General features: G+C 42.3%; 2 protein-coding genes and 1 non-coding gene across 3 annotated transcripts; 1 reads left to right on the forward strand and 2 right to left on the reverse strand.

The window, feature by feature from the left end:
* Window positions 1-57,614: 57,614 nt before the first annotated feature.
* Window positions 57,615-58,671, forward strand: BHLHE22 (basic helix-loop-helix family member e22). Its single transcript, XM_063129852.1, has one exon. It carries the CDS (start codon window positions 57,623-57,625, stop codon window positions 58,553-58,555), a length of 933 nt encoding a protein of 310 aa, XP_062985922.1. The 5' UTR covers window positions 57,615-57,622; the 3' UTR covers window positions 58,556-58,671.
* A 15,231-nt stretch (window positions 58,672-73,902) lies between these two features.
* On the reverse strand, window positions 73,903-187,498 carry LOC134401654 (cytochrome P450 7B1). Its single transcript, XM_063130784.1, has 6 exons — window positions 187,318-187,498; window positions 103,914-104,050; window positions 91,640-92,230; window positions 90,980-91,186; window positions 80,202-80,380; window positions 73,903-75,168 (listed from the first exon to the last, which is right to left on the reverse strand). The coding sequence occupies exons 1-6, from the start codon at window positions 187,413-187,415 to the stop codon at window positions 74,881-74,883; spliced, it is 1,500 nt and encodes a 499-aa protein (XP_062986854.1). The 5' UTR covers window positions 187,416-187,498; the 3' UTR covers window positions 73,903-74,880.
* TRNAT-UGU (transfer RNA threonine (anticodon UGU)) lies at window positions 163,284-163,355 on the reverse strand. The gene has a single exon. It is a non-coding gene; the product is annotated as a tRNA-Thr (tRNA).
* Window positions 187,499-288,358: the final 100,860 nt, after the last annotated feature.

Raw genomic sequence — 288,358 nt, forward strand, 5'->3', positions numbered from 1 at the left:
TCTGGGAGTTGTAAGACTTTTGTCTGTCTAAACATGCATAGGATTGCACCTTAACTGTATTCTCACTGTTCTCCATTTCTGTTCTTAATTCTGTTATCTAGGGTTGTTTTAAAGTTTTGAAATCACTTTAAAGTTTTAACTTCAAGTCTCCTTGGGGGCCCTATCTAGACTGAGGCTGTTTCTACACCTGCCTTTTTTCCGGGGATCGTCCCGGGAACATCCCTGTGCATGTAAATGACACACAGTGGATCCCGGGGGCAAGCAGGGACGATCCCTCCATTTTCCTGGGATAATCCTTAGATGTAGAAAGGGCCTGAGGGTTGACTCATAAATTCATACATAAATATAATAAAGAAAGAAAATGAATGAACTTTTCTTTGGTCTACTAAGAAGTGAAGGCTGCAGTCTTAAGCACACTTTCTAGTGAGTAACTCTCATTAAACTCAGAGGAATTTAGATTAGGCTTGTGCCATAAATCTCTTTAAAGTTCCTGGATTGCAGTGTGGTTATACCTGCTGGAGTGGTTCAAGAAAGCCTTGCTATCGACTAACTGTACTGAGTAAAGCACATATTTCATGCCCTGAAAGCCAACAGCTTATGATGCCAAAAGCAAATGTCTGTGATGATTTGTAACTTTAGTAATCAGTTTTCATGTCTGTTTTCAGAATCAAATCACAGCCTGATCAAGACAAGGTAGTTTTCACCTGCTTTTTTTTAAAGTTCAAAACTACCTCAGGACAAGAAGACAAAAATATATTTTCTAAATTTACATAAAATGAGACTTCCACAGATGGGCAGCACATGGTTCCCATAAGTCCAGTGTGAAAATTGCTCCATCACTTGTCATTGTACACAGTCTTTTCACATTTCTGGCAGCACGCATCTTAAACAAACAGGAATTTAGACAAGTAAAACAGATGGTCTCACCTCCCATCAAATTGAAGTTGGCAAGGGTGGGGGGAGGAGCTGCAGAGATGAATTTCCTAAAATTCTCACTATGGATTGAGAATAGTTACTTCGTACCCGAGATCATTTGTCTTGATCCTGAAGTAGCAGTGGTGATTTAAGAATAGAATGTCTTAGCTGAACTTGCAGAAGTAATGGTCACACTTCAAGGTGTTGATACTTACCTTTAAAGCCCTAAATGGCTTGAGACCCAAATATTCTCTTTCCACACCAGCCTGCACCTTATGATCTTCTACAGAGGCCCTACTCCAAGTGCTTTCCTCAACAGGTGCACTATGTAAAGACAATACAGAGGGCTTTTTCACTGGTGGCACCCTGGCTCTTAGAATAGCTTTTCTAAGGAGGTGTACCTTTTGCCTACCTTATAAGCTTTTGGATGCCAGGATAAAACATTCCTGTTCACCTAGGCCAGCCTTTCCCATCTTGGAGTTTCAGATTACACCTTCCAGCATCCCCAATCATTGCCCATGTGGGATAGGGCTGATGGGAGTCAAATTGCAAATTATCTGGAAGGCACCAACTTGGGGGAGGATGACGTACACATTTTAAAACTTACACAATGCCTTCGTGTTTATTCTTGACGTTTATTTGCAGTTTCTTTTATGATGTTGAAGTTACTGTTGGATTGTCACTACCCAAACATCCATGAACATTAAGCAGCATTCCCAAACTGTGGACCTAATTCCTGAAGAGGAATGCAGCCCCTTCCAAAACCAGATTGCATCTCCATCGCTGGATTGGAGGTCCTATAGAACTTCTAAACCACCCGGAGAGCTTTGGCTATGGGGCAGTATATAAATGAAATAAATAAATAAATAAATAAATAAATAAATAAATAAATAAGAACACTTGTCGTGTCTGGATCGAGCTTCAGTTTGGTCACCCTCATACAGCCCTTCACTGTGTTGGTTTTTAATTTGCAGGGAGTGGTTATTCCAGATTGTGATCATCTCCCTGCCATCTGAAGTGCCATCCATTCTGCCAGTCCAGAACACCACCACAATATCCTGCTTTGCGCGTGGATCAGGCCTCCGGCCAGATCTGCTACTTCCTGCCCTACCATTAAAGCATTTGAGGCAGCCGCCTGAGGCAGCAGGTGCTGGGAAATGTAGGGGCCAGTAACAACAACCCCCTTGGCTGGGGTTCCTCTGATTTCCTTGGGCTGGAGGACAAAGCTGTGTGTGCACCATCCATGCACATACATCCCTAAATTAGCCTGCTTCCCTCAGGTGTGGGGGATGATGCCATTCTGTCACCAGTGTTGAAGTCAGGTTCAACTGCTTCTCCAGTCAGTTTCTCTACTTGGAATGGGAGGACACCATCTTTGATTTCCACCCCAGAGAGCAAAATGTCTTGGGCCAGTCCTGGTCTTCAGTGCAGTCCTTCCTACCTTTGTCCTTGTTCAGTAGATTGAAATAGACCTACCTGTCCTTTGACTGCAGTGGTAGTCTTACCTATTTTGGGCTTGACTTACAACATGCTTGTTTTAAAAGGTTTGGTCAGCACTGCTTTGCAACATGTTCATTGATTTGCATATTTCCTTCATTGATGTATATAGGGCTATGCTAAGTAGTCCACTATTTTATGAATGACGTAACAATTAAGCATGCTCTCAGAAACAAGTAGGGATACCAGTTGACCAGGATTAAAAGACAGGCTTGGGTCAAGTTTTAGGAGCATCTTCAAACAAAGAACATTGTCCTTACAGGAATGTGCAGTTCTATCCAGAACAGGCTAAATACAGTTGTGTCATTTCTCAAAATAAATATTTGTTATGTTATGCTACAGTATAAAGCAGCATTTCCCAACCTGGTGCCTGCAGATATTTTGGACTTGGACTTCCATCAGCCCCAGCCAGCATGGTCAATGTTCAAGAATCCTGGGAGCTGTAGCCTGGAACATCTGGAGTGCATCAAGTTGGGGAAGGCTTTTATAAAGGGAAGAAGAAGAAGAAGAAGAAGAAGAAGAAGAAGAAGAAGAAGAAGAAGAAGAAGAAGAAGAAGAAGCATCTCACAATATTATTTTGTATTGCATAATAATATGTATCCATTTTTACATTTCCATAGTTTGCAACAGCTAATATTATGGCATATTAAAATTAGAGATATTCTGGATCTTTTGGGTTTGAAGGAGACTGCACAAGAGTACAAAACTTTTTATTTGTTTTAAACATTCATACTCTCTGTCTGACAACAAGCCTCCAAGATGACTAACCATAAGTGAACATGCATGCACAATAAACAGAAGTTTCTTACATTAACCTCATCTGTTTATTAAAGCAGTTTTCTAACAATAATGCATCCTGTTATACTTGCAGCCCTACTCAATATTGCCTAGATCTAAAGTGGCCTGTGACAAATCCAGAGATACTATTACTGTAAGAAGAAAGTGTGAAAGTCATTGTTCAACGTGCACCAATACAAATCAGAAGACTATTCAGAGTCTGACATCTAGTGGCAAAGAAATAGATACTGCAGCTTTCATATCCTATTTTGCTCCTAAAATTCAGCACATTTCACACACACACACACACACACACACACACACACACACACACACACTTTGTATAGCTGCAGAGTTTGTCAAGTGTTAAAAATAAATAAATAAATCCTTACTACCAAGCAAGCAAAGTTTAAATATATTGGGTTGTATCCAGTCCTGCATCAGAGGGTTTCACAACTCTTAGGAGTAACTTTTCAAGAAGCACAGATGGCACCGGGGGGGGGGGTGCACTGGTAAAAGGGGTGGGTAAAAAATGTGTGCCCCCACTTATGTGAGTGGAAGTGTTTTCCACTAACTCAAAGCCACCATGGGACACAATTCACTGCTTCTCATGAGCTAAGATCCATGTTTCTGTTATTAACTAAAGGGAAATTGAACTGGAGTGTGTAAGTTACTTCTACTGTATCCTAACTTAGCTTATTTCAACAGCTCTTTCATTTCCAAAGAGAATTCTGCTAGGCCTCTATTACTAGGCTTCTACTGTGATTAGAAATGGTTGTTACTTTTCATATATATGAGAGAGGGGGGGAGGGAGAGAGAGGGGGGAAGGGGGTGTAAAGCAGCACAACAGCAAAGGAGCAAGGAGGGCCTGGATCCACTATGAATGTAGCCAGTCTTAAGGTGAAATATATAAGGATAGAAAAACAAACAACAGAGTATTTTAAAAATGATATTTTCAGCTAAACATTTCAGCTCTTGCCCTCGTCAGTAGCAGCACAGCTATTGACAAGGGTGGAAGCCAAAAGGTTTAGCTTAAAATATTGTTTTTAAAGTATTCTGTTGTTAGTCTTTCCATCTATCTATCTACACAGAGAGAGAGGGGGGGAGAGTCCAGCACAAGCAACAGGCAAAGTGATAATAAAATCCAGCCCCACAGTCATCTCCCTAAAGGACTGGACTGTGTGTGATATATCAGCTAGTGTAATTGGTATGATTAGGAAGCATATTTAGAATGGCACTGAAAGTGCTGTATCAGCACCATCCAACCACTCTGTAACAGAAAACAGCGAAGGTGTCTCAACTAATAAAAAGTGATCCAAGAAAAGTCACTTTACACAATAACAGATAGGGAAACGCTTCAAAGACAGAAACTGTATGCACGCTTCATTGGAAGTAATTCCCTTTTAAACATGGAGGCATTTCCAAGTAAACATAGACATGATTTTGCCTATTTAATCGTGGGTGGCCAACACCTACGTATGATTCCCATCTGGGCTTGGCAAACTGAGTTCCCCTCCCCACTCCCCAAAACTCTGGATAATAATTCTGCTTATTATTACCCAGTTTGGATATTGAGCCCATGATCTGAGTACCCTACAACACACATGTATGACCTGTACCCACCAATGAGCTCCCCTTCCCAGTTATGTAGCTGGAAACAATCATCAGAGTGGTAGAAAGGTGGGAGGCAGCACTCCTTTCTTCCATTTCTTGATGCCTTCTGGAACAGTGTTATGGAAGCATCCAAATACCAGGGCCCTGGAAACATCATTTTCCCCAAAGCACCTGATGGCCATTCAAAGTAGGGGTGTGCTCCGCTCCAATTAGAATCAGAGAATCAGAAGCAAATTGGCCTGCTCCGCCTTGCCCAGAGGTGGAGTAGAAGCGAACCGCAGACACTTAGAAGCAAGGAGAAGAGAAGAGGCCATAGGCGGAGTGCTTCCCTTTTCGTGGAGCAATCCGCCCGCCATTTTGGATCATTTCGCCCATAGGATTGCATTGCGGAAAAGAAGAGGGGATAACTGTGTTGTTTTTTAAGCTATCTTTCTGAAATTTCTTGTGCTTAGAAAGTCGTGGGTGGGGGTCATTTTGAGCCTACTCTCAGCACTCTGCGTGGTGCAGTTCGCTTGCTATAATTTTTTTAAAAATGGGGTAAAAAAAGCAGGACAGGTACCTTTTTGAAGTGCTGAGAGGCAGAGTCAACTCCCAGTCATGATCACATGATCCCAAAGTTGGAGGAGGGGATAGGCAAAACGGGATACTAGTAACTTGGGATACTGGGAAACTTCTCTTTCTTAGTCTGTGAACGGACATTTCCCAGTGTTTTTTATAACAGTAGCCCCACCAAATGCACAAACACAATCTGAAATCATATACTAAGTAAATAAATAACAGATAGGAAACACAGCACTGCTACCCACCCTAACCTTGGTGAACAACTGAATAGATGTGGTGCAAGGGGATGAGGTCCCCTAGGGCATGTGGACTTGCCCAGTGCACACACTCTCCCACCCTTGGAGGGTCATTAGAGCCCTCCAAAGAGTAACCAGTGGAGACGAATGCCTATCATGAGTTGAAGTGGCAGGTCGCTTCTTAACACTGGTACTTACTTTGGGCCAGTCAACAATTGGCATATTATCCCCCTCCCGCTGGGCATGTCCACTTGCCTCTTACTGGTAAAAGACAGACATAGCCTTTTTAAAAAAATTCTTGTTGTTGTTTATTCAGCAACACTGCTGCTTTTAATTCCACCCCTCCTTTGTTTATTTATTTATTTATTCCATTTTATATTTACACCCCATAGCCCAAGCTCCCCTGGCTTTTCCTCTTCAGTGAAGTCAGGCAGGCTTTCATTGTGGTTCAACTCCTTGTTGTTGTTGTTATTATTATTGCTATTAATATTAATTAGTACTGCTATTATTAACGTTACTATTGTTGTTGTTGTTGTTGTTGTTTAATAATGGCTGTGATCACAGTGCAGTCAATCAACTCTGAAGCAAGGATCACAAAGCTTTACTCTTATCCTCCTAGCCTCCTAGTTATGGGATGCAAAAGAAAAGGCATCTTTCTGTGCTGCTCCCACCTCACAGGGATGGTTTGCATTGCTGGCTTTGAAACTATCCTTGGATCACTTCCTTGTGCCCCCAGAAATGTCTGCTCCATGCCTGCCTTCCCTCCCTCCTCCCCTGCCGACCTTGCAGGGATGGTTTGTGTTTGTCTTGCTTTGACTCAGGGGATAAGTCCTTCCTGCGCTCACTTAGACTTTTTGAAGTTCCAAATCAATTTTTCAAGTGTGGAAGAAGAATCATATAGGTTTATCTACTCCCCAATTCATGGCATGTTGGGATTTCCTTTGAAATGCCCCCATTGAGCTGTCTGCAGCTTTAAATCCCTGAGATACTGGGGTGTCCGGTTTTCAAAAATTCCCCAAAAATCAGGGGAGGATTGGATTGGATTGAGTCTTGGCATGCGTGTGTATACGTCCATGAGGTGTCATGGCGCCAAACTTGAGGATTCTAACATGAAAATTGACATTGTTCTAGCATGGGACTTGATTTGGGGTGAGTTAAAAGGTTAAAGCCCCGCCAAAAATCAGGGGATGATGGGATTTGCTTGAAACTTGCCATGATTGTGGATCTAGATGGCATCTGTGAGGGTGCCCACTTCAAAAAATTTTATCTGTCAAAATGTCAGAACAAATCCCATGTCTGAAAATGGGGTGTCCAATTTTCAAAAATTCCCCAAAAATTAGGGGAGGCTTGGATTAGCTTAAGTCTTGGCATGCATGTGTATACATCCATGAGGTGTCATGGTGCCAAACCTGAGGTTTCTAACGTGAAAATTGACGTAGTTCTAGCATGGGACTTGATTTGGGGTGAGTTAAAAGGTTAAAGCCCCGCCAAAAATCAGGGGATTATGGGATTTGCTTGAAACTTGCCATGATTGTGGATCTAGATGGCATCTGTGACGGTGCCCACTTCAAAAAAAAATATCTGTCAAAATGTCAGAGCAAATTCCATGTTTGAAAATGGGGTGTCCGGTTTTCAAAAATTCCCCCAAAATCAGGGGAGGCTTGGATTTGCTTGAGGCTTGGCAAGCATGTGTATACATGGATAAGCTATCATGGTGCTGAATTTGAGGTTTCTAACGTGAAAAATGATGGAGATATCGAAAGGGGTGTGAATTGGGGTTATGGGTGCTGCGTTAGAGGTTAAAGCCCCGCCAAAAATCAGGGGATGATGAGATTGCCATAAATGTGATTGCCATAAACTTGCCATAAATGTGGATCTAGATGGCATCTGTGAGAGTGCCCACTTCAAAAAAAAATTCTGTCAAAATGTCAGAGCAAATCCCATGTTTGAAAATGGGGTGTCCGATTTTCAAAAATTCCTCAAAAATCGGGGAAGGCTTGGATTTGCTTGAGGCTTGGCATGCATGTGTATACGTCCATGAGGTGTCATGGTGCCAAACTTGAGGTTTCTAACATTAACAGAAAAAAGTTGTAGACTTTTTTGGATTTCAATGCAAGCCTATGGGGGGGAAAAGCGGAGCTCCCATCCAGATCCGGAGCTCCGCAGCGAAGCGGAGTGGACATAGGCGGAGCGAGGGTGGAGCGAAGCAGCCCGATACGCAAATTGCGGATCTGGAAGAGAAGCGGATTGGGGGGTCCGTGCACACCCCTAATTCAAAGGACTCAGGCACCCTGGGGGGTGGGGGGTGGGGGGGATTCCCACAGCCATTTGCTACAGCAGTTCACTGCTGTAGCAATAATCGGGTAGACACCAAGAAATAGACCTCTATCTGCTGCCAGAAAGATAAGAGGAAGGTAAAGAACTTTACTCCAATTCATATTATAATCCAAGATGAGGAAGATTTAGAGGGGTATAATCCTCACCTAATTTTGAAGGTGAGAATTACAAATCGCAGACATTCATATTCTGAACAATGAATTACCAATTTTCGTAACATCACTATTCCTTATTACTTACCTAGTCCTACTTCCCAGCCTGCCCATATTTTTCAGTTGCTATCTACATTTATTTATTAGTAGGACTGCCATGGTTAAAACCAGCCTCCCACTACCTTTAATACCAGTTAGATCTGCAAACATGAACTGGTGGTCATGCTTATCTTAACACTGTGAAAAGTTCCAGCTCTACTGCTCAATCTGCTTTAAAGGAAGAGGAAGTAGGCAAAGTTGTTTTGTTTTTCTGGTCAGTTGGTAATCCAGTTTGTTAGGATCTTTTCTTGAAACCTGTTTACCCTCTTTTTGTCCTGATTTCACACACTGGCTCTTTCTACACCTAAGGATTATCCCAGGGAAATGGAGGGATCGTCCCTGCCTGCTCCCGGGATCCTCTGTGTGTCCTTTGCATGCACAGGGATGATCCTGGGATGATCCCTGGAAAAAAAGGCAGGTGTAGAAATGGCCATAATTTGGTCTAGAAAGGTAGCTTATAAATATTTAAAGAAATGATTATTTATTTATTTATTTATTACAATTTTTATACCACCCAATAGCTGAAGCTCTCTGGGTGGTTCACAAAAATTAAAACCATGAAAAGCATAATAAAACAACCAACAGTCTAAAAACACAAATACAAAATACAATATAAAAAGCACAACCAGAATAAAACCACACAGCAGAAATTGATATAGATTAAAATATGGAATTAAAACAGCAAAGTTTAAATTTAAATTAAATTAGGTGTTAAAATACTGAGAAAATAAAAAGGTCTTCAGCTGTAGTTGTACAAACCCATCTAAGCCAGATCTATCATAATCACATTTCCCCCTATTAGGATCCAACTCCTTCATGTTCTTCAATATGAGTTCTGAAGAGGACAGTTATCCTGCCACTAAAATCATTTCTCTGACTAAATCAAGGGACACATTTTTAAAAAATCAGATCTGAAACAACTTTCAAAATAGTCTGACTATTTGCCTCTTGCTCTTGTAACACTTCCATCAAAGTGTGTTCAAAAGCCCTCAGGTGAGCCATTTGGGTTTCTAACTTCAGTTTAATAATCATCTTTGCCAACATAAACCTACAAAGTTTTCAGTAGGCAGAGCACACATCACAAGTCATAGTCTGACTATTATAACTAGAATTCAGACAAACATTGACTTAGATCTGGTCTACACATGCAGAAGAACAAGGTGGAAAGAATCCAGAGGTGGTAAAGTAGACTTTATAATTTAAGACTATTGGTAGGGGCACCACTTTTGGATGCTCCACCATGTAAAATCAATTACCTGGGGATCTATCCCATTATTTTCCAACATGGGCCTAATCTACAACAAATAGGATATTGCACTATGAAAGCGGTATGAAAGAGGCATATAAAAGGCAAGAGCCACACTACTGCTTTGTAGTGGTATTGGGGCCCATTGACACATATCATATACCACTTTCATAGTGCTATATTCTGCTTGGTGTGGCTCCCTCCTTTTATATACCGCTTTCATTCTGCTTTCATAGAGGCCACCAGTGAGGGAGGAAGCAGCAGCCAGGCACCTCTCCATCTTGCCTGGGTCCAGCTCCAGCTGAGAGCCCCCTCCCTCCTGCTACCAACTGTCTCTGCAGAGGCCACCAGTGAAGGAGGAAGCAGCAGCCAGGCACCTCTCCATCATGCCTGGGTCCAGCTCCAGCTGAGAGCCTCCCCCCTCCCTCCTGCTGCCAAGTCAACTGTAACTGCTGAACTTCGCAACTAAGATTGTAGTGCCTGAATTTCCTTTCCTTTCCCCCCTCCTCCTCCCTCCCAATCCCCTTTCCTTTTGTGTCATGTCTTTTAGATTGTAAGCCTGTGGGCAGGGACTGTCATGAAATACTTTTGTAAGCTGCCATGAGAGCCTTTTTGGGCTGAATGGTAGTATAAAAATGCTTAAATAAAATAAATAAAATAGTGCTATGTTTTATGTAGATGAGCCCCTGGTACCCTCCAGATGTTTTGGACTATAACTCTCAGCATTCCTGACTATTGGCTTTGCTTTCTGGGATGGATGGGAGTTGATGTTAAAAACATCTGGTTGACAAAGGTTGAGGAATTCCAAGGGAGGCTGATCTAGCCCAATTCATTCCCTGTTGCTCTGTTCTACCATCAAGGAGTTTTTCAGGTAGGTGAGCACTGGTGAGAACTAAAATGACACAGCCCATTCTGCCCCCTGTGAATTCTACCACTTCATTCTGTTGCATGTGTAGACCAGGGCCAGAACTACACCAAGAAGGATACGACGGTTTGAAAATGGTTTGAAAACAGTCTATGGCTTGTGTCCTGGGCCCCAGCAGTTGTCACTACTGTAATAAACCGTTTAAAAGCAGCAGTGTAGGCCCTGCCCAGGCCTAACCTACGATGAGTATTACTTCAGATTCTAGAACTCTTGAATACTTGCCTCTTCTCTGCTTATTGGAAGTGGGCAGGGGGGGGGGGAAGGACTCGACACCCAGCCTGGCCTCCTCTTCGGCCTTTAACAGCAGTCTGTTGAGCTGGAAAAATCCACTGCTTATGTCTGCACCTTGGCCAGAAGTCAGGAACAACACTTGGCAACTGCTCGACCTCACCATCCATACTGTAATCATGTTTGACCTGGGATCACTCCACAAAGAGTTTTAAAAATACACCATATTTAAGTTCCAAGCTTTAAAATAATGACATTATTTGTAAAACCAACCAAAGGCTGAACTCAAGGCTTGCAAAATCAGGTGAACCATTTCCTCGCGTAAGTTAAAATAAATTAGACTGTTTTGAAACATGTTTTTGACTAGAGCACATATATTTAGAGCAAATTAGATCATGCTAACTTGGGAGTAAGACCAAATGAACTCTGATCAGGTTCTGCTGAGTAATTTCAGAGAAGAGGCAAAGACAAAATGGATGTCTAACAGAACAATACCAACTTTACTGCCAGGACCAGCATAAAATGGTCATAGTTTTGGGCATAATATAACCCTATTTATTTATTTGTTAGATTTATATCCTGCCTTTTTCTCCAAGAAGTCGAAGGTGGCATGACGTGCTTCTCCTCCTCCTCCTCCTCTCTATTTTATCCTCACAACAACCCTGTGAGGTAGGTTAGACTTAAGAGTTAGTGACTGGCCCAAAGTCAACCAGTGAGCTTCATAGCTAAGGGGGACTAGAACTGGAACCTCCCGACTCTCAGTCCAAACTACTAACCACCTCACCACATTCAGTCTATATAGCCAGGATCATTCAGAAAGTCACCATTTAGGCGTAGTGGGATGCAGGACTGAATAGCATTGAAGACTTAACTGTGCAATCCTACATATATCTATAAACCCCACTGAGTTCAATAGTATTTACTCCCATGTAAATGAGTATAGGATTGCAGCTGAAGATGTTACCGATATGGTGTGGTTAGCAATCATGTCTTTTTATGTCATGATTTCATTAAGACTCTGATCTGTGAGGAGGGGAAGATTTAACTATTTCTTTCCCATGACAATGCTGACAAAAATCTCTTCTCCCACACTGCAGTGAGGGTAAAGCTCTTATTGGCCCAGCGCCTGTAATTATTATTATTTTCATTATTTAATCCAAAATATGGTGGTGTCATTTGACTCTATGCAGAGTTAAGCATGGGAAAACCTCATTTGGCACAAGAGCAGGCTTGTAATGGCCTCTTCTATTATTTCAAAATAGAGCTTGGGAGAAGAACACATACATTTAAAAAATGCACACAAAAATGTGCACAGGTTTTCATGCAAAGACAGGGAGAAATACACAGCTCACAATCTGATATGGATTTGTGTCAGAACGAACTCTGAGATAGTATTAGGGCTTAGCTAGACCAACCTTTATCCCTGTGTGTCCAGATGATGCACAGGGGATCCCGGGATTAGGGAGGGATCATCCCTCCCTGGCCCCGGGATACAGCCCTACCCTTTGGCCCCGCTTTTTCCATTGTCTCGGGCTGAGCCTAAGATCGTGGAGCGTGTGGCCCATTTCCATGAGTTTACCTGGCTCCACATGATTACTCTCACGGAGCCAGAAGCCGCGCATGGGGCACAGCACTCCTCAGGAGCGCTGCATCCATCGGGGGTAGGGTGGGAGGAGCGGGGAAAGTAACTAAAATTTTAAAAAATCTTACCTTTGCGCACGAGCGTTCGTGCGCTCCGTCCCCTTTAAGAAAATTTAAAAATGGCGGGCGCGACTCCTCTCTTCCTGAGGTCGTTGCGCCTTACATGTAAACGAGGGCGAGATCTCGCATTAATCACAACGCAAGGTCTCCCCTCCTCTCCCCCCGGAACAAAAGGTAGGTCTAGCTAAGGCCTTAGCAGAACTTCTGCAAGCTCAGGTTCTGCTGATTCACACATCCCTAACCAAGCCTTTACAAAGGGGATGGGCTCCACTTGGAATGGAACCACACCTGTGGCAGAGCTGCTTTTAAACTGAACTCTGGGAAAAAGCCAATAGGAGCCAGGGTGAATCCCATAGAATTGTGCCCTAAAGAACTCAAATATGAAAATACAGATCTTCTAACAAAAATATGTAGCATATCCCTACGAGCAGCCTCTGTACTAGAAAAGTGGAGAATGACCAATGTAGCACCAATTATTAGAATGGATCTGAGGGAATCCAGGAACTCACAGCCCACTTAGGCCGTTGCTAGACAAGGGTTTAGCCCAGTGCGAGGCCCGGGCTGAGCCTGGGGCTGTGTAAGGTCTAGTTAGTTCCGTTGCTTACTCGCAAGTAGCCAGGAGAAGCCGCGCACTGGGCACAGCATGGAACGCTGTGCCCATAGGGCTGGGGGGGTATGATCACAGGGGGGGCCGGAGGGTGCATCGGACATGGCGAGTGGGCGAGCGAGCAGGGGGGTGGACAGGTGAGCGGGGGGGTGGACATGGCAAGCAGGGGGGTGGATGGGTGAGCAAGCAAGCAAGCAAGCAAGCGAGCAAGCAAGCAAGCAAGCGAGCAAGCAAGCGAGGGGGCAAGTGAGGGGGTGAGTTGCGAGGCGAGCGGGCGAGCGGGCAAGGGGGCAAGTGAGCGAGGGTGAGTGGGGGGTGAGCAGATGGACGGGCGAGTGAGGGGGCGAGCAGGGGCATCATACATTGGGGGAAATTGGGGGCAGGGGGAGCGGGGAACCCTTTTTTAAAAAAACAAAACCTTTTCATTGGTGCGCTCCTGCGCACATGGCCCTTTAAGTTTTTTTTAAAATGCAGGATGCGACGGGGCTTTCCTTTCCCCGTCGCGTCTTACGTGTAGAAAAGGCCAACGGCCCACGCTAGCTGCAGCACGGCCTCGCTCCTTCTCCTCTCCGCATTAACTGGTAGGTCTAGCAAGGCCCTTAGATTAATGTCTGTTCTAACTGGTTGAAAGCATTATTAAATGTAAAATTAGTAAGCATATGTCTTGCTAACATTTTTGAGTTTTTGGCGAGTGTCAATAAACATGTGGACAGAGGTTTATTTGGACTTCCAAAAGGCTTTTGACAAAGTCCCTCACCAAAGACTTCTGAGCAAACGTAATAGTCATGGAATAAGAGGAGAAGTCCTCTTATGACTCAGTAATTAGTTAAAGAACCCAAAACAGAATGTAGGAATAAATGGTAAAATCTCCCAAGGGAGGGAAGTAAATGGAGGGAGGTGCCACAAGAATCTGTATTGGGACCAACACTTTTTGTTCATAAATTTGTTCCTATGGATGTCAGACGTGGGAAGGTGACCGACGTTCAACCCAGAGTGCAGCCAAGGGGGAAAAGGCAAATGTTGGGGAATCATTAGGAAAGGAATCAAAAATCATAATGTCTTCATTACAAATCTATGGCATGGCCACATTTGGAATAATGTGTACAGTTCTGGCCATCTGCACCTAAGAAAGGATATTGTAGAGTTGGGTGGGGGGGAGTGCAGAAAAGGGCCACCAAAATGATTAAGGGGCTGAAGCAATTTCCATGCGAAGAAGGTTACGATGTTTAGGGCTTTTTAGCTCAGCTTTTTGATTTGTTCATAAATGATCTGGCATTAGGAGTGAGCAGTGAGATGGCCAGGTTTACTGATACCAAATTATTTTGGGTAGTTAAAATAAAAAAGGGATTGTGAAGAGCTCCGAAATGATCCTCCTTTTCCATGTCCAAACCAGCAGAATATTAGGCATCTGGCAGCATCATGTGCAACTGCCCCTCTGTTCAGAGAAGCAGGTTCTTCTGAGGCAAACTGAAACACATGTAGTCTGAGAGAAACCAGGGGGTCAACTCACCTCACTCTTCCTAAAAGGTGTCCCTGAGCAGGGATGGGTGATGTGTTCTGTACCCAACTGTCTTTGGACCAATTCCTTGTGGAATGTGTCCAGTCGCTTCTGGGTCTTTGGCTTAACATTTTCAAATTTTCCTAGAGCTGATGAGCACAGATTTCCCTGGGCTTAAGCTTCAGAAATGATATTTGCCTGTCTAAAACGTGTGTGTGTGTGTGTGTGTGTGTGTGTGTGTGTGTGTGTGTGTGTGTGTGTGTGTTTAATGGAAGAAGTATTAAGAAGAGAAATGGATGCTTTCAGTGTGGCAGTGCCACTGGAGACTTAAGGTCACTCTTGCATTCTTTAGAAATTTGAACGTAATTACCTTTTCTTTTTCAAAATTGTCAGTTCCTCATCAGCTGTCATGGGTTGAGCTCGGCTGCTGCAGCACAGGGCCCTTGATTGGCAGGCTCCCTGTGGTGCCTATGTCAGAATGGAAGAATATTCTCACCCAAATCTATCTTTCCACATCACAGAGTGGCTACAGCCCTGAGGAGGGTTAAGTATTCTCCACCACTACCACCACTGCCACTGTGCTCCTGAATGATATTAGGCTTGTGTGCAAGTTCATTTAATAACATGCTTATTCAGCCTGGTACTGTGATGGAGTCCAAAATCTGAAACAAAACATTCTGGAATTCCACATCCACAAACTACTGCAGAATACAAGGGAGGGACTGCATGTTTCAGTTCTCCATCTCATTCAACAACAACAGCAGCAGCAGCAGCAACAACTCCTCATCAATGGAAAAATAGAGAAGAATTTTAGCATAGGCTTCTCTCTGATGCATGATTAGCTTTCTAAGGGTAGGACTCCTTTTTACGCATGGGACCATTCAAATGTGCTAGAGGAAGAGTGGTGCCAGAGAAAGAAGCCAGTTGAAGACCCCACAGTCCATCACCTCAGGCCTAGCTGTTCACCCCTTATGTAGCAGGTATAGGTTGATACTGGGGTTGGAGCAATCTGCCAATTTTGGTTGGCCTGAGAAGTCATAACCGTTTTTGTGAATATTTCTCTGAATACATGCATGTTTGCCTAATATAAACATTTGTTGCAAGCAATGTTCCCAGTATAATGCATTTTGGATGTTAATTCCCCTAATATGTTTTTCAAGAAATTTTTAATGGAGAACTCCATTGAAAAATTTGGGGAAGAGAAAATTTTGTCAGATTACTGAGCATAGCGGTAGGGGGATTTGGTGACATCTGTGGGAGTGGAGAAAGTCCATTGGTTTCTGAAGGGCATTAGCACTGCTGAAGTTATGTTGCTCCCCCACCCTTTTAGAGAAACATTTATTTAAAACTTAGAGCTGCTTCCAGCACTGGGGCACTCATCCTTTTGCCCATACAAGGCTCCTGGTGATGGTGCTATATCCCCAGGAACAATCTCAGCCTACTGTTGAAGATGAATTTCTTAGATTCTTGGAGCAGGTCTTCTCTTTAATGTGTGTGTGTGTGTGTGTGTGTGTGTGTGTGTGTGTGTGTGTGAAAATACAGGGTGAGAGAAAAATGCCCTCGTACCACCTTGCAAGAGTATGTGTACTGATTCTCCCTCAACCCCAACCCAGAGGTCAGCATCCCATCTGGACATGCCCTCCCCAAACCTCCAAAATACAGCTGGGCCAAAACGCGTGACTCAGATCTACTTCCAGCAGCACTCAAGAAGGAAACTGTCCAACTCCTCCTGCAGAGACCTATATTGCACCTGGGGGCTGTCTCCATGGCACCAAGTTGGTGCTGTTCCATTGCCAAAACCCCATGATATTGCTGGTGTGGAGTGGCGACAAGTTATACAGATGAAAGGAAGCAGGATGGGTTTTCTGGTGGCCGTTAGGTTAGCCAGGCCCAGCCCCTTCCCCTCCTTCTGGCCACCAAGCAAGGGCAGACAAGAAAGAACTGCACGGACCTCGCTCGGGCAGAAAAAGTCTTGGTAAATCCCTGACTTTTCTACTCTGCATCTTTGGCTCTTTGCCCAGGGCTGGCTCTGGATTGGCAGTTGCATCATATAACCGACACCATGTATCGGAGCCTTGGGGCAAAGACAACATATAGACCACCTGGAGGACTGTGTTAACCATGAAGCAATTCTTGCCAACATATCATTTTAGAGCAAGGTGCCAGAGCAAGTGTTGGCCATGCAATTCCAGATAGCCTTTGACACCTAAATCTTAGGGTTTAGCTCTTTCTGCTGTGAGGACTTGATGCTATGGTATTGTCAAGCCCAATGGGACTGAATACTGCTTGAGCATGGCATTTCCTGCTGTCCTATTTCTGAGGATAGTGTGTTTTCCACAGTACATGCATCACTTAGCATGTAGCTGAGGCTCGTGTGTGTGTGTGTGTGTGTGTGTGTGTGTGTGTGTGTGTGTGTGTGTGACTCTTACTCTACTGTAGGCATACACAGCCCCAAATTGGACTGGGAACACTGTGCTCTCGGAGGTGGGGTTAAAACATCCTCTCCACACAGACACACACCATTTTCCCCTGGAATTCCCTGCCCCCCCCCCCCCCATCCCAAAAGGAAAGGGAAAAAATGTGTCTACATTGATGTCAGTGTCAAGATTCTATAATATAAGCAGTATTGGGGCTTTACAGGGATTGTTTCCTGTGCCTTGTTTTGCCTTGTTCTTATCCAGACAATTGGCATCATGGCAGATTTAAGTCCTGCTACATCTATTTGATGCTCCAGCAAGGATCTATCCCTATCATCCCACAGGAAGAACAATTCATCACATGTTTCTAGCATAAAGATGTTGAACCCAATTCAACACAGTGTTATATATATGCTTAAGTCCATTGAAGTTCAGGGGTGCACAACTTTTTTGGCATTAAGGACTACATTTATTATATTTATAATTTATTATAAATTTATATTGATGTACCACTTTCCAGAGAACTTCCAAAGTGATCGTCATCATCATCATCATCATCATCATCATCATCTAACCATAAAAATACAGGAAAACAATCACTGATCAATGATAAAAATGTATTGGTCAGGTCACTGCTCAGGGAAAGCCTGCATGAAGAGGTCTTAAGCAGAGGTCTAAAGATCAAAACTGAAGATACCTACCTAATGTTAATAGGGAGCACATTCCAGAGGGTAGGTGCTGCAAGCTTAAATGCTCTGTTACAGAATGCAGCACTATCAGAAGTACTGCTTCTGAGGACCACAAGGACCATAAGACCAGTTTGCAACTTAAGGGATGAGGTGCCCCCCAAGGTAACCTTTTCTCAAGTTGTTTAGGGCTCTGTGGCCTCAGCTAGACCAGGGGGTTGGTCTGCGACTATCTGGCAATTTTATGATCACAAGATCGTCACACTGGTCTACACGCGGTGCGTGACATCGCAGCCGCCATTTTGTATAAAGAAGCAGCGGCGGACTAGTGCTCGTGCACAGAAGGTAAGTCTTTTTTAAAAAATAATAATTTCCCCCACTCCGCCCACTCCACCCCCAATGGGCGCAGGGCTCCCGGCTTCTCATGAGTAACCACGAGTTGCTGAGATAAACTGCAACGCCCACACACACTTTCCGTGGTCTCAGGATCAGCCCTAGACAGTGGAAAAAGTGGGCTCAAAGGCGACGGTGAGATCCCAGGGCAAAGGAGGGATCATCCCTCCCTGATCCCAGGATCCCCTGTGCATCATGTGAATGCACAGGGATGATCCCAGGGATATCACGCCATCTAGCTGTGGCCTACCACAAAGTTCAGCATGATTAAGCTCCTTGACTCAAATCAGGAGTGCCCAACCTGCACCCTGGGGGTCACATGTGGTCTCCCAATGCTGTAATTGCAGCCCCTTAGGGGTGCCCTTATAGGTGCCACTGCAGTGTTTTTAGTAGAATTATAATACATTGTTGAAAAGAGGCCTCAGTTAACAGCCTCACAGCTACACTCTGAACTAGCTGTAGCTTCCAGACCAGACCCAAGGGTAGCACCACAGAGAATACATTTCAATAATCCAGTACTGACATTATCAATATCTGAACCACTGTGACCAAGCAATTATGGTCCAGGAATGGCCGTAGCTAGTGAACCAGCTAAAGCTGATAAAGGCACTCCTAGCCATTGAGGCTACCTAGTAAATGGATGTAGGAGCACCCCCAAGCTATGCACCTGTTCTTTCAGAGGGAGTACACCATTCAGAGCAGGTAAGTGACCTATTTCCAGGCACCAACTACCCACAGTGTTTCCATCTTTCCAGGATTCAATTGCCCCTCATCCACCCACCACTGCATCCACAACCTGATCCAGAGCCTGATTCAGATGTTATGCAGAAAAAAAGCCACGGATGTAATACTGGTTCTGCAAATGGGAGTATAGACCATTCTCTGCACCACCCTGTAATCCTGATACAGACGGCTCTTTCCTCACTGTTGGTACCATTGAGGATCCCTGGGAGAAGCAATCTGATGGCAGTGGCAGGGGGAACAGGGCACCCTTGAGCCAAAGAGTTTAAACATGCTTAACTTTGTGGTAGACTGTAACCATTAAAAAAAGAAAGGAAGAGCCTAAGCATGAAGCAGCCTCCCAAACACCTTGGGATCTTCATAATTTCCCCAGAATATGGCTGTGTAACATCATCAGTGCTATACTGTAAAGATATTCAAAATTCATTTAAGTACTTTCTTTGTGTGTCTATGTTCACACTTATGTTCCTGCCTGGTTTAAAAGACAATTTTATCTAACCGAGCTATACATCATTAAGCTGGAAGGGGGGGAAAAAGTTTGCCCATTACTGCTGTTTTAACATCTTGCCCCATCTTGTCTCATTAGCAGGAACTGATTGAGCATGAAGGTGTTCCCTGGCTGTCACTAGATAAAGTAGGTGCTCTTGGCTTTCATCTGTTCTGAGTTCTCCTTGTCTCATTATCTTTACAAGGTCAGTTTCTTTGACTGCTTGCTTAGCACTCCATTCTGGTAATTACTTGCCTGGCAATCTTTACCATAACTAGACTGCAGGTACATCACAGCAATGAAAGTCTCTCTGCATACAGGCTGAAGCAAATTTGACTAGTATTCTATCAAATTCTCTGAAATCCATTTGTTATTATGGATGTCAGAAGTGGGAAGGTGACCAACGTTCAACCCAGAGTGCAGCTGTGGTGAAAAAGGCACATGTTGGGGAATCATTAGGAAAGGAATCAAAAATCAAAATGTCTTCATTACAAATCTATGGCATGACCATATTTGGAATAATGTGTACAGTTCTGGCCATCTGCACCTCTGAAAGGATATTGTAGAGTTGGGGGGGGAGTGCAGAAAAGGGCCACCAAAATTATCAAGGGGCTGAAGCAATTTTCATGCGAAGAAAGGTTACAATGTTTAGGGCTTTTTAGCTCAAAAAAAAAAAAGATGAGTAAAAAGATGGACATGATGGAGGTGAGCAAATTATGCATGATATGTGGAGACCCTCTCTCGTACTTGTAGAACCTACTGCCATCCAGTGAAGCTGAAGGGCAGGCAACTCAGAGCAGATAAAAGGAAGCACATTTTCATACAGTGCATGGTAGAATAATGGAATTCGCTCTCACAGGACACAGTGATGGCCACCAATTTGGATGGCTTTAAAAGGGGGGTTGGACAAATTCATGGAGAAGAAGGCTATTGATGACTACTGGTGCTGATATGCTACCTCCAATGTCAGAGGCGCTATGCCTCTGTATACCACTTGCTGTGGAACATGTTGCACTGGTTGGCCACTCTGAGAATAGGCTGTTGGATTAAATAGGCCCTTGGTTGGATTGGGCAGAGCTCTTCTTATGTTCTGTTGTTTTAATTTTACAGTTTTTCTAGTGAATCTTCACCATCACTTCTGATCATCAACCATCTTTAATTTCTGTTTGCAATAAAACAAAATTACACATATGTAGATTTTTAGCCCAACCATTCTGAAGTGCTAATGATCAGTCACAACTATGTATTGGACGAGGAGGTGCAGGGAACGCTGATCAAATTTGCAGATGACACAAAATTGGGTGGGATAGCTAACACCCTGGAAGACAGAAACAAACTTCAAAGTGATCTTGATAGGCTGGAGTGCTGGGATGAAAACAGCAGAATGAAATTTAATAGGGATAAATGCCAAGTTCTACACCTAGGAAATAGAAACCAAAGGCACAGTTACAAGATGGGGGATACTTGGCTCAGCAATACTACAAACGAGAAGGATCTTGGAGTCGTTGTAGATCACAAGCTGAATATGAGCCAACAGTGCGACATGGCTGCAAAAGCAAATGCTATTTTGGCTGCATTAATAGAAGTATAGCTTCCAAATCACATGAGGTACTGGTTCCTCTCTATTCGGCCCTGGCTAGGCCTCATCTAGAGTATTGAGTCCAGTTCTGGGCTCTACAATTCAAGAAGGATGCAGACAAGCTGGAGCATGTTCAGAGGAGGGCAACCAGGAAGATCAAGGGTCTGGAAACAAAGCCCTATGAAGAGAGACTGAAAGAACTGGGCATGTTTAGCCTGGAGAAGAGAAGATTGAGGAGAGACATGATAGCACTCTTGAAATACTTAAAAGGTTGTCACACAGAGGAGGGCAGGGATCTCTTCTCGATCCTCTCAGAGTGCAGGACACAGAATAACGGGCTCAAGTTACAGGAAGCCAGATTCTGGCTGGACATAAGGAAAAACTTCCTGACGGTTAGAGCAGTACGACAATGCAACCAGTTACCTAGGGAGGTTGTGGGTTCTCCCACACTAGAGGCCTTCAAAGAGGCACCTGGACAACCATCTGTCAGGTATGCTTTAGGGTGGATTCCTGCATTGAGCAGGGGGTTGGACTCGATGGCCTTATAGGCCCCTTCCTACTCTACTATTCTATGATTCTATTAAACACACACACACACACACACACACACACAGAGAGAGAGAGAGAGAGAGAGAGAGAGAGAGAGAGAGAGAGAGAGAGAAAGAGAGAGAGAAAGAGAGAGAGATCAGGATAGTATTTACACTTTTTTATCGTAATTAGTATTTTTAGATAATGGGGTTATATTTATGGATTTCTTTAACTATCTGGATTTAAAAAACATTGTCCTGACTATATACAGTGCTAAACATAGTGGTTTATTGCATACTTTCAAATAAATATATTTAAAACAAATGTTTAACCACTATTTTTTTTAAAAAAAAATCCATAATCAGCAACATAAATAAAGCAATGAAAGAGATAAAAAATACTTTTCTGCCTCTGATAAGTGCAAGATGATCTGAAATTAAAAACTGAACTGTAAAAGTCCTGATATATTTTAATAATAATAATAATAATAATAATAATAATAATAATAATAATAATAATGGTCTTTTGGACTACACAGTGTTGCTGCTGGTATGTCTCTTTGGGCAAAGGGTTTCAGGGCTGTTGCTTCACCATGTACTAATCCCTGTTCCTAGCATCCATACATCAATTTTCCCATTGGAGCAAAAGCGGAGACCTGATTGCTACCATTCTAGGTTAGGGAGGGGACCTCCAAGAGATAATACCAGGAACTCCACAGGAACTATCCTATGTTCTGGATAGGCATCAGACTAAAATAATCATAGATGAAAAATGTCCTAGGAGCTACTCTCTCAGTGCTGTTGCTGCTGCCCTTAAAAAAAAGTTTGTTTGTGTTCCATAAAAATAGCACGCTGCAATCAATAGCATAAAGTCAGTGCTGCCATAAGGGTAGGACTTGGGGTGGATGTCCAGGGCCCCACTCAGCAGAGTGAGCAGGAGGGCCCCAATAGGTAGTGGGGCTGGCTTACCACATTTTGAAGTAGATGAAGTAATAGAGATTACCTTCAGTGGAGGCTGGTGGCTCCGATGTCAGTGGGGTGGTTTCAGTCAGAACCAGCCAGAACTCTAAAGAAGCTGTCACTTTGCACCTTGGGTAGCGCCTTTCAAGTTCTGACTAAAACCCGTAGTGGATTCACTGCTCTACTGACATCGAAGTCATCAGTCTCCACTACACATTACCCCTAAATCAGGGGGAGGGTCATAAGACCATCAAGTGTACAGTCTAAAAATACTGAGCTGCACCACTGCATCAAGCTTGTAAAAATGGGGAAATGATTGATTCTGTTCTAGTATCCAGTGATTGATTTTGTTCTACCCAGCCCAACCAATGACACACTGGAAATACAACATTTCTATTGCCTGCGTTGCTTATGAAACAGTGTTTGACTTTGTGCCTCATTCCTGGCTTCTTCACTCAAATGAGAGAGTTATCACACTGCTCTCTAGCCAAATGCAGAGATGGCATCCCTGTCTGCCTCTCCAAGTGCTGATCAGACAAAATCCAATCTGAATAAAAAAGGGATCTTCCAAGATAACCACTGGAGCTCTTCATGATTTTGTGGCTCATCTTTAATCCTTTCAGCAAGTGTTTGAAATCATCCCAAACCTTTTGGATGCTCCTTGACTAAATCATTAAGACACAATGCATGAACACAACTTCATGCAATGTGAGTATGGAGCCCCATCCACTTTTTCCCACAACCCAATTTTTCAATAAGAAAAGAGGCTTCAGCCATGATTCCAATCAGGGAAAAGGCTTCAGCATGCAGTGGGGAAGAGGCTTCAGCATCTCCCCCACAAGAGATCTCATTCCTCCTGTGTGTGTATGTGTGTGTGTCTGCATATATGTGTGAGTGAATCTATGCATACTCACACAAACATGCAGCCCCAGCACCACCTGAGGCCCTCAGGAGTAAAAGGTTGCCCATCCCTGTGGGATAGCAATGAAATAAACTTTCCCATTATCAGTAAATCAACATTAATCCTGATTATGTTTCAGTAACTTAATAACCATACAAACAAAATGATGGAGAGAGGATGCTCAATGGTATCTTGATCCAAATGGAAGGTGCTGCTGATTCAGAAACAAAACATGCCATGGTCACATGAGGAAACCACATAGACATCACACTAGAAGAAGAAAAGCAAAGAGAAGTATGGTTACTTTTGTATGGTAATGAGAATGTACATGGCTCCCGCCTTTTGTGTACTATAGGATGCTTTGATTTATAGCAGAACAGAACAGATATTCCTTCCAATTTATGTGAGTTAATTATAACTAAAGAAATTGAGTGGATTTCACTACCTCAATTTGAATGTCTGAGCAATTTCTGACTGTCTGATGGGTAAAACGAATTCCTTATGAAATTTCTCAAAATGGTTTATATACTCCCAATAACAAAAACATTGTGTGAATTGTCAGTAATGGTGTTTCTTTCTCTTTTTTCTCCCTGCTCTGCTGTTAGCTTTACATTTCAAGGTTTTTAAGTTTCAAGTAATGGTAGTAATTAGCAGAATGGGTTAATGTGTGTACTGCCATTCCAACCTACAGAGATTACAAATCACTGATAATTACTGATCGCAGTGTGTCAATTAGTGTCAATGTATTTCCATGGAAGTATTCTGTTGCACATTAGCGGGAGCTCCTACATACATTCATTCAATGACTGACAACACACCTGCAAAAGGTATACAAGGGATGCTTTCAGGTTTATTATCTGTATCACCAGTCCACTAGTATCGCTACTAGATGGTAAAGTCTGACCAGTGTAACTGCAGATAATTTTATGAATAAAAAACAGCTCAGAATCAAGGAACTGAGGATTCAGCTAACAGCTCAAAGTTGTTGGCTGAATACTCCATTCCTTAATTTGTATCAATGAATGCAGAGATCATCCACATGATTCTTTTTAGCATGCTGAAAATGGTATGTCCAGATGTGTCCTGATCTTGGACAGCCTGTGGTGTCCTCAGAGAATAATATGAATTGGCCATGTAATGTTTTCCTCCATTATCTTGAATTATGTTTATATAGGGGCAAAGATTTAGTCCAAGCCCATTCAGCAATTCCATTCTTTCATTTTCATCTGTTAAAAAGGACTATTTCTCAAAAAAAAAAAAAAAAAAAAAACCCACAAAGGTATTAATGTCACTAGGATGTCCCCAAATAACACCCAAGCCATAAAAGAACTGCTTTAAGCCTGGAACCATCTCCATCTATTCCATGTGTGATGCTGGGAATTCCATTTGGTTTAAGCTTGTTGAGATTCCACAGCGTTTCGATTCTGATAAGCAGAGGCAGACTGTAATGGGTTTTCCCCGATTCTGGAAATATTTTGTGCATTTTTTAAATTTGTGGATCTTGAAATTTGCACAAACATCACTGTGTTTGTTTGTTTTTTGAAAAAATGTTATTGGTGATCTTGTGGAAGAGCACACTATGGCAAGTTTGCCTATCTGCTCTGAAGCCCCACAATGGCCTATTTTCATCTTGTCAATATTCTTGCCAGTTTCATCCTCTCCACACACTACTTTGTTTAGTCCATCAGAGTCTCATATTCTGTACTTGTCAATGAATTTGTCAATTGCATCCTCTACTTGACAAGTACAATTTCATCCTCCAGATGTTTTGGAATTCAACCTTCATCAGACTCAGACAGCATTGCCAATGGTCAAGAATTGTCATCCCAAACATCTGGAGGGCACCAGGTTGGGGAAGGCTGTTCTAGGCCTTTCATGACCTGGAGCAGCTCTAGCAAAGTCATGAAATCATCCAGTTGGAAAGCAAGGAAGTACAGAGAGGGAGTGGTCAGTGCACCTCTCTGCATTCCAGGGTCTTCTGTGTAAGGAAAAATAGGGAGAGAGGAAAGGAAGGGGAATCTTTGCCACACTCATAGCTCACCAAACTTTAGCAGGCAGTGTCAACAATCAGTAGAGTTGTAAGAAACAAACATGGCTCTTCATTTCAAACAATAGTTTCCTGGTTTCTTTGACACATGTGGGCTGAGGTTGAACCAGTCATGTGGATAGAATAATGCAAACTCTCAATAGTTAGTGTCTGCTAGCTAGAAATATAATGGCCTTGGTGGAGGAAAACTGATTACCTGTCAGGAAAAATGTAAGTTGTTTAGCATTCCATTTTGAAACCTGTATTTTTTCGATCCAAAGGGAGAGGCGGGTAAAAAATGTATTATTATTATTATTATTATTATTATTATTATTATTATTATTATTTCAGCAAAATTCCTTACAAGGAATAATGCACACAATGCTTGCTCTGCAATTGTATAAATTCAATTCAACATCTATTCCCAAAGGGGACAATTTAGAGAAGCTGGAGGCAGTGAATTAGGGGAAGAGTTCAGTATTCAAGTCCACAACAGAGTTGGCACTAAATCCTTCCAGTCTGTGACATGATAATAGGTACAGTATGTATACATTATCACATCAAAGACTATAACAATTTAGGCCAGGGATGGTTAATCTGTGGCCCTCAGCCTAATTTCATGTGGCCCTCAGGCTAATATTCACAGTCCTCTGCATGCAATCAGTTCAGAGCTCTGGCAAGAGTGATCTGTCCCAATCTGAGAAGGAAGAAGAGAGAAAAGTAGTGGGAGAAAAAGAAAAGGATTGCTGGATATGTAGCTCCTGGCATGTTACCTGCAGGAGAATGTGGCCCTCAACATTAAAGGGGGAAAAAATTGCCTATATCTGGTTTAGGCCAACTTTCTTCCTCCTGGGGGCTGTCTATACATGCTCAAAGCCCCAGAGTGGCTGCAAATCTGCACTGTGTCAGTTGCACACTAAAAAAAGTTGGGGACTTATCACAACTTTTTTATTGGGAGCAAGGTCACCCCAGCTCTTCCGCCGTCTGACCTCACTTTGTGGTTGATCTGAGGGGCAGTCCTGGTGGAAGGGGATCAGCAATTGGTTGCTGGAAAACAAGAAGATGGTCGGGTGGTGGTGGCTCCAGTACCTGGATGAGCAGCAGAAACCCCACACTCCCTCCTTGGTATCAGGGTGACCTGACACCACCCCAGGTAAGCAAAACCATGGGGAGGGGGTTGGGAATCATGTTACCAACTTGACACCATGAAGACGGGCCCCTGATCTACCCAGGAGGTGTTTTGGGTCCTTCTCAGAGAAACTGCCAGAGACTTTTTAGGGTGCTGAACCTCTTTCAGCTCAAGGGCTGGATTCAATTTCACAGAAGCTCTTGGGGGTAACCTTCTGGCGGTGGGCGGGGCTGAAGGCAAAACGGGGTGGAGCCAAAAGTAAAGGGGGCAGTACCAAAAATACCAAAAATATTGTAGCTTAAAGCTCTTACTGCCAGCAACTAAGCCTTGGGAGAAGCACTTCAACCTTTTAGAGTGATAGAAAAAGTGCACAAAAACTGAGAAACCATCAAATGACCAAGGATTGGGGGGAAAGGGGCCAGGGGAAGACATCATTGCCTTCTAAGGAACCTCAAAGGGCTGGTTTGTGACCCAGGTGGTCTGGATTTGGCCCACAGGCCTGGAGTTCTCCACCCCTGGGGTAGCCCATCTCAAAGTTGATTCGATGATATCCATGTACAATGCTACTGAAAAGTCCTGATACGCTCAACATCTAAGGTCCTCCTCCGAGTGCCTACTCCGAGGGAAGCTCGGAGGATGGCAACAAGGGAGAGGGCCTTCTCAGTGGTTGCCCCCCGACTGTGGAATGATCTTCCCGATGAGGCTCGCCTGGCGCCAACGTTGTTATCTTTTCGGCTCCAGGTCAAGACCTTTCTCTTCTCCCAGGCATTTTAAGCAGCATTTAATAACGTTAAGTTTGTTTTTAATGGACCCCAGAATTGTTGTTTTAAATGGATACTGTTGTTGTTTTTATACTGTTTTTATGTTTTTTAAAAATTTTGTGTACTTTTAATGTTTACTATTTTTAATTGTTGTAAACCGCCCAGAGAGCTTCGGCTGGGGGGCGGTATATAAATGTAATAAAATAAATAAATAAAATAGGTGTTCCATAAGAGTGGTCTCATATTTGAAAGGTTCTCACACCATGTACTTGGGCCCATCCATGATTAGCACTTGAAACATCAGCTCAGCTGCCACTTGGACAACAAATGCTTGAGTACAATGGTACCCTGTATATGGATGGACCACTTGCAAGATCCATTATATGCAATAATGGCCAGGCGGAGCTTTTGTACTCAGCAAAGCTGTGTTTCTGCTTATGGCTGGCCTATATAAATCAGTCCTCATGCTTTAAAAACCATGGGACTGTACCACAATATGGGCAGTAGGGTAGTGGAACCAGGGCTCACAGGGATGCAGCAGCAGCTCTTTTTTATTAGCAGGGATGCTGATGTCATCTGCCACCCCCTATTCCTTCTGAGCTTACTTGCAATCCCCCCAGAAGTTGGGGTGGGGATGAATTTTCATAGCAACAATATATTGTTCCCTGTTGTAATGCAAAGTATTTTAGGATGGGTTGGTCCTGAATGGGCAATAAAGTTCCATTCACTTTATTATTATTTTTAAAAAAGTATTCCTAGAAGAGATGAAAACTGCCAGAAGTGATTTGTTGATATGAATCAACACAGCTGCCTGCAATATTGGGCTCTCTTTGGGGGCACAGCTATGGGGCTGTCAAAATGACATTTCAAAATGTACCACTGCACCACTAAATATGGACATCTGGACATGACTACTGCAGATTTTCTGGAGAATCCCTGCACAAAAGCAGCTCACTCTATAAACAATTCCCTGCTTTTGGAATATGCTACACTGCTCTACACCCTATCCAGGAAGCTAGCATCTCAAACGGCTGCTGACTTCTCTACTTACAACTGATGGGAAAGAGTCAGAATGCTAAGGTAGCATTCTTTGAAGTAAACAGTACATAGTCCTAAAGGTCAAACAAGTACAAAGTCTCCAGGATAAATGATTAATAAAGATATACAAGATGTCAGAACGTGTTCCAGAGATTTGCTAAAATAGGGATAAATTGGAATCTGACAAAAACAAATTGTGCTTAATAACCCTTAAAGACGTGGTTCCTGAAGCATTCTGCAGCCCTCCACTTTCCCCTTGTCCAACTACTTTCATCTTAATTTATAGGAGACAAAGAGTAGTAAAAATAATGTTAGGACTTTAAGTAATAAGATCAGTTATAAAATCGCTCCCTTTATCACATACCTAATGCATTTTCTCTCTCTTTCCTCCCCCCCACCTAAAACTTTCTGATTATATTATTTAGCAATCACAATTTATCACCAGCTGGGAAAGTACTGCTGTTGAATAGAGAACAGTGCCAGTCCCACTTAGAGGGAAATTGCAATGTAATCTAAAAAGATATTGGGTATGACTGTTTTGAAACTACCCAGAGAAACTCAAATACAGGTTAATGATATTTGAAACCCCCTTTCCCAACATGGAGTTGTTGGGAAAGGGAAATTAGCATTGGACATGCAAATGCTGAATGCATATGTCTACTGAGAAGTAAGCCAACTGAGCTCAACTGGGCTTACTCTCAGGTTTGTAGCCTTACAGTCTGTTTTGTAAAGAGGTTTAGGCCCAAGACTTCTAAAATGATCTTGCTTTAAGTTCAATTCAGAGAATGGGGGATCTCTTTCAACCTGAAGGCTAAAACCAGTTTTGGAGGTCTTGTGGGCTATATTCCAGTGGTGGGCAGGGCCAAAGGCAAAAAGGGTGGAGACAAAGGCAAAATTCCAGCATATTTTAGCATAAATCTCTTACTACCAGTAACTAAGCACTAGGAGAGGAATTTCAATCTTTTAGAATGAGAAAACAACCAGCACAAACCCCAGGAAACTATCAAACGATTGGCAGTTGGGCCAGGGTAAGGGAGTGTGGCCACCTGGGCAATACCAGAGGTTTAGATGATGATGATGATGATGATGATGATGATGATGATGATGATGATGATTTTATCTTATAAGAACATAAGAAGACCAATCTGGATCAGACCAAGGGTCCATCTAGTTCAGCATTCTGTTCACACAGTGGTGAACTAGCTGTTGATCAGGAACTCACAAGCAGGCCACAATGCAACAGCGCCCTCCTACCCATGTTCCCCAACAACTGATATATATCTTACTGCCTCTACTACTGGAGGTAGCACTTAGCTATCAGGACTAGGCTTAATCTTTGTATCTTTAACTGTTCACTGCTCTTGAATCTCTCTAGATGTGGAGTGGTATAGAAATATTGTAAATAGAATAAATAAATAAGATTGGACCTTGTGATGGTTTGGATTCTGCAAATTTACACTAAGGAACAGTTCTTCCCATATGATCAAATGTTTAAAACAGACTTTTTCTTCTTCTTTTTGCAACAACCACCCCTCTGGATTTGCATCAACATATCTGGTAAAAAAAGGAGTATGTTATGTAGAGAAAGTCACTGTCTGCGCTGTGCTGTTCACTTTATTTTAGCATTCTATTTTCTCCTTGACAATATATGGCCATCCCTGCTTTTGAAGAGGAAAGGTTTTAGAGCAAGGCACCTTCTGATGCTAAACTTCAATGTAAATCAAAACAAAGTCAAATTGTAGTCACACGTCAGGCATTTGTATACTTTCATTAGTACAGATAGAATTTACCAACTGAAAGCAAAACAATACATATACAAGCAATCATTCACAGTTTTAGGTATCAACTCCAAATCAAAATAAGCACCATTTGCAATCAGCAACATTTGCATGCCACATGTATGTATGTACAGCTGGTGCAGAATTAAATTTGAACACTTTGCATGGTATGCATGCTGCATATAAAGTAGTTTGTCAACTGTTCGCTTCCCCCAAAAGAGGAACCAAAGGATACAGAAATGAAATATGAAAAAAAAAAATCAAAGAAGTAATGGTATGCAATGAAAAATAAATAAATGCAAAACTGAGGATGCAGATGTGACCTCTCTTTGCATTTGAAACTTTACTCATTTAAGATAGTTAGTTAGTTAGTTAGTTAGTTAGTTAGTTAGCTAAATTGTCACTGAGTAATACATAATAATGCATGGCTATAAAGTTCTTTGCCCTTTGTTTGGTGGATGCATCTTTATAATCTCTTTGTGAGAGATTTTTGTTATCTCCCACAAATTATGTACTTGTATAAAGTAGAAGAATGCTAACCTTGAAAAATGATGTCTTCTGCTTAACCTTGTAATAGGTATAGCATTGCTCGGATACAGAAAAACAACACTGGAAGATTTTATGAGCCCCTGTTCAGATGTCTGAAACCAAATTTAAAAGAATCTAACATTCTAACTACTACTTCTGTTTTGTTTTTGTTTTCTATCCTGCCTATCTGAAGCTTTTAAGGGGCATGTTTCTTGGATCCTTCCTTTAGCAACAAGGGAGCCAGAAATTATTTATTTATTTATTTATTTATTTGTTAAATATGTATGTCATTTTTCCACTTTTAAAAATCATGCTGAAAGAAGCTAAAACACACACCACATACTGATAAACTAACAAAGTTATAATTAAAATATTGAAAAATGAAAACACATCAAATAAAAACACGTTAAAGGGAAAGGAATAACAGCAGCCACCAAATTAAAACCTCCCTTTGCAGCAAGTCAGATTAAATGCCAAAAGCATGCCTGAATAGAAATGCCTGCTGGTGGAAAGACAACAGAAATGGTGTTAGTTTAGCCTCCCTTCTCTGGGAGTCCCAGATCCTTGGAGCAGCCACCAAGAAGGCCCTCTCTGGTTTTCCCACCAAATGTGCCTCTGACAGTGGCAGGATAGAGAGAGGGGTGTCTCCTGGGGATCTTAAAACCCAGGCATCTCATACAAGAAAATGCAATCTTTCAAATAGCTTGGGCACAAGTCATGTAGAGAAACTCCATAGCTGAAACTGAAATGGAGACTGGGGGCTCATCTATACCAAGCAGGATATTCCACTATGAAAGCAGTATATAAGAGGCAGGAGCCACACTACTGCTTTATAGCAGTATTGAAGTGCACTGACAATTGTTGGGGCCCATTGGCACATGCCTTATACCGCTGCCATACCACTTTCAGAGTGCTATATCCCGCTTGGTGTAGATGTGTCATGGGCCCCAATAGTTGTCAGTGTACTTCAGTACCACTATAATGCAGTGGACTTCAATACCACTATAAAGCAGTAGTGTGGCTTCTCCCTTTTATATACCACTTTCATACCACTTTTATACTGGAATATCCTGGTTGGTGTAGATGAGCCCTGGGACCATTTGTAGCCAAAGCAGGCAAGAGATCAGTGAGTAGATATCCAGTGAATTTAAAACCTGGCAAAGCACATCATTTTACCCTTTCTTCCAGTGCCATTCTACCAATGAAAATCAAAAACCCCTCCCAATGTTGATGTTTTCCCCATTACAGAAAACAGACTGTACACAGACTGCACACAGGTTTTCCCTAACAGGGCAAATACCAGCTGTTATTTCATTGCCACAAGGGGGGAAACATGCTCTCCCCCAAAACTGCTTCTTGTCAGAAATTTAAAGAGACAGGGCTGTCTTACCCAGTTTGGCTTTTGGTGAGCTACAATTAACTATGGGTGCTCAGATTCAGAGCTCTCTTGAATGGTAAAAAGGAGTAGCAATGTCCAATTGTCTTATATTAATTCTGAACAGAGATTTATCAGCAAGCTGAATGACCCAGAAGCTGGAGGGGTTGGTGTCCTCAGTAATCTGGGATTGAGAGATCTTCTGCAGAATTGAACCACCCTTATACAAAGGTCATTGTTCATTTGTCAGTAGTCATTGGTCATTGTCATTGGTTTATTGGTCATTGGTCATTTTAAAAGGGATTAAGAGTACAATCCTATGCATGTTTGGACAGAAAATAAGTCCTACAACGCATGCTGGGAGTTGTAAGACTTTTTTCTGTCTAAATGTGGATAAGATTGCATCCTAAGTCCTATTCCTTCACTTAAGCAAAAATAGAACAACATCTCTATAAAATTAATATAACAATATGAAAAGAATATAAATGAATCACACAGTAAATCCCAATGTCCTTTGCTTTCTATTTTAGGTCCCACTGGCTCAAAATGTAGGGACAAGCAATTCCTTCCAGGCAGGGAGGCACACAAAAGTTAGATAGCCCAAATCCCTCTGTCCTCTGCTTCCTCCTTGTTCTTTTTTTTTTTTATCAAACTCTACACCATTCAGCCTCTTCTGGAATGTGGTTTTACATTGTCTCTGCATTCCGAGACTCTCAGCCAGCAATTAACAAACCAAGAAGTCTGTGCCATCTTCAGTCTCTCTCCAGCATTGCAAGCACGTTTTAAGAAAAAAGGAGAAAGGACAAATGGGCAAATGCAATTCTTTCACTTGCATGTAAGCTAACATCTGCTTGTATGAACATGATTATTTATCAGCCAAACTAAGTAAGAATTGATGTGGAACATGACACAATTGGCAGACAGTGACCTTGTTCAGATGACATGCTAAGCCACGGTGGTTAAGGATTTTGAGCTAAACATTATGGCTTAGCATGTTGTGTGAACCATGAGTTAGCATGTCATGTAAACCATTCCTAACAATGGTGTCTATATAACCATGGCTTAAACACGCTCACTAACCATTTGCTGCAAAAGGTTTAGTGGCCTAACCATGGCTTAGCATGTCATCTGAACAGGCACAGTATGAAAGCCTGGTATGAACACTCGGAGCCTGTGAATGTGTGTGTGTGTGTGTGTGTGTGTGTGTGTGTGTATGTGTGTGTGTGTGTGTATTTGGGGGATGTTTGGGGTTTGGGGGGGATGGTTGTTGTTGTTGTTTTGCTTTTCCCTGCTCAAGAGAGGTATCTTTCAATAGGTGCTCATTTGATTATTTTCTGCCACAATGGCTTAAGTTACATGCTCCAAAATACAGTGACTTAAATAAGCCACTGTGATTTGCAGCATGTACAGGGCACCTGTGGGCTCCATTCTGACTCCAGAAAGAACACCTCATCTGGTTTTCCTGTGTACATCCTCAGGTGGCATCAGTCGATGCAAGTGAATTTTCAAATGGCACTGGCTGCCCCCAGCAGCAGTGAACAAGTCAGGGCTAACATGAAGGCTAGGCATGGCCGGGCACTTACCCATGGCCCAAATCCCTAGAGGGGCCCACTGACAAGAGCCCTTTGGAGTTGGAAGAGGAGGAGGAGGAATAGTAGCAGCTGGTGACAACGGCAGTGAGAAGGTAGACTCACTTAGGGTGTGGCTTATTGCCCACAGCCCCTCAAAAACCTGGAACTACCACTGGCCCCAAGTGATGCCCCTACCACCACCTCTTCCCCTGCTACTAAGACCAACTCTTTAAAAATCACTATTCAGACACCAATTCCTGCCTTTAGCTCTCACTCCCTCATGGTGCCACCTGAAGCAAGTTGCTTCAGCCTGCTGCATGGCAAGACCTGCCCTGGGAGCCATGTCTGTCTGTCTGGCTAGATCATTTTTCTTCTTATCAAAATGATGGCAAGGAAACCCTCAAGTAGTGGAAGCCCTAGCCCTGCCTGAGATGTAAGCCTCCCATCTGCCTGTTTGTCTGTCTAGAGTGGAAAGATGAAGGGAGGAGCCGTAGCTCAGTGGTAGAGCATCTGCTTTGCATTTAGAAGGTCCCAGGTTCGATTCACAGCATGTCCAGGTAGGGCAGGAAAAACTCCTTCCTGAAACCCTGGGGAGCCACTGCCAGTCAGTGTTGACAATACTGGGCTAGATGGTCCAATGGTATGACTCAGTATAAAGCAGCTTCCTATGTTCCTGTGCTCACAGCAGAACAGCATTGATTGAATAGCCCAGCCAGCAAATACAAACAGAGCAGCTCCCTGTGGACAGATCAGACTGAGGCTTTCCCCCTGTCCCTGAGCATGTTTGAGCCATGGATTCACTGCTTTTCCTTGTTATTAGACCAGTCTCAGTGTTGCCCATGGGTAAACGTACCTCTAGAACAGATCCTTAATTTATCTTTTTTTTTTTTCAAATGCTGAGTATCCGCAGCTTGTCCTATAGTTTAGCTTGCTTTCTTGAGTTATCTGCTTTGCATGTCAGTAATTTCATACATTCTGGTTGTGGCACAGTTTTAGTCTTGACTGTGCTGTCATTTGTAGGGTGTCTGATATCATGTTTGGACAGTATTGCTTGGTGGCCATGAATTCATAAACCAATGCAATGGGTGAACACCTAGGAGGAACAGAGTATTTTCTGTGGGGTCCACTACTTGTTAAATTACAGGCTCCACTGCAGAGCACCATGTACAGGTACCAGGATTTATTTATTTCTAATTTCAGGAACTGACAACACTACCTGCATAGGCGAACACATTCTTCAGATCTAAATTTGGGTATGGCCTGGCTCTGAAATCCGTAGGACTGACATTTTTCATTAGCTGAAATTTTACTAATGTCAAGACAAAGCAATACATGTAGCCCTAGTGCAACATGATTTCAACCTCTTAAAATTTATAATCCACATAACTTCTCTGTGTGGTAGTAACACATGAAAGGAATTAGCTGACACTGGTCAGAACGGAGTTTATGGAGCCCTAGAAAACTAATGGAGAAGCCAATACCCAAGTCTAGTCCTGTCCCCCAGCATCTCCATTCCTCCTGTGTCAGCCTTTGCCAACCTGATTCCTCCATCTGCTAATATTTTGGATCACAACCCCCAGCATTCCTGACCATTGGCTATGCTGGCAGGGGCTGATGGGAGTTGAAGTCCAAAACATCTGGAGGGCCCCAGGCTGGAGAAGGCTTCCTTATGCAATGTGAAGAAATAAGCTTGCTACGCCATTGTGACACTTTACTTTTATATTGACAACATTAACATGGGACATGCATTTAAGCAGCAGCCATTTCCATGGAAATAAAGTAACAAGACAGCCATGCTGGTTTAAAATGAGAGGAACCTAATGATAAATCAGGCCAAGAAAGCTTTTCTCTCTCTCTCTCTCTCTCTCTCTCTCTCTCTCTCTCTCTCTCTCTCTCTCTCTCTCAAGAAGCCATTTTCAGAAACTATTTCAGAATTATGTCCAAGCAAGCAGAAGGACTCACAGATGGATAAGATGACCTAAGAGGTCTTTTCTGTCTCTAATTTCTAAGATTTGAATACACCTTATGGTCCACTGCGTAAATAAGCATTAAGTACGGATGTGTGAAACATGTCCCTTAATTTCCAAAGAGTTTTTCACATTGCCTCACCATGCTCTTAGATATTGTCTTCAGTATCTTTGCTTTTCAAAACAACTTCTGGGTATTTGGGAGGTTTGGGGGGAGATACCCCTGGATAATAATATTTTTTTAAAAAACCAGCTGTGCATTTTGATGCACATTTAAGCAGCAGGTCAGTGCTGTTGATTAATAGTTTTAATTATAGATGGGACTAATGCAATGCTGATAAACATCTGCACTTGGATGTGCATCCTAAATGCTCATTCAGCCTGTGCTTCCTCCTTCTCTATGTACCTTGCACAAAAGTTTGCATATGTAGCCACCTATCTGTTCCCCCCAACAGAAAGTAAATTGGATTCAATAGGACATAAAGTTGGTTCATGATAATGGCTCTCATTAATACAGTATCCATGTCAGAAATCAAACCTGCTGGATTATCATGATATCACTAGCATTAGGGCTTTTTATTTTTATTTAAATCTGTATTATGCCACCTCCCTGATAGTACAATCCTATGAATGTACTGGGAAGTAAGTCCCATGGAATTCAATGGGATTTACTCCCATGTAGCTGTGCATAGGATCACAGCATGAAAGTATCAGCTGTCTAATTTATTAATGCATATCTTAGTTCACCAAGAAATTAAAATAACTTACTAACAAATTGTCCAGATATTCAAAATAAGGGTTTATTGTGAAGTTGGATGCAGCTTCATAGGGCTCCACAAATGGAGATGTGAAGACCAGAAGGGGAAGGGATGTGAAAAATGGGAGGGAATACCAGGAAAAGAAAAGAAAAACCCAGTATTTTTCAAGGATTTCTGGAAATTTAGGGGGTCCACCAAATTTTCTGGGTTTTCCCAATTCCTCTGAGGCTTTACATCTCTATTGTCTTCTAATAGAATCCCAACTTTTTCAAAGGGAAGTGCAATATTATGGCCTCTTGTACCCTCCAAGGCATCTTCTCTAATTATCAGGAAATCTTGAGTTCTCTGAACTTTGGATGGCCATCCACCTGAGTTTGGAAAGCCCAGTTAGGCTGGTCTCCCTTACAGGAGCCTGTGGATCATTCCTGCCTTTGATGTGAAATAAGGCAGGTCAATGTAGGCTGGTGGCTCCAGTGTCACCATCTGCTCGGGGTTTCAGTCAGAACCAGTCAGAATTCTAAAGGAGCTATCCAAAGTGCTGAACCCTATCCCCAAAATGGTTTCAGTGCCTTGGATAGCTCATTTAGAGTTCTGGCCATTTTTGACTGAAATCCAGTGTGGATGCACTGCCCCACTGAAATAGGAGCCACCAGCCTCCACTCAGCTAAGCTGAAAAATCCATATAAGCCACAGAGAAATCTCTGTATGCCAAATCCAAGTAGACCACAAAGAAGCTGATTTACATCATTATTCCACCTGTTGCAGTGGCATAGATTTTTGAATTTTATATACTATTAGTCTTATATGACGCTGTGAGTATTTTTAGTGGAACTGTGTTGGATTTTTATTAACATTAGTAAAATAAGAAAATAAGAACAAATAGAACAGTGAGGTAGGGTGACCATATGAAAAGGAGGACAGGGCTCCTGTATCTTTAACAGTTGCATAGAAAAGGGAATTTCAGCAGGTGTCATTTGTATATATGGAGAACCTGGTGAAATTTCCTCTTCATCACACCAGTTAAAGCTGCAGGAGCCCTGCCCTCTTTTAAATCTGGTCACTCTAGTATAGCTCCTGCAGCTTTAACTGTTGTAATGAAGAGGGAATTTTGCCAGGTTCTCCATATATACAAATGACACCTGCTGAAATTCCCTTTCCTATGCAACTGTTAAAGATACAGGAGCCCTGTCCTCCTTTTCATATGGTCACCCTACCTCACTGTTCTATTTGTTTCTACTGTTCTACCTATTTTCTTTTATTCTCTTGTATAACTCTGTGGACACTTTGAGTTGAACCACATCAGAGAAAGCTTCATGGTGTTACGTTGTCCTCTACAGTTCCCCATCACAACCCTGCTGTGCTTTGTTCTAGCTTCTCTCCCCAACACACACACACACACACCTTTTTTTAAAAAAAGTCCCTCTAGACCTTGACTGGGATACTGATACTAGGCCAAGACTAAAGATGGGTTTGTAATACAAATTTACCTAGTTTGTAATGCTTGGATATATTCCAAATTGAACTCCATTGCCCCAAGTTCTTTTGTAAGTCAGAATTTCAGATACACTTGTGTGATCAGCATCCCACAGACCAGGTGCCCAAAGCCAGCAGTCCTGTAGGGACATGGGGGAATTTTAACCAATTTCTCTTTCTGAAACTGTTGTTGATTGTTCTGAAAATATGTGAACTACAAAACAAGATACCTTGTGGGCAAATGTGTGAAAACTTGTTGTTGTTGTTGTTGTTGTTGTTGTTAAAAACTATTTATTTATTTATTTTTATTAAATATACATATCAAAAAATACATTTGATGCAAGGAATGAAGGGGGTAAAGAATGGATGAAAAAAAGAAGAAGAAGCAGATACACCAAATCAGCCACCAACATTAACCAAATAAACCAAATTAGCCATCAACAGGGATGCAGCCACCAACATTACATGCTGGGACCAAACTCTGTGAAAATAGAATAACTGAATGTACAGTGCAAAAATGCATAATTTCTGAGCCAGTTCCAAATTGAGCCAAGGGATCAACAAATAAGACTGGAATGTGACAAGAATTGTACGAAAACATTTTGCATTCCATAAAACCTACATTGGCTAGAGTGTGGTTCCATATTTTAGCCTCTATTAACATATGGCATAAATACTTGAAGAAAGACTCAAAGATGCTTTTAAGCCTCCTGACTGAAACTGCCCTGTGTTCTGTGAATATTCATTTAAAACATGTTCTATACATTCTGGTAATGTGGTCTAAAATATGGATGAATTTTAGTAATGGGTGAAGAACATAACATTTTTGAATGACCATTGTGCTGTTGACCTTTGTAAGTTCAGGGTAAAATTATTTTCGTTACTGCTCTTGATTTGAATTGTATTATTGCATTTGAGAGTGGTTTTACTGTTTTCAAGTATCTGATTTTAGATCTGGGCAGGATCTACACTACTGCTTATAACGGTTTATAATGGTTATGACAACTGTTCAGGCCCAGGACACATTACATATACCGTTTTCATAATGTTTTTAAAGTGTTATATCCTGCTTGGTGTAGATCGGGCCCTGGAAACGTTGCAAGCTATCTTGATCTTATGGCAAAGCAAGGTGGAAAATCCTGTAATTAATTAATTAAATGTGAAGGGCTGAATCCATCTCACATGGGTACAGATGCATGTGTAAGATGGAATTAGACTCTGGGGAGGATGCTTATCCTGAAATTTAATTTTATTTCAATATAAAGTTGACAATATAAAGCCAATAAAAAGGGGGGAAAGAACATACCTAATATTCAAGATCAGTAAAGAGACAAAGAGATACACTAATTATAATTCTTAGTCCACAGTTGATATGCTTATCAAACATCTACAGTAAAACAGCCTAATCAGGACCCAATGAAAGAGAATTTATACTAGGGGTGTGCACGGACCCCCCGCTCCGCTTCTCTTCCAGATCCACGATTTGTGGATCGGGCCGCTCTGCTCCGGCCCTGCTCCGCCTATGTCCGCTCCGCTCCGCTGCGGAGCTCCGGATCCGGATCGGAGCTCCGTTTTCCCCCCCCATAGGCTTGCATTGAAAGCTAAAAAAGTATACAACTTTTTCTGTTAAAGTTAGAAACCTCAAGTTTGGCACCATGACACCTCATGGACGTATACACATGTACGCTAAGTTTCAAGCCAATCCCATCATCCCCTGATTTTTGGAGAATTTTTTAAAATCGGGCACCCCATTCACACCCCTTTCGATAGCTCCGTCAATTTGCACGTTAGAAACCTCAAACTTGGCACCATGATAGCTTATCCAGGGATACACATGCACGCCAAGACTCAAGGCAATCCCATCATCCCCTGATTTTTGGCAGGGCTCTAACCTCTAACACACCACCCATAACCTCAATTCACACCCCTTTTGATAGCTCTGTCAATTTGCATGTTAGAAACCTTAAAATTGCTACCATGATAGCTTATCCATGTGTCCACATGGACGCCATGTTTCAAGTCAATCCCATCACCCCCTGATTTTTGGAGAATTTTTTAAAATCGGGCACCCCATTCACAGCCCTTTTGATAGCTCCGTCAATTTGCATGTTAGAAACCTCAAACTTGGCACCATGATAGCTTATCCAGGGATACACATGCATGCCAAGATTCAAGGCAATCCCATCATCCCCTGATTTTTGGCGGGGCTCTAACCTTTTAACTCACCCCAAATCAAGTCCCATTTTACAACTGCGTCAATTTGCATGTCAGAAACCTCACCTTCAGTACCATGACAGCTAATCTATGTGTCCACATGGATGCCAAATTTCAAGCCAATCCCATCATCCCCTGATTTTTGGGGAATTTTTGAAAATCGGGCACCCCATTCACACCCCTTTCGATAGCTCCATCAATTTGCATGTTAGAAACCTCAAACTTGGCACCATGATAGATTATCCAGGGATACACATGCACACCAAGATTCAAGGCAATCCCATCATCCCCTGATTTTTGGCGGGGCTCTAACCTTTTAACTCACCCCAAATCAAGTCCCATTTTACAACTATGTCAATTTGCATGTCAGAAACCTCACCTTCAGTCCCATGACAGCTTACCCATGTGTCCACATGGACACCAAGTTTCAAGCCAATCCCATCATCCCTGGATTTTTGGGGAATTTATGAAAGTTGGACACCCCAGTATCTGCAGACAGCTCAATGGGCTCATTTCAAAGGAAATCCCAACATGCCATGAATTGGGGAGTAGAGATAAACCTAAATATGAATCTTCTTCCACACTTGAAAAATTGATTTGGAACTTGAGCACAGGAAGGACTTCTCCCTTGAGTCAAAGCAAGACACACAAAAACCATCCCTGCGAGGTGGGCAGGGGAGGAGGGAGGGAAGGCAGGCAGGCAGCAGACATTTCTGGGGGCACAAGGAAGTGAGCCAAGGATAGTTTCAAAGCCAGTAATGCATATAAAATGGAATAAATAAATAAACAAACAAACAAAGGAGGGGTGGAATTAAAAGCAGCAGTGTTGCTGAATAAACAACAAGAAGAATTTTTTTAAAAAAGGCTTTTACCAGTAAGAGGGGAGTGGACATGCCCAAGAGGAGGGGGAATCATCTGCCAATTTGACTGGTCCTGTCTAGGTACCAGTCTTTAAGAAGCAAACGATCACTTCAACTCATGATAGGCATTCACTCCAGTGATTTACCTTTGGAGGGCTCTGATGGCCCTCCAAGGACAGGAGAGTGCACAGGGCACGTCCATGCCCTAGGGGAGCTCATCCCCTTGCACCACATCTATTCAGTTGTTCCCCAAAGTTAGGGTGGGTAGCAGTGCTGTGCTTTTTCTATCTCTTATTATTAGCTTAGTATATGATTCCAGGTTGTGTTTGTGCATTAGGTGGGGCTACTGTTTTAAAAAACACTGGGAAAAGTCCGTTCAGACTAAGAAAGAGAAGTTCCCAGAATCCCAAGTTACCCATTTTGCCTATCCCCTCCTCCAACTTTGGGATCATGTGATCATGACCGGGAGTTGACTCTGCCCCTCAGCCCTTCGAAAAAGGTATTTTCCCACTGTTTTACCTGGTTTTTCCAAAAATTCTAGCAAGCGAACCGCAGCACGCAGAGAGCTGAGAGTAGGCTCAAAATGACCCCCAGCCTTGACTCTCTAAGCACAAGAAGTTTCAGAAAGATAGCTTAAAAAACAACACAGTTATCCCCTCTTCTTTTCCACAATGCAATCCTATGGGCAAAATTTTTCAAAATGGTGATCGGATCGGTCCGCAAAAAGAGAAGCACTCTGCGTATGGCCGCTTCTCTTCGCCGTGCTTCTACGGGTCCCCGGTCCGCTTCTACTCCGCCTCTGGGCAAGGCAGAGCAGGCCTATTCGCTTCTGATTCTCCGCTTCTAATCGGAGCGGAGCACATCCCTAATTTATACAGCATATAAAAGGAGTGTATGCTATTATGTGTGTAATACTCAGAAAAAATATAGACAACTGTACTTGGTTGGAATGTGATCAAATGCTTGAAGAGCTTCAACGTAAGAAAGAAATGGAAACTATGGTGCCATAATATCTTTCCTAAAGCAAGGATTCCTTGATTGCTGTACTTACTGAGTAAATGTATACATCGTCAGAGACTAGGGATAGATCTAAACTAGTGTTTTTTATCTGTATTGAAATACACTTATAACTGTTGGAGCACATTGTGTATTCTGTATACCTCTTTTCTAGTATTATCTCCAGATTTTTATCCCGTATTATCCAAAATACCGCAACAGATGACATTGTGTTTGCTATGAGGTATAAATGTGCAAGAGGGATATAGCATTCCCATGATGGGATCATATCAATATGTCATGAGATGTAGACCTGGCCTGGGTTCACATGTAGAATTTCCCCATTTGGCTTCCTGTTGCTGCTGCAGACACCATTTCAATATTCAAGCCATAGTTGAATATTGAAATGGCTTATCGTTACATGGGTTGTTGGGGTGCTTGACAAGCCACTCAGAACCCATGGGCTGTTTTATGGTTATGGGTGGCTTGTTGAGAACCCAAACAATCCACCTTTGCTGGGGTGGCACATAATGTGCCCCTGCTATGTCTTGAATATTTAAAATAGTGGCCATAGGAAACCCATCCATTGTCTCCCAAATGTTAGCTGGTTGCTTTGGAGACTTCCAGTTTCATGCTATACATGACTTTGCAGGTGCTTCAGAAGGTCTTTATGCAGGAATCCAGGGTCATTAGATTCCAAAAGATGAAACATACCTTTAGGAGTTACCAGTTGTCCAACATAAAGAAATGTCTGACAATAATCAGCAACCATGTTCCAAAACTCCTACACAGTAAAACATTCCCACCAAAGATGAAAATAGGAAAGTCAAAGTCAGATACTTTGTCTTCTAGAGGGGGGAAATTTGATACCTATGGCAGGGGTGGGCAACCTGGAGATGTCCAGGCAGCCATTTCCAGACCACAGTTCCCACTCCCTGCAAGGGCCTACATTCCTGCTGGCAATGTTACAGCAGCAGCATCCAAAAAAAATGACTGAAACGGGCCACATTTAGGTTGAAAGCAAGTTGCCACTTTTGAATCTTTGTAGTAGTTTGCTGCCAAACTTCAGCAGCAAACAACCATTTGATTTTGATTTTCATACTGCAGCTGCTGCCACCACCACCAAATTTCAGTAGTGGGAGTGACAGTGGGAGTATGGGTGGGCTGCATGGGGTGTGGGGTGGCATGCAGCCTTCAGACTGCATGTTTCCCACTCCTGTCCCAAGGGCTGCGGTTTCACAGGGTATAACAGTAAAAGATAGCCTGTTATCAGTGGAGGAGGTGGCTCTGATGTCAGTGGGGTGGTGAACCTGCTCCAGGTTTCAGTCAAAAGCAGTCAGAACTCTAAAGGAAATGAAATTAGGAAAGGAATGGGTTAACAGGGGAAGCATGCACACGCCCTGTGCTGAAAAGGTAATTGGTGTATCCAAGCTCAGCACCTTAGATAGCTCCTTTAGAGTTTCGACTGTTTATGACTGAAACCTAGAGTGGATTCTCCAAGCCACTAAGATTGGAGCCACCAGCCTCCACTGCCTGAGATTTCTCAGCTTCTGCATACCTGTTTGTTTTTAAGGCACATCATTTCCAGACTTAAAAAACTGGTGATATAAACAGCAAAACCTACTTCTGGGAGAAGAAGTGAGGTGAGGGTGGGGAAGCATCCACTGCAACTGATTACCATAAGCGGGAGCACCCACATTTAAATCAAAAGTCAGTTGAGTTGGAAAAGGTTTAAGTTTTTCAATAAATTATTTTTATAATGACTATAAAAGTTATATAGGACCCAGAGCCTTGCTAGAAGGAAACACTTTACTGTGCCCAAATTGCTGGTAACCCTTCTTGAAATATAAAACTGACAATCAGGTGTCTGAAAAACATGATGTACTAAAAAAAATTCTAATGGGCATTTAGAAAAGTAATCAATGAGGGATTCCGCTATTTTGTCTATGCTATTTAGTAAGATAGTAGGAGGTAATATGAGAGACAACATAAATAAAATTTAATTTTAATTAAATAGTTTAACTACCTCTCCCAAAGTCTATTTGTGCATTAGATATATGGTTTTGTGACTCAGGGAGAACTATATTTCTTGTGTCATATTTTAGATATAATGTTTACAGTAAATTATTAAACATATAAAATTATTTTATAGGGTTCACAAATGCTTCTAACATGGGAGCCTGAAAATCTCAGTCTCAGTCTCATTCTTTCTGGTCATCAACATTATGGTTCTTTCTATTTCCAAAGTTCAGAGGTGAGTGCCAGTCTTTCTATACCTAAAAGGTTCGCAGAAGTACCCAAACAAAACAAAACCCCAAGCCTAGAAAAATACTCTAAAAAAGAATTCTAAGCAGAAGCACCCCCTCCCCCGCAAACCCCCCCCCCACAAAAAAACAGTTCAATGGGAACTGAAACTACTCAGTGACCATAGAACTGTCACGATTGTCCATTCCACATGTAGCAGATATCACAAATCAGCTAGATAGTCTGGTAGATAATGTAGGGGTGGAAACAATGAATATTGGCACTAATGGCTAGGAAAATGTACTGGTGGGGTCCAGAAAGCCAAATTGTCTAGGTAGGACCTTGAAAGTCTGGACCTCCAAGGTAGCTTTCCCTGACTGCTACTTGTTTTACATGCAGCACCAGCTAGAAAGCAAAGCTGAAGGGTCTCAATGCATGGATAAGACAGTGGTGCAAGGAGGAAGGGTTTAGATTTGTTAGGCGCTGGGGAATATTTTGGAACAAGCCAAGCCTGTACAAGAGGGGTACGCTTTACTTGTACTAGAATGTTTACATTCTAGTTGGTTCTTAATGTAAAAATGGTGGCAGAGCAGCTTATAAACTGAACTCTAGAGTAAAGCCACTAACAGGTTGATCTTGAGATGGAGAATGAAATCAAGGAGGCATCCAAATGAGGAAGTGTTCTAGTAATGGGTGGCTTAAATTACCTTCACATTGAGTGGATAAATGCATGTTCTGGTAATAAAAGAGATTACACCTCTTGATTAGGGTGACCATATGGAAAGGAGGACAGGGCTCCTGTATTTTTGAGTTGTACTGAAAACGGGATTTCAGCAGGTGTCATTTGTATGCATGCAGCACCTGGTGAAATTCCCTCTTCATCACAACAGTTAAAGCTGCAGGAGCTATACTAGAGTGACCAGATGTAAAAGCAGGCAGGGCTCCAGCAGCTTTAACTGTTGTGATGAAGAGGGAATTTTGCTAGGTGCTGCATGCATAGAAATGATCCCTACTGAAATTCCCTTTTCAATACAACTGTTAAAAATACAGGATCCCTGTTCTCCTTTTTATATTGTCACCCTAGAGGTGATCCTGGATTTAATCCTAAGTAGAGACACCCAGGACCTAGCACAAGATGAACCAATTAGAAACAGTGACCATAGTGCTATCAAATTTAATTTATATTTAAGAGGGAATTCTCAAGAAAGTCTGACACAGCCACACCTGACTTCAAAGGAGAAAAGTTTTCTAAAATGAAGGAAATGGTAACAAGGAAGTTGAAAGGTGAGAAGAGAGTTAAATATCTCCAACATACTTGAAATACCACAAAGCAAAAGAGGTCACCAACATAGTTAACAAGCTGTATCAAGGAAGCTGTTGGAAAGTTTTGTCTCCCTAATCATTTTAGGGTTCTTTGAGAGTCTCAATAAAACATGTAGATTTCCAAAAGGCTTTTGACAAATTGACTCATGAAAGACTCCTGAATAAACTTATCAGCCTTGACATAAGAGGAAACAGAGAATAGGAATAAATGGTCAGCACTTGCAATGAAGGGATGTAAACAGTGAGATTTCTCAAGGGGACTAATGCTTTTTAACTTGATGATAAATAATCTTGAGTTATGAGTGAACAGTGAAGTAGCCAAGTTTGTTGACAACACCAAATTATTTAGGGTAGATAAAACAAAAGGGGATTGCAAAGAGCTCTAGAAGGATCTCTCCAATATTTGCAGGTTCTGAAAAGGATCTGAAAAATAGTGTTCAGCATAAGCAAAGTGATGCATATTGGAGTGGGGGGAAATCCTAACCATAAACACTGATGATATCTAAGCTGGCAATGATAGAAGAAGAAGGAGAAGGAGAAGGAGAAGGAGAAGGAGAAGGAGAAGGAGAAGGAGAAGGAGAAGAGTTCTTGAGGTTGTAGGGAATAGCTTGATGTGAAAGTCAACCCAGGATGACACTGCTGTGAAGACAAATTCCATGTTGGAGTTCATTAGGAAAGGAACTGGAAATAAAACTACCAGTATCATAACAATCCTTCAACAAATCTATAGTGTGACAACACTTGGAATACTACTGTAGTTCTAATTATTGCACTTCAAAGTGTGTATTGTGAAGCTGGGAAAGGTGTTGAGAAGAACAATTAAAATATGAAGGGCTGGAATAACTACCCTATGAGAAAAGCTTACAGTGTTCTGCGAGTTTTAGCTTAGAAAAAATGCCAGCAAGTGGGGATATGATAAAGGTGTATAACATTATTCATGGTGTGGAGAAAATGGATGGGGAGAACCTTTTCTCCCTCATAATTGTAGAACCCATTGTCATCCAGTAGAGCTGAATGGTAGGCCACTCAGGACAGATAAAAGGAAGTACTAAAGTTACAGGAAGCCAGATTCGGCTGGACATCAGGAAAAATTTCCTGACTGTTAGTGCAGTACAACAATGGAACCAGTTACCTAGGGAGGTTGTGGGCTCTCCCAAACTAGAGGCATTCAAGAGGCAGCTGGACAACCATCTGTCAGGAATGCTTTAAGGTGGATTACTGCATTGAGCAGGATGGCCCTAGACACCTTCCAACTGTACTGTTCTATGATTCTATGATTCTACTTCTTTATACAGAGCACAGTTAAGCTATGAAATTTGCTATCACAAGACAATAGACCTATTAAGACATCACACTAAGCCATGGTTAGGCCACTAATGATTTTGCAGTAAATGGTTAGTGAGCATGTTTATACCATGGTTATGTAGCCACCATGGTTAGGAGTGGTTCACAAAACACGCTAAGTCATGGTTTACATGGCACGCTAAGCCATAATATTCAGCTCAAAATGCTTCACCACTGTGGCTTAGCGTGTCGTCTCAAGAGGGTCATAGTGACCAACTTGGACAGCTTTAAAAGGGAATTAGAAAAAAATCATCACAGATAAGGTTATCAATGGCTACTGGTCCTGATGGCTATATTTTACCACCAGTATCAGAAACCATACGCCTGTGTACACCAGTTGCTGGGGGACATGAGTGGGACAGTGCTATTGCATTCGTATCCTGTTTTGGGCTTCTATAGGGCATCTGGTTGGGTCTGTGCAAACAGGTGGACATGTTAATCCTTTGGTGTGATCCAGCATGACTCTTCTCATGCTGTTATGAATGCTAACTGGCTATTGATAAAAAAAATAAAAAATAAAATGGAAAACCACTGGGGCAGGGGAAAGAAATGGGATATATTGGAGTACACTACAATGTTTTGCCTCTACAATGCCTCCATATGACAATTACAGCAATGGTGACCATTTAAAGAAGCCCTAATCCTGAGAAGGTTAGTCATGCTTAACTTTTCCAGTGTTGTTGTTGTTGTTGTTGTTGTTGTTGTGAACTTTCCTCATTGGCTTCAATTGCATTTAAACACAGCTCTGGATGTGATGGGTTTAAGAACAGGCTTATAATATAGTATCTGAATGGCTTGACATGGTCCATCATGTGTGAAGTAGCCCTGTGCCATAACTGCTAACGTCTAAGACACAGATAAGCTGCTTAAATGCTATTGAAGTTAATGGGAGTTAAGCAGCCTGCCTGCATGCGTGATTAGAGCTTGCTGTTATTACTGTTCCACAGAATTCTGAGGAAGACTGGGGCCATAGCTAGACCTAAGATTTATCCCTGATTGTCCAGGGGTCAAACCTGTTCATCTAGGTTACACACAGGGGATCCAGTGCTCAGGTAGGGGTGAACCCTGGATGATCCCAGGATAAACCTTAGGTCTAGCTGTGGCCTCAGATGAGGATAAGCATCTAGGAAGACTGCTTTTCAAAATGAAGAGGTGCCTATATAAAGGCAAAATTACACATTATGCTCAGTTTTCCTTTGAAATGACATCGTATTGTGTGATTCCTCAGCCCTGCTCCACTGTTGGAGGTTGCGAAATACCAAACATGATTATGCCATGACATAGCTACAGACTGGAAGAGAGCTCAACATAGGACTATCGTTTTTGCTTCAGCCCAGTGCTGAGCATAATGTGTATTTTCCTCTAAGTTTAGCATGTATGTGGTCAAAATTTAAACAATTTAGTGTTTAAATTTATATGTTTATATGATTGTATTATGACACAAGACACCATATGGTGGTTTAGGGCACAATCCTATGTGTGTTTAGATAGAGAGGGGAAAAAGGCTGACAGCTCCCAGTATCTCCTAGCCATTCCATGCTGGTTGTGGAAAGCTGGGAATTGTAGGACTTTTCTCTGTCAAAACATGCATAGGATTGTTCTTTTAGATAAATGATGATGTCTGGTTCTAAGCCTTCTTATTCAAAAATCCCACTGAGTTAAACAGATTTTACTCCTGAGGAGTCTTATTTAGAATTAATTTGCTCAGTTAGAATTGTAGCCTTTAATGGATAAAATAAACTTTGACTTTCCTAGTTCTGCAAGAATCAGCTTGAGGAGCATTTTTGCTATTACTAAAGATGTGTCATTGGATAAATTAGAAGTTTGTTTGCTACTGTTCTAAAACCTTTAAAAGAATTCCATCCAAATTTTCCTACAATCCATATAATAAAAAGATGTATAACACTTTCAGTAATATCAGTGCACTAAAAACCTCCACCTCATGAATGACTGCATCAATAAGATTTTAGAGCGAGACCGTGGTGGGCCATTATTGCAACTCTTTTACTTATTTATTCATGCACAGATACAGATATAGATTTAGAAGATATAAATATAGACATTGATGTAGATTTATAGGATTCTCTGCCAAATACAAAGCACCTGAAGTGGTGTATAGCACATATTGCAAGCAATAAAATAATTGCAACAAAAAACATTCCTCTAGACATATTTTTTTTAAATAATCAAGCTCAATCAACATAAAACACAGCTCAAAAGATTTCACCTGAAGTCCAAACAGAAAGGCACCAGCTCCAGCTCCTGAAACCCAGCAAGTCATGCTTTCTAGAAGAGAAAAGTCTTAACTTTGTGTACAAGGCAAGAAATGATGGAACCAGGCATGCTCCACTTGACATCTTCATCCCACAATGTGGGTACCATCAGAGAAAAGAGGTGGCTCCAAGCCCCGACAGTTCTTGATTCTATAAAGTATTAGATGCAAAGCCCTGCTTCCCACTCAGATCTGAGGGACTGGGCAGGTACATACAGGAACAGGTGCACCATCAGGCATTTAGGGTCCAGATCAAGTAGATCAAGGGTTGGCAACATGTGGCCATCCTGATGATGGAAGGACACATCTTGTCCAGGAGGAGGCAACATGTGCCCTATAAATCCCACCAGCCCAATGGTGAAGGATGATGGCAGCTGTAGGCCAAAACACATTGCATACCCCCATCTTTAAAGATAATCATAACCAGCACTTTGAACCGGGCCCAGAAGCTAATAGGAAGCTAGTGCAACTTCTCCAGGGAAGCAGTAATATGCTCCCAGGAACTTTTTCTCATCATAAGATGAGCTGCAGCATTCTACAATAGTTAGCATTCCTGAACTGTCTTCAAGGGTAGAGCTCTTTGCAGTAATCTATTTGAGATGCTTCCAGAGGAGGGATGACTGAGGTCAATCCTTTGCATGAAGGTGATTCCAAGCACACCAGCCTAACTTGGTGAAAAATATCTCTGGTCACTGTCACGGTCTCAGCAGCAACCCATCCAGACGTTCCCCAGTGCAGCATCCCTCCTGCCCTTTAGGAGAAGGGTCCTGTTCTAAAACAGAGACAATCAAGACATACAAGGCAAGTAGACTTCAGATATGCTGCATTCTTGCCCTTAAGACAAAATGTTAGGCGAGATATTAAAATGTTAGACAAAGCTCAGTTTTATTTGAAATTTACCAACCAATGGCGCTATTCTCCTGTTCTGCCAGGAGATGGAGCTGTGGATTTTAAATCGCTGACTGGTTCATATAAAGAAGAGTCTGTGATTTCTCATCCAGGTTTGTTTTTTAATTGACAAAGAAATTAGGGTGGAGGGAGGGAGTGCCACTACATAACATTAATAACATTTCTACAGGGTGTAAAAATGCAATCAAGTGGGGAGGGGGAGGAAAATAGTCTCTAATGACAAATACGTTATCTCTAAATATTATTAAAACACAATACAATGGCATTTTGTTTGCATGTCTGCTACATCTAGGACCGTTTCAGGTGTGTGTGTGTGTGTGTGTGTGTGTGTGTGTGTGTTCCTCCTATTTCCCAGCTAGTTTTAGGTAACAATTTGCAGAGAACCGGATCAATGTGTTCCTATAATAATCTTCCAAAGTATGCACTACTCACCTTCCTTTGTACGTTTGGAGAAAGAGAAGAAGGGGAGAGGATACGAATTTTGTGATCATCTCACTTACGCAGCCCTTGCCAAAATTAATCATGGTTTTATTTGAATTAACTTCAGAGGATTCTTTTGCATCCCCTGTTGTGAATGTATATGAATGATCTGCAGCCTTTAATCCAAAGTGTGGACATGACTCTCTTGTTGTTGAGCCCTTCCAAAAAGCCGCAAAAGTTGCTGCAGAAGCCAAATGACCTTGGTCTGCTGTTAGAAATCCTGCCTTCCCTCCCGCGCGGCACCCCAACTTTAGTACTCTTCAATAAACCCATCCGTTCTTTCACTCATGGTTTCTATCGTGTCCCCCTTGATCACTTGTTCTGGGGGCGCCACGCTTATAATGGAATCAGCGGGACCTACCTAACCAACATCTTTATCAAACTGAGTTTTGCACGAAAATTTTTAAAAAGCTGAAGTAGGAATTAAATCTGCATTTAGGACTGAGCTGAGAAATTAACTTAAATCCACCTAATCAGGTTTGAGTGCTCGGAGGATCGGGCTGCTCAAGAATACTCTAAATAAATGTTTTCTGGCTTCTAAAAGATGGATTGTTGTTGTTGTTGTTTTGAATCCATCCTGAGCAGGAAATGTTGTTCGCTCTGTCGGCAACCCCTTTTCCCCTCAAAGGACGTGCTTATGAAACTGTTAAATGCACAGCTAATAGGATTGCTTTAATTACGGGATCAGCTCCTGGGGTCGTGTTGATTTAACCCTGTTTGGTTAGGGGCGGATGGAAAGGGAAGCCGTTTCGGAAGAAAGGGTGCAACTCCACTCTCCCACCCGTATTTTTCACCACTGTTAACCCTACTCCACCACCAGCAGCAGCACCTCTCTCTCTCTCTCTCTCTCTCTCTCTCTCTCTCTCTCTCTCTCTCTCTCTCTCTCTCTCTGCGCGTTGCACACCCGCTTGCTCTTTACAACTTTTCATCATTTGAAATCCTTGGGGAGCAAAGGCCGCGGGTGCATCTTGCAAACAAATGGCAACTCCAGAACTCTTTCTGCGTCTCTCGCTGTCTAAGACGTTTTGTTTGCCAATTGCAGAGAAGTCATTGACAAGGATTTCAACGAGGCGAACACAACGAAGCAAACAGGCGAGCGGGGGGAGAAGTTCGGAGGCCATTTGTTTGGAGTTTTCTGATCCAGGCGCTTTCGGTCCTCTTCGTCGCTCTTGCCTTCTCATTCTTCTGCGGGGTCGAGAGATGCCCAATGGCCGCAGAGTGAGAAATGCTTGCGCCTCGCTTTCCCGGAAATATTCACACACACACACACACACACACACACACACACGGCTGCGGAGGAAGTACACAAGGAACCATTTGGGAACTTACTCACAGACCGACCTACCAACAATAATACCGGTAGTATTTGGCCACCGATACGTGCTCCACTGAATCCAGGGAAAGTTGGTGGGATTTGGTCAGGAAAGATCTCGACTAAACAGACAAAACAGCCGGAATGAAGATGCCCCAATCCAGTTAACTGTGGCTGAGTCCTACTGAAAGCCATAGGACTTAATCTAGCCACGGGTCGATGACCTTGGTTCGCTGGTTTCAGTGGGAGGTAGGGCCCGATCCTAAACAGAAGCCCGTCCGACAAAGTGCAGTGAGACTTACTTCCAAGTAAATGTGCGTCGGATTGCAGTAGTAGGTGGGTCGGGCCCAGAATTTGTGACACAGTGATGCGAACCCGAAATTGACTAGTAAATCTAAACAAGGAGGGAGAAGAAAACCCTTTGGGGTGTCTGATTGAAAGCAGAAATGTAATCTCGGCGTTTGACTTCAACCCAGCTCCAGAGAATTTGGATGCTGGTAAGTTCCAGTGGTTTTTAGGACAGGGTATTAAGCACCCTGGGAGGCAGCCCGACTCTAAAGTATGTTTACTCGGAAATAAGACGTGCAAGCGTAGGCATTTGCTTCCTTGCGTGTATGTTTAGGATCGCAGCCTCACTAATTTTGTTGACACACCCAGGGCGCGTCATCCAGGTAAATGTGATTAAACCTGGAACGCCATGTTTCATTTAGCGCTTCCGAGAAAGAATCCGCCTGAGCAGGTGTCGCCTTCTGAAAAGTCCCGATGAGATGAAAGCCGTAGAGGAAAAAATAATAACCCTAAAAAGTGGGATCTACTCCTAACCTTAATATCAACTATTCTCGAGATGACAAATAAACTATTAATATTGCCCAAGCTTGGCAGAGCTTTAGAGGTAGGTATTCGGGTTGCTGTGAAGCAGCCTTTCGTCTTTGTAAAATATGCCTCACTATCAGTAAACTTCTGCCTATGGTTGCACATACACCATGGGGTGGAAGGTTATAGCAAAAAGTAGCGCACCTTTCTGAGCTACCTAGGGATTTCCTCCCCCCCCTTTTTTTTGGGGGGGGGAGATAAGGTTATGCTTCAAAGTAGGGGTAGGATTTGAGTTTGGGGACTGCACACGCAAACTCCAAAATGCTACTTGGGTTATGAGCTTGGGCTGCAATTCTATCCTGAGTCAGCTGGAAATAATAAGTCCCTCTGAAGTTTTAGGAGATATCGCTGGAATGCCACTTCAATCTGAGTAGTATCTTAAGCAGTTCCACTTATTTCAAAGCACAAAGTGAAGGGTGCAATCCTATGTATGTTTAGACATTTAAAAAAATGTCCTACAACTCCCAGCATATACTACATAGCATGGCTGGCTGGGCAATACTAGGCTTTGTAGGACCTTTTTCCCCCAGTCTAAACATGCATAGAATAGCACCCTAAGCTTCTGAACTAATGTATGGGTTACTCTCTTTTAGTGTGAAGTTTTCAAACCACAACCCCTGAGTTTATCTATCAAGATCTATCCCGATTCACACATGCATGGTTCAGTATCTAATCATCACGCTGTTGACTCGCGTGGTGAACGTGTGAACGGCCTCTCTTGAAAACCTGAGGTGACTTGGGCCGATGTTGGAGTTTGAGTTCCTTGATTCGAGGAGGTACTATCTAATGGCACTTTTCGTAAGTGCAAAGCATGATTTGATTTCACAGTCACATACGGAATGGATGCATGTGTGAATTTGCCCTGAGTTGCTGGAACATATACCCAAGTAAATGTGCTGAAATGTGCCAGGGAGATCTGCTTAGTCTGTGGCGGGCGGCATTTGGTGAGTCAGTCCCCAGTTGGATCCTACGGTCTATGGAAAGTGCCTGCAATCCTATCCTTGACTAATAAGATGCCCTTTTAGCGGAAATGCCGTACTGGGTGGGGCCTTTTAATACTGAAGTGATGTTGCTGCTAAGAGGAGTCTGTACGCACACGCACACAGACCGCAGTTGCCTTCCTCCGGCCCTGCGTAAAGTCAGCGCAGACCTCGGCCTGTCTGGGCTGGCGTGGAGATGCTTTGCACACCCTGAATGGCATTTCCTTGGCTTTTGTAATGGGGCATAATTCTCCCAGCCCGGCCTGCTCGCCACAGTTGCAAATTGAAGCACCGCCCCGCAGTCTAGGAAAGTTCACCGGCAGTTTACGTTACTTCGGCATAATGGCCAAGTTGCTTGATTTGTTAGCGCCTTGCGCCGCCTTCCCTCCGCCGCCCTACAGACCCTGGTGGCGGCGGCTCGCAAGCGCCCTAATGGGAGGCTGCTGGGAGCCCCAGCGTGGTCAGTGACAGGGGGCTGCGCTACAATTAAACCAGGTAACGAGACACGGGGCAGATGTGTTTTCATTGCCCCGTAAGATAAATGCAGTGTTAAATGCCTGACAACTTCCCAGAAGCAATCAGCAAAAGTTTACGAGTGCATAAACCACAAAGACCATTCCTCGGGTATTTTTTATCAGCCCCGCATTTAAAGCCTTCTATAAATTCTTCCTCTGCCGGCTTCCAAACTAAGGTTAGTGGCGACTATTAAACCGGCTCCCCTTTTCTCTGGGGAATTCAGGTGAAGAGTTTGCGGGAGAGGGAGGGAGGGAAAGGGAGGGGGAGAGAGAGAGATCTGCTGCGCAAAATAAATACATAAGTACATAAACCACGACTGAGTACTGTATGTGGTCCTCAAGATACGTCTCGGCACAGGGAAAGCTGGAAGCAAGGCGGGAGGTGCCAACGCTGGGGAAACGGGAGAGGCGATGGCTTGGATGGGGAGGCAGGTAATGGACGGGGAGAGGGGAACACGCTCTGGTGGGGGGGATGTAGTGCTGTGTTTAATCAGGAAGTCATTGACCCTCTTTATGAGGAGGAAAGAAGGACCTCGCCGCTAGGGGAAAGTGAAAGACGCGGCGCCTTGAATCTTATTGTTTATGATGTGACCTTCCACAGCCTCCACCTGTTCATTGCGGAGTGGTCCACCTGTCCAAAGGGTGACACGGCATCAATCACTCTGCTAACCAGTCCCTCTTTCTGCATACGATCAAGGCGCTGATTAGGATGATGAAATGCCCTGAACGCATTTCATCCGACAAATTCAGCCTCTCGTTTCCCCCAAACTGCCAACTGTGCAAGGTGAACCACCACCCGAAAAGTTTCCGGGGAGATGGAGAGGGGGAGGGAGGGAGTTAATGAAGCATCCCTAGATCAATGACGACGCAGCCTTCAGTCTTCCAAGCACCAACGCTATGAACAGTGAAAAGCTTCTCCATCTCCAGCAGGTAATAAAGGACAGAAACTCCTGATCTTGGAAGTTTTACAAGTCGATATTAAATAGGGGGGAAATTATCCTGCTGCGGATTTTTAAAGGGTTTTTCACTTTATGGTCCCAGCAAGAAGGAAGTTGCTATCCGGGAAAGAATAGGCAGCGACAGAGACCACCACGTCGTTTGTAAGAAGTTGGTCCATTCGAAAGGTGGGAAGTTTGAGATTCAGCTGGGGTCCTGAAGAGCATGGAGTCAAATGGCACTTTAGAGGGTCTGTTGAAGAGGCGTGATGCGCGTCTTCCTTCAACGAAGAGACACGAGGGGGACTCTATCATACTCGTGTCCTCACTGGATGGAAATCTCCAGTCAATGGCAGGAAGGGGGATGGGATGGTGGGGATGGGGGCGGCGGCGAGGGGGGGGCCGTTGAGGGCAGCTTGGCTTCTTTTCATTCTTTTCCAGGTGAAAAATTCAAAGGGAGTCTGTTGTCGCCTGCTCCTTTTCTTTGCTGAAACAAGACACCCAACTGTTCCGATATTGCCATTCAAAAACAAGGTTCTGTGGCAAACCTCATTTGTGAATCTATTACAGAGATTAATAGATTATTTCTCCTTCTTCAACTAATTCTCAGTGGGGAAATTTAACCATATGGTAAGGAGAGAATTAGAATTTCATCACATTAGAGCAAAATGTAATGAAAAGAGTCCAACACCTGGGGCCAACTGTGAAAGACACAATTAAAAGGTTTTTAATGAAACCAGAGAAACCCAAAATTTCATAGCCTTCAGTTATTCTATCACATAAGAATGATTTAATGGAAGTGTTGCGGAATATTATTCGGCGATGTCATATATATATATATATATATATATATATATATATATATCCCACCACCCCCTGCCATTACATGCCCTGGGCTTTTGGAAACCATATAATAAAAATTAGAATTGTCTGCTTGTGTCCGCCCCTGCCAAAGACCAGGGGATCAGATGGGCACTCCTTAAAGAAGAGCGCTGGCTCCTAGATTTCATTGTTACACACTGGCTGCTAGAAAAGTGTGGAGAGTCGGAGAATGGGCTGAGAGTAACAATAGGAATAAAACGCGGGTCTGAGATCAGGTAAACGTACAGTTTCACAAACAGGCCATGCGGCTGAAGTTCCATGCAGGGTATTTGTCCTGAAGTCCCACCCTTTAGAAGAAGAAAACATCAAGATGGCCACCCACAAACTATAAAGCCTTAGTTCTTTGGTTTGATGTAACGATTGAACAATCTTAAAGCAAGTTTACTGGGAATTCAGTCCAGAGGTTTCAACGGTGGGACCTCCTTCCAAGTGAGGATCTTAGACTAAAATTAGCTTACATCCAAGTTCTTGCTTGTTGAATACTGGCTGCGAGGGGAGTCCCCCTATCAACATCCACCCACCCAAATCAGGTAACTGAAGCCCCCCTCTTGATTTCACAGTTTTCCATTACGCGGGAGAAAATGAGGCTGATGAAGTGTGGAAAAATGGGTTGAGTGAAGGAGGAAAAGGTGGAAGTAAAAAACACCTTGCCAACCCCACCCCAATCCCAACCTGTACCCAAAAGTGAATCGCAATGGCGACAAATGGGGGTGAGCCCAAGTTCGATGGCCAATAAAGAAGCCAGCAGTTCCTCCCCTTCCTTCCCCCATCCTTCTTTCGCAAAGAGCCGCGGAGTTGGACGTCAACAGGGCTGGCGCGGAGGGGCGCCATTCTGGCGTTGGTGCAAAGTTAACAGAAGTCCGCTGGCAGCCGTCCTCGGAGAGAAAGTGCGCAACAGGCCCGCCCCCTCCCTCCCTCCCCCCCCCATGGGCAATTTGCTGAAGGAGGCAAAGAGCATTCTCCGACCTAAGTAGGGCTTTTAAGTGTGCTCATTGAGGAGTGAAAGTCGCCACACATGTCAAGCTTTAAAGGCAGTTGTTGGGCTCCTAATAGGACACAACGCCTTGCAAACATATGCGTTAAGCTGTGCCTACAGATGGCAGGGAGAATAATGGAGCAGGCGCCTTTTATAAAGCGCGAGCTGCCGCCTGTCTTCTTCTCCTCCAGACCGGGCTGTGCGTGCGTGTGTGTGTGCGTGTGTGTGTGTGTGTGCGCGTGTGCGTGAAATGAAAACTCTTCAGACTCCGGGCCAAGCCTAGCGCCTGGGCTCGTTTGTTACCGTTTTAATCCTATTAATTAAAACGTTAACCTGATTGGGTAGAAAGCTCTGTCCCAACAGGCGAGGCTTCTTCATAATAACCTTCTCGGCGAGATAATGAGGTAAAAGACTCCCCCGTCTGTGGTGGCGGCGGCGGCGACGGCGACGGGCGGCGGTGGCAGCAGCAGCAGCAGCAGCAGCAGCAGCAACGGCGAGTGAGCGGCGAGCGCTCGTGCTCCTCTCTCTCTTTTTCCGCCTTGTTTCCCTCCCCTCCCTTGATGGGTCCCGGAAATCTCCTGAAGGTGAATCCAAGCAAGATAAACGGTGCGAGAGGCTGGCTGGCAGCTCACAATGCCTGAGCCCTTCACCGGGGGATAGGAGAGAGGCGCGGAGAGCGAGCGAGACGAAGAGAGCGAGAGCGAGACGCGCACTGAGGGGGAGAAAGAACGCGCGCCAAAGAGGCCGGCCGAGCAGCCTCGCCTCAGGAAGACTCAAACGGCGGGAAGAAGGAGGAGGAGGTGGAGGAGGAGGAGGAGGAGGAGGAGAAGGAGACAGAAGCGGAGCGAGGAGCGGCTCTCGGAGGGAGACCACCTCGGCCCCAGTCAGGGAGTCAGCAGCCCCCCGGCCCGGCGCTTTGGAGGAGCCAGCTGAGCGGCGGAGGGGGGCGAGGGAAGGGGGGGCGGAGGCGGAGGGGGCGGCAGGAGGAGTTGGAGGAGGGGAGCCCGCCGGCTGGGACCATGCAGAGGGCTCTGAGCCTGCCTTCAGATGAGGACTTGTTCCACAAGAGTCTCAGCGCCTCGGCCAAGAGGATGGAGTCTGCCTTCCGCTCGCCCCCGGGGCTCGACCTGGCCGCCCACCAGCCGCAGCGGGGCGAGGCGCGGCAAGCGCCGTCTCCCCTCAGCTGCTACGAGCCGGCCGACTCCGAGGTGCTGCTGAGGGAAGGCGCGGCCGGCGTGCTGGTGGCGGGAGACCCGCTGGGCGGCTCGGTGTGCGTCAAGTACGGGCAGAGCACCACGAGCCGCAGCTCGGTGGCCGAGAGCAGCGGCGGCGAGCAGAGCCCGGACGACGACAGCGACGGACGCTGCGAGCTGCTGCTGCGGGGCCCCGGCGGCGGCGGCGGCGGCTCCGGGGTCGTGGTGGGCGCGGGGGGCGCCCTCCTGAAGGCGCCCGAGGGCGGCGCCTGCTCCAACAGCCACCACGGCGGCGGCGGCGGCGGGGGCAAGAAGTCCAAGGAGCAGAAGGCGCTGCGCCTCAACATCAACGCCCGCGAGCGGCGGCGCATGCACGACCTGAACGACGCGCTGGACGAGCTGCGGGCCGTCATCCCGTACGCGCACAGCCCCTCGGTGCGCAAGCTCTCCAAGATCGCCACGCTGCTCCTGGCCAAGAACTACATCCTCATGCAGGCGCAGGCCCTCGACGAGATGCGCCGCCTCGTCGCCTATCTCAACCAGGGCCAGGCAATCTCGGCCGCCTCGTTGCCCAGCTCGGCGGCGGCGGCGGCAGCGGCGGCGGCAGCCTTGCACCCGGCGCTCGGGGCCTACGAGCAGGCAGCGGCGGGCTACCCTTTCAGCGCCGGGCTGCCGCCCGCCACCTCATGCCCGGAGAAATGTGCCATTTTCAACAGCGTCTCGTCCAGTCTCTGCAAACAGTGCACGGAGAAGCCTTAAAAGAGACCTAACTCCAGCCCGATCCCTCCATCCTTCCTTCCTTCCCTTGGCAGGACTTCTGCTGCAGCCGCCTTTAAGGGGATGATCAGGGGGCAAAAGGGGGACTTAAGTGCAACTAAGACCTCAGCGAAGTTTAAACACACACACACACACACACAATCGCAATCGCAATGTTTGGGGGTGTATGTTTTTGGGTGAGTGTGGACAGAGAGAAATCGTAAGTCGGGAGAAAAATCCTCAGTCCTCCACATGGTTTCTCTAAAACTTCCAAACATTGGGAACGTTTGCTATTTAGGCAACCAAGAACTGGGAGGGGGCGTTGGTTGGGCTTGGGCAAGGGATAGATGTGGTGGAAGCAAGTTGGATTGTAAACTCAGACAAATCAAGAAGGGCACTTAAAAGTTTTTTTTAATGATAATGTTATTTTATTTTATTGCTTCTGAGCCAGGAAACAAGCAAACTTGAAATGCATACTTCTTGAGATTAGACATGTGCAAAAATTGCTCTGAAAATACTTGCATTTTTTTCCTCTGAACTTTTGAGTCTGTGAAAATGCGCAGAGTTTTGGCAGAGAGTGAGCTTAAAAAGAGGTGACTAACTCATGTTTGTGTGGCTGAGGTATTGCAGGTTTATTTTAATATTTTTTTAAAGATGTGCACCTTGATTCTTTTCACTTTGCAATGCTGTGTACAAGAAGAATGATATTTATTTCAGTGGCCCTTTCATGCCAATAATATTCATCCTGTGTTGAGGTCATGGGTCTTATGTGGTTTTTTAAAACAATGCTTCTTAAACTTCCCATTAACTTAAACTTTGTGCCAAGTGTATAAAACGTTGATTTGCCAAGGACATGTGAACCAGAAATCTTGATGTATCCGAGCTGCTGAGGCTTATGAAAGGTCATCTGGATTTTAAGTTACATCATCCCTGTATTTATAAATTGAGCTTTAATAAATTGCTTCAGTCCAAAAAAACAAGAGGAGAGGTGCATTTTTAATTGCTCAATGAACTGGACTGTTGGTGACTACAAACTCTTTGCAGTAGGAAGGGATCTCTGTTTCTAGTTATTTGCTAGGATAAGACACCAGGCAATAATTCCTGTCAAGAATTTGTAAAACAAGTTTTTCCCCAGATGGTAGTGTTTGGTTTCTCAAAGAGAAAGAAGAAGGCTGGTTTGTTTAATTATTATTTTTGTTATTATTTTCACTATTGATTATGAAAGTTATTTTAGCTGAAGATGGTCATCTTAGCTGTTTCACATGCATTTTCCCTGAATAGTGACAGAAGGCGAAGGAGTAAAGGAGAACTTGTTTCCCTCAAAGGTAGATTTCAAAATAAGTTTGTATGGATTTCTTTCTCAACCAGTCCATAATCTATTTAAGACGAAGTACTGGGGTTTTAAACTGATTAACAACTGGCATACAACAACCCAGTTAAATCAAAGTCAGTTCTACCTCAGTCTCCGCCCTAATCCGAACGACATTTACTTGGAAGTAAATCCCAGTGATTCCAGTAGAATTTGATTCCGACTAAGTGTTCTTAGCATTGTAGGTTCAAATAGGATTTAATTAGTTTCAGACAAACAGGGCTGTGGATCGAGCAACTAGTGATTAAAAGCACAACCCTTATATTTACTTGGAAGTAAGTCCCATTGAGTTCAATGGGGATTACTCCCAGGGAGTAAGTGGGTATAGGATTGCAGCCTGACTAGCCTTCCTTCTAAACATACTGGCTCCAAAGAAAATCCCGTTTTATTATTTCTAATGAGAAGTGTGTTTAGGGTCTGGGCCTTAAATGTCAGCATTTACATTTATTTGCTTTCTGGACAGTACTGTCAGTGGGACTTGCATTGTCTTAACTCTTAAGTACTTTGGCAGAGCTGGATCGTGGCTCATGCTGCCAATCAAATGTAGATCCCGAAAATCTTCATCTCTCCCCCACCCTCTCTGCGAGTCTTGGTGTTTTCCACTACTTGCTGATAATCCAAATTCAATCTGTCAGCTTTGGATGGCAAAATGAGTGCCATGATGGATCTGTTGGCAGGTCATGGATGTGTAAAGAGTGATATATATTAAATAGGTCAATCAGATGATGACAGCGATGTACGATGGTTTGTATGTGTATCTATGTCGGAAAGAATCTTTATTAAAATATTTTGAACAAATCTTTATCACGCTGTTCTTTGTAAGAGGCGGGAAAGAAATGCCAAAAAACAAAAACAAAAATCACCCCTTTTCACCCCTCTTCTTCCTATTTCAGAGAGACCAGAATACCCGGCAGTGGGGAGGGGGTGGTGATGTGGGGGCGCTTGTTTAAAGAAGTAAGGCGTTGAGTTGACCTTGCTGTTGTTCACCTATTTTTCGTCGGTGGTTGGAAAGGGGAGGCCAGGCTGCATGTCAGGATACATTCAGGGGTAGACAAAGGCGATGTCAGTTTCTCGCTAGGAGGATGATTGAAGGTTGTCCTCATATGGGATGAAGATTCTGGCCTGGAAAAAAAATCTACCTCTTCTTGCATGATTCCAGGAATGCCCGAGTTCATACAGGGAAAGATCCGGAATCATGTGTAGGTATTTAGGGACACTTGGCAGGACTTAAAAGTGCCACAGGCCGCGGAAGCTTGGCTTGACTCTACCTGTAGTGGTCAGGAAGCTGATAAAAAACAACACCCTCCCCCTTTCCAGAGAGTTGCTAGAGTCAACTTATTCGGGAATTCTGGCCGTGTGGACGTGCCACACGTATTCGCACCCCCTTTTGTGTGGGCCTGCGGATTGTAGATGTGGGATGGTCGCGGGCTCTGCCGCCTGCTCCCTTCGCCTACTCCGGTTTCCACTACCATCTGGTCGGTGTTTGTAGTGTAGCTCTTTTCGGTTTCTCCCGGCGAATCGTTTGAAATGGCGAGAAAGGCTGGGAAACGCGTGTGTGGGGGGAACAACAACCCGTGGTTTAATATTTTCTGCTCCACTTCGCATTGAGAGAGAGAGAGAGAGAGAGAGAGAGAGAGAGAGAGAGAGAGAGAGAGAGAGAGAGAGAGAGAGAGAGATTAATCAGAACCTGTAACTTTTCAAGAATCATAACCGTGCGGTGCAGCGAAGGCAGTCCAGACAGGGTGGGCAGCTCACCCCTAGGCGCCAGGAGAAACTGTCTCTCAGTATTTACTACACAAAGCCTGGGTGCGTCTAATTATGATTATTAAAACAATTTCCATGACGGTGTCTAATATTATGTTAATTTGAAAACAACTGTGTATGAAAACTGTCGACTATAATACCTAAATTCATTTAATGAAACACATCGTTAAGGCAATTAGACCTCCTGGATGTGATTAAGGAACATAATTACGACACTGTTCTGCGCCATAATTGGGTGTCTTTAATCAAGGGGTAAAGTGATCAGCAACACAGCCATTAGTTTGCATTGTTCTGTCTCTGCTGTCCATCATCCTGATTAGGAATTAAGCACAGCCAGAAGCCTGGCTATTTTCTCCTTCCACCCCCTACCCCCACCCCCATCCACGCATACATACAGACACTTCTTTTTTTAGATGTATGCATATTCACAGCGCGGGCCTCCCTTGGCTACTTGATAGGAGCACCGCCTCGGATTTCCCCTTGGAGTAAAGAGGGTGCCCTCCGAGACGCAGCCGCCTTCTCCCTAGGTGAGGTTGCTGCTCAACTCTTGCCAGGAGCAGGAAGAGATGGAGAATATGGGGGAAATTTGGGGTGGGAGGAGGGCCAGAACGCCGTTTAATAAACGCGCGACTTTGCCAGGCGGAAGGGCTCTCCGGGATCATGGAATTCAAAGGCTTCCAAATGCGTCCAGCCACATGGTTAACACATGACTGAAGTCTTCAACACTCTTCATTGACCCCAAAAACGAGTTTGACTGAAACTATTGGGATTTGCTCCCAAGGAAATCGGTCTAGCGGGCGGCAAGGGGTCTCTATTCTCAAAATAGGGATAGATTCCCTTATTAGTTAATGCGAACTTCACCTTGACAGGACTGGATCCTGTTTGCACTACTTGGTAGTAACCGGAAGTCTGGATGACTGCTCTTCTTCCTCTTCTAACAGGGAGAAACTCAGTGGAAGTAGCCTTTGAGAGTTGCTGGGTGTGCGTGTGTCTGCTGTGGATCGCAACCTTTGACAGAGGCAGGGAAGGACTTCTTACCAGACTTGAATATCCTAGGGGTCCCTGTTCTCACTTTGGTCCACGTTCTGCAACAGCAGGAGAGCAAAAGTTCGGGATGCTTCTGGTGGGACTGGACCAGCGCCTCGCTTGGATAAATGAGCATCCAATCCCTTTCTCTCTCTCTCTCTCTCTCTCCTCTCTCTCCCCCACCCCTCTCTCTCTTGTGTGTGTTTTCTCCCAACGAAGTGCTCCACGAACTTATTTGGCATCCCTTTAGCTCTCGCATTTTGACATTTCAAAGAACGCAGTTGTCAGCTGAGATAAGGAAGCGCTTTTCCCTTGCAAATGCCATCGACCAAACTCGGTTTGCCGCCGCCGAATTCCAGGAAGTTTCAGTTCGGAGTGGGATTTGGGGGCGGGGATGGGGGAGAAGAGGAGTCTTTTCCTTTCCCGATCTTCAACTTCCACTTATTCTGGTTAATCCTAGAGAGCAAAATGATTTCTTTAAGAAGGGCGCTTCTCATGAAAGGACTGTTTTGGGATCTTTCTCTAAGGCCAGGCTTGAGGCGATGTTTCTTCTCTTCCCCATTTCTCCCCCACGCCACGCCACGCCATCCCCTCCGGTAATTATGGGTGTTTTATTCCCTGTGTGTGAAATCCGAGGCCGTTACAGAGACTGGGGCGCTTTTTAACACTTCGCTCCTATTACACTGTATAATCAGCAGCGTCGCTGGGAATTGACAGGGAGCGCAAGCTTAGAGCTGCATCGTTCGCCGAACAGGGCTGGAGAATTGCCTGGCGCATCTGATCGCTCCCTTTCCCCCGTGTGTGTCTCTCTGTGTGTGGCTCCTTCCCCCTCCCCTTTCTTGTTTGATGAATCACTTAATCAGAAATGAATATTCCCCTTGAAGAGCTTTTGTTTCAGTTCAAGCCACCCCTCCAAACTAGGACCGTTTAGTCCGTCCAAGCGCACTCCCCCACCCACGCTTTCTTTTCCACCTTGGTTGCCAAGGCAAGACTCTCTCTCTCTCTCTCTCTCTCTCTCTCTCTCTCTCTCTCTCTCCCCCCTCCTTAGCCCCAGTTCTAATCCCGCGATTGTCCCAGCATGAGTGACATTGACTTTCCTAATGTAATGACTTATGAAAGATATAATCATGTGTTAAATTGAATCCTCCGTTTAACTGTTAATGGTGTGCTCTGGGCACATTTACGTATTAGATGCTATGGTAACTAATTACCACTAGAAAAAGGGATAATACACTTTGCAGACTTTGACAAATAATTATGAGTGTTCACATCCCTGCTCGCAGTCAGTTGCAGCGGATCTGCTGGAATGAGTAAGTGAATAAATGAACGGATGGGTAAGTGAACTTGTGTGCGTGGAAGAGATGAGATAATGAATAGCGGTCAAGTGAGTTTTCTTATTAAAACCTTTAATGAAAATGTGATTTAGGTGGGGGGGGCAGGGGGAGAGAAGCAGGCATTCGGAATGCAGCATCTAAATGTAATTAAAAGTGCAATATATACATCAGAACATAAATACATTTGCTTTAATTAAAACAGAAGCAGGCAAAGGGAATTATCCACTTTGGAAACTTTGCAGAAATACGCGTTGACGACTAGCGAGGTGGGGGAACCCCCGGCAAAAGGCAAAGAAGGCGAAATGGGTGGCTTGATGGTTGGCATAACAGCAACGAGTTGCTAGTCCTCCTGTTCTTGTTTTTGTTTTACTTGTTCTGTTCTTTTGCCAAATGAAATTGCTCTTACTGCGTAGATGTCTGAAATGACCTTTTAACCAGGCAGCTTAGAGAGAATCAAGAAACTTTGATAGAAAACCTTGTTCCTCTGGAGTTAAAACTCACGATAATGTTACGTTAGGGATGGGACGATGTGGAAATGGGGAATTATTATTATTATTATTATTATTATTATTATTATTATTATTCTAATTTTTGACTTAACCACCCACTTTTCACAAAGGAATATTTGCCACATCCTCGTGTCGATCGGCAGAGAAGCGTCAAACAGGCCAGCGGGATCCATTTCTCCTGCCCGGGCTTCTTTAGAAGCGATTAGTCTTTGGCCAGGTTTTTCTCCCCCTCCCCCCAGCCCCTATCAGCGGCGTTGCTAATTGCCCTGGGATTCGGAGATCCCCCTGCGGCTCCTCTTTTTCCTCCAATGAGGCAGCTGGAAAGCGCCTCCTTCCCGCCCCGTGGAACGTCCGCCGAGCCACCCTTTCGCTCCCGTCCATTGGCACGTGGTGCGCGCGGACCCCTTTCGGCAGGAGCAAGCGACGCGTCGGGGCGGCTCCTCCCCACCTCTGCCTTAGTCCCGCGCCCCGCCCTCTCCGAGGCTCGTCGAGCGGGGAGGCGCAGCCCAAAGAGCCGAGCTCCTCCGGGCCCGCTCGCGCACTTTCCCCCTTTCAGGCTTCACTTCAGCTCCGCTTGCCCAAGGGTTCCAGCGGAACTCCACCGCTCGCGTGTTTCTGGGCTTGTCTGGGAAGCGATCGACCCCTCGACCCCCTCTCTCCCCGTCTTCTTTTTTCCTTCTCGAGCCCCGGCAGCAGGAATTGGAGAGCTCCCCCATCCTCTCGGACCTTTGAACGCAGGGGGGCGCTTTCCCGTCCCCCGTCCCGCCCCACTGATAGAAAAGGGATACCATCTCCACCTAAAGGATGGATTCGGAGACCTCAACAGCCACGTGGGGCTGACCACCCCGCTTTCAGCCACGCCTTCCTCGACTTCGATGGAGTTAATCATCATCATCATCATCATCATCCTCATCATAATCATGGCTTCTTCTTGCATTATCCCCCCAGATGTGTTGGACTCAGTGGAGCTTTCAGTGGGGCTGTGACTTCGTTCTGGGTTTTAATCATAACTAGCCAGAACTCTAAAGGAGCTCTCCAAGGTGCTGAAAACCAACCAAGCCACAAATCGATTCAGCACCCTCGGTAGCTTCAGTCTGAGTTCAGACTGAAACTCAGAATGGATTCACAGCCCCACTGAAATCAGAGTCACCTGCCTCCACTGGTTGCACTACAAATTTCCACCTGGGGAGTTGTAATTTGACACATCTGGAGGGCACCAGTTTGCGGAAGGAGGATGAATTGCATTATCTGTAAGCCAAAATATTCACTCTATTGACCTCAGTGGAGGCTGGTGGATCTGTGGGGCTGTGATCCACTCTTGAGTTTCTGACAGAACTCTAAAGGAGTTATCCAAGGTTCTGAACCCATTTTGGGGATAGGGTTCAGCACTTTGGATAACCTCTTTAGAATTTTCACTTGTCCTGACTGAAATCCAGAGCGGGTTCACAGCCCCATGGACATCGGAGCCACCAGCCTCCACTAGTTGACCTCGCTGCAACATAGCACCGTCTAGTTATCTGGTTCTGTCTAAAGGGCTGCCACTGAACTGGGCGTCAGGGTAGGGCCTGAGAAAGCTTGTTTGTCGAGCTAGTCGTGAAGTGGAAGCCAGGTCCTGTAGGGTGGATCGCTCTGAAACAGTTCCCAGCAAATTGCTCCATTGCAGTCTGTTAGCCGGGAAAAGCGTTTCCTAATGAGCTTAGCTTGCATTAGAAATGCCCAGAACTGAAATGAGTTAAAGCCTCCGCCCCTAACCCCACCCCAAGCCTGCGGTTGCCCTTGTCGGCTCCACACGATTCCTGAGATATGCCATAAAATAGCAAGCAAATTTACGATGTGTTCTGACCACTTTTATTGCTGCATTTTAAAATTCATACATACATACACACACACACACACACGAACCAAGATGTGTGAATAATCTGAAATTGTAGCAGGTGAACTAGTTTAGCTGAAAGGTAAGAAATGTCTTCCACAATTGTTTAAAATGCATTGGGGCGGGGTGGGGGGGGAGGAAAGAAAGGATCACGCAGCAAAACAGTCCCTGGCTCACTTACTTGGGACTGGAATCGGACCCTTTGAGCTCAGTGGGACTTACTTCTGTAGGAAACCGCATAGAATTGTGCCATACTTGTGCAAATAACCTCAAATGTATCAAATGTAAGAAAGTATTGAACAGCTCTTAAGATTGCAATCCTATACACATTTTCCTGGGAATAAGCCCCACTGAATTCCATGACACTTACTTCTGAGCAGACATAGGATTGCGCTGTAAATCTTTTCTTTTTGAGAGTTTGAAAGCAAGATACTAGACTCAAGTCTTCAGTATGTCCAAACATTTCCTTTTTTTTACTGACTCATCCTCTTCTCATCAATTGGGAGTATTTTTTTTTTTTTTTTTTGTCTAGAAATTCATACATAGCATTCTGGCAGGTGCTCAAACCTGTTGAAGCATCTCTACACTACTGAATAAAAGTGGTAGGTTTAGGAATGGCTGTTGTCTCCATATCTTAATACTACAGTCTCAATATCATTGGCAAAAATGGTAGGATGACTTTAAACTATACCTTACATCATTGAAAAAGTGACAGTGAACTCTACTTTGAGATGCAGGTTCTGACTTATCTAAGAGTATATTACATTCACAAAGATTAATTAATGGAATTTATAAGACTGCTGCATTACAACTGAAGACATTTCCTCTATTAAAAACAAGACAGGAGGTAGCGTACCTGAAATTCTCATACATGTTGATTCAACTTCTGTATATAGTTCACTTTTAGAAATTGAGTGGCAAAATGGATGTTGAATAGGTATTAGGGCAGTTCACAAGGCAAGAAATAACAGGAGTATTGACTTCCTGCCTGCTCAAGATTAACACCATATTTAGAGAACTGATAAGGGCAAGTGCTGAACCATTTATCACCAATGGCATTATATCAGTGTGGTGTAGTCTTGTGTAGTGGCTAAAGTGTTGCACTGGGAGTTGGGAGATCGGGATTCCAGACCCGCTTGGCCATGGAAACCCACTGGGTGACTTTGGGCCAGTCACAGACTCTCAGCCTAGCCTACCTCACAGGGTTGTTGTTATGAGGATAAAATAGAGAGGTGGAGGATTATGTATGCTGCCTTGGGTTCCTTGGAGGAAAAAAGGCAGGATACAGATGATGATGATGATGATGATGATGATGATGATAATAATAATAATAATAATAATAATAATAATAATAATATCGCCCTTACTAATCTGTATTAGACAACTTGGTGGTTGTTGTTTTAATTTTGTTGTATTGAAATGGGGCAGTATCTCCGCCAATTCTAAAAGAGAAAAGAAACTTGCATTCCAAATTGACCCTGTAGTTTCTTTAGCATATGAGGATTTCAAGTTAAGAGTTGGTTTTAATTTTAATGAATTATAAAATCATCAAGGTTTTATCAAGAGGCCACATTAATGTTTAAGCATGAGAGATTTCAGTGGCGAGTGTGATCCATAATAAAATGCTGATAGAATTCTTTTAATATTTATTTATTTATTTATTTATTTATTACATTTACTTTATGCCTTTCGGCCTCTTGCAAGGAACCCAAGGCAACTTATATCATCCTCTCCTAACCATTTTAGCATCACAACAACCCTTTGAGGTAGGTTAAGCTGAAAGTGTAAAATTCTGGCTGAGAATCAACCCAGTGAGCTTCATAGCTGAGTGGGGGATTAGAACTTGGGCCTCCTGAGTACCATTCCAACACTACACAACACTGGCTGTCTACTTACGATCACACTGTATTCTTTAAGTGGAAGGTATTTTGCCTGCTTGCTGTGGTATATTTGATATCTGAATATGTAAAGCCATCCTTTTCTGAGGGGGGGAGGTATCCTGTAATGAGGATATATATATATATATATATATATATTATGGATGCAGGCAAAAAATATAAATATATGTAATGTTTAAAATTATTATGTCCTTTAGTATCAGTGAATGAAAGTTAAACTAAATTTGAAAATTAGCCTACTCTACGTATAGCATGCAATAATATACTAAATTTTGTATTGTTGCTCTCAAGGCAAATATTAGCTACTTATATTATACAGAGAAATTATTATAATGCTGATTTCATTTTTAATTGTATGGATTAATAGCAAACTAAAACAACAACAATCCAGAATTCCATGATTTAAATAATGTCAAGGTGAACAATTAGTGAATTGTTTAGCACTATCTGGTCTTCAAAATATTAGACCATTTACTAAATGTCACAAAGTTATGCAATTTTACCCCTATAAACTCATGTGGCATACATGGATTATATATTTTTAAATAGCTAGATGACATTAAGGCCCATATGACGATGGAAAAGGCTGCTATTATTATTATTATTATTATTATTATTATTATTATTATTATTATTATTATTCCTATAGGACTACAGGCATGGAAGAAGCTATTGAACTGTCCAACAGTGGCTAGATTTGCATTTATCCTACCAGACTACATGGATTTCAGTCATCAGTCCATTAAAGTCAATGGATTAAACAGCTTGGAATCCAAGCACTTCAAACTAGTTTATGGATTCTAAAGTAAGTATATTGTAGGAACCAGATATAAAACCATTATTATTGTTATTATTAATTTCTGAATTATATGGCTAAATATAACCCACATGTCATCATTAGAAAAATGATGCTGAATTATTTTTGCTGAATTCTATGGCTGATTTTGTAAGCCAATGCGGCAGGGTCTTGCTATTTTATTGTTTTACTCTGTACAGCACCATGTACATTGATGGCGCTATATAAATAAATAAATAATAATAATAATAATAATAATAATAATAATAATGAATATAATCCATGTGTCATCATTAGAAAAATTATCCTCATGCAATGGGTACAGAAAGAGCACCAGTGTATTGAACTGAACCCTGTAAGGCACAATGCAGAGATAAGTTTATGACTCCAGTGAGGTCTCTTTTAGTGGAGGGTAGGCTAGGCTTTTAATCCCACAAATATCCCAAGTCCAGTACTTTTTCTCATCAGAATGAACAGCAGTTAAGGTATTTTATACCTCTCTCTAATTATATTCCCAGGATGTTTACAAGAAGAATAAAGCAACATGTACACACGACTGTATAATATATATTAGGGGTGTGCACCAACCACATGATTTGGTTTGGAAGCTGACTTGGAGACCCAGAAAACAAGCTGATTCAGCTCAGACGGATCTGGAGGCTGCCCCCTTTGACTCAAGTCTGAACTGGAATTTTGATTCAGAAATCCAGATCTTCATGCCTCCCATTGACTAACACTGGAAATCAAGAAAAAACTGTAATTTTGTACCTGTTTCTTAAAATTTGATATTTGCAATAATCCGTTATGGGGTGATTATGCTTGCCAAATCTCAGACAAATATGCGCAAAGGTTTTGTGCCATTTGCCTTTAAATGATAACTATTCAACATTTCTTATAAGAATTGAATAGAATATGCAGGTATATTTCCCCTTTTTGAGGAGAGCAAAGCCTGCCAGGGTTCAGATAAATAGGTACAGGGAGCTTTGTGCAAGGGCAGTGTGGTGTAGTGGCTAAAGAGTTGGACTGGGAGTCAGGAGATCCAGGTTCTAGTCCCCACTCGGCCATGGAATCCCACTGGGTGAGTTTGGGCCAGTCACAGACTCTCAGCCCAACCTACCTCACAGGGTTGTTGTTGTGAGGATAAAATGGAGAGGAGGATGCTGCCTTGGGTTCCTTAAGAGGAAGAAAGGTGGGATAAAAATGCAATAATAAATAATAAAAAGGCTGTTTGGTAATTTCCAAGATTGGATGTGTTTATCCCCTTATGCTTTTCGTGGGCAATTGTTATGAAAATAATCATACAACATAGAGGTGGCCATAGTTTAAATAACATGCACACTTTCAGAAGGATAGGTGCAATGTTTTTTGTGGGAGAATTCAAATTTGAGGGGAACACTGATTCACTTCCCTTGTCACATAGTCATAAAGGTGTCCTTAGGCAAGGAATCTGATTTTTCTCCCCCAGAAGGATAGGTATGGAGGCTAGGGAGGTATGATAAAAAAGGTTAAGGTTCCACCCCACCCCACCCCCCAGCTGAATTGGTACCAAAAGTACAGAAAGTGCAATAGTACAAAGGTAGATAATGAATGTGGAGCATGTAATGGCAGAAGGACTTGAGGCTCCGCCTTTTTTTCTTTTCTTTTTTTAATGTATCAGTCCTTTGATAAATTGTTTCAACATCCTTTCCCCAAAGCACTGGGCATGGAGAACCCCGGTAAAACCATTAACTGAGCTGCCACTCACCGAGCTGTACTTCCTCCTCCCCCTCCCTGCTCATGCCACCCTGGTGTTCTCCTTATTTGGGAACAAATAGAGCTAGGGGAGAAATGCATCAGTCTTTGGAGACACTCTTGTCTGTGTTTCTGTGTCCCTCCAAATCTGAATCTTCTGGAGTGTTTAGATTTGGCCCACTTTGGAGGAGTCGGCTTTGATTTGGATCTCTCCCAAATCTGTCCAAATCAGCCCAATTCGTTTCACGACTCAGCTGAATCCACAGCACCCCCTTATATCTATGTAAATCTAAATGCCAGAAAATCAGAAAAGCAGCATAAAACAATCAGCACGTTTAAAATTGCAGTTAAACAGCTTGGGAATTTTTTTAAAAAACCTATCTTTGCTTGGTGTTAAAAGGACAATAAGGCAGGTGCCAGTTGAACCTCTGTGAGGAGAACGTTCCACAATTGACACTGACTTTCAGCACTACCACCTTCACCTGAATTTGACAAAAAGGAGGAAAAGAGTTGGGTGTCATCTGCATATAGATGATGTTTCATCCCAAACGTTTAGATGACCCCATTTAGTAACTTTATGTAGATGTTAAATAATGTGAGGGACAGAATCCTGCAGGATCCCATAGCACAAATGCCAAGGAGTCAAGCAGTAGTCCCACAGAACCACCTTTTGGAATTGGCCTTCCAGGTAGAAATGGAACGACAGCAATACAGCACTTCCATTTCCCACTTTGGACAGCCTATCCAGAAGGATATCACGTTTGATGGTATTGAAAGCTGCTGAGAGGTCTAGAAGAATCAATGGGGCCAGTCTCTTCTCATCTTTCTCCTTGAATAGGTCATTCATCTGTGTGACCAAAGTCATTATACACTTATAGGTAAAAGTAAAAGAATGTAGTTAGGAATGCTGTTATTGTGGTGGAGAATCAAACTTGCCCCTGGTGATCTCAGTGGCACAGGGCCGTTTCTGTCTGTCCATCAACAGTATTGCCTTTTCCATCTACTTTCTTTTCTGTCTCAGAATTCAATGGGAGCCACTGGATACTTCTATCTGGGTAGCTCTGACCTGGATTCCTTTTCTCAGTCATGGCAGAGTACACTAAAAATGCCACCTTGATGGATTTTTAGCAGATAAGGCAGCATATAAATGCTAATACTAAAGAAATACACACATAAATGCATAACCCAGAAACTGGCCATATTTCTCATATCTGTCCATAATATTGAGTATAATTATTATTCTGATGCATTAATATCTAGTAAGCAGTTCTGAAATATAAAATGTACACAATATGTTAGATTTGTAAAACAATGTTTTCAATTTACTTTGAAATGTTACCATACCATTTTGTCATGATACCAATGATGAAAAACAAAATCAATTTGCAACATAGTTTATTAATGTTAGAATAGTTAATAATGAGGCAAAAGTTTCCACCACATTAGATCCTTAATTAGCACAACATTAGCAAATTGGAAAATAGCATGTCAGTATTTCGCTTTATTTAATTTATGAGTATTGACAAACAACTTACAGTTATAGATTGTCAAAGATTTGATACAACCTATGGCAGCCTATAAACTATCCTGCTAAGCATGTCACCCAAAACGCTAGAGCATGATCCAACCAGAATTAAACGCTGGTGGGGCCAACTAATGCCTATGAAACAGAAAGTAAAGCACCTTATTACACATCAGGATCTGTTTAATTTTATGCAATGAAGACTTTTGGGTTGCAATCCAATGTACCCTCATTTGGGTAAGAAGTATGTACTGTTCATCTTGTATAAAGCTATGAAAAGTTTTTGAATCGTAAATTACTCATAGTTCATGAAGGACAATCATTTGCAAGTTTGTTAGCATCTGTGCTAACTGTAAATAATTGTTCTGTATTCACTGGAGTGCTTGATTTTTGAGCCCGCTCAAAAGCATGTGACTTACCATGCATCTCCTTCATTTAGGTTCATTGCCTTCTAAGATTGCCTGAAATGGGTTCCTGTATCCTTAAGATGATACACGTGGCAGGAAGTAGCACAGGTGACCCCCCCCAGTTCCTCCCATCATAAAAAATCCTTCCTTTTACCTGTCATTTCCCGAAGTGAGAGGATAGAATCTTGTCGTGACCTGCCTTGCCATGGTGGAATTCTTCAGAAAACAGAAGCCCTATCCCAGCCTCAGACTTGTTGTGAGAACTTCTACAAACTTAGTAGTTCATGAGCTGGTAAAGTGGTAACAGAAACAACACCCCCCCCCAAAAAAGCTAGATGACTCTGTCATAATCATTTCAGCAAAAATCTATTTTGTGATCCAATGCGTCTCTTCTGTTTCATGGATGGGGCTCAGTCTAGCACTTCTCAGTATGTGTCTATGTGCTGCGAGAGATTGAATGGCAGATGGGCATGGAGCCACCAATTGTTCTCTTCCATAGATTTCATTTGCATGTCTACTATTACTCTGCTATTGGTTCCCAGAGACACTTCAGCTGCAGACCAGCGATTAATCTGATGGATGCTTTGCCTTAATATTTGAGAAAGTGCCATGACATCATATCATTTCATATCGCAACACATGAAATTTAAAATCTGAGATCCCAAAAGCACAGTGTGAATCAAAACAGGGCTCATGTTTAAAGCAAATACCTGCATTCATTTTTCACACTCAATGTTAAAGGGATGCCAAAGGAAAATTTATCTCAACTGTAGTAGGAAACCTTTTACTGCTCGCATGTATGCAAGAATGTTTATATTTAATATTGCAATGACTTCCTTCCGACTCATGAGTCTCATTACTGATTTGGGTTTCAGATAGAATACCCATCTACATAGATTATATATCCAAATAGCATCTTTTGGCTCCATTACTCTAAACGCTGCAGAGAGAAGGGAGGGAATGTGGTTGAATGCCTGACAGGCTCATTCTGTCATCCTGGGGCATGTTTTACCAGGGACTCCAATCACTGTGATTCAGGGGAGGGCAAGGATGGGACGAGGAAATGGCCATTCTTCCAATGCCACCATGTTTCACTATGAAAAAGTTTACAATTGATTAAAAAAAAACCATTGTAACTTCTTAGCCTCTGAACCTGTCCTTCTGAAACTTGGCAGGTTTCTTGCTTAAGGACACCTCTACAAGCTGCGCCGTTTTCATATAAGTTGCCCAAAAAACCACTGGGGAAGGGAAGCGGGAGGGAATCAACCTCCATCCCCAAAATAGAAGAACTGCCCTTCTACATAAATGACTCTACCTATCCTTCTGAAAATTTGCAGGAATGCTTCTCAGTCAGTTTCTCAGGAAAGGAATAAAAATGAAAACTGCCAATATCCGATTGCCCTTGCATAAATCTGTGGTGCGACCATGCTTGGAATACTACGTACAGTTCCGGTTACTGCACCTAAAAATAATATTATGGAGTTGGAAAAGTGGGGGGGAGTTCAACTAAAATGAGGGTCTGGAACAGCTGCCCTATGAGGAAAGGTCTACCTTGGCCTGTGTAGCTTAGAAAAAGAGGTGAGTAATGGAAGACATTATCATGCCCAAAATTTTGCATGGTGTGGAGAAAATGGAGAGGGAGACATTTTTCTTCTATTCTCATAATACTAGAACCTAGGATCATCCCATCAGGACAGATAAAAGGAAGGATGTCTTCACATAGTGCAAAGTTGAATAATGAAATTTCCTACCACAAGATGTAGTGATGGTCATCAATTTGATGACTTTAAAAGATAAATTCATCAAGGATAAATCTGTCAATGGCTACCAGTCATAGGCCTTGGCATCGTAGTGATATATTATCTCCAGTTTCAGTGACACTATGCCTCTGTACACCACTTCTAGGGATCATGGCCCTTCTTTGCAAAAGACAATTCCCACGATACAATTCCAAATAGTTAGCCACAATCAAAATGTGGCAAATTTAATCCATAAATGTAAAGACACCAGATAGATATGAAAGCCGTACCACATTTAATAAAAAGAGACAGAACTAATCTGAGTAGGAGTTTTGTAATGCCAACAACTGAATGACTGTATTAAGACCTTAGCTTGTAACGAAAACTAATGTCAGAATCTGGCAAGATGATGCCGAGGCCTATCCTATTGTTGTCCTGTCCGACTTGTTTGTCTTCTATTATTTCTACATCGAAATAAGCCAACACTAAAACCAAAAAAAGCCGAATTTCATTCATTGCAAAGAACCTGCCGGGACACATACTGTTTCCAGAGCCAAAAGGCAGCAGAAAGTGTTTCAGCTTCTTTCCCTGCTTGTAGAAGGTTGTTTTCTTCTTGCCATTTTCTGTGTAGCGGTCAAATTTGTATTTCTGAAAGAATATGAAAAAGAATATAGTGGTTACAAAGAGGCCAAAATAGATCTAAGAAACAGAAAGAAGTTAATTAGCAGTTACCTTCAAAATACTTTTTTTTAAAATCACACTCAGAAAAATTGTACTATAGCCTATTCACTAGACGAACTCCCCATAGACCTATATCTTAAAGGGCAATGCTAACTTCTGTCCATGAGACCCTATATGAGGGTGGGGGTAGCTAATCCTTTTCCCCTATGACATCCCATAAAAAACTTTATTTGTTATTGCTAGTAAATTACTATAGCTATCTATGTGCGCAATTAGGGGCAGATCAGTCAAGGGGGAGCTCAGCTAAGCCCCTATGGGAAAAATGCGCAAAATGGTGTTATCAGCTATAACTATGGGTGGCCTGACTTCATTCTTTCTCCCCAAATAAGCATCCATCCTTCTAATGAAACTGACAGGATTGACCCTGCTTTATGTCACTAATTAGAATTTGTCTTACATTAAACAATGGAACATCAGACAAGTAATGAAAACAATTCCAACAGCTATGTACCCCTCCCTGCAACCCCATACACAAATTGTTGTTTAAAATTGTGTATTGGGAACCTTAAAACCCTTTCTGTAGGATTTTGAAATAGCTAGGAAAATCCAAAACACCGAGTGCATCCCTCCTGCACATGCCAATTGAGTTCATTTTAAGTTAGAGACATGATTTTAACAAACCAGAAAAGACTCCAATATTAAAAAGGATTAGGGATGGGATAACCTTGTGAGTTTTGCCCAAACTAACAGGTTAGTACCTCTTCAGTGAGGTACTAATGTTCACGCAAAGAAGTCTTGATTCCCTCAGCAACAACTACAATTCTGCTATTGCTTTAAAAATGCAATTTGTCTTCCAGCTTCTTGCTGTTGTTGGGCTTATATTCATGCACACAACACATGCACACTATAACACACACATAGGAACTAATCTAGCTCTTTAGCCCAAAAGACATGAAGAAAAAGAAAATTGAGCACGTCTGACTTTTTAAAAAACTGCTTTTGTAACTCCTGCAGGGAAAGGGGAGGAAAGCTACACACTGCCCCTTAGCAATGTGCGTGCTGTTAAAGGATCTTTTTTGTACTCTGTCTTTGCTGCTGCTTTCTTAGTCCCTTTAACCCCTCAACTACCCCTCCCTCCCTGCCTCAGTTTCACCTCCCTACATGCTGAACTAGACAAATGAAATAAATAAAATGAACAGCTTGGGGCCAGGTTATCTCAAGGAGTCCCTTTCCTCACGTGGAGATTGAGATAATTTTTGACATCCTTCCTCTGTCTATTCCTGCTTTCGGAGGCTAGGCAGGTGGCTAGAGGAGAGAGGGTGCTGTCCAAATGGTGAAACTTGCTCTCTAGACATGTTCACCTGGCACCATCCCTTGTTTTTCAGGTGCCTGCTATCAATGGCATTTAAGATCCTTTCAATGATTTCTAGCTGCTATTTTTATTTGCTGGTTCTGTTTTCATCCTTGTGGTTTTGTTGTCGGTTTGAGATTGCTTACAATATTGTATTTATTGATTGTTGTAAATGGCCTTGAGGCATTCATGTTGAAAGGCAGCATATTAGTCATGTTCAGAATGTTACAATGTGCTCTCTGTAGGGCTACCCCTGAAGAATGTCCAGAAGCTTCAATTGGTGCCAAATGCTAGGCTGCTAACGGGTGCAAGGTATTGGGACCATGTTACACCTGGCCTGAAAGACCTGCACTGCTTGCCAATTGCTTTCTCGGCTCTATTCCAGGTGTTGGCTTTGACCCTTAAATGATGCTAGACTCCTTCAAATGTCTGTGGACAAAGGCTGTGGTTCAGAAAGTTACTTCTGTAGGTCTGTCACCATCATTTTTGTTATTCTTGGAATTAGGAAATGTGAAACCAATTGTTAAACAGAAGTTATGGGACATAGATTACCAGCTGCTCCAGGGAGCTGCGAGGGGACCATGTTCCCCTCTAGCACAGGGTCTTTTAGGCCTACCATGTAAGGTTGAATGTCCTATCTGGGGTGGCTTAATATTCCTAAATACAGAAGGGCATTCTCTTTAGGAAGGTTTATTTATTTATTACATTTTTATACCGCCCAATAGACGAAGCTCTCAATGTCCTCCCCTCTAATTTACTTGTTGGAAGATACCTCAAAATTCCATTGAATGACAGATGTTGCCCTTGCAACACTGCTGAGGTGGAGTCGATTTCACATGTCCTTTTTCAATGTAGCTACTACCAAGGTGCAAGAAAGAATCTTCTTTACCCTGTCTTTTAGTTCTTCTGAGGCTGCTCTACAGAATCTCTTGTAATCACTCTTCTTCAAGGTACCAACAAGCTAATCACAGTGCAGGTGGCCAAATTTTTGAACTTGGCCATCTCTACCAGATCACGTATGATGGCCTGGTCACCCTAAAATGGTATTTTACAGATTCTGACTTATCCCTCAGCTGTGTCTATGTTTCCTCCTATACTTTTATAACCTTTAAAGCCCTAAATGGCTGAGGACCTGGCTCTCTAAGGAACCACCTGTCTCACTTTGAACCTGCCCAGATATTAAGATCTTCAGGAGAGACACTTTTGAAGGCACAATTATCCATGAACTGGATGGGTTTTTTTGTGTTGCCCCCCCACCCCCAACTAAAAAATGTGCTCCTTCAAGAACTATGATTGTCTGCCACTCACTTGGCCCTTAAAAAGGATATGAGGGTGCATATTTTTCCATTTAGCCTTGAAAAATATGTAGTTTTAATGATGTTACTGTTATTAACATTCTTGTTTTTATTGCTTTAAGGTTTAATTGTTTTCAATTGTTGTACACTGCCTTGATGGCTTTTTAGATAAGGTGGCATATAAATGGTAACATCAACAACAACAAAGTCCTATAAATAACATTGTACAAGGAGGCGAAGTAGCAGTATGCAAGCCCCCAGATGTAGACCGACATAGCATGGTAAGAATGGAACAGAAGTTGCAGTGATGAGTCTCATGGCTATTTAAAGGCATTCTGGATGGGATGGGGATCATGACATCAGCCAACTGCAGACCATTACATCTCCTCAGTATATGTATCTACAGTAGCCTTCCCCAACCTGGGGCCCTCCAGATGTGTTGGACTACAACTCATCTGGGCCATGCTGGGAGTTGTAGTCCAAAACATTTGGAAGGCACTAGGTTGGGGAAGGCTACACTACAGCTAGCAAGAAAACTGTCATCAGCACAGCACCACATGGTTGTAGTGGGGACCCAGTGCAGGTTTGTAACATCTAACTCTGCTTGAGGGAACATCTTGGCCCATACTAGACTGCCTGTACATTAAGATCGTCAGCCCGATGCCCTAGTTGAGTTACCACCTCTGTCAGCTGTGAGGTAGCCCTCAAAGAGAGGGAGAGGTGGTGGGGGTTTTTTGTTTGTTTTTTTGGCTGTGGGGGCCCCAAGGGAGGAATGGCCGCCCTACGAACTTTTGCCTGGTGCCAACTTTGTTATCTTGAAGGCATTAGGCTTTTTTTAAAAAAAAAAATCAGTGAAGCATTTTAAACATCCTGACTTTTTAAAAACCAGCTTTAAATTGTGTTTTTATTTGCCTTCTTTTTTTCTTCTTTTTTGTTGTTGTTGCTTGTAGGCTTTATAATTATGCTGTCATTGTATTTTGATGCTGTCAGCTTTGTAAACTGCCTAGAACTCTGCGGATATGTGGCAGTATAGCAATGTATTAAGTGATCCCGAGTGCAGCCAAACGTGGGAAGCAGAGTTGCCTTATCCGTGGTATCATTTTCTAAAAATACAAATATAATGCTATTCCTACTACAGAGAGTTAGATCCAGCATAAGCCTGCCATGGACAGAAGTGTTCCTTCCGTCTGTAGGATGCTTTTGATCCTGCGAAGCATTCCCACTGGCTGAATGGAGAAGAGAGGATCTTTACCAATCCCCCCCACACTAAAATCTGCTCCTGAAAGTTGTGGGATCCTCTGGATCAGAGAGGGAGGCGGCCTTGAGGGATCTAGGAGGAGAGAGAATCAGCAAATATTGTCTGGCCCCAGCCCACTTTCTGCCAATGGAAGCATTCCCAGTGAAATTCCACCCAGGGAATAAATTTTTAGCTCTAACCCGGTATGCCCATGATGTTTTGGAACTGCTTGCAGTTCAAAGTGATCCAAAACGGAGGATGTCTGCTTTATCAAGAAAATGCACACAAAGGTATATATGTACGTATGCAAAGCCAAGTCAGTTGCTTTATGGCTTGCTTTCATAAAAATGTTTCTTCCTTGGGGGTTTCTCCCCCCACCGCCATGAACCAGCAACAAAATATATCACTAAAATCTAAGGAACCGGTCTATGCAATTTGCATGCAGGTGATGAACTTCTGGAGCTGTATTAAGGCTGAGCTAGACTGGATTAATTTCCAGCCTTTGATATTCATTAACTTTTGCTTCAGAAGGGGGTGGGGGTGGGAGAAATACAAGGCGATGACACAATTACCCTCAAAGCTTCACTGCCAAGCAACAGCTTTACAATCTCGAGTTCGCGACGCCATACTAATTGACCACGAAAGGGCCAATCCCTATAAAGGGAGGTGAAAAAGCATAAGGCTCAAGAAGACACCGCTATTAGAGGGGCTTTAGAGAGTCAATGATGCTTTGGGGGCACTTAGCTAAATGACCCACATTATTTGCTCTTTAAGCCACTTTCTATTATTCAGCCTTCTTTGGGCATCCAATGATCCACTTCCAAACAAAGCCCACATTTCGCCTCAAGTTTATGGTAGTCAATGCACAATTGTCAGTTCTTCTCAAAGGAGGTAGCAGTCAGCCTCATCACCATATTTCTCTCTTTAGGCAATGAATTCATAGACCTGCAGGCACCTTGACATGATCTGAAAGTCAGAAGATTTGTTCCACAAGAAGGAACAGCAGTCCCCCACCCCTCACCCTTTTTAAAAAAAATAAAAAGATCTATACATTACAAAGCGACTGGTTGCTGAAATGTGCCTGAAGTAGTATGTGTAATACCAGCTACGTGTTTACCTTAGGATCTTCGTAGACCTCGGGGTCCATGTGCAGAATCGGAGGATAAATTGCCATCCAATCTCCCTTTCGCAAACTGACTTCCTGATTCCCTTCCAGCTTGAGCATAAAATCTTCCTTGGCAATGCGGATGATCATGGAAGACGAGCAAAATCGGAAACTCTCGTTTACAGCACTTTCTGAATTTAAATAAAGAGAAGAGGGGGAAGAAGGGGAAAAAATAAGAGCCCTAAAGCACTGAAAATATCAAAGGTGACTAGAAGTTATAAGCTGCTACAGCTGCCAGAGGGCTACAGGTTTACCAGAGCTAACAAAAGAATCTGGAGTGGGGTGGGGGGTGGGGAAAGAGCTCAAAAGCTGCAATAAACTTTCTCTGAGGGCTAGAAGATGCTCTGATATTCTCAACTTTTAAATATAATTCTTACTGATAGATCAATGAATTTTGTTAAGCTCTAGGCAGTGCTGTATTTTGGGTGGAAAAACCATTATTTAGGCATCATGCTAAAAAAAAAATTGGCACAATCAAATAAGATGAATGCTTTTATGCATTTTACATAGGTCGCTGGGATCATCACAAGCTTGGTCCAGCCTGCTTTTCAAGAGACCCATGCTAGCCTTCATCTGTACATTGCAAAGCCACCTACTCAAATAACTGTGCAGTCAATTGCCAGGTAAAGGTATTGAGAATGAAGCCAGCCTTCGCAATATCATCCCATCAGCAAATTCAAATTACCTGTGTCGCTTTGATGAGTTAATGGGGGGAAACCCATACACTGCGTCGTATTTTGACACAAATCCCAAACCTTTTCCAAAAGCTCACCATAACTTGGAAGGCTCTAGAAGGCAAATGTCCCTGCTCTCCCAGTGGCCTTCACCTCTTGCTCCTAGCACGACAGATTTTATGGCTAATTTCCGGCAATTTATCCTGGCAGTTTGAGGAGGAATTCCTTTGGGAATAATATGCATAATTTGCATAAATCATTCTGATAGCATGCATACCAGCATGTAGCTCCTGTCTGGGGCTGCATCTCTCACTTTGTAATCAAAACTGACTATTTTTCCACCAGCATGGCTGGGCGCCGTAACAGGCGGCACGACTCCTTTGAGTCGTCAGTGTAAAAATTTAGCCTAGAAAAGAAAAAAAGAAATAAAATACCCAAAACCAGAGCACTCTTCCCACAAAAGGCGGTTTTTGGAATATATAGACCCTCTCCAAGCGGGCTATGAGGTTTCTTGACTCTCCCACCGCCCTCCCATCAAACCCAAAGGTTAGCTTACTAGAGCTAGTTGCAACCCCGGCACAGAAACATCTGAACAAGATAATAACAAACGTTCTTTCACTAAAAATTAAATCTGCTGCAGCGCGCATAGCAAATAAAGTGGCCTTGGATGCTTTCTCGCAGGAGTTCTTTCCTTAAGCGTGCATTTGTCTAAAGAGATGAGGCCGCGGTCAGCTCTGTGTGGCCAGGGCCGTGATTCAATGTGACGTACAGTGAGGCTGTGCATATTCTTTTGGACTGCCTTCGTTACTATAATCAGGGAGAGTCAAATCGGCTTGTTGGTGACGGAGCCAGAAAAGAACTCTGGTTCCAGAACATGGCCTCTACTGTGGATAGCCACAAGGCACCTGACACGATAGATTTCAACTGGCAGCATTCTGGCAACAAAAAACTTTACGCGGTACAAAGGAAAGGTCCAGAATCCACTCTTGGAGGCTGTCTCCAGCCCAGGCAAAATGAAGCTGATAACGCACCATTTTAGTCTGCCTTGTGGAAATGGTAGCTGACATATGCAATGCCACCGTACACTGAAGGAACCAAATGGATGTGTGTGTGTGTGTGTGTTGGGTGGGGGCGGGCGGAGAGTGAAGGAAATGCAACAACAGCAAGCAAAATGGTCGGGGAAGCACTGCGGCTGCTGAGATAGCAGGTTTACACTGAACCGCACAAGCCACACAGTCACATCGGATTGGCTGACATTTTCCCAGGCAGCGTGGCAGTCTGTTGCCCACTGTGGTATCGCAAATGACAATTGGGCAAGCATATCTTATGCAGGAGTTAATCACAATAATGGAGCTCAAAGTGTGGCTTAGTGGTCAGGTCATAAATGACAAATCTGTTTTACCTTCCAGTACCAGTTCTGTGGGGGCAGGAGCGAGCTAGGCTCTCGCTCTGAGCGATCATGCTGATAATCCTTAGATGACAAAAGTAATGAGTCACGTTACGATCAGCAAAGGAGGATGGGGCACGTGCGGGTCTGTGGCAGTCTACCATTAAAACAAACAAACAAAAAAGACACTCATTTCCCTCCCCACCCCCTCCCCCCTTCCCAACACTCCCACTACGGATGCCGGAATTTTATGCTGAGGAGAATGACAACTGGATGATAAAACTGCCATCCACACTTGCTGTTGTCATAGTTCAGTAGGCACAAGCCAGTGTTCCTGTCAGACCAGCTGGGTAGCTTGGGAGGCCCTTCCATTCTGCGCCATGAGGTACAGTAAATTATCCAGCACGGTAGAGCAACATCTGTTTCTGTGCTAGTGCCGAACAAACAAGGCAATTTAAAGCATACCAAGGGATAACCAAGCAGCAAATGAACATGACCCTCATTTTTTCCTCCTTCCTACACACACGAGGTGGCTGAAACTTCAACACATAAAGAGGGGTTGTCAGAAAAGTTGACATATTTTCTATGCACACAGAGAGGAGCAAAAGAGAGAGAGAGAGAGAGAGAGAGAGAGAGAGAGAGAGCAGACTTGCCATAGTATTGTTATTTTTAGAATCCTCCCACACCTCTTTTCTCATATACACCCCGCTTTCAATTCACCCCAGATCTTTTTTTAAAAGTCGAAGCCGTTTCAATATACTTATAAATATTCAGTCTTTAAACCTAATTTGCTATACTTAGTTCACATGCCTTCAAGCATTTGTCTTCCAATTTCCACTGAATAAATGCGTACTAATGAGAAATAGAGCAAGCTGCTGAGGCAGAGCTGGGCGACTTGAGCCTGGCCTGCCACCAGCTTGTGATAGGCAGGCAAATTGAGTTAAAATGAAAAGTCTTGTCAGCTGAAATACAACACGGTAGCCAAACAGCAAGCTGTCAATCATCCAGCCAAAACAAGGGACTGCAGGTAATAAAAGGTCATTGTGAATCATTAGTGCATTTGGCTTTCATAAGCAAGTTAATTTTAATTAAACATGATCTTGATCTGTAACTGTTTAATAAAAAACTTAATGCACATAATGGATTGTTAATTTTATACCCAGCGTTTAGCAGGTAATAGGACCCTATAAGAGGATATGGAAGAAAAAAAGTGATTAGGTATGCAAATATTTGGGATACATTTTTGCTCCATCCAGGCTGATCTGGCTACATAAATAATGACCTGGTTTGTATGATCAAAACAGCCTACCGTGGCTTCTTTAAACCACAGTGGGTTATAGCATGTGCTGGACGGCTTTTGAATATTCAAGCCCAGATGGGGCTTGTTGTGTTGTCTGAATCTGGGAAATGTGGGTTATGTGAGGGTTAAACAACTCTAGCATAACCCATGGTCTATTGCTTTGTTATGCAGCCATAATTCAGTACCACAAACATGGTTGAGTCCACAGATATTCAAACGAAGACTTTTAAGAGCTATGTACTCAAAGCAATGAGCCTGAAGAAAGAATCTTTCAGGTTTGTTTTCTTCCACCTTTGATTTTTTTAGTAAGTTATTTCCATTCCCAATATGAAGAAACTTACAAATTGTGGTAAATTGTTATAAAAATAAACTGGTGAAGTAATAGTTTCCTGGCCTTTGCAGTTTCAATTCTGTGGTAATGCTGGCTTCCATCAGTTTTTTACTAACTTGAACAATTCTGCTTCAATAATGTATATTCTCTATCCCAACAGGCAATGTTGCAGCACCAAGACACTCAATGGAACATGGTATTTTACGACTACTGGTCAGCACCACCTATGGGGCAGCTTAGTAATGCATTCACAATACTCCCACAACTCAGTGGAGAGCATTAATCTATCTATATGCCATTAGAGTTAGCTTGAAGACTCCATGATATTAATATGGGCTTATTTTCTTTGGACACAGAAGGACAAAACAGAGATGAAGGAATCCCAAAATGTGTAACAGAAAAATAACTGCATAGTCATTCACAGATCAGAAAACGTATCCCCTTTCCATGTAGTAAGATAGAGAATTTTAAATAAGGAAAGCTTCTTTTTGAATCTTTGGATGAAATCTTTTAAAGCATATACAGAGGGTCCTGCAAAATGGAAACACTGATTTAGCTAGCAATACACCCTTTCTTAACAAGTCTTCCTGCATACAGAGCACACTTGGCCCCACTGCTACGAACAGGACGCTCGCTACTTGCTACAGACGGCAAAGGACCATCCACACAGAAAACGATGTATTGTTATTAAAGAAATACTCACATCTTAGACATAAACCTATACATACATAAGGATATTTGGAGTCTTCATTTCTTAAAAGAGACTCCTCATAGAATCATAGAATTGTGGAGTTGGAAGGGACCACAAGGATCATCTAGTCCAACCCTCTGCAATGCGCAGGAAACCCAATTAAACCATCCATGAGAGGTGTCTGTCCAGACTCTTCTTAAAACCTCTAGAGATGGAGAACCCACAACCTCCATAGGTAGACTCCACTGTTGTACAGATCTTACTGTCAGGAAGTTTTCCCTCATTTTTAATCGGAATCTAGCAGCATGGCTAGATGAAGAGGGTGGAGGGGGGTGATCTCGCCATATGATGATCATGAGGTCATCCCCCTCGTCTACATGCAGCACGCGACGTCCCGTTAGATTAAATGTCACGCCTGCCATTTTTTTTTAAGAAACAGGAGCTGGAGCGCACCAGCACTCCAGCACAAAGGTAAGTGGTTTTTTTTTAAAAAAAGGCCCGACCCCACTCCCTCCCACCCCTGATGAGCATGGAGTGCTTGAAGAGCTATGTGCCCTGTGCCCTGCTCCTCACATTTACTTGCGAGGGGATGGGACTACACCGGGATGGCTGCCCACACGTCCCATGGTCTCGGGATCGTCCCGGGACCGTGGAAAAACCACGAAAAAGGTGTAGGGCCATATCCCAGGGAAATGCAGGGATCATCCCTCCCTGCTCCTGCTAGCATTGAGGGGTGTGTGTGCTAGGCCTACTCATTTCTACTGGCCCTTCATCCTCTGCATAGGGCTAAATGGTTCTGAAATCTGGAGGCTTAAACCAAAATAGTACATTAGATTGGAACATATATTTTTTGTTTTACACTAAGAGGATCAAATATATATTCTTTAAATGAATTGGCACATTTAAATCCACATAATTAGTTTACTTTTATGTCCACTAATCAGTCATAACATGAGCAATAGGGTTGTATGTTCTTTACTGCCAAAATGTCTCAACACAAAGGATCTAATAGCAAGTCAGCAAAGTACCCACAGTCTCCTTCATTCCAAGGGGATCCTACAGATGCAACACCATTTGCATTTACAAGTATCTAGGCATGACAGGTAATAATAAATAGATCAGCTATTGAACTATATGGCAAAGACGACTGCTTGATGTAAGAAATGATAGTTCTTAAGCTATACCTGAGCACTTGAACTAAGCAACTACATTATTATGCCACTTACTTGCCATTCACTGAAAACCATGGGAGGTAACCCAGTTTAAATATTCAGAAAGGACATATGGTACAGTCCTAACAGGGTAACACCACCTCAGAATGATTGGAGGAACTTCTCATTAAAAAGTGAGCCGACATAAAAAATCTCCCAGCACACTGATTGCTTACAAATGATAACATAAGAACATAGAACCAAACAGTGGGGAGGAGGCCCTGAATTTAATTCTAAATGGACCAAGGACCTAGTATGAAATGTGAGTGTTTCGAACCAATTGAAATAGTGACCACAGTGCTATCAGATTTCATATATATTTAAGTGGAAAACCTCCAAGGAAATCCAACACAGTCACATTTGACCAAAAGAGAAAACTTCTCTAAAATGAAGGAAGAGGTAAAAAGGATGTTGAAAGGGGGAATCAAGAGGGTTCAACCCCTTCAAAATGCTTGGAGGTTACTCAAAATCACAATAAAGAAGCTCAGATATAAAGAGTTAACCATAGGTTAGGAAAGGAAGCACTAAGTTCAAATGGCCACCAGAATGATTAATGAGCAGTGCCAAGGAAGCTATTAGAGACAAGAAGGCTTCCTTCGAAAAATGGAAGTCTTGCCCAAAGGAGGAGAACAAAATGAAGCACAAACTTGCGCAAAGGAGATGCAACCAGGCAATAAATTAAGCAAACATACATTTTGAGGAGTATATCATTAACAAAAACAAGGCCAACGATATCAGAAGCAGGTTACCAGTTAGAGAAACAGTAGGAGCATTGGATGACAATGAAGTTGGAGGAGTACTAAACGAGGATATGAAGATTGTGGAGAAACTGAATGAATTCTTTTTCATCTGTCTTCACTGCAGAAGATATAGGCCAGATACTTGTGCCTGAACTGACATTTTCAGGAAGAAAGACTGAGAAACTGGGACAAATAATGGTGACAAATAGGGCTAATCTACACCTGCAGCCCTTTCTCAATGGAGGAGGGATAATTGTGAGGTTTCCCACTTCTGTGATCATTGCTTACGGGGCACACACAAGGGAAGTTTCCTGCATGTAAAGGACAGCCGTTGCAGGAGGATGTGTGCCCCATGATGGCAGTTCCGAATGTGTATCGGGAAAAGTGGGCCGAACTGGACAGACAGGTATGGGGCATGGAATTTTTTTTAATACGTCCTCCAAGATGCACATCAGCGCAGACACACAGCAACACAGAGTGGGATAGGTACTTTGTCGAAGATGCGCTCCTGCACATCGATATGTTTGTGTTAAAAAACAACAACATACTCTCCTTGATCTCTCAGCAGCTTTCGATACCATCGACCATGGTATCCTTCTGGAGTGACTGGCTGAGTTAGGAGTGGGAGGTACTGCACTGCAGTGGTTCCACTCTTACCTGGCTGGTCGGCTCCAGAAGGTGGTGCTTGGGGAACATTGCTCGGCCCCGTGGATTCTCCAGTATGGGGTTCTGCAGGGGTCAGTCTTGTCCCCCATGCTGTTTAACATTTACATGAAACAGCTGGGTGCGGTCATTTGGAGTTTTGGAGTGCGTTGTCATCAGTACGCTGATGACACACAGCTCTACTTCTCCTTTTCATCTTCAACAGGTGAGGCTGTGGATGTGCTGAACCAGTGCCTGACTGCGACAATGGGCTGGATGAGGGCTAATAAACTGAAACTCAATCCAGTCAAGACTGAGATGCTATTAGTGGGTGGTTCTTCTGACCGGATAGTGGGTGTTCAACCTGTTCTGGATGGGGTTGCACTGCCTCTGAAGGAGCAGGTCCATAGTTTGGGGGTTCTCTGTCACTTGAGGCTCAGGTGGTCTCAGTGGCACGGAGTGCCTTCTACGATCTTCGGTTGGTGGCCCAGCTATGCCCCTATCTATACAGGGATAACCTAGCTTCAGTTGTCTATGCTCTGGTAACCTCCAAATTAGATTACTGCAATGCGCTCTATTTGAGGTAGGCTTTAAAGACGGTTTGGAAGTTGCAGCTCGTGTAAAACGCAGTGGCCAAATTGATAATCGGAACCAGAAGGTTCGAACATTAAAGACTGACTCTGGCCCATTTGCATTGGCTGCCTGTACATTTCCGAGCCCAATTCAAGGTGCTGGTTTTAACCTATAAAGCCTTACTTGGCTTGGGAACACAATACCTGATGGAACGCCTCTCCCGACATGAACCTACCTGTACACTACAATCAACACCTAAGGTCCTCCTCTGGGTGATTACTCTGAGGGAAGCTTGGAGAATGGCAACAAGAGAGAGGGCCTTCTCAGTGATGGCCCCTCAATTATGGCATTATCTCCCCGACGATGTTCACCTGGTGCCAACATTTGTTATCTTTTAGGCACCAGGTCAAGACTTTTCTTTTCTCCCAGGCATTTAACAGCATATGCGGAGTTTTTTAACTGACCCCAGAATAGTTGTTTTAAATGGATATTGTCTGTTTTTGTTTGTATTTTATGCTTTTTATGGTTTCAAATTTAATATATTTGTTTTTAATGTTCACTGTTTTTAACTTTTGTAAACCGCCCAGAGAGCTTCGGCTATGGGGCGAAGGTATATAAATGTAAATAATAATAACAATAATGATAATAATAATAATAATATGGTTGGTGCCAAAACACACCAATAACCACTTAAAAAAAGTGTTCCAAAATGGCAGACACCCACACCTCTGAAACCGCAGGACATGCTCCTGTCAGTGGGTTGGCTGTTTGCTGAGCCAGGAGCTCACACTGAACAGCAACAGCTTCAGGAAGGGGGGGCACACCAGGCACGGACTTCGGGATTGTAGTGAGAAAGCTGGAAAAGCCGCTACAAATCCAGTCAGCGATATTCTGGGGAAACTGAGTGGTCGCCCTGAGATCACAGTGAGAGTAGGTGAACGTCATGTGGCCCAGTAGGGACAATTGCAATATTATTCAGGAATAAACAGCTGGTGTAGACATGGCCATAGTTGTGAATTTCTTAACCTTATTAACAAATTGAAACTTAATAAATCATCATGCCTGGATGGTATCCATCCTAGAGTTTTTAAACAACTCAGATGTGAAATTGCTGATATTCTAACAAAAATATGCAATGGGTCACTAGGATCATTGTCTGTACCAGAGCATTGGAGAATGGCCAATGAAACACAATTTTAAAAAAGGGATCGGGGTGAGGGGGTTCAAGGAAATTATAGGCCAGTTAGTGTAACATCTGTTCTGGGTAAATTGGTTTAAAACATTATTAAAGATAAAATTAGTAGGCATAGAAGGACAAGCCCTGCTGAAAAAAAATCAGCATGGCTTCCTCAAAAGTAAGTCCTGTCTCACTAACCTTTTATAGTTATTTGAGAAGGTCAATAAACATGTGGACAGGGGTGATCCCATAGATATGGTTTACTTGGACTTCCAAAAGTTTTTTGACAAGTTTTTGAAAAGTTTTTTTCTTGAGAAAACTTAGCAGTCATGGAATAAGAGGAGAGGTCCTCTTATGGATCAGTAGCTGGTTAAAGAACAGAAAGCAAAGAGTAGGAATACATGGTAAATTCTCCCAATGGAGTGATATAAACAGTGGGGGTCCCACAGGGATTTGTACTGGGCCCAATGCTTTTCAATTTGTTCATAAATGATGTGGAAGTAGGTATGAGTATTTCACACCAAATTATTTGTGGTGGTTAAACAAAAGGATATTGTGAAGTGTAAACTGATGCATGTTGGAGCAAAAAAATCCCAACTTTCAAGTATAAGCTGATGGGATGAAAGATGTCAGTGACTAACCAAGAAAAAGATCTTGGAGTTGTAGTGGACAGAACAATGAAAACGTTGACCTAGCATGCAGCTTCTGTGAAAAAGGCAAAATCCTTGTTAGGCATGATTAGAAAAGGAATTGAAAAGAAAGCTGCTAAGATCATTCTCCCCTTATACAAATCTATGGTGTGACTACACTTAGAATACTATATACAATGCTGGACAAGATGGATCTTTAGTTTGATCCAGCATGGCTCTTCTTATGTTCTTATGAACATAATGCTGGATCAGACTAAGAATCCATCTAGTCCAGGATTCTGTTCAAACAGTGGCCAACCAGCTGCCTGTGGGAATCCACAAGTAGGACTTATATGCAATAGGACCTTCTGCTCATGTCCCCGACAAATGATATACATAGGAATATGATCTCTGATCCAGGAAATAGCATATAGCCATTATGACTAATAGCCAGTGATACTGGAGCTTATCCTTGAAGAATCTGTCTAATCCCCTTTTAAAGTCTTCAAAACTGGTGAGTATCGCATTTTGCACTAGTGAATTTCATAGGTAAACTATGCATTGTGTGAAGTGCTCTGTGTGAAGAATTTCTTGTTTGTATTCTAAGGTGGTACAATTCTTTAAGAAAGCTGTACTACATATCATTGTAGATATTTCAATTGGTTCTTATTTTTAACTAATAAGCTTCATTTTGTTATTTTTTTTTAACAAATCAGGATTATAGACAATCCACTTCTATATAGAAAAGCTACTAAACAAAACAGAACAAAATTCCAAGAAGTGTTTAAAACCTGGGATTCCAGCCAGCTTTGTAACACTTCACATACCCCTAATTTTTGTCAATAACTATTTTGACTTGAAAATATTAGCCTCTCTGTCTGATGAGCCAGTTTGTAGCCAAACTATGGATAAATTAGAACACACACTTTCTTTTATGCCTTCAAAGGCATTTTAAAAAACGATTCTTGTAAATCGTAATTGTATTTGGACGGTAAATTGATTGTTCCAAATACTTCCACTCAATTTGTGAAAAAGGTCTGTCTTTGCAATATAGCACTGAAGTCTTTGGAATGCATTACCACTTCAGCAGATGTTTAGAATCAAACTTAATATGCATAAACTTTTTGGTAAATAACTGCAAAGCTTTGATTCAGTCTTTTCCATACCTTGCCTAGTTAATTACCTAGGCTTTTTATGTTTACATGCAGCGAGTGTATCTCCAGCTATAAACTACATAATTTATAATTGATGTAAATGGTTGTTATTATGTCAATTAAGCAGCTGTGTTCTCCACCTTCTCACTAAATAGAATGAGTGATAAACTGAGTTTACAGGGAGATACCTACTTTTCTTCAGGAGGGATAAAATAAATTACCTAGGTAGACCAGGTTGTCCAATTGTTCTCTGGTGAGGCGGATGCTGAATCCAGGCCCCCTCTCTTGACCTGTTGACTGCAGCAAATGGTCAATTTCGTCACGCACCGTTGCAAGAGCTTCTGGGTGCTGGAGAAGATAATACATGGCCCAGAATGTAGCTGGAATCGTGTTTCCCACAGCGGCCCACATGAAGGCGAAATGATGTGCTGGGAGAAAATAAGTGAAAAGGAAGATTAATAGCGTTTATTACACTGATTAGATTTGCAGTGTGCTAATTAAAAGATGTTAGGACACAGACCCAGCCAAGGATCAGTGAATGCTAATGAGGACCAATAGGCTTCTGAAGTCTAATTTTCTGCTTAATGAGAATAGTTTGAAATGTAATTTCAGGGTGGGGGTGAAATAAAGGGAGGAAATGCAGCTCAGTTATAATCTCTCTCATTATCACCATTAAATATCTTGTTTTACCACCTCAGCCAAAAAAGAGAGAGAGAGAAAATCAATTATCATACAGGGTTGTTTCAGAGTAAAACATTTTATCATTAGCCAATTAGAAAAAACATTAAAAATGTTCAAGGTCGCCATTTTGCCATTTTATTTCAAAGGTCTCTAGTAAATTATCTGATTCTAGACAAGCAATCATTCAAAAAGTTTGCTACCGGCTTTGTCATAATCTCCGAGCTGCTCGTACATCTCAAATATATCTTTTCTCATTTGGACTACTTCGGAAACTCCCAACCATCTTGCCATGCTTTCAGGAAAAAAAACATTGATGAGTTCTTTCCGGATCCTCTTTGTTGCTCCCAACAATCCAATTGGTATGTTCGCAGCCAAATAGGAAAAGTTGGCATCAAACTTGACAAATTTGTCTCCAATTGCATCAACAATATAGCGGTCATCAGGATCTGTTCCATAGAGTGTTCTAAAACTGGCTTCAAACATTAAGGAGAAGCAGAACTTGTTCACTTTGCCTATTTCCCAATCTTTTGCTTGCGCAAACTTCTTCTCAAATATACATTGGAGGTTTTTCATCATGCTGTCCGAGAGAGTATCCAACGGCGTGCCGAGAAGGTACTGATAATTCCTGTGGATGTTTTCATTTAGCTCTGGGAACTTGTCATTGATAATGAGTGGATGGTCAAACACTCGTACTGAAAGTTGATCTGAAAATTCTTGAAATTCCAAATACTTGGCATTCTTGACCACAGTAGACAACTGCAGGGGGTCCATTAGAAATGTAATATATCTGCCTGAAGGAGAAAAAAGAAATTGTTCAAACTTGGCATGACAATTTAAGGTAACTATGCTTTTCTGAGCACTTCATCCCACTTTAGAAGACCAATGTGAGCATTATCTTCTGTGTGTGAGAAGCAAGACCTCTGAGAATATTGAGATACAAGATATAACCAATACAATAAAACTGGAATGGCTCCCTTAAAATACAGATTAATTTGTGATGCAACATCAAACCTGAAATATAGTGAATGAATTCAGCCACTATAGGAAGAAAATAATTGTTCTCTAAGATATTTTTTAAAAAAATACTTTTGAACAATATTTTGATGTCTTAAAAAAACTCATGGAAATCATCAAAAAGAAATTAGTTATGTACATCTATCATTTTTCTGTAAATTTTAAAATGTGAAAAAGGGTAGGTTCACATGTAGTCAGCAGTCAACTTTACATTTATGGACACATTTTCATGATGGGTATTCTTTTGCAATACATAATGATTTTTCCCTAGTCACCAAGAAAGTAAGCCATAGCTGTATCATTACCTTGTTAGGTACTGATAATAATACTTAATTTTCAGGCCATCAATATACTACAAATTTTCCTCTACCATTCTTTCACTACTGATTTTTTATTCCGTTTCTGCAAGTAGCATTCTTGCTCCTGCTAACAAGTTATAAACAATTATTCTAGGTTATTTCTCTAAGCAATTTCTTAAGCCACATAATAAAATAAAAATAATATAATGTATATTTCTGGGATGAATTTTAAAATATCCCCCATGTTTTCTCGACTAATAATGTAACCCTGAGGCCAAAGTCCTTCCTACCATCTTAAATAGGACTTAGTAAGTTTATTTAGGATAGCAGCCATGCAGGGTTTCTCCTAGGCAGCTGGTTGGTCACTGGGTGAACAGAATGCTAGACTAGATGGACCTTTAGTCTGAACCACCATGGCTCTAGTGTTAATCCTATGCATGTTTACCTGTTGTGTCTAATGGGAGTAACCTGGGAGTAACTATGCATAAGATTGTAGCCTACATCAATCATCATCATCATCATGCCTCATGCTCAATACACTGGGAAGCTTATGATCACTGCAGCTGGTGGATGTTCTTAACTGATTCCATTCACAAGCACATCCTTGGAGCCAATCTATACATACAGGTTGAAGAGAAGGGGAAATTGCATGTTTGATTGTTCTCTTTTCTGGTCTTTTCAAAATCGTAAGTATGTGTACAATTAGGGTTCCCACATTTTTGTTTAAAAATTGTCTGACACTGTTCAGACAATACACTAAGCCATTGTGATTAAGCATTTTATGCTAAACATTATGGCTTCGCATGTTGTATGAACCATTCCTAACCATGGTGGTCCCCCGACTGTGGAATGATCTCCCCGATGAGGCTCGCCTGGCGCCAACATTGTTATCTTTTCGGCGCCAGGTCAAGACTTTTCTCTTCTCCCAGGCATTTTTAACAGCATTTTAACAGCATTTAACAACGTTAAGTTTGTTTTTAATGGACCCCACAATTGTTGTTTTTAAATGGATACTGTTGTTTTTATACTGTTTTTATGTGTGTGTGTGTGTGGTTTTTAAATTGTATACTTTTAATGTTTACTATTTTTAAATGTTGTAAACCGCCCAGAGAGCTTCGGCTGTGGGGCGGTATATAAATGTAATTAAATAAATAAATAAATAAATAAATGGTGGCTACATAACAGCGGTTTGAACATGGTCACTAAGTATTTGCTGCAAAAAGGTTCTTGACCTAACCATGATGTAAGGTGTTGTCTGAACAGGCCCTCTATCTTCTTCAATCCTTTAACAGAGGATTGCTATGATGCCACCCTAGGGACATTACTATCAATGATTCTCTGTGGAGAAGGGTAAATGTGTGAGCTGACAGAACCTGTTTCAAGTGTTCCTGCTGCCTAACCACTGAGCACTGTGGAATCTACCGCCACAGGTGGTGCCCTTCCTTATTCATGGCCTACACATGCAACCACTCCACACGTTGAAAAAGCAGCTAGGCTGGTGAAATTATGGTGAAATCACTGTTTTGGCTGAAAGTACTGATGGGTGGAGCACTGTTTGAAGTTTCAAAATGCATTTCAGCTTTTATAACTATTGCAATCATAAAGTTTCAGAGTAAACCCAAATAACAACATTAGGAGATTAGTTCAACTGAGGGAGCCTTCCTTTGACTAAAGTTCTTCCATTGGAGGAAGGGAACCTTTGGATACAATCCAATGTTATTTGTTAGGTTAGGGTGACCATATGAAAATGAGGACAGGGCTCCTGCATCTTTAACAGTTGTGTTGAAGAGGAAATTTCAGCAGGTGTCATTTGTATGCATGGAGCACCTGGTGAAATTCCCTCTTCATCACAACAGTTGAAGCTGCAGGAGCTCTGCCCTCTTGACCAGATCCAAAACAGGACAAGGCTCCTGCAGCTTTAATTGTTGTGATGAAGAGGGAATTTCACCAGGTGCTGCATGCATACAAATGACACCTGCTGAAATTCTCTTTTCTATACAACTATTAAAGATACAGGGGCCCAGTCCTCCTTTCCATATGGTCACCCTAAGTTAGGTGGGTTGAGGAAGGTTGGATGGCTTGCCTGGGTTAGCTTTGCCAAACTACCCCTACTCACCTGTTCAGAATATGAAACACACACATTCCTTCCTAAGATGTGTTGAAAGCTCTATTTAAATACATCCAGGGCATGTGTACATGAAGGTTTTGCCCTGGGGTGGCTTCGCAGTAGTGGCACGTCATCTACATGATGCAGCCGCCATTGCGAAGCCATCCGGGGGCAAACCCTGGAAACTCGGCTAAAAAAAAGTCAAACACATACCCGACTTTTTTGGCAACGGAGACTTGTCACAGTCCATGGCACCCCCTGATTGGTCACCATGGGCTGGACAGGGAAAGGGGCGGCCCGGGCCTCTGTAAAAATAAAATAAAAATGGGGGAGGAGAGGAACGGGGCCATTCCTCCCCCCCTTTTAAAATTCTATTATCTGTATCTGCGCAGCTGTGCAGAAACAGAAAATAAAAATAAAAAATGGGGGGAGGAACCAGCAGCCAGAGGGAGGTAAGAGGGAGGAGAGGTGGTTCACCCAGTGTCCCTCTCCTCGCGTCCTCCTCCGGCTGACTTGTTCCTCCCCCTGTTTTTTTTTAAAAAATATTATGTGTACCTGTGCAGCTGTGATAAAATGAAAAGGGGGAGAGAAATGGCCCCGTTCTTCTCTCCCCACCCCACCCCGGCCATTTTAATTCTTTTTATTTGTATAGAACGGGGACAATTCACACTTTCCGTGCAGATGCCAGGAAGGAACGCAAGTGCGGGAGCCAGGCACCTCGCGGCACCAAAGCGCCTCTGTCAAGATGGGGGCCCATTCAAAACAGCAGTTACATAGAAATTCAGTTTTAAATAACTGTCCCAAAGTTTACTGGGCAGGAGAATATCCTCTTCTGTGTACTATCCTTCTAATACCGCTCTCAATATCTCTGATTAAAAATCAAAGTAAGATATGGTACAATAATGATACAATTCAGATTTGACATGGAGGAAAGGAGAGTGGATAAAGACCAGCCTTTCAAATGTAATCTTGACTTGAGGCATTTTCATGTTTTAGACAAAATGTGTTAATAGTATAAAAACTGAAAGCCCACTAAAAGCACTGGCAGTAAGAACCATTGAACACAATACGATTTACTTCTGAGTAGCAACCTAGAGGTTTGCATTGTCATTCTGTTGTGTAAAATTACTCACATTGCGAGCTGCAGCCTTTCAAATATAAGCTCAGTATATCTGCACACACAAAAATAATAATAATAAATAAGAGCTGTCTACAAAGTTTAGCCCCAAACCGTTTAGAGATTTGATTATTCTCCTCGAACCCCAACCTGGCCACAACCCAATCTTTTGCAATGAAATCATCTTAAGAGTCACTTTTTATTACAGACCTCAAAGTTGAGACGAAAAGACTGAAAATACTATTCTCTGTGCTGTATTTTACAACCTGATTTTGAATGCTATTAACCTGAAGATGTCAGCTAGCTTCCCAACTTTGAGCACTCAGGGTAAACAATTTAAGATTTCTTTAAAAATTAATTAATATTAATTTAAACCATCTGTTCACCATCTGCTATAGTTGAATGAAAAATACGAGCTGCTTTCTTTGTGTTCTCCATTTCAACATTTTTCAAAAACAAACCCCAGTTTTTCTATATTTAAATATCAGTATAATTTCAAGCAAGTCGTCCTTCAAGCATGGGCTACAAGTTTACTATCACTCCTGCTCTAAATATGTTTGTGTGGAACAAGAACCTATATGATTCTAATATAAGGCCAAACTGTCCTCCTTTGGGAATCGGTTGGATTTATTTTCAAGTAAGTCTGTTAAGGGTTGAGCTCTCAGTGTCTTCATACATACTTATTCCACGGAAGCCCATGCAAATGTTGGGCTTTGTGCAATACATTCCAGACAAAGTGAAAGTGTCAGGAGATCAAGACCACTATTTGTCAGATAATGTTTAGTTATTACATGCCAAAAAATGAACCTCCATTTTGCAAAGTCAACACAATGACTGAAATGGAAGAAATAAAAAGGAAAAAAAATGCATTATGTATTAAGTTCTAATACAGAAAAAGCATACCTATGCTGAATCAAATTGTGTTAACTTGCAAAAGGAAAGCACATTAATTGGATATTCCCAGTAAACAACCATTTTTTATTCATTACTTTAAATGATGAAGTGGGGAGTAAACCCCACAAGATGAAGGGCTGTAGAGTATTTGAAAACTTGGGACAATCTCTCTGCACTCTTACTTGGGAGTAAGCACCAGTGAATATGGTGGAACTTCTGAGCAAACATGGATAGGATTAGAAAATATGGTCAACTGATTTCAAAGAAGAGTGCTTCCCTGTACAGGCTTAGATCCGAGTCACCACTGTGCACTCACAGTTGTATTTGCTTTCAGTCTGGCAGCTGCCCCCACCAAAGAATCCAACTTTACAACACCCCTACATGTGAAAACATAAGACATATCAGGGAGAGACCTGTGGGACTGTGCTGCATGTGCCATTCTGTCTTGCACAGTTTCCAAAATTGCAGACAGTGTCTTTGGGACTGGGCCATCAGCCTGTTTAAAATTGTCCTTGGCTCATTGTACGGATCATTCTGCTTTCTATTATAGTAGTCAACACCATTATCTTACTATCTCTTTTACCAACATGGAAAAAGCCTTTGCAGTAGACATCCTTCTCTCACTGTTTGCTATTTGGTAAAACATTTTCTTGTGTATGATCTAAATGCTAATTTATACACTCCCTTCCCATGGTTCATGATGGCTCACATAAAAACAATACTGTAAAATCAACACAACCAATAAAAACCAAACACAACTTTAATTGTGTGGACTGGTACTTGTTGTTGTTATTGTTGTTGTCTGTGAGAGTTTGTTTTATAGCACTGTCTGCCCTCCTAACATCACTACAGAGGCGAAGATCCTGACCAAAACTTTGCTACCATTTCCCCATCCCTTCAAACCTGCCCCAATGCTTTGCCAATCCAGACGCAATTAAAAAAAAAATACCTCAAAGGAGTTTTGCTTCTTTCTTTACAACACTGAAGCCAAGCTATGACCATCACCACTCACAAGCCAAAGCATTCATCTGACCGGTTGCAGGAGCTCATCCCCACATCAGCCAAGGAGTTCAAGGGATCAGATCACAAGTCTTTCTAAAAGCAGCTCTGTTTGACCCATTTATACCAGGTCTATAGTGACAGTTTAATGAAGTTCTTCGTACGAGTCTGGCAACGTCTTCTGATGCTAAACTCTTTTCCCCCCAGTGGAATATGAAGAGACAAGCTTATATGAGAGAGCTATGTGAAAGCTCCTTACTGCTTAATAAGTGGAGTCAGCTCTTCCATATAACAGCATGAAAAGAAGTTTTTTTAAAAAAAGCACCTGAACCCTGAATGGCCATTAGATTTTTATTTTATTGACAACACTGACCATTTGAACATATAAGGACATAGGAAGTGCCCTGATGCTGGATCAGACTAAGGGTCCATCTAGTCCAGCACTCCGTACACACAGTGGCCAATCAGCTGTTGGCCAGGGACCAACAAAACAGGACATGGTGCAACAGCACCCTCCCACCCATGTTCCCAGCAACTGGTGCATAGAGGCTTACTGCCTCAGATACTGGAGGTAGCCCATAGCCATCTGGGCTAGTAACCATGGATAGCTTTCTCCTCCAGGAATTTATCCAACCCCTTACTAAAGCCATCCAAATTGGTGGCCATCACTACATCATCTGGTAGAGAATTCCATAATGTAACTATGCACTGTGTGAAGAAGTCCTTCCTTTTATTTGTCCTGAATCTCCCACCAATCAGCTTCATGGGATGGCCCAAGGTTCTACTATTTTGAGAGAGGGAGAAAAATGTCTCCCTATCCACTTTCTCCACACCATGCATAATTTTGTATACCTCTGTCATGTCTCCCTTTAGCCTCCTTTTCTCCAAGATAAACAATCCCAGCTGTAGTAATCTCAAAGGGGAGATGCTCCAGCCCCTTGATAATTTCAGTTGTCTTTTCCTGGACTTTTCCCAGCTCTACAATATATATATTTAAAGCACAGTGACCAGAACTGTACACAGTATTCTAAGGCCTTAGCTAGACCTAAGGTTTATCCCGGGATCGTCCCGGGGTCATCACTGCCTGCTCTCGGGATATCCTGTGTATCATTTACATGAACAGGGATGACCCGGGGACGATCCCGGGATAAACCTTAGGTCTAGCTAAGGCCTAAGTGTGGTTGCACCACAGACTTGCATAAAGGCAGTAATTGCTTTTCCAATAATGCCTAACATGGAGTTTGTTTGGTATATTACAAAATGGTATTATCCACATGATTGGTGATTTATAGTATTTTTTTTAAAAAAATATGCCCCATTTGAACAGACCAATCCATAAACAAGTCAAGGCAGTGCATTTGGATTCAAGATGGCTCATTTTTGTACAGTTTAATGGAAAAGCTTCTCTGGCATTTGAATTCACCTGGGCTAGTACCAAGAACTAGAACCAGGGCTAGAACTAGGTGGTTTAAAATATTAACGTATTCAGATTCAAGATGGCTGATTATTGAACAACCTAATGGACAAATTCCCTGGCACTAAGTAAATCTCACTAAATTCACTAGGCTTTGCTTTAAAGTTCCTGTTGAGGGCACAGGCGTAAGAGAGATTTACATTTAGATTTACCTCTCAATTGGTTTCCGAATTGTAACCCAACAGCCTGTTGCACCAACAAACATGTTTAGAAGGAAGCACACAGCTTGTAGCAAAGGCGCATTGCTGCAACCACAGTATTGTATTAGGGCCCAGACAGATCTGTGTTCAAGAAGCACGGGTGTTCAAGAAGATGGTGTTGTGGAATTAGTGGCCATTGCTTCTAGCCCAGCAATTGGTTGTAGGGGACAGGGAAGTAGTGGAAGGCCTGGCACTTCTAAAGCACTGCTGGCAGGCAATGTATGTGTGTACATTTTATTTATTTACAGGATTTCTATACTGCTTATTTCTAATAAGATTCTCAATCACTGAACAATAAAATGAAAGAAAACAGACTCATAAGAGAGAATTTCCCTTCCCATTTATTCAAACTAAAGAGAAATTACCTACAACAGCCTGATGCTTGCATAGTTTAGGAACCCAATTCTGGGGCCTTGGATCCCTGCCTGAAATGCTTTATTTTGGTAATATTGTTGTTGGTAGATTTATGTCCATGGATCCTTTTACAGGTGTCTTGGAGACCTTCATGGCTTATATGCCGCCTGGTGGTGGTGGTGGACTTTCACCCCGATCCTACCCCACACCTCCAAATGGATGTCTGAGAGGCCAAGCTGCTTTTCTGTAATGACTTAATAGAAGGCATAGCTTATTGTAAAATATGCAATAGCTTCATCACTAGTATTGTATTTGACAAAATGCTCAGATACATTTGTTAACCTACTCTTTAACTTATTCTTGATTGTTCTGTTATAATAGATTAACATGGTCGTTCCTTTCAAATTCTTCATAGTGTTTCATGGTCTCGTGAGAAACAATGAAAGGAATCTTTAAGGTCTATAATGCTGTTTCACAGCTAGATGATCAAGCAATACAGGTTGAGTTTTTAAGTACTATCATATAGAAAATCTCTTTGTGGGGGGGCGAAGGAGTGATGATCACATTTATGTAATAGTGGTCTTATTAGGAAGATTTTGCTGAACTGCTGACAATGATGTACAGTACTGATTCGTTGGAATGACGTTTGGGGAAAACGATTCTGCTGCACCACCACACAAAACCAATTAGAGAACTATTTTCTGCGACAGGTCAGGAATTTACATTGTTTCTCATGGAAAGATGTGCTTTTTAATTTCTTTATTAAAATGACATCCATGTCCCTTAAGACTTTTTGGGATGACAATCATTTGCTCATCACACAGGAAAGTACAATCAGTGAAATCACGTCACCAGTCCGGGGCAATGCCAGAGAGCCCAAACATCATTCCACGTTTTCCAAATGAACTGTTCCGAGAACTAATAATTGGAGCAATATATATTGGCAGTGTTTTTGACAGGACCTTTAGCAACACACCAAGGGGAGAAAGTAATGAGAGCACATATACAGAAGTACTGCTGTGGATACACTTGATAGTTCTGTATGCATCAATTTTGCCAATTCAGGAAGACATCACGAAATACTGTGTATATTGGTGTCTGAGGTATGGATGCACAGTGGCTCTTATGGCAGTGGATTTATTACTTTTTCTCGTTTATGAGCTTCCAATATTCAGTATTAACACAAAATGAGAAGGTTAAAACAATACGTATCACAAAGTCATAAAAACTTGGTGTTCCAGAGAAAGAATACTACCTAAAAGTCAGCCTATTCTCTCACTATTTCACAGTGGTCATAATGCAATAGGTTAAAGGGTGAAATTTGAGTCATAAATAAGTCCCACTTCTTTTAGCTTGTACATACAGAGATTACCCTAAGAGGCAAATGAAACAAATAAGCTGTCATATGTTTGAAGTGTGCAATGAAATACCTATAGTAAGTTGATAAAGCATTTATTTATTTTCATTTGCTTAAATTCGAAAGGAGATATTATTCTGGATTTGGAGCAGGTTGATTGGAGTCTCTTATACATAACTACGTTGCAACTACATCTGGAAAACTGTGTCCAGTTCTGGTTACTGCACCTAAAAAAATGGCATTGTAGAGCTGGGAAAGGTTACAACGTTTGAGGCTTTTTAGCTTTGAAAAAGAGATAGAGGAGTATAAAATTATGCATGGTGTGGAGAAAGTGGGTAGTGTGATGTTTTTCTCTTCTCATAATTAGAGATGGGGGGAAAATTGTTTGGTTTGCATTTCCATGTCAGCTTACCAAATTACACACTTTCAAAGCAATACTCCTCTGAATTTTGCAATGGAGTTCTCCCATTTTTTTAAAAAAAGGTACAAAATGTGCATATTAGGGTAAAGTTCACATAAAAATTCATATATTCGTGAAAATGACATTCAAAATATATTATATTAGGGACATTGCTTGCAAAATTGTGCGTCCTAGGCAAAATTGCGTACAAAAATTCAAGTATTAGGATAAACGTGCACAAAAACATGTTCTAATTTTCATGCAAACTTTTTTTAATAATAATAATAATAATAATAATAATAATAATAATAATAATTCAACATTTGGGATGAACCAAACCTGAAATTGGAAAAATGAGAAATTGGAAGAAACAAATCAACAGGTTCATCCTTACCTATAGTATCAGAACTTGGGATCAGCCGATGAAGCTGAATGGTGAGAGATTCAGAAAGAACAAAAGGAAGTACTTCTTCACACAGAGCATAGTTAAACTATGGAGTTTGCTACCACAAAACTTAGTGATAACCACCAACATGGACAACTTTAAAATGGGCTTAGACAAATTCGTATCAGGCTATCACAAACTTCACGTAAACAACGATCTAAAACTTTTTTAAACACAATGTGAAAACATCAGAGAAAGGCCAGAGTAAGTAGGTTTTTAGGGCCTTCCTAATAGCCTGCAATGATAGTGCCTGATGGGCCCCCAATGGCGTCCCATTCCAGAGGTATGGGGTTAGGCCCAGGAAATAAAGGAAAAATCTGGGGGGGGGGAGACACTTTCCCCCGTTTTTCCCAGAAGCCTTTCTTTGTTTGTTTGTATTTATTTATTTATTACATTTCTATACCGCCCAACAGCCAGAGCTCTCTGGGCGGATTTTTTTCTGAAAAATGGGGGGGGGGGGAATAAAGAAAAAACAGATTATGGGATGTTTTATTTTAGCATGATGAATAACATGTTTAAGACAAGGTGTTCATATATTTATTTCTCCAAATGATTTCTAAGAACTATGTACAGTATCAGATTATTCAAAAAAAGGAAGGCAGTAGTTGAATGATCTGATATATATAGAGTGCCCAAAGCACACAACTACAAGATATACATTCAAGGATGAACAGTGATAATTATCCTTGTTTATTTACAGATATAACTGATGCATCCACCAGCACAGTCATCAATGGCAAACTACTGGCTGCCTAACAAAACTGTACATGAAAATTACTCCTGATGCAATCATATCACCTGTTTACAATAAATAATTTCTAATGCATAATATACATAAATCAAAACCACAGTCACAGTTTATAGACACAATACAGTGCTGGTAATGACATCAGTATAGTAACCTTGTAAACTAAGTTTATAATATGAGGTTATGTTATGTTTATTGTTTCCTTGTTCTTAGCATTGTAAACTTTATTAACAAGCCTCCGGTTTGTTTGTCCTGTTTGCACAGAGTTTCTTTGGGAAAAAAACGCAACAACGAATCGGCTGAAACCCATAGATTACTGTGGGGTAGACACCTCCAAAATGCAAAACTGCCGGTATGCCTTGAGCTTGGAGAAATGTGAATAGCAGCTGATTAATGTATATCATGCATTAGGAATTATTTATTGTAAAAAGGTGATACGATCGCATCAGGAGTAATTTTCATGTACAGTTTTGTTAGGTAACCAGTAGTTTGCCATTGATGACTGTGCAGGTGGATGTATCAGTTATATCTGTAAATAAACAAGGTTAATTATCACTGTCCATCCCTGAATGTATATCTTGTAGTTATGTTCTTTGGGCACTCTGTATATATCAGTATCAGATTATCACAATTTCTGTGTACCGAGGACAAGCAAGTCCTAGGTTGAAAACCGAGACTACAACTCTCAAATGCAAGAGCAAGATGCATTTCTGCCTCTAGGGGGCACTGCCATTGAAGCAGAGACCGAAACTCATAGTGATAGCTACAGCCCAGAAAATGAGTCTGATTACATTTCATGCATACTTGTTGAATTTTGGTCCTCCCCCTTTTCTCTCTCAATTCTTTTTATGGGAATGGGTGCTTTATGTCTGCTTGACACTTTGGAGGACTAGTGGAAACATAAGTAATTTTCTTTCTACCTAATGTTGATGGTTTCTTCTGTGTTTTTCTTTAAATTGTTTTTTGTCTGCTCCTCATAAGCATATAACAACAACAAGAAAAAGACCATTAGTACTTTTACTTGACTTTTTAAGAAGTCTTATGAAATAAATAACATGCTTCTCACCAGTCATGTATACAGTAAAAACATCTCCATATTTTTGCTTGAAGGACAGCAATAAACTGGAAGGATCCTTTCTAAAATTCAGAGCCTCTCCCAAGAAAGGAATCCAACTGTTTACTAAAGGAGCTTCTCCAGGTCTCCTGTAGAAACAAAATAAGAAAAGAAAGCATTCGTATATGTCTAATATGACAAACATTTCATTGTATTATGCATTAGATGTGGAGGATCGTGTCCAAAACTCTTTGGGTGTTCTGGTGCACACTTGGTGCAAGGGCTTCCCCAGTGATTTCTGAGCAAGAAGCAGCTCTAACAATGCAAGTGAGAAGCATGCATGGGACAACTTCACCTGCCGGGGAATTCCTCATTTCATGTGCTCCAAAGCTGCTAAGAACATCATAAACCCATGAATTAGACCAATTCTCTTTAGAGTAATGTAAATACATTAAAAAAGGAGAGAATTTGGTTCTCTGGGAAACTAGTTCAAGGAAAAATGTAATTATAACTAATTACAGCTCTTTTAAAAAATCTGCCTAGGCTTTTCCAAGTTAATAGTGACGTTACGCAAATTTAAAATTAAGATCATATATTTTGCATAGAAAAGCATACGAGCAAGTTAGATGTTTGTATTTGAATGTATAACTTCCAATAGGTTAAAAAAAAAAACATATCCCACTTGATTTCAATTAAAACAGAATTGCAATACCTAAACACGCAATTGCTAACAATCCTGACCAAATGCAAGTGACAATTGTCTGCTCAGCAACCCTACTTAGCTTCCTAAAACTGATTTCATACGAAGGAGCAGAAGACAAGTCTGTTATAGAAAGGAGATATATATATATATAAAAGCTTCTGATGCTTCAGCCCCATCTGGGAAGGTGACTTACACTACATGCGGAACAACTCATTTTGATTAATCGCAAGATATTTACTAGCTTGAATCTAATCAAAGATCAAGGGATCAGAAGCTTTACTACTATCATACATGGCATGGAAATTTATGTGGCTATATTAACCCTATCATAGCCTCTCATGAAATGTTAGAAAAGATACTTCAATTCAAAAATAACCCATTTGCTGCTTATTATTATTATTAATAATAATAATATTATTATTATTAAAATTAAAAACTGCTGGATTCAATAACATAAGGTGGAACAGAAGATGTTTTTCAGCTTTCATAAAGCAGAGTATTTCATAAAGCCAAAACTGAGATGATTAATTGCCTTACATTCATTAGATTATATCTCTATAAATTTGCATACAGGAATAACTATTTTAAAACTATTGAAACACTGTAGGCTAATATAAAAAATCTTATGAACTATCGATGCACAGTTGATTCAACAGAATTTTCACAAGGAAAGAGGGACTTACAATCCAAATACTAAATGTAGGAAGGCGAGAGGCATGGGTAACAGAGAAGAGGTGAAGGCACAAAGGAAACATGAGTAGATTTTATTACACAGACTTAAGCTGCAACCCTGTATGCACTTACTTGGAAGTAAGCTTCACTGAATTCAATGGGACTTCCTTATGAGTAGAAATATGAACCGCCCAGAGAGCTCCGGCTATTGGGCAGTATAGAAATGTAATAAATAAATAAATAAATAAATAAATAAATAAAATATAAAATAATCCCTCATCCTTGGCCAATGCTGGCCGGAGCATATGAAAGTTGTACTCCAAAATACCCAGAGGGCCCCAGGCTATCCCTGGACTCTATATGTTACCTAATTATGACTTTCCACAAAGAGATGTGTGTCTTCATTGGTCCTAAATGTGCTTTGCTTTTCCATATGTAATTAAAAGAAAACACCATGTTTCAATGAAACTGATTTCATGGAATTTAAACTGCCTAACTATATGTAAAAGCCAATGCAAACTTTTAAATTCTCTTTAAAGTGACCAAAAGGAATCTTAGATGAATTCTATCTGCAGCCATTATACCAGCCCACACACGACCCACAATCAACTTCTCAAAGCGACTAACTTATTTGGATGGTACACCTGTTATTCTTGATTTCTGTGCATGACCAGCTTTCACTTTGGACAATATATTGCTTAAGTAACAATGTGACAGATACATTTAGATAGGCAGTTTGTCATATTCTAATTTAATGCACCTAGTTTCAACCTCCCTGCTCTGTCATTTGGTCAAAAGCTGTATTCTTCACCGGCTTTCCGCGGGGTACGAAAGACGCAGCTCAGAAATCCAGGAGGAAATTAACTTAATGCTCCAAGTCTGCGGGATCACATCAGGGAGACATCTTGCCATCAAAGAGACGCAAGGGTCATCGTTTGCTTCAGACATGTTTAGCTCAGCAAGAACAAACTTAAGACTGTAAAATATGTGGGACTCGCAACAAAATATTACAATGTGGAATGCTCCTTTTCAGTGTTTCTGACAGCCATACCCTCTTACAGAACACTCCTTTCACTTCTCCCCTCTCTCCAGTTTTCTATTTCTCCCTCCAACAGACATTCTGTTGCCATTGAGCATGTTTAAGCCCAATTGGGCTGGGTTTCCTCCCTCCACCCCAACATCCTAAGATTCCCCCCCCCCAAATACTTTTGTGTGTGTGGTACAACTGCAAACCTCAGAGTTTCTCAAAGCACGCTGATCTTTCCCTCTTGTTTCTTAGGGGTTACAACCCTGTTGACACTCACCAGTTGAGTTTGCCATTTAGAAGGATGGATACCATGTCAAGGTTTTGCGTATTTGCAGCTGGGGAGGAGGGGGGGGGGGTCAACACCAGTCCTGCTTATGACCCATAGCAGCCTGATAACAGAAATGCATCTTCATTTCTGTCTTTGCTTAGGAAGATGGAGGTCATTTTAATGACTTGTGGCTCTTGGCCAACTGTGCTGAGATGGCAGATCTATCTATCTATCTATCTATCTATCTATCTATCTATCTATCTATCTATCTATCCCTCCCTCCCTCCCTCCCTCCCTCCCTCTGAGTGTGCATGTGAATAAAAAAAAATACTGCACAATTTAAAAAACTGTATACAACATTCCTTTAGGATTTTTTATACCTCCATATTATTTTAGACTCCTTTAAAATGTAACACAATCAATTTATTTAATACAGAATTTGGGAGCAAAGCTGACATCAACTGCTTGTCCTTGTTTTATTTAAAGCTCTGAAGAGGCTGGTTCTCTAATTGAAAAATGCACTGAAAAACCAGCAGCAAGATGCAACTGGTACAATAATATAAAATGAAAATGGTTTCCAGGAGGCATGAAAAAGTACATTTCAACTATAAACAATGTTATCTTTTAAAACCCACTTTGGAAAGTCCTCATCAGAGCCTATGGCCATGGCTACACCAGGCCTATATCCTGGGATCGTCCCGGGATCATCCCTGTACATCCAAATGACACACAGGGGATCCTGGGAGCAGGCAAGGACGACCCCTCCATTTGCCTGGGATAATCCTTAGGTCTAGCTACTAATGCAGTTCTGGAGTAGTTGTCCCCAACCTCTCTCTCTCATACACACTTCAGTTATAGAAGTCATTACTCAATAGAGCATTAAGAGAGAGCTCCTCCTTAGTGCTAATGCACACTTGTGCAAATCTTTCCCCAATGTAAAAAAAAAAATCTGTTCCACAAGTCTACAGAATCCATGTGACTTGGAAAAAGCCAGACTGTTGCAGAATCCGTAGGTCAGATTCATGAAAACTGAATGCATTTGACTCTGTTGCACATTTCTCTGACAGCCCTCCTCAGCATAATCTAAAATTTCAGAGTCTGTTTTGAGAGGAAGACTGAGAAAATCTGGCAAAATGTACAACTATCCATTCCTAAATCAATAAGCAATTAACTCTATTACTCAAACACACTTCACATTTCATTAAGGGAAAATTAAATTATCCTACTGAAATCATATGGAGGTTAACAGCACAATCCTATTCATGTCCACTTCAGAAGTCAGTCCCATTCATTTCCATGGCTTGCTCTAGTCCCGGGTTTACATGGATATAGGATTACAATGGATAAATGATCACAGCCTGAACTGCTTACTTTTCACTGGATTCTACCTTAAGATTTCTTTGAAATAATTGTATCACAACACTGTGGTATTTTTCATATGGTATACCATCAATGCTTGTCTCCTCTTTTTTGGTTTTTAAAACAGATCATACAAAGGCTAACTCATTAAAATTCCCTTTTAAATGTTTTCCCCTAGCTTTGAGATAAAGACTTTAAAAAATTAATAGAAACATAGCTTAGACACTGACAAAAATAAAGTCATTAAAAAGCAGGCATTAAACAAGCAGGAAATAATATTCACTACAACAAGGATGACAAAGATCCTTGTCCAAAGCCAGTCAGGTGAAAAACCATACAAGGAGCAGCAGTCAAAAAGCCTCTGCAACAGGGAAGATTAGGATTGAGCTTGTTGCTTGGCTGCCAAACCAACCCTAGCGTCCCCTCACAAAGGTGGAGCTGGGGAGGGACATTGGCATGACAACCCCGTCCAGCTCTGCAGTTTCAAAGTTAGGGAAGAAAGTTGTTGCTTGCCAGAAGGTGGTGTCACACTCACTGTGGCAAATGTGAGAAGTGTATTTGTTGAAGCTTGCTCCAGAAGTTCTGATGTAGCGTTGCTCTGGGACAATTTAAAATGGAACCTTCCCAGATCCAACAATCTGGTGTGGGGCGCTGCGTGCGCGCCATGGATGTGATCTGCTACCTCCATTTCCACCAGAACATAGAACAACAAGTTTTTATAAGAACACAATTCTGAGCCAACCATGACTGCACATGAGCCTTTTACATTTCTACAGCGGGTGTTATTGTTATTTTTTTCTTGTTATTTTTTTCTTTTCTCCCCCACCCCCACCCAACTCCCCCAGTTTTCTTCTCGTACTATGGCAGTAGATGTGAGCACTGGGTATAACCTGTAATTCAAGAATTGTTGTTGTTATTATTATTATTATTATTATTATTATTATTATTATTATTAATTTATATAGCACCATCAATGTACATGGTGCTGTACAGAGTAAAACAGTAAATAGCAAGACCCTGCCGCTTAGGCTTACATTCTAATTAAATCATGGTAAAACAATAAGGAGGGGAAGAAAATGCAAACAGGTACAGGGTAGGGTAAGCAGGCACAGGGTAGGGTAAAACTAACAGTATAAAGTCCAAACAACATCAAGTTTTAAAAGCTTTAGGAAAGAGAAAGGTTTTTAGCTGAGCTTTAAAAGCTGCGATTGAACTTGTAGATCTCAAATGTTCTGGAAGAGTGTTCCAGGCGTAAGGGGCAGCAGAAGAAAATGGACGAAGCCGAGCAAGGGAAGTAGAGGCCCTTGGGCAGGCGAGAAACATGGCATCAGAGGAGCGAAGAGCACGAGCGGGGCAATAGCATTGCACTGTTCATTTGCCATAACCAAGTGTAACATTTCAAACTTGACTTAATACCATCATCCAAAGTAAAGTGTGCTCAAGTCTGGTCCACACCCTTTCCTCCTTAGATTCATGAAGAAGAAGGAAAAGGTGCCTCTAAATCACCTCCAATTTAATTCCCAGTGCAGGAATTGAACAGGTGAATTTGTCTCTTGGAATATAATACACCAAAAATGTACAACACCTGTAGTTGCTTTTCATGAACATAAACCTTCTGTTTAATAATGTCTGTTTACAATCAGAAACAGACATATAGTAATCTCTTGTTTGGGATAAACATTAATCCAGATCTGTCTACAATACATGAGTACATGCACGCATACATACACACACACACACACACACACACACACACACACACACACACACGTTCATTACTTATGATAATCTCTATTGTGCCCTGTTCTTAACCTTCATCATCTGCCCGCCTGTCCTAAATCTAGCAAATCCGTGTGTGTGTGTGTGTGTGTGTGTGTGTGTGAGAGAGAGAGAGAGAGAGAGAGAGAGAGAGAGAGAGGATTTGCACCTACTCTTAACATAACTTTTGCAGTGTGAAGAATAATAGAATAATAGTGGGGGGGGGGGGAAGCCCAGCATGAAGATGTCCCTCTGTAGAAGGGAGACAAAGGGGGGCTGAAAAAGAGCTAATAAGATTGCATTTCCATAGAAAAGATCTTTTTCATTTTACAAAGTGTAATTACCAAACAGATCTTAAAAGGAACGGATGGAAAAACACATTCTTGTTTGATTTGCCTTTCAGAAGTCTTTGCAAACTTAAATTGACCAATTCAGAATGTTCTGTTTTCTCTTTTAAAGGAGGGGAAGCAAGCTATAGAAAAAAACACCCTTGAAACTTGGACTGTAATATGTACAATGAATGCAGAGGTTTCATGCCCCAGAAAGGTACTCTGCAGAAACATGGTGTGGAGGTTTTTGTTTGTTGTTTTTACATGATACTTTGGGAGCAAGAACGGAAGACAATGGGATTTAAGTGTTGAAACAGACATTACTTTACATGGATGTGTAGGAGCTATGTAGGTGCAGGGCCCCTGATCCAGACTGTTATAGCCCCTCTACCTCCATCACTAGGGTCCCAAACCAGATTGGGCATCCTGCACCTACTCTAGAATAAAAATAAAAGGAAAAAGAGATGTAGCTACCAGAACTCGTTATTAGTAAAACATAGGTTTCATCAATAAATATGTTTTGATAAGAAATATTTTCTCACCCTATTTCAAACACACAGAAGAAACCATAAACATTAGTAACAAAGAGAATTCTTCATGTCTCCGCTAGTCCTCCACAGTGTCAAGCAGACATAAAGCACCCATTCCCATAAAAAGAACTGAGAAAAAAAGGGGGAACCAAGACTCAATGAATATGCATGAAATTTAATCAGACTCATTTTCTGAGCTATAGCTATCACTATCAGTTTCAGTCTCTGCTTCAGTGGCAGTGCCCCCTAGAGGCAGAAATGCATCTTGCTCTTGCATTTGAGGGTTGTAGTCTCAGTTTACAACCTAGCGCTTGTCCTCGGTGCACAGAAATAGTAATAATCTGATACTGTACATAGTTTTTAGAAATTATTTGGAGAAGTAAATATATAAACACCTTGTCTTAAACATTTTATTCATCATGCTAAAATAAAACTTTCCATAATCCATGTTTTCTTCATTTTTTTCAATTTTTCTAATTTTTCAGAAACAAACAAACAAACAAACAAACAAAAAGGCTTGGGGGGAAATGGGGGAAATGTTTTTCCCCAATTTTTTTGTGGGTTTTTTCCAGGCCTTCACATCTCTAACCAGGATACTTGAAAGACTAACTTCTCCCATATTCTTAAGATCTTCTGCAGAGGACCTTCTTTTGAGACTAGAACCTTCAGAGACACATTTAGTGGGAACCTGAGACAAGGCCTTCTTGGTGGCCGCTCCCAGGCTATGGAGCTACTTTCCAAGGGAGGCTAGCTTTGCTTCCTCTATGATATCTTTCCACCAGCAGGCAAAGACGGATCCATTCAAGAAGGCCTCTGTCCTGTAAATCAGTCTGTGGATTGGGTGCTATTTTTAGTTCTTAACTTTTTTATTAAAAAAATCTTGTAATTGCTATGTTTTTATTGCATTTTATTGAATTGATTTATTTATATATCTAAATCAATTTTAATTGTGTTTTAAGCCATCCTGTGGGTCACTGGAAGAAAGGTAGGGCACAAATCAAATAAATAATTAATAATAGATTTATACAAAAAAAGTAAAAATGGGGGGGGGGGATACTAAAGCCTGACATCAGTGTTTTGTTATATACTAGAGCAAAACTATTAAAGCTATGGCTAGGGATAGATGAATTGGTCAAATCCACTTTCTCCTGCATTTGACATTTTTAAACCTATCATACATGCTTATGCAGGTACTAGAGGTCACTTATGCTAGTTCAGCGTCAATTACGTAAGTGGAGCAGCAGTGTTGAATACTGTCAGGAGTATCAGAAATGATTTTAAGGTGGCCTTAAAGAGTAGAACATGTCACATGTACACATGGGGAACTTGTAATACTAAAAGCAACTCCTTCATTGCCTATTTGGCTTCCTTCTCCACCCAACAGGTTCCACACATGATATAGCTCACGTCCATTTTTAGCTACTCTTCTAGTTGAAGTGAGTAGATTCAGGCAAGATTAGTCTTTTACTCAGCGTTACAGAAACTCTTTCAGCTTGAGGGACAAAATTCCATTTTAGAGAAACTCATGGGGACCACATTCCAAAGGCAAAAGGGGTGAACTCCCAAAATACTAGCACATTTTAACTCAAAGCTCTTACTGTCAGTTACTAAGCCTTAGGAAAAGAATGTCAACATTTCAGAATGGGAGATGGGGGGAACTCAGAAAACCACCAAATGATCTGTTAATGGTGGAAAGGGGACAGGAACAGGGAAGGGGGCGTGGCCATCTGGGAAAACTTGGAGGACCAGATGGCCTTGGAGGACCAGACTCAGCCTGAGGTCCTCCATCTCCTCCTTAAAATGAAGGCAAGGATGTGACGTTAACGGTCTCCATGTGCCACATGTTAAGACCTTTCTCTTCTCCCAGGCGTTTAACAACGTATGCTGAGTTTGTTTGTTTTTAACGGACCCCAGACTAGCTGTTTTTATAAGGATATTGTGTTTATGCTTTTTATGTTTTTAAACTTTGTATATTTGTTTTAATGATTACTGGTTTTAACTTTTGTAAACCTCCCAGAGAGCTTCAGCTATGGGGCAGTATATAAATGCAATAAATAAATAAATAAATAAATAAATAAATAAATAAATCTGGAGGGCCCCACATTCCCCACCTCTGAAGTTTCAGCCACTGGAACATATGTTGCACTGGAGTTATCAACAGAGCAGCAGTCTCAAATGGAGAGCAATTCATCATCAAGAAAAAGTCAAGCTGACTCATAATTACAGACACTTAACTATATGAATGCAAGTTCACCTTTGTTATGCAAGCTCTTAAATAGCAATATTTATTTGCTGTATTCATTAGAAACTCCTATATATGGAAAGCTAGGGCTTGGATCCTAACATTAGCTAACTTAGGCCACAGCTAGACCTAAGGTTTATCCTGGGATCATCCAGGGTTCACCCCTGCCTGAGCACTGGATCCCCTGTGTGTCACCTAGATGAACAGGTTTAACCCCCGAACGATCCAGGGATAAACCATAGGTCTAGCTTTGGCCTAAGTTAAGTTCATTTAAGGAACACTTCCTGTTCTCTTTCTCCCCAGACCTGGGACCTAGCTGCAGCTGCAGCCTCTTCAGAGGTTGGTCCCCTGCTAACAAGGTGGGATGAGTGGAAAGGAAGATGCTGAAGGGAGGAGGGGATGGGAAACTTTCATTCTATGAAATTCTCTAAGGTAACATGTTCCAAGGCTGATTTGGGGTGATTCCTCCTCCTCTCCTGGCAGCCCCCTTACCTCATTGTTCAGGGGAGGGGTCTTCAAACCTGGAAATGAAGCTTTTCGGGCAGCACAAGGGATGGGAGACTCTCTTTCTAGAAATCTCCTTAAATCAGCTCATCTTAGGATCAAAGTTCATAAACGGGTGAGCACAAAACGGAGAGAGGACATGACTTCCTCAATTACCTACTAGAAATACTATCTCCATCCATGGTGTTTCCCTAAGATGTCAAAGACTGAATACAACAGATGAAAATTGAACCTAGGTCATATACTACTATGGATGAAATGTGTAAGGAGCCAGAAAATGCCTATTATGATTTCACTTATTTTTTTCATAGACACATTGTGGCATACTAGAGCAGCTTTGAGACCAAACAAGTGCTACATAATCCATTCTTGCACTATCATTTCAATTTTCTCGCTCTACAACAAGCAACAACAACTTCCATTTTACAGGTAGCGTGTTTCATTCAAATACATGACAATGGGAATAAGTCAATAACAGCTGAATGACTGGTTAGTTGGTATATAGATAAATTCATAGGGCCACATTTGGCTTGCCAAAAACAATGCAAATGAAAAAACTAAAGGTATGTTCTGGATGTATAACAGCCTTTTCCAACTTGGTGCCCTCCAGATGTGTTGGATTGCAACTCACAGCATTCCCACCCAGCCCGGTATTGTCTGGGAATGCTGGGAGGTTGGGGAAGTCTGAAGTATAAGATTACCCCCATTCACCAGCAAACTGGTCTACAGCTGTATCATGTTTCCTTTCAGAGCAATGTAGCTGACGTTTTTGGTTTAGCTTCATGACCCAGGAATGTCTAGATGCTTGTGATGTGCAGCCAGAGTTGCAGTGTGACATTTAAGTGATTATGCCTGAATGAAACTAAATTTGAAAACAGGTGGCCTGGTTGTTCTAGCACCAACTTGATCACACACTTGTTTGTTAATACACACTACATTGAGTTTTATGAACTATAGAACAGAGTTTAATCGAGCTGCCTGACTTGCATCAGGGTAAGGAAATGAATGAGGCTGCAATAGCGTACAGTATGTTCAACGTTTCTCCTGGAGAAGAGAAGATTAAGGGGAGACATGATAGCGGTCTTCATATATCTGAAAGGCCGCCATGCAGCAGATGGAGCAAGTTTTTTCCCACTTGCTCCGGAGGGCAGGACTAGAACCAAGGGGTGCAGGGAAGAAGATTTCAGCTCAACATTAGCAGAAGCTTCCTAACAGTGAGAGCTGTTCAGCAGTGGAACAGATTGCTGTGGGAGGTGGTGGGTTCTCCTTCACTGGAGGCATTTAAGTAGACGCTGGATGTGGCAATCTGTCAGGGATGCGGCAGCTGCACCCTGCAGTGCAGAGCCTATCTTGAGCAGGGGATTGGACTAGATCAGGGGTGGGGAACCTCAGACCAATGGGCCAAATCTGCCCACCTGGAATCCCAGTCTGGCTCTCCATGGTTCCCCAGATGGCCACACCCCTTCCCCTGGCCCCTTGTCCTTTCCCACAATTATCAATTTTGGGGTGGTTTCTTGGATGTTGAGTGTTTTTCCCCCATTCCAAAAGGTTGAAATGGCTCTCTTAAGGCTTAGTTACTGCCAATAAAAGCTTTAAGCTTAAATATACTATTATTTGAGGTGATTTTGGTCCAACCTTCTTTGCCTGTTTTAAATTTTGATTTGGAATTATAACAAAACAAAACCAAAACAGGAGGGAAACAACACACAATGCCAAAAAAAAGCATATCCATTTGCAATAACTATTCACAACACCACTAATTTAAACAGAGGGAGAAAGAAAGATTCAACACTTCTGTTTCATATATTAACATAAGCAGTACATATATCTAAATAAGTATCCAGACAAAATTGACACCTGTAAGATATATATTCAAATGCAACAAGAGTAGTAAAATCTTCACACCATGGAAGAGTGTTTCTTCTTCCAGGCTTGAACTATGAATCTTTTCCCAACTGTTAGGGCTCTCAGAGTCTACATTTGCTGCCCATCTGTTAATCCCCACATCACAGGAATATAACTTAAAAGCTCATGAACATCCACAACTATCAGATTTTTCAAGAACAGAATTTATGCAGGCAGGACATGCCCACATTATATGCCTCAGGAATGCATTGCCTGCATTACAACACCAACATCTAGCAGAGCCAGCCAGCTTCTTCTTCTCAAACCTCTGTGGTGTCCAATAGACACAAAACATCAATTTCTGTTGAATCAGATTTAATTCCAAAACTACAAAAATAAAACATATAGAAGCTAAGGCAACTTTCAACTTATTAGGCTGCATACAGCTTTCCAATTCCCTATGGCATTCCTCTGCAACATATTGAGCATCCGTTTCATTGCATTACAAACACCATTTATAAATATCTATTGTAGTTTTAGCATTCTATAATGATCCAATTAATTTCTCCAACAATATAGGAGGTATCAAAACACTCGTTGCTAATGGAGATGTGTGAATCAGCAAAACCTGAGCTCGCAGAAGTTCTCAGAATTTCATCTTGAAGCTCATTCCGACTCAAGTCCATATCAGATTGTGAACTTAATTTTTTTTCTTTGTGCACGAAAATCTGTGCATTCTTTTTTCCATTGATTAAAGCATATTTTTGCCCTCCCCCCCAAAAGTACACATTTTCCCATGCATATTTTTCAAATGTATGCATGCAGTCAAAAAGGGATTTTGGATTTTTTTGGTCCGCAAATGACGTCACGAACACGGAAATATACAGACCTAAACCACAGGTTGCATCCGGGTCTATATTCGATCCAGAAGGTGCAAACTGGGTAAATCCTGATCAAAAACAAGATGAAACAAATTTCTCATGCAACCCCAGTAGACACCAACAGGTGCTGTAACTGAATATACTGCCGCCCACCACAAGATAAGTGAAATCTACACCTCAATAATCAAAAAGGTAAAAAATCATCTTCTGATCCTATTAATTAATCTACTATCAACCCAGATAACAACAACAACAACATACATTTATTTCTTACCCACCTCTCCCTTTGGATTGAGGAGGGAAACAACATTAGTACAACAAATCAACACATCTTAAAAATTCTTGATTTCACATTCAGTTCCTCCTCTTTGGCTTTAATCCATTTTATCTTCAGTTCCACCCACCACTAGAACCCACCCACAGCAGTTTTAAACTTTCATATTATTTTTTGTCATGTTGTATTTTATGGTTTTCATGTTGTGAACCAGCCAGAGCACTTTGGCTCCTGGGCAGGATAGACATGTAATAAATAAATAAATAAATAAATAAATGGTTTAATCTGCGCCCCCCCCCCCCCCTTTCATCAGATTTCTGTATTCTTTCTGAGCTTAACAGCAATCCTAAGTGTATTTGGGGGTCATTAGATTTTCCCAGCCACAATATTATTATTATTATTATTATTATTATTATTATTTATATCCTGCTTTTTTTCCTCCTTAAGGAACCCAAGGCGGCATGCATAATCCTCCTCCTCTCTATTTTATCCTCACAAAATAGGATAAACATGTGAGGTAGGCTGAGCTGAGAGGCTGTAACTGGCCCAAAGTCAGCCAGTGGGTTTTCATAGCTGAGTGGGGACTAGAACCCGGATCTCCCAACTCCTAGTCCAACACTTTAGCCACTATGCCACACTGGCTCTCTTGCTATAGATCTAGACAGACACAGCTTCCTGCATTTTTTAACTCTCACTGGGGTGTGTGGCGATGGGAACTGTCATGAGGAATGCTTGCGATTCAAAATTTACCACTGATGGTCTCCCACTGCATCTCAGGTTCATGTAACTCAAAATGGGGGAGATGCACAACTTCCCTTTTAAATAATACAACAGTATGCAGTGTTAAACAGATATCCGAGTGTTGTTGTGCATCCACTTTCCACCACAGGTTGGAAGATGTGAATCCATGCCATTCTGAGTGGTGTTTTGCTAAGCCTTGCCCTGTGTGGGCTGCACCCATGCTGATTCACCAATTGCTTAGCAAGCCAGGCAAACTGATAAAGGTGATGCAATTACTATGCAGCCTGCAGAGAGCGGAAGCATTCAATCAGCATATCTGAACTCTGATAAGCACCTAATTACCCATGAGTTACTAATTAATTCATCTCGCTAAGTTATTATTTATTTATTTATTTATTTATTTATATAGCACCATCAATGTACATGGTGCTGTACAGAGTAAAACAGTAAATAGCTAGACCCTGCCGCAAAGGGTTGTGCAAAACCAAGAATATGCTTGGACATTTTGTTCTTATCCTAGTTTTTGTGCAATGTCTATTGTTCTAGGTGCTAGTTCTAGAACTGCTGCTGCTGCTACCAAAAGCAGAGAACCAGAGCCAAACATGTTGGTCACCTGCCTCTCCCCTTGCTAGTTTGGGCACTGTGTAGCTAAGGAAACCTCTGCCTCCCTCAGGAAAGGGAGGCACAACAGTGACTATTAAGCTGTTGCTTATCTATGGAGCTCAATGAATCATGCCCAAGTGGTGGCCAGTGAAGCCCCAGGCCAGACTCCCCTGCTTCAGAAAGCCAGCATGATAGAGGTGCTCCTCAGCCTTCAGGGATTGCCATGTGACTTCCAGGGTGATCCCTGGCCACTTATACAGCTTCAGGTTTTAGAGGAAGGGCCATTACGCTTACCAGGCAATGGCAGCACACTTACCATAGTGAACGAAAGTATGAATACCTAGATTCATGATTTATCTATGTATTAATCTGCCCAACAGCCAGTGTTCTCTGGGAGGATTACAAGCTATTAAAATAATAAAATACATTTTATTCTTTAATATTGAAAAGAATAAGGCACAATACAGAACAGCAAAATGGCACAGGAATATATCAACAGCCATAAAAATTAAAAGAAACAACTTTGGGTGCAATTCTATGCATGCTTAGACAGAGAAAACTACAATTCCCAGCTTGGAGTTATAAGACTTTTTTGTGTGTAAACATGCATAGGATTGCACCTTTAGTCTCTAAAGTCCTTGGGAGAAATGAAAAGTCTTCATCTGGCACCCAAAAGATAATAATGTAGATGCCAGGCCAGCCTCTTTGGGGAGGGCATTCTATGAATGGGGTGCTACAACTGAGAAGCCCTCTCTTTCATAGTCATCTGCCTAATATTCTTTCCTGCAGGGCACCTGGAGGAGGGCCTCCTAAAAATGGTCCAAGAGCCAAGCAGGTGCAAACAGGAGGAGATATTCCAGTCCCAAACCATTTAGGGTTTTAAAGGTCAACACCAACACTTTGAGTTGGGCTCTGAAATGGTCTGGGAGGCAGTGCAGCTGAAGAAGCACTGGTGTCACATGATTATAACAGCCAACCTGCTTGGATGTTGATATTTTTAAGGGAAATAGATGCACAGACAATTGCATATTATACTCTACTACAAACTGTAATGCTCTAGTTCTGTTTGGGAGCAGAAACATACATTTGAAAGACCAGGAACTGTGCCGAGTGGAAAGCAAATGGCTAAGTCCCCACCTACATTTCGAATCCCAAATGGCACGCAATGTCTAGTTTGGCTCTCATTTTCCCATGTAAGTTTTTAAAAATAAATTAAATGACCCATCCCAACTGTGCATGCCCTCCTTAATTTAGATATGTTCTGCATTCTGACTGTACAAAACAACGCATCGGAAAGCCATGGCAAAAAGCACCCATCCACACCCATCCACACACACACACACACACACACATATAAAGGTAGTTTCAGAAGCACCCTTGTACACAAATTAACACTCCAATCTTGACAATATTTAAAATAATTTGCAGCAATAGCAAACACAGTGATATTATAGTTTAATAAACAGATATCGTGATAAAAAATCATGTTTGTTTTCAAAATGGTCGACGCACCCAATATTTTTTTTTCTTAACACATCAAGGATGATAGAAGCTTCTTTTTGCTGTCAAAGTGATCAAAGAGAGATTGAGGAAGAATCTATAAACAGATGCTGCCCAGTGACAAAACTTAACGAACAAGATTGCGGGGCCAGATGTTTGAGTGACCTTCGGACTACAGAACATGTTGGCATGGTGTTGATTTAGATAGCTGTTGGCAGGACCTTTCGATCCAGCAGCTGGGGGGGAAAAATCTAAATTATGGAAATATTTTCTTTTTTCTTTCCTCCCCTAACTATAAAACCTGAAACTACTGGTCAGTGGGGCTGATGGCTGTCAAAGAAGTTGAATCCACCACACAACTCTGCCAGTAGGTATCACATCAAAAAGGAGTTAGCTGAATGAACACGAACATCTCGAGGCTGTGCCATTTTGCACCCCCCCTTCAACTTTCAACAGCTGTTTCTTGAGTGAATACAGATGCAAATTAACTATACAAAAATGTTACACATTTCAGCATTGTGCACCATACAAAGCAATGAACATAACCTAATGGCAAAACACAATAATTAGTGAATGGATCCCAACCAGTAGCAAATGAATACTGAAAACTCTATTATCCTCTTTGGATACATGAAATGATGCATAAATCTAAAGCAGGAAGTCCGGTTTTGAACAAGTCCTGAGCAAGTTCAGAAAAATAACAGAAATTATGACTTCCAGTTAAAAATAACATTCATTACTTCACATATATTTTAACGCATTCATTCTATTTCAGAAAGGGTTTCAGTGTTCACTGAATTAAAAATTAAGTTTCACATTAAATATATGAGCAACCATTCTTCTCCCCAAATTCTGGCACCCTCTCAAGAACAAACTGCTACAAATTGCTCGAATAAATATAGAAAGCAGAAAAGGTTTTGCTTTGTAACATTAAATGTGATTGAAGACCGCACAGCTCTTCTTACACTTTTGGACGTTTTGTCACTTTACCTGGAGAAATATACACTGCTTATTCTGAATTGGTGCTGATGTCCAGCACTTGTCAAAACCACTCTCTGTCAAGCATTTCACAAAGTGTTGCAAAATGACAGATCAGGATGTCTGAATAGATGGAGCCCCGGGTAAAACAGAACAGATAGAAAATTCATGACTCTAAACTACATCAAAGCGACTTCTGTCAACATCATGTCAAAAGAAGAAGAGGAAAAAGCAAACTGTTCATTTTAGACAGTTTTTAAAAATATTATATAAAACACTTTTTCAAGTATGAGCTAAGTGTAAGGAAAAATTAACTTCACATACAGTATGATATCCCATATGTGCCAAAAATACACTTGAAATAATCTAGGAATAACGGAATTCTACAAGTAGATACTGTCTGGCAGTTAAAATCAGTGACATCCAAAAGAAATGTATGAAGTATCTATCAGTTTAAAATAGGAAAAAACCATCTGTCCTTAAAGAAATAGAAATACTCTAGCTGGTTTGTTAGTTGGATTCTCAGAATTCCTTCTACTGGTTTTCTGTCAACTTCCCAAGATTAACTCAATGCTCTATTTAAGGAAACTTAACTGAGCATCCTTTTGATTTAAGCAAGAAACATTACAGATCACTTTAAACAAAAATTCTATCCTTCTCACATTATTTTTCTTTCTTTTTTGTTTGTTTTTGTTGTTTTTTGCTTCCATTTAAATTATAGCATTTTTGCATGATTTCTGTTTCTCCTTTTCACTCCCTTTTTAAATTATAGTTTTCTGTCTTGATTTTTGTTTTATTCATTTATTTTTAACGTAAGCTTCCTAGAGATTTCCTATCTAGGTTCCAGCTTCACACAGACCTATCCAGGTGTGTTTAGTTTGTTCCTTTAGAGAGCAATTTCTTAAAATGTATATTCATTCATATATAACATTTACTAGGGTGACCATATGAAAAGGAGGATGGGGCCCCTGTATCTTTAACAGTTGCATAGAAAAGGGAATTTCAGCAGGTGTCATTTGTATATATGGAGAATCTGGTGAAATTCCCTCTTTATCACCACAGTTAAAGCTGCAGGAGCTATCCTAGAGTGACCAGATTTAAAAGAGGGCAGGGCACCTGCAGCTTTAACTGTTGTAATGAAGAGGAAATTTCACCAGATTCTCCATATATACAAATGACACCTGCTGAAATTCCCTTTTCAATACAACTGTTAAAGATACAGGATCCCTGTCCTCCTTTTCTTATGGTCACCCTACATTTACTATACTGCCTTTCAGTTCAATTGGAACTTTCATGTTAGCTCATAATGTCAAGAAAAAGAACAACAGTAACACAACAGTAAACATGCTAAAAGAGGCAGCTAGCCGGTTTAATAAATAGTAGGATAGATTAAAAGCTCAACGTAATTAAAATTCAAGAGCAAATAAAAATGGTTTGGGCCTAATGACAAATTGATGTCTGTCCCAGGCAAGCCTTCCTCTACAGAGATCAAGGTAGGTTCCACCACTGAGAGGGCCTTCTTTCCAGTCATCAGCTGTCTCATCTCGGAAAGCAGAGGCACCCATCTAAGGACGCTTTTAGTACTTGGCAGGTTCATGTGGTAGTAGGCACTTCTTTAGACTCATCTAAGGAATCCTCTCTGCTCTCTATCAGATTCCATTTAACTATGTCGGGGGTGGGCAACTTGTGGCCCTTCAAATATCGTTGGACTGAAACTCCCAACATCCCTCATATTGATTGTGCTGGCTGAGGCTGATGGGAGTTGCAGTCCAAGAACATTTGGAGAGCCACAAATTGCCCATCCCTGGTATAAATGGATGAGAGCTTCTGGCTCAAAATAGTAAAGGGGTGAAAAGGGAAAGAAAAATGGTAAAGGGGATCAGACACATTCTAATTTCGCCACTTTTTAAACATCTGCAAACTCTGCAACAGCTGCTACAGCAAGAAGAACCCTTTCTAGCAGATACCATTATTTCCCCAGCAGTCCCCTCGGAACACGGCAACATGATGGCATAGCATAATTCTCTTGGGAATTCAAGGGTGGGGTATATATTTTTGCTCACCCTCTTTGAAAAAGTGCAAACATGCTCCCTTCTTTCAGCCACCTGTAGCGAAGTAAAATGGGGGGACCAATTCAGCTCAACCCTAAGATTTGGAACTAAAGCCCAAGTTGCTTTGCCAACGTCTTACATGTATTTTCTACCAACACAAAATTTTGTGTGGTCTTCTCCCTCTCTCCCTCCTTTTAATTCTTCCTCCAGTGAGAACTATGATTAGGATTATGTGTTTACCAAGTTGAATGTGAACCTTAGTCTGATTTAACCCAGCATTGGAAACCACGGTTAGAGAAGAGGGTTTCAAAAACTGAAGCTAACCAGGGTTTCAAACTGGTTTAAACCAGATCAGAATTAGTTAGCACATACTGTTGAAAGGGAGGGGTAGACTTCTATAAACCCACTTGCCACTGTGAACATGGTGCTGACTTCTGCAGAGAGTTATGAGTGGCCAGCAACACAGGCCTGACCCAACCCTCATCACTTTCTCTCCCCAGATCAGGGAAGATTGGATGTTACATCTGGGAGGTGGTCTGGGTATCTCCAAGCCGTGATATCCAACCAGGTGATACTGCTGATCTCCTGCTGATACTTCTCCATTGGGAAAGGAAGCAAATTCAGCCAAAAATGATAGACTCCTTGGAAATTAAGAGGGAAAGTAAGAAATGGAGGAAAGGAGGAGAGTTTGAGCATGAGGGGAGAAGAAGAGTGAAAGAGGAGTGGGTAGAAGTAGGTGGGTTGGGGAAACCATACAAAACTGAGGGAGTTGGGATCCATGAGAACTCCCCTCTATGGTGAACTGCAAATCGCAGCTTCTCAGGACATGGCTAGAAGAAGGGGGTGGAGGGCGATGATGTCGCAATTTTATGATTGCAAGATTGTCGCCCTTGTCTACATGCGGTGCATGACATCGCTGCCACCATTTTGGATTTTTTTTAAAAGGAAAAGGAGTGCACAAGTGCTTGAGCGAAATTGTAAGTTGTTGGGTTTGTTTGTTTTTTTAAAAAAAAACACCTCATGCTTACCCCGCCCTGATGGGCACAGAACTCCTGAGGAGCTCTGTGCCCCATGCCTGGCTCCTTGCATTACTCGTGAGGAGCCGGGGGGATAGCGATGGCAGGCCACATGTTTACGGTCTCCGCCTGAGACTGTGGAAAAATCAAACTCAATGGGTAGGGTGATATCAATGGGAAAGGGAGGCACCATCCCTCCCTGCTCTTGGGATACCCTGTGCATCATGTGCACAGGGGCCGGATCTACACTACTGCTTTAAAGCACTTTATAAAGCGCTTTAAAGCAATAGTGTAGATCCGGCCAGTGATGATCCCGGGATGATCATCCCTGGCCGGATGATCATCCCAGGATATCGCCCCATCTAGCCATGCCCTCAGTTAAGAACTTTCAGGCTCTGGACTGATTCCATCTGCCCAGACTGCCAATTGGATCCTCCTAGACAGGAAGGAGTATAAGAGGGCTTCTTTTTGCAATTGAGACTGGCTTGAGGTGTTCCTGAGCTCTGGCATTTTCCTGCATAGAAGTTTGTTTTTGGCCTTGGTTTCTGGTCTTTCTCCTCAGTCCTGTCTTCTGATTTGTCTTTTTGTCCTGGCTACTAGTTTCAAGACCCAACTCACCTCAGACTGCTGCTCAAGGCCCAGCACTGACAGACTGTTTGGAAATATTACATCCGCAGAGAGCCAATGGCACACATATATGGGTAATTACCATCTGAAAAATAGATCCATTAACTGTTGGCCAGAAAAGTTTCATTGGATTGAAAACATTGTGTATTGCACAGTATTTAATTTTAAAAAACCCTTTAGAGTGCCCCGTTGAATGTGTAGTATGCCCAGGCATTACTATCCATTAATACTGAAGTACAGTCAGAAGGATCACTGTTCTACTGTACACAGAGCTCAATATATCTTGCTTCCTACTTATGAAAAGATGTTTATTACCTGTAAGTGTACAGAGGTGTGTGCTTCACAGCAGCAGAGATTGGTAATAAGCCTCCTTTTCTCATTTACATTGATAGCAAACATTAGTGAAGATATATGCATTTCATTTCACGGTTCAGAAAGAACAAAGTATATGTATATGTGATAGCGGTAGGTGGTTAATGAAATGGTCTGACAAACATAAGCTAATACATAATCATACTAGAATGTGGACAGGAACACCTGTTCCCACTTCTCAGACTTACCGCTCTTCAAGAAAGTTACTGTTTGCAAAAACTAAAATTGTTACTATTTAGATGTCAATATGCTCCAAGGAAATTTTAGTCCCCCCCTTTTCTTTTTTTCTTTTTTTGCAAAACACTAAAGGAATGGAGGGAGGGGAATTTTAATGATATCAAGTCTCTTTTGCTTGTGTCCTAAGAGTAATGAAAACTTCACACATGCATGAAGCTCCAGTAATTATTTTAAACTGCCTTCTGTTGTCCCCCTGAGGAACACGGTGGTATTTGTTTGATGCAGTTTAATTAGTGTCAGGGTAATTAATGCTACGCTATCTACATGAGATCAAAACCCTTCCTTTGTAACATCCTAGTAACTAAGAACCAAGGCAAGGAATAGATTTCAAAAATAGGGAAACTGAGCTAGGAGAGATTCAGAGGAGCCGGCATGTTGGAAGTCTGTCCTCTTGAATCAAACATTAACTATCCACAGAGGGCACAAGCCGCCATGTGCTGCTGTAGTACAAGCACCATTTGGGTCTATGGGCTTTTCACCACGGGATGCGCACTCAAGCCCCACTGCAAATGTATGGTTTGGTTGCTGGCATTCAAAGTCACCACCTTCAAAGCCAGGACTAGAATTCAAATGGATTCAAAATTACACTGTAAAGATACAAAGACATGCAGCTTTCAGCATGAGTCAAGTTCATTTCCTCCTCCTCCTCCTCCTCCTCCTCCTCCTCCTCCTCCTCCTTCTTCTCTGTAATCAAATTAACCAAACCTTCCATGGAACCAGAGCATGTTGTCAATTGTTGAAACCCTTTAATAATACAATTATATACATTTGCACAAGTGGATCCCCACAGTTATCTACAAAAACCCCATGGTGTTCCAGGAGAAAGTAGGTGTGATTCTAAACAAAAGCAGCATTTATGTGAAGGATGTAGAACAACCTCACCTTAAATTTGTTTTTCATGGTGCACGTACATGCACACATAGACACCCCTACCTAAACAATATTGCAATAGAAAAAGGAAATATACAACAAAAAATAATTCCCCCAATACACACACAAACAAAATATGATCTTCATAAATTCTCTTACGCTCCCCTACCCCCACGCCTCCTGGTGACCACCAACTGCAGTATAAATCTCGCAGTGTACAAACTCAGGCTGATTACAGGCTTAAGGAAATAGCTACAGCTATCTTGACTGGATAAATTATATCCTAAAGGTTGTTCCAGCTTTTCTAATAAAGCTCTGGTTTGTGGAGGAGCAGGCAGGGGTGGGAGTGAGGGGGGAGAGGGAAAAGCAAAGGGAGGAATGGAAAATGCTTAAGAATTTCACTCTCTTTTGTAACCATGAAATTACAAGCTTGACATAATGCCTTTGTGATTGCTTTGACGTCAAAAGGAAAAGAAGGGGGGGAACCTTGACATGTTTAAAGGAGAAGAGCCAGTGATCTGGCACAAAAATGATTATCCATGAGAAATAATATACCATCGTTAATACAATAATAATGGCTTCCTACAATATTAATTTGAGTTGTGTAAACCTTATCGATTTTAAAGCCACATAAAAAGGATGATTCCTATAATGGAAATATAGTAGGATGCTAAGAAGGGTCATCCTACACAGATTTAGTGAATATCTTGTTCCGTAGTACAAAATATCAACTCTACAGCTTTTTGAAAATCATATTGGTGCCTACTGCCATGGAATTAAGATTTTATTTTATTCTATTTTTTACAAAGAATTCCACTTAAGCTAGCAGCATATATGCACGCCTACAAAGGAAGGTCTGTACAGAACACCTTTACTTCTGAGTCATTCATTACTAGGTGCCTGGCAGGATCAGCTGACTAGCAAAATATGCTTTTTCACATCTTTAGTTCTGCTTCCTGCAGCCCAGTTGTTTATCAATTAAAGTGATAAATATAAGTGACTTTGATAACACAAGCAACACATTATGGAGTAGAGTAACCCCTGGAAACCCTGCCATAAGAACTGCGTGCAAAGTTCAACAACTGTGAACGAACTATTAAAGAGGACACACAAACAAGTGACCTTGACTGACAAGCGCACTTCATTCCAGCAATAAACAGTGGCGGTGCTGATAAGTGTTCATTGGCGCAGAGAGTAATTACCTATCTGTCAGCATTGCTGGTGTATGCGAAATAGTATAAATGAAACATACATAATGTACAGCAATAATATCAGGCATGCAGAACCTAATGTATTATCATCATTCTCAGGGCCCAGGTTTATGTGGCTGCCACCACTGAGTAAATGCCTTCGAGCCATGATAATTTCATTCTAATCTCTGTTCCATATTATAATTTTCATAGCTAAAAGATACTGAGGAGCAATACGTTTCAATCAAGAGCTAAATAGAACACAACCTGTAACCGGGTATTTTATGCACCTATATATAGACATACACATATATTATTTTTTTAAAAAAAATTCCCCTTTCAAAAAAAGAATTAGTCAATTTATGAACAGGACAGAATAAGCTGTAAATTTATGGATGACAAACAGTGTCTGTAGCAATGTCACCATGTCAGTAGACGGGCTTTGCATATCATACAAGAAGAATGCCAGCTTTCAGATCTTTACCATACAAGTCTATTTTCCACGACATTTCAGCTTCTTTCCCCAATATTAACTCTGACCAAAGTAAGTGTGGTTTTGAGGGTGTGTGTGTGTGTGTGTGTGTGTGTGTGTGTGTGCATGCATGTTTAAAGAGGGATAAAAGTGAGTTGTGTTCCTATGTTAAGTGCAGCAAATTCATTACGTAACAGTAACAGCTGTGACTGCTTTCAACAAATTCCATCTGTGTTTTAGCCAAGCCACTCTAAAAAACAAAGTTACCTTTTTAAAAACCCACCGTTATCTGGGGAATAAACAACAGCTCAGTAGTAGAGCACATGCTTTGCATGCAGACGGTGCCAGGTCCATTCTCTTGTTGCCATGCATCCTCCTTCAAATAGACACACAATGGGCATGGGAGCACAGATAGTGACCAACGTGGATCTAAACGAACCTTTAATCAGAAGTGTGGACTATGCACTCTGCTTTTGCTAAAACGAGAACAGCTACTTCTAAAATAGAGAAAATAGCTCAAATCCCCCAAATCTGTATTATTATTATTTCAGATTTTGTTGTTCTCAAAACAAATTCCTGCACATTCATTACAGAGGAGAACACTGGCCTGGGTAGTATACGTACCTCACTGACATGGGCAAGTATGCCAGTTTTAATAGGCCTAATCTGTGAGATAGAGATAGGTGAAGATGGGGGAAACAAGCAATGGCCACATAAGAAGTGGGAGATGGCGGTAGAGAAATGGTGGAGCAGAGAACTGGAAGAGTACAAGAATGAGAAAGGGTCATATAGCTTTAGATTTAGGAGGGCAAGAAAATAAATGGAGTCAGAGCAGCTATAATTTCCTGATTTCAGAGGAAGGGGAACCCAAAGTATGAAGGTGCTGTGGGCACACACTACCCTCAGCTTTCTCAGTTTTAGCTTCAAGTTAAAAACGGGATCATTTAAAAAAGCGATTCAAGAAGTAAAATGGTAATTACTATAGTTTTCCGATGTCCTCAGAGTTATAATAGATAAACTACGCATTTCAAGGCCCTTATTTGCAATCCATGTGATACAGCTCTCCCCTGTGGGCATCACCAGCCTAAGGCAGGCAGATGTGAGGTCATAGCTAAAAGGAAATCCACTGTGGGTTAACATCATGGGTTGAATCAGGATTTCTGGATGGCATCGCCAACTATTTATTTTATTTATTTATTTATTTATTTATTTATTTATTTATTACATTTTTATACCGCCCAATAGCCGAAGCTCTCTGGGCGGTTCACAAAAATTAAAACCACAGTAAAACACCCAACAGTTTAAAACGCAATTACGAAATACAGTATAAAAAGCGCAACCAGGATAAAACCACACAGCAAAGTTGATATAGGATTAAAATACAGAGTTAAAACAGTAAAATTTAAATTTAAGTTAAAATTAAGTGTTAAAATACTGAGTGAATAAAAAGGTCTTCAGCTGGCGACGAAAGCAGTACAGTGTAGGCGCCAAGCGGACCTCTCTGGGGAGCTCGTTCCACAACCGGGGTGCCACAGCGGAGAAAGCCCTCCTCCTAGTAGCCACCTGCCTCACTTCCTTTGGCAGGGGCTCATGGAGAAGGCCCCCTGTAGATGATCTTAAGGTCCGGGTAGGTACATATGGGAGGAGGCGTTCCTTCAGATAACCTGGCCCCAAACCGTTTAGGGCTTTAAATGTTAATACCAGCACTTTGAATTGGGCCCGGACCTGGACTGGCAGCCAGTGAAGTTGTAAAAGGACTGGCGTAATGTGATCTCGCCGGCCAGTCCCTGTTAATAACCTTGCTGCCCTGTTTTGCACCAGTTGAAGTTTCCGGACCATTTTCAAAGGCAGCCCCACGTATAATCCCCCTATTCCTCACACTGGGGTCCTAATCATGGGGCATCTTCAGTCAGGCGTTTTTTTCATGCAATCATCATGGTTTGGTCACTGGTTTTCCTGTGAGCTTTACATGACGCCATTGCCATGCAGTTGTTTCCCCCCTTCACGTGTTCTATGGTAATTTTGGTGGTCATGCGATGAAACCACTATGGTTTCCCTCATGTAATCCTTCCATCGCCCTATGTCCTGCTTTGTGTGGGCGGGTGTTGGGTGGTGCAGCGTCGACGTCAGTACTGACGAGGATCAATTGGGAGTGTCTTCTCCTGCCCTTCCACCCCTCAGCTCCTGCTCAGCTCCGTATTTCAGGAATGCCTAAGCAGATGGGCAATGGGGATGGGGTGGTGGTTAAAATGGACGTGAGCAGACGCAACCTGTTTCCCTACTCAAATGAGAAAAATGTTACTGTTGGTTTTAGAGCGTTTTCAGACAGGAGGGAAATCACATGGCTGGGAAGCATGGGCATAGCAGCAAAGATGCTCTTCCAGGGACAATACTGATTTGCACGTGGGGTTGGGGGAGGCAGACCCCTGAACGTGCAGACTTCTGAACTTCTGAAGAATCAGCACTTAGCAATGGGATGGGAGCTGCTCTGCACGTGCTACTCGGAAAACTTTTAGCCCTTTTTATTCAAACCATCTGAAGCGCCCCGTCTGAAGACGCCCATGGTGAGATCCTCGACAGCCCACAACAGTTGAAGCTTCTTATGAATGTTCATGGGCAACCTCCACACAAAGCAGTGGGGGAAACTCTGGCTTTCTTGTTAGTGGTGCCTCAACTATGGGATGCTCTCCCTATGCAAGTTCACTTGACACCCACTTTGCAATCTTCCTGGCATCAAGCTAAAATGTATTTGTTCACTCAGGCTTTTTAACTTGTGTATTATTGTTGTTTAAAGAATTAAGGGTTTTAGCTGTTGTTTTACTGTTGCATGTAATGCTGCAATTTAATGGATTTATAATACTCTGAAATTCTAAACAGAAGAATGAGCAACATAAAATATTTTAAAATGAAAGAAGAAAAAAGAAAATATAACACTACAGTCTTCTCACTAGGTAGGAAGCATTCTTGGCCACTGCCATAACCTATACATTTAGGCATAAGTCTAGTTGTAGGGCAAGGGGGTTGGGGGAATCACAGTGGTATTCCATATTCTTTTTGTCTTTGCTTCACCCATTTTTATCATTCCCATTCATTTCCATGGGAGAACCAACTGCTCTTCATGTAACTTTGGCAACTTGAATCAGCATGCCATTTTTAGTTATTCTACTCCCCCTCCCAGAGAGCACACATGCCAAATAGCAGGCAAATAGGTAACAACAGCACCTGTTTTATAGGGAGTTAAAAAGATGGCATATGCCTTTCATAGGGATGAATACAGGAACACCCAAATTTTCCAGCCAAGGCCAAATTCCATTGGTGGTCATCATTCTTATTGCCTCAATGCCTACCAGTTATCAATGATTTAATCTTGGGTAGATTCTGTTTTAATTAGTTCATCCCCCAGTGTAGGTACCAGGGCAATTCTCAGGTCATCCTGTTTTTGCTCCACTTGGAAGCCGGCAGAAGAAGCAGGTGAGTGGAGCAAGACTAAGGGCATAGCTAGATGGGGCAATATCCTGGAGATTGTCCTGGAATCGTCCCTGTGCATCCCCATGATGCACAGGGTATCCTAGGAGCAGGGAGGGATGATCCCTCCATTTTCCCGGGATATCGCCCTACCCTTTTAGCCCACTTTTTCTGCGGTGTCGGGATGTCCCGAAACCACGGAACATGTGGCTGGGTGTCATGAGTTGTCCCGTCTCCTTGCAAGGAAACACGAGGAGCTGGGAGCTGGGCACGTGGCACAGAGCTCCTCAGGGGTTGGGGGGGAGGGGAAATTTATTTTATTTTTTAAAAAACTCACCTTTTGCACACAAGCACTCATGCACTTTGTCTCCTTTAAAAATAAAAAACAAAATGGCGGGTGCGACGTCCTCTTCCTCCTAGGACATTGTGCGCCGTGTGCAGATAGAAGGGGAGATCTCCCTCGATAAACATATTGCAAGATCCTCCTTCCTCCGTTGTGCTAGACCCGGTAGGTCAAGCCATGGCCCAACTCTCCGATACCTCAAGTCTGACTCTACACATGTTGACAGGAAATCCTGGGTTCGGAGATATCCTAAGGACCTAGGCAGACTTTCTTGGGAGTAAAGACCCACTGAATTCAATGGGGCTTACTTCTGAGTAGGCAATCACAGGGTTGTGCTGTAAATCTGCTCATGGTCTTCAAAAGCAGTGCCACTGAAATCACATGGCAGTAGCCTTTTCCCAAGCTTCCACAGGCATGAATTCATCGGATTACAAGAGCCACAGCACAACAGATACACATTTTGTACTTTTAAAGACACGCTCTATATATTTTGTACAGAGAAGTCTTTCTTTTATTATATATTCTTGTTCTAAAACCCGCAGATGTCCTGCCATCTTACAGCGTGCTCTGGGAGTGGACTGGGGCAAATTACACTGAAGCCAAGAATATGCTTGCGCTGGCTATAAACTTAGCATTTTAGGTCAAGGGCAGTCAAAAGAGTAGCTTCAAGCTACAGCAGAGATGTCAAACAACTGCGCTTTGTCAAATATACACAAAACACACGAGCATGTAAATAACTTGAGCTCTCAGTTTCTCCACCACACCCACATCAATACTCAGGGCCAGAAGGTAACTTAAACCCATTTTATAGTTTTACTATGTTTGGAAGGCACACTAATTTTCAACCATTCAAGGAAAATTATTTGAAAAATTTGAAACCTACACCTCATCAGTACTGACCTAGTCTTTAGCATTAACATGGACTCCCTGCTGTTGGGAAATTTTGAACAGGATCCAATTCAGAGCTAAAGGCAACAAAACCAATGCAAAGCAATTTAGGAAGCAATCCTATGCATGTTTAGGCAGAAAAAAGTCCTATGGTTCTCACCATGCTTTGAGTTGTAGGACATTTTTCTGTCTAAACATAGGATGTTGGTCTCAGAATAATGCTATGAAAATATGTGGTCTTGGGTTACCAGCTAGCACATCTATGGCCAAGCAGATTATTGGGACCCAAGTTTCACAGGTACGCATCCAGAGTATATCCAGAGTAGTCTTGGTTCTCAATAAAGTGCATAATCCTCCAATACCTTTAGGATGTTTGAGATTAAGGTGGTTCAAACCTCGCATGCAAATCTGAAGAGTTACATCTACCCAAAAAGATACCTATTTTATATCAAATAGGACGAGTGCTTGACACACTCCCCAGCACTTTTCCTCCTTTGCACAAAGATAGCTGCTCAATTCAACTGATTCAAAAGGCCCAGAAACAGATCCAAACTCCTCTTTGGCAAACAGAATTCTTTTCTTGGATAAAATGGCTGAACAAATACGATGTCCCCTCAACCCACTGCCCCCTGAAGGCAGGTGAGATAAAATAATGGAGAAGCTATGGCGCTGATAATATGAAGGTTCATCAATAGACTTGGGAGTTCAGATAAGAGCAGAAACTTTTTCTGTGGTAATAAACAAAAATAAATGAATGAAGCATCAAAGCACAAAATATCGGTCTAATCCTTCAGCCCCCCTCTCACTGTATGGAGAGACAGACCTTTTAAGCAAACAAATTCTCAAAGGACTGAGGATTTCAAGCTACTCTGTAAAGCCTTCAAATGAGCTATGCAGCCCTTTTCTATTCGGCTAAAGTCTTCAGGGCCTTGTGTGTGTCTGCCAGATTGCAGTTTGCCTCTGGCTAGAAGGCCATTATTCGAAGGGTGGTGCAGGGTGGGGGAGGGGAGGAAAGTGTTTAGAAACAAACTGGAGTTTTGATGCAATTTGCACAGTGTCTCTCTTAAGTCCACTCTTGACCATTATCAAAAGTTAGTAAGCAGGGATGTTATATCCATCATTGTAAGAAAAATTAAGTAGACTCAAACCAAGAAGACTGTGGAGGCTCGTGGCTCCTATGTCAATGGGTTGGAGAATGTGCTCTGGGTTTCAGTCAGCACATTAAAGGAGCTATCCAAGGTGCTGAATGCATTTGGGGCTAGGGTTCAGCACTTTGGATAGCTCCTTTAGAGTTCTGAGTGTTTCTGACTGAACCCAGGGTGGATTCACCACCGCACTGACATCAGAGCCAGCAGCCTCCACTGCAAGAAGGATAATGACAAAGGGTTTAATTGAGGTTCACCAGATGGTGACAACCCCACACTTCCACAATCCCGACAGTGACTTGATCTTTGGGCTTTTGTTTTATGAAAAAAGCAGGTTCTCTAAACATATAGGGCAGTATCCAACCAGTATAAGGGACCTCTAGTACAATTATTTATTTGTTTATTTCATTTATATCCTGCCTTTTTGCCTCCAAGGAGGCGTACATAATCCTCCTCCTCTCTGTGTTATCCTCACAACAACAACCCTGTGAGGTAGGTTGTGCTGAGAGCATGTGACTGGCCCAAAGTCACCCAGTGGGTTTCCATGGCTGAGTGGGGACTAGAACCCAAGTCTCCCAACTCCCAGTCCAACATCTTAGCCACTACATCACAATGCCAATAGTATTAGCTGGGCTTTCCAGATTGTGCCAGTTAATGCTATTAGTGTTACATCAGAGGTCCCCTATGCCAGCACAATGTAATGTACATTAGAGCTAGTGTCCAGTTGGGTACTGCCCACAGAATGGTGTATTTAGTTTTAAGCAATCAAAGCCAGAGTGGGGGGGGGAGGGCTGCAATGTCACACCATACATGCTCTTTTATTAAAGGTTACCAATGAAAGGAAAAAGGAGATACAAGCCCACTATTTCACACATCTCTTAAAATGCCTACGTCTGCTCCCCAGTCATTCTTTCATAGGGTGGCTTTGCCCACTGCAGAAAGTGGCAATGTTAAAACCATTCCTTCACTTCTAGAGAACACGTAAATAGGATTTCATGCATTTCCCCCATGGAGAGATAGAGCCTTTCCACACATTACGGGAAAACAACCTGAGATTTGCAACACTGCTGGTTGCCGGCAGTGGTAATGTAGCACTTCCAGGGGGAAACCTCCAAATGACCCAAAATGTTCATTTCTGGCAGGTGCGACCTGCTCGGAAGCAGTGGTGAGGGCCACCCATCAAAATCCAGTTCACAAGCGATTTCTTAAGTGAAAGGCCTGGAACAGTCTGTTCCAGCCACCCCTGCTGACTCAATCTCCTGCTTTACCTGACTGGTATCTCAGGGCATCTATCCAACAAGGAATTACAGGGAGCACAGTGATAGAAGATGCTATTTTTGACACTGCTTAGGTTTCAATAGAGCAGCTTTACAGTCGGTGTTGCTTCTCCACTCCTTCCTGGTGTGCCATGAGGTCCCTGATCCAGAACACTTAAGGAGAAAGCAACTTCCTTACAAGTGGGGCTTAGGGAGAGTTGTCCATGTGTTGTCAGATGGGCACTGCCCTTCTTGCTCTGGCTTTCCATGGAGATACCTCCTCTGCTGCTGGAGGTGATATTGGTAGGTCTGGAGTGAGGCGATGAGACTAGACAGGCTGTAACAGTCTCCTCCTTGAGCAGTGTGTGGTTTCAGGAGGAGGGTTATTGGGGTAAAATCCAATGTAAGTTCTACTTCAAGTAGACTCAATGAAATGAAAAGGACTTAAGTTAATCATGACTAACTTCATTCATTTCCATGGCTCTACTCTAAGTAGGCCTTTGGCTGGTTTCCACTGACTCACCTGGAACACCAGCAGTAGTGGGAGCAGCAAAAGGGCCTGTCTCTTCCTCTGAGGACTCAGGTAGTTCAGGACTAGTCATGCCAGGAATGTGATGGGACACCTCTGATCTACAGCCTGCCTCACATGTTATTACATGCTAAAAACAGCTAAAGTTTGTCTTATGGGCCCTGGTGGTAATATCATTTACATCACAAAAAATTAAAAGTAATGTTAAGTACCATTATTAGAATTTCTAAAGAAGTTTCAGTAGGTGGTGGTTAAATTCCACAAGCTACTGGTATTTTCCCAGCTCAAAAAACCCATGAGTGAGTTCAATACTCTCTCCGAGTTCAGAGAATCACCTATGGACAAGAAGATACAGATGATATCACTCTGTTAATAATGTGGTTAGAACAACCATTTTCATATGTGTGTGTGTGTGCGTGTTTCCTTTTGCTTCTAAGGAACACAACTTTTTAATGTTAGACAATGCTGTATCCTCAAGAGGGAAAGATGTGCACCAAAAGAGCGGGTGCCACTCTGTGGGATCAAAACCTGGCTGAAAATGGAAAACAAAGGAGTTTAGGGGATCTGGCTGCCAAGACCAGACCACTCTATACATATGTAGCTCCTCACCTGAAACTCTGCCCCTAATAGATTAGTCAGGACTCATTCACCTGCCCCTTACATTCTAGCAATGCTTGTTACCACTTGCCATGCCAATAAAGTATCTTCCATCTGAACTGAAACCGAGTGTGTTGGTGCCAAAAAAGGTTGCCTGCCTGATTCCTATCATTCCAACTGTCACTCCCTGAACTGAAACACTGCTTTGAAGAGGTTACGGCTAAGAGGATATTAATGCTCTTGTTTATTCCTGGGAGATGAATACGTTATTTCTCCTTGTGCTACTTGTGCTTCCCGTTTAGCTTGCACAATAAGCCTCAAAAAACATGATGCAGATTTGCTATCTGAATTGAGAGCAAAGAAGAAAAGCAAGCACTGCTTGGGAAATCTATGCCTTTTCTAACTGATAGATTCAGCTTCAAGAGAGAACTCAAAACAGTTTGAGTTAATTTAAAGCCTGGGGCACAGGAGCCTTGAGCAAGCCTCAAAGGGGCTCTAAAACATACACAAAAGGCCAAAACTATTTTAGGAGAAAAAGGTTGGAAAATGAACAATCAGAAGTTGTCAAAGAATCCTCTAAAAACAAAAACAAAACAAAATATGCAAAATGAGGAAAGGTATCTACGGATAAAAGACTGCTATAGAATAGGTTAAAATACAAATGGATGCACAAACTTTGTTTCAGTCCCAGATACTGTAGTGGGTGTCAAGCAGGTCTCTTTGTTTACTTGATCATAAATAAATTGCTATAAAGTAATGACTGCAAACCCTGGGATTAATGATGGTGGGAAAGCCAGATAGCCAACTTCAGGTCTTGTGTGTTAATGTCACTGCAGGATTGAAACTTAGCTTAAGAGCTGTGGTTCAGAAGAGATGTAAATATCTTGGGCCAATAAACTACCCTTGATCAGGCTAAAACAAGGCCTGTGTCCATATCACCCCTCCTTACTCTTCTCCTTGAGTGCCAGCTTCAGGGTTGGTCTCATGTCCTGCTTTGTAAACTAAGCCATAGTTTCCAAGTTTGGAAGTCCCAATGATGCTGTACAGGGCCAGAAGGGTCCCTGTGAGAGCACCCCACCACCCTAATTTCACCCCATTCCAGCAAACTGTGACTGAGTTATAGCTTCCTACCCGTATTTACACCAAACATTAGAGAAGCTACATAACACAACATCAGAGAAGCTAAACCGCCCAGAGAGCTTCAGCTATGGGGCAGTATATAAATGTAATAAATAAATAAATAACACATCAGAGAAGAAAGTAACACAGCAATAAGAAGCACATAATTGCAGATCTCAATGGAATGAGCTAGAGAAAGGAGTGATGGGGGGAAGGGGCAGTCCCATCCCTTGACCATGTCATGGTCAGGTCACAGATTTAATGTGGAGGAATGGGGACGTACTGCAGAGCAAGTGCATGAGAGCTGCTTTCACTAAAAAGAATGCAATAAAATGACTTTTCATGGCAGAAGCGGCTGGTTGGGTGTGCACTGGCCACTATGTCATGTGTTGCAAAGGACCTCTCAATACACACAAGCCACAGGAAATCCCCTATGAAGACAGCTCCTAAGTCCCACTGAAGTAATAGAAAACATGCTTAGGGTTGCCCTGATACTTTATGGATGGTCCTGTATGTATCCCCTTCTCAAAAATACCCCAGTTGCAAAGGCCAAGTTCATTCGCAGAAAAGCTTAATAGGGCAAAGGTGTTCGCATCATTAGATGGCTGGCTCTGGTACACCTATTTTAAGCATGAGAAGCTTAACATGATTACAAATAATAGGTTACTGAATTACCACAGAACAGCTGTACTATATCTAGCAGACACAGAAAAGGAGAGAATAAATTATGTATCTGACCCTGTTGTTTTAAAGTTGGTGGGTTAAATCAGAGGTGTGTATTTGTCCCTGTTTTGCGGAAACAGAGCCCAAATTAACTTCGTTACATCAGTACTCAAAATTTTACTACCCATCACAGGAACTTTCTGCTAGGAAAATTGGAACTACTTAATGCTACATAGTTAAAATAGAAAGCAAAAAACAAAAAGAAAGAAACCCCCTCCTGCAATTCTGTAGCCTCAAATCATATGAAAGCATAGCCAAATGGTTCTCGACAAATCCATGACTCAAATATATCAAGTATTCCTCATGGGCATAATAATGAATTCATATAAAGAATTAATTCTGCAGCACTGAGTTTCTCCCCCAAATAATCATTAAGCACCTCCTCTCATGGAAATATGGTGACATAAGAAAGCGACGATAGATGGAAAAGGCTAAACCACAAATAGGGGTAAACATGGACAGGCAATCTCCAATTTTACCCCCTTTAAGTCAACAAGGGAGGGCTGTGGCTGACATATGCAGCCTCTGCTTGCCCTTTGTCGTGTATGTGTTTCACCTCAAAAACTGTCAGTGACTTGTCAGAATCAATCAGAAAATCTGATGCTGTTCTGCAGTGATGTACAAGGTTGGACAGCACGACACCAAATTTCTGGTGGTGTGTGTCAAGAACCATATGAAAACAGATGTCCTCATTACCTCCATTGCTCGGGAACAAAAAGAGGACCCATATTTGGCAACAGCAAGACATCAGAGAAAAAGCAAAAGAACACATTCCTTACAATTTAAAAAAACAACAACCAAGGGAGAGGTCACTACGTAAGCGAAGGATGGGTATTGTTTATCTTTCCACAGAGTGATCAGAGCAGAACACCGCGCCACTGTATCAAAAGGTTTCCTAGACAAAATGGTGATTAAGGATGCATTCCTACAGGACTGATGCCCATTAGATGAAAGGATCTGATCTGGGAGCCTTCTGTCTACCATAAATCCTGCCGGCAGAAGCCAGACAGAATGGGTGGAATGGCAGAAACTTTTGCACCCCCAGCGTCCTCTGCCTTTGCAATCTGAACTCACTTGCCTGGGTGGGGGGTGGGGGGGGCAGGGATACCAGCTGATGGCACCCGCCAGATCCACCTCCTCTCTCCTTCCTGCCCACAGTCCCACAGCCAAATTATGCATTTCCTCCCCTCCCAAGGAGTGGAGGTGGGGAATCCGAATGGCTTAGCGTCAGGCCACACTGTGTGCCTCTGAAAAAACTAGGGTGGAGAGGGCTTCATTTCCCATACTAATGCAAAATCAGTAGCCACATGCTTTGGCTGCAAGTCTTTACTTAAAGCTTTTATTGGATCAAAACAAACTACCTAAAGAGGTACGAAGAGGTACCATGGGAGGAAAGTGCTCCACTCTCATGACTCCCTAGAACATTTTGATTGGATGAGGCAGACTCCCCTCCCACTACAGCAGAAGAGTGTCCACACTTCTTCCGAAAAAGCCCGAAAAATTCCGAATTCCGAAAAATTCCTACACACCTGGAGCAACTCAAGGTCCGTCCGCAGAGATGTGAAGGCCCAGAAAAAAACCTTGATTCCCCCACCCCCACCCTGTGGACCATATTTGTGTGTCCGTCCATACCCAATTCGGGAAAATCAAACAGCTTTGGATGACGAAATATTTTCTTTTAGAACTTAAGACAAAGTTTTTACGTGTTTATATATTGTTACCCAGCCTTTACTCCCCCAAAATGATTTCTAAAATCTATGTAATAAGTACACTTTTATAGAAAGACTAGAGGAGTAAAATATCTAAAAATAATGAGGCAATGGAGGAAAATTGTTTTTTTAGTCCTCTCTGTAAGATTCCCAGCATAGTTATTTCTTTCATTCCTTATTAAAATTATTGATCTAAAGTATATTTTACTGATAGATATTTATGCTCGGTTTCCCAACATGCAAGTAGTCACCATAGTGTATTCTTGACAATAAAAGTTATTGACAGTTTCTGATGCTGTAGCTGTCATTTAATGTAGTTCTAACCTATTCAGACAACAATGACAGATTTACTGAGTTTACTTTTAAAAGTTTTAAAATATAAAATATAACTTTCTGAGCATTGTTAAACACGGAAGGACTGTAGTTCAGTGGTAGAGCATCTGCTTTGCATACAGAAGGTCCCAGGTTCGATACCAAATAATAATAATAATAATAATAATAATAATAATAATAATAATAATAATAATTTTATTTCTTACCCGCCTCTCCATCCTGATTGAGGCGGGGATCAACAGTAAGTATAAAATACATAAACTTTCCAGATAGGTCTGGGAAAGATTCCCGTCTTAAACCCTGGAGAGCTGCTGCCAGACAGTGCAGGTAAAATTAAGCCAGACAGACCAATGGCAGCTTCCTATATTCTTAACGTATTATTGAACATTCATCTCTTTATCCTCCCCACCCGACCATCCCAATTTCATTCAGAAAGGGCCTGTCCAGACAACACACTAAGCCACAGTTAGGCCAATAACCCTTTTGCAGCAAATGGTTAGTGACCATGTTTAAACTGTGGTTACGTAGTCAATACGGTTAGGAAAGGTTCACACAACATGCTAAGCCATAATATTTAGCTCAAAATGCTTCACCGCGGTGGCTTAGCATGTCATCTGAACAGGGTCTATGAGAGTTGGAACAGGCTAACACTTCCTTAAATGCCCCTCAGCCAGGGGTATAGAACCTCAGGCCCATGGACCAAATCTGCCCCTTTGCAGTCCCAGTTTGGCCCTCCAGATTTCCCCCTTCCCCTGGTCCCATGATCTTTCTTCTGCCTGCTGATTGTTTAGTGATTTCTGGGCTTTTCCATGTTTTTTCCCAATTCTCAAAGGTTGAAATGCCTTTCCTAAGGCTTAGTACTAGCAGTGCTTGCTGTATGCTAGCATTTTTTTGGTATTCTGGCCAAAGTCTTTGCCATTGTCTCTGACCCATTTTACTTTCAGCCCCGCCCACTCACTAAGAGCTTCTCTAAAAATGGATTCAGCCCTCAGGCTAAAAGAGGTTCAACACCCCTGCCCTAAGCCAATGAGATGTGACTAAAATTCATGATGAAACATCTGTCTTTGAACGGCAAATCCAGGTATACTAGAACAGCATCCAGGACTTTGATGATATCAGAATACATAAGCAGAGGAGCACACTTACATTTAAAATGAACCGATGTACTGGGGTTCTTTTAAACAGCGGGTTCATTGCACATGGATCAAACACACGTTCAACTTGACATCAGCACAGGATCTCTAACTGAGAACTTAACGAAGTAATAATCACAGTTGCTGTTCATTTAAGAAGCTTTTAGTTTCACAAAGAAAAGCAGTGACTTAAAGATTAGCTCAACATATTCTAAGACCATGGTTAGATGGGGCGATATCCTGGGGATTCCCCCGGGATCATCCCTGTGCGTCCACAAGATGCACAGGGGATCCCGAGGGCAGGGAAGGATGAGCCCTCCATTTCCCCGGGACATCGCCCTACACTTCTGTTGTGGTTTTTCCCGCAGTCCCGGGAAGATCCCGAGACCGCTGGACATGTGGCCGGGTGTCACAGTTTGTCCCAGTTCCTCGTAAGTAACTACGAGGAGTTGAGACCTGGGCACGGGGCGTGAAGCTCCTCAGGAGCTCCATGCCCATTGGGGGTGGGGGGAGCGGGTTTGGGTTTTTTTACTCACAGTTTGCGCAGGAGTGCTTTTGCTCTCTTTGTCGAATAAAATTTAAAAAACCCAAATGGCAGGCACAACATTCTCTTCCTTCCTGGACGTCCCGCACTGCATGTAGACTGAGGGGGAGGGACCTCGTGATCATCATATTGCGAGATCCTCCCCCTCCACCCCCTCGTCTAGCCATGCCCTAAGATGCATTCGATACCTTGCCAAACATTTATGATACATGGTAGGACAGCCCTCCACAACTCAGTCCCCTCCAGATGTGTGGAACTGCAACTCCCATCATTCCCAGGCTGCAGCAAAATGTAGAAATGAAACTGTCAGTGGCAAAAATAAAGGCTTGATATAAAATGAAGCTTCCCAAAACATGCATTTGTGTGTTGATTGTCTGGAAAGCAAAGCAGCTAAAAATTAAATCGCATCTCTAATAGATAAGTCAGATTGTATACCAGGAAAGAAATGCCTGTAGCCACCAAGCAATATGAATCAGGCATGTGGTCTACCCCAAGGCCTGGATGTGTCTACTAGAGGTAGGCAAGTGACTCATGGAAGGAAAGAAAAAGACCTGCAGCAATGGAGTTATTTAAATACATCCACCAAGGATTTCTCTCTATTTACAGAACATTTTTGTTATATCCAATATGTAAGCAGGGATGCTAATATTCTTAGCCATACTGCTAAACTGGCTGACACATAGTGCATATTTGCCATACAGTTTTTTATCATTCTCAGACAGTCCAGATAAAAGTAACAATAGCAGGCAAATTGTCTCAGTAAAGTAGGCCATGAGATAGGATGGCTGATGCCTGATCTTAAAACAACGGAACAGCACCTCTCTTTGCATAAACATCTAACCAAGTTTTGGAAAATTTCCTTGGTCCTTGCAAATCAGAGGGAGCTTAATGAGCATAGGATGGAGGCCACTGAAAACTCATTGTGCAATGGGGTAAAGTTAAGTGGTCCTGTATCTCCAGTGGTCCTGTATCTTAGTGTCAAGCTTTTTTTGATAGGCCAGCATATTAGCAGGGTTTAGCCGAAAGGAAAAGGAACAACATAGCTCTCCAAATGTCAATTTCAGCGCTTCTCAGTTTAGCATTTTTCCAATCCTAAATTCTGTTTGTCCTGAACTCTTGACCATTTAAAAAAAAAAAAAAAAAGTCAGCATGAATATTTGTGTAACTTTTTTGGCCTAATATACACATTTTTTGCCAGCAATTTTCCTGATTAATGCATTTTGAACATTATTTTAACTAACGTATTATGCATTGTTCTGTATACATACCCCTAATATCCATATTTCTGTATGCATTTTTGACTGGAGAACCAAATTTGGAGAAGTGTGAATTTCAAAGGATAACTTGAGTTTTGATCCATGCATTGGTTCAAAAGTGCAAAATTAGGTACGATTGCATTACAATGCAACCAAATAAATTTTTCCGGCATCCCTACCCACATCCAATGCTTTGATTGTCCTCAGGCTACAGCATTGTATAGGGGCAATCTACAACAATCTCATAGCATTGGGTTGGCTAGCCTCCAGCAAGTTTTATGGCCAGCCCCTAGTGATGCTTAGGTCTCAGAATACAGATTTGATCCTTTTAATAATGTGCTGCTTTTAATAATGTATTAGTTTTAAATGTTTTAATTATATGTATTTTGTGGCATTTGCGTTTATGTTGTACCCCACCTTAATCCAGAGGGAGAGGCGGGTAACAATTGTTGTTGTTGTTGTTGTTGTTATTTTAGAACCTGCAGAAATCACATCCTGAAAGCAGATGTTCATAGAACTAATGAAAATACTGGAGATTGACAGTCTTATGTGTTGAAGCAAGCGACTGAGAAGCTCTTCAGTAATGACAAGGTAAGCCCTACTCATGGCATTCATAGGAAGACTTGAATACCTGATGCTGCCTTGTGCCAAGCTAGATTATTGGTCCATGTACCTTAATATTATCGACTCTGACTGGCAGCAACTCTCTAGGTTCTTGGGTGGAAAGACCTTTCTCAGCTCTGGTGAGAGATCTTGGGGTCTAAACCTGGAAGTTGTATACATACAAAGCATGTGCTCTACCACTGGGCTATGACCTCTGCCCTTGCTGAAAATCAGAACCTGATGACTGCTCCCATTTAACATTTGCAACCCTGCACAAAAGAAAAATAGAGTAAAACCCCAGGAATGACATTTATTATTCTTTGCAAAATACAGTAACAACCAAAACAAAACAGAAGAGATTGTCATCACCACCTTACACATATTTCATACCGATTTCCTCCAAAGCAGTATTCTCAAAAGAAGTTGATATCCCATGTATAGCTGTTAGAGTTCCTCCTTCTAACTATTGCAGTGTCCTTTCACCAGGCCAGGGAGAAATCTGAGGTGATCTCTCTCTCTCTCTCTCTCTCTCTCTCTCTCCTGGCCTACTATATCAGGCTTGCAGATACCCACTCACCAATTTACTTTCCAATGGTCTTTAACATGCAACTTGTCTCAGATACTGATGCAATTAAAAATGCATTCCCCACTGTCTGAAATATTACTATAAGAAAATGAACATATTTATCGATTTAAGGCATTTTTATCCCACTTTTCAACTTCCCAAAAAAAGGAGTTGGTCAAAGTGGCTTACAAAAATATAAAAACATAAATCAGCTGGAGTCCCCAGGGGTGTTGTGGCTGCCAAATCCCCTGCCCCTCCTGATTTTTATTTTATTTTAAAGATTTTTTAAAATTAATAATAATAATGGGAAACTGCCAACATGCAAAGTGAGGTGCCACCTTCTCTCACCATCTTTATTAGAATTCAAAATAATAATTTTGTGTTTTGCAGCTCAGACCCCACCTCCCCCTTGTACTTAGGCTCTTGGGCAAGTTATGTATCTGTTAGTATCATCCACTTGCCTTCTGGGAAATGAGTGTTTTGTGACTGGCCATGCCAACCATGGCAACCATTTTGTGAGAGTGCCCACAACACTCTCAAAATTCCAAATGTGCCCTCTGACCCAAAAAGGTTGTGGACCTCTAACCTAAAGACAGCAGCAAACAATGAATAAAATTAAGCAGCAGCAGAACTCAAAAGCTTGTTTAAAGAAAAATGTCTTTACTTACTGGCAGAATACATATAAAGCGAAAGATGACCTGACCTCTTGGGGCAGAGAGTTCTACAGACAGCGTTTTATCAATGAAAAAGCCTTCTTATGCACTGTCACAAACTGCGCCTTTGAAAGCAACGGCATGCACAACAGGGGCACGGCATCTGATCTTGAAGCTTGGGCAGGTTCACAAGGGAGAACACAGCCTTTCAAGATGTAAGTAAAAATTAGAGAGCTTAATTTTAGGACACACATCTCTAATTCAAGCGCATCACTTTTTTCAGGTGCTCTTGCGCATGTGAACATAAAGAAGAAAGTCAAAGGGGATTTTGCTGCCTCTCCTTTTATCCATCTCATTTGGGGCAGCCACAGGGGCATTTCTCTATATCGACCAGAGGGCATCAAGAGCGGATGAACAATGCCTTTCCAAGGCTGAACATTTCCCAAGGCAACTATGTGGCACCATGATTGTGGGGCAGAAATACCCTCACCATAAAATTCACTACTATTTCAAAGCATACTACTATTCTTACACAATGATAAAGCATCGCAAATAATACAATTAGAAAAGTTCTACAATAGAGAAGTCTTTCAATTGCATTTATATTTTCCCTCCTGTCCTCCATAATCTTTTCAAACCAACTGACAAGCAAAGCTGACCAGCTCTGCTGCCTCTACAGAATGAACTACATCTGTCATTGAAAAAGTAGGTTAACCTTAGGATTTCTTACTGTAATCAGAGCAAAACCAGTTTCCAAATAGCGCTCTCTCTCTCTCTCTCTCCCCCCCCCCACTTGCTATGTTTATCAGTGCCATCACCAAGGCAGTTTTACTAATTTTGCCCCCCCCCCCGAATACTAGGCAGTCTAGCAATGGCGAAATTGTTCATTTCTGGGTTTACATCATTAAGATCCCATGAAGGACAAAATCATTTTACTTCTGCAAACATCACAGTGTTTCTGGTAAAATCCAGCAGTCCAACAGCCTTGTATTATGAAGTTAATATTCTGTCAAGACATTAACAATGTTGACTCCTGAAGAGAAGTCTAGAATTCTAAAAGACAAAACGGTGTTTATCAGATGGGACAGATTGCTGCTTGTCTGACCGACTTAGTTTGTGTGACAGAGCTATGAGCTGCCGTTGGGTTCACAAGTCCTTCAAAACTAAAGATTCATGCTAATAGAAAGCTTTTCAGTGGAAAGCACCCAACACTCTGAGTTAAAGTTTTATTTATTGGCTTTGACCATCTACTTCTGTTATCAACCATAAGGGCCCACACACTTCATCAACTCTCAACAATAGCCGCAAGCTTGGACAATCTGTCTTGTGTCTTCATTGGGGTAAAACTTCAATGGAGCAGCATCGTTTAAAGAGCAACCCACGCATAAAATGGAAACTCATTAAAATAGACTTTTTCAAAAGAGGAAAACCCTCAGTTCCAATTGAATTGAACTGTTTTTATTTCAGAGATGAAAGGTCCATTACCCAGCTATACATTCATGTGGCCTTGGCTTAAGTGCTTTTTATTTGACTTAAAACTTTGGTTCCTTCCCATGTCTTTTTGAGGCTTTAGAAACATAATAGGAATTCAATCCTTACTGCAGACAGTGTGAACCTTACAACAACAACCCAGGGACCTTTTCTGTTTATCATTTCAATGACGTCTCTTTTATCTGGATGACTGGGGAAAGAACAGGCTGTTTTCACATGAATTTATACAGATTTTTAAAAACTCTTTCAAATTGAATGGATGCCCTCTAAATAATAGAAGCTACACAAAGTACAGGTGTAGCCATCTACATTATAAATGGAAGAATGCATAAGCGGTAGACGTCAAGATAGCTTTTCTAAAATGTTTATATGCAAACTGACTTGCAGCTTACTGCCTGAAAACCTCACCTTGAACTTATTATGAGGGCAATAATAATATAAAAACCACGCTTGGTAACCTGCACTACATGGAAACTTTTGTTTAACACACAGCATGCCTGTAAGTGTGCAATCTACAAAGTATGATCAAAACTAAGTAATAATATTCCAAATGTCTTGAAAGTAGCTGATTTAACACTAAATGAAATGAACTATATTCTCAGTTACATACATATACTGAATGTCAAGGGAAATTTGTTTAACTCTGAGCAGCTCCAAAGAAATAATGGCAGTCTTGGCTACTGAACATCCCAATAGTGTGTATATGAGGGGGGGGGAATGAATCCCAAACCATTATATAAAAAATCATTATATCATGTTCCTATGCCTTCAGAGACCATTTAGTATATACACTCTAAGTCCACATCAAAAGTATAGCACTATTATTTATTTAGCACATTTATATAGGTGGCCTAATAACATTCTTCTTTGAGTGGCTCAGAAAAATAAAATAGTAAATCCACTACTATGGATTGTATTAAAAGGCAATTACATTATTTATTAAAGTCTTCCTTTAAAACTTCCATTAATAAAAAATATACTTAAATTTATTTATTTATTTATTGCATGTATATCCCACTTTTTTTACTCCAAGGAACTAAAGGCAGAGAACATAATCCTCCTCCTCTCCATTTTATCCTCACAACAACAACCCTGTGAGGTACATTGGGCTGAGAGTCTGTGACTGGCCCAAAATCATCCAATGGTTTTCCATAGCTGAGTGGGGACTAGAAATTGGATCTCCCAACTCCCAGTCCAACACTTTAGCCAGTATATACACTCAGTGTGTTAAGTGTGTTTAACTTAACACTATATATTAACCAATGGGATCAATTAACTGCAATACTATAAAATGGCAAAAACAAGAACTCAGAACCAAACCGATTTGCTAACCAGTAGCTGTGTAAGACTGCCATTAACTTTGAAAACAGAAAACCTGACTATTAAGTCATGATGCAATGAATTCAGCTTTGGACAAGTGTAAAGTTCAAGTGTCCAATTCTATTATAATGTAAATCAGCCATATATATATATATATATATATATATATATATATATATATACCCTCCCAAATCTGCTCCAGAGGGAAGTGGGCAGGAAGAACAAGAGGAAAGGGAAATCACATTGCGTGGGCTCAAGAACTCTCCATAACACTAGATGTAGCCCTATGTTACATGGTTTTATGATGAGGTATGCAGTTCTGGGTCCTTTTAATATAAGAGTGGGATGACAATGATAATTCCATATGTTTAATGTTATCTATGGTTTGATCTACAATAAAATGAGACTTTATCTAAACAAATGGAGGTACTTAGCAGATGGTTTGTCTGCCTACCTAAGTGATGTTCAACCTGCTCTGGAGGGGGTTACACTCTCCCTAAAAGATGAGATTCATAGTTTGGGGTGCTCTTGGACCCAGCATTGTCACTAGAGGTGCAGATGGACCCATTGGCATGGGGAACTTTTTTTTATCAGCTTAGGCTGATATACCAGCTACATCCTTATCTGGACAAAGAAAACCTAGCTACAGTTATCTATCCTCTGGTAAGCTGTTGTCTGGATTACAACAATGCATTATATGCGAGATTGCCTTTGAAAACAGTGCAGAAACCTCAGCTGGTCCAAAATAGGGCAAAATAATTAATGATCTAATTATGCCTGTACTTTTCCTTCTGCACGGGCTGCCGGTCCATTACCAGGCCTGATTCAAAATTTTGGTACTAACATACAAAGCCCTAAAAAGCTTGAGGACAGCTTATTTGAAGGATTATCTCCTCCCTGGACTCCAAGACCATCTTCAGTGTCCTTCAAAAGGAAACTTGTGCCCCTTGTTTCAAAAAGCAGACCTACCAGAAATGTCCCTTTCTCTTGAAGTATTGATTAGGGGTCTAAGGGTAATAGAAGAAGATACACATGCCAGAGACATCTCAGGAGGGGCACCACACATAGGTGTTTCCATGCTAATACTAGAAGCTTTTGAGCCAAAGTGGGAGAGTTGGAGTGTCTGGCTTTAGATATAGATATACTGGACATTATAGAAAACTGGTGGAATGGACAAAACCAGTGAGATACGGTAATTTCCGGATACAAAATCTATAGAAAGGACAGGGAAGAGCATACTGAAGGTGGTGTGCCATAGAAGCTATTAGAGACAAGAAATCTTCCTTCAAAAAAATGGAAGTTTTGCCCAACTGAGGACAAAAGGGAACACAAACTTGCACAAACAAAATGCAAACAGACAATAAGAAATGCAAAAAAGCATTTTGAGGAGCATATTGCTAACAATATCAAGACCAAGAATAAAGAATTCTTTAATCTTTAAATATATCAGAAGCAGGAAACCAACTAGGGAGACAGTTGGACTCTTGGATGACAATGTTGTTAAAAGAATACTAAAGAAGGAAAAGGAGATTGTGGAGAAACTGAATGAATTTGTTTCATCTGTCTTCACTGCAAAAGATGTAGAACAAATATCTGCGTCTGAACTAATGTTTTCAGGAAGGGAGTCTAGCGAACTGAGAGATATAGGGATGATAAAACATGAAGTTCTTAACCTTATTGACAAACTGAAATTTAATAAACCACCTGGCCCTGATAGTATCTATCCTAGCATTCTTAAAAAACTCAAATATAAAAATGCTGATTTTCAATAAAATAATAATTAAAAAATTAACATGTCCCTAAGATCAGTCATTGTACCAGAGGAAAAGACAATGGTCAATGTAATGGCAATTTTTAAAAAGGGATCCAGGGGGATCTAAAAATTATAAGCCAGTAAGCTTCATGGCTGTTCTGTGTAAATTGGTTGAAAGCATCATTAAAGATGACCTTTTATAGTTCTTTGAGAATGTCAATAAATATGTGGATAGTGGTGATCTGGTGGTCTTCCAAAAGGCTATTGATAATGTCCCTCACCAAAGACTCCTGAGCAAACTTAGTAGTCATGGAACAAGAGGAGAGGTTCTTTTATGGATTAGTAACAGGTTAATGAACAGAAAGCAAAGAACAGCACACTCCACCCCAATGGAGGGATTTAAACAATGGGGTCCCAGAGGGATCTGTATGGGGACCACTGCTTTTCAACTTGTTTATAAATGGTCTGGAATTCGGAGTAAGCTGTGTGGTGGCCAAGTTTGATGATGACCCCAAATTATTTAGGGTGGTTAAAACAAAAAGGGACTGCAAAGAACCCAAAAGGATCTCTTCAAATGGGAAAGAATGGGCATCAAAAGTCAAATGAGATTCATTGTAAGCAAGGGTAGAGTGATGCTTATTGGAGCAAAAAATTCCAACTCCATATATATGCTGATGAGATCTGACATAATAGTGACTAACTCAAAAAGAGATCTTGGGGTTGTGATGAACAGCTCAATGAAAATATCACCCCCTTGTGCCGCTGCTGTAAAAAGGCAAATTCCATCTTACGCATAATTAGAAAAAGAATCAAAAGTAAAATTGCTAATATCATATTGTGCATATACAAATAATGGTGCAACCACACCTGGAATACTGAACCTCAAAAAGGGTATTGTAGAGTTAGAAAAAGTGGAGAAAAAGCCAACTAAAATGATTAAGGGGATGGAGCAAGTCCCCAATGAGGAAAGGTTACAATTGATTAGCTTAGAGAAAAGGCAAATGGGGGAAGACATAGTAGAGGTGTACAAAATTATGCATGGTGTGGAGAAAGTGGATTGGAAGACATTTTTTCTCCCTCTCTGTTAATAGTAGAACCTGGGGTTATCCTATGAAGCTCATTGGTGGGAGATTCAGGACAGCTAAAAGGAAGTACTTCTTCAGACAGAGCATCACTAAACTATGGAATTCACTACCACAAGAGGTAATAATGGCCACCAATTTGGATGGCTTTAAAAGGGCATTGGACAAATTCCGGGAGAAGACTATCAATGCTTACTAGTTCTGATGGCTATATGCTATCTCCAGTATCGGAAGTAGTATGACCATGTATACAAGTTGCTGGGGAACATGGGTGGGAGGGTGCTGTTATGTCCTGCTTGTGGGTTTCCAGTGGGCAGCTGATTAGCCACCGTGGGAACTGGATAGAGGAATAGGTGGACCCTTGGTCTGATCCAGCACAGCTCTTCTTATGTTCTTAATCTTCTGTGCACACCAAACACTGGTCGTCATTAAGCCCAGTTAATGGCTTCTAACTCCTGGAGGGAAGGGTTGGGATCCTCTATCTTCATTGAACTGTGCTTCGGGAAAGCAACTGTTCCATTGTGAAGCAACACATTATACCCAGTTACACATGTTCATTGGTGGCAGTAGCAATGAAAAAAGCATTTCTACAGACTATTTACAGTATGGGGGGAAAGAAATACTAGCAGTAGCTTAATCAAATTTAAAAACATCAGACACATAGGGTGTTTTTTAATTGTCTCATTTAGTTTTGAAACATAAGGCCCCGTTCACTTCATTTAAGTCTCACAATGAAAGGAAGCCTGATTAATCTGTCTTGTGCCTTCTTAGGGCGAGACTGCAATTGAGTGGAAGCAACAGATGAACAAAGCCCACATTCAAATCTGTAGCTCATTAAAATATGTTAAAAAACAGGGTTAAATCTCAATTGTAAGTGAACAGTGGTTGGCTCCTTTCAACTACATACATTTGATTAATAAACCATACATTCATTAGCTCTGAACCAGTGGTCTTCAGAGTTAAATTTGAATAAATAGCCTGGCGGCTTAGACCTTTTAACTATAGCTTGAAAAAATGTTTAGGGAGAAGGTGTTGGGAACTCTATGCCATACAGATAACAAGATAGAATGCATCAAACTCACAGCAGTTAAACAATTCCACCAGTTAATGTTATAAATGGCTGCCTCTGTGGGTGCACAGCACTGACACTGTTTTTATAATAGCAAATAAAATGCTTTCAGTATCAACAATTCCAATGTTTTCAGAAGACTGTGGGCATGTCTACACCAGCAGAGGGAGCTAGGAGGATCTCACGATATGCTCATTGCAAGATCCTCCCCCTCAGTCCACATGGGCCACATGACATCCTGGGCATCAGGCCCAACACGGCGGCCATTTTTTTTCAAACAAGAAGAGCTTTTTTCAAACAAAAACCCAGTCCCATTCGCCCCTCCCACCCCCAATGGTTCATGGTTCCTCGTGTTTACTCTTGAGGAGCCAGGATGAAACCAGGATGGCTGCTCACACATCCCACGGTCTCGGGGATGTGACCCAAGACTGCGGGGAAAAATGGATGATCTCAAGACTGCGGGGAAAAATGGGGTAAAAGCTGTCCCTGTTATCCTGGGGAAAGGGAGGGATCATCTCTCCCTGCCTCCGGGATCCCCTGTGCATCATGTGGACACACAGGGATGATCCCAGGGTGATCCCCGGGATAAGGCATGGTGTAGACATGCCCTAAGAAGTCATAATGCATGTTAAAGGAAAGAGGGTGAAGGAGAAAGTATTCCGAGGTGAGACAACAGAATTGTGTGTTGCTTGGAGAGATACTTGTAAGTCGATAAGGAAGAGGTAGTGGAGGAAGGATTTCCTGAACTTCTCTCAGAACCAGAAGAAGTATGGAGACAAGGAGAAGAAGGAGCATTAGTGGTAGCCAACACCTGTCCCTCCTTCTAAGGTCTTAGGCAACTGTTTTGGACAGTCAGGAAGGTGGCCTAAATAGAATTTTAAATACAGCTATAATATCTTATATAAGAATACAGTAGTGTAAGGCTTATTACTCAAGATCTACCAGAATGATTTTGCTCATTTTTTAAAAAACTAAAGCTTGAGCAGTGTAAAAATGCAGAAAACTTTGAAACTTCAAAGAAGTTGAAAGCTTGAGCTTTTGGAAGCTCAGAAAGAAAGGGAGAGGGATGAGGCAAAGGGAAGGATAATGTATATGCCCCACACTGTGAATGTAATGTAACATATGACAGTGTGCATGCACGTGTAATAATGCTTACTCTTATAAGATTTTAGAATGGTGGGCCAATGAAAGGACAGGCAGAGAATGTTGGGAAATTTCAAGAAATGGTAAATGATGTTTTTAAAAAGAACACCTTTTTTGTTTTCACCTTTGCCAGTTTATTAGTAATGCATTTATGTTAGAAGTGTAAAGTTGTTCCAGTCACATATTTTTATCCAATTGCTAGCTCCTGTGGCAACACAGAATTTGCAGTAGTAAAAGAAGTTATATGTCTGTCTGACATTACCATAGCTTCAAAATCATAAAACCTAGACACATGAAACTTAGTATGCATACTAAGGGTCCCCAAAGGAAGGGCACGTCAGGGTTATTTAGATGTTAAAATGCATTAATTAATTCTAATTAATTTAAATGCATCCATGTGTTTGAAGCTTGTAGTACCATATTCAATCACTAGGTGGCAGACTTCCCTAACTAGCACATAGTTTTGGGGTTGATACAGTTTGAAATGGTGGGTGTGGAGTAGTATGAGGGACTGAATTATATGGCTGACCCCCTCCATCAAGGAAATGGAGTGGGCAAACTCCTCATTTGGGGGCTATACGAGTGCACCAGAGCAGGGGTTATGCCAAGTGAGGCCAGGGGATGTGGCTTCACGCAGATGAGGTGGGACAATGTGTCCAACTCTGACAGCTCCATAACTTTTCTTGAAGGCTTCACTTCATCAAAGTTAGGGCTATTCCAACATGTGAGAAGCAAGGTACATTCATTAATAAGTGAATAAGACCTCCACATTCTGTGTAGTGTAGGTGTCCGTTCACACATATTTGGGCAAGAGTGAAAGAGAAATACATGAAAAAGAGGAGGAAAGAACAAGGTGCTGAAAACTGTGGGTCAAAGAGGTTCTTTAGAGTGTTGTAGCTCAGAATCCACCTCTGTGTTCTACAGCGTCATTTGGGCAGGTTACTTGTCCTTTATGATAAGCCATGTCTCCTATAGCAGCCATTTTGTGGTGGTGTCGACAACAGTATGTCAAATTGCCAAATATTTTATGCTGCACTTTATGGTTTTAATTTTTGTGAACCACCCAAAGAGCTACAGCTATTGTGCAGCACAGAAATAAATAAATAAATAAATGTATATGATTGCACAAAAGGACATGTATTCCAACATTCCATCTGTTGAAACATCCTGGTGGGCGAAGCCATATCCATCCCGTCTTTCTCACACACCCTTCTCTGTTCCTTTCCCTCTGCCAGCTTAGAGAGTTTCAGGGAGAAGGACAGGTCACTCTTGGCAGAAGTCTGAGATGATTTCTTGCAGAGAGCTTTTGAAATTAGGGAGAGGTCAGATGCAACCCATTGAACTGTAGGTTGCCAACACCTGCTATGGAGAATGACTTTTTACAGTTAGGGTAGTACCATCAGTATACATACACTCATGAGAATGCTTTTATGTTGAATGCTTATATTCAAGGGTTGCTCCCAGGCTGGTGGCAAAGCACCATTCCCCAGTATGTTCCTTAGACATAGAATTAAAATTGTTGCCCTTATTGCCAAAATCAATTTCGTATTTTACAGGATTCCTGTTTCACTGAAATACAGAAAGAGCTCTGAGGCCCTACCAACAACCAACAGAAAGGCAGGATAGAAATCTAATAAATAAATAATATTGTGAACCAAATCAGGCCAGCTGTAAACAGAACTTAGTTCTGCTTTTTTTCCTAGGTGAAGGCCATATTCTTTTAATGTAAATTCAGCCCATTTTGGGTAGCAAGTAACATTAGCAATCAAGAAATCGACCCAATAAATAGCTCTATGCCTGTGAACAAGCAGATAGTAAACATTCTGGCATGAAGAGGAAAATAAATGATGCAGGCAGAGACGCACGCAAGCAACTAAAGCTGGGCAGTTTACATTGTTGGCTATAGAAACCTAGCATTCAACCATTTATTTTCTTCCATCAGTAACTTTTGCTGTTGACGTAATCATCCCTGCTAATTAAAAAGTCCTGCCACTTCAACCCTACGAGCCTTGGGTCCACTACGCCATTGATGGTCATCACTGATGATCTGGTGCTCATATCTGAGGAGCCCCTAGTTAAGGAGATAGACAGTGGAAAGTCTTCTTGAACTGCAAATTAGCAAGCAAACAAGCAAACTTCTCCAGTGCACTCCAAAACTAGTGAAGATTAAATAAAATATCAGTTTTGCCAATTAATGTTTGGTGTAGACGTCCATGCTGATTTAGCCAAGGGGCTTTATTGATTATATAGTTGCAGAACAGCAAGTACAGCTGTGCCTAGTCTGTACCCAGTTTGAATAACTCACTAAACATTATCAAACCAATAAAGGAATGGGATAGGAGCCTAAATAAAACCACCGGTTGGTTTATGTGTGTTATCTTATGTCCTTATGTAGAGGCAATCATAATTACCATGCAACAATTATTGGTGTTTTCTTTATAGAAATTGTTTTTGGAGTAGAGCGTAAGAAAATACATGACAAGGTTTTCTACATGGTAGAGTTCTCCACTATACAGTATGAAGATTCTATGTTTTCTCCATTATGTAGTGGATAAACCATAAAAGAAAGAGAGAGATGCCTAAATATATAGATACTCACGTCAAAGATTAAAGCATCATCAGTGACATTCTCAAAAATCTCCTCAGCGGGTGGGCCTGCTGGTAACAGACGATGCTGGTGGGAAAACGGTGTAGGACCAATGGCAACAGAAACAAGGATAACCCAAACAAATCTACAAATCATCGCAGTCTCCCTACAGAAACTGATATAAACAGGCTAGAAAAGGCAGAAGGCATTTGCAAAACTATTTTAATGCCACGTTGCGAGTCAGTGCAGATGGTCATCAGTTTAGCACATCCCACCTTCCTTATTTTTTGTTACTAATACGAAGTAGTTAGCACTTTAAACTTTATTGCAGCATTTATTTTGTTTAGCTTTCAGTTCTGTAATGTGGCCAGACTACAGCCAATCCAGGCCATGTGGCGTTGTCTTCCGGAAGCATATTCAAACATGACACCCATTTACCTGCATTATTAGTTTCCATCCTAGGAAGGTTTTAGCATGTGTTTTATCCCAGTCTGTAGATTACTCAAGAGAGTAAATGCAAACATACCATCAGAGGACATCTTAGAAAGTTGCTTATTTGTAAAGGATTCCATATCTAAGGCATTATCCTTGACTTTTTAGATGTACACAAATCTGAAATTTTGATGTGTGGGTGCTTTCAAGCTAGTACTTCCCAATATACATGTTTAGGTTGCACAGTCCTCTTAGGTTACACTACAAACCATTATGAATTCTTGGATTGGCTTAAGAAGAAGAGTGCATTCTTTTTAGTCCAGAAAAGATTACTATTTTGGTTGTGTGTTTTAAAATTCCCACCTCTGGCAACTTCCAGGCCCAGCTATTGTTGCATAGACATGACTTTAAGTGTGTGTCTAGTAGGTATGTCTTCTTTTCATATTTACTCTAGAGTAGGTTCAGGGAGTCTAATCTGGATGGTAAACACACACACCCTACCTCCCCACTCTGGTCCTATTCTGGATTGGAATCCTGAATCTACTCTAGAGCAAAATTAAAAAGTTGAAGCTGCTAAGACACATTTTAAAAGTAATATCTGTTGTGTTGCAAGCAGTGTAGTAAGCAGTCTGCTGAAACTGAGTAATCTATTTATTTATTATTTATTTATTGCATTTCTATAACACCCAATAGCCGGAGCTCTCTTTTACACAATAATGCATTATGAACTGCCAAGTGTATTATATAAATTCAATTAAAATGAAAGCTTGTCATACTTCTTTCTGCCTTTGATTTTCTTTCAACATACAAATGAGGATTGCTACTAGATATCTGTGATAAAACAAGTACAAGTGCAATCATTTATGTATCTATTCAGAAGTAAGTCCCATTGGGTTTAACGGGGCTTACTCCCAGTTAAGTGTGTATAGGATTGCAGCTTAAGTAAACATTTAGCATCAGGATATGATTATTTTGATATTTTTGTCTGAAAGACAATTGGGGGATCAATTATGTCAATTTCTACAATTATGGTGTAGTTACCAAGTGATTATTGCCATGTGAATTTGAGCTTAAAATTTGAAATATTCAAAACTAAATAAAAACAAGATGTCCTCGTGTATAGTAATTGGCTGATCATACAAATACTTATTAAATATAAACACATATGCTTTTGTAGATTTGTTAGAAAGATTCGTTAATTGCTTAATGAAAGATGTCTTTCAGATACTAATGTCTTCATTTAGTTCGACAGATTAAATTTTATATGAAGAGATATTAGTATGCATGCAATGAAGTGACAAGGCCAACTGAAAAAGCTTAAATGTTAATGGATGAAGTGCAACTATATTCTAAGCTAAAATCTCTAATCTTCATTGCGCACACAAAAGATGATCTTTCATGGAATTTTTGTTTATGAAAAAAAATATTTAATAGACCAACGCACATCACAATATGTTTTGATTCAGTTGCTCTGTATCCATCATAAATAAATAATGAAATCTTTAAATTGTGCATGAAACTAGAGCGAATGATTGTTAATGAGCAATAAAAATGTCATCTTCCTATCCTACCAAAAGAGAGAGAGAGAGAGAGAAACCCAACACTTTGCTGACATTTAGAAGTCCAAGCAAATATATTTAGTAATTATCCTGCTTATGAACAATTTCAGTTTGCATTCAGCGAAACCAACGCACTTTAATTGATTAATAAGTGGCAACACAGTGGTAAAGTCAACAATTTTTGCAATAGCAAATTACTAGCAATGCCAACAGACCTGCATCTTTGGTTTTGGGGTGGTTTGTTTTTTTTGCTTTAAGCTAGAGCTTAGTTTGGCATGGTCTTTTCTTTTTTCCCCAGTAGGGTGCACGAGCCCTCTAGCTTCCAAGTGTGTGTTTCCTACTGTGGTTACATCTTGGCCAGGATACAGCTGCTCTGAACAAGTCTTTCCGTCGACAATGGGGGTCATCCCACCACCTTCTTTTCAGATCAATATGATCACTACAAACAATAGTTTGATTTTGATTGCTCTATAGCACGCTTGGGTAGAACCTCTGAATGCAGGAGAATTGCTCCGAAACAATAGTCTGGTTCATCATCCAAAGCGTCCCTTTTCAGACAGCTGCCTCTGCCACACTCACCCTGACAAACGTCCAGAAAAACAGATGGTTACAGCATTCATGGGCAGTTTAGTGAAAACCCCAGAGTCAACTATTCAAGACATCGTATCATCAAGCTCATAAAAGGAGCCATTTCTCGTGCTAAAAATTAAAAATACATTTAAAAACCCTGCTCATATGGTGACATCACAGAGTTGCTTCTTTTAAGAAGTCCAAAAAACAACAACCCCTTTATACACAGAATAACACGTTTTGTTGCAACATGACCTTTAAAGCGAGAGAGAGAAAAGGCTCTGTGATGTCATTGTGCATGAATGAGATTTGTAAATGTCTCTTTTTAAAAAAATTCTAGCATCAAAAAATGCTCCCTATTATCAACAATGGATGTGGTGTAGTGGGAACACTGTACACCCACGATGCTCCTGTATAAAACATATAACTGCAATACCCAACTACAAAATTTAATGACGTTAGTAAAGGAGAATATGTATTTGGTTCAGATATCCTACTCGCCTGTTGTTGTCCATTAAACTAGATTGAGCTGACTGCCATCTTCAATAAAACTCCATTTAACAGTCTTGACTGTTGGGGATCTAAGAACGTTCTTGGGAAGGGGTGATTTGACCCAGTGGACAAACCTCCTGCAAACAAGATTTTCCCCATCCCTCTTCAGGGATGGGCGTTGCCTCTTCAATGACAACAAGCAGCACTAGACTCAGAGGTTGCCTATCCTGTTAGCCCAATTTCCCCTCACTCCTCAATCCTCTTAGCAGCAAAGGAGTCACTCCATTTCGCTATCAGTGGCCCAGTTCCAAACCCAACTCCACTTCCCATCCCAATCTTTGCTACTGAAGGACCCAGGGAATGCACAAGCAAGAGGACACTGGGGCGAGCGGCACTGGATCCCACCACCTCTTGGAACATAGGCATGGCTACCCCAAAGTTACTACACAGCACCCACTGCTGCCCAGAAGGAATATTGCCCCAATTAAGAACTGTTTTGGCGTGGCTGAGAGGAGGTTATTCTGGCCCTCTGATATTTTCCTGCAAGGGTTTTGGTCTCTGGTGTGGTTGAAGACCTGCACCCACTATGCAAAACCCTATACTTCTTTGACCACTATGTACAATATGTGTGTAGCTATAATAATAAAAGAGGATGTGTGGTGTGTGTGTGTGTGTGTGTGTCCATCCATCTGTCCATGTCATAGTACCAACAGCATGACACCTGAAACTTGGTATGCATAGTAAAGGGACCCTAGGGATATGCATTTTGGGGTTATTTTGGTTTTCAAATGCATTAATTTTGATTAATTTAAAAGTGTTCATGTGGTTGAAGCCTGCAGTAACATTTTCAGGCACCTAGGGAAGATGTCTCTAACCGGTACATAGGTCCATACAGTAGAAGACAGGGGAGATTAGTAGGCCAAAGGACAGAGTTAGACACCTCCCTCCCCCTGCTGTAGGAGAGCTCTACCTCAGGGGTCCATATGGGTCAACATGGCAGGGGGGATGCCTAGGGGTGCCAGCAGGTATGGCTTCCCTCAGATGGGGCGACCAAATGTGCCCAACTCTGACAGCTCTAAAAGTTTGCTTGAAGGATTCACTGCATCAAACAAAGGGCTAGTCCGACATGTGTGCAGGGTCTGTTCACAAGCAATATAGACAGATGATAGACAGAGACACTGTTCTAATTTAGGGGATCAGAAATGGCACTTCTGATCCTTGAAGTACCAACAGGGAAGGTGACTCAGCTCATACCGATTCCCTCTCAATCTACTGGGATTACAGAGTTCAGCACTGACTATGCAGTATCCGAGTTAACTTTCCAAATACATGGGAACATGATTCTTGAACTTCAAGCAGTGTGTGCTACAGTAGTGACTTCGCATGCCTTAAAAGCTCTTAAGATATATTATTCATACATGGAAAAGTCACTTTTTTCATTGGATTTACTTCCTAGTAAGTGTGCTTAAGTTCTTAACAATATTATTGTTAAGCCACAGCGGGCTTCCTCCGCTGTGGCACCCCGGTTGTGGAATGAGCTCCCCAGAGAGGTCCGCCTGGTGCCTACACTGTACTCCTTTCGTCGCCAGCTGAAGACGTTTTTATTCTCTCAGTATTTTAACACTTAATTTTAACTTAAATTTAAATTTTACTGTTCTAACTCTGTATTTTAATCTTATATCAATTTTGCTGCATGGTTTTATCCTGTTTGTGCTTTTTATACTGTATTTTGTATTTGTGTTTTGAACCTGTTGGTTGTTTTATTATGGTTTTAATTTTTGTGAACCGCCCAGAGAGCGTAACCGGCTATTGGGCGGTATAAAAATGTAATAAATAAATAAATAAATAAATATTAGAACGTAAATTATTTGGAAAGAATGCCCACTGTTTTCTGTAAAACTGTGTTGAGGGGGAGGGAGCATTTATTTAAAAAGAAAACAACCAGAGCCAAATGCATTTTAATTTTTGTTGAAGAAATAACATTACATGCCCTGTTTATGGTGTGAGCCAACCTGAGAACTTATTGTTATAGAGTAACATATTAATCTAATAAATAAATAAATTTATGCCCATCACAGATCCACAGGGAGAGCATGATTGGCTCCATCTCCAGTCCTCTAAGTGTGAGTTGGAAGGCCTGAAAGGAAGCTGGTGTACATACAGCTGAATGCATCTAGGTGCTCCATGTAATTTGCACAGGGTTCCAGGCTATGTGGAGTGCCTATGCACATTTACGCGGAGGCCCCTTGCAGGCATTCTGGCTAACCTGCAGTGGTCTAAGGACAGGGGCAGTGTGATGATGGCATGGAGGTACAGCCATTGGCCACAGGTCTGCCACACCCACCACTCAGTTATGTCCATGTGGAGGCAACTCCTTAAAGGGACAAAGACTTTAGTCATATGTCACCTTACAGCAATGCCAGTCAAGATCCAAATATTTTCCTCTCTTACATAGAAAAAGTTTTGTTCCTAGAATGCACTTTTTGCCAAAATATTACATAGTCAAAATACTTCCCAAGCTGCCAAAATCTAGCTTTTTCTAGCAATTTTAAATTACTGGGGGTGGGGGGTGGGGAATGCAATAAAGATGCACTTTTTAAAAAAAGGGTTGGTAGAATCCATTATAAAATCCTGGATACTTACTCATGAGTAACTCCCATCATAAAGCTGTTATTCATCACCACTATTGTTAACCAGATGAAAATCCAGCTCAAAAAAATAAAGACTTTGTTTAGACCTAAAAAGAAATGTCATAGACCTGTTTGCATGAGTAAGTTAAGATTCCTTAAGCTGGCACTGTCTCCTTTTGATTTCGCATGTATGTAGGGAAGGGAGAAAGTGGGGAAATTAAGAAGAATGCTCCTTTAACTCTGCACCATTTTCCCCTTGTTGAGTTAATTGCATGTGACAATGATTTGAGCTTGTATTCAGAACCTGTTAAGTATTCTGTCCAGCTGAAATACAAACACTGTTTCAATTACTACAGGAGGCAGGTATGTATTAAAGAGCCCCTCACTTCCTTCAGTGTCAAAATAAACCTTGGAATTTATATGTGTATATAGAAATATGGATGGATGGATAGACAGGCTGGTGATCCAGTGGCCATAAACAGTTTCAGCAACTGTGTATAAGATTTAAACAAACAATCATGGCTTTCTGGAATACAACTCCAACCCATTAGTGATATAGGAGTTCACAGGAGGAAAAACGATTGCACATTACAGAATTCAACAGAGAGATAATAATTCTCACGCTACTCAGTAGCAGCAGTTTCAGGGTGGGTTTTTAAATAAAATGCCATGGGTTTTACAATCTAAACAGAGAAATTAAATTCTCATCGTCATAACACGGAGCCTCCAATTGCTCCAGAAATGAACATTACACTCTTCAAAGGGGTTGACAATGTCCTTTTAAATGACAGCAGCTGATTTAGAGCACTGTAATATGATGAAATAGACTTCAAGTATTCAAGCTTGGAGGCAGGACAACCACTCCAGGCAGAAGGATTCCTGAATGATCTGCCCTCTGCCGTTCATCTAAGAAGCATCCATCACTGCTGCTGTTTACCATTTATACCACCCAGCCTCAGCCTGGTGCAATTCAGATGTTTTGGACCAACCCCTATCAGCCCCAGCCAGCATGGCCAAGGAGCTGGAATGATGGGAATTGTAGTCCAAAACACCCAGAGGGCACCTGTCACGGGAAGCTGGTGTGGATAGTGTTAAGGTTAGGAACACACAGAAGTGATGTGGATGCTGTCCAAGAGGGGTGACAAATTACGTTAGGAGCTGGGCATGGTAAGAATGGAAAGAGAACTCAGCAACTGACAACAAACAGCACAGCTGGGTTGGGAGGGTCAGGTAGCAGTAGAATACTGGGTTGGTTGACTCTAGGACCCTGTTCAGCCATGGTGGTTAAGCATTTTGAGCTAAATATTATGGCTTAGCATGTCATGTGAACCATGACTTAGCATGTTGTGTAAACCATTCTTAACTGTGGTGGTTACCATAACCACTGTTTAAACATGCTCACTAACCATTTGCTGCAAAAGGGTTAGCGGCCTAACCATGGTTAGTGTGTTGTCTGAACAGCCCTTAGGAATCCTGTTCCGACATTACCTTCAGGGTGAGAGAGCCACTGCAGCACCAGGTCCTTGCTGTATCACAAAGGTGATGCCAGAAACTCTGGCTCAGGTTGCAGGAGACTGCAAGTTCCCATACCAGCCCTGCCAGAAGGAGCCATGTTACGGCCTCCTTCATGAGACCCAGCGCTCCGGAGTTTCCAGAGAATGAATTATTCAGACTCTCTACACCAAGGTTGTTGAACCTCTTCCAGCCTGAGGGCTAAATTCAATTTCGGAGAATATTCTGGAGGCCACATTCCAGGGGGCCAAAGGCTAAGGGGCGAGGCTAAAGGCAAAATGTGTGGGGCCAAAATACCAAAAATATCAGCATATTTTTAGCTTAGAGCTTTTAGTGCCTGTAACTGAGCCTTAGGAGAATCAATTCAACTTCATAGAATGGGAGGAAACCCTGCACAAAAGCCAGGAAACCAGCAAACCATCAGTGGTCAAAGGAAAGAGAGTTGGTGGGGCCAGGGAGAGCTAGACTGGGATCCCAGGGGGCCAACTTTGGCCCCCAGACCTGAGGTGCTCCACCCCTTCCCCACACTGATCACCCTTAAGTGGCTGCAGCACATGTTGACTGGCTCAATAGTGGCACAAGTCAGTTTGAAATTCAGCCATCATCTGCTGCAGGGCTAGGGGCCTTGGTTCAGGGGTGGGGAACATAAAAACATACAAAGAGCCACACTGGATCAGACCAAGGGTCCATCTAGTCCAGCACTCAGTGGCCAATCAGCTGTCGACCAGGGATCCACAAGGAAGACATGGATGCAACAGCACCCTCCCGCCCATCTTCCCCAGCAATTTGATGTATATAGGCTTACTGCCTCTGATACTGGAGGCTGCACATAGTCATCATGACTAGTAGCCATTGAGAGCTTTCTCCTCCAGGAATTTGTCCAACCCCTCTTTAAAGCCATCCAGATTGGTGGCCATCACCACATCTTGTGGTAATGAATTCCAGAGTTTAACTATGGGCTGTGTGAAGACGTTCTTCCTTTTCTTTCTCCTGGAACTCCCACCAATCAGTTTCATAGGATGACCCTGAGTTGCAGTATTATGGGAGAGGGCAAAAAATGTCTCCCTATCTACATTCTCCACACCGTGCATAATTCTGTACACCTCCATCATTTCTGGGAATAGCTGGGAACATGTGGCCTCTGGCTGTTGTTGAATTGTAGCTCCCATCATCCCTTACCATTGGCTATGCTGGCTGGGGCTGATGGGAGTTGCAATATCTAGAGTGCTACATTTTGCCCACCCCTGCTTTGGCCCCTTGGTGTTCAGCCTCAGGTGATCTGATTTCTCAGAGCAAGCTTTCTGGACCTTTAAGTAGTTGGACGGACACCCCCCTCCCCCCGGAATATTTCACTATTCTCCTTACTGGCACAGCAAGCTGCCTGTTTTTAAAGCAATCGTCGGCACAGCTGTCCCCTAAGAAAACTGCTTAGAGAGACTGCACTGTTCCAAAAGTTCAAAATCTGACCGTCTGCCCAGAATTTGTAATGTAAAGTATCCTTTTGTTTACAGCTGCTGTTACAAATCAAAAAACAATTATGTTTTCAAGTTATTCCCTGCGTGACTTTTGATCCTAAGGGGAACAAACAAAAATAGCGATGTCTGAGTTTGTTTGTGCGGAAATATTTTTTTACTGTGTTTTTAGCAAACATATACCAGAGAAGAAACTTCCTAGAATCGTTTTCATGCTTTCAGTAGAACCACGGGTGACTTAGGAACAGAGGAAACATTCTTACACTGAGTCTGACCCTTGGTCCATCCAATCCAGTATTATCAACAGTGACTGGCAGTGGCTCTCCAGGGTTTTAGGCAGGATTCCTTCCTTGTCCTTCCTGGAGACGCTGGGGATTGAACCTGGGACCTTCTGCATACAAAGCAGATGCTCTACCACTGAGCTACAGCCCCTCCCTGCTTTCTCTGTTTTATGGGGGGAGATACAAGCCACAGTTCCAATGTTCACACATAGTGCTAATGCTAATCAAACCACAGATGGAAGGTCAATGATTTGTTTAGCCACCTCCAGTTACCGTGGGAGCAATTGGGCAGCACGTGAGCTGGCCCACTGTGCAGCTGTTCCATTTTTTCTTCTTAATGGACTTTCTGCATTAAGGAATAAGATAAAAGCAGTGAATAAAAATAAATAAATAGGAGGGTCATGAATGGAAGATGACAATATCTGGAGGTCCATAAACATCCATGAATGAGACAGGGCACCATCTGGCTGTGTCCAGTACATGGATAATGCAGACATGGATCTATGATCTCCCACTGCCCATTGCAAATATAAAAATATGGGCCAGTTCAGATGCAGTGTTCCTAGACCAACAGACGATGGGGGGAATGAGAGTGGGAATAAGAGATGAGTACACGTCCCCTCATTCCTCCTTTCCAGAGAAGACTTCATGGCTTATTAAACAATAGCTTCCCATGACATCCAAACTGGGAAACTGCAATTTACAGCCATGGTTTAGAATCCTAGAGCTTGAGTTTATTTTTAATCAGCAAAGTACAGTTTATTGGACTGGGAACATTACATCTACACTGGGCCTACGCGTGTTTATGAATGTACACACACTTTTAGCATGCTTTTCCTAGTCTTTAGTTTCAGCCGGGGGAAAGATAAGGCAGACATCTGACACCAGGTAACAAACTAAAAATAATTTCTTAAAGTCTCCAGATTAATGTAATTTGAATAGGTTTCATTCAATGTGGAGATTCAATATAAATTCATGCAACGAAGTGGCTGTTTTTTGTGAAATTATCACCACAAATTTAAAAAACCGTGTCATGCTACAGAACTGTAAATAATCTAGGAAGGAGTAGCAAGTAACAAGGAGATAATGGCAAACATTTGAATATACCATGTGGGATAAGTTGCCCTTCCTAGCCTTCAGAGAGCGAGAGACTTTTCTGATAATAGTTTTTTAAATAGCAGCCACCAGCAGGATGTGCAGGACTGATGTCCCTGGCTATCTAATATGAGTGCCATGATGAGAGCTGCCAAAATTATCGGCTAAAATTAAATATCTTTATCTCCTTAAAAATGAGATAAAGGAGAGGGCACCTTTGCTATTGTCCCGAGCTAAGAATATCCCAAATAATTACAGCAGATATATGGAAGCATGAACCTTAGAGCCATAAGTTGGTTCAACATCATGTTCTTTAAAGTTCAACAAGACAAAAAAGTTCATCAAGTTCATGTGAAGAACAAAACCACCCTTCATAATTGCTTCTTGGCTGTGCCAAGAATATTGTAGCCTCTTCCAAGGGTTGCTTTTGTTACAGAAAAGGATCTTTGTGTGAAGTATTTGTCCAGACCTGAGATGGCCAACTCAGCTTATTACCTTGCCAAGATACTACTAAATTCTGGAGACATCTGCCTACCACTCCTCCTTCCACCACCACCTGGTTTTGGCCAGAGATGTCAGATATGATTCTATCTACATAGAAGATGACAACTCCCAAGACGCAGCATACTAGCTCTCAGGGTTCATAATCCAAGGCCACAGCTAGACCTAAGGTTTATCCTGGGATCATCCAGAGTTCGCCCCTGCCTGAGCACTGGATCCCCTGTGTGTCACCTAGATGAACAGGTTTGACCCCTGGATGATCCAGGGATAAACCTTAGGTCTAGCTATGGCCTTAGGGTTTAGTAACTTTGTTAAGCAGCTGTGTTACCCAATCTTGAGATTTCATAACTTCATGTTAAATTAAAACTGTTAAGAGATAAGACTTGTACAGTAAGCAACAAAGTTGCTCAGTTCTGAAAGCTTTTAAAAACACACACAGAGAAATCAGTGACAGGTTTTGACTAAAGTAACATGGACCTCATCAGGAAAAAGGTTTCCCATCCCATCTGTGGAAACTTGAAGGACCGGATTGGGACTGCAAGCGGTATGGATTTAGCCCCTGGATCCAAGATTCTACATCCTTTATGTATGTCATCCCCAGTTCCTTGGGCTGACCCACAGTAGTGAATGCATGTGGTCTTTTATTGCATATCCATTCAGCTGTACAATACACATTATTATGAACTTTAACAATTAATTACAAAGCTGTCCATGTATTTTCGGTGTGTGTGTGCTTTTTTTTTTTTTTTTTTTTTTTGCAAATCTAGGCACTGGCAGCTTTAATTTGAGACTGTTCCAAACTTGATCGGATAATATTTGGGAGTCAAAATGGAGTGAACAAAAATTCATGCTCTGAATTAATATATAGATTTATGGTAATAAATACAGGGAGAACACAGGGAGAACACTTCTGCCCATACTGTTAGATCTGGGGGAGAGGCTCATCCCATTGTCCCACCACTAGGGGAAGTACATCAGATGGTGAGATGAAATAGGGGCTTGTTCGTGGTGGGTCCTTGACTCTGGAATCCCCCCCCCAAGGGATACATCTGGAGACAACTTTACTGGTATGTTGGTGTCAGGCTCAAATTTATCTGTTTACCCAAGCATTTATGAATGGTCATTGCATATGGCTGAATATCGTTTGTGCATTTTTTTCTCTCTCCTGATTGTTATTGGTTTTATCTGATATGTTGCATTTTATTGTTTTAATATTGGGCAGTATCCAATGCAGTATCCAAGACTCACTGCTGGAGCAACAGGAAGCTAGTGCTTCTGAAAGCAAGCCAAAATGAGCCAAAACGCTCATTTCCAGAACAGAACAGGCCACTGGAGCTATTGGAGGGAGGTTCTACGGACTTGTCCCATTTCAGAAACAAGCATTTCAGCTTGTTTCCTGCATTGCTCTAGGACGCGCTTGCTTCCAACTGTGCTGATAGTAGGTTCTGCTTGCACAACATCATCAGTGGAGGTTCAGCAGCAGCATTGGACGCTGCTCATTGCTACTGGGTTATTGTTGTTGATAAAGGGTGGGACATACGTAGAATTAAATAAATCAATATTCTGCCTTTAAAAATATCCCCCGCCCTGAAGCAACTTAAGAGAATAAATATAACAAGATCACAATTCAAACAGTTAAAGCACTGACAAAGTTTCATTCTCCAGAGTCTCAGCTTTAACAGCCCAAACAAAAAGAACATCCATTGAAGGAGGCAATAGGCCAGCAACTAGTGTCAATACCCCCATTCATACAAAAGCATCTTTGGCATTTGCTCTTATTGAATTCGCTGAAAACAGTCTCTTGTCAAAAGTTAGGCAAAACTGTCTCTTATTCTTAACCCGTTCACTTCAGTTTTAACCTCACGAAGCTTTCAATTAATATTAATGTTCATCTCAGAAAGAATTGGTGCTTGGAGCTAACATATCTTGCCCAGGAGAATAAGGCAAATTTGTCTAAGCTCAAGTATTTCAGCAAGGCAGCATTCTCCAGACTAAGCACTCACCAAGGAAGTAAATTATGTATGGAGCTGGGATTAAAAAAGACAATCAAAAGAAGAGGAGTGTTAATAAATCTGCCCTCTGATGAGGATATTCTATTAGAAAATCATTTGTAAGTATATTAACCTGTAAAAACAAATTGCTGATGGGTTCATGGGTTGAATGAAAATATTATAGAGGCCATTAAATACAAAAGGGAATGGACAGAGCACACACTTTCTAGCAAGCCAAGTCAAAACTAAAGGGGGAAAATCTACCACCAGCAGCAGCATTCAAAGAAGTATGCCGCATTACATTTTAGAATTTTGACATAGAGGTAACATGAAATTTAGTATTTCTACTTGTTTCTACTTATAAGGGGGAAAATATAACTGCACTTTTGAAGAATAACTTATTATTATTATTATTATTATTATTATTATTATTATTATTATTATTATTATTATTTCTACCCAAAAAAAATGGCACTCAAGATGATTTACAACTTTAAATAAAACTTGATTAAAACAATAATAAACAATGCATTAAAACACAATTAAATACATAACAAGAAAAGAATATGAACAACATCCAACCTAGCAGACCTGCTTACATGCCAAAGGTCTTCTTGAATGAAAAGGTCTTTGCTTGCCAGTGGGAAAATGGTAGAGAGGGAATGGATCTAGCTTCCCCCAGCAGACAGTTCCAAAGGCTGGGAGCGGACACCACAAAGGCCCTCTTTTGCGTTACCATCAAACACACTTCTGAAGATGGCGGATTCGAAAAAAGGGCCTCTCCTAAGGTTGTCCTCAAGTTTGGTCTTACGTCTACCAGTGTTAGCTGCTTTCTATATCCATGTGACTCTTCCAATAGTGCATTAACAAGGCATGAAAAGGGCCCACCATTTCATGTGATACGCTAAAACATGTTCTTAGAAGAACCACATGGTCTGAAACCTCTACACAAGCAGAGAGACTGGGGAAGGAGAAGGGACTTAGCTCAGTGGGAAATGGGAGAGCATGTGCTTTACAGGCAAATGGTTTCAGCCTCTGGCATCTCCATACAGAACTTGGAAAGACTATTGTCTGATACCCTGGAGAGCCCCAGGTGGTCAACACAGGCAATCTTGAGCTATATGAACCAATGGTCTGACTTGGTATAAGGCAGTTTCCTAATAGGTAAATCCAAAATCATGTTAGTGGAAGTCCACTAGCATAATAGGACTTTCTCTTCTGCTTCCTGCTGCACCACCTAAACATTTGTTCCAGGGTTTTTTCCCAGCTGTCCAGAGCAGATTTGAGGATGCGCAGGGGACTGAAGGGGAATCTCCCACCTCCTGGTTCCAATGACATAAGCAGTTCCATCACCAGAATGAAATTGTTGGATCCAACCCAATGTTTTTAAGAACCAAACTGAATGCAAGGATGGTGGTCTGATGTGCACCCACGTAATGGAATAAAATGCAACCTTAACAATAACGAGTAATTATGGAAGTGTGACAGGATGACAAGAGGACCACTATATAAATCAAGAGTGATATTTTTTCTTTGAAACCAATTTCTCATAATACAGTTTCTTATAAATCTAGTTTGTGTTTTCAGGGGTGGGATGGGGGATTCAACTTTGTTTAAGGAAATCATGAGAGGCAGAAGGTCTCCTGGACCAACTTTTGTTATTTCAAGATACACAGAAGTGGCGGGGGAGGGGAAAGTGTAACAACCCACAAACACTTTGGTCAAGAAGCATCACCCTTCCTGAACCAACTGCTAGTTTCCTACGTTCTCAGGATATTTTTAACAACTGGCATGCAGCTCAGCACCATATGGCTCGACGCACTAGCAAGCAAAGAGATGGATTTAAATATCCAGCAAAATAAAAATAAATGTTATACCTATACAGGCACAAATAAAGACACACAATCATAGGCTCTGCAGCTCTTCTCTCACAAGAAGAATTTGGGAGTTATTCCAAAATAAAACATAAAGCAACATAATTCTATGACACCTTCCTAAGTGTCACCGCTAAATATAACAGTCATTTTATCACTATTTAAATCTTTTCCCCCGTCACAATCCATGGTTGTGTATGGATGGTACAAGCTTCTCTACCGAAAAAAAGAAAGTGATGGAGGTTTCAGCTTGGTGTTCTAAAACCCAGATTTAGTTTCTCTTAATTGCCATCTCAAGCTATGGTTCATGATAATAAAAGCTGGGCAGAATGTGTCCTCCTACTTACTCTTTAGTAAGTAGGATTTTATTTTGACAAATAATAATACCTTTAAAATATTTTAAGAGAGAAAGGCAGGGTACAAATATTTCAATAATCTAGATTGTAGCACCTATACCATCTTGATGCCCTCTCTTACTATACCAGCCTTCCTCAAGCCCCAAATGTTTTGGACTACAATTTCCAGCATTCCTGTCCATTGACTATGGTGATTGGGGCTGGTGGGAGTTGAACTCCAAAACATCTGAAGGGCACCAGGTTGGGGAAGGCTGTACTAAACTCCTGTAGGGAAAATAGAAATACAGGGAATCCTGAAGAGAGAGTCTGGAGATGTCTTATGCATCTAACCACCTACTAAAGCGATGCTAGTACAGAGACAGTTGAAGTATTTTTTTCCTAGTCCAAAACTGTTGCCAAAAAGCTTTTCCATGTACATGTTCCACACAGCTAGCATCATGCTTTAAAAGGGTGCTTACAATGTGTTCCAGCACATACACATGCAGTATTAACACATCAGCGGCCACAAACAGTTGATATACCAACACTGCATATAAAACCTAGCACATTTTAAGCATGGCGTTGGCCATATGGTTTATATGTGGCAACATCATATCTAAAGCAAACCATAGGCAAGAATTCAGGAGGGACAAGACCACCAGGATTTAAGCTAGGACTTCAAGACCTATGAACAGAGATGTGACAACTTGTGGGGTGGGGAATTTGGAAAAACCAGACAAATTGGGGCAGGGCATTTCCCCAATTTTATTTTATTTTTGAAAAAAATCCCTGGAAAAGAAATGGGGGGGGGGGATTTTTTTAAAAAAAATATCTGACTGTCTGTCCTCTCACTTTGCTCCACCCAATTTTCCTGTGGGTTTTTCCAGCCTTTCACATCTCTTCTTAAGCACTCAAACTATCCCAGACTCATATTACAATATTACTAAACCTGCCCCTTTTCTCAAGTGGCATATAATCCGCAGAAGTATTTTGGAAGCCTAAACTTGTATTTCTCATTCAGAATGAATGAAAGGGACAATCATACTGAGGATATTAGTACATATTAGTGCTGGGAATTAAAAATAACCACACCTCTCACTTTTGATTTGAGCAAGATTGAAAAGCTTAACGCGTTAAAGTATGTTAGCTAAACAAACTCACTCGGGTATTTTATTTGAATGCTAATTGAGTTTTATAGTTACATTTTCTTATGCTATTAAACTCAGAATGATAGAGGCATTTATTTTCCTACCATTAAAAGTGTGTATCTTGAAGATTCAGGTTTACCATGCACAAAAAACAAAAGTCCAGGGCACATTGCTAGACAACAACCGAGAGAAAGAAAACTGGACAATTGATTGAATGGGAGATTCCTTGAAACTCAGAACATACACAACAGATTCTCTTAGGCCAGGTTCACACAACACATTAACCCACCCAGTGTGGGTTGCTGTTGAACCGTGCGTTATCATGTTGTCTGAACACAGGATGTTTTCTGCAGAGTGGGTTGTTGTGTTGTATGAATGCAGCACATTTTCCACAGAGTTGCTCAATAACCATACAATCTGGCTTGTTAACCAGACTGAACAACCCAACAACAAGCCATGGGTTCTCAAGGTGGCATGTTTGAGAAAAATAATGCATATAGCATTGGTTAAGAAGCCACCCTGTGGAAAGCGTGATACATTCAGACAACATGATAACCCACCCTGTGGAAAATTCACTGCATTCATACAACACATGAAGTCACGAAGAGTCGGAAGCGACTGAACGAATAAACAACAACAACAAAGAATACCCATAGAAATCAATGGGACTTAAGTTCATTCTTCTTATTTTAATAGGTCTACTCTAGGTGACCTATGGTTAAGTCTAGATCCAAACCAAAGACTCCAAATTTCTTGGGGGAAATTTCCAATATTTAATTTATAAACGACCAACTGTGGAGAAAGTGTGGGAAGGTAGCTATGGACTCTTCCATTTCAAGAATAATTCCAATAGCATGTTTATATGCTCCAGTGTGCTTGGTTTACATCTTCAGAAATGGGTATATCATTCCAACAATATTAATCTATTTAGCCTTAGTTTATAAAAAGATTTTGGACAATACATTACTAGAGAATAAAGAAATTAAAACTGGCATCATTTTCTAGATATAAATCTCCTACTTTGTGGTTGTCAGTAGAGATTAAAGCCAGCTGAATTAGAAATATTTCTTAAATAAGTACCTTAATTAAATTATGCTAATATACGCAATACCGAATTTAAGAGGTGAGTCTCAAGATGTATGAAACCCCTCAGAGAAGTTGTACTAATCCTATCAAATATAAGCCTTTGCCCAAGGAATGGGCTGTTTGAGGACAGGTTTTTCCCCCCAGTAATGTCCAATACATACATAAATAGGTCTAATTCCTGAGTGGGGACATGTTAGTCCTGGGGCAAATAGTAATAAGCAGATGACATGTGTCAGGGCCCCAGCTCAGCTGTTAACTTGATGTGCACCTTCTCTCCTTTCTTATAGTTCTTTATCTTTGAACTGGATTTGGACTAGACAGTCCTTCAAATAGGGATGTATTTAAATAGAGGATTGTCCTCTGTAAATTAGGACATATGACCACTCTAGGTTGAACGTCCATAAAGAGACTTGCTGTAGAGATTCAGACACATTTGTTAACATTTCATTCTTGCCATCACCTTTTCCAACCATTTCCTGTCCTCCACCAAATTCCACTAACTACACGTTTCTCTTCCATAACACAAAATCCTAAAGTGGCAGTACTGTGTCACTGTAATGATTTGGATTCCTTCCGTCACCAGCTGAAGACCTTTTTTATTTTCTCAGTATTTTAACACCAAATTTAACTTAAACTTCGCTGTTTTAATTCCGTATTTTAACCTATATCAATTTCTGCTGTGTGGTTTTATCCTGGTTGTGCTTTTTATATTGTATTTTGTATTTGTGTTTTTAGACTGTTGGTTGTTTTGTTGTGCTTTTCATGGTTTTAATTTTTGTGAACTACGCAGAGAGCTTCAGCTATTGTAATAAATAAATAAATATATATATCTCCCTATGCTAGACATATTCTGCTTACAGTTCATAGCACTCAGCATCAATACTTTAATTTAAAGACGTTTTATACCCTACTTTTCTATTAGGATAATAAACAAAGCAGCTTACAATAATCCATAAAGCAGAGCAAAGCAAAACAATAATATTAATATATGCATTAAAAGCCAACAACAGGTAAAACAGCAAAACTGGAGTTTGAAATAATAATTCTTCTCAATTAGTAGAACTCTGAATTCTTAAGCAGGAGAGGAAAGAAGGGAGAGGACCAGGCAAAGCAATAAGTGGAGTGAGGCAGCTAGGTGACCTACTGTGACCTAGCCTGGTTCCCACAGGTACAGTGGAGGACACTGTTCCACAACCAGTGTGGAAATCAGACTCATCTACATGCAATGGAACAGGGAAGCCATCTCATCTTTTGTAATAGTTATTTATTTACTTACTTATTTATTACATTTTTATACCGCCCAATAGCCGAAGCTCTCTGGGCGGTTCACAAAAATTAAAACCATAATAAAACAACCAACAGGTTAAAAGCACAAATACAAAATACAGAACAAAAACCACAACCAGGATAAAACCACGCAGCAAAATTGATATAAGATTAAAATACAGAGTTAAAACAGTAAAATTTAAATTTAAGTTAAAATTAAGTGTTAAAATACTGAGAGAATAAAAAGGTCTTCAGCTGGTGATGAAAGGAGTACAGTGTAGGCGCCAGGCGGACCTCTCTGGGGAGCTCATTCCCAACCGGGGTGCCACAGCGGAGAAATCCCTCCTCCTAGTAGCCACCTGCCTCACTTCCTTTGGCACAGGCTCACGGAGAAGGGCCCCTGTAGATGATCTTAAGGTCCGGGCAGGTACATATGCGAGGAGGCGTTCCTTCAAATAACCTGGCCCCAAACTGTTTAGGGCTTTAAATGTAAATACCAGCACTTTGAATCGGGCCCGGACCTGGACTGGCAGCCAATGAAGTTGTAAAAGGACTGGCGTAATGTGATCTCGCCGGCCAGTCCCTGTTAGTAAATGGGCTGCTCTGTTTTGTACCAGCTGAAGCTTCCAGACCATTTTCAAAGGCAGCCCCACGTATAACGCATTGCAGTAATCCAAACGAGAGGTTATCAGAGCATGGATAACTGTAGCTAGGCTATCTCTGTCCAAATAAGGGCGTAGTTGGTATATCAACCTAAGCTGATAAAAGGTGCTATTTGCCACTGAATTCACCTGTGCCTCAAGTGACAGTTCTGGATCCAAGAGCACCCCAAACTACGGACCCGATCCTTTAGGGAGAGTGCAACCCCATCCAGGACAGGGCAAACATCACCTCACCGGACAGATGAACCACCCACTAACAGTACCTCCGTCTTGTCTGGATTGAGTCTCAGTCTGTTAGCCCTCATCCAGTCCATTACCGTGCCCAGGCACTGGTTCAGAACAGTCACTGCCTCACCTGGGTTTGATGAAAAGGAAAGGTAGAGCTGGGTATCATCCGCATATTGATGACACCTCAGTCCACATCTCCGGATAACCTCCCCTAGCGGCTTCATGTATATGTTAAACAGCATAGGGGATAAGAGAGCCCTGTGGAACCCCATCGCTTAGGAGCCACGGCACAGAGTAATAATCCCCCAGCACCACCTTCTGGAATTGGCCATCCAAGTAGGAGAGGAACCACTGCAACGCAGTACCTCCAACTCCCAGCTCAGACAACCTATCCAGAAGGACACCATGGTCGATGGTATCAAAGGCCGCTGAGAGGTCCAGGAGAACCAACAGGGTCACACTCCCTCTGTCTCTCTCCCGACAGAGGTCATCCCACAGGGCGACCAAGGCAGTTTCCGTTCCAAAACCAGGCCTGAAACCCGATTGAAATGGATCTAGATAATCTGTTTCATTCAAGAGTGCCTGGAGTTGTCCTGCAACCACCCGCTCAAGCACCTTGCCCAGGAAAGGGATATTAGCCACCGGCCTGTAGTTGTTAACATCCTCCAGGTCCAGATTAGGTTCTTCAGGAGTTGTCCGGGAAAGCCGCCAAATGGCTTGACAAAGACAAATGAGCACAGCTGGTATCTTAGCAACAGTGAGTTTATTGCAGTTACAAACTTGGAAAGCAAACGAAGGGAAAAAGGGCTTGAGAAGTAAATAGACGTAGTAGGGCAAGGTGCAAGCTTACAGAGAGGTCAATGTCCGGTCCGAGGTCCAGGGAGCGTGGCAAAGCGGAGGCACAGTAGTTCAGTCCAAGGTCAAGCACAGCCGACCGTCAGCAAGGTCCAAAGATACAGTCCAGGAGTCACAGGAGCAGGCACGGGCAAAACGTTGTCAAAAGCAGTCCAAGGTCGCAATAGGATTCCAGAAGTCATCAGGCGTGGTCACGGGGTCCGGGAGTCAAGGCTGGGTTCAGGAACTCGGTATCTGGAGCAAGGTGCGTGGTCAAGAGATCTCAGAGCCAAAGCTTCCGCCGAAGAACTCAGATAATCTCTGACAATTTGGCAGGGCTCCCGGCTGCTCTTTTATCCTCAGTCAGAGTGCTGAGTCAGAGTTTCGCAGCTGATCTCTGATTGCCTGGCGTTTCTGTTGGAGACGGCTAGACCGGCGTCTGGTGGCCTTCTCCGCCCGTAACTGGCTGAAACCGGGCTTTTCCGTCTCTTCCTCAGATCCCTGCGGCTCCTCCAGAGTCTTTGCCGGCATCAGGCCCTCAGAGCTGGCAGAGGTTCCTGCTGGCCTTGGCTCCTCTCCCTGAGGCTCTGCCACAGCCTCTGCCAGTCTATTCTCATCACCTGAGCCAGGCCCCTCTGCACTGGGTCCAGCCTCTGCCAGCTCCCCCTCATCTCCCGACTCCACTTCCATGCAGGGCAAGACAGGAGTGGTCTAATTACCGCCTCTTTTAAAGAGGCCAGCACCACTCCCTCTCTCAAGGAGGCATTTACAACCTCCTGGACCCAGCCGGCGATCCTCTCCTTATTTGATGTAATGACCCATGAGGGGCAAGGGGCAAGACACAGGTGATCGAATGGACTTGGCCAAGCACCTTGTCCACATCCTCGGGCCTCAATAACTGAAACTCATCCAATAAAACTGAACCGGACGGCGCTCTGAACGCCTCTACTAGTGGAGCTGCATTAAGTGTGGTGTCCAATTCATGACGAATCTGAGCAACTTTATCTTCAAAGTGCCGTGCAAACTCGTCACAGCATGCTACCGAGGGTTGAACTATCTCATGCCGTGGCCCAGAGTGTAACAGGCCGCGAACCACTCGGAAAAGCTCCGCTGGATGACACTGGAAAGATGCAATGCTGATGGGAAAGAACGGTCTCTTTGCCACCCTCACCGCCACAGAGTAGGCTCGAGGTAGAGCACCTGGTCAGCTGACGTTCAACAGGTGAGGGGAGAGACTGCAGAGAACAGGTCCCTGCAGCCTCCGTTCTTCTTTCCCCACACCAGCCAACCACACCCCACCTTCCCTGCCTCTGGCAGGCTCGAGATGTACCTGTGGAGTAAGACGGAGCACCTGGTCAGCGGACGTTCAACAGGTGAGGGGAGAGACTGTAGAGGACATGCCCCTGCAGCCTCCGTTCTTCTTTCCCCACACCAGCCAACCACACCCCACCTTCCCTGCCTCTGGCAGGCTGGAGATGTACCTGTGGAGTAAGACAGAGCACCTGGTCTTACGGAGCACCTGGCAGCAAAATATATTGGACAAGCCCTGATCAAGGCAGATTAAGCAGATTAAGCACGTCTCAGGATCATCCTGAGACCGCAGGACATGTGGGTGGCCTTCCCAGTTTCATAACAGCTCTTTCCAAGTAAACACGAGGAGCCGGGAACTGGGGCACTGGGCACCTCAGGTGCTCCATGCCCATTGGGGGTGGGGAGGGGAGCGGGATTGGAGTTTTTTTGTTTTACCTGAAATTTTTGCTGGAGCACTCGTGCTCTCCAGTTCTTCATGGCTGTTGTTGGTTTTTTTAAAAAATGCCCACCGCAACGGGCCCAATGCCTGGAAGATCGTGCGGTCCATGTGGACTGAGGGGATCTCATGAGCAGAATACCGCGAGATCCTCCCCACTCCCTCCTGGAATGCCAGGAGGTCTAGACATGGCCCTGGAGAGGGCTTTCTACTATCTAATTCATGGGTAGGGAATCATATACAGTACAGGGGACACATTGACACCTCCCACCCTACCCCCATAGTCCAGATGACATCAGGCAGCAGGTCCCTGATGGGATCCCACCCTTGACATCACCGGGTCTCTACATTTACACAAATGGACAGAAATTCCCCAGGAATAGCCATGGAAGGAGATGTTTATTCCCTAGGGTACAGGCTCTGTCAGCTTCTAGGTGCTGAACTTATTTAAGATACTAATTTTGGACCCAACCAATGTTTACAAGACCTCACGTTCAGGTGACAATGGAATACTTCCTTTCAAACTAGCCTTCACTTGATGTACTTTAAAAAGATCCCAGCATTGGTTCCTTCCTGTTATAAGATTGAGCCTACAATCCTGTACTACTTATCTGGAAATAAGTTCAGTGGAAGTCAGTGGATTTTACTTCCATGTAAACATGAATAGGATTATACTGTAAGGAGGCTAAAGTTCCAGAATATCACTTGCAAGGAGCAGATGGGCATTTAAAGGAAGGAAGGAGTAATGATTTCAGATACGACAGGGTGGTTTCCACATAATAAGAACCTTTACGTCTATACTAAGAGGGTATTTGCATACTTACTTGGAAATGCATTTCTTTTAAAGCATTGTACCGTGCTCGCCAGAAAAAAAGGCTCCCAGAGTAGCTTATATAGGATCAATAACAACAAGAAGACAATCCCTGCCCACTAAAGCCCTGTATTTATTATTTTATATGTGTTTCTTAACCTCTTAGAAATCTTATATCAAGCAATATCAAGTAGTTTAAATTAATTAAACTATGGAGACAGAGGACAAAAACAAGCAAACTCAAGCATCAGTTCTTAACATCAGCTGAGGGAAAGGGGGAACTAAATGGAGCTGTTCTTCAAGCTAAACTGTTCTTCAAGCTTAATAGGTTCTGCTGATCTATCTCTTTCTGCTGCAGCCAGGTAGAATACCATCTAAGACATTTCCTAGGGTAGGGTTGCCCTACAGATACTTCGAGCTACAACTCCCATCAGCCACAACCAGTATGTTCAATGGTCAAGGATTATGGAAGTTGCAGTCCAAAACACCTGGAGGGTACTGGGTTTCCTATTTCAGTCCTGTGGTTTTCAAGAATGCCACAGTGATTCTGTCAGCCTGCCTTTACAGTTTGGCTGTATGGAGAACTTGTGATATCATAGAATCATAGAATAGCAGAGCTGGAAGGGGCCTACAAGGCCATCGAGTCCAATCCCCTGCTCAATGCAGGAATCCACCCTAAAGCATCCCTGACAGATGGTTGTCCAGCTGCCTCCTGAATGCCTCTAGTGTGGAAGAGCCCACAACCTCCCTAGGTAACTGATTCCATTGCCGTACTGCTTTAACAGTCAGGAAGTTTTTCCTGATGTCCAGCTGGAATCTGGCTTCCTTTAACTTGAGCCCATTATTCCGTGTCCTGCACTCTGGGAGGATCAAGAAGAGATCCTGGCTCTCCTCTGTGTGACAACCTTTTAAGTATTTGAAGAGTGCTATCATGTCTCCCCTCAATCTTCTCTTCTCCAGGCTAAACATGCCCAGTTCTTTCAGTCTCTCTTCATAGGGGTTTGTTTCCAGACCCCTGATCATCCTGGTTGCCCTCCTCTGAACACGCTCCAGCTTGTCTGTGTCCTTCTTGAATTGTGGAGCCCAGAACTGGACGCAATACTCTAGATGAGGCCTAACCAGGGCCGAATAGAGAGGAACCAGTACCTCACGTGATTTGAAAGCTATACTTCTATTAATGCAGCCCAAAATAGCATTTGCCTTTCTTGCAGCCATATCACACCGTTGGCTCATATTCAGCTTGTGATCTACAACAATTCCAAGATCCTTCTCGTTTGTAGTATTGCTGAGCCAAGTGTCCCCCATCTTGTAACTGTGCATTTGGTTTCTATTTCCTAAATGTAGAACTTGGCATCCCTATTAAATTTCATTCTGTTGTTTTCAGCCCAGCACTCCAGCCTATCAAGATCACTTTGAAGTTTGTTTCTGTCTTCCAGGGTATTAGCTATCCCACCCAATTTTGTGTCATCTGCAAATTTGATAAGCGTTCCCTGCACCTCCTCATCCAAATCATTAATAAAAATGTTGAAGAGCACTCGGCCCAGGACTGAGCCCTGCGGTACCCCACTCATTGCCTCTCCCCAGTTTGAGAAGGTTCCATTGATAAGTACTCTTTGAGTCTGATTCTGTAGCCAACTGTGAATCCACCTAATAGATCCACCTAATCCATCAACAACAACAGGCCCAAGAATGGGCGTGACACAGGTGACAGGCATTACCTTCTCCTAGAATCATTCCCAGTGATCCTGAAAACAGGTATCCCAGAAATGGTGGTTTACAAACAAGGTAAAGTAGCAGACCCATCAGCACACAACAGTTGCCAGGGCTCATGCACTTCAACAGGGCCCAGTGGGGATGAGGACTTGCCTGAGCCCTCAACACACACTATAATTTGGGCATTCTCGTGGCAGGGAGCACTGAACATGAGTTTAGCTGGCAACAGTGGTGCTTTAATGGGCTGGCAGCTGAGATGCCAGTTGGCTCTGATTGGCATCTACCAGCTACCTAGGCCTAATCTACACCAAGCAGGATATTGCACTATGAAAGCAGTATAAAAGCAGTATATAAAAGGCAGGAGCCACACCAAGCACTATGAAAGCGGTATATGGTCTGAGTCATGGGCCCCAACAGTTGTCAGTGCACTTCCATACCGATATAAAGCAGTAGTGTGGCTCCTGCCTTTTATATACTGCTTTCATACCATTTGCACAGTGCAATATCCTGCTTGGTGTAGATTAGGCCCAAGTTGCAGCAGGTGTTGGGTGTGTAGGTGCAGCTAGCACTAGAGAGAATCCATCAAGTGCAGCCTGCCTATTGCTCCTCAACACCTGGAGCAGAGCCTGTAAAGCATCATTGTCAGGATGTTGTTGACTAAAACTGAAGAACTGAACTATAACCATGAGTATGGCTTTTCTTGCCATAGCCTCTAGGTGGATGTTCCTACCAAAAATCTAATCTCTTGAGCACAACCTAGCATGAAAAGCAATAGGCTGCTGAATGAGAATGATCATGCAAAGGCACTAAGTAGTGTACATTACTATGGGATGGCAACAGAAATCAAGTGTTCTCAAAGCATATCTCTCTCTCTCTCTCTCTCTCTCTGTCTCTCGACGTTAACATTTTATAACCCAGTAAAACCTTCTTGCTATTTTCATTTCAATTAAAAACATCTAACATCCTTTTAGATATAGAATTAGTCATTTGCCATTTACACTCTTCCTCTAAATGGGCCATTTGAGCTTTTGAAGATGTTAAAAGACACAATTTAAAGGCAAAAACGGCAGAAGCATCCTTGGCTCAGAAGCAATGCAAATAATCCAGACGCTCTCCAAAGAGTGCAAAAATATATAAACAGGAATTCCAAATGTGCACACTAAACCAGAATGAGGCGATGGTTTATCTAACTCACACTAATATATATCCTAAAATGTTTATATATTCATGGATTGTACAGAACAAAAAAGAAACACAGAAAATGTGGATATCTGCCATTACAAAAATAAGACCATAAACAGAACAACCACATGTTTATATGCTTGCTGGAGAGATACCAATAGTTGAGGACGTGGTATAGGATTTTTACTGGGCTGATATATAACTCCTCTCATAATAGAGTTAAAACTGCTTCCCAGTATGGAGCAAGTGGTTTCTATAAATCTCTGGTTCTAAGCTTTATCCCTAAAATGCTTAAGATAATGAGACAGTGCCAGCCAAGTTGGAAGGGTTGCAGTGAAATCATCTATTGTACCACATGTGCCTTGTCTGATATTACCCAAGTGGCATAGGCCATACCATTGTCAACATCATACATTCTGGCATATGCAAGGAGTCCATGATGCAACTCCTTCCCATTTCAAAGGTAGCCTCAATTTCATGTGGGGAAATGCTAGTGTGGGAAGCAGCCATGTTGTGAATTGTTCCCACAGTCTAAACTTCTGACATCACTCAAAGAGGGCAGGAAGAAGCTGTACTTGCTCCCACACTATTTGGATTGCACAAGAATGAGTCAGTAGTCACCCAAGGCCAGCCCTACAATTAGGCAGAGAGGGGCAGTTGCCTCAGATGGCAGAAGATGGCTGGTGTGGAGGGGGCAGCAGCCCTTTGGCTGTTCCCTTCTGTTGGAGGGCAGGTTTGTGACACATGGATTGCCTTGCACCCACTAAGCTAGCCTGCAGCCCCTGAATGAGGTGAAGGATTCAACTGCCAGTCTAGGCAGATTCTGCATGTGGAATGGAGGCACGAGAGCACCATCTTATCCTTCACCTCCAGCAGCAAATGTCATGGACTGATCCTCGTGCCACAGCACTGGTCACATGAACAGGCATGGTACCAGCAACATGTGGTGCCTGCAACTAAGGGTCAAACCACACAAAGAAGCCTTTTACATGCAGGCAATTTTATTCAGGGCACTCCAAGCCAGAAGTAGCAGCTTCTTCATATTCAATAACCTTCATCTCCATCTCTCTCTGTGCCATCCTATTCCTTCTCTTCTCCTTCTCTTTCTCCTTCTCCTCCTTCTTTCATGCACATACACATGTACACACACAGGGAGCAGAAGAGGAAGTGGTCCCCAAAGGACTGGTCTAGAGAGCAAGAGTGGGCCTGCAACATCTGGAGAGCCATATGACGTTGAAGGCCACATGAAATTACATCCTCTGGCATCCCTTCAAATAGAGGACTGTCCTTACAAACTCCTCGTTGAAACATAGTCCCTGTGCAAGATCTGTGAATGTTGTAAAACCCTGATCAGATCCTGCAAGACTACAACAGGGGCCTACATGAGAAAATGTATATTACAGAAAAACGGAACGCTCCCCGCCCACTTCCAGGTGGGTGAAATCAACCAAATAAATTGTATGGACAACAAAGCCTTTGCCAGTTATTTTAATTGATTGCATTTAACAATTTAAAACCCAACAAGCCAACAAATCATTGGCTTCTAAGAAGAAACTTAAAATCTGGTCCAGAAGAGTTCCAAGATTTGTTTTCCTAACATGTGCCAAAGAAAGAAAACCCACCAAAGTCTGGCAGCGGTTTGCTGAGAAGAGGATTGATTGTTTCCATGTGGCCTATGTTGTACTATGGGATCTTGGGTCAGCCAAAACTCTTAAATCCATTTACAGACATTTTATCATCTTAAAATTTACATAGGATTTAAATGGAACAGATAAGTTCCAATTTTAAGATAAGTTCTGCTTGAAAAGGGGGTCTTTGCAGTAGTGGCCCACAAATGGTGAAACTTCCTCAAAGGTTTGAATCTGGCCATTGTAAGACACAGGATACTGAGCTGAATTGAGCAGAGTTCTGACTCCACCAAATACTTTGACTGAACAGGGTCAAGTTCAGTAGAACCAGAAGTCCATAACTCCTGCTCACCCTCCGGCAAACTTGACAAATTCCATCCACCACGTCCCACCGCACGAGCCTCCTCTTGCTCTTCCAGCTGTGCAGCACCTCTCCGAAATAAGAACTGCTCACTAGCATGGGAGTTGCCAATGACTCCACCATCTCATTCCTGCTCCTTCTAGTGTAGGCTGATTGGGAAAGGGCCTGCCACAGTGTCAACTAAGGGCACTATCCTCTGCATGTTTAGATAGAAAAAAGGCATACAAGTCCCAGCATTCCCCAGCCAGCCATGCTAGGAAGAGTGGTGTGGAGTCAACTTTCAAGCCAAGGGAGCACTTTCCAGGGCACAATCAAGGTAACTGCAAAGGTAGGTTGGCTACCAAGGATACATTATTTTTAGTCTCTCCCCCCACCCTTCTTTTCTCTAAAGATTTGGATTATACTGCTATAAATTTGAAAGCTTCAAACATTGCATTTAACTAGTGGAAGCTTAAGTGAAGCTTAATAACAATTCAAATTGTTGCTAAATGGGCCTACTATAACTTCTGTATGTCATAGCTATTTCATTTGATGCTCTAATACAGTTTTCCTAGTATTGTTTTCTAATAAACCTCAACAAGTGTTAAACTGTAGTTTACTTTGCATGGCATAATCTTAGAATAAGATTATTCATGTGGTTCAGATGGTACAAATATATTTTTTCTGTAATCATTACATGTTTCATATTCTACTTTTGAATGTGATCTTCTTTTACATTTACTTTTCTCTATAAACCATTCATATTGTATTAAAGGGCATAGTCCGGTTTCAAAATATATTTTCAAACATATTGAACTGTTGAATGGCCTTGTCAGTTCTGGATACGGTCTCTTGCCCATTGGGGGAAAATCAGAACCTCATTCTCATGCAGAAGTAGCCCCTAGAACCTTTGGACTCTTCAGGTGGGTGAGCACCCCTGTTTTGCCATGCACAACAATGGCCCCATTCAGAAGACACCTTAAACCATGGCTTTAACCATGGTGGTTAAGCCAGAAAGCCTTATTCACCATGGTTGAACCCATGGTTTAAGGTGTCTTCTGAATGGGGCCAATACCTTCTCCTCCTGCTGCTGCTGCCCAGACTCAAAAGGCAGTTTCTGCTCTCTTGTCCAAGAAAGAAAGCTAGTGGGGATGTAAGCCCGTTACCATTAAGCAAAGAGAGGCAGCTGCCTGACACAGTGAGTGTTGGAGGATTAGAGCTGATAGGAGCTGAGCACACACACACACACACCAGGAAGACAGAGCTCTGTCTACCTGCCCTGTACCCTGTGAGATAACCTACTGCCCTCTGGTGTGATGGAGGATTCTGTCCCATCATCAGTGCCACAGCCAGGTTCAACTGCCAGTTTGGTCAGCTGCAATATGGGGCAAGGTGCCATCTTGTCCTTTTCATCAGGCAACAAAATTGGGACAGCTCTGGCGGCCCCAACTGGAGGAATCCTCTTCAGAGGAAGAGCTAAACAACACCAAGGAGCAGCCCATGCAAGAAGAACAGAGGGAGCTTTGGCCCTGGGGAGAAGTTGGCCATGGGTCCATTGCTGCAAGAGGAGGAAAGCTCTGCCTCTGAGACACTCAAAGAGTGGTGGCACTTCAAGAGGAAGGCCAGAAGATCCCTATGGGAAACAGTGTCTGTTTACAAAGGAAGTCTCTTCATGAGTAAAAGACTCCTCAAGAGTAGGGCCCTCCTCACAAAGAGGACTTAATCCAGAAGCCTCTAAGGTGCCACAGCTGGGTCCTGGGTGGGGCTCTGGAAGCTCTAGTTTATAAACCTTCAGAGTTTATAAACCTTCTGGCCTTAGCTAGACCTAAGGTTTATCCCAGGATCATCCTGGGGCCATCCTTGCCTGCTCCCAGGATCCCGTGTGTGTCATTTACATGAACAGGGATGACCCCGGGACGATCCTGGGATAAACCTTAGGTCTAGCTAAGGCCTGTTTTAGCTTTTAGTATCTTGGAGCCTTGCTTTTGGTGGATTGATCTCTTGTGCTGATGACTCCTGGTGGTAGATAATACTATGTTTGAACCTTTTGTTGGCTTCCTGACACTGCTAAACAGATTTGCCCCTAGCCAGCAATAGCAAGGATAGAAATTCATGTCTGGTGAGGGATTGGAATTCAGCAGATAACAGGTTTCAACTGGAGCTTTCAGTGCCCCACACTGGACTCAGCTGCAATATTTTGTCCTTGGGCATTGTGAAGGAATGGTTGAACTTTTGAGGCAACTGGAGTTTGCAACATCTGGTTTTGCACTTATGGTCCATTTATAAGGATTTGCTTTTAACACTTGAAGAGTGGAGAGGTGCAGCCCAGCAACAAGAACTAATTTAAACTAGACCAGAAAAGAACTTCTTCCACGCCTTCAAAATGTACCAATACGAACTTAATGAAGGCAATTTGATGAAACAGATTTTGACCGCACCCTGTGATGTACACATGCAAACCTGGTTGTTTACAATGTAGTTGTGAAATAGATTGTGGAGGTTCTTGGATATTGTTTTAGTACCCTAGCTATGAAGCAATCCTGCTTCTCTGACATAGGCTGCTCCTTGGTGTTGTTTTCTCCAGGAGCTCCGTTTCCTCCAGCAAAGACATCACAGGAACAGCCTCCAATTGTCCCCAGGTAAAAACTGGGCCTAGCAAACTGCCCAGAGGGTGAGCAAGAGTGAGATAGTGTACAAGAGGAATGAAGGCTGCTCCTGACTGTGTCCCTTTGCCCCCCTCCCCACTCAGAAGGGAGCACAATGGGGAGAACTGGGCACAGGAGGCTGCCCCACAGCACAGGTGAGCAAGTGAAAGCAAGGATTCCCACCGTGTGCGGTTTCCTGCTCAGCCTCTCTCTGGGTGAGGCAGAGTGTCCGGCAAAGCTGCCAAATGGCTTGACAAAGAAAGATAAGACCAGCCGGTAGCTAGGTAATGAAGGTGTTTAAACAGTGCCCTAAACAGGGCCCTAAACAGTGCAGGGAAAGGAGGGGAAAACGGGGGTTTGACAGCAAAAGTCAAGGAACAGGAACAGTTCAAGGAGCAGGCTTGTAGAGTAGTCAATGTCCAGTCCAAAGTCAAGGGAGCGTGGCAAAGAGGAGATTCAATAATGCAGTCCAAGTTCAAACACAGCCAACAGTCAGCGACAAACCAGTAACACAGTCCAGAGTCAGGGGCAACAACAGGCAAGATGTAGTCACAAACCGGTCCAAGGTCGAAGCAGGAATCCAGAGTAGGCAGACGTGGTCACGGAGTCCGGGAATCAAGACAGGAATCAGAATCCAGGCGTTCAGGAACAAGGCACGAGGTCACAAGATCCAAGAGCAAAGGCTTCTGCCAGAATGCTCAGATAATCTCTGACAACTTTGCAGGGCTCACAGCTGCGCTTTTATCCTTAGTCAGAGTGCTGAGTCATGGCCTCTCAGCTGATCCCTAATTGCCTGGTGTTTCTGGTGGAGGCGGCGAGACCGGCGTCTGGTTGCCTTCTCCGCCCGCAACTGGCTAAAACCAGGCTTCTCCGCCTTCTCCTCAGACCTCTGCGGCTCCTCCGTAGTCTTTGCTGGCATCAGGCCCTCAGAGCTAGCAGAGGTCCCAGCTGGCCTTGGCTCTTCTCCCTGAGGCTCTGCCACAGTCTCTGCCAGTCCAGCCTCCTCACTACCTGAGCTGGGCTTCTCGGTACTAGGTCCAGCCTCTGCCACCTCCTCCTCATCTCCTGACTCCATCTCTATGCAGGGCATGACACAGAGGACTGTTCCCTGTGAGACCAGCTAGAGAGCACAAGCCACCACCTCTGCCTGCTCATTTATCCCCTCACTCTCTGAACGAAGCAACAGAGTGTAAATAGGCAGGAGTGGCTGTGGGCAAGGCTTAGAGGACTGCTGAGCTGAGTGTTTGCCTGCCCCGTCCCTTGCAGGGTGCTAGAAGGCGCGAGCCGAAGGGCGAGAGCCGAAGGGCGAGAGCTAAAGGGCTCTCGGCCTGAGGCTCTCAGCACTGGGCGCGAAGCCACCAACAAATAGGCAGGAGTGTAAATAGCAGCCAACTCATCTTCTCACTCACTCATCCTCTGAGCATTGGGGATTGGATGTGGCAAACCCAAACCTCCCCGTCACCGTGCCCAGAGTGATAGGGTGAAAGAAGTGGCAGGACCACCGCTGTAGACCCCAGCTCTGCTTCTTCTCCCCTGGGGTCGGTCCCCTGAGCCCAGGCCTCCCCACTGGGGTGTCCAAAGACAGTGGGCCCACAAGCAGATGGAGCCTTCTGGAGGCAAAGGGCAGGCGAGCAACAGAAGGGAGCTGAGGCTGCCTTTGCTTGCCCAATCTGTCCTGTTGAGAAAGGAGTCACCATCTCCTCTTGCTCACCACATCGATGGGCACCACAGCAAGGGGTACTGGGCCTGCTGAGCCCAATCCCCATCACTACACCACACAGAGGGGGAGCCGCATGGGTGGTCAACTGAGAAGGCGAGATGGCTGCTCCTTGCATGGGAAGCTACCTTTCCACGCTTACACTGGATGGCAGAGGCGAGGACTGGGCCCAGTAAGCCCAATAATTGAGCAGAGATTATGGCTCACTCCCTTCTGCCCCCCCTTCTCAGCACCTCCTTCCCACTGTGCCGCTCAGTGTGTGTGCATGAGAGAGAAAGAGTGTGCACAACCCCACTGTCCACCACTTCTACAACACACACACACACACACACACACACACGGTGGTGTACCAGGGAGGATTGGGGTCCTACCAGAGGTATGTTGTCAACCTCCCCACCTGCATCACCTGGAAACCCACCCAGCTACTCAATTTGGCCCTATTTCCCTTCACTTCTGATCTCTATGGAACAAGGAGCCTGTGTGTTTTGCTGAGGTCTGGAAACAGGGCTGGTGAGCTACTGGATTTGACAGTTTCAAAAATGGGGAAATCTGCCTTGGTGTGTTTCTTTTTCCTAGACCAGATCTTCACCTTGTCCCAAACCATTACGATCCCATCATGCTAATGCTATATCCCTCTTGCGCATTTATAGCTCATAGGACACATGATGACATTTGTCGTGGTATTTTGGATAATGTGGAATAAAAATGCAGGAAGTAACACTATGAAAGCAGCCTATGGAATGCATAATGTGCCCCAACAGTTATCAGTGCATCTAGGTGTAACCTGAAACTTGCAAAACACGGTGCAGCCTAACACAATTAAGTCTGCTATTTTCTCCTAAATGTCAGTCTTAAGGCTGTTTCTAAACTTTGTGGCTTCAGTTCTTCTTTCCCCCCTCCTTTCTCCTCCTCCTCTCCCACGTTGCTTAACATCTAGCCTGACGAAGACTTCTGGACAACCCGAAAGCTTGCTTACACTTTTTGTAACCTTTGGGCTACATCTATGGCTTTCTGTGGATTCTGAAAGTTTTCTAATGGATCGACGCGGCTTCTTTTATAGTTAGTTTTTGTTCGTTTTGAAGATCAGCCGCTTTTCCCCAGCCTGTGCGCGCAGCACTCAATCAGCGAGCGCTTATTGGGCCGCACTGAGGCTCTTCCCGCCTGCCCCGGGGGCTCTTCGGCGAAATTGATATGGGCATCAAAGGCAACCTCCATCGGGAAACCGGGGATGGAAGGTCACCTTGTTCCTCCCAGGGATTCAGACCCTGCCCACGGTGGGCTCCAGCCAGGCAAGCGCTCTCCTGCCTTACCTTCTCCTCCTGTGGTAAACATAGAGCGCCCAGATCGCCAAGACGGTAGCGAGGGCCAGGCCGTAGCCGTTCCCGAACAGCAGCTGGGAGAGGCTCATGTTGGGGACAGCTTCGCTCCTCCGAGTTGTTGCAGCGAGAGCAGCTCCCTCGCCCAGAAAACTTTGTGCGGGGAAACTCCGAGCGGGCTCTTTCTCCTCCTCCTCCTCCTCCTTCTCCCCCCCCCCCCCGCGGCGTTCCAGGAAGTTTGGATCGCGGTGCCCAAAGAACGAGCACTAATCCCGCTCCGATTGGAGGGCGAGGCCTTGGGCGGCTCCGCACGGGCCTTCCTCGCTGGCCCCTCCTCTCCGGCGAAGAGCAGGATCGGCGGCCAAAAGTCAATGGAGGAGCAAAGTTTGGGGAGATTCCCGCTCCCTTCCTCTCCGCCCGCTCCCTTTCCCACGCAGAGCGACGGCGCCAATGGCTCCAGATCGAGCGCGGAAGGACGGAAGACAGAGAGCGGAGTTGTAGGGCACACCGGCGACGTACCTCTGCAGAAGGGTCAACCTGCGAGGCTCGACAGGCGTTGAGAAAGCCCGCATGTAATGAGCGTTCGTTGAACCTTGCCTGTTGTGGCTGCCAGTTGAGTGGTTTACTTATCAGATTAGCCTGCAGTCGATCCCTAGGCAAGGCTCCTACACTAGCTGCAGCAGGAGGCTTCCAAAGTGGGAGGTGGGGCTGCACGCAGTACATTCATTGCCCCTGAAAACTGGGGCAATGAATGTACTGGGCACCAGGTACTGGGAAATTTTGGCTCTAATTTGAAAAGGGAGCAGTGGGGCAGGTTGCTTTAACTAATCACAGCCCAATGCATGGGAAGGGAGAAAGTGGGGAGGGTGGCAGCGAGCCCACACACTGCTGGCTTTGGCCCCACTCACATATGACTCCCCAACAAAATTAACCACACGCGAATAGGATTGTCCAACCCTATTCTGTGCTTTCCTTTGGAAATATAAAAATTCTCCTGTACACCCGAGCCATTGTTCTCAGGTATACATGGGATTCCAAACTTCATATCCAGCTCCAGCCCAGAGGCAGGACATAACAAATGTCATTAACAGATGTTTGGTAAGTCTTATTGATCATCCCAGAGACTAATGGGCTCAAGTTACAGGAAGTCAGATTCCAGCTGGACATCAGGAAAAACTTCCTGACTTTTAGAGCAGTACAACAATGGAACCAGTTACCTAAGGAGGTTGTGGGCTCTCCCACCCTAGAGGCATTCAAGAGGCAGTTGGACAGCCATCTGTCAAGTATACTTTAGGGTAGATTCCTGCAATGAATGGGGGTTGGACTTGATGGCCTTATAGGCCCCTTTCAGCTCAACAATTCTATGATTCTACTATTCTCTGTCATGCCTGATTTTCTGCCTTTTAAGCAACGTTCTCTTGGTAGTGCAAAGTATTTCACTTTGCACTTATTTATTTAAAGATTTTTTAAAACAAAAACAAAACCCCTGCCCTTTAGCTGACAAGGTTCCCAGAGTAGTTGGCATACAGTCAATAAAAAAGGGCCATCTCTACCTGCAGACACTTATAATCTAAAAGATCTGATGCAAAAAGAAAAGGGGATGGGAAGGGAAGAGGGGAGAAACCTAGCTCTCACACTCTCTTTCAAGGGGAAAAATAACAATGCCCATGCAGTCCTATCTCCGAAGTCCAACTGAGAGTTAGTGAAGTCATGTGTGAATCAATAATACAATACAAATTGATTTGTGTAGCAAAAGCCATTACAAAGGAACAGGACACATAGAAATAAAAGTAAAATAAACATCAGTTTAAAATAATGTTAAAACCCAACTGTAATGGCTTACTCATCAATACAGATCAACTTATCGCAAAATTCTCTCCTTAAACTTACTGCTCTGAAGGCAAACTGGGCTACCTCTTTCAGAAACCTGGTGCAATCTGTCCTCCAGTAAGAAGATAATCATATACCCATCCAAACTACCTAATGGCAGATTTAACTCCCTGAACAATAGGACAGAGTTCACCTGGCCTGTGTACTCTTCATTTCCTACAATCTCTAAAGGGAGCTTCTGATAGTGGACTGAATAAGGAACTAAAGTTTTGGACAAAACAAGCATTGGACTGAGTGAATGCGGTGCTGAACTTTTGTGCAAACTAGGAAACAGTTTCAACATCATTCAAGAGTGAGAGTATTGCTTTAGGACATAGTCATACACTGCGAAGTAATAGAGCAAGAGTGCAGAGGGATGCAGCATTGGCACTTTTTGAGTCGTGCCATATCAACTACACCCACCTCAGACATCCCTGCTCCTTCTGAGCTTAGCTACGGCGTGTACAAGAGCTGGAGGGGCAATCGATTTTCCCAATAACCATATATAGTTGTGAACTATCCCTGATGCAATGCAAAGTATTTCACGGTGGCTTGTCTTAAATGCATAGTTAAGACCCAACAGCTTTACAAAAGACCTGTTCCTGGGGAAAATGAAAATTGCTAGAACCAGTATGTTGGTATGGATCAACACAGCAGCCTGCATTTTTCTTGGGGGTGTGTGGCTATGGAGACTGTCATGATGAGTGCCTGCACTTCAAAAAAAAAATTCCACTAAACCACTGTCCATCCCCACTGTTCCTTGAGGGTAATAAATACATTTAAAATCCTCTCTGCTCTTTAAAGCTACACTTCTATACAGACTTAACAGTGACTGTGCCCTCCTTCCTGGTAGACATGCACCGATACTTTTCACATTGAGAGCCAGGTTTGCCACCAAGGGTAACTCAAGAAGGAGCAGCAGCCGTTCCTGGCTCCTTATTGAGTGCACTTGTATGCTACATTTGCTTGCATGCCTATTTTACAGGTGTGTACTTAAAACTAGTAATGGGCGGCATACATGCACACACGTATGAGATCTTCTCCGTGGATTGGGAAATGTCTATGCTTAGTTCAAGCCAGACTGACTTAACTTAGTCCTGACCTATCACACACCCCACTTGGAAGAAGGGTAGTGTCCAATCCCTTCCCCAAACCTCCAGCCCCTTCTCCTGCTCGCTTGCATGTCTGCCTCCACCCCCAGCCAGTCTCCAAGCTGACTCTGCTCTGTACCATGACTCTAAATCAGCCTTCCTCAACCTGGGGCGCTCCAGATGTGTTGGACTGCACCTCCCAGAATGCCCCAGCTGGCTGAGGCATTCTGGGAGTTGTAGTCCAACACATCTGGAGCGCCCCAGGTTGAGGAAGGCTGCTCTAAATGATTGTTTTCCCCCTTTTCTGAGTTAGCAGAAGTGGATATTGCCAGGATAGGTTTCCCCAGTCACTTCCAAAAGAGTATGAACATGTTTCAAGGGGGGGGGGGGGTTTGTTAAATAGCTGAGAACAGCAATCAGATTTTGTTCTTCTTAGGAGACTTGGCAGTCCTAAGAGATAACCTTTACAGAACTTTGTAAAGGGAATTTATTTCCTTATGAAATTAAGATACTGTCACTTGAAAGATTAGACCAAATGCATTTTTATTTTTGAAAAGGTTACCACCAAACTGTCCCTGTCTTGTGTGAGTAGACAGCCCTTTTTTTTCCCCAATCCAGAAACAGTCAGCTTTCCCATTCGTTTTTTAACCTATAAAAGCTGATCAGGCTCAGAAATATTTCAGCCCCCAAAATCAGGGCTGATTGTATGCATTTGGGTGAGGAATGGAAACATAGTAGTGGTATTTCTCCTTCAGACCTCTTGTTTCCATCATCTTCCTGTCTGAGCCACTCATTTTCTTAGGTGGTGAAAGAGGTTTAACAATTGGGACCCAGGAAGCATCCCTCAAAGTTCATCTGTGTGCTACCAGCTGCAAACCCTGATGCATGTAGATGTGCAACTAAACATTTTGGCCGAAACCCTCCTTTTGGTGGCATGAAGCAGCGATGCTGGTTGGGCTGTGCCCAGCAACCCCCAAACTAGCTCCTTGTGCAGGCACAGAGCCAGCTATGCACACCTGCAGTTCAATGGAGGTCACCATTTTCTTTTGTGTTATAAAGAACCAGGTGTTAAGGGTAGGTATGGTTGGGCACCTGCATTGTAGTGGCCTGCTCTGGAAGGTGTTCCTTGGGAATATTGCTCGGGCCTGTGGATTCTCCAGTAAGGGTTTTCTCAGGGGTCAGCTTTGGGGCGCCCATGCTATTTAACATCTACATGAAACTGTTGAGTGAGGTCACCCAGAGTTTTGGAATATGCTGTTATCAATATGCTGATGAAGCACAACTCTGTTTCTCCTTTTCATCTTCATCAGGTAAGGCTGTGGATGTGCTGAACCGGTGCTTGGTCATGACAATGGACGGGATGAGGGATCATAAACTGAAGCTCAATCCAGACAAGACTGGAGATGCTGTTAGTGGATGGTTTCTTCTAACTGGATGGAGGGTTTTCTGGATGGGGTTGCTCTAATGGCATATGATGGGGCTTTTTTGTCAGCTCTGTTTATCAGATCCAGTATCTTATTGTAACTATTTTTAGCAGTTTTAAATGTATGTTAAAGATTTTCTACTGTTTTTAGTATCTTGAATTTGTGATGTGTAATTTTTGTGAACTGCCCAGAAAGCTTCAATTTGGTACTCTTCAAATACATTGGACTACAATTCCCATAACCTGCAGAGAATCTGAGAATCTTTTATCGACGTGGATATCACTATGGCAACCTCCTGTAAAGTACATACATACTCATGTTTTGTGATGGGCCTCCCAGTACCTTTGTCATAGATGAAGACACTGAGCAGGTGAGATGAGACCATGGTGCTGCTTTCTTTTTTTACTGGGGTCGGGAAAGCCCAGTCCATCTTCCCCTCCCCTTCCTGGGAAATATCTTTTTGGGAGCTCCGTTCTGTGCACTGCGAACAGAAGAAACTTGCTGCTGCGGCAGTAGCGTGTGCAGGCGGGTGGGAGGCAGGGTTTTCCAGCTCTCTAGAGTGTTTGTGGTTCGTTGAATATTTTAGCAGTCTGCCAACATTCCCCCAGGGAATACAAGAGAGAGATGGGAAATGGAGGTTTAACACCTCACACTTGATGCAGACCTGAATGAAATGTTACAGGGACAGGGAGACAAAACTTTATTTGTGTCAAATGAAAAAGGTCAGCTGCAAACAAGGACTGAACGAGGGGTGTGTGTGTGTGTGTGTGTGTCAGTCTGTACCCAATTGTGGCTTTTTGTTCTTCCTGTTTAATATACTCTTTTTCAGTTAGATTGCATAACAATCTGTGTTTAGGTTTTATAATGTGTGGCTTGTAATTTATTTTTGTTTATGACCTCCTCTGCAAAGACACTTGAGGTAATGATATGTACATTCTAAAAATATTTACTATAGAGTAAAACTGCACTCCCGCATGCACTTACCTAGGAGTAAGCGTCATTGAATTCCAAAGGGGTTACTTTTGAGTAGATGTGTATAGGACTGCCCAGTCAAAAAAGGAAAGATATATTTCCTTTTTTGAGAGAGAGTCAGTGTGGCGTAGTGGTTAGAGTGTTGGACTGGGGCTCAGCAGATCCGGGTTCTAGTCCCCACTCGGCTATGGAAGCTCACTGGTCGACTTTGGGCCAGTCACAGCCTCTCAGCCCACCCACCTCACAGGGTTGTTGTTGTGAGGATAAAGTGGAGAGGAGGAGGATTATGTACGCTGCCTTGGTTTCCTTAAAGAGGAAAAAAGTTGGGATATAAATGTAATAATTAAATAAAAAAATTAAAATTCATTTCTTTGGAGCAACAATTCTCTGGAAGGAAGTGCTTTAATGTATAGAGGAAATCTTGGATGCTTTTATTTCCTGCCACCCCTTTGTCTAAAAGCCCCAAATAAATGGAAGCTGCTCAACACCACAGTAACCTTATTCGTTTTAGTTAAGTATGCTACTGGGGTTGTTGTGTTCTAATGGAATTCCCATTCACTTCAATGGAGCTCATGCATGATTGTAACATCGACATCCAAATATGAAAGGAAGAGGATTAATCAGGCAATAAATATATTATAACACTTTTGCAATAAGCTTCCCCCTGAAGGCCTTCATGAAGAGGGACAACCTGCTGCAGTGCTTATTTTATTTTATTTATCCAAAATGCTAATTTAATATACAGCTTCAGCATATAGGAACTAAGATGGCCCATGTCCCATCCTTAGCTTACTTCCTACAATACAGCAATTTTGAGCAGGATTCATATGGGTCCAGGTCAATCTAGACATGATGCAGGCAGCCAAATTTCTTGATTGTGTGCCTGTTCATTATTTTTACTGTTATTTTGACATGGAGTTTTTATGCTACTGCTTTTTTTCTCATTTCTGTTTTAATTCTAAATCTATAAGAGTCTTTTAAAAAAAATTTGAAGGATGGCTCAATAATCTTTTAAATAAAACAAATAAAAATTACATCTTTCAAATTAAATAAATAAAATTACATTGCTTCTTAAATTACATTGCTTTGGCTACTTTCCTTGCAGCCTTGAGGCTGCAAGGAAAGTAGCCAAAGCAATGTAATTTTATTTAGTACCAGGAATGAGCAGCACAGGGGCAAAATGGTTCCTGAAGCAGAGAACAAGATGGTGGGCCTTCCCATTCCATGTACAAATGCTGACTGAGGCCCTTTCTACACCTAAGGATTATCCCAGGAAAATGGAGGAATCATCCCTGCCTGCTCCCTTTGCATGCACAGGGATTATTTATTTATTTATTTATTTATTACATTTTTATACTGCCCAATAGCCGAAGCTCTCTGGGCGGTTCACAAAAAATCCCGGGGAAAAAGGCAGGTGTAGAAACGGCCCAAATCTTTTTTCAACCCTGGTGATGGGACAGCATCCTCCACCATTCCTGAAGGCAGCAGGTTAGCTTGGGGCAAAAGGTAGGCTGCATTGGCACAGCCCTCTCCTCCAACATCTTGCTGTCACCTCCCAGAATCTGCTGCCCGAGGTAAGTGCTTTCACTCTGCCTAATGGTAGAGCCAGCCTTGCCCTCATCCATGCACCTCTCTTATTATATTTATTTATTTATATTTATTACATTTATATACCACCCCATAGCTGAAGTTCTCTGGGCGGTTTACAAAACTTAAAAACAATGAGCATTAAAAGCAGATATAAAAAATTTAAAAACAACCAAAAGTATAAAAAACAATATCCATTTAAAACATGAGACAGTGTTTCTCTTGGCTCTTCGCGCTCAGTCCTCTTGATGTTAAAAGCAGATTCAAACCCTAATTTCATACATGAATGGAACAGATGAAGAAATATACAATGTGGTTGCCCCCTGCACATCAATGTTGGGTGTTGTGAGGGGTCACAAAGTTCCTATGGCCTGACATCTCATGCCTATTTTTAATTACAGCACATACATTGTCTGTGTCTTTGAACTGCGCCTTTCGAAGAACTGCATGCTGGCTATTCTTCTAGAACCACTTGTTCTGCTGGAACTTCATAAGTGTCAATGAAAGTCTGCCAAACAAATTGCTTTTAGGCTAACGGCCTTAGATTCCAAAACTTAAAAAAATAAATAAAAAACCAATGCATACAAAAGGGGATCAATTCTGTTTCGAAATATTCAGAGGACACTAAGCACCACGGGAATCAGTGAATTTCAATAGGAATGTGTACCTCCTCGGGGCTGCACACATATGGTCTCTCCCTCTATGCTGTTTTGAAACTTAACCACAAAATTTGCAAAAAAAGTGATTTGTGTTTTGGGACATTAATTCATTTTTGAGGAACTTTTTTTTTTTTTGTTAACTGCTAAAAATGGGCTGGAGCCAGTTGTGTCTGAAATGAAACCAAAAGCCTCAAGAGCAGATGGCCTAGCATGCTCAGCAAAAAACGCTGTCTGGGAACGTAATGGATTCTTCACTAATGAAGAACCTCAAGGACTAGCTTCTGTGTTTGTCATCAACCTTTGAATTTGCCCCGTTCCCTTATTCTCCTAGGCTGCAAATGAGAATGACCGAGAGCCAAAATAATATGAAAGTCACATCATATTTACATAGATTTTTTTCCTTTTTGCCCTAAGCTGTGACTCTTATTTTTAACATGGAAAAGGTAGCTGTGTGCTTGTGTACATGTTTTCAGTTTCCATAATTTTTTTATTGGAAATTAGAAATACAGGCCCTATTCACTTATTCCCATGCTCCACAGTAGGTGGCACGCATAATGCTGCATGTGAGGACTTCTATACAAGTACCTGCCAAACAGATGGTGAGTGGTGTGATCTCTGACAACACACGTCACCTGTTGCGGGTAGGAGGGGAACAGGGATAGAGGTCTTCAGTCCACCACACAACTTCCCCAAACAGGTAATTAGTACAGTCAGAGCTGTTGGTGCCATCTGTTAGGGCAGTGGTCTTCAACCAGTGGTCCCATGTTGCAGGTTGGGAATCTGAGGTGTTCGTGGATGTTCGTGCAGATCTGATCCAGCACGGATGAGCATGTGCAGCAGTCATGTATTTTGCACATGTTTCTTGTATCCTGCATGGCAATCTGCATATTAAATAGGGGTGGAAAACCTTTGAACTCCTTTGGCTGATGTCACTGTTTGCAAATATTTAGCATTCTTTGAGAGTGTCAAGAAAATGCGTCATTCTGGTAAGCATTATTTACTTGGATTTTCAAAAGAACTTTTGATAAAGTATCTCCTAGGAGGAGAGGACATGACAAAATTCTGCATGATGCGGAGAAAGGAGATGGGGAGACATTTTTGTCCCTTTCTCATAATGCTTGAATCCAGGTTCATCTAGTGAAGCTGATCGGTGGGAGATCCAGAACAGACAAAATGGAGTACTTCTTTACATAGCTCACAGTTAAACTATGGAATTCAATACCACAGTATGTTGAGCTAGCCATCAATTTGGATGCCTTTAAAAGGGGCTGAGACAAATTCATGGTGGATAAGGCTGTCAATGGCTACTACTCATGATGGCTATATTTACTCTCTCCAGTATCAGAGGCAGTATGCCTTTGTATAGCAGTTGCTGGGGAACATGGTCAGGAGGGTGCTATTGCACTCATGTTCTACTTACGGTTTTCTTACAGGTTCTATTTGTGAGTTTCCCACAGGTATATTGGTTGGCCACCATGTGAACAGAATGCTGATTGCTTGGTCTGATCCAGCAGGGCTCTTCTTATGTTCTTAAAGTCCCTCATCAAAGGCTTCTATACAAACTTAACATCATAGGATTAAAGGCCAGGATCTCTTACAGATCAGCAATGACTGGTTAAAGAACAGGATGCAGACACTGGGGTGGGGGGGATGATGGATACCTTTCACAATGGAGAAAAGTAAGCTGTGAAGTCTCTTGAGGATTTGGCTGTTTATTCATAAATCAGCCAAATTAGCAGTGAAGTAGCAAAATTCATGGATGGTTCAACATTATTCATTATGATGGAATCCAAAGCAGGCTATGAAGAGCTCCAAGATTTCTCCAAAATGGACAATGAAATGGCAAATGGATGTCAGTGGAAGTAAGAGTCAAGTAATCCCTATTGGAGCAAACTTAATTTTGAACAAGTGATGACTAACCAGGGAAGAGATGTTAAGGTCATGGCAGGTAACTCAATGAATGCAACAGCAATATATCTCAGCAGCCAAAGTTTTGCCTTTCCTGGTTGTCTTGTGTGATGTTTTACTCCTATTTCAACCTGCCCTTTGCCTCTAGCTTTCCTGGACTCCTGAGCTGTGCGGCTATTCCTTTTTCCTAGCTCTGCAGTTTGCTCTGCTTGATTTTCTGCCTCTGAAAGAGTGCAGCTATTGGTTGTGATGATGGACTCTTTGGTGCTGATGAGGCTCCAGTTCACCAGAACTATCAGCTTTGTCTCCATAGCCTCTGTCCGAGCTCTTCCAGCTCTTCTACCCAGTCACCACCCTGTTGTCTTGTGCACCTGCCTAGAACAGGAAAATCAGAGCTCACCATCTTTCCATGGGAGTTCTCTCATTCAGTTTTGAGGTCACCACTAGCACATGCCCTCTTGAAGCCAGACACCATCACTGACTCCTGTATTTCTTCACACATTTGTGGCGAAGCCCAGCAGTGTGGGTTCTTCCACTATCTAATCAAAACCACATTCCTCTGTTCTCCCTACAGCTAATAAAATTGTTTATGCCTCGGTAAACCCCACCTTGTGTTCCTCTTCATAATGTGATAGAAAAGGGAAAGACATAAGTTGCCCTTGCATGCCAGGTTCATATTTTACTGAAATTTAACACAATTCTGTCCTTTTTTCCAAGGCGGTACATGCTTTCTCTCCTTTCCTTCCCATTTATTCCTTCAATAATTCCATATTTTAACCTATATCAATTTTTGCTGTGTGGTTTTATCCAGGTTGTTCTTTTTATATTGTATTTTGTATTTGTGTTTTAGATCGTTGGTTGTTCTTATACTCTTCTTTTTAATTTTTGATTTTAATTTTTGTTAACCACCCAGAGAGCTTTGGCTATTGGGTGGTATAAAAATGTAATAAATAAATAAACAAACAAACATTTATTTCTCCAGCTTTGAAGAAGAAGGTCTTAGAAGTGATCAACACAGACTAGCTTTTACATGAAATAGTTAGTACCTGTTGATTTTTTCAATAGAAGAGGGGAGCATGAATTGGTTTTGTGAATGCTACATGTGTCTAGATTGAAGCTCATGATGTCATCATGGCTCAGACCAGTTTTCCAGTTCATTTGTTTAAAAAGTTGTATTAATATAGCCTGGTATCAATGGGTAGAAAAGGATTTTGTTGATATCGTCCTTCAAATTGAGATGAGTAGGAATAGGAAAACCTTTAGCCCAGCCTTACCCAATCTGGTGTCCTCTAGATGTTTTGGACTACAATTCTCATCAGCTCCAGCCAGCATGCCCAATGTTTGGGGTTGTGGGAGTTGTAGTTCAAAATATCTTGAGGATATGACATTGTGGATGGCTACTCTAGCCTGTAAGTACTCTGCCATAGGGGTTTGTGACTAACGTGTAGGACTAGTGCTTTTGCCATGAGTTTCTACATACAACGAGACTGGTACCTGAAGCATACCACTCTGCAGACCATGTGAGGCTGGTGGCTCTGATGTCAGTGGGGCAGTGAATCCACTCCAGGTTTCAGAACTGGTTCTTGGATAGCGCCTTTAGAATTCTGACTGGTTCAGACTGAAATGCAGAGTGGATTCACCACCCCACTGACATCAGAGCCACTAGCCTCCAATGGATGCAAATGGAATCAAAATCTGCTTGTGTGCTCATATTGTTGGTAAGGTCAGCCACATTGACCCAAACCATATGTAGGTAAGTAAAACCTGTCACAAAAAGTGTGCTTTTAATGGAAACGACACATATACCTGACTTTAAGCAGACTTTTAAAGAAACAAAAAAACAGGACTCTTCCGAAACCTTTCAGTTCCTTCAGTTTCTCAGGGCATAGCTAGTTAGGCAAGGTAAGTTATCTTGACACAATTCCCTGGAGCAGCTCATCTTCAGGGGGACGAACAAAGTATTCTGTGATGCCAAGCTGGCTTGTTATCGGTTAGAACACAAGGTGCAGCCTTGAAAAGAACAATTGAAGGGAGGGGAAGTTCTGAAGACAGCTATCATCATCATCATCTATATACTGCCCCAGTATATAAGCTCTCTGGGCTGTTTACAAAGATTAAAACACAACAAGAACATATTAAAATGGATCAAGATATGGTAGGACAGTTAAGTGGTCAAGAGTGGGGGAAGATATGGAGTCAACGTATATTAAAGAGTATGTCGACAAGAATAAAAGAAAATTACTACAAATTAGTATGGAGGTGGTATTTAACACCAGTAAGATTACACCAGATAGATAAGAAATATTCAGTAAATTGTTGGAGAGGGTGTCAGGAAATAGGTACATATTTTCATATGCGGTGGGATTGTAAAAATATTCAGAAATTTTGGGAAATGATATTTAAAGAAATAAATGAAATAATGGGATGGAAGGTAGAAATAGGCCCAAAGATAGCATTGTTATCAATATATGAAGGGGTCCAATGTACGCAAAATAGTAAGGAATTAATAATTAATTTACTAACAGCAGCTAGACTGATAATTGCTAGGAATTGGAAAGAACAAAGAATATAAAATAGAAGAATGGTATAAAGAAGTCTGGGATATTGCTATTAATGATAGGCTAATGGGGTGTATGAAAGTTAAGAAAGGAATATTAAAGTGGAATGATTTTGAGGAGATTTGAAACCATTTGTCAAATTTGTATTAGGAAAAGGGTGTAAACCGTCACAAGATGTGTTACAATTTTGGAGTGGAGAATAATAGTCCCAGGGGGTGGGTTGCACCTTTTATTATTTTCATTTTTATTATGGTTATTATTATTAATATTGTTATTGTTATTAGATTATTGTATTAAGTAGGTTTTTTTCTTTATCGTTATTATTGTAGTAAAAAAATAAAAAATTGAAAAAAAATACAAAGATTAAAACACTTAATATTAAAACCGATATACAAAATGTAAAGCCATGAAAAGCATAAAAACAGATTAAATAATATCCATTTAAAACAACTATTCTGAGTCAGTTAAACTCAGCATAATCTGTTAAATGCCTGGGAGAAAAGAAAAGTCTTGACCTGGCGCTGAAAAGATAACAATATTGGCACCAGGCGAGCCTCATCGTGGAGATTGTTCCAAAGTTGGGGGGCCACCGCTGAGAAGGCCCTCTCCCTTGTTGTCATCCTCCAAGCTTCCCTCAGAGTAGGCACCTGGAGGAGAACATTAGATGTTGAGCATAGTGTATGGGTAGGTTCATGTCAGGAGAGGCGTTCCATCAGGTATTGTTATCCCAAGCTGTGTAAGGCTTTATAGGTTAAAACCAGCACCTTGAATTGGGCTCGGAAACATACAGACAGCCAATGCAAGAGGGCCAGAGTTGGTCTTATATGTTTGACCTTCTGGTTCCTGTTATCAATCTGACTGCTGCATTTTGCACAAGCTGCAGCTTCTGAACTGTCTTCAAAGGCAGCCCCATGTAGAGTGCATTGCAGTATTTATTTCCCTTCAAAGGCAAAACAATCCACTTGATTTTAGGACATAAGGGCTGTGATCATGACAAAACCCAATTAACTTTGCCCTCAAACTGATCAGTTGCCCTGCCCTCTCAAATAACTGGTACAGGTTATCCCTTACCCAGTGCTTTAGAAGTAGACGGAGCCATCTTTGTGTAGGACCCTGTGTTGAACATGGTGCTTTGTCTTAGCATGACTTGTTGGTCTGTAATAATGCAAAACCTTAAATGCAGGATAGAAAACAGACTTCTAGCTCCCTTGCTGTAAGACTCAGACTATGTTTTCTGGGGAATACATGGGCATGAGGAATTAATTTTAATAACTAAATACCTTAAGAAAGTAGAATATTATGAGTTCACATAGATTCAAATTAAGAATTCCAAGTTTACAGTGAAAAGAGATTCTGAAAGAATGATAAGAATTAGGGGTGTGCACGGACCCCCCGCTCCACTTCACTTCCAGATCCGCGATTTGCGGATCGGGCCACTTCGCTCCGCCCCCGCTCCGCCCATGTCCGCTCCGCTCGGAGCTCCAGATCCGTTTCCCCCCCCATAGGCTTGCATTAAGCTAAAAATGTATACAACTTTTTTTCTGTGAAATTTAGAAACCTCAAGTTTGGCACCATGACACCTCATGGAGGTATACACACTCATGCCAAGACTCAAGGCAATCCCATCATCCCCTGATTTTTGGGGAATTTATGAAAATCGGGCACCCCATTCACACCCCTTTCCATAGCTCCATCAATTTGCACGTTAGAAACCTCAAACACGCCACCATGACAGCTTATCCAGGGATACACATGCACGCCAAGACTCAAGGCAGTCCCATCATCCCCTGATTTTTGGGGAATTTAGGAAAATCCAACACCCCATTCACACCCCTTTCGATAGCTCCGTCAATTTGCACGTTAGAAAGTAAAACCTCAAACTCACCAGCATGATAGCTTATCCAGGGATACACACGCATGCCCAGACTCAAGGCAGTCCCATCATCCCCTGATTTTTGGCGGGGCTTAAACCTGCAGACATCTCAATGGGGCCATTTTAAAGGAAATCCCAACATGCCATGAATTGGGGAGTAGAGATAAACCTATGAATCTTCTTCCACACTTTTTATTTATTTATTTATTTATTTATATAGCACCACACTTGAAAAATGGATTTGGAACTTCCAAAACTCCAAGTGAGCGCAGGAAGGACTTCTCCCCTGAGTCAAAGCCAGACACACACAACATCCCTGCAAGGCGGGCAGGGGAGGAGAGAGGGAAGGCAGGCAGGCAGGCAGCAGACATTTCTGGGGGCATAAGGAAGTGAGCCAAGGATAAGCCAGTAATGCATATAAAATGGAATAAATAAATAAACAAAGGAGGGGTGGAATTAAGCAGCAGTGTTGCTGAATAAACAACAAGAAGAACTTTTTTAAAAAGGCTATATCTGTCTTTTACCAGCAATAGGGGGACGTGCCCAGGGGAGGGGGAAGCAGAAGCTGCCAATTTGACTGGTGGTCAACCAGTCTTTTAAGAAGCAAGGCTGTCAGTTCAACTCATGAAAGCCATTGCTTCACCACAACAGAAAAGTGGAACTGTCACTTCAACTCATGATAGGCATTGCTCCACCACTAAGAGAAGTAGACCGCTCACTTCAACTCATGATAGGCATTGCTCCACCGGGTTACTCTCTTTGGAAGGCTCTAATGGCCCTCCAAGTACAGGAGAGAGTGGGGGCACGTCCACATGGGATGCCCTAGGGGAGCTCATCCCCTTGCACCACATCTTTTCAGTTGTTCCCCAAAGTTAGGGTGGGTAGCAGTGCTGTGTTTCTATCTCTTATTATTGGCTTAGTATATGATTTCACAGGTTGTGTTTGTGCATTTGGTGGGGCTACTGTTTTAAAAAACACCGGGAAAAGTCCGTTCAGATTAAGAAAGAGAAGTTTCCCAGAATCCCAAGTTACCCGTTTTGCCTATCCCCTCCTCCAACTTTGGGATCATGTGATCATGACCGGGAGTTGACTCTGCCCCTCAGCCCTTCGGAAAAGGTATTTTTCCCACCATTTTTTTTAAAAAATTCTAGCGCGCGACCCTCACCACGCAGAGAGGTGAGAGTAGTCTCAAAATGACCCCCATCCACGAGTCTCTAAGCACAAGAATTTTCAGAAAGATAGCATCAAAAACAACACAGTTATCCCCTTTCTTTTCCGCAATGCAATCCTATGGGCGAAATGTTTCAAGATGGCAATAGAAGCGGAACGCGGAAACCGGAGTGCTCCAAAAATGGGCGCTTCTCTTCGCCTTGCTTCTAGGGGTCCGCGGTCCGCTTCTACTCCGCCTCTGGGCAAGGCGGAGCAGGCCAATTCGTTCCTGCTTCTGCGCTTCTAATCGGAGCGGAGCACATGCCTAATAAGAATATAAACAGCAGGAAAGTAAAGTTTAGATAGATAGATAGATAGATAGATAGATAGATAGATGAGAGTGAACTGCCCTGCACATTTTCACAATGGAAGTGCAGTATATAAATATTTCTAATAAAAGATAAAATATAGATACATCATAGCAAAATTATCAACAAAGTGCAGAATTCAATGTGACATTGACCCTGTTTAAACGACGCTCTGAGCTATGTTAGTTAAGCATTTTGAGTTAAACATGATGGCTTAGCATGTAGTGCGAACCATTGTGGCTACACAACCACAGTTTAAACATTCTCACTAACCATTTTTGCAAAAGGGTTAATACCTAACCATTTTACATATTTTTCTACTATTAAATTTGCATAAAATTTAGGGATGGGCACACTCACCATCGTCCAACATACTTAATTGCCTGGGGCTTACAGTTCCAAGACAAGACAGTTTTTTTGTGTGTGTGTGCGTGCGCATGCATGCATGTAAGAGTGTAAAAGTAGCCACTTTCCATTGAGGACTATGCCACTAATCTTGGTGGCAGATCCATGACAATTGTACTAGAGCAGCCATCCCTAAGCTGATGGCCTCCAGATATACCCTTTGTGTACTCTTTGTTTAGAAGTGTACACAACAAAGGTGTACACTTATTTAAAAGTGTTTTTTTTTAAATTATTCTGCTATAGGGAGTAAATTGGCAGCCAAAGGCTCCTAGAATACTGAATTATAAGCAGATAGCTCAAACAAAGTAAAACCAGGACATTATTGTCACAGAAATCAGAACTCCAAGAGAAAATGAATCTCTGTTCTGGCTCACTATAAAGAAACTTTCCATCCCATATCATAAAAATTCCAGCTATCCACCATATACATACATACATACACCCCTACAGCAATTTGGAAGCCATCTTGTTTTATCATTTATGGACCAGGGATAATTCAGTTCAGCTTTTATATCTGATTTGTAGAAAATACCTCCTCCCCCCCACCCAACTTCCTTAGCACTTTTCATGGATCTTGTGCTCTCCAATCTTTAATAACAAATCAGAAGGATGTCTGAAATATCATTAGACTCTGCCACCATATGGTTCAGATTAAAAATGAATACAACTACAGCACATCTGTCAAAAGCAACTTACTATTTAATGAGAAATCAGAACTCCAAGAGAAAAAGTCTTTGTTTCCCTTGTTGCAATACAGATTTATTTCTCTTGGCCATCTGGTCAATTGGGTATTGTTTTGATTCAGGCATGTGACTACAGGGGTGTCAAAGCAATTCTGTTGCAACACAATAAATATTCTACATTTCACAGGGTTAGATATATTGCCTAGATATGTGTACATGTTAAATCAGGTCAGGACTGGTGTTATTGTTCATGTTACGAATCATAGAGAATTAGAGGGAAAGGCTTCTGGAAAATGTTAGGATGTCTTAAGTTTTAGATACAAATTTTGTGGCATATTTAACAGCACATTTTGTTGAGATCAGAGCATGTACTCCACAGTAGATACTTTCCAAGTTAACTTCCCTCAATGCAGTGTGCAAGCCACTTAAGCCAATGTGTGGTGTAGTGGCTAAAGTGTTAGAACGGGAATCAAGAGATCTGGGTTCTAGTCCTCACTTCGCCATTGAAGATCACTGGGTGACTTTGGGCCAGTCACAGATTCGCAGCCCAACCTACCTCACAGGGTTGTTGCTGTGAAGATGAAATGGAGAGGGGGAGAATTAAGTATGCCACCTTGTGTTCTTTGGAGGAAAAAGGCAGAATATAAATAAATAAATAAATAAATAAATAAATAAAGTATATACTGTTGCTTAGAACAGTCCCATTCGACTTTAACATGCAGATACACACATAGCAATAGAGTCACGAGCACACACTGAATCCAATGGAATTATGTGTATTAAGCTCATTGGTTTTAGTGGGTTTAAAGATGCTTAACTCCACACTGAATTGTGGGATTAACACACTCATTCAGTCTAGAGGGGCTGAAATATCAAAAGAGGAAGATTTAAGGTGATGCCCAAATAATTTATTTGGACATGCACCTTTTTGACAGCAACCCATCTGTATTTCCCAGTTTAAGGACATTTGATGAAAATATGCCCCAACTTCAGAAAGTGGTTTATAGCAGAGACTTTTGAGAACCAGCCCAATTATTCCGTGAACGTAGTTTTCTGACCATCATGGCATTGTGAGCATTGTGTTTTCACTTGAGCCAGGTTGTGTGATATGAAACTTGCTTCAGCACAATAAATCTTGTTGGCACAATGATGAAATTAAAGGAGATGAAACTCATATAACTGAGGGTGTGGGTGTGTGCATGCGTACACATGCTGACAGGATGGCCTTATAGTTCTTGCACTGGTGCTACATGTTGTTTCTGGGGTTAATTCCACCGGCATAACACATATACAAATGTTGATCCCAGCCCAGCTGCATCATCTGCATCAATAGCTTTCCTTCTATCAGGACATGGCCCCTGCAGTCAGGAATGGGAAGAATGATTGGGTGATCATGTAAGAGACTGCAGTGCTCCAGAGGCCATAGTGGCAGTAACTACTACTCCAAGTTGTCATTGGCTACTCCCTTCCTGAAGCCAATGTTGGCAATGGACACCTAGTTTTCCTGGTAGGCCTACTCTGTGCAGCAGAATCATAGTTTAGAATAGTACACAATAAGATACATTGGATGAAGTTGATTTTACAGTGGAAAGGAGGGTGAAATGGGAAATTGTAGAATCTACTTCAGAGATAACGTAAGTCAGAAATAGTACATAGGTTCAAGTTAGGGCAGACACATATCAGTTTGGGAACCTTGCCACACTAGTTGCAATTCATTTTTGCTGAACTTCACAGACTGGACTGCTTGTACATAACCCAGAGTAAAACTCTGCCATCTCCAAACAGCAATACCATGGCAAGGATCCCATTTTCTTTTCAGGTTAGACAGCTTGATTGAAAGGAGTTAGTTTTTGTCATGGGAGCTTACAAATAAGCACTCTTTTAAAAATTTATTTGGGCAGTATCCATTGTGAGACTACCGCTAAAGTAAATTATGTCACGCAGGTGTAAGTGACCACTCACGCAATGCCAATAGTGTTTGCTGGCATGACAGATTACCTGGGGAAACCAATGTGGTGCATGCCAGTGAGTGCTACTGGCATTGCGCTAGAGGTAACTTAAACTAGTGCAATGTAGTTTATGTTAGTAGTAATGGGCCTGTTCAGACAACACACTAAGCTAATAAATAAATAAATAAATAAATAAATAAATAAATAAATAAAGCCTAAAATAGGCTGAAGCATTTTGGGGGTGAAATCTGTGCATTTTCACAAGTGCAAATTCAGGAAACTGGGGGAGGGGATCTGATTCTGCCTATGTGGGCAGACAACTGCATGAAAGGCTCCTGATAATCTGCAAAATGCAGACAGAATGGATTTTACAAAATCCATGCATCCTTAGTGTCACTGTAACCCCTATGGGGCAGATGGTTTAGTCCCTTGGGAGGGGCTCTCACTGAGAGGGCAGGCTAGAGAAGAAACAGCAGAAAGAAAGAGAACCAGTTCTGCTGAAAGCTGAATGTTAGGAGAATTCTGTTTAATTATAAGCCCTTATCACCTTGTATAAGGTAAATTGAAATATTAATTGTGTACAATAGCATTTCAAGGGGGTGGGGAATCTTTTTTGTATTGATATATTATTGCAGGGCTAATACTCTGAACTGTTTTGTTGCTCCTTGGAATTTTGCCCTGGGACATAAAGGTTGAAAAAGTCTACGAAAAAGACTCCCAGAGTATTCGGCACACCACGCAGGATTGAGCTGCAAGCAAGAAATCCATGTTTGTTATTGTTGTTGTTGCACAAAGGACAGATTGTGGCATAGTTCTGTGTTTGAATGTTTACTAAAGACATGTTTTGTTAAAGTTATATGTATATACGTTTTCTTTGCAAGTTTGTTCTAATTAAGCCCCATAGAACCCACACTAGGAGGTTATATCACCCCACTCTCCAAAAGCTCTGTTCTCTGCTCCATGGCAGCCCAGATTTCCTCTGTACCTGGAGAGAGACTCTCCAGGCAGGGTGAAAGTTAGCTGTCCAGATCCACAGAGAGTGCCTACTTTTTGCTTGCTTTGCAACCTCTTCTGTTTTCAGAGTGCCTTCCCAAACAGCAGAGCTTAATAAATATTCAATAAACAAAAAACCTACGGTTTACAAAACAATGTTAAGGATGTAGTTTTCAACCAAGCACCAAAAAGCAGGGAAATTGGGAGTTAAGGCTCACAAGCCTTAACCCCACATCCCTAAGGAGGCAGAAAGTACCAGTGAAATTCTCATTCTCCCAAAGCAGATAAACCATGAGGACAGGATGGAGAATAGGATATGTAGAGGTGACTGTGGGGTTGTGGAAAACTGATGATGACCAACTTAGAGCCACCTAATTTTTTTGTTTTTGTTTAGAGCAGCCCTTCCCCAACCTGGTGCCCTCCAAAGGTGTTGGACTACAACTCCCATCATTGCAAGTCCTCCACGGGACAGGTAAGACTGCGGCGGCACAAGATCCAGGTAAGCCCCCCACCCCACCCCACCCCACTTACCTGCTCCGTTGCAGTCGGGACAGGGCTTGAACTGAGCCCCCTGGCCTTGCTTCTGCGGCCTTGCTTCTGGGTGGACCCGGGGGCTCGATTCAAGCCCAGGCCCAGCGATGATGGAGAAGGTACGACCCCCCCCCCATCCCGCCTGGCCTCGCTGCCGCTGCTGCCCGAACTGCAGCGGCGGCTCCAGGTAAGCACCCCACCCCACCCCACTTCACTTACCTTCTCCATTGTTGCCGGGCCTGGGCTTGAACTGAGCACCCTGGTCCACCTTGGTTCAGGTGTGACCTTGGTTCTGGGTGGACCTGGGCACTCAGTTCAAGCCCGGGCCCAGTGATGATGGAGCAGGCAAGACCCCCCTTTCCGCCTGTCCCCTTACCTGGCAAGCCCCCCCCCGGCAAGCCCGCCCACTTACCTGATGTCTCGCGGCTGGGCGCAGGTCGCGCTCTCCATTCTTCTCCCCCCTCCCTCCAGGGAATCTGAGGCGCATGTGCTGCCTTATCAGATTCCCCATAGGGAAACATTAGATTTAAAAAAAAAAATTAAAAAATTGATGGAATGGACTTTTGAAAAAAGAAAGGCCATTCCATCAATGAGGAGGACAGGGCAATGCAATCCTACTACTGGATTGCATGGTAAGGCTCCCAATTCGGAGCTTTTAGTGTGCAAAAAAATGGTCGCCACCCTGGAAGCATTTCTGTGTCAATTTGAAACAGAGAGGCTTCCCCCCTTTTGTCATTTAAAGTAACATCCTGCCCTCAATATTTCACCAATCCTCTTGAAACGCGCAGGGTATGTAAAACCAGCATTTCTTTCTGGCAGGACTCCATTTCAGAAAGATTGGTGAAATATTTTCCATTTTAGGATGCTAGACTGCCCCAACCACCCCCCAATAACAGCTTTTAACATGGTGGAATGCTGTTTTTACTGTTCATCCTTAACACAGGGAAACACTGCTGTGTTTCCCTGTAATGGTGGAGTTTCTCACATCCTGGGCATGCTCTGGAGGTGTCAGCATCCCTCTCCTTGGAGGCCTGACTTGCGCCAAGTGAAAACATGGCTTTTTAACAAAGCTTTTAATGGTTAAATTCACCAAGGCCGAATTTACATTACTGTAGCTGTAACATTATAGATAGCTCTGGATGACGTCAGTGATCATGTGATGTGTTCCTTATAACGTTATACAGAAAGGTTTTGTACCATTTTACCTTTTGTTGTAATACTTCTGCGTCGTTAGACTTCGTTCAATGTGCTCCATTGTTACGATGTTTTCTGTGTTGCGTTGTGAAACTAATTTCACATGATCCCTCACCGGGCTTCCTGTCTGATGTAACTTCCTCTACGCGCCTTCAGTAACCATTGTTAGAACTGGTGAATGGAAAGTATTAAATCTTTCTCATTTTTTAAACATTATTTCCGTGGCATTACATGCAACCTACCTCAGGCAAAAACTTTTTTAAAAAAATTTTTTTATTAAAGGATGTGCATATGCACGTAGCCAATTTCTAATTTAATATATTTTAAAAAAATTAAACCAAGGATGCGCATATGCGCATATGCACATCCCTTAATTATTTTTTTTAAAAAAAGTTTTTACCTGAGGTAGGTTGCATGTAACGCCATGGAAATAATGTTTAAAAAATGAGAAGTTTAAAAAAAAGTTTTAACACATTCCGTTTACCAGGCATCCCTACACTTTCTTCAAGAGACAGACAATTCCGACAATCCACAAACCACTCTCTCTGAAGAACTCCCGCCACAAAGATTTGAAATTAAGAGCATGCGCATAAAGGAATGTTAGCTAGAGAGGCACGGAAAATACAAAAACAAGGAAGTGGGAGGCGCAGAGAAAGGACAGTCTGGGAATTGCAAGGATCACAGAAACGAGAAGAAGAAACAACACAGACAACGGGGCAACGAACAGTGTGCTCCACAACGTTACAAGAAAAGGTAAGTAACGCTACTGAGCAACGGTATACAAGGTAGCGATACAAGTTACAATGTTACAAAGGCTCAAAAAATCGATATAAGTAGAAGTGTAGATCCACACCAAGTTGGCACATTGTTTTAACTGTTTCAATAGTTTGACAGCTTTTAAATTATATATTGTTTTAACTTGGTTTATGGTTTAATTTGTTTTTAGGTGTGTATATTTACTGTTTTATACTGTATGCTTTTATCTGTATGCCGCCCTGAGATCTTATTGATATAGGGCGGGATATAAATGTTTTAAATAAAATAAATGAATAAATAATCCCTCTATGCTTTCCTCTGTGGCTTGCTTATACAAGTGATCAAGCTGCGTGTTCCCAGTGATAGGTGTGTTCCCATTTCCCAACAAGATGGACATCACAGCAGCAATTGCACCAGAGACTTTCTACTTCGGCAGTATGTGCTCTGTGCACAGTTTATGTTCTACCACTTTCTCTGCATACTACGGCATGATCCTTCACACGATCCAATGGGCTGATGCACTAACAGAAGAGGCTATAGGATTTTGTGTGTGAGTACTGTGCATGATGGAACAACTGCTCTCACCAAATAGCTCTGCCCTGCTTCATTGGAAATGGTGCAGGTGATGACTTGCACACTGACTATTGTGGGTTAAATAGATCAATAGGTTTGGGCTGACTGTATTTTCCAGTTTCGCGCATATGAGAATTTTCATACAGGTTTGCAAAGGATATAGAAACCCCGCAGTCCCAATTAGAAGCCACTCAAGCTGCAGGATTAATTTGGAAAGTCGGTGAGTTACAGTGCTTGCCAAAAAAAAAAAAAAAAAGTGTATTGCTGAGAAGGATGCTTTTAGGACACAACGGGAGTGGGGCAAGCATACATGCGCTCCCATGCCTCATCAACTGCACACACAGCAGTGCAATTGCACGAGTCCCAACAATTTTAAATCAAAAATTTTCCTGTTTGTTTACTACATCCAAGAGAGCAGTTTTCTCAGTTGTTTGTTAAACGAAACAGCTGTCTACCAAACAGCTGTTCTCTTCCCCCTCCCTGAAATTAGCAGATTGTGCAATAAAGGATTGGAAAAGCTATTTAAATGTAGAAAGCATTGGTGAGCTGGAGTTATTAAAGGGAAAAAGTGGAAGACTCTTCCTTTCTCTGTTTACTGAAGGTGTTACGCCTCAGGATGATTTCAGGTGAAGCACATTAGGTAATTAATTTTGATTCATCACAATAACTGCTACCACATGCTTCTACGAACGTGACATGAGGTCAAGATTCTACCTCCCTTTAGCAGTGAACGTCAGTGGCGTTCACACAAAGCCCTTTGTACATTGAAAGCATGCACAAGCAAGTTGTGGGCTTTCACTGGCTAGCCCCTGCTGGCTACATTTTTGATAGCCACTTGAAGGGGCATTAACCATATACTCATGCATGCTCATAGGGCTCCTCCATGCGACAGGGAATCCTGGACCAATTAGGATTCTCCTTTGCACAGTAGAGCCGACGTGTATACGTCTGTAAGCACACAGCTGGTGATGCGTGTGACTGGTGTATGTGCCATCAGTGGGGGGCAGGGCTAGCCAGTGTAACCCATGACCCCCTCATGTATACTTCAATAGAAATGCCCATATAATGGTAACAAAGGAGTGATGGTGTATCTGGTGCACCAAAGAAGTGAAGAATATTGGCCAGAGAAAGTGCTTCATGGGGTCAAGTCAATCCACCTAAAACTGTGACAAAGATTAATACCATCTTTAATCATCATTTTAAAAGTGGTGGAACTTATCAACTCTCACTTAACTACTATTCCCAGGATTCTTTGCTTAAAATGATTTAAAATGATTTAAAAAATGACAGCTAAAATGTTGTAATAGTGTAACTGTGTTGTGCTGATGCAAATGTACATGTATCAGAAACTTTCTCCATTCTGTGAGGCTTACCAAAAGGAGCACCCAGTGCCCTGCCTCTGCTGGAGGAAATCTCTTCAGAGGAAGAAGTAGAGCTCCCAGAGTAAAGCAACATGGTGGAGCAGCTGATGGCAGAAACCCAGGAGGAGCCAGGGCCCTCAGGGGAAATGACTGCAGGTCCATCCCCACAAATAAGGAGGGGATGTCAATTTCTGAGATAGATGTGGAAAACTGGATCGGGAGACTTTTTTGTCCCTTTCTCAAATTATAGGAACCTCAGTGAGAGATTCGAGATAGTGCTTCTATACACAGCACATTGTTAAACTATGGAATTTGCTACCACAAGATGTAGTGATGGCCACCAATGTGGATGGCTTTAAAAAGGGGTTTTAGGAAAAGGCTATCAGTGGCTACTAGCCCTGATGGCTGTGCACTGCTTCAAGACAGTAAGCCTATGTACATCAGTTGCTGGGGGACATGGGTAGGCGGGTGCTGTTGTGCTTGTGTCCTGCTTGTTGGTTTTGGGGTCAAAAGCTGGTTGGCCACTTTATGAACAGAACGCTAGATTAAATGTACCCTTGGTCCATCTAGTCCAACTTGGCTCTTCTTAAGTTCTTATTTGGAGTGACCCCTTTGCCCTCATGAATGGCGGAGTCTCAATATGCAGGCCAGAAGAAGCCGTCTGAGAAAAGAGAGCTTCGGCTATTGGGCAGTATAAAAATGTAATAAATAAATAAATAAATAAATAAATAAATAAATAAATAAATAAATAGTAAATTTCCTAAAAATCCACACTTCTCGGGGGGATTTCCAATAAGATCAAGTGAAAATTCTGCAAAGGAACATCTGTTTAGTCATGCTAACTGTATAACAACATCTTCATAGCCATATAAATTTGGAGTATATACTTTTGTGCTTTCTAGCCATTAATTACGGAGTATATTACAGTCTCATTTTACTCTGCATTAAACATCTGGTGGCAGCAGAAGAAACAAGGAAAAATGCACAATTATATTGTCAGATTTAATAATTCAGAAATATTAATCAGCTGCTATAATCATCAGTAATATTTCACATGCAAATGGCTTTTGATATTCATTTCTCCCCTTGATGTTCTCTTTTCGTAAAACAATAAACACATTTAATGGACAAATATTAAATCATATCAGCAGATTTTTATTAGTCTCCAGGAATTTCTACCAGATGTACTTTAACATGTGGGACATGATCCAAAGGAGCCGCTTGTGTGAATGGAAAGAAATTATGCATGTAGCTGGGGCTTGCTCTCTCTTTCTGAGTATTGACACTGCAGAACCCAGAGTTAATGAGGCAAGTCACTTTTAAAAACCAAGAAGCACCTTTCAGCCTTGGCACTGAGAACTGCAGCAGATAAAGCGGAAGAGAAAGCTTTGCATAAGCATTTGCTTCTCTTACATGAGTACAAAGAGTTCTGTGGATCATTGCTTCAGGAGTAGGTTTGGAAGAATAAACCTGCTTCCATACCATATCTAACCAAAGCAAGAAAGACAAAGTCCCTGATAGCTTATATGAATATAAACACTCCTGGTGTAAGAGACCAACAGGACAGCACAGGGCCTGTTATTTGCCAAATTAATAATAAAAATAGTCACACGTGCAATTGCGCCAAATGGCTTACAGTTGCATGCAAACAATCAGAGTTTCAAAACAACTATATCAGTTATGCTGGTCTACAGAACATGACTGTAATGTCTCAGCAACAGCAGTGTATCTCCTTTTCAACTCTATGAGGTCTTCATCAAGTTCAATAACAATTTACAATAACTGATAAAGTTGCAAAAAAACATTTTCACTTCCTGAGTAAGCAATTTCTAACCATGGCATACTAGTCTTGATAAAGGCAAAATAGCCTTTTTCATGAATTGGTTGAGGCAGCTCACCCTTCACAGACCAATCAAGAAACAGCTGACGCTGCCACACACCATATCTTACATACTGGCAGGGAAGACAGAAAAACATGTCATGGGTAGGTTTGCTGGGACAATGTGATTGCAAACAGGATTTTGCAAACTAAATTCTAGTTTGTTTACACTGACACTTCTGCACTACTTCAGATCAAGAATGATCAAGTTGCAGAGCTGTATCTGCTGTTTTTATTCCCATTGGCTATCAAAGGCAGCTACTACCTCCTTGTGCTGGTTCACTAACCTCTGCAGTGGCTTGAACTAGCAGTGTGGGCCCAGCCGATAGGCAGGGTGAGGTGGATGCCTTGGACAATAGATACTCAGAAGTGCAGAGCAGTGGTGAGATGTTGCATGTGCCATGCGCCCTGCCCTGCACTGCACTCCCTGAGCTAGGTAGGCTGCTGAGCTAGATAGGCTGCTCTCTGGTGTGGTAGAAGATAGTTTTATCACCAGAACTGAAATAAGATGGAACTGTCAGTATGGTCAGGTTCTGTAAATGGAATTTCCTCCTTAACTTCAGTTACATGTCTGGGGTTGGTCCTGTGGACTAATGTGCAGATGTAGGGTAACCATATTTTGGAAACCAAAAAAGAGGATACCCCAATGTGGCCAGCTCCCAAGGGGGCATGCCTCCACAACATGGCCTTGGTCACATGCCTGATTCTACAGTCATTACACCTCTGGTTCGTTAGCCATGTAAACAAAACGATGGTCAGTAGCAATACAAAGAAGGGCCAGAAGAGATGCCTGTTTATCATAGTACTAGAGTAGGATCTTTTCCTCCTTTTAGCCAAATATTATCTGAATTTGGATAACCCATTGATTTCAATAAGGCTTACTCCCAGATAAATGAAGACAGGATTGCAGCCATAAGCTCTGAAGATCAGCTGGAAACACCTCGTGACTATTTCTATTTGTATACCAAAGGTACCTAGAGAGGTATTCTTGGTGGCTGCCACACAAAGTTGACAGATTCAGACCCTGAGCACCTTTCTGGAAGTTGAAAGACATTTTGAAAATATCTGATAGACTTTCAGCTTGCAGAATAGCCATTAGCTGGGATTTTAATTCTTCAATGCATATTGGGTATCTAATAGGTTTGGGTTGTGTGTGTTTTTAATGTAATCATACTCTCAGAGTTTATTTTTGAGCACCTAAGATTAAAATATGTAGTCTTTTATCTTTTATTTTCAACTTGTAAAATAGATTACCTGGACCTTAGACTTGTGTGTATGTATCAACTCACTCACTGGCTACTTCAAGCATATTTGTTGCAATCTGAACTCACTGGAGAGCTAATTCCATTGAAGTAAATGGTTCTTACTTTTTATCAGACATATATAGAATTACACTGCTAATAAGTTAGTTCTTTCTTGTGACAGCCCATCCTGAAATAAATTAATTAGCCTTAAATGAAGGATGCCTACAGGGCCATTAATATTTTTACTGCTGTTCATGTTAAATCTTCACTGTGATCGAATTTAAGCAAGTTGAACAGTGCAACACTATACATATCTACTCAGATGTAAGTCCCACTGATTACAATAGGGCTTGCTCCCAGGTAAGTGGGCATAGGTTTACAGCCTAACCTCAGCCTACAATGTTAAACTGTTAACATAAAGATAATTACAAACTCAAAACAGGATCATTGATAAAGAAGGGCAGAAGTTGTTAGAAGGGGGAAGTTTCTGCAATTGTGGAGGAAGTTGTCAGTCACACACAAGATAATCCACGCAAATAATACTTCAACAAAGCCCGGAAGGCATTCAGTGTATGCATTGTGTGATACAGGAAATGCAACACAGAACTAAATGAAAACATGAGCAAATATGAAAACTTTACAGCCTTCTCTTTCTTTGGTATAATATGAAGTTCCAAGTCTAAACTTTGGCCTTGTATTTATAGATCTTCACCCCACTACCCTACACACAAAACGGCAGAGAGCCTCAGCTATCGGACAGTAGAGAAATTATATAAATCAATCAATCAACAGGAGTTTGTCCTTCCAAGCAAAGTCAAGAGTCCTGCTGGACACATACAAGCACTTCAGTGCCTCTAAAGTAACGTTTTCATTTGTTCCTTTGTAAACACTTTACTGCATTCCAAGTTCCACTTATCAGCACTTCAGAGCATGTAAATAAATCTAATGAGTCAATGCAAAGTAGAGAAAGTTCACCCCAGAATAGTACAAAAAGTAGATTATCAGAAGAACCACCTTTTCAATATACTTGGTTTAAAAAATGGGGTTTCCCCGCACTGACTTTCACACATGCTCCTTTTATTACAGCTCATTCCAGATACTCCTGAAAGCAAAAAATCCTTGGTGACAGTGTTACCTACAGACAACCCCAACTTCTATTTCTTATGCTATTATTTACCCTGTTTATTAATTATTCTGATTATTATTCTGATTATTATTATTGTTATTACCAAGTTCATTTTCTCCACCCAACTTCCCTGGAAACACACAGCACCCATCTCTCTCTCTCTCTCTCTCTCTCTCACACACACACACCCCTCCTCCAAAGTCACATCCCCACCTCCTGCCAGATCTCCACTCCACTCCTTGTTCTTATGGAGCCTCACTTTCACCAAGAATTCTCTCCATCCTCAGCCCCAGGAGAATGCCTACCACTGCCACAGCTTGCAGGGAATCCCTCCCATCTTTACCTTCAAGGAAGTTGCTGATCTCCTCAAAGTTATAAAGATTTTTCCAGACCTTGCTGCAAATCCATCTGGATTCCCAGGAGAGAGCAAAAACCCAGAAGGAACCAGGAAAACCCAGACAATTGGTCATACTAGCAGTCATCAACATTTTGTTTGGAAGTGGATATTGTATTGTGTTGAGTCTTCAAAGAGCAGTGGATGGTGGATCACTTTGTATGAATAATTATGAACAAAATAAGAAAACTGGCTCTTACACGGGTTCCTTATGTGTTTACATATACATATGTCAGCACATAAAGTGCATTGAAGTGCATGACCTGTTTGCCTCAGGCCTCTACTCAGATTGTTTTATCTTGGCAGACACAAGGTGATAGTACAGTGGCACTACTCTTTATATTACCTATGTATGGAGGTAGCTTGAAATCATACCTGTACTATTCAAGCTTCATGTGGCTCTTCTGCATCACATGGAGTGTTTCCAGGCCAATAGTACCTGCTGCCAGGAATATGTTTATATATCTCACCTGTAGGCCAGTCCTGAAGGACAAAGCTGCCATTTTGGATTTTGGTGTTGTGCAAGGTTCACAGCAAGCTGTAAAGGCCTGCTAAATGGATATATACAAGATTAAATTGCAAAAAAGAAAAAAGGTATGTTTTCAGAGCGTACATTTATACATTATTATAATTATAGGAGGATTGTCCACATAGGAGGATAGCCACACACATCTCCTTTAAGCAAATCATTTAAAACAATTGCATATCTTATATAGTAACTCAGGGCAAACTAGATATGATTGCAGGATTGCTAGGCACCTAAAAAAAATTGGGCCCATGCCCATAGGAAAAATATCTGCATAAAATGTGCATATGATAATTTATATCTAAAATACCAATTTAAAGATAATTATTGAAATGTATTTGAATTTCAGAAAAGACTAAGCTAGCAGGTTCATGTCTCATCCAAATAACATCAAATAAAGTAAATTCTTCTTTTAATCACTCCAAATCTGTAGTTCCTCTTCAATTGCAATTAATTTGCAGTCTCTCACTGTCCCTTCTCCCACTTATCTCTCCCCCCCACACACACTTTCCTCTCTTTCCCATCTGAAGCAAAATTGCCCCCACCTCATGCCATTAAATTACAAATAAATAAATAAATTTAGAAGAAACATTTTCTTGACACCAATAGAAGTTTCTTTTCATTTTTTCTAAGCTTTTTTATAGCATGTGGTTAACCCTTCCCTCCCCAGAAGGACCCCCCCCCTTGAAAATCATCCCCTGTATAGCATTTAAGCTAAGAAAGAAACCCTCCATTGGCATCAATGGATACTTGGGGTTCTGGGGAATATATCCAGGGCCCAAGGAAATAGATTCAGAGCTGGAGGTCCATGGGACCAGGCCTAGCAATGCCCCTGGATGTGACATTAGTTGTGCAAATACAATTAATATACACATTTAGTTGTGTAAATAGCAGCCATTGGGAAGCCAGAGGACCCTTAGAACAATGTGATTTAAGAGAGGAAGTGCAACTCCTTCTCTCTCTATCGTAGTCCAAACAAAACTTGACTCTTGGAAAATGTAATTTGCATTTTAAGGAAAGCTTCCATTGGTACAAATAGGAGCTGTAGAGAGGTGATTCTTGCTGAGACCACCACAGGGAGACAAAGCATTAAACTTCTCTCCACTTTCATTGTCCTGAAACTGCTGGACCTTCCCAGAGGCTGCTATTTACTGAACCAAAACGATGAATGTCAATTGCATTAACACAATGCACATCTAATTTGGCCCTCAGCATGTAGAAGTATTGATCTGGCAACAGATGAACAATCCCAATGAATTATCAGATGGGGTTTAACAGAAGAATGAGAGGAGGAATGACTGTACAACAGGGGCCAGAATTATGGGTGGAGTTAATTGGCCTGTTCAGGCAGCACACTAAGCCATGGTTAAGCTGCTAACCCTTTTGCAGCAAATGGTAGTGAGCGTGTTTAAACTTTAAACCATGGTTATGTAGCCACCATAGTTAGGAATGGTTCACATGACACACTAAGCCATAATGTTTAGCTCAAAATGCTTAACCACCATGGCTTAGTGTGTTGTCTGAACAAGGTCAAGTCAGTTGGTTAGAAGAGAGAGATAATTAGTTGAGTTAGAGGTGGAGGCTGGTAGGGATAGCAGTTAGTGAGATCAGAAATGTTAGGCTAGGTTATTAGAACTATTACTTATTATTCTTTATCAAATGGTTGGAAGTTATGTTCCATCAATAAATATATGTTTACTGTTTTAACTACCTGTGTTCTGGTCTAGATGAATTCCAATGTTGCCATATCTCACCCCCTGTGCTGGCTTTGATAAACACGGCCAAGTATATATAGAGAAAAGTCTTACTGCTCTCTGCACATCAATAGGTGATGGTAGAAGGTTATTTGTGATGATAGAAGGTGATGGTAGAAGGTGATGGTAGAAGGTGGGGGGGGTATTAGGAGAAGTATGGATGCAGTGGATCACTTGAGGGATTTATCCAGAGACATTTAGGGCTAGAACATTGTAGGGATATGTCACAGGTAGGGATGAGGGATAACACTGCAACAGATTCAAATAAGTTTGGATTGCTATAAATCTGACTGGCAGATTCCACAGTGGACTGGATTTTTCTGAATCATATAGCTTCCCTGAACTTGCAGACCAGTTTTTCACTTTTGAAGGGGATTTGTGCTGATTTGCAAGTGCACATTAGTAACAGAATGAAATTCTGGCTAAATGAAATAAGCCTGATTCTGTCATTGACTGGATAACAGAGTGAAAGGTTCCTGACAATCTGCCAAACACAGATGGAATGGAGTTAACGAAATCTGTGCATCCCAGGTCACAGGGGTATGAAACATAGGGATGGGTGGGTTACAAATTCCTCTTCCTAAATGGTGCCCCTGTTGAAGGGACCCAGCATTCAATAAAGTCTGTGGCCTCCAAATTTTAGCTAAGCTGCAGACGCTTAACTAGCTTGCAATCATGGTAGGAGCAGCAAAGTTCATCCTGTGATGAATGATTTCATAAATTCAAGTGCAGCTAAAGAAGTCACCTGAAACTGGTGGTCTGAACTTACCCTTAGTTAAATAATATTAATGCAGGATATAGGTTTCTTGCCTGACTTAAAGACAGAAGACTATGACGTGAAGAACTACTGATTTGCTACCCAAAGCTGCCCCTTTATTGGAATCAGCATCTGCTTTTCTACATTTGGAGTTACCCAAAGCAATGTTTTTTCCAATCTGCAGAACGGTGCTACCTTAAAATGCCTTCTATTATGCCATTACATTCTGCTGTGCATTCAACATCTGGTATCAACAGCCTAAACAACAAAAAGGCATGATTATGCTGTCAGACTTAATAATTCAGAAATATTAACCAGCTCTCTTACCATCAGTGGTTTTTCATGTGTAATTGGCCCTTGATGTGTATTTTGTACTTAGGAGACTCTCTGCATACCAGCGTAAGAGAACAAGTGTTCCATCTTTCATGTAACTAACAGGGATCATTTCAGCTAAATGAAATCACTTCATCAGCAATAGTTCTTTGCCTTGGGGGAAAAGAAAGAAAGTTCTAAACAGCCAAACATACAGCTAGAAAATAGCAGGGGGTGGGCTGCAATGAGGAAGCCACTGTGAGGGCAATTGTAGATTACGAAGCCTAGCTAGCTTTAAGCAAATGTGAGATCTATGAAAGATAAACTTTTGTATAAAGTGGCCACGAGAACTCTTGCCTGTTTCATAACAAAATTATGGCTGCTTGTTTAGATGTAAGTTTCTGCTTTTGATCCCATTTTTAACTAAAACATTGTTGTTGTCTCCTCCATGAATTTGGAGCTAGAACAGAGGTTAGAAGACTTAAGGCTTGGAGGATCTGCTTTGAGTTTTACTTACTCAGGAACCACCAAAGGTAGCCTGGTGGACCAGATATAACTAGAATTAAAGTATCCTCTGCTGAGAATTTTGTTTAGGGTCCCAAAACTGAATGGAGCTGACACTTCTTCTACCAGTGGAGGCTGATGGCTCTGCTTTGGGTTGGGCTGTAAATCCATTCTGGGTTTCAGTCAGAACTAGCTGGAACTCTAAATGATCCAGCACTCTAGACAGCTCCTTCAGCACTCTGGATTGCTCCTTTCCAGCCCCACTGAAATTGGAGCCACAATCCACTGCCCTCCATACAAGGCCTTTCTTCATTTCAGCAGTATAATTTAGGGAAGGGGAGTCATTTTATTGTTCTTTCTCCAGCCTTTCTTTTTGGGAGGGGAGAGTTGTTGAATAATTGTTTGTCTCTAAGCTCCAACCACATCTGGACAACGTCAACCTGCTGGACATCTGCAAGTATGAATTTTGGCCTGGATCTGGCTGAACTAATGGCCTTGGTCAATTAGAAATGTATAAACATTTATAGCTTCATAGAAATAATGGCATCTTCCTGATCCTGTTAATTTATTTCTCTGTCTTTAATACAGATGACAAGACATATGGAAGATGTGACTCTTTGACCTTGTAGGTATTATTGGAACTGCTTTCAGATGATTCTGCTCATTCCTGTCAGGGAAGACCTAGAACAGATTAACCAGAACTCAAGTGTTTGCACATATAGGGGCATGGCATTTTTAAAGAAACAAAGGCCAGATCTACACCTTGTGTCAAATCATTACGAATGTGGAATAAAAAGCAGGATATAATGCTACGGAAGTGGTATATGGAATGTGGATTGTTGCCCAACAGTTATCAGTGCACTTCAATACTATTAAAAAGCAGTAGTGTAGTTCTAGCCAAAGGCTATCTTGCAAGTAGGGATAGATGAATCAGTCTGTTTCTAGTCCATGTCAGTGTTCAACCATAACTCTGTTCCATTCAATTTCTGCTCGCTCGCTATCGCTCTCTTTCTGTATGTGTGCGTGTGAAAAAATAAAATAAAAATCCACATTTATTTTATTGTGGCATTTCTCCTAACCAGAAAACAAAATAAGTTTAAGGAAACTAATAAAAACAATATATCAAATTTTGGTATAAATACGCTTATTACAATAAAATAATATTATTAGCAGAAAATATTTTTAATCTTAAAACAAATACATACATTTAAGATTTAAACAGAATGGTCCACATACAACAAACATCAAACAAAAATACCAAACGTGTTTAAACCATAAAAGGTCTTCATCAGTGGGAAGAAAATGATATGTGGATTTTAAAAAAAAACTTATTATACAAATGTTTAAAACAACTTTTTGTGCCCCAGATATAGGGAGTTCCTATAGGACCTGAAAACATGTTTTGTACACCACTTTCCCTGATATATCCATTTCTGCATGCAACTTTGTCTAATATTTTTGCGCACAAATTTTGAACAGAGAACTGCATTGCAAAATTTGGAGAAGTGTGAGATCTGAAGGCAATCTGTGTTCCAATACATATATAAGCCTGAGAAGTGTGAATTCAACCAATTTGCTTAAAAATGCAGACCAAATGCCATTCCTTTAAGAATGTCGCCGCTCTTTTGAAGAAACCAAAGCTAACTTTTAATTAATTACAGTTCATAGAGTATTCAAAAGTGTCAGAAACACTGTGGGCTATAGCACGGATTGTGCTTGTAGCCTATAGCAAAGCTGCTGTGTCCTAGAGGGACCACCAAGAGATGGTGTTGCTGCTCCTAAAACTCTCCGAAGTGCCAAGTGAGCACATGCTCATTCCTCTTTGCCTTGAGGGCGCACAGCTTAGTCTTTGCTTCAGTACTCAAGGCGGTAGGAAGGCATCCATTTTCAAAATGCTCTTCTTCATACTCCAAGAAAGGCATGTGATTGCTTCTACTCTTTCCAAAGTCTGTGGACCTCAAATTGTGACCACAAAGCATCCAAGGCAGGTGAGCACATATGAAGTCTCATTTAAAGGAAAAGTCCGCCTAAGAGCTTTTCTACAAGAGACTGTTAAACAGTTGTTAATCCACTGTATCTTTTTTTGGTTTCGCTGCAGAATTGAAGATCCCAGCACTACATGAGGAGTGTTTCCTCTCCTGTTTTTCCATTACATAACCTCTAGGTGGCACTGCGGTATAGCACAATAACACAAATACACAAAAGAAGATAACACTTTCTTTCACTTTTATAATTAAATGCTGCCTCATTCCTACTCTAAAAGAACTCATTGAAAGTCCTTGTTAGACACAGAAGTTAAATTGGACGGTCATGATATCATCCAAAGAACCTGTAAACAACCATGAGTAGGGAATGATGAGCACACAACAAATGCCATATGTAGAAAATCCCTCAGTATCATCAATGCCAGAGGAGTCTGGCCAACAGCAGACCCAGTTCAGATATGCAGCTTATATTAGATATGGTTTAACTCCCATTTTCAATTCAATGGCTATTACCCCAAGCGCCTCCTTATCCAAAGTCACTTTCATTGTTGGCTCTTTAAAAATATATTCCTAATATGGAAACGAGAGTTATATAATCTTCAGAGAGTCCAAGCAATTAAAGCATTGAAGATACAGATTTCACATGAATGTTTTAAATAGAGCTGCATTTTTAATTCATTTATCCTGATGTCTTCTAGAGCTACATAACAGAAGATGAAGTATTACTAGCTCAGTCTACAATTAAAAAGCTACATGAGCTTCAGCAAACTCAGTGGAGGCTGTAGCTCCATTTTGGGGATAGAGTCCAGCACTTTGGATAGTTCCTTAGAGTTCTCACTGGTTCTGACTTAAACCTAGAGGGGATTCACTGCCCCACTGACATCAGAGCCACCAGCATCCACCAATATTGACTATATATTACCCTCAGTATCAGGGGCAATATACCTCTCAATACCAGTTACTGAGGTCACATAAGCAGGAGGAACATGAGTGCTGTGGCACTCATGTCCTACTTGTGGGCCATCCCATGGCCATCTGTTTGGTCACCGTAGATAAGCCTTCAGTCTGATCCAGCACGGCTGTCCTTATGTTCTCATGTTAATGTGACAAGCCCGTGTTTTCAGAAACATTTATTCTATAGGTGCAGGTATTCACAGAGCTGACTTCAGCCGCAGCTCCCTGGTTTGCCTCTACATAAAGTGTGAAATGGCTCTGTGAAAGATCAGAATTAGCAGAGTGAAAACAATGGTTATGAACAATACTCATGATGCAAAAAAAGTCTGTCATATGTGAGGTGGATTCATTGGGAAAAGGAAGTATGGTGTAGTGGCTAACACGTTGGATGGGCAAAGGAGACCCAAGTTTAAATTCCTACTTAGGCATGAAGCTTACTGGGTGACCTTGAGACAGTATCTATCTATCACTCTCTCCCCACTCCTTCCTTCCTTCCTTCCCTCCTTCCTTCTCTCTCTCTCTTCCAGCAAAACCTGCCTCAGATAGGGATGTTGGAAAATCCACAATGGAATCAAATAAGTAGAGATTTCTATGACTCCAACCCACAGATTCCACCGTAGACCAGCTTTTCCCACAACACACAGATTCTGAGGACTAGCAGATCATTTTTAAATGGAATTTTATGCAAATTTAAGCACAGACTCTGTGTGTGTGTGTGTGTACACTTTCCCTATAGGCTAAAGCATGAAAATGCGCATTTTGGGAGGTATTTGCGCATTGCAGGGGAGGGGGGATTTGCACATCTTTGCAAGTGTGAATTTGCACATATTCAGGAAAAACCTGATTCCATCAAGAAGCAGATGATGAAACAAAAGGCACCTCAAAATCCCCCAAATGCAGACAGGACAGATTTTACAAAACCCACGCATCATTAGCCTCAAAGGACTATTCTGGACATAAATGGGGGAGTGGTGATATCGGATCCTATACACTGCTCTAATTGACTTGAAAGAAAGGTAGGAAAAATGTATTAAATAACTGTAATCAGCCACTCATTTAAGAAATATGCATTAAAATGCTTAATAGGAGCCTTGCAAATATACTTGAACAGGTATCAGGTACAGAACAAGAGTTCTTTGTATATGGGATGGTTATAAATTGAATAAATAAATAAGTGCCGAGTAATAGTTTTGTGATTTTGCATGGAATTGATGTTAAATATTCCATTGTTTGGCTGAATGGATTATTAGTTTCTACTTAGGCAGAAACAAAACAAAAAAATCAAGCTACCTTAGGTTTCTTTCTCCTAATTGTTTGTGACAAAAACGCAAAACCTTGAAACAAGGCTAGGAAACTTGAACAGAACTGAAAACTGCCTACTTTGGAAGCTTTTCCACAGCAAACTTATTGTTGCATGTTTTTGTATTTGAGGATTCTGTGCCATATTATTCCCCACATCTGGGCTTTGGCAGGTGGAGAGGTACGCTTAACTTCCTCCATCTCTGTGCCATTACATTGTATTAGTTTTCCGTGTTTGCACAGATGTAACTGTAAAAGCTTGATTCAAATGAGAGCTACGAGAGCTGGGGAAAAACCACCTGGAAAACCAGCTTGGTTTTATATATTCTTTAAAAAAAAACACTTTTAAAGTTCTCTACTGCAAGTTTTCCTCAACACACACATACAATGCAGTAGAGAATTTTTAATAATGGTATCAAGAAATCATCATTAAAATGTAAGACAGAGTTCTTGAGATGACTTATTATTTAGTGGAGACAAAGTATGAAGTTTTTAAAATCTCTATAAAAAGGCCTTGAGAAAATTAGCCACAACATAAAAAAAGAAAAGAATGCAGCCCACCTTCTGGCTTTTGTTGTTGCTGTTGCTGATAAATGAAGAACCGTGAACTTGAACTATGAGGGGAAAGGATGCCTGCGGTTGCCCAATTACTGTGGAGACTAGAGACCCAACATTGCTCATGCAACATGAACCAGGGCAGTCTAGGTTGAAGCCTTGATATATGCTGTCGTGTCCCCACTCTTCCAGGCATGGCAGGGGAATAGCCCAGCTAAACCAGCAAGGTTTTGTGAAGAGCTGGCAAATAATGGGCCTAAAGGCGACCCATACAGGCCTTAGCTAGACCAGGCAAAATTGCAGGGTGAACCCCGGGATCGTCCCTGTGGGTCCACATGACGCACAGGGGATCCCAGGATCAGGGAGGGATGATCCCTCCCTTGTCCCGGGATTTATTTATTTATTTATTTATTTATTACATTTTTATACCGCCCAATAGCCGAAGCTCTCTGGGCGGTTCACAAAAATTAAAACCACAATAAAACACCCAACAGTTTAAAACACAATTACGAAATACAGTATAAAAAGCGCAACCAGGATAAAACCACACAGCAAAGTTGATATAGGATTAAAATACAGAGTTAAAACAGTAAAATTTAAATTTAAGTTAAAATTAAGTGTTAAAATACTGAGTGAATAAAAAGGTCTTCAGCTGGCGACGAAAGCAGTACAGTGTAGGCGCCAAGCGGACCTCTCTGGGGAGCTCGTTCCACAACCGGGGTGCCACAGCGGAGAAAGCCCTCCTCCTAGGATCTTGCCCTCCACTTTGGGCCTGCTTTTTCCATGGTCCCGGGCTGAGCCCGAGACCGCGGAACGTGTGACCCGTTGCCACGGCTTCACCCAGCTCCGTGCGATTACTTGTGCGGAGCTGGGAGCTGCATCCATTGGGGGTAGGGTGGGGGAGTGGGGAAATTAAGTTAAATTTTTAAAAAACTTACCTTTGCGCACAACTGTTTGTGCGCTCTGTCTTCTTTTTTAAAAATGGCGGGTGCGACGCCTCTCCTCCTCAGGTCATCGCGTCTTACGTGTAAACAGAGGAGGGATCTCGTGTTAATCACAACGCGAGATCTTCCCTCCTCCGTCGTGGAATAGAAGGTAGGTCTAGCTAAAGCCACATTTACAAATAAAAATAAAACACTTACCAACAGTGTCAAAAAGTTAGTCAGAGGGCCAAGAGCTGAACCACACTGGCCTGTCCAGCAGGCAGCTAGAATAAGGACTTGGGTTTGTGAAGCCATTACGTTAGCAACTTTTAAAAGTTCATGTAGTTAGTGTGCCTGCCTCATCATTCTTAGCATGCTAGTGGTGCCCTGTTCCTGACCACTCATAAGATGAGAATTTATTTTCCTCCTGAGTAGGGCTCTGAAATGGAATCCAAAGTGCTGCCACATGAGTGTTGTGCAATAGGGTTTGTTGTTCCTTTTAACAATACATATCTTACAAGTATTATTATCACCTGAGAAGTATCTTACAAGTATTATTATCACCTGAGAAATGCTGAAAGGTGTGACCTGCTCAGCCAGACATCTTCTCTTGGAAATGACACAACCGCTGAACCTCAAATTTCTGCCTGCAAATTAGCAATGAAAGTTGTGAAGAGACTAACGGTGTCCCCTTTGTGAAGCTAGTTAGGTCAATGGAGAAGTCATTGCAGGGCCTTTTCAGTAGTGGCCCCTACACTAGAATCAGTCCATCTCCAAGATTCATCTTAATCTGATCTTGCTGGCATTCCTCTGGTGCCAGAATAGATTCCTGGACAGATGTTCTCTCAAAGGCATTTGATCATTTAGATGATTTTTGAAAATATATTAGTTTGTAATATCTGTTCATATTGTTGTCTGTTTAATGCTGTTTTATTGCTTGTGTTGTTGCAAGATGCTCAAGATTCAGGTAGAGAGATCAGGGTAAAGATAATGAAATAGATATTCCCATGATTATCTAGTTAATTTCGTTTTCATGATTAACACTCCATGAAGAAAGAAAGACACTTCTAAGTAAAGTACAAATCCAAACAGAAACCCCCAATCTGCTCATCAGACAAAAATGCAAGAAAGGCATTTAAGGGCATGATCCTAGGCATGTTTAGACAGAAAAAGTCCTACAACTCAAATGTTGGGAGTTGTACGACTTTTTACTGTCTAAACAGTCATAGGATTGTGCCCTAAAACGTTCTTCGAGCCTCAGAAGGCACCAACATTGTTATAGCTTTTTAAAGCACTATTTGCTTGCAAAAGGCTTTTCAGCTTGATCTGTCTTCGTTGAATGCTGATAGCGCTTGACGTTCTAACATGATTCTGTGTTTGCCAAGGCATCTTCCGGTGCCACTTTCAATATCAGAGTCGATCTCGGAAAACATTTTGAACGGTTTTGCAAACAAACTTTCTCCCAATGAATAATTGAAGAGAGGAACAGCTTGTGGCAAATGCTCAGAACAATTTTTTTTACTATATATAGTTGGAGCACATGAAGATGCAACCAAAGCCCGCTCCCATTTAAATACTCAGTACTTCGTCTGTTACCTTGACTAGTGTAAAGTTGGTTCCCAAGGTAAAAACTAAGTGGTCTGCTGGCATATGGTATAACCTCCATTTGAGCGCTAAAAGCTGGATACTGTTTTTGTGAAACAGATGTTGTTGAGTGCAGCAATGCACAACTGACTCTATCTAACAGCTGGGGATCCTCCGTGACCCATATAGCTGGAAATAAACATGGCCCTACGCTTGGCAAAAGGAGAAGGAGGCAAATTTTCATTTGTTAAAAAGGGCTTCTCAAAATGAAGAGTAAATGTTTCCCACTCTAACCTGATTTTTATTCACCAGAGCGATCTCTCCGGCAGTTTCGTGCAATGGCCTCGGATTATTAGAGGCCCCCTTTGCCAGATGAAGGCTGCAGTTGCACTGACATATAGTGCAGATGGAAAATAAACATCTGCCTCAATCAAGAGAGGAGACCAACAGACAAGGCTGACGAATATTCCCTGGCATGGCTCTCTTTTTCGGGGAAGCACATAAATGCTACAGGACCAAAACCACTGGCATCGTCTGGTGCTGTCCTTATGTGGTTACTGACCATGAAGAGAGATGATTAGTATGCTCTCTCCAAGGAGGAGTGGTGCAGATGCTCGGGAGTGATACGCTTCCAACTCACTAGGACGGGGTTTGCTGTCGCCATGTATGCTAAGCTGCAGAGCAGCTTGGGTTTATTTTTATTTATTTTTATTTTTCAATGTTTCAATGACATTTAGCACCCATAAATCCTCTCTGTTTTGGGGAGGGGAGGGGGAGGGTTTTTAAGCATCACCAGCAAAAGGAGAGAGAGAGAGAGAGAGAGAGAGAGAGAATTAGTAATAGTAGAGACAGAGATATAATGCAATTTAGTCTAGCATTTTTCCTCTTAGTTCTAAGGAAAAAATCCCTTACTCTAACCCCTTAGTATTACATGAAATCAAGCATTTAAGTCAATGGACAGTGAACTGAGAATAGCGTTGCCACTTATGCATTGCCAAAAAAAAAAAAAAAAAAAAAGGACAGAAAGAGGACACAGATTTGCATGAAATGTGCATTTGCTAATTCATGGGTATAGATACACATTTGGAAAGAACTCCTATCATTTGAATAGAAATGCAATATATCTCGCCATAGTGGGGAAGGAAGACGGTGACCTTGTGCCTGCTCAGTCTGCTGTCCAGCTGTTGATGGGCAACTTCAAAGCCCCCGTGCTCCTTTCTTCTGGTTCTTATCTCTAAACTGGGCTTAGCCTGGACAGCTGTTCAAGTAGAGGATGCCATCAAACAGAGAATTGTCCTCTGACAGCCCTTCAGATAGAAGACTGTCCTCTGTACTCTAGGATATATGGCTAACCAAGAGAGAGAGAGAGAGGAGAGAGAGAGAGAGAGACATTGAGATTAATGGATTTTCTTGCAGTGCACAGGATTGCTGACATGCCTGAACACTGTTGTGAACATTCTCACAGCAGTGTGTCCAGGCATTAGGCTTGAAGTCTATGGTTGCTGCAAGCTGTGCCTACTGGCCCCTCTTCTTTGTAACCATGGAAGAGGAAGTGATATGGAGGTCTCATTGGCAGGGGTAGGAAACAGGTCTATTCCAGATTTTGCTTGAACTCCAGAGAAGTTTGGGCATGAAGGGCAGACCCATGAAACTGGGGGTGGGGGTGGTTCTGAACCTGGGCAAAGAACAAAATGCCTGTGACCATCATGGCTGTGAATTGCCACAGAAGAAAAAAATTTCAGGAACTTTGGGGCAGTTTGATGTTGCACCAGTGAAAACTCTCAATTTTCTGCTGGGTGATACTTTAGCAAAAAAAATATGATAAGTGCAGCACCTCCACCCTGATGTGTTCATCCAATCTTTCTCTTGCACAGGATACTAGCTCACTTATGAATCACCATGAAAGAGGAGACACCTGATCACAAAAAGAGGACCAAATGGGGACACAAATTTGCATATCATTTCGTATGCTAATTTATATATAGGTGCAAATTTAGAATTATTATAATTTAAACAGAAATCTGTCAATCTCACTATAGCATGGAGGACTGTGATCAGGTGATCTGTGTGCCTACCTGTTCATTCTGCTGACCAGGTGCTAACTGGAGCTTACCTTCATGGCACCGCTTTGGCGCTGCTTGCTACTAAACCCCACTTTTTCACTGCTGCGGAATGGCGGTGGGTAATCCTCATTGCAGGAGGCAGCATGGGCTTTCTGGCAGCCATTCAGCTCGCTGAGCCTGCCCTCTGCCTGGCTTCCAGTGACCAATCAGTGGTCGCCATCTGCCTCAGAATGCCCCCAGCTCAACACCGAAGCAAAGTCACATGGCAAGTCCCTGAATTTTTTTTAATGTGCAGCTTCGGGCAAAAGCCCAGTGATGGCTGCAAGTCAGCAGTTGCAGCACCACCCCACAGCCACCACGGGACAAAGAAGACATATCCCCATGTTGACAGACAACAGTTCTTATGGTTCTTTCTCTGTAAACTGGAATTGGACAGGGCATAATTTCAAAGAGAGGACTGTCCTTTGTAGAAGAGGACATATGGCCACCCTGCCACACTAGCTGGTGCTAACACTTTCATAACACATGAAAACCTGTTCCATCCCAAACTAAGTGCCTATTTGCCAATGCACGAGGTGTTTGTGAAAGTACTTGATGGTGCTGCTACTGGAAATTTATATTCTCTAGAATATGAGAAATAGCAGGACGTCTGTAAGAAAAGATTCTGTTGATAATGGTTCATTGCTTCCTTCCTACTCACTGTTTAAATAAGGGGGTGTTCTGTTTAGAGAGCCACCCTTATGACATTTCAATTTCCTGGCTTCCCTACTGTTGCCTATATTCTCTAATGTTCCAGTGTTAAAAAATTAATTCACAATAATAGACTACAGTAAGCTTGAAAATGTGGAACAAATCCAGCTAGTGACTTAAACCTTTTTTGAGGCTTGCAGAAAATATGTTTAGAAAGTTAGTATTTTCCCTCTCCAACGCTGGCAAAATGACAGCAGGAAATTGTTCTCAGCATGATTTTTTTAACCTAGAGAAACAGACATGTTGGTCAAAAATCTGTGTTGAGCTATATAAAATTCGGTCACAAGCACCTTAACGTGCTAAAAGATAAAGGCTTCACTCCTGTATACATTTACTCCAGAGTAATGGGATTTACTTATGAAGAAACATGCATAACACTGTGCTGTACAGCCCAATCCTAACCATGTTCCTCAGTAAGTGAATCACCTTGATTTCAGTGGATCTTATTTCGAGGTAATTCCCAGGCCAATCATCTAAGGCCTTAGCTAGACCTACCTGCTATCCCACAACGGAGGATGGAAGATCTCGCGTTGTGTTTAACACGAGATCCCTCCTCTGTCTACACGTGACGACCTCAGCAGGAGAGGCATCGCGTCTGCCATTTTTTTATTTTTTAAAGGACCAGCAGTGCATGAACACTCATGCGCTAAAGGTAAGTCCTTTTTTAAATTTAAATTATTTTCCCCTCTCCCCCCCACCCTACCCCCGATGGGCGCAGCTCCCAGCTCCTTGCAAGGAATCGCGTGGAGCCGGGTCAACCAGCGGCACCTGGCCACACGTTTGGCGGTCTTGGGCTCAGCCTGGGACTGCGGAAAAACCTAGGCCAAAGGGGAGGCCTATATCCATCTAGCTATGGCCATCCAGCTATGGCCTAAGAACCAAAGTTTTCCACTGAAAATTAGTAGGTATTTAGCCTTCATGGTTGTGGAATAAATCTCGAGTGCAGTCATATTTATTAATTGCTTGGTGCATTTCAGCAGGTTTTTCACAGGATACTTTTTTTTGTACTTGGTTATAATTTGTTGTTAATTACAACTTTGAGGTAGCTATAAAAGATGGCTATGCTACAAATACAGGAGAATTAGGGATGGAAATTGTTCAGCCAGTCATGAAATTGAGTACTAAAGCAGTTGTCTGTAAAGGTAAGATTAAATTGAGTACTAAAGCAGTTGTCTGTAAAGGTAAGATAACCATATGAAATGGAGGGCAGGGCCCCTGGATCTTCAACAGTTGTATAGCTGTACTAGACTGACCAGATACAAAAGAGGGCAGGGCTCCTGTAGCTTTAACTGTTGTGATAAAGAGGGAATTTCACCAGGTTCTGCATGCATACAAATGACACCTGATGAAATTTCCTTTCAAAGATACAGGATCCCTTTCCTCCTTTCCATATGGTCACCCTAGTAGTACACCAGCAAAATCCCTAATCTGACCCGGGTACCCATCACAAGGTACAAACACTCAAAACTGGCACTTGAATGAACAAGAAGCCTAAAGAGGGAGATAGAATTACTATAGACTCCAGCAACCGCTCCCCGCTATCCCTCAAGTCAATGTTCATGTTGCATTGAGTGCACATGAAGGCACAGCTAGGAGAGACTAACACCTCCCAGTTTCCCCAGCCAGGTCTCAGTAATACACACCAGGTCAGCCCTCTCATCCACAATTAAATTGTGGAAGAAGGAGATTTTGGTTTGGACTGACCGGGCATTAATATTAATAACATTTAGATATTATCTCTAAAGAGAACACTATACTATGAGCAACCATAAACAGTTTAATTCTTCAACATTGTTAAGAAATTATCCACAGTTTTCAGCATTCAGTTTCTTTTTTAAAAAAAGGAAAGGATTGGGGTGGAAAGAATTCTCTAATTTGTGCAGTGCCATTGACAAAGGACCAGTTGCATGCAAAGGCAATTAGTTCTAGTAAACCCAGAATGGGGAAACGAGGGAATAAAATAGCTCTATAAATTATTGACAACATTTCTAGTGGATGTTTCATACCAGTACATATAATGTAACACGACACTCTGTTATAATATCCTTATTGTATTAATAGCATGGCTTCTGCAATATCATTTCTAACGCATGATGACACTAGGCCTTAAAATATTGATGTGAAATAGTTGAGTTAGTTATTGGGGGAGTAAAATGGGCTCATTCCACTGACCATGTGGTATGGTCCCATCTGTGACAGATACTCTTTCTCATTCCTCTTGTAGCCATTTTGGTGTCTGTAGAGCAGCTGAGGCATTCGTTTTCTGTGGAGAAATCATACTTTTCTACAACAGGCCAAAGCCCCTTGCTGTTCTGTGTTTCCCAATGGTGTCTTTTGACTAGCAAACAAAATTGTGGTATGTTCCAGATATAGTCTCATAAAACAATGCAATCCACTCATTTCGAGACCATTACCTTACTACATTAAAAAAAAGTGGGGGGGAATCTAATAGACACTGGTATGTGGACATTTCTCACTCTGCAAAACTTCCTCTTTAATCGAAAACTTTAGAATAAAGCTTTCCTAAGCTTTACATAAAGGTTAGTAAATTAGAGGGGAAAGGTGAAAATGTTTACTCACATTGATGATGATGATGATGATGATGATGATGATGATGATGATGATAATAATAATAATAATAATAATAATAATAATAATAATAATAGAAATTATGACCTAAGGACAGAAAAATGGCATGGAGCCTACTAACTGAAAGGATTTTTTTTTAAAAAAAAAATGTTTTCCCAGCTGAAATCCTTCTTTGAAATTTATTGGCTTCAGTTTCAGAAGTGTGTTAAGGTTTGGGGCTATAAATTTCCTTCCATAATTCTTGGCCATGAAAGTAGTAGCAGTAGTAGCAGTAGTAAGAGTCTACCTTGAGAAATGTATACAAGGTTGGATCCAGAGGAACATGCAGAGATTTTACTGCCTTCTCCTCCTCCTTTACCCAGCAGCTGCCTGGGTCTTCTGAAACGCCTCCCAGAAGATCGATAGAACCTTTTGAATGGGGTGGGTTAGGAATCACCAAAAAAGATGAAATGCATCACCCAAAAAAGGAGACGAAAGAGGACATTGATTTGGATGTGCTAATTTCTATGTATAGATGCAAATTTAGAAATAATCACTATAATTTAAATAGAAATACAGTACATCTCACCATAGTGCAGAAACCTGTGACCAGGTGAGCTGTGTGACCAGTCTGCTGTACAGGTGCTGTGGATAGGCAAGAAATGGTTCTTTACCTTCAAACCGGAACTGGACGGAGCAGCCCTTCAAATAAAATATGATTTCAACTAAAGGACAGCCCTCTGTAAAAGAGTATACATGGCCACCCTAGTTGGCGACTGTGGTGCAGGTGGCAGAGAGAGGAAAGGGAATTCCCTGTCTCTACACAAACAATGTATTACATGCTTATGATTGGCCACTCATGGATGTTTGCAGATGCTTTACATGACATTGTCAACCTCCAGTGCCTCTCTCATACTTTCCAAGTATTTCCGCAGCTAAATTTGAAACAGAAATAAACTAGTAACAAAGGGGCATGAAACGAGGAAACCCTACAATAAGATGAGGCAGACCACAGTGCCATCTTTTGCCTGTATAAATGAAAAATATTGAACTCATGGAGAGAGGGGCACCAAAGTCACCTTTTCCCAGTCCTTTCTCTCTGTGTTTCTCTAGAGCCAACCCACAATGGTTATATAGAGCATAGTTGATACGGATTGATACAAAATGGGCATGCTGGCTAAGAAGATGACTCAGGAAGCACAATCCAAATCTCACCTCAGCTGCCAGATCTACTGCTTGTGTCAAATCCCATCATGGTAATGCTGTATCTCTCTTGCACATTTATACCTCGTAAGAGAAACAATGACATTTGTTGTGGTATTTTGGATAATGTGGAATAAAAAGCAGGAAATTACACTATGAAAGCAGTATCTGGAATGTGCCCCAACAGTTATCAGTGCACTTCAATACCACTATGAAGTGGTAGTGTAGATCTAGCCCATGGGTCTCATGAGGTAGGCAAGCCACTTTTCTCTCAGAGTATCATCAGATAAGCATCTTATCACACACTCGTTACTGACCACTCATAGTTTTTGCAGGTCCTTTTGACGATGACGTCTACCTCCCATGCATCCCATGCTCCTTCTGGTCTTCTTTCTGCCACAAAATAGACCCTGGTAAATCCGATTTTGGTTGGGGGAAACGAAATGTGCTGCCATTTCCTGTTGTGTGCAGGATAAGCATCATGGGGGGAAATGCCCAATGAATAGGCCACGTGGTCTTTGTTTACTTCCTCTTTCTTCAGCATCTGAAGAAAGAGGAAGCTGCTCATTCCAGAAGTATGATTCAAAGCAACGAGAGGGAAACATGATTTTCCCCCATCTGAAGAAGCTCCCAGTCTTCTATCTGCAATGTGGTGGTAATAATTCTGACCTACCTTACATAGTTGTAAAGACTACTGAGATGATCTAATAAGCAGTTTAGTGCTGAAAGTCTGATGGACTGTTCCTAAAGTATAAATGCATAGATTGTCTCTCAATTTGTCACCTATTCATGATCTGTTTTGCATTCTGAAGAATGGAGAAACTTCTGTATTCCGTTCTTTAGTTCCCTTCTTGTTAACATGGTGTGCGTGTGTGTGAGGTAACAGTTAGGTAGGGGCATGTGTGTGTGTATGATGGGGTGATGGTTAGGTATGTGTGTGTGTGTGCGTATCTCTTTCTCTGGCCCAACAGTCAGAAGCCATGCAATCTCATTTTGGAAAAATTTGTTTTCCACAGCTGAGGGATAATTGCAATTTGAGCCAAAATATTATTAAATAATAATGAAGCAGCTCCCAAATAGCTGGAAGAATTACAGGAGGTGTTAATGTACTAAGCCACTGCCTGCCAGAGTCATACACTCTAGAGACTTATACAAAACATCATTGTGGTGGGGGTAGGGGAAACCTTTGCTACATTCACAAAGCTCCTAGATCACTACTAAAATTGAGCCCTAATATTCTCTTTTATGGGAGAAACCAAGGTTTGATTTATACATGGCACTGAGCATGCACATGCACACAAAACAACCCTATGTGACATCTCACACGCCTGACAACTCTTTTAAACCAGGTCACAAATTCTAAACATGCTAACATTACATATACAAACAAGGTGGCCCAGTTTAAATGAGATACTAAGGTCATGAAGTACTATGTACAGGTATGTTTTCTGTGCACCAGGCAGCAGATTTTTAAAACAGACCTAAGTCAAAATAATGGAGTGGGGTGGGGGCTGACTTGGTTTTATTTACTCTAATTATCACGCTTCCTCCAAACAGGTATCCATCCTCAAGCCAACTCTATGAGGTACTTTAGGCAGAGGGACAATTGCCCTCTTTGGGTGTTTTGAATTCTCCACATCAGGGGCAGGGAGCCTCTTTCAGTCCAAGGGCTGGATTCCCTCTTGGAGAAAGCCAAAGACAAAAAAGGTGAGAACAAAGGAAAAGGAGCTGAACCAAAAATAGCAGCATATTTAAGCATAAAGCTATTACTATTAGTACCCTTCTTAGAATGGGGGGGGGACTGCACAAAAGCTGGGGAACCACCAAACAGCCAGTGGGGGTGTGGGGAGAGTGGCCATCTTGGAAACCCGGACAGGCCATATTTGCCCACCCACCCCGTCGGCCTGAAGTTCTTCATTCCTGCTCCACATGATGAGGGAGAATGGGGATGAGCACACATGCTCCACCCACTCTTCGCCCTCCATGTATTGGAGAACAAGTGTCCAAACATGGAGCCTGCTCTGCTTGCGTAGCCTCCCTGTGCAATTCAGAACCCCCATTTTCCCAATTTCTAAATCATGGAAGAAGCCTACATGAGTAGAACAGGTTCTCGACTATAGACACTCACCCTCCAACTTGTGGGAAGTAATGAGGATGCAGATGGAGTGGGGTAGATCTAGCACGCTCATCCCTATTCTTCATCATATTATTATAATTGCTTGAGGGAAATGAACTCATTACTATATATTAAGACTGGCATAATGTCATCAAGGGACTCTCTTGGCTGAGTAGGAATTCAGGCAGAGGTCTCCTTAGCCCAACCCTAATGCTGTGCCCTGTCCACTACACCACACTGAAGTTGGCTGCATCAGAGAACAGATCAGCAACAATACCATATAATTGCCCACCACTAAAAATTAAAGAAGATTGGAATCCTAATTCAATGTCACTTGAAAACAAATGTTTGGGCATTCAGGTCACCAGGTTGATGAGGAAAGTAACTGCGGGTTATCAAAGAAAAAGAGAGAGAGAGAGAGAGGTGAAGTTTTTCAGTTCTATAATGTAATCATAATTTTGTTCTCATAGAGTAAATAGAGGGCATTTGTTACTCTTTTGGAGTATTATTTGTAAATAATGCTCTAAGAGATCACCATCATGGAGTTTTTAAAGTGAAAAGTTCTACTGCAGACTTTCTAACATTTCACATTTCTTCCTAAAAAACTGTGACTTCATTGACCACACCTCTGTAAACCGCCCAGAGAGCTTCAGCTATGGGGTGGTATATAAATGAAATTAATAAATAAATACCTGTGTACAAACAAGAGCACCTTAGAAACAAGATGGGGTTATTTTTGACAACTAATGAAATATTTTGTAATCCAATTAAAATATTGCCTGATTACAGAGCAGATACAGGACACTTCCAGATGGAGGACTTCTGGCACTAATAGCTGAAGGGTATCACAGGTATTCCAACTTTTAATGAAAAGAGAGAGAAAGAAAATGGAAAAAGTGGTGGGAAAACATGGGATGGTTATAAAAGAAAGAATAAGATGACATCTGGAGCCCCTGCATAATTCCATGAAGGCAATTGCATGATAAAAGCCTCGCCTGGAAACACCCGTAATTTCTTCAGCATCTCCTATGGAGCATTTGCAGATATGAAAAATATCCAATACTCTCCACAAACAATTTGAACAAAGGCCCAGTTGGAGGACAATACTTTTCAACTTTAGGTTATGCATTTTGCATTACTTTGCATTGAAATTGCCTCTTGGGCAACATCCATGCTTAACTTGTATTGCCTAATTCATGGAGAAAGTAGTGAAATGAACTCTATTTCCTGGTGGAGATTTTCAATTACTAAATGTGCATACTTATGCTGGAGGAATGAAGCTCTACTTTCTGCAGATTTCTAGTACAATTTCATTCTAAATTTAGATTTTGAGCACCTTAGGGCAGAGAGTTGTCATGTTTGTTTGTTTATACAAAGTGTACCCTGCTCCTCAGCTATGAAGACTCCCAGAGTGGCTTGAAGCAGTGGAGGCTGGTGGCTCTGATCACAGAATCGTAGAATAGTAGAATCTAACCCCCTGCTCAATGCAGGATTCCACCTTAAAGTTAGCCTGGCTCTTCCCTTGATCTGTCCTCGCTCAGAGCCACTCCGGGCAGAAAGTGACCTCCTATTGGTCGCCGGAAGCTGTCGGGGGAGGAGGGGGGAGGCCCAGTACACCTAACGGCCACCGGAAAGCCCGCACTGCCTCTCCTCATTAGAACAACTTGCCGCCACCACTCACCAGGGATAGTGTGGAGTTTGGTGGCGGAGTGGCACCAACCTGGTGCCGTGAAGACAGCCTCCAGGACAATGAAAGAATACAGGATGGCAGAGAGCTGATTCACATGGTCATCTTTAACAGGTTGAAGTCAAAATGAGGTATTAAGCAGAAGCTGAACAGATCAGACTGCTGAGTTTTTGATAATAAATACGTTACTTAAAAATGTAAAAATTACTAGAAAAGAGTTATCCAAATGCAAATGCTGTTCTGTTTTATTGTTATAAAACAGAATTGTTTTAATTGTTTCTAAATTGTTCTTAGTATTGATCACATGTAAACCATCCTGAAAATACCTAGAAGTATGGCACTAAGACACTGAGGGATTGCTACTGCAGAGAAACATTTTCTGACGCTGCCGAGTGGAAGAAATGGCAAGTTAATATTATTAAAAAGGATTCTGTGGGACTAACTCTTGCACAGAGAACTTACAGATCAGCCTTCTGCAACCTGGGGCCCTCCAGATCCCCACTGCGGTCATCCCCAATAGCTATGCTGGGTGGGGATGATGGCAGTTGCAGTCAAACACGTCCAGAAGTCCCCACTTTGGAGGAGGCTTTCATAGATCTTTTCAGCTTCCCAGGTACTTCCTTGGCATTTTATTTTTATTTATTTTGTAACATTTATATTCCACTGAATATCATAGAATCTCTCAGCGGTTCACAACAATAAGAGTTCAGTTTCTTTAACCATAAAGGACAGATTCCTGTGCAGCAATCCTACAATCGCAGCCGGCTTCTTTTCTCTTTGGACAGCCCTTGGCTTGACAGCGACAGAACATGACATGGCTGTTGTTCTGGTTGGAACTGGGAGGCGCCGTACCACAAAGCGGAGACAATAGAACTCCTTGTTGTACCTTGTTCGATCTCTTTCTTTTGCTGTAGGGATATGCTGTTTCCCAGAAGTCGTCTCCTTCATCTTTTCTAATGTCAGGTATGACCTGAATTTCACACTGGCTACAGTTACTTGCATTACTTGCTACAATTCCCCTAACTTGTAAGGATGGCATCAACAACATGTGCTTCTACCAGTGTGAATACCACCTTCCTAGTCATCAAGAGCAATGCACATGTGTATATCCAAACAAAGGTAGACAGCTGCAGTGCTGAAAAGCTGTGCTGATCAACACGTTTGTGCTGTCAAGTCAGAGTCCGAAGCTGCTGATTGTTCTGGCTGCTACTCTCTGCGTGCTACATTATTTATTTATTTATTTATTTATTGCATTTGTATACTGCCCCATAGCCGAAGCTCTCTCAGCAGTTCACATACATGCCATCAGACATCTGCACCTCTGAAGTAAAATTCTCTCTTTCTTTTCTGCAATGGAGTTGATTTTTTAAAAATAAGGTGGATTATTTCTTTTTCCAGCAGCAGGAGAAAAATGGAATCACTCTGCTGGGAGCCTCTCTGCTGGGAGAGCTTCAAAGAGGCCAGGAGGACAGCCCCCGAAGGCTAATATCACCTCATAAGACCCTCCTCCAGCCAGTATCACCACAAAGCCCCACCAGTGCTGAGGCTGGAGGAGCATCTCATTCCCTGCCCCCTGCAATGGCCCTCCCTTGGTCAGGCAAACCAAACGTGGAGTAGGGCAGCAGTGTCTACAGTATTGACCAAATAAATGATTAAAAATAATGTCCTTTATGAATGAGTATTCAATAAATGATTGCCTTAAAAAAATCCCTCGGTGCATACCCTAATGAAATCTGCTGCACACACCTATGACTGCAGATCTTAGGATTTCATGAAAACTTCATGCAGAATATTGCAAATCATCCTGCAATCTTTCACATATCATATTCCACTCCCCGGTATTTGAAATTTCTGTTTTGCAAAGTTTGTTCTGCATTAACAGTTTGATCTCATTGTGCTGGTCTACCTCTTGGCCTTTTCTCCAGCTTTCCTGTCATCCTCATCCTCACCTCCTTTTACTGCTCTTTAACAGTGAAACATAACAGACCATCCGGAAGGCAAGCGCAAACACCAAGGACCAAACCAGAGGGCAGTGAGTGCTCTCGTAACGGGCAACATCCTGATAAATAATAAATGTTGCTTCAAAAGCCAACTCATGGCAATTGTATTAAGAGTCAACCCTATTAGGATAATTAACTTCCTGAAACCAGGTGATTACTAAAACAAGCTATCACACCAGCAGGAAATTAACCTTTCGTAGGTGAAAGAGTCCAGTTCAGAAATTGCCACTCACTTATCTGAAATAACGATAATGTCAAGATTTAATCTTAGCCTGCAGTTATTAAACGTTTTATCATCAAGCAAAGACTCTGCTACTGTCCATACACCAAAGTGGATTATACAGTTAATCAGAATATAATTAAGTGGAAGAAAGCTACATTATTCAAAACATACCTAATGTGAATATGTGGATGTAGATCAGAATATTTAGGAAACTATAAATTTCATAAAGTGCACTCCCCTCTTCTTTCTGCAAGTCTTCTCAATCTTAGGCTTCATCTACACCTTGTGGTCTTCCGGGATGTGGGGGGAGGATCCTGGGCTTACCTGCTTCATCCCCCTGCATATAAATACCAGTGTGTCATCCCAGAAGTCAAGAGGGACATTCTGGTGCAGCGTGTGTGTTTTTTTAAGGAGGAGACAGTCACACAATTGCACAGCCCTGATCCTGCACAAAAAGTAAATGAAAAAAGATAAACCTAAAAGCTCAGTGCCAAAAAGCTCAGTGCCACTGGCAGCCATCCCAGCAATGGCAAAATTGCTCCCCCCTCCGGATGGGCACAGAGTCAGCCCATGCAGCTCTGCTCCCATTTGAAGAGCCCCGCTACTTGCAGGGAGGAGGGAGGACCCGGAGCCCATGCTACACTGCCCACGGTCCTCAAGGTTGTCCCAGAACTGCAGAAAAATTGGGAAAACTGCAGTCCCAGTTATCCCAGGACAACTGAGAGATCATCCCTGGTTGACCCTGGGATCCCCTGTGCATCATTTGGATACAAAGGGATGACCTCACGCTGGCCCAGGGATAACTGGCAGGTGTAGATTAGGCCTAAATGTCTCCAAGCAATGATCACAAATAGCCACAACTTTCTTTCTTTTTTATGAGAAATTGTCAAGGCTATGTGACTCTTACAAGGCTGCTTTAAACCCATTTGACTTCAAGGGGATTTAAGCATCCTAACCATCTACACGACTGCAAGACCATCATCAGTAATGAAGTGGGACATGCTGAGGGTAGCTTATCACCTCGCACCATGTTTCTGTACAACACCCTTTTCCAACCTAGAGCCCTCCGGATATGTTGGACTGCATATCTGGTCAATGCTTGCAAAGAATAAAAGGAGTAGTCAATGCTGGTGGAGAATAATAGGCATTGCCATACAAAACATATGGTGGGCATCAGGTTGGAGAAGGGTTCAGAATTATCATTATGCAAGGATGAGATACAGATCCCTTGATTAGCCAGTTTACACTTGGTTGCATTTCTGCAAATATCTTTAAATACAAAATAGCTAATTTCAACAATACCACATGGCTCTATAATCCATGCATATGATCCAGTTTGGGATGTATTAGAAGTTAGAACACCTCAATGACAGAATCAAGGGTCTCCCATTTTACAAATACAAAATGAGGGATAGTCATGGTGCATTCATGTGAATGAAATGGTTTCATCAGTCATTCATATATATATGTATAGAGAGAGAGAGAGGGAGGGAGAGAGAGAGGGAGAGAGGGAGAGGGAGGGCGGGGGATCTCTTCTCAATCATCCCAGAATGCAGGACACGGAATAATGGGCTGAAGTTACAGGAAACCAGATTCTGGCTGGACATCAGGAAAAACTTCCTGACTGTAAGAGCGGTATGACAATGGAACCAATTACTTAGGGAGGTCATGGGCTCTCCCACACTAGATTCATTCAAAATGCAGCTGGACAGCCAGCTGTCAGGGATTCTGCATTGAGTAGGGTGTTGGACTTGATGGGCCTATAGGCCCCTTCCAACTCTACTATTCTATGATTCTATGAAAGAGAGAGAAAGAGAGAGAGAGAGATTCTGTACATTAAAAAAAACCAAAACACTGTCTTAACCAGGGTTTTTTGCTTCCATTTGCATTCTGGGATCACAATAGTCTCAATTACATGGGCAGGCACGTGGTTTGGATTGAATACTTCCTATCTCTGCATCCTCAGTTCAACTCAGTAGGACAGCATTATCTAATGGTGGAATTATAATTTAATGCCAACTTTACATGGGGCTGATTTTGTGAATTTTTCTTTTTAAAAAGCTGATTATCTCTGTTTTCTGACAGCAGGATAAAGGGGGGATATCACAGATGTTTACGACATCATGTAATCAACCCGTAAATTTCTGTGAGTAGCCAGCCATAAACATGCTCTAAATCACTGAGTTAAAGAAGTCCCCATACATATATAGCTTAGCTCTGCTCAGGTTGACTCTTATTTAGAAGCATTTTCTTTAAATAAAACAATAAGCAGTTAGTGAAATGAAAAATGCTAAACATTGTGCTTCTCAAGTAAATAATGCAATATGTGACTCACCTTCAGCTCACTGATAAAAGGTGCAACATTGAAAGAAATCTGTCAGAGGAGAATAACAAAACCCCAATAATGAACAATATTTCTATATGTTATTAGACAAGTGGCAAACACAGGTCTGTCTAGAACATTGAGGTTCAGGGATGTTGAAGCTCTTTCAGCCCAAGGGCCAAATTCTATTTCAGAGAAGTTCTAGGGAGTTTTAGCAGAGGCATTCCAACTTTTTAGAAGGGGGGGGATGCACAAAAGCCAGGAAACCAATGAATGATTGATAGGCAGGGAAAGGGGATGTGGCCAGTGAGAGGGAGTGTGACCATCTGGGGAAATGTGGAAGGTTGGACTGGGACTGTAGGAGATTTTAAACCTGTGTTCTAGATCCTGCCTATTTTTTCCCCCAATGTGATATTGGGCAAGTCATGCCTCATATGTTCACTGACCAAACTGAAAGTCTATGAAGTTTTCTTGCTTGCATGGAATTCCCACTACACATACAAGTACATATGTGATTTGGTGATTTCACAGAAATACATAACACACCCCTAAAAAATACCCTATGGATTCCTGTTTGTACTGTGTGTTACTTAGAAGATGTTACTGGAAAGTGCTTCATCCATTCCCTTGTCCACATTGCAGTGATGGACACCATATGTACATGAACATGCAAGCTCTGGCATGATAAGTGCATGTACAAAGCTGATCTCAGATGGAACAATACTGTTTCACGATGACACTGGAATAGGAATCTCAAAATACTGGCTTCCATTTCTGCCAGCTGGGAAATGATGGTGCAAACTGTGGTAGGAAGACCAGATGCAACTTAAAGAACTCTGCTCAGAGGGAAAAGCTAAAGAGAAAATGCAGCAGTAGTAGACACTCACTGTGGCAGCACTGAACCTGCCTTTGTCTCAAATACTGTGCTTGAGCTTTGATGACACAAGGTCTTTTCCTCCAAGCAGATGTCCATGGCTGAGGTCACCCTGTCATGGGGGCTGAGATGCAAAAATGCTTTAGGATTAGACAACATTGACAAAACTAGACACAACGTAATAGAATTAAATGGTTGTGTTTAACTTATTGGATTTAGATGGCATTGGCCCTATTGGTAGCAGATGTGGTGCCTCATGAGGGTGAAGTGAACTATTTATTTGAGCTTTCATTCTTTATTTATCCACAGCCCTCAAGCTAATGAATACTGAAGATATTAATGTACTGCAAAGTATATTTTCCTATCATGTAATGTAATAAAATATTCTTTGTGCAGGCCTTTGTAGGTATAGATAAGATCTGAGCCATAGCTACTAGGGGTGCCCCCTCTGCACCGGAAAAATCTGATAACTGCGATGGAAGTCAGTATTTTTTTGGTTTTAAATTTTTGTTTATATGATTTTAATGCTCACTGTTAACCTTTGTAAACTGCCCAGAGAGCTTCAGCTATACGGTGGTCTATAAATGTAATTAATGAATGAATAATAAACTGCATCTGTGGAGCCTTCGATCTTCCAGTGTGGAAATTGGCTGCTTCTAAACCCATAGAATAATTTCAGACTGGAGGCACACCCAATTGGTGCTTGTAACGTCTCCGAAATTATTAGACTGTTTAGTGTGTGTGTGTGGTGCGTCTAATTGAAAACCTCCCAAAAAGAAACATGGGGTAATGGGGTGGGATAGTTTTGATAATTGATATTGACATCTGTGGCTAACCAAATAGGAATTGCCACAGCACTGTCTGTGACCGTGTTCTCCCCCAATTGCAACATTCAGGGGAAGGAATGCCAATCATTTTTCTGCGCTCATTTGGGTTCTTGGTCTGGCGGTGTTCGTTTTGGTAAGAGAGAGAGAGAGAGAGAGAGAGAGCAAAGATACCATTTGTTTAGTGTTTGTCGCAAATTGAATTCATTTAGGAGGGAGAAAGAGAAAGAGGGGGGGGCTGTTTTTTTTCAATTGGCTGTCTTTATTGCTTTGTTCTTTTTAGCTGTTCCACCCCCAGCATGTGCACGTCCAAAAATCTTAAATATTTTTTAAAGCCTTTTCTTTGAGTTCTTCTGTCAAATATTCTTTTAAGTACATTCTAGGCAGCTGTGTGCATGTGTCTGCTCTGTTCTTTAACTTACAAATCAGAAAAAAGAAGCTGTTTTCAATTGAAAACCTTCCAGCCAGCCCACTGTCCATGTGGCTGTTGTTTGATTTACTTCTCCCATTAAAAAATCTTCTTGTACGTGTATGTTTGCGTGTTTTAGGGTTGTGCAGTGCACACAAGCAGTACACAATTAATAACGCACACCTTGATAACATTCTGTGGGGTGTGGGAAACACTGACTGCTGGTGGTGGTTCTGGCCAAGCGGGGAGAGGGGAAATGCAGGGCTGGTTGGTTGCGTGCTTCTGCTTGGACTCATAGAAGTCATCCACAGTGTGAAAGTGCTGCTGGGCTGGTATTGTCAGTGAGTAAGCTTCTACACCTGAGTCAGGCAGGCTCTTTATTTCAGTTAAACTATTACTCCTATTGTCTGGCTTCCAGTGCAGGGGGGTCCTCCTCCTTCAAGCTGTTGTTGCCTTGCCTTGACTCACTGCAATGTGCCCGACCAACAGTGTGTGTGTGGGTGTGGGTGTCTACTCAGCCTGCAAACCTCCTGTCTTCTCTGAGGATGGGCAAGCTGTGTGCTGCTGTTGTGTATCCTGTTGCTTCATTTCCCTCTCCCTTGCCATACAAATCAAGCCACGAGAGGGCCTGAGAGGACATTTGAGTTCAAACTTTAAAAATTTCCTATAATTCACTGCATGTAGGGATCTGCTCCAAGATTGGCATGCCCAATGCCCTCTCTAAAAGCTGTCATGGTGCCAATTTTCATGTGTTTATCTTTAAAACTGAGGGAGCTGTAAGCAAGCATTTCTGTTAATTATGTTAATGTAGCAGTTATCTGAAAACAGAATGGTTCTTTGATGGGTAATTAATTGGGGGGAGAGAGGGACCCACTCCAGAAATCAGGGCAGAGTATCACCTCAATGAAGCTCCACTTCCTGTCTTCTCTGAGGTTGAACAAGCTGTGTGCTGCTATTGTGGCATTTATTAATATATTTACTTATTCATTATTGCTCTAAGAGCTCTCCCGCTGCTTCGTTTCCCTCTCCCCCACGAGAGGTGCCTGACAGAGGACATTTGAGTTCAGACTTTAAAAAAAAATCCCTATAAATCACTGCATACAGGGATCTGCTCCAAAACTGGCATGCCTAAAGCCCTCTTTAAAATCTGTCATAGTGCCAACTTTTAATGTGTTTATCTTTAAAACTGAGGGAGTTGTAAGCATTTCTGTTAATACCAGTTACCCGAAAATAGAACGGTTCTTTGAGGGGTAATTCAACGAGGCGGAGAGAGGACCTGCTCTGGAAATCGAGGTGGAGAAACACCTCTACGGTGCACCAGGTCAAATTTCGAGGCGGAGAAGACCCACTTTGAACACCCTACTGATTTCAATGGCATTCAGTTCAAATAGTTGTGCTTAGAATGGCATTCCTGCTTAAAATGCCATGATAAACTATCTTAAGGATTTCATGCATCTAACATAGTTAAGAAAGAAAGATCACCTTTTTCATATGCTGACTCCTAACAATTTAAAGCCTGCAAATTCTCCATTAAGGTTATAAGTATCAAGCTACAACTGAAACCTATTACAATTACATTTTAATTTTTGCATTGCCTTGCTTGTCCTTGTTTCTTTGGGATCCAATTATGAATAATGCATATTCAAGGTGGGAATCTCATATTTGTCCTTTTTTTATTTTGTGTCCTCTAAGATGCATTAAAACACCCCAGTGGGTGGCAAGCTCACTAAAACATGATAGTCTCATATCTAGTGCTATACTTAATGAATAATTCTTGAGCATTAATTTTAATTACTCTCATACTTTTTAAGAAGCTTACTAGAAAGATTATCCCTGTGTCCTGCTCTTTAAATTCACATCTCTTTGGGGACAACTAAAAAAATCTTTCTCAGACTGAAAGTTCCAAACATCACCTTGACCACTCATAAAAAGATGGCAGGTCAACAGCTTCCCCTCAGCCTTTCCTATAATATCATTCCATTTGTTTCTGTTATTATTTACTCTGTGACATCGTCCCTGATACACCTCAGGCTACTGGCATGAAGAAGCATCACTTAAAAAGTAATTTAGCAAAGAAGGCTGCTTTCCCATGGGTCTAAATAAAAGGAAAAGTTGTAGTAAATAGCTAATGTAAGCAAGCGGTGCCTTGGGGGAACCCAAAGACCGACTTCTTTCAAACCCACAATAACTTCTGGTGCTATTGGTCCTGAGGCAGCAGGAGTCGACATTGTTTAAAAAAGCTCCCTTATGGTGTTCTCATTAATTAACTGCTCTGTTTGTTGATTCTAGATTGATTCAGTTTGTTCTCGAGAGAGCGTTTTTGGAAACTGAGTAATGCCTTGATGGAGAATTTCATCTTCAGGCCCTACATTCTCAGGATGCTGCTTTGCTAGGGTCATAGAGACGATGAAGCGAAAAGGAGAATTTGTGAGGTAAAATGATAATCAAAATATTTTAAAATTCAGATGTAATTTTTGAAGAGTCTCCCCACAGAGCCAAAGCATTACCTGAAGCAAAGTTTGACTGACAGGCAGGCTGTAACAAACAGAGAGCCAAACAAATGGCATGCATAACCGATAGGAAACTATTTGCTTCTAATTATTTGATAAAGCATTTTAATTAAGTTGTTTGCCAATTAATATCTCATTGTCAATGTTTCATAAATATTTTAAAAGGTTTCATAAACTTTTCATTCTTATGGCAAATTCTAATGGAGATTCTTTGGGATCTCATAAGAGATTAGATAATTTTTCATTTCTGTCCTTACAAACACATAATAGTGCAATCCTAAAGTTGTCTACTCAGAATAAGTTCCATTGCATTCAATGGGCATAGTCTCAGGTAAGTGACTATAGGATTTCTGTCTATGTAAATCAATCAATCTCTTTCAATTTCTATTAAATTAAAGGTAAATTTAAGTCATTATTGAATCATATTGAGATGTTAAAGAGCTGTATTATACATAAGCTGAAAGCAGTGAATGGGCATGTACTGTACATTATATTATTTAACTTTTACTCACTCTCTTATTTTTTCTATTCTGACTATGGAATGTATATACATCAACTGCTGTCTAAAACAATGTTACTGTGATAATTTCAGGAAATAAAAATGTTCAGTATCACTGAACACAAATAATACATAAATAATACCTCTCTGGTTAAATAGGTTAGGGAAATATTTAAAAAAGCCTGAAAAACCTGTTTGACCAGAGACACTAACAACAGTAAAAACACCTGGGTGTGCATGTGCACATCTTAGAAAATGCTGGTTCTACCATGCTGCCTTCAATTCTAGAAGAACATGGTCTCTGTTCTGCTGCATTTGGAGTAAGAGCATGTAAGATTTGAGGTTAGGCTTTTTGTGATATGAATAACTTCAGTGAACACTGGACAAATGAATGCTCAACTTCTCTTCTATTAAGAAAATTGTTTTTAGAATGAGTGCTGTTATTAGCCAGTAGTACAGAACAGAAGCGCATGTTTCATATCCTTGGCTCTGTGACCGACATATTGCAATTGACAGTAGAGAGACATATTTAGGAAAACCACCAGCAATATTCATTTGCTGAAGTTGAGGCATTAATGCCTTTGGGTGCTTTATTCTCTGACCTGCTTTTTAGCTGGGAGCAGTTACAGTGTAGTCCATTTCTTACCCATGTCAAGAAGATTTCTGTCAGTGGGCAGACAAGCAGGTTTTTGACGTTAGGCAATGCCTGTTTGAGTCTGGGTTTTTCCTTAGCTTGGTTATTTTGCCCAGTGGCTAAGGGGAGAGAAAGCTTGGCTCTTGGGTCTTTACAAAAAAACCCACCAAAAACGCACAGACAAAAAAAAAAAAAAAAAAAAACACCCATGATGTCTTTAGTGACAATCACATTGTGCTTCAGATCCAAAGAAGGGGCATATCAGGGGCAAACAAGATGTTATGAAGATGAGGCACATGTATCAGAATCTGGTCAGTGGTGCAGCTAGGACTGTGTTTGAGTGCCAAAGTTTAGAATCCCATAGTTTTTAGGAGGGGGCAAATGACTACCTAGAGGGCAGCAAATAATCATGACAGTGCTATGATTTCAGTGAGTTTAAAATACAAAACTGTACATATTCAGAGCATTATCATTATTATTTTAAAAAGGCAAACATTTTTGTTGTTATTGCTGTGGTTCCAGTGCATAAGGAACGCAGAAGCAGTTGCAGAAGCATAGAATGGCTGTTGGGGAGGAAGAGTAATGTTTGTTGAGTTCTTCACAACAGAAGTAAGACACATGGATGTCTGAAGCTCTCCCGGAGTCTAAAATTACCACTGCACCACTGAACGTGGTGATGTGGATTATGGTTTAGGTTGTTCAACCGGACCTTTACTCAGGCGAGACGACACCAGATGTCCTTAACTTGTTTATTTGATTACATTGATGCAATGATTAGGTTATACGTGCTAGAGCATCAGCATGTTACACCCAACAACCTGGGCGGAAAGGGTACAGAGATATATACCTTCAGGCAAAGTGTGCACGTGGGGTGGGGGGCAGTGCCCTTTGGTGATCTGCCAAGTGTGCCTTGAAGCAGTTACTTGTTCACCAAATAAGGAGACAATGTAAATATGCTCTTTGGATAGGTGGAGAGGCACAATGCATATCAGCCTTTGACATAGGTCTCACAATAGTGGCTTGTCCCAAATCCCTATAAAGTTGAGGCTTGGAGAGATTGAAAGCACAAGATGGTGAGTGCGGAGAGCAGAACCCATCCCTGCCTCTGCACCTGCCCCCTCCCTGAAAACTGCTTTTCTCTCATGTTTTTCTTGTGGTAGAGATTACTTCTAGCCTTAAAGTCCTGCAAGGAGAAAGAAGAGGCAGCTGGACAAGCATCTGTCAGGGATGCTTTAGGGTGGATTCCTGCATTGAGCAGGGGGTTGGACTCGATGGCCTTGTAGGCCCCTTCCAACTCTGCTATTCTATGATTCTAAGATATCAGACAAGTTGTTCCAGGGAACAGTGTACAGGTGTGAACGGTTCAGCACCTTTCTCCCACTTTTGCATGCTGACTTTAAATCACAACCCACCCACCCCCAGCCACTTTATAGAAATTCAGTGGCAATCCAGGCATGCTTAGCCTGGAAAAGAGAAGACTGAGGGGAGACGATAGCACTCTTCAAATACTTGAAAGGTTGTCACACAGAAGAGGGCCAGGATCTCTTCCCAACCATCCCAGAGTGCAGGAGACGGAACAATGGGCTCAAGTTACAGGAAACCAGATTCCAGCTGGACATCAGGAAAAACTTCCTGACTGTTAGAGCGGTACAGCAATGGAACCAATTACCTAGGGAAGTCGTACCTCTCCCACACTAGAGGCATTCAAGAGGCTGCTGGACCGCCACCTGTTAGGGATGCTTTAATGCGGATTCCTACATTGAACAGGGGGTTGGATTTGATGGCCTTATAGGCCCCTTCCAACTCTACTATTCTATGATTCTATGATTGTATAACTTTAACATGTAGAGCTTCCTCCTTCAGAACAATTTTGCTCCTCAAGCTGTTTGGCTGTGCTGGAAAAAAAATCCAGCGATTACTTTGCTAACAAGTAAGCTTCTCGGAAGGGTCCATATATATATATGGCTTTCAGCATTGTAAATATACATGGACAATGTTTTCAGTGGAGCTATGTCAAGGCAAACAAGCGCACACACACTTTCTGCACTTGCCACCTATTTTCCACCTCACCTCTCCCAGGAGCCAATGGATTGGAGAAGTACAAGAACTCATCCTCTCACAACTATGGGGATTCATCACCTCCTCCCTCCCATTGCAGCCCCTTCTGTCATCTGAAAACAACTGCTGAGGGTTGAGGGACCATCTAGAATAGTATAGGATGTGGCATGTGCTAACTCCAGTATCACAGGCAGTAAGCCTGTATATACTAGTTGCTGGGGATCATGGGTAGAAGGACGCCATTGCACCATGTCCTGCTTTTGGGTTCCTGATCAATAGCTGGTTAGCCACTGTGTGAACAGAGTGCTGGACTAGATGGACTCTTGGTCTGACCCAGCATGGCTCATGTTATGTCCTTATGTGTGTGTATTGGGTGGGGGGCAGAGAGGTTGCAGCATTGTTATTATTATTATTTATTTATTTATTTATTTATTTATTTATTTATTTATATAGCACCATCGATGTACATGGTGCTGTACAGAGAAAACAGTAAATCGCAAGACCTTGCCGCATAGGCTTACAATCTAATAAAATCATAGTAAAGCAATAAGGAGGGGAAGAGAATGTAAACAGGCACTGGGTAGGGTAAACAGGCACAGGGTAGGGTAAAACTAACAGTGTAAAGTCCAAACAACATCAAGTTTTAAAAACTTTAGGAAAAAGAAAAGTTTTTAGCTGAGCTTTAAAAGCTGCGATTGAACTTGGGGGAACTAGGGGGAAATGCTGCATAAGCAGATGTGCCTTCTACTCACACCACTGGGCTCATGGAGCCTTCCTTCCTCTCCATCACCACCCAAGTAAAATGCTCACAGAGTCTTAAAGAAAATGGAATAACATCATAAAATCTAATTTACGACAGCAACAGAAAAAAATCAAACAGCAGTGAAATATAAATTCAGATTTTAAAATGAGAAATTAAAATCCACCAGATTAAAATTTAACCAACTGGCAAATTAATCACTTGACAGAACAAAAAGATCCTTACACTAAGCCTTTAGGGTGACCATATGAAAAGGAGGACAGGGCTCCTGCATCTTTAACAGTTGTATTGAAAAGGAAATTTCTGCAGGTTTCATTTGTATTTATTTATTTATTTATTTATTTTATTTGTTACATTTATATACCTCCCCAAAGCCAAAGCTCTCTGGGCAGTTTACAAAAGTTTAAACCAGTAAACATTAAAAGTATACAAAATTTAAAAACATAAAACAACAGTATAAAAACAACAGTATATGGAGAACCTGGTGAAATTTCCTCTTCATCACACCAGTTAAAGCTGTAGGTGCCCTGCCCTTTTTTAAATCTGGTCACTCTAGTATAGCTCCTGCAGCTTTAACTGTTGTGATGAAGAGGGAATTGTTAAAGATACAGGAGCCCTGCCCACCTTTGCATATGGTCACCCTAGCTAAGCTGGCAAACTAACAGGGAGTGAGTGTGACAAGTCTCCCTAGGAAAGGAGTTCCAACGCTTTGGCTCGACAACCAAGAAGGTCTTCTCCTACGTCCAACCAAATGCCATTCAGATGACAGTGGAATGCAAAGAACAAGTACTTAACATGCACACAGTACATGTTCAAGTGTATGCACCATAACTTTAATTTTTATTGGGAACTTGGAGCTCACCCATGTATCTAAGAGGTGGTTGACACAAAGCTGCTGCACACCTTCATAGCCAAACGGACAAATCATATGGAGAAACCTTTATGTAAACGAAACACCATTTTCTTGAGGGAGCAGCTGCATGTGGGCATTTTTAAAAATCAACACATGAAGGCTCTTTCTCCAGACAACTTGAACAACCTTACACTCAGCAGACGGTAAGAATGAACCTCAGGCTGATATGTCTGCCAGGGAAACTTGGAACCAGGTGACATAGGGTGACCAACTGTGAGGATTTCCCCGGATTTGTCCTGGTTTTTGTTCTTTCCATAGTGTCAGGGGGGATTTTCTATAATTTTCAATAATGTCCTGGAATGACACACCTTCCCTTTTAAGGCTGCCATTAGCATGGCAGGAGGGAATGACATGCTTTCTTGAGGCACATCATTCCCCCACCCCGAGCTCCAATTGAGGTCTTAAAGGGGAAAGTGGGTCATTCGTGGACATTATACAAAAGGCCCCAATTGGAGTGGATGGTGGTGGTGCAGAATGAAATCCTTTCCCCTCCTCCACTCCAATTGGGTTCTTTAAGGTGGCGGGGGAATAACATACTTTCTGCAGGACTCAGAAAGCTGCTTCCCCACACACACACTAGGTGTCCTCTTTTTTGGTTTCCCAAATATGGTCACCCTAGGTGACATGTATTTATTTACGCATCTGTAAATACTGCCACACAATCCATTTTATATATTTACTCCCAAAAGTGGTGGGTGGGTAGGTGCCCCAGTTTACAAGGGTGAGAAAAGCATGTGAGGCACATACTCCCTTCTTACTTTGTCACAGAGATTAAGAGGTTTGTTTGTCTTACACCATGGTAAGCAGAAGGTTGATCAGGAACTACTGGTACGGTGACCATATGAAAAGGAAGACAGGGCTCATGTATCTTTAACAGTTGCATAGAAAAGGGAATTTCAGCAGGTGTTATTTGTATGCATACAGCACCTGGTGAAATTTCCTCTTCATCACAACAGTTAAAGCTGCAGGAGCTATACTGCAGCTGTACTGTGACCAGATTCAAAAGATGGCAGGGCACATGCAGCTTTAACTGTTGTGATGAAGAGGAAATTTCACCAGGTTCTCCATATATACAAATGTTACCTTCTGAAATTCCCTTTTCAATACAATTGTTAAAGATACAGGAGCCCTGTCCTCCTTTTCATATGGTCACCCTAGATACATAGAATCATAAAATAGTAGAGTTGGAAGGGACCTATGAGGCCATCGAGTCCTGCTCAATGCAGGAATCCACCTTAAAGCATATCTAACAGATGGCTGTCCATCTCTGGGTGATTTGCAGTAGATTGGCAATAAGATGTTTTTTTATTTTTTGCTTTTCCTTCCATTTTTTTTTATCATAGTCAGCAACAAAATTACTCTCCTTGCCCTTATTTAAATTATACTGATGAAATGAAGAATGCTTGGAGGGGGAGTTACTATAGAATGGCCACTTACACATCACCAAAAAACAGGAAATGTATTACCAAAAAAAGGACAAAAGGTGACATCTATTTGCATAACATTTGCATAAGCAAATTTACGCACATAGATGCAAATTTAGACTTTTTAATATAATTTAAATAGAAGTACAGAACAACTCTGGTTTACCACAGTGTGGAAGACTGTGACCAGTTAATTTATGTGCCTTCCCTTTCAGTCTGCAACCAAGGTGCATGTCTGTCTGTCTAACTATGCTGTGCTTGGTAAACATACTCTCAGCATGAAAACAACACAAAGAACTGGGAGGTCTGCACAAATGTAAATCTCTGAAAAACGATGGGCCAGCTGAAAACTATGATACAGGTTATTTCTGAGTCAGTGGAATCCCAAGCAATTTCTAACTCCCATCCCCCAGGATGGTGCAAAAGCACATGAATTTCAAGATATATATAGAGGGGGGGGGGAAACTTTGGGTAGTATCCAAAGGTGTCATTTTGCAAACATAAATAGTGCTAGCAGACATAGGCATGCGCAGCACATTTCATTAGGTGGTTCGGCTAGGGATTTTTTTTTTAAGGTAAACATTGATTGAATAAACAGTAATAAAAGACTTTTTTCATTCATCAAACAAACGAAATAAACGAAAACTGAAGTAAACTGTATTTTTTTAATTAACAAGTAATCTGTACTGCACTGTTGTAATTATTTGATTGGGACTGAAGTAGAGGAGCACTAATTTTACTGTACTTATTGTCTTTAAATATGGTTAAATATCCCACAGTTACCTTGCTATTCTATTTCTACAATTCTTTTTTTCCTGTCTTTTTTCATCCTCTCTTCGTTTTCAGGCTGCATCCTATGCACATTTACCTCAGAGTAAGTTTAATTGATCTCAGTGGGGCTTACTTCTGAGTAGATGTACATAGGATTGTGCTGCAGCTCTGTTTTAAAGTGACACAAGATACACACATACCATGTTTACCAAAAGAACGGCTTGAAAAAAGGGGGTTGGACACCCTAAAACAAGCAAGGGCAGATAGGAAATGTTTTAGCAAGCATTCTGAAAAAGGTGCTGCTAAATGAACCCTCCTTAGCCAGGAGGTCCTGGGGGGCATTGCAGTTCTCCCCCTTCCCCCTTTCTTTTCTCTTGCTGGAGTCCAGACTGGGGAGGGCAGTGGGGCAGCGATGAGGAGAGAAGGCACGTAAACATACAGCTTCTCCCTCTCTCTCTCCCAAACATTATAGTACGAGAGGAGGGCAGCAGCTCCAAAGGGGGGAGGGCCCCAATCCGCAGCTCCAGGCAATCTTACTGCTTACAGAAACAGTCCCCAACTCCGCTCCACCACGTGCTGTTTCCTGGCCCCAGCATGGCTGCTGCTCCCACCTTGTTCAGCAACTGTCACGAGAGGTCAGGCAAAGCAGCTGGGAGCAGGGAGCGGCTGAGTGAGTGAGTGAAAGAGTGAGCAAGCGAGCTGCCGGGGGGCGGGGGGCAGCGGCTGCACCGGTGAAAAAAGCCTTCCGGAGGAGGAGCAGAGTGGGGAGCAGCTGAATTTGTCGCTCTTTCCTACAGCTAGCACCGGCCCTGCTACCGCAACATGGGGGCAGCGGTGGATTAGGGTGTTCAGCTGAACCCTTTGAACCTGTTGTCCACACGCCAATGCTAGCAGAGCTCCATGCAAATCTTTCCATTGCTCAACCGGTTGTCTGTTATGCATGCAGAGTGCAAGCGGTTGAACAACTGCTTGCATAACCACACCTGTGCAAACATAACTTTAACTGGATTCTCATCTTGTGCATACTTTTAAACCTAGTTTCCAATAGCGCAATGTCATTACCACTAACAGAATGACACAATTGGATGCTGTCCATTGTTTTCTTTTTTAATGTATTTAAACTTAATTTTAGGACACCTTTAAGGGTGCAACCCTTGTGTTTTAAGGCACAAGATGCATTCTGCAATGTGCAGAAGGACATGTTCTCTTGATCCTGGAATACAAGGCCAGCACAACAATTAAAGCCTGTAGTTTTTGCCACCCTCTCAGCCACTGCTATCCCAGACACCATGCAAGTGTCCTCTATGTGCCTGGTGCTCGGCAGCTCTGGAAGTGCACAGCTGGTGCATAGACTGAGCGGGAAACAGCTGCTCTCTGAGGTATGCTGCCCTTGGGAGCAAGTATGTTTCTAGTTAGAAATATGTTGCAAAGTTGCTGCTGATTGAACCAGAAATAACTTCCCCTCTGCAGCTGCCAGTGAGAACTTCAAGGCACTCTATATCTGACTCAGGCAGATTTTTCAGAAACACCAATCCAGAGGGATGGCAGAAAGGCCTTTTACTAGATATAATCGTCATTGTGAAAACACAGAAAGCATACAAGTCTGCTATTCACATACACCACTATTTGCATATTAATTACCTAAGCCTTCCCCCAAGCTGGTTGGACTGAAAAGGGCATCATTCTCAGCCACCATGGAGTCTAACACATCTCAAGAGCTCCATGTTGGGGAAGGCTGCATGATATCACCTTGATAACTGAAGTTCTCCTGTTTTTCAGCATGCCTTTTCCATTTCTGCCCTTTTCACACACACACACACACACACACACACACACACACACACACACACCTTGTTCCAATTCCATTTGCTCTTATTATAGTCCGACATTTTCAAATAGGTTTGCTTTATTTGTTTGTTTATGAATGTTTATTCATTTATTTAATTTATATCCTGCCTTTCTGCCCAAAAATGGTGCTTGAGGTGGCTAACAATAAAATCCAAATTAAAAACAAAACCTTAATAAAAATGTCACATCAAAATGTACCTTTTTGAAACCTCTGATTCTCAGGAAGTGATATTCTCTATATCAGAATCATCAGTCCATGCTGAGCTGCATCTGCCTTATGGATGAACAAAATAAATAACAAGCTTATGCCAGAATAAGTTTGCTAGCTTTCAAGGTACCACAAGAAGCTTTGTTGTATTTGATGCAATAGACTAACATGAAAATCTTCTGATGTAACTGGTCTTGACCAACACAGAAAAAACTAACTGTGGAAGAATACAAAATATGAACAGGAGAAAGAAAGACCCAGCCACCCAGCCAGACTGACTGAAAGCGGACTGGAGGAGAAGACTATCATTTGCTACTAGTCCTGATGGCTATATGCTACCTCCAATATCAGAAGCAGTATACCTCTGTACACCATTTGCTGGGGAACATGGGTGGGAGGGTGCTGTTGCACTCATGTCCTGTTTGTCAGTTGCCCATGCACAGCTGGTTGGCCACAGTGGGGGAATCTACAAAAGCTCTTTTGTGCAGAATTGTATCACAGTCAACACTAACAGAGCACATGATGTTCACCTGCTCCCGTGATACTCTAGGCCTTAGCTAGACCTAAGGTTTATCCCGGGGTCATCCCTGCCTGCTCCTGGGATATCCTGTGTGTCATTTACATGAACATGGATGACCCTGGGACGATCCCGGGATAAACCTTAGGTCTAGCTAAGGCCTTCGGCTCCACCTTGAGTTTTCCTGGAATATCCCTGACTGCTTTTGTCATGGTTTTTCCAGCTCTCTCGCTTCCATTCTGAAGAATGTTTGCGATGTGCCCCCTGCAAAAAGCAAAAAGTTGTTGCTGTTCACCGTGCGTTCTGGGCTCAGCAAACAGCCAATCAGTTGTGAGGGGCATGTGCATGGGTATCTGAGGTGTGCAGGAGTGGACCTGTCAACCATTTCCACCACACGTTTTCGATGTGTATCGGTGTGTTTTACTGCCAATTGTGTGTGTTTTAAAAATATGAACATATCTCTGTGCAGGAGTGCATATTCAACAGAGTACTGATCACCCCCCATGTGTTGCTGTGCATCTGTGGTCATGTGCATCCCTCATGAGTCTTTTTTTTAAAAAAAAACTGCACCGTAGCCATCTGCCTAGCCCCGCCCACTTGTACCACTTCACATGCAAAAGCACCCTAACAGGGCACATGTACTCCCAGAATGGCACTCCTGTAATTGTGGGAAAGATCAGTTGCAGGTGCCCCATGAGTGGCGATCGTGTAGCGGGGAACATTCAGAAGCATCCCTCTTCCATAGCATAAAGGCTACAGGTGTAGATTAGCCCTGAGTGAATGGACTAGATGGACCATTGCTCTGATCCAGCATGGCTCTTACGTTGCTAGCTCTTGCTTCTTTACTACTACCAAAGAAGTTGGAATATTAATGGCACTTCCACATATCATGTTTTAGAAATCATCTCTGCTCTAAATAATTTGCAGATTAAAGGTAAAGTTGATCTCAATGCTGATCACTATCATGCCAAATGGAGCTATTAGGACTTGGTACCCAAGCTGAAGGAAGGTTGAAAAGTTCAGTCTTTGCAAATTTCTATCTGCACCTCTTGGACTCATGTGAAGATTGGAACTCAGCTGTCTCGCAGATTTTATGCTTCTCCAAGTGTTCTGAGGAAGTTTTCAGCAGTTTAAACACAACAAACTATAATAGCATAGAAAGCACACAATATAGGTTTTGAGAAGGTTTTGTAAATAGATTAATGTGGAAATGGGATGAAGTTATGGGAATATGAAAACATGCTTAAGTGACATGGACCAGAAATTTATCCATCCCTGGTCAGATCAAACAGTAATGGTACCTAAAGAAATTCTCAACAGAATGTATGGCTTTAATAAGGTACTTCAAATTAGGGCTGTGATCCGCTTCTCTTCGGTTCGGAGAAGCAACAGCGAACCAGGGTGATCCGCCTCCGGTAAAGGCAGAGGAGAAGCGGATCGGGGGGCTAGCGGAGCATGGCAAAGAGACCTGACCACAAGAGAATCGCTCCTCTTTTCACGGAGCGCTCTGCCCGACATTTTGAATATTTTTCCCCATAGGATTGCATTGCAGAAAAGATTAGCAGATAACTTTTTTGTTTTTCAAGCTACCACCTTGGAACTGAATGTGCTTAGAGAGTCGTGGGTAGGGGTCATTTTGTGCCTATTTTCAGCACTTTGCATGCTGCGGTTTGCTTGCTATATTTTTTAAAAAATAGGGTAAAAAAAGCAGGAGGGGTATCTTTTTTTGAAGTGCTGAGAGACAGATTCAACTCCCAATCATGATCACCCGATGAAGCATCCTCCAATCCCAAAGTTGGAGTGGGGGGATAAGCAAAACGGGATACTTAGTAACTTGGGATACTGGGAAACTTTTCTTTCTTAGTCTCTGAACAGACTTTTCCCAGTGTTTTTTGAAACAGTAGCCCCACCAAACACACAAACACAACCTGAAATCATATACTAAGCAAATAAATAGATAGGAAACACAGCACTGCTACCCACCCTAACCTTGGTGAACAACTGAATAGATGTGGTGCAAGGGGATGAGGTCCCCTAGGGCATGTGGATGTGCCCAGCGCACACTCCTGCCCTTGGAGGGTCATCAGAACCCTCCAAAGATTAACCAGTGGAAGAAGCTACTATGCCTGTCATGAGTTGAAGTGTAAGTTAGCTTCTTAAAGACTGGTCCCTAGACAGGGCCAGTCAAAGGGGCACAGTTCCCCCTCCCCCTGGGCATGTCCACTTTCCTCTTACTGGTAAAAGACAGTCATAGCCTTTTTAATATATATATATATATATATATATATATATATATATATATATATATATATCTTCTTGTTGTGATTCAGCAACACTGCTGCTTTTAATTCCACCCCTCCTTTGTTTATTTGTTTATTTATTACATTTATTATACACCCAATAGCCCAAGCTCTCCTGGCTTTCCCTCTTCAGGCAGGCCTTCATTGTGGTTCAACTCCTTATTGTTGTTGTTGTTATTATTATTATTACTACTATTAGTAATAATTAGTACTGCTATTATTAACATTATTAATGGCTGTGATCACAGTGCAGTCAATCAACTCTGAAGCAAGGATCACAAAGCTTTACTCTTATCCTCCTAGTCCCCTAGTTATGGGATGCAAAAGAAAAGGCATCTCTCTGTGCTGCTCCCGCCTCACAGGGATGGTTTGCATTACTGGCTTTGAAACAATCCTTGGCTCACTTCCTTGTGCTCCCAGAAATGTCTGTTGCATGCCTGCCTTCCCACCTCCGCATGGGTGCTGTTGTGGTGGGGTATCTGCTGGGACTTACTTCCCCATAGATCTATGGCATAGTCGTACATCTCTGCCTGTCTCTCTGCCCGCCTGGTGCCTGGGAGATGTACTACATGATGGGCTTTGTGGTTCAACCCCACAAGCCTCTGATATGCTTGCTCCCAGTGCTGCCTGTCCTCCTCTGTGCCCACCTTGCAGGGATGGTTTGTGCATTTCTTGCTTTGACTCAGGGAGGGTATCCTTCTGTGTGATAAAAGGAAGCTGCATTGCACGCTCTTGGTGTGTGTGTGTGTGTGTGTGTGTGTGTGTGTGTGTGCATTTTTGGAAGTGTTTCACCTGAGATGAAGATCCTTATTTAGAAAAAAAAAAATCTTGATTCCCCCAAATCATCTGTGCTATTGATTGCTATGGGCAAGCACTTTGCAATGGATCCCTATGGGCAGGTATGGTTTCCTTATGGGCATACTGTTCTTTGTGGGGGATTTTTCATATATTCCCCCAAAATCAGTGGAGGCTCGGATTTCCTTCCAACTAGGGATGAAGGTGGATACATGGATAAGCTATCATGGTGGTGATTTTGAAGTTTCTAACGTGAAAACTGACATTCTAGCACGGGATTTGAATTGGGGTGAGTTAAAAGGGGAAAAAATCACCAAAATCAGGGGATGATGGGATTTGCTTGAAGCTTGCCATGAATGTGGATCTAGATGGCATCTGTGAGGGTGCCCACTTTCAAGTTTGTATCTGTAAAAATGTCAGAGTAAATCCTATTTCTGAAAATGGGGTGTCAGATTTTCAAAAATCCCCCCCAAATCAGGAAATGCTTGGATTTGCTTGTGGCTTGGCATGCATGTGTATACATAGATAAGCTGTCATGGTGCCTAATTTGAGGTTTCTAACATGAAAACTGACAGAGTTCTAGCATGGGATTTGAATTGGGGTGAGTTAAAAGGGGAAAAAATCACAAAAATCAGGGGATGATGGGATTTGCTTCCAACTGGGCATGAATGTGGATCTAGATGGCATCTGTGAGGGTGCCCACTTTCAAGTTTGTATCTGTAAAAATGTCAGAGTAAATCCCATTTCTGAAAATGGGGTGTCGGATTGTCAAAATTCCCCCGAAAATCAGGGGATGCTTGGTTTTGCTTGTGGCTTGGCATGAATGTGTATACATGGATAAGGTCTCATGGTGCTGATTTTTAGGATTCTAACCTTAACAGAAAAAAGTTATAGGCATTTGGATTTCAATGCAAGTCTATGGGGGGGACAGAGCTCCGATTCGGATCTGGAGTTCTGCAGCGAAGCGAAGCAGACCATAGGCGGATCGCTGCGGAGTGGAGCCGATCCGGAAGTTGCGAATCTGGAAGAGAAGCGGATCGGGGGGGGTCCGTGCACAGCCCTCCTTCAAATTTTGTAGCATGCCTCTATGCTACCATTTGTGGAAGCATTTTCAGTTGAGACTCTGTCCTTTTGGCACAATAGTAAGAAAGAAGGCAAATAGAATGAAAAATAGAAAGAAGGCAAATCATCTATGGGATGGCAGCTAACTGAAGGATATTTGAAGTTGTGACATTAGATACTAGAACAAAATTCTACTGTTCCATATTGGGTAAAACCCATAGACTCACTTATACTGGGATAATTGACATATTTCTTCCCTCAGGAAGTTCTTCAACAAGACAGAGAAATATCCCAGGCCTGACTACAACAGCTGTGACAATTTCAACAGAATGAAACATTAATTATTATATATGTTTATAAAACTTTGAGCATGATGAGAGATAAAGATCAAAGTCTCTTTTTAGCACTTTTTAAATAGAAATTTGTACAGAGATTCCTATCTATTTTATTTGATACTGGTGCATATGAAATTTGATTTCTTTTGAAAAATCTGCCTTGGCAGCTCACTGGTGACTGAGCACTGGGGATCATGGCAATGGTTTCAAACTAAATCTTGTGGTTTATTCTGAAAGCCAAACACATTCATATGAGCTACATCTTGTTTGATTTGAGCCTTAGCAAAGCAGTAACTTTTAAAAAAAAATATATGTAGCAAAAGAATCAACATAGTGTTAGCTAGCCATTATTGTTAGAGTCCAGCTACTTCTTTAATGTACTGATATTGTTAGACTCCACACACGCCTTTCAAAACTTGTCTCGGCCAAAAATTCACTAGGGGCCTTGCTAGACCTACCTGAAAATCGGTGCTTCACGCACAGTGAAGCTGCGCTACAATTAGTATGGGCCATCGCGCCTATCTACACGTCAGATGTGATGAAGCCCCGTCACGTTCGCCATTAATATTATTTTTTGGGTTAAAGGGGCCGGTGTGCACAGGAGCGCACCACCGGAAAGGTAAGGGTTTTTTTTTAAAAAAAAAATGGGTCCCCCGCCCGTCCCCATCCCCCGATTCCCCCCCCCACGACCCACCTGGCCTGCGATCCCCCACCCCGTCCCCACCTCCTGTGTCCCGCCACCGCTGCGCCAATATCCCCAGCCGGCGTTTCCTGTTGTTGCCATGTCCGGACTGTGATGCCTGCTGTCGCCATATCCTGCAGGCCAGACATGGTGACAACAGGAAACGCTGGCTGGGGACAGTGGAGGCGGCGGCGGCAGAACACAGGAGGTGGGGACGGGGGGGTGAGACATGGACGTGGGGACAGGGGGGGATCGGAGGCCAGGGGAGGTCATGGGGGGGATCGGGGGAAGGGGGCGGAAGCGCTGTGGCCCGTCCGCCACTTTTCCCGGCTACTTGCGCATAAGTGGGGAAAACTGGGCTAAATGGGGTTTCATTTACCCCGCAACCAGGGAGGTTTCACCCGTGCCTGACCCACAGGATCCCCTGTGCGTCATCTGGACACACAGGGGTGAGCCCAGGGCGAGCACCGGGCTAAACCTCTGTCTAGCAAGGCCCTTGGTAGCCTTTGGCAATAATGGGCAGTTTCCAACAGGGTGCAGCCGCTAATGTAAATTATGTTGTGTTCGCTCAGCCTTCCCCAACTTGGTGCACTTCTAGATGTGTTGGAACCACAACTCCCATAATTCCACAAATGCCATGCTGTCTGGTAATAATAATAATAATAATAATAATAATAATAATAATAATAATAATAATAATAATAAATCACAAGCTGAATACGAGCCAACAGTGCGATATGGCTGCAAGAAAGGCAAATGCTATTTTGGGCTGCATTAATAGAAGTATAGCTTCCAAATCACGTGAGGTACTGGTTCCTCTCTATTCGGCCCTGGTTAGGCCTCATCTAGAGTATTGCATCAAGTTCTGGGCTCCACAACACAAGAAGGACGCAGACAAGCTGGAGCGTGTTCAGAGGAGGGCAACCAGGATGATCAGGGGTCTGGAAACAAAGCCCTATGAAGAGAGACTGAAAGAACTGGGCATGCTTAGCCTGGAGAAGAGAAGATTGAGAGGAGACATGATAGCACTCTTCAAATACTTAAAAGGTTGTCACACAGAGGAGGGCCAGGATCTCTTCTCGATCCTCCCAGAGTGCAGGACATGGAATAACGGGCTCAAGTTAAAGGAAGCCAGATTCCAGCTGAACATCAGGAAAAACTTCCTGACTGTTAGAGCAGTACGACAATGGAATCAGTTACCTAGGGAGGTTGTGGGCTCTCCCATACTAGAGGCCTTCAAGAGGCAGCTGGACAAGCATCTGTCGGGGATGCTTTAGGGTGGATTCCTGCATTGAGCAGGGGGTTGGACTCGATGGCCTTGTAGGCCCCTTCCAACTCTGCTATTCTATGATTCTATGATTCTATGATTTTTTACCCGCCTCTCCAACTGGATTGAGGTGAGGAACAACAGTAAGCATAAAATACATAAAACACTTATTAAAAACATGGTATATATCGTTTAAAAACATCCTAAAAGCATCCTAAAAACATACTAAAATATCCTGTCACAGTTTCTGTTACAGTACAGCTGGAGGGTGCCAGGTTGGTGAATGAATGCTCCGCTAAACAGTGCTGGGATGTTAAAGTTAGTTCTGTGCCGAAAATTTCTCCTATGAAATTTTTTTCCATTCTTATTCAATTTGATAGAAAAAAAGTTGCTTTTGAAAAGAAATTCAAAGGGGAAGAAATTTCAGGAAAATTCTCATGGGCTTGGTTCAGGGTTGTTGTGCTTACCTGACTTATGAGATGCCTGAGGAGTTTGTGTGAGTGTCCTGTCTTCCATTGTACAATCATCTCTTTGACATCCTGTAGCCTCCTTGGCTACCCATACTTCCTGCCCAAGGGAAGACAACATGCATTTTATTCTTCCCATAGGGCCTGTTCAGATCAGAAAGTACAGGCAGCCTGGGAAACTGTAGAGCAATGGTGAGATGTGTAATAGAAACGAAAACATAGACAGTACCCTCAACCATCTGATAGTGATTAGTTTAGGTCAAAAACATCACCAACACACATTCAAAATTAATTAGAAAATGTCCTGAGAGTGAAGTAGAAAAATGGAAGCCCCTTTAAAGGGAAAAGAAAACTTTCAGGAAATGCCTGAGATTTTTCTTTTCTTACCTCCTAAAAGTTAAAGGACACTTTTCAGAATTTTCTCCACATTTTCTTCACCGTTATTTTTTGTAGTAGCTACATTTCCTCCCCTCACTATGGAGCATTGTGGAGAATGCAAAATGGGGCTCTGGCTGCAAACACAGTTGAGCAGTGGCAGAGCAAAGAAACCAAATCCCTTTAAAAAAAAGAGAACAAGAACAAGAACAGGAGGAGGAGGAGGAGGAGGAGGAGATGAAGATCTACAATGCTAGCCAATGATGATCATAGAATCATAGAATAGTAGAGTTGGAAGGAGCCTATAAGGCCATCGAGTCCAACCCCCTGTTCAATGCAGGAATCCACCTTAAAGCATATTTGACAGATGGTTGTCCAGCTGTCTCTTGAATGCCTCTAGTGTGGGAGAGCGCACAACCTCCCTAGGTAACTGGTTCCATTGTCGTACTGCTCTAACAGTCAGGAAGTTTTTCCTGATGTCCAGCTGGAATCTGACTTCTTGAAACTTGAGCTCGTTATGATGCCTTTATGTGAGAAATTGTTGGAGAATTTCTCCTAAACCTGGAGAAACTTGGGGCATGTCTAGACCTAGGGAGGGGAGGGGTAGGATCTCACGAGATCCTCCCCCTCAGTCCACACATGGCGTGCAATGTCCCAGGAGGAAGGAGGACATAACGCCCGCCATTTTGGGTTGTTGTTTTTTATTGAAGATGGGTGCACGAGCGCTGCATCGAAAAAGTAAGTGCATTTTTTAAAAAAGAAAAAAAGATCCTGCTCCCCCACCCACCCCCGATGGGCATGGAGCTCCGTGTCCTATGCCCGGTTCCTCACGTTTACTCACAAGGAGCCGGGAAGAAACTGGGACGGCTGCCCACACATCCTGCGGTGTGAAAAGTTGGGATTAAAGCCGTCCTGTTATTTTGGGGAAAGGGAGGGATCATCCCTCCCTGCCCCCGGGATCCCCTGTACATCATGTGGATGCACAGGGATGATCCCAGGGCGATAACTGGGATAACCCCTCATCTAGACATGCCCTTGGTGGAATTGTACCTCCATTTTCTCTACCCACAAGTGGGGTGGGAGAAATGTGAGAGGCCACTTGTGCACAGCTTGAGATAGAGTGTGTGTTAGATTGTGGCTTGCTCGGAAAAATCCTTCATAGTCAGAAACAGTGCTCCGACCTTGGAAGGGGGAATCAGAGATCCACCCCTTTGCCCCCGCCCCCCTTGCAGCTAGCATGGAAAGAACCATGCCAGCTGCCAAGGCCAATCCATTGCCTGTGTTTAATAAATGCTCCAGGTTTATTTATTGCAAGGATACCACATCTTCTGGTTGCTAATGTTTATATTTTGTACCTCAGGAAAAAAAGGCAATATTTCCCCCTAATGGTGCATTGATTTATCACTCTTATGATTCCTGTGTAGCATATGGTGATGTGAAAATCAATGACAGATGTGGGTATTTTTGGGTGATGAGTGACATAACTTCCGCTATTATGCAGGGAACCCCCTGCTGAACAATTCGAGTGCTGGAGCACTTATCTAGCCAAATTTTAAAATGACAAATATAAACCAATATCTCCTCACAAACAAATAAACAAACAAACACATATATTTGGACATACTCATTTTAAACTTCTGTGCTTCACAGGGATTCTGGGACTTGATCCAGGAAAGGCAAGGGCAAGGGCTTGAGGTGAGACCAGAGTCCCTTCCTATGTTCAAATGGACAAACATGTGGGGAAAACGTAATCATGAAGTCAGACCATTGCTCATTTGAAAATCTGGAGATCTTGCATGTGAAGCTCTCTCTGCATGACTGGAACCATGAGGCTGACATGCCCCCCTTTCACACACACACACACACACACACACACACACACACACACACACACATACACTCCATGTTCATTCAAACAGCTGAAAGGAGCTACAACCAGATGAGCTACTGTGGACCACTGATCTCAAGGACTGGCCCAAGACATTTTACTGTCTGATGTGAAGGACAAAATGGTGCCACCTCCATTCCACCCTCAGAAACTGACAGGACTGGCAGTTGACTCTTACTTGAACACTGGGGATGGAGCAGCACCCGCCACCTCACCAAAAAGCAGCAGATTAGTACAGCAGGTGCAAGCAGGCAGGCTTCCTTGAACATACACAGTTCTGTCCTCCAAAGGAGGGGAATGTGGGGAGAGCCGCCACCACTGCCCTCACCACACCACCAAGCATCTGTTGCCTGAGGTGACTGCCTCACTCTGCTTAATGGTAGGGCCAGCCCTCTTCAAGCACAGAAATGAATATTAGCCCTCTTACCATTACAGTTGGCAAGTGATGTAAAGCACTAGCCTTCTACCCTTGCCTGATCAGCAGAACTATGCATTCTGCTTGCTGCACTTCAGGCACCTTTTTACAGGCATTTCAGTTTCCAGCTTGGTGACCCCAAATGGAGACAACATCTTCCTGGTCTGGGATGAGGAGTTGTTGCTGACAGTCCTCACTTGGCCCTGACAGCCACTATTGGATTAGGGGTTGAAGGTTCTCATAGCAAGGTGCCCCCTGGTGGGTAGTGTGGCCACTTATACATCACCCAAAAGATGAAACACATCAACAAACAATAGGGAGGACACTGATTCCCCCCAAACCCATTTGCATAAACTAATTTATATGAATTGATTAAAAAAATAATTTAAATAGAAATACAGTATATCTCACCATAGTGTGGAAGATTGTGTCCAGGTGACTTGTGTGATACAGCCCACAGCTGGGAGAATGGTGTGGCAGGAGGGCTAAGGCAGTGGTTCATGCCCGAGAATCCCCTTGGGGTGCTTGGATCCAAGCAGCTGCTTGAGGGTGTCAGGAGCTGGGGGTTGGACTCGAGGGCTTTATAGGCCCCTTCCAACTCTTCTATCTATGATTCTATGACTGATCCTGCTGACAGTGTTCACCTGCTCCAGTACTGGAAGGTACGTGTAGCCAGTTGTTGTTGTTTTAGGGAAGAAGGGAGCAACCAGCATAGCCCTCTTTCTCTCTGTCAAAAGGCTGTCTCTTCTTTCTGTATTACATACAGATGGGATATTGCACTGTTGCCGTTGGGGAAACAAAGTGTCCAAAGGCTAAATCTGGTTGGGTCACACTTTGGATGGTCACTGGCCCTAGTTCTGTCTTGTGTCTTCAGAAGACATAAAAAACATGACTGTCATATGAGAGAGAGAGAGAGAGAGAGAGAGAGAGAGAGAGAGAGAGAGAGAGAGAGAGAGAGAGAGCTGTAGAAAATGACAAGAGTGAATGCAGAAATTAACTCCGGGCACATCCTTTGTTCTGAGCTGTAATGCTCCGTATTAAGATTGTCCCGTTTTAATAGGTTTCGAAAGAATTCCTTGCATAGTGGCATTTTAGTCATTATGTTAACGTCAACAAACAAGGCAGATTAATGTTTCAAATCCTGAGCTGTCTCGCGGATGGCTTATTAGAATGGTAGGCAGATCTTCATTAGAATGAATGGCATCTGATTCTCCCAGCGAGTCACAACAGAGGCACCTTCTTGCTTGAGTGTCACCCCACAGATGACAACGTTGGCCATTATGAATGACACTCTGCAATGCGTTACTTCCTGCCTCAAATTGTAGTTAATCTTTCATCCCAACTGTACACATGTGCAGCTTTTAAGTGGGCTATCGCAGCAAGTACCCAGTAATGCTGCAAGCACATGGAGACTGACAGAAGGTAAATTGCTTGTCAGGAGGTCTGTATTTCAATTCGCAGCGTATTCCAAACACGTAGCGGCGAAAGCTCTCCACAACAGCTGCTTTCATTGCTAACTATTTTTGATGTAAATGTCAATAAAGCTCCAGGCCCTTTCATATTTTTGGCCAAGACTGTCCATCTTTCCCTATGCAGGCTGGCAGGTTGAGTTCCATTTATCTACTCTTAGGAGCATGTCTTAAAATAATGATTGTCTCCAGAGACCGTTTAGGGTGATTGAAAGCAATGATTGGGACAATAGGCTGCTGGATTTCATTGCTGAAGTGGGCTGACAGGTGACTGCTTTTATATCCTCTCATCTGGGGGAGAAGGCCTTTTTTTAAAGAAAAAAAACCCACATGTTTGCATCTGATCAACAGACAGATCCAGATTGCTAGCCTTAGGGTACCTGTTTTACAATTCAAGCAACACTTATTTGTAATTCACTCAAATTTCCATAGTTAGGTCCAAAGTTAGTTTTTTAATTATTTTTAAAGGGGGGCTCCCCAGTGGATTATTATAAAATGGGAATCAATGAATTTCCATATTACAGTATGTACCACTGTAGCATTTGCTTGGGTAAATGTACAAGGTTTATATTAAGTATGAAATTCACAATGGATCCAAATGAGTTTGTATTTCTATCCGACCTGGCCTTTCAAACTTGTGTAAGTGTATATTAGTGCAAGTGCACATTGTTCTACTTTCACACTTGTGTAAGTGTGCATTAGTGCAAGTGCACATTTGCAGTCAGGAACAAAGCTCTCATACATCCCTTAAAAAATATCTGATTCACTCAGCGAGTGGACAATGGAATGATAATGTCCATTATCCACCTGATAATGGACATAACACAGAAGGAACAGTTTCAACAAAATCCATTTATCCCTACTTTATACAAGAAATATCCCCAGTCTTGACCAAAGTCAGTGCTACTGTACTGATGACTGTATTACAGCTCTCTTGTGATCAATTGCATTGTTTAAGGAAGTCTGAAAACTGTACACTAACAATCCTGTTCTAAACTTACGTAGTTGGAAGTGAGTCCCATTCATTTCAGGTAAAAAAATATTACAGAACCCAAGATTGCCATTTACAAACTATTATATTCTGTTATATGCAGTGGTACATAAATGTTACAGATAAATACATACTGCTGAGATATTCTATTATATTCAGCAGTAAATAAATATTACAAATAAATAAATAAAACTATAGAAGCAATGTGAAAAATTGCCATTGATGTTAATTCGATTGATTTATGTATGCTTATTTAAGTCACCTGCACTCTGTCCTTCAATGTTTGCACTCTCGGGCATTATCTGTACAGCACCATGTACATTGATGGTGCTATATAAATAAATAATAATAATAATAATAATCTTATACTAAATCTTCTATTGTGTGGGATATAGAATAGGGGTGCACAAAATGCAGATCTACAGATATTTTGTACTTCAACTCACAGAAACCTTTGTCAGCATGGTCAATTGTCAGGAATGCTGGGAATTAAGTCCAAAACATCTGATCTGCTTTCTGCCCACCCCTGATATAGAGCATCATGATATCAGTGGTTTAACGCACTCTCACCACATCTGGTATCTGGATTTGCAGCATGGGATTCACATGATGTTATCCCTGTCCTGTACCCATCTCACCTCTTTTCCTCCATTTTGCATATTATTTTGGTGTGGGAGAAGTCTGGATTATTTTCCCCAAGTGGATTTAATGCAGCCTGATTCCTTCAGGTATTTCTTACTTTTTCCTTTGTTGGGGGCATATGCTTTGAATGGAATCTTGCTGACGAAAGGGGAGGGTGGGGCGGTTCTCTTTCAGCACACCATGTCAAACGAATGAACTTGTGCTTAGCCTGTTGAATGGACTTTTTACTGCTTTAACCCCACGCTCAATGCCCGCAGAAATGGAGCCCAGCTGATGAAACGTTAAATCAGTAAATCACTAGACAACAAAGCCAGAGCGACGGGCGGGAGAAAGGAGCCCACATCCCTGAGGACCCCAGATCTCTATTTTTATGAACTAGAGATGCACAACTGTGCATTATCAAAGTAAAGGAAAACAGATCCTCCACAAATGCAAACAAGTGGAATTTTGCATTGGTGGAGTGTCACCAATGGAGAATGGTTTAAGGGGTGGGTGGGTTAAAAAATCCTAAAAATCAAAGCATGAACAGACCTGATTCAAACTTGGCATGGTTAAAGCCCTCATTGAGAACTATCATGGTGCCAAGTTTCATTTCTTTATTGTTAAAAATTACACAGAAGTAAGCATTTTGGATATTGACACATATGTCAATATCAAAGCTACCCCTCACCCCACTCAGCCTCTTCCAAATATGGAGATGTTCAGTTAAGGAAGACACGCACATGAACACATGCATACAAACACACACACAGCATTGATGACAGATAATTTCAGAGACATTAGAAGCTTTGATTGGGTGCAATAATTGCACAGTTTCAGGCTGCCATACTATGGTATTTGCCCAGAAATAAAAACATATTATTATTATTATTATTATTATTATTATTATTATTATTATTATTTAAAAAAATTAACTGCAGGGGGAAGGAGAACTTAGGGGACAGGGCAGGAGATTTTCCTGGCATAGTAGTGATACAAGTTAAAAGATACATGACCTGAAATAGCGCAACAATGCACAAATGTGAAAGTGCCCAGCACTAGACTAGCTTAGGAAACAGAGGGGGAACCATGGACTCAAACCAGGGGGGGAAAGTATGTGTGGTGGAGCTCATAGTACTTAGAACATACAATGTACAGAACATTTTCTCTATATGAGATTTCACCCACTTTGATTTAATAATCAAAATTAAACATGGGTCCTTAATACACCATTTGTAATATGCTGTTTGTTTTTATTTAAAACACCCACCAGCTGGTGAAGAATGCTAACACTCATTTTTGAATGTGTCAAATGACATATTAGGACCCGTGTTTAATCTTGATTAGTTTGATTTAAAAGTTAGGATGTAATCCAGTCCTATGCATGTTTCCTCAGGAGTAAGCCCTTCTGGGTTCAGTGGGACTTACTCCTAAGTAATCATGCAGAGAATTGCAACTGTATTAGATAGTCAGATAGATAGATAGATAGATAGATAGATAGATAGATAGATAGATAGATAGATAGATATTGTCCAGTGTGTAATAATGGTTTTCTGTCCATTACTGAATGACATGATTATCCCAAGAAGCCAGTCAGGTAGAATCCTGGAAATAATGTGGCAAACTGTAGAAAATATTCACTCAGAACCAGCATCTGGCTCCTTGGCAGACCCCAAAGGCAGTTGTGTTGGCACCTTTGAAATTCCCTATGAGTCTATGCAGTTGCCTATGGTTACATTGCAGATGGGATCTGTCTGGTCTCTCTCTCTGTGTGTGTGTGTGTGTGCTTTCCCTGCTACTATGTTCCCCTCCATTCACTTTCATTTCTCCACAAGGCATATGCACACTCAGTCATTAGACCCACTTCACATGCATGTTGTACAATCTTTCAATATAGGGAGAAGAAAAGTCTGTCTTAGAAGCCTGTTCAACCATGCATATGGGTGGGGAAAAGTTCAAAATATACTTTTTGGTAACCTTGCGTTGTTATTGGTTTTGTTGTTGTTAATTTTCCTTTCATGTGCTGCTGCTTGGTGTCACCTTATCTTTTGTAGAAATTGATCTTAATACACTTTCCCCCTATTCTTTATGCATACCATTCCTGCGGAATTCCCTGCCTCTGGAGGTCAGGCAGGCGCCAACCTTGTACTCCTTTCGGCGCCTCCTGAAAACATCTTTATTCCAAGAAGCCTTTCCTTAATATGCAGCCTTGAATCTCTGTTTTTGCTTCTTTTAAATTTTGTTTTAACTGTTTTATTCTGTTTTTATTTTTCATTTTATCTTGTACACCGCTCTGAAATTTTTCAATGGGGAGCGGTATATAAATATTCTAAATAAATAAATAATAAATAAATACCCTTCCTGGATTAGTTCCCTGGCTGTTTTCTAGTGCTGTTCCAACTACGTAGCACCAGTTCCATTGTAGATTTTAAAACGCGTTTGAAAACTCATTTGTTTTCAATAGCTTATGGTATTTTAGCTTGATCTACTGTTCTTATTACTATGATTATTCTCTTATTTCTGCTTTGTGAACCCCTTCCCCTCCTTCATATGTTTTAATGTGATTTTAGATTGTAAGCCTCTAGGCAGGGTATCGCTGTTTTATTTGTATATTTTGTACAGCACCAAGTACATTGTTTGTGCAATAATAATAATAATAATAATAATAATAATAATTTTCAATCTATGCACCCACCCACCCTTACCATTTGAGGGGGCAGGGTGGAGGGTCAAAAAGAAATCAAAAGAAATTGTGGGCAAGGTGTAAGAATTTTCAGAGAAATTCTCAAGCTTTGGGGCTTTTGGACTTATCTTGCTATCACTGTGCCTGAGCAGTATATGGGTGTGGTGTTTTTTGCTTCTTCTTTTTTTGCTTTTGCAATCCATGTGCCCTTCTGCTCCCTGTATTTGCAAAAACTCCTCTCTCCTGGCTCGAGCAGGAACATGTCTGTTGCTGCTCCCCTTTTGAGCAGGGAGAGAAGAGTCTTTGCAAGCCCAGGGCCAGTGGCTCACAGCTTCGCAAGTGCTGGTCACACCAACTGATAGCCTGTGCAGTGCATCCTGGACTTGCAAAGTTTCCCTTCTTCTTTCCTTGTCAAGAAGGCTGCCTATGGGCCAGCTAAAAGCTAGATGATTTGCTTTTTCTAAAACTGAAATAGAACATCCTTTTAACCTGGGGATGGGAATTGCCTGACTTTCAGGTGCTCCATAGGCAGCTTTCCCTGGGTCTAGGAATGCCCAAAGGACGACCTTAACAATCATGTCACCCTGTCATCCTCTCCTGGTCATAATCAGGAAGCTGGACCAAAAGCTCCATCCGACTAGCGTTTTATTGCATTCTCGTTATTGGGCAGTCACGGAGTTTGCTCAGGTCCTCACATGATGTCATCTGCCTCCCGTGTGCCTTCCGCCCCTTCTGGCCTTTCTTGCACCACAAAAATAACCCTCATTAAGTCCAATGTTTTTTTAACTGTGTGCTGTGTGCAGGAGAAGCAGAGCCATTAGAGCAGTGGACTCAATGGACCTCATGCTCATTTGGTACTTCCTCTTTTGAAAAGAGGAAGTAATTGAGGAACGAAAACTCGGGCGGAGAAGCAAAGGTAGGGAGCGTGTTAACCCCTAGTGTGATGGAGCTTCAATTGACAAATCATTGGAGGAAGATCATGTATACATATATTTTAAAAAAGTTTAAAGAAAGAGCACTGACACCCTCAATTACCTCGGTATTTTTTTTTTTTTTTTGAGGGCATTAAGTGACATCACCAACCCACCCACCCCCTGAAATCTTCGAAGAAATTCTTCCTCCATGCATGCAAGAGGCAGAAAAATGACTGCCTCGTTTGCAGGAGGAGAACAATTTCTTGAAACTGAGGAATGGGCTTTGACACAGCACTAACTTATCAACATACAAACTATGGCCCCATTTCATTCAAACTACCAAACACAAAAATATTTAGAAACCATTGTCTTTCACCTACTGCCTTGCTAAGGGGTTCAAGTACAGTGAAGTGCCATTCAAATTTGGCAGTATGCTCTTTCTTGTGAAGTTCACCTTTAATACTACTCTCTCAAGTCATTAAACATTCATGCATTCTCATTTTTCCTACAAGGAGAATATATGCGACAAAAAGTAATGTGTGAAGCAGCCTGTTAGAATGTTGCAGAAAACGTCTTGGTTTAGTTTATTGCTTAAAGTTACAGGCATGTTGATTAGTTACATGCCATCTCTGGAGCGGGGGGGGGGGATATAGGCCCTTCCACCAAGAGCAGGGATGCAAAAAGTGTGGCCAATTTTATTTATTTATTTATTATGTTTTTATACCGCCCAATAGCCGATGCTCTCTGGGCAGTTCACAAAAACAGGTGGATCCCAAGCCCTATCTAGCAACCCCTGACCTACAATATCCACTTACACACAAAAAAAGGGGGGACTACTCTAGGAACAGGCTCTATGGTTCCTGCCATAGAGTGGAAACCTTACACCTAGAGCATCCCAGGAAGCAGTGGTTGAAGATTCCTAGGAACGAGGTGGCAGGAACCATAGAGCCTGTTTCTAGATCATTTTTCTCCTTGTTTGATGACTGTGTTAGGGTGACAATGGAACAAAAAAAGTCTTAGCCAATCTAAATGCCAATAATGAAGGAAGAAAATGAGCCCCCTAGGGGTACAATTCTGGACACAATTCAACATGCTGGTTATCACCTATAAAGTGCTATATGACTCGGGTCCAGGTTATCTGAAAAACTGTATTCTCCCATATGTAGGGTGACCAACTGTCAGGATTTCCCTGGATTTGTCCTGGTTTTTGTTCTTTCCATGGTGTCGGGGGATTTTCTATAATTTTCAATAATGTCCTGGCTGCCATTAGCATGGCAGGAGTGAATGACATGCTTTCTTGAGGCACATCATTCCCCCACCCCAAGCTCCAGTTGAGGTCTTAAAGGGGAAAGTGGGTCATTCGTGGACATTATAGACAAGGCCCCAATTGGAGTGGATGATGGTGGTGCAGAATGAAATCCTTTCCCCTCCTCCACTCCAATCGGGTTCTTTAAGGTGGCGGGGGAATAACGTACTTTCTGCAGGACTCAGAAAGCTGCTTCCCTACACACACACTAGGTGTCCTCTTTTTTGGTTTCCAAAATATGGTCACCCTACCCATATGAGCCTGCCCATACTCTGAGATCTTCTGGGAAGGCCTTTCTCTCAGTCCCTCCAGCTTCCCAGGCATGCCTGATGGGTTTGCGGGAGAGGGCCTTCTCGGTGGCTGCTCCAAGGCTCTAGAACCTCCTTCCCAGAGAGGCTAGGCTGGCTGCCTCTGTGCTACACTTTCGGAGGCTGGCAAAAAACTTTTTTCCTGACAGGCTTTTTGGACTACCCTGGACTACTGAATTCATGTATTGAATTCACACACACCCTTTTGATCTCTTACTGTTTTTTGTTTTTTTAAAATTAACATTTTTTTTTAATTTTACTGCAGGCTTAATTCTATTTTAACTTTTGTAAATTTATATTTATACGTTTTAATTGTACATGTTTTAATCTTGTAAACCGCCTTGAGTCCCAGTACTGGGGAAAAGGTGGGATATAATAACAATAATGAGTATAGCCTATAATGATGATTGTAGTGGGTAGGCTAATTCATGTGAAGAAGGTGGTTCCTCACATATCCTGCTCCCAAACCATTTAGGGCTGTTTAAAAAATAACTAGCACTTTATTGTGGGTAGCCTCCAATGTCCTTTCTGGTGTAGACCCATTGAAATGAATGGGACTTGAATTAGTCATGACTAACTTATGTGTCATTCATTTCAATGGGTCTACTCTATGTGGGACTGACATTGGTTATTACCCTCTGTGCTCAGAGGCATACTGGTAACTAACACCACTGAAACAAAATCAGAGTTGCAAGATCCGTAAAAGGTGCCCAGATCCAACTCTGGTGGCTGCATTCTACACCAGTAGAACCACCTTTAGGGAAGGTCCATGGAGAACATGTTTTCCAGCTCCTTGCGTGCTGACTCTCACTTGCACCACATGAATGCCAACATCTGTAAGGTCATAATTTATTATATTGTACTGGCAGTGCAATTGGTGCTCCTCTCTAAGTAGTTATTTGCTGGTGCATGAAGTCTTAGGGGCAGCCTACTGAAATATAAAGATGTTCTATAAATAATAGGAGCTTTCGAAAACTGATAGCAAATCATATGTAAGTGAAATTCAGACAGGAGTAAAGAGAGAGGGCAATTTTTATTCAGCTTCAATGCCAAAAGAAAAGAACCACTGACTTTCATACTGATGGTGTAGTGGAGACAGAGAACCCATTCCTTCATTTTTATAAGATATATAAAAAGAAACCCATGCATAACACTTTAGTAAATGTATTTCCAACATAGCAAATGGTGTGTAAAATACAAAAGGGCTACTTTGTAATAATATTCATTAATATTTCAGTTAAATCAACAGACTATGAAGGAAGGAGAAAGCAGGGGGGAGATAAAAACTTAAGTATTGGGATATATTAAAAATTCACCATATTTATTAGCACAACCATTTGCTTCTTCAACAGTTATGGGTTAGGCATAAGGAGAACTCTATCATGTTAACAGCTGAGCTGGAAAGGACCCACAGAGAACAACCTTTCTCCCTCAAGTGATAGCATAACTGTCGCTCTTGCTTTGTGTCTTCTGCTGTCTTAAAAGGCCCCAGTGTGCATGGTGTTTGCATCCCATACCCTGAGAGCATTTATTTTTCACAGGTTCTTTTGCTTTTTTTCCTTTGCTTTTTTCCCCTTGCTTTTTTACTCCAACTTGCATTTTCTCATTAAAATGAAAAATAATATGAAACTAAAGACATGCATTCAAAGGCTTGTCCACTTATTTGGAATGAATATTCTTTCTTGGTCCACTTATCCCTATCAAGGACATACACCAGGGGTGCAAAACTAATTGGGTGCTCTGTAGGCTAGATGATTTCAGTGCATGTGACTTGCTCCCACTCCCTGGCTCCACTGACTGGATTAGGGAGCCAGGATTAGGCCTGCAGACTGGGGATTCTGCACCCTTGGCATTCAACTTTCCTGTGCTTTGTGTTTTTCCATCCATATCCCTACTGTCTCTTTGGACACATTAGCTCTTAAAATTTAGGCCCTTTAGGTGATACTTTAAATACCAGTATGTCATTCACATGAACTGAGGCCCAACAGCACTGACACCTTCAACATACATGGATTTTTACCTAAATTCAGAGGTGGATCACAGAGAGCTAGTAATGTTACAGCACAGCAGCCATCTTGGAACTCACCACATTGTCAGCTTTCCATGTGGACACAGTGGTCAACTCTTGTAACTGGTTAGGAAAGTGGAGTTAGGGTGAAATTTTACTTAGCTCCTGACCAGAACTCTATTAATGGTAGATGCCATACTGATAATGTCAATCTCAGCATGGTGCCTGTCTCTCCTGATTTTGATTTTAGAAGGTTTATTTATTTTAACTGGGAGGCCTGCTTGCTGCAAAGTGAAAGTCTGCCCTCAGGCACTATCTTTATTTGGTTTCAAAACAGTGGTTATGTGTTTTGGAGCTCAAACCCCACCTCTGCTTTGTACTTAGGTTTTGGGGAAGTTACTCATATTTTAGTCCCCCTGTCCCTCTCTCCATAAAGGTCATCCATCAGGGTGACCAAGGCTGATTCAGTCCCATAACCAGATCAAAAACCAGACTGGAATGGGTCTAGATAATCAGTATCCTCCAAGAGTGCCTGCAGTTGCCGCCACAACCCTCTCAGGTACCTTCCCTAAAAAGAGGGTGTTTGCAACTGGGCGGTAGTTGTCTAGTAGCATCAGGTCCAGGGAGGGCTTCTTCAGGAGTGGTCATACTACTGCCTCCTTAAGGACAGCAGGGACCACCCCTTCCTGGAGGGAGGCATTTATCACCCCCTGGACCCACCCAGTCAAGCCCCCTCAGCTTGCTTTTATACATCAGGAGGGACAGGGATCGAGAGGGCAAGTAGTTGGTCACATTGCTGCAAGTACCTTGTCTACATCATCAGGCCGTAATAACTTGAACTGATCTCACAAAATCGGGCAAATGGTGGCATCAGACACCTCAAGTGGAGCTGCACTAAAAACAGCATCAAGCTCGCTGTGGAGAAAAGCGATTTTGTCATCAAAGTGCAATGCAAAAAGGTCACAGTGGATCCTTGACAGGGACAGGGCCCCATTTACTGGGGAGGGTGTTAGCAGTCCCCAGACAACCCGGAAGAGCTCTGCTGGATGGTTACTCGAGGATGCGATAGAGGCAGCAAAATAAGCCTTCTTTGTTGCCTGCACCGCCACGCAATAGGCATGATTATGCACTCTAGAGCATGCTCGGTCATCTTTGCTTCGAGTCTTATGCCATTTGCGCCCTAGCTGATGTCCAGCCTGTTTCATTGTCTGCAGCTCCCTAGTATACCAAGGAGCAGAGTGGACTCTGCAGGACTGGAGAGGGCACTCAGGTGCAGTCACAGCGAGGCTAGGGCTCGGCTGGATCACCAGCTCTCTCCACTGGAAAATCCCCAAGAGCATTCAGGAATCCGTTGGATTCCATTAGTCTCCTGGTGCGTACCACCCGAATGGGTCCCCCACCCTTGCAGGAGAGGAGTATCATCGTGAGTTCAAATCTCACCAGGAAATGGTCTGACCATGACAATGGGGTTACTTGGACCCCTAATCTTCAGACTACCCATCTCACAGTTTGGAGCAAAAACCAAATCAAGGGTATTCCCTGCTTCATGTGTTGGTCCCATGACAAACTGAGACAGCCCTATGGTTGTCAAGGAAGCCATAAAGTCCAAAGCTGGAGCTCGAGAAACAGCCTCAGCATGAAAGTTGAAGTCACCCAGAACCACCGTCCTGGGTTCCTCCAACACCACACTCAAGACTGCCTCCGCCAGCTCGGTAGGGAGAATGCTGGGCAGCAGGGTGGACAATACACCAACAAGTTCCCCAATCTGTCTCTGTGGCCCAACACCAGGTACAAACCCTCAAGGCCTGCTCCAAGGTGGAATGGTTTCCTGGTGATAGAGATGGAAGATCTATGAATCATGCCAACTCCCCTACCCCGGCCCTCCAATCTATGTTGGTGCTGCGCTGAGTACCCAGGTGAGCAGAGCTGAGTCAGGTCAACCCCACACAGCTCACCCACCCAAGTCTCAGTAACGCATGCCAGGTCAGCCCTCTAATCCATGATTAAATCATGAATAAGAGTGCTCTTATTGTGGACTGACCTGGCATTAAAAAGCAGCACTGCAAGGAAGGAGGGCTCAGTGGATGAGCTACCAGGTGCATGAGAGCTAGAGGAGGGGGGTAGAAGGGGAATAGTGTGTAGACACCTTTATGTATACAAATGATAAATAGCTAAAATTCCCTTTTCTAAACAACTGTTAAAAATACAGGAGCTCTGTCCTCTGTTCCATATGGTCACCCTATTTAAAACCGGATTAGACCAATTCATGCAGGGTTTATGCCATGATAGCTAAATAGAGTTCCCATGTTCAGAGGCAGTCTAAATTAGGATGACCATGGCCATAGCTAGACCTAAGGTTTATCCCTGGATTGTCCAGGGGTCAAACCTGTTCATCTAGGTGACACACAGGGGATCCAGTGCTCAGGCAGGGGCGAACCCTGGATGATCCCAGGATAAACCTTTGGTCTAGCTGTGGCCTATATGAAAAGGAGGACAAGGCTCCTGTATCTTTAAAGTTGTATAGAAAAGGGAATTTCAGCAAGTGTCATTTGAATGCATGTAGCACCTGGTGAAATTTCGCCTTCATCATAACAGTTAAAGCTGCAGAAGTGCTGCCCTCTTAACCAGATACAAAAGAGAGGAGGGCTCCTGCAGCTTTAACTATTGTGATGAATAGGGAATTTCACCAGGTGCTGCATGCATACAAATGACACCTGCTGAAAATCCCTTTTCTCTACAACTGTTAAAGATACAGGAGCCCTGTCCTCCTTTTCATATGAGCAGGATCTACACTACTGCTTTATAATGGTTTATAACAGTAGTGACAACTGTTTAGGCCCAGGACACACACCATATACAGTTGTCAAAATGTTTTCAAAGTGTTATATCCTGCTTGGTTAGATCTGGCCATGGTCACCATATCTAAATATCAGTTGTCAGAGGGCGAACAGCAGGAGCGGTCTGTTGCCTTTATCCCCTGCTTTTGGGCTTTCCAGAAGCATCTGGAGGACAACTTTGGGGAACAGGATGCTGGACTGGATTGGCCCTTGGTATCCTGCATTGAGCAGGGGGTTGGACTCAATGGCCTTGCAGGCCCATTCCAACTCTACTATTCTATGATTCTATGATGTAAAGTTGTAGTAGCTTGCTCTTTTTTGCTGTATATGTGCTAGGTAAGGCTGCAGTCCTAAATGCACTTACTAGGGAGTAATTTCCATCAAACATAGTGGAACTTAGTTATCTGAAAACATGCACCAGATTGCATGGCACATTTTCCATATGAGAGGTTCTAAGCATGGGCGGACTTGTGTAATGAAAAAAGTGGCAATTGGACGGCCTTCTCTTTTTGTCACAAGCAACCCCATACACAGTGGCCTGTCCATGGCTTTTTAGAGTGTTCAGCAGTCACCTTTCACCTGACAAAAGTCGGCATATGGAGGTGGAGAAAACAAGTGTTAAATTCATGCTCAGCCTGCAGGCTTGTGAAATTTCCCTGGAATCACTTGGCATATTTCATTTAACAATGCCACCAAAAAAAATTATCTTTCTTTTCATTGATAAGTGAAGATCTGTTGCTAGGAAGTGAATCATAGGAAGTGTAAAGATCACTTCAGAAAATGCGGTAAATGTTTCTTCTACAGCCAGTAGTGCTACTGAAGTAGATTTGTCAAATCAATGAATCCAAATGGAAATTAGATGGTATTCAGTGTTGGCTTTGTACTAGCAGCTAACAGGAAATACTTCTGTTGTGCAAGAGAGATGAACAATGATTTGCGTGCCATATCCCATAGTTTTCTGCAAACCCCCCACCCCCACCCGACTCAGGAGCTACTTGGGGCATGGGGAGCAGCAGTGGGTAGGAGCGATTAGCAAAAATCAGGTATCCTGCCTTGCAAAAGTGCAAAGCCACAATGGCCATAGCTAGACCTAAGGTTTATCCAGGGATTGTCCCAGGGTCATCCCTGTTCATGTAAAAGACACACAGGATATCCCGGGAGCAGGCAGGGACGATCCTGGGATAAACCTTAGGTCTTGCTAAGGCCAATGTGCTTCTGAGGTTTGCATGGTGTAAGTCTGATTCTCTCCTCCTGAATTTAACTCTGTTTCTTCATTTGTTTCCATCCAGATGCTTGGGCAGCCAAATAAATGGCAGTCAGTTTGTAAGGATAAGAATGATACAGTTGACTGAAGTGGCTCTTGTTCAATCAAGTGGTATTGCTTGCCAGAATTAAACAGCAAGCTCAATGAACAATTGAGAACATTCGTGCAAACACTCACTTCTTTTATGGCCATCTTTGATGCTGGATCAGATTCAGTCTTGGACTCCAAGACTCTAACACCTCTTCTGCTATCAGCTCCAACTGATGATGAGCTACATCTGGCCTGTGAAATGAAAATAGCAAAACCTCTGATTCTGTCCAAGTTAAGTAGATCTTCATCATCTGCTCAGTCAACTTTTGCCAAGATGGATGATACCATGTCAGAACTCTGATCATTTCAGAGATGGAATCCCATTTTCTTTTTAGCCAATACTTTTTTTATGTACATAAACAACAAGTATATTTACTCCTTTGCTTAAGGATCTGTACAGCTAGCCTTTCTTAATGTTCCCATTTTTAATTGTCAGAGACAATAAAAACACTTCCCTTGAGGCTGTGCTACTCCAAGTTAGATACTCAGTTGTAATTCTATTGTGGAGTCTGTCTCAACCCCAAAGTGTCTTTCTCCCCACCCCACCCCAAAAGCAACTCATTAAGGCTGCCTCCATGATCATGGTCATTCTGGACTGGATCACATATCCATCTAGTCCAACTCTCTGTCGTCCACAGATGCTTTTGAGAATTGCACAAGCAATGCATGATGGACACCTCCACCACATGTTCCATATCCCCAGCATCAGGTGATTAGGATATACTGCCTCTGAATATGAAGGTACAATTTTTGGCTTTCAAGGCTAATAGCCCTTGATAGACCTATCTCCTGCAATCCATTTCCTCCAATTTCCTGGAAAGGGGGAAAGAGATGGAACAGCAAAGTGGGCACAATTACGATCATATTACAAAGTACTTTAACAGTCACCAAGGGGGCCAAGGCAGTGGTTTCCCAGGCAAGGCAAAGGTAAAAAGTAATGATCAAGTAATAATTGCATGTTGGTACTTCTTCCTTTCCACTCCAGCTGCTTTTAAATAGGTTGGGCAAAAGAATGACATGACAGCATATCCAACTTAGGCCTTAGCTAGACCTAAGGTTTTTCCTGGGGTCATCCCGGGGTCAACCCTGCCTGCTCCCGGGATCCCCTGTGTGTCATTTACATGAACAGGGATGACTCAGGGACAATCCTGGGATAAACCTTAGGGGCTCTTCCACACGTCGTACTGAAAGTGCTTCATCCCCCCCCAGTGCACCCCAAAAACGATCGTGTAGCTTGCCTGTAAAAGAGACGAGGAAGAGCCAGCGCCGCCACCCACCTCCCTCCTTGCCTGCTGGGACGGAGAGCTCGAGCTCTCCGTCCCGGCGGGCGAGGAGGGAGGTGGGTGGCGGCGGTGGCAGCGGTGCTGGCGCCAGCGGCAAGGACGCCTCTTCCTCGTCTCTTTTACAGGCAAGCTACACGATCGTTTTCGGGGTGCACTGGGGGCGGATGGAAGCGCTTTCAGTACGATGTGTGGAAGAGCCCTAGGTCTAGCTAAGGCCTTAATGGACCTTTCCTGACTTGCTCTTAGGGTCTTGCTAGACCTACCTGAAAATCTGGGCATGTGGCGCGACTAGCCCACGCTAGAAGTAGCGCGGGCTGTTGCTCCTATCCACATGTCCGACGCAACAGCGTAAAGGAAAGCCCCATCACATCGGCCATTTTGTTTAATATCTTAAAGGGGCTGGGTGCGCAGGAGCGCACATTTTTTTAAAAAAATGGTTCCTCACTCCCGCCTGCCCCCGATTTCCTCCCCTGCCCCCAATTTCCCCACCCTGGCCATGACCCCCCCCCCCGCAATCTCTGATTCCACCCCTGCCCGTGATCTCCAATTCCCCCCAAAATGCAATCTCTGATAGCCCCCCAACCGCGATCTCCGATCCCCAAACCGTGATCTCTGAACCCCCCATCCCCCTTGGCTCTGTTTCCTCCCATACTCCACTGGCTCCATTTCCCCCCCATCCCCCCTGGCTCCGATTCCCCCCCATCTCCCCCCCCTCGCCCTGATGGCTGCAGCGCTCCTGTGGAGCGCTGAGTGCCATCCACCACTTTTCCCAGCTACTTGCAAGTAAATGCAGTAGCCGGGAAAAGCAGCGGAACGGGCTACACGCCCACAGTCTGGAGTTCAGCTCAAGACCGTGGGAAATACCAGGCCACAAGCGGTGCCGGTTACCCCAGGGCCAGGAAGGTTTGACCCCTGCCTGAGCCCGGGATCCCCTGTGCATCATCTGGTCGCACAGGGATGAGCCCGGGCCTCGCACAGGGCTAATCCCTTGTCTAGCAAGGCCCTTACTCTCCTTTGACACAGCTGGAAGGAAGGAATAATGCTGCCTCTTTGGAGCAAAGCATATAATCCCACATTTGATGGAGGAAAAGAAATACATTTGTTTCCCCCTAACAAATATGACTAAAGGTCTAGGCTGGCTCATGATATTTTGCTGCCTGCGGGAACAGACAAAATGGCGACCACCACCACCCCAACCCCACACAGAGAAACTGACTTGACTGGCTGTTGAATTTTACTTCAACATTGGCAATGGGACAATGACTTACACCACACAGGAAGGCATCAGGCTAGTTTAGCGTCTATTAGTGTCACACGTAGTTTTATCCTCCAACAGAGGGAAATGTTGGGGGGACGCTCAGGAGGAATGCCCAGGTGGTTGCTTCACTCTGCCTAATGACAGGGCCTGTCCTGCTAACCTTTACCCGTTGTACAGGTCTCGGCATGAGTACTGGAGTAGCCCAAATAGATAACAACTGGAAGGCAAGTATTTGGATTAGCTACAAGCTAAATACATTCAAAACTAGGTTACACATAGGAAAGAAAACAAAGGGGTTTTTGAATGCATTAAATAGCTGCGGACTGTGGGAAGAGACGGATGGATCAATCTGTTATTGATTATATCTGTTAAATAAAGCAGATCTTCGTCATCATTAAGTACATCTTTCATCATCATCATCATCATGAAATTGCTTTTATTCTGTTGTTTGTGCTTTGGATTCTTTGTGTGAAGAATCTTTAGTTTCCAGCCCTGAAAACACGTTTCTGCAGGGCTCCTGGTGACTGTTTGTGGTGCACTGTGGACAAGGTTGTGTGTGTGGATCTGAGGGAGGCTGCTGGGTAGATGCTTCAGCTTTATATAGAATTGTGCTTGAATTGCTATTTGGCTCCATCTAGCTCTTTTCACTACTGTCATCTTCTCCTCTTTGGTCTTCCTTTGCCTCACCGGGATCTGCTCAGATCTATCCAGCACTCTGCAAACAAATTTAATCACCTCTCTCATTGCTCTGACCATGCAATGCCCCTCCTTAAATCCCCACACTGGCTTCTTGGCTTCTTGGCAGGTCTGGTGCCAGCTTCCTGTCCTTACCTTCAAATCCCTCCATGAGATTCACTCCCACCCATCTCTGCACCCACCTGCAAACCCCTTATCTCTCTATGCCCTGTCTTTCCACTCATATATCAACATAAACCTTCCTGTGACCTTTGCTTGTCCAGTTCTACCACCCTTAGCCATCTGAACATCTCCTGTTCCATGAAACAACTCCACCATTCTCCCTTGCTGCTCCTTATGCTTGGAACTGCCTCACAGAAGACCTCTCTGCAATCGCCTTCCTTTCTTCTTTCAACTCCCTCCTCAAAACTCAACTTCCCTTTGAACCCTACTCCCAAGACACTGTTGCAGTGAGCACCAGCGCACCCACAGACACATTCCTTGATGCCCCCTGTGGTCTCTTGCCTGACCCAATTTCCTTTTTCCTTTTTCTTTTTTACCTGGGAGAGTTAAAAGTGAAACACTTGGCTTGCAGCCACTTAGCATCTTCTCCTATCTCCAGAATTCTGTAGAATGAGTGTTTCAGGACTGGCTGACCCCTGTTCCCATAGCACAGCTGTTTTGTGAATTGCCCCCCACCCCCAGCACAGCTATTTTGTAATTGGGGCAGTGACATTTTCTCAAAATACTAAGTGGGCCCACCAGCCAAAACAGTTTGGGAATTTCTGCATAACTATGTGTCTAAGGCTACAGCTAGACCTAAGGTTTATCCCAGGATTGTCCTGGGGTCAAATCTGTTCATCTAAGTGCCACACAGGGCATCCAGCGCTCAGGCAGGGACAAACCCAGGATGATCCTGGGATAAACCTTAGGTCTAGCTACGGCCTAAGTGTGTGTGAATGAAATAATCTCATGTTCTTCCCCTCTTTATGTTGGTCTCCATTTCTTCCATCTTTCTTTTTTTGTCCCACTCACGTCCATTTCTATATTGGTTTTCTTACTTAATGCTAGTCTTAATTTTGAGGCTGTTAGTAGCCACATTTTAGAATGCAGTAGAAGTCTGCCTGGACCAGTCCAAGACTAAGCTAACTTGGCTGGAGATTAAAATCTCCTTGCATCTTTGTAGCTGGCTGAGTTGTCCTTCCAATTCAGGGTTGAGGTCATTGGCGGTGTAATCTGAGAAAGGGAGCATCTGTTTGAAAAATACCTGGCCTGTGGATGTATTCAGGAAAGCACTTCTGTTGCTGCCAATCTCTTGACCTTCACAGGCACAACTACAGACCAAACCCAAGGAAAAACATACAGGGATTTTTGGTTTTTTTATCCCAGTTCAGCTTTGGTTTCTGCCAAACAGGCTGCAGGCCAAGAAAAGACAAATGAAACCATAGGTCATGTGTAGTGCAGACATATAGGGACACCTGGGGATGGCTGGAGAGGAAGACAATAACATCTTTTCCTTTGAATCTGAGTGGAGATGAGATGCTGTTTCCCTACTGCTACTGCCATTTATATGAATAAATTGATTTCATTTCCATTGGTGGACTCTTGGATATTTCCAAAAGCTATTGGACAGGCAAAGCATAGGAAATGCAACTATTTCAATGGCCACACTAGAAATACAAATCCAGAGGATCATTTTCTCTGCCATTTGCCATGCAGACAGAGATTCGGCTTACATTGATACAAGGCACTGCTTCACCTGCCTGGGGAGCCCCTGCCCTCTCACAGCAGACCACTGTGATCGTAGCCCAAGAGACTACCGTGTTCCAGAGGGGCCCTTTCACGTGGGCTACCTGCTTCAGCTCGCCTAAGCAACATCGATAGCCATATGTGAAGCGGCAGGAAAACAGATGCTGTTTTTCCATTTGTGAAATCAAGTCGTTGGAAACTAGTCAGATTTCCGATTTATGAAAGGCTTATCTAATCAGCCTCCACAGAGGCACTGCAAGCTTCTTCTTGTATTTCCCCCCAGAAATGTTTGACAACATTTCCTACTAGTGGCGAGTAGAACTGCATACAACATCATATAGAGAGAGAGAGAGAGAGAGAGAGAGAGAGAGAGAGAGAGAGAGAGAGAGAGAGAGAGAGATTTTCTTCCAAACATCATTTCTCTGTCAACAATTGCAAATGGCACACTTCACTTGCATAAACAAAGAGTGTCCATGGTCCGGATGCTGATTGCCAAGATGGCTTCAGGCAGTAATCTCTACAAGTGCTGTGGATTTAATGAAAACATCTTGATTGTTAGATAATAGCCTCTCCTGTTAAATTTCTCCTCATCCCTGGGCACAATACCTTGATTTTTAAAAATTGAGAGAACCATGGCAAGATAAAGGAAAGATGAACATCTCAGGGACGATAACATCTATTCTTCATATTTTTTGAATATATTTAAATGTGATCATATTTAATGTACACAAGAATACATGCACTTTATCCTGCCTGAATGGCACCTGTTTTTAATCTCAAGGAAGGAAAGGCTACACCGGGCAATAAACACTGGTGTCTTTCCATTTTCCTGCACTTATCTTTCTGAAACTTTGCAGGCTTCTTGCCTGGAAATACTTGCATGATGTGTGTCATTGTCATAGAAATTGACCCAAAACATGGTGGGGGAGGGGAGAGGAAGCCAATGGCATCCTCCCCACAAAATTGGACAACTCCACTCTGACATAAACCGTTTCCCCTATCCTTCTGAAACATTGCTGGTGGGTTACTTAGTGAGACCTCTAAGGTTCCTGGAACTTTCAGGTCTAATCCAGAAAGGGATTTTTTTACACTTTTAAACAAAGAAACAAACACAATCAAGGTGATGAATCAACATGAACTGAAAAATTCCATTCTCAGAATCATATATGGAAATCAGTAGGCCCATGAACATTTTGGCAAATCCCATGTACAGATTGTGACATTGAGAAGTCTATCATTCATAGTGCAATCCTGTACATCTCTGCTCAGAAGTAAACCCCATTGAGTTCAATGAAACTTACTTCCAATAAGGATAAAACTGCTCAATTTACAAAGTGAAACAGGCTATAAACATCCTTCCCCAACCTGGTGCCCTCCAGAAGTTTTGGACGACAAATCCCAGTATTCCTGGCCATTGGCTGTGGCTGATGTGAGTTGAAGTTCAAAACATCTGGAGGGCAGCAGGTTGGGGAAGGCTGCTGTAATGAACACAAGACAAGACAATGGGTTGGATCCAGACTATATTAGTTGCACTTGGGTCCTGTTGACTTCAGTGAGACTTAACTCATGACTAACTTTTCACACTTCAGTTGACGACTAACTGACAGTACAATCCTATACTGAGAATTTCTCAGATGTTGATCCTACTGAGTTCACTGGGACTTACTCCTAGATAAGTGTATCAGTTTTGCAGCTTGGACTGGATCCAGCCCAATATAAAGTCATACAGACACACATAATTCCAGTACTTATAAGACAGTAGTTGCCAAGATGATAAGGAGTAAAAATACTCAAAGAATTGCTGTGCCTTGCCATTAGGGTGGCCAATAAATAAATAAGTAGGCTGACCATATAGAAGGGAGGATAGGGCTCCTAGAGCTATACTAGAGTGGCCAGATACAAAAAAAGGGCAGGGCTCCTGCAGCTTTAACTGTTGTGACAAAGGGGGAATTCACCCGGTGCTGCATGCATACAAATGACACCTGCTGAAAATCCCTTTTCTCTACAACTGTTAAAGATACAGGAGCCCTGTCCTCCTTTTTATATGGTCACCCTCCATATATGTGAATGCAAGAACATAGTTATTGTACTTGTTTTAAAGTCTTTTGTGCCTAAGTTACTGATTCATTTTGAGTTTTAGAGCAGGCTGTTTATCCAAAGGAACACCAGGCTTTGTCTTTTTTTTAAAAAAAATTATACTTTTACTTTAACAATGTAAAATATGGCACCATTTTTATTTTGATTCAGGGGAAAACTCTAATGAATTTGAGTGTTATATCCTGTCAGGGGGTCATTGGTTAATTAAAAGTCTGATGTATATATACAGCTGATACTTCTCACCCTAATGAAGAACATTAATTCTAGAACATGTGTGGCTACAGTCACAGTGCTACAAATTACTACAGTCTTCCCTTTATCTGTTTCCAAGAAAGTCTCCCCTGGTTAGTTAGAAAGGGGGGGGGAGAAAGGGGGGGGAGAAAACATGAGGCCTTAGTTCTAAGCAGCATAAATTACATGTATCAATCAGAGGAAGCTTAAATTAAAATACACATTTGGCAAACTGATATGAATATGTTGATCTCATCTGTGAATCAAAATGATTTAATGCCAGGACTGACCCCCCACTGATCAACATGAAGGTCACTGGAAACTGATTGATTCTCATTGAAAAATGTTGTTCTGCCTGTAAAAGGTGCAGTTTTATAATGTGTCGCTAACCAGTAATTCTAATGTTTGGCAGACTGATTTATTTTTACAAAGGAAAATGGAATTCATGGCTTTATTTATGTAATGCAAAACAGATAGCTAAATTAAAAAGTTAAAAAAATGAAAGTGGTTTACGGTTCCAGGCTGAGGGCTTTCCCATGTGTTCATAATATTTCCCAATCCGGAAAACTACTATTTGATAAATAGAATGTTACACCTTTCAGGTATGAAAGGGACATAAATCAGTCTCCCCTTATCATCCCCTACATGCTTCCTGGAGATGAGGATAACTGCTTGAGTATAATACATTACGAGGCAAACCATTCCCGTCTCTTAGCTTATTTCGGTAGGCCTCCAGCAAGCAAGGTGGACAAGGCTGTGATCTTATTTAAACTCGGCTTGGGTC

The sequence above is a fragment of the Elgaria multicarinata genome, chromosome 7, assembly GCF_023053635.1.
Source record: "Elgaria multicarinata webbii isolate HBS135686 ecotype San Diego chromosome 7, rElgMul1.1.pri, whole genome shotgun sequence".
NCBI lineage: Eukaryota > Metazoa > Chordata > Lepidosauria > Squamata > Anguidae > Elgaria > Elgaria multicarinata.

Coding starts and splice junctions, on each gene's coding strand:
- BHLHE22 (XM_063129852.1), top strand. CDS start 57,623: ATGCAGAGGGCTCTGAGCCTGCCTTCAGATGAGGACTTGTTCCACAAG.
- LOC134401654 (XM_063130784.1), bottom strand. CDS start 187,415: ATGAGCCTCTCCCAGCTGCTGTTCGGGAACGGCTACGGCCTGGCCCTC. Junction 80,381..90,979: donor GGACAACCTGGTCTACCTAG/GTAATTTATTTT, acceptor ATTTAAATTCAG/AAAGTGCTGTAAACGAGAGT. Junction 75,169..80,201: donor AGGTCTACGAAGATCCTAAG/GTAAACACGTAG, acceptor ATATTCTTTCAG/AAATACAAATTTGACCGCTA.